Raw genomic sequence first — 288,358 nt, 5'->3', positions numbered from 1 at the left:
CACCAGGCATACATTAACCCCTCCCTCTCCAATAAAATTAACCCCTTCCCTGCCAGTGTCATTTTTACAGTAACAGTGCATATTTATAGCACTGATTACTGCAGTAATGTCACTGGTAACCCCAAAAGTGTCAAAAATGTCAGTCAAGGGTCCGATCTGTCTGCCGCAATGTCGCAGTACCGCAAAAAAAATTGCAGATCGCCGCCATTACGCGTTAAAAAAAAAAACACCAAAAATGACAGAAATCTTTCCCTTTGTTAGTAAACGCAATAACTTTTGCGCAAACCAATCAAAATACGCTTATTGTGATTTTTTTTTTTACCAAACATGGGTAGCAGAAAACAAATTGGCCAAAAATTAAAAAAAAAATGGATTTTTGTAAGATCTTACCGTAAAATCCTTTTCTCTTAGCTCATTGACAGACGTAGTCCTCGGTGATACACCACCTTCGGGTTATGTTGCCTCCACAGGAGCAGGACTAGACAGGAAATTAAAAAGCTCTGGCCACACCCTAGGGGCAGTCCCAGAGGGTATATCCTCTCTCTCTCTGCCTCAGCAAATCAGTTATGTGAAAAAGCAGTCTTTAGAGATTTAACCCAACCCAACTCAAAAAACAGAGGGGCGGGGACTACATCTGTCAATGAGCTAAGAGAAAAGGATTTTCAGTAAGATCTTACAAAAATCCATTTTTCTCTAGCGCTCATTGACAGACGTAGTCCTCGGTGATACACCACCTTCGGGACGTCCCAGAGCAGTATCACAACTGAGGGGTGGGAAAATGAAATCAAATCCCAATCTAGAAGGCCCAACCGGTGCCAACTAGAAGTTTACAATGCTCATCCTTAATGATGAGACTCAACAAAAAAGAGAAAACAGAAAAAAACCCTCGAGGTAGACCACCGGTCTCCTCAAATTGCGGCCTGCAAAACCTTGCGGCCAAATGAGGCATCCGCCGATGCCGTCACATCAATTTTATAGAATTTTGTAAAGGTATGTACCGACGACCAGGTGGCCGCCTTACATACCTGGACCACTGACGCCTGATGGCGAAAGGCCCAGGAAGTACTGAGCGCTCGAGTGGAGTGCGCCCTAACAGGGAACGGAGGACTCTGACCCTTAATAGAATAAGCCTGTACCACCGTTTGTCTAATCCATTTGGCAATGGTCGCGGCAGATGCAGGCAAACCCTTTCTGGGGCCATCCGTGATCACAAAAAGTGAATCCGTCTTACGGAATGATTCCGTAGCTTTCAGGTATACCCTGATTGCCCGAACCACATCTAAGGAATGCAACGCATGTTCCCGATGATGCTTGGGCTGAGGACACAAGGAAGGTAGTACAATATCTTCATTCAGATGAAAATATGAAACCACCTTAGGAAGAAAAGATGGCTTAGGATGAAGTACTACCTTATCCCTATGAATCACTAGGTATGGGGACTGGCATGATAATGCAGGCAGTTCTGACACCCTGCGAGCAGAAGTAATAGCCACCAAGAAGGCCACCTTCTGGGATAAAGTAAGCAAGGGAATCTCCCTGATGTTTTCAAAGGGAGGTTTCTGTAGAACCGACAAAACCAAATTAAGATCCCAGGGCGGTAAGGGCGCGCGGACTGGTGGAGCCAGGTGCCGCACCCCCTGGATGAAATTCCGCACCAAGGACTTGGTAGCTAAAGGTTTCTGAAAGAAGATTGCTAATGCTGAAACTTGACCCTTGATGGTGCTCAAGGCTAGCTTCTGCTCAACCCCTTGTTGCAAAAAGGCCAATATTCGAGTCACCGAATAGGTACGTGGAGGAAATCCTAAAGATTCGCACCACGCAATATAAGTCTTCCATGTGTGATAATAGACCTTGCTGGAAGTCGCTTTCCTTGCTTTAATAAGGGTAGGAATGACTGAAGTAGACAAACCTCTGTCCTTCAGTACTTGGGTCTCAATGGCCAGGCCATTAAAACCAGCGACTGTAAAGCATGATGGTAAATTGGTCCTTGAGACCACAGACACTCCCTGAGACGAAGTTCCCACGGAACGTCTGCGACTAGCATGTCCAAGTCGGCCAGGCCGGCTTGAGGAGGCCAGCCTAGAATTTCTAGGACCACTGGCGCTGATAGAATCTGAACCAGGCGTCCCTAGAGGTATCTGGCCCCGACCATCCGAGAAAGTCTGGTCGTTTTCTGTTCCCACACATTTATCAGATACCTGATTGTTATCAGGAAGGGTGATCTTTTCTGGTTGAACCTCAGGGACCGAAGTCACCCGACTAGAGGCTACTTGGCCTATCTGGTCAACCAGATCCGATTCCTGTGAGGTATAGGGACTAATCTTAGGAAAAGGTAAAGGAAAAGATCTATTCAGGGAACGGTAACTACCGCTTCCTGTAGTACTTAAATGTTGGAAGGGAAGAATCGCACCGGTAGTAGTGGTTGAAGCTCGATCTAATGTCCTGAATACCGGTGAAAACGTCCCCCCACCCTGAAACCGGGTGGGGGCGCACCTTCAGGCTGTGTACTCCTTTGCTTCGGGTTTGGCTGGGTTGGTCCTCTGCTTGTCCGACCAGCCCTTCTTGAACCCTCCTGGAGGAGTCTTGCCTTTCCCGCTAGTACCAGCCGGGCGCCCTTTATGGGCGGTAAAGAAAGGTCCTCGCTTGTTGCGAGGTCCCTTAGCTTTTGCAGCCTGTGGCAAAAAAGTGCTCTTGCCCCCAGTGGCATCCTTAATGATTTCATCTAGGTTGGCCCCAAATAGACGATTCCCCTGAAAAGGGAGATTTGTCAAGGTCTTTTTGGAACCTAGGTCAGCTGACCAGCATTTTAACCACAGCACACGTCTGAGGATTACCGCTGACATAGATGCATGCCCTAATAAGGGAGTAGTGTCCAAGGCTGCGTCACAGATAAACTGTAGCCCTTGTATAATCTGTTCCATCAAATCAGATGTCTCCTGGGGAATATCCTTTCCCCTAAGGTCTTGGCGTACCATTTTCGCCCATTCCGTAAGTGTCTGGGAAACTAGACCAATAACAATTACTGGTCTAAATGCTGACCCTATCAGAGAGAAGATGGTGCGGGACTCTGCTTCCATCTTTCGATCCACCGGATCCTTAAAGGACGAAGTGTCCTCCACTGGGATAACCGTGGCTTTATTCAGCCTGGAAATAGGTGGATCCACCACTGGTGGTACCGTCCATTTCTTAATGATGGATTCCTCAAACGGATAGCGTCTAGCAATACGCTTGGAAATAGTAAAGGTACGTTTAGAATGCTCCCATTCTCCTTTAATCTGATTACCGAAACATTTGGGTACAGGAAAAACCTTCACCGTTTTGATGGGCTTATTAGTACCAAAAGGAATCTCTGTTTCAGTAGCCTCTGCCGGTAAAGCCTCAAGTTTTAAGGTTTCCTGCACTGCCACAACTAGTGCGTCCACCAATGCTTCTTCCTGAATTATAGCAGGAGAAGAAGCGTCCTCCTCACTGTCTGAGGGGGCTTTACCTGGGATAACAGCCCTTGCAGAGGAACCTGCAACTGCAGTGACCATCTCTGAATCTGAGTCAGAGGTGTCAGATAGTATAGGGGTAGGCGGGGGTCGCTTCCTTGACCCCCGTCCCTGACAGGCCGCCTCCACCCGAGCCACCATAGACTCCAAAATTGCTGTAAATGACTCTACACTCTGTGCACCGGCGGGTCCCGTGGCCCCCTCGAGGGAAACAGGTGGGGGAATATGTGTGGCAGGGTCCATGATAATTCCAGTCACTTCCTGGATAATATAATTCAAAAATAAAAAACTTTTTTTTTTTTTTTTTTTTTTTCCAGACCCCCAGCGCCACAAAAAGCCCCTTAGTGTTACCTGCTAGGGATCCCTATCGATCGAGAGAGAGAGAGAGATAGACCCCCAGGCTGACCACTTGATGCTCAGAGTTTAACTGCAACAGGTTACAGCGCTGTCTTGACAAACAGGAAGTCTTTTGGCTGGCTGCCCAGGAAGAAAGGAGGCAGCTCCGCCCCTCTGCACGCCTTCCGGCGCCTCCCCAAGCTCCACGAGGTGTTTGGATCACCTCAAACATGGCCGCCCCCATGCTGGAGACACGAGGCTACGCCAAAATGGCGGCTCGTGCGATCCAGCAAAAAAAAATGGCGGCGGCCTGTACTGAATAGCGGTGTGCTGCAGGGCACACAACACTCTCTCTGCATGGGGATTTGGCGTGGTTGGGGGTACCGGCCCTGGCGGACCGCATGGCCATTCGGGAGGCCTGCTAATAGCTGGAGATCTGATTAGGAAGGCAGTCTACATGTCCGTGGCTTCTGACTGGTAGGTAGCTTATTCTTATCACCGTAAGATTCCCAGAATGCCACAGATTACATCTTTTTAACATGTATACAATTAGATTGTTAGCTCCCAAACCAAGCCTCCTGGCTTTTTTGCACATAAAATCACACTCAAAATAGGAGGATCTGTGTCATGTTATAGGATAGAGAGGGACTCTATCTTACCATACAGAGAGGGGCCCGCGTTCACCACAAGACCCGTCAGGGGAAAAGGGGGAACATACTACTCACCATACCGGAACCAGGCGGGCACCAACTCCTGACAGTACCCCTCTCCACCGGGGCGGGAGGGCTGTCGACCGATACGGACGCCGTGACTCATGGTCTTTGGCGTTTCAGCGAGACGTTTAACTCGCGGGGTCAGTCCTTTAATGGGACTTTGTCACGGCCGACCCAGCGCAGAGCTATGGCCTGCACGCGCTCGTAGGCTGAACTGGGGTGACCACCGGATCTCAACATCCAGCCCGTCGCCCAGTTCAGCTTTCTTGCTTGAAGATCTCACAGGAACACTGGAGAAAAAAAGCTGTCTAAAAAATCCTTTAAGAAAAAATTCTTGCCAGGACCTAAGATCCCAGCAAGGTATCTAGGTCCTTACTCCTAACTAGACAGAAAATAACTGATTTGCTGAGGCAGAGAGAGAGAGGATATACCCTCTGGGACTGCCCCTAGGGTGTGGCCAGAGCTTTTTAATTTCCTGTCTAGTCCTGCTCCTGTGGAGGCAACATAACCCGAAGGTGGTGTATCACCGAGGACTACGTCTGTCAATGAGCGCTAGAGAAAAATTGTTTTTTACATTTTTTTGGGGGGGAATTTCATATAAAAAAATGTTAAAAATATTGTTATTTTTTCAAAATAAAGGCTCTTTTTTTGTTTATAGCGCAAAAAGTAAAAATCTCACAGGTGATCAAATACCACCAAAGGAAAGCTCTGTTTGTGGGAAAAAAAAGGACATAAATTTCGTTTGGGTACGGCGTCGCACGACCGCGCAATTGTCAGTTAAATTCGCACAGCACCGAATCGCAAAAAGTGGCCTGGACGTAAGACCGCAAAATCCTCCGGTGGTAAAGTGGTTAAAGAACTGATATAAACTCCAGCCTCAGTCTGAGAAGCCATATCACCTCCTGCGCCCTTTACACCCCACAGTGACTGAGGCACCTGCACTGCATTATGGGAAGAGGGCCGTGGCTAAACTAACGAACAAAGAGATTTTTGTATAATATGTAAAAAAAAAAATACTCTTTGATTGTCGTTGCACATACAGTGGGGATCGAAAGTGTGGGCACCCTAGGTAAAAATTTGTATTAATGTGCATAAAGAAGCCAAGGAAAGATGGAAAAATCTCCAAAAGGCATCAAATTACAGATTAGACATTCTTATAATATTGCAACAAAAGTTAGATTTTATTTCCATCATTGACACTTTAAAAAAAACAAAAAAATGGCGTCTGCAAAAGTTTGGGCACCCTGCAGAATTTATAGCATGCACTGCCCCCTTTGCAAGGCTGAGACCTGCCAGTGTCATGGATTGTTCTCAATCATCGTCTGGGAAGACCAGGCGATGTCAATCTCAAAGGTTTTAAATGCCCAGACTCATCTGACCTTGCCCCAACAATCAGCACCTCGGGATCTTCTAAGCAGTTGTCTAGAAAACTGAGACTGAAAATAGTTGACGCTCACAAAGCTGGAGAAGAAACCAAAGCGTTTTCAGATGTCAATATCCTTTGTTCAGAATGTAATTAAGAAATGGCAGTCATCAGGAACAGTGGAAGTTAAAGCAACATCTGGAAGACCAAGAAAAATATCAGACAGAACAGCTCGCAGGATTGTGAGAAAAACAATTCAAAACCCACGTTTGACTGCACGATCCCTCCAGAAAGATCTGGCAGACACTGGAGTTGTGGTACACTATTCCACTATAAAGAGATACTTGTACAAATATGGTCTTCATGGAAGAGTCATCAGAAGAAAACCTCTTCTACGTCCTCACCACAAAAATCAGCGTTTGAACTTTGCAAATGAAAATATAGACAAGCCTGATGCATTTTGGAAAAAAGTTCTGTGGACCGATGAGGTTAAAATTTCACTTTATGGCCGGAATGAGCAAAGGTACGTTTGGAGAAGAAGGGGCACAGAATTGAATGAAAATAACCTCTGTCCAACTGTTAAGCATAGGGGTGGATCAATCATGCTTTGGGGTTGTATTGTAGCCAGTGGCACAGGGAACATCTCGCAAGTAGAAGGAAAAATGGATTCAATAAAATTTCAGCAAATTTTGGATGGTAACTTGATGCCATCTGTGAAAAAGCTGAAGTTAAAGAGAGGATGGCTTCTACAAATGGATAATGATCCTAAACACACTTCAAAATCCACGGGGGATTATTACATCAAGAGGCGTAAACGGAAGGTTTTGCCATGGCCTTCACAATCTCCTGACCTCAACATAATTGAAAATCTATGGATAGACCTTAACCACTTGCCGACTGCTCACAGTATAGTTACTGCGGCAGTCAGCCCCTCACAGGCAGAGCGACGTAGTACTATGTTGCTAGCCTGTGAGGGCTCTGGGGAGCGAGCGCGCGCCGCCGGAGGCGCGCTTTCGCGCGGTGACGGACCCCCCCCCCCCCCCCCCCGTGCGTGTGACCGGCGGACCCGATGTCCGCCGGTCACTCTGCGATCGTCGGTGGAGAGGGAGAAAGGCAGGCGGCTGATGTAAACAAGCCGCCTGTCATTCTCCCCGGTGTAGAAACAGTGATTATACGGTTGATCAGTGTTCCTACACCTCAAGCCACAGCCAATCACAGTTAGAATCACGCCCCTAGGGACACACATATCCCCTCCCTCTCAAAAAAAGTTAACCCCTTCACTGCCAGTGTAATTTTACCGTAACAGTGCATATTTATAGCACTGATTACTGTAGAAATGTCACTGGTAACCCCAAAAGTGTCAAAAATGTCAGTCAAGGGTCTGATCTGTCTGCCGCAATGTCGCGGTACCGCAAAAAAAAACGCAAATCGCCGCCATTACGCGTTAAAAAAACCCAACAAAAATGACAATCTTTCCCTTTGTTAGTAAACGTGATAACTTTTGCGCAAACCAATCAAAATACGCTTTTTGCAATTTTTTTTTTTACCAAACATATGTAGCATAAAACAAATTGCCCGAAAATGTTAAAAAAATTTGATTTTTACATTTTTTTGTGGGGGAATTTCATATAAAAAAATGTGAAAAATGTTGTTATTTTTGCAAAATTGTCGCTCTTCTTTTGTTTATAGCGCATGATCAAAAAATCGCACAGGTGATCAAATACCACCAAAAGAAAGTTCTGTTTGTGGGAAAAAAAGGACGTCAAATTAGTTTAGGTACAGCGTTGCACGACCGCGCAATTGTCCGTTAAAGTCACGCAGTGCCGAATCGCAAAATAGGCCCTGGTCGGAATGGGGGTAAAATCTTCCGGGGCTTAAGTGGTTAAAAGAGCAGTGTGTGACAGACAGCCCAGAAATCTCAAAGAACTGGAAGACTTTTGTAAGGAAGAATGGGCAAAGATACATCAAACATGAATTGAAAGACTCTTGGCTGGCTACAAAAAGCGTTTACAAGCTGTGATACTTGCCAAAGGGGGCAGTACAAGATATTAACTCTGCAGGGTGCCCGAACTTTTGCAGACGCCATTTTTTTGTTTTCTGTTATTTTGAAAGTGTGAATGATGAAAATAAAATATAACTTTTGTTGACATATTATAAGAATGTCTAATCTGTAATTTGATGCCTTTTGGAGATTTTTCCAACTTTCCTTGTCTTCTTTATGCACATTAATACAAATTTTTACCTGGGGTGCCCAAACTTTCGATCCCCACTGTATAACAGCTGTAGACTAAACAAACACTATACAATCTGATTGTGCAAGTGTATGTAGTGCTATGGCCTGTTTGATTTGAATTAAAAGGATCATTTAACCACTTACCGACCGCCCGCCGCAGTTTTAGGTCAGCCCTTTGACGCTAAATACCGGGGTTATGGCAGCAGATAGCTGCCATAATCCCGGTGTTTTTGAAAATGGTTGGGCGATCAGCTTTCAGGTAAGGGTGGTCCCAGCGGCGTGTTCGCCGCGGGATCACCCTTACGTTGCGGCGCGCCCCCGCCGCGCCCTGGCCGTTTTCCCCGCTTACCGGATCGCCGGCAGCGGGGAAAACGTTCCGGTTCTGGATCCTTTGAGACAGGAAGTCGAGTGAGGGCAAGATGGCCCTCACTCAACTCTATGGTCTTAGAGGACCGGAGCGATGTCAAACGTCGATGCCTAGCAACCGGTTTAAAGGCCCGATTTTTTTTCAACTTTTCCTTTTTTTCTTTTTTAGTGTAGTTGTGAGGTCTGAGGTCTTTTTGACCCCAGATCTTACAATAAAGAGGACCTGCCATGCCTATTTCTATTACAAGGAAAGCTTACATTCCTTGTAATAGGAATAAAAAGGATCAAAATTTTTTATTTATTTTTTTTAAAACTGTGCAAAAATAATAAAATAAATAGGGGGGAAAAAAAAAATGAAAGCGCCCTGTCCCCGTTAGCTCGCGCGCAGAAGCGAATGCATACGGAAGTCCCGCCCACATATGTAAACGGTGTTCAAACCACACATGTGAGGTATCGCCACAATCGTTACAGGAAGAGCAATTATTTGAGCCCTAGACCTTCTCTGTAACTCTAATCTGGTAACCTGTAGAAATTTTTAAAATGTCGCCTAAGGGGATTTTAAGTACCAAAGTTTGTTGCCATTCCGCGAGCTTGCGCAATTTCGAAGCATGACATGTTGGGTATCTATTTACTCGGCATAACATTATGGAAAAAAATTGGGCTAACTTTACTGTTTTCTTATTTTTTTTATTCAAAAAAAGTGATTTTTTTCCAAAAAAATTTAGTTTGGAAGACCGCTGCGCAAATACGGTGTGATAAAAAATATTGCAATGATCTCCATTTTATTCTCTAGGGTCTCTGCTAAAAAAATGTATAATGTTTGGGGGTTCTAAGTAGTTTTCTAACAAAAAAAAAAATGATTTTAGCTTGTAAATAGCAAGTGTCAAAAAAAGGCCTGGTCTTAAAGTGGTTAAGTTTGTCCTCATATTACACAAGCTTTGTACAATCAGTGTGACTGGTGATTAATGGGTCCCCGCTCAGGCTGTCAAGGCCTGATGAGTTGGATGCAGCTGACTAGTGAGGGTGCAGGCTGAGTAGGAGTCGGTCCAGACCCAAAGTACACTACAGAAATGCCAATATATAGGCCAGCCGTCACACACCTCGCCCAGCCTGAGTGGTTTGCATGTAAAAGCAGCCTCAGCTCAATTCATCCAGGCCACATCTCCAACTGGGGCCCGCAGGGTGAAACATGTTGGGAACATGGCCTGGATGGATCGAGCTGAGGCTGCTTTTACATGCTAACCATTCAGGCCAAACGAGATGTGCAGCAGGCAAGCGATTTCTGCTCTGTGCAATCAGATTGTGTGGTGTATGCCCAGCTTTATATACATTTTTTTAAGATAATTATGTATTTCGGGTAGGAAATTGTAAAATTAAGGTATATATATATATTTTAGGAAATATTTGCATAGTGCACACATTCTGGGTTTGGGAGCCCACAGAGGAGGAATCTGTCCCTTCCCCAATAGTAATTTTGTAGTTTCTGCTTTACTGACAGGTTCATTTTAATGTGTCCCTGTCTTCCCTAAGAAGTCATTAAGCTTACTTCGAGACCCAAAAACACAGCCTTAATGAGTTTTAAGAGAATACAGGTTCACTTTAAGCTTGTCAATCTTTGCCATCCCTTAAGCTGGCCATAGACATTTTTTTTTTCAGTCAGTAAGCTCAATGATAAAAACAAAAAAATAAAAATCTAACACAAACAAGGTGGATGGAGGAAATTCTGACAGCATGACCCAGCACTGCCAGAACATATTGATTGGCAGTTGCAGCTGTCAGTGGAGAAAAGCTTCCAACATTCTTCTTTGATAGAAATTGATCAAATGATTGACAGGGATGGCCAAACACTGATCAAAATTTTTTCGATCCATGCTGAACTGGCTGAATTTTGACCTGTGGCCAGCTTTAATGGAACTCAGAAAATGGATTCTCGGCTCCCAGCTTGGGCAGGCTCAGAGGACACTGACAGAGGGGAGGATTGACCACACAACTGTCAGTAGGGAGTACGCTCTCCTTCCTCCAGCGTAGACATTGTACAGGCACTGACAGTGAATTTAGGTAACACATTGCTGTACTTTGTTTGATGTCTCCTGATTCTTTTCACTCTCTCTCTCTGTGGCTAGCGTCCATATTGTGCCAGTGATGGAGTTAGCAGTGATGAGGTGCAGAGAGCACAGAAAGCGCAGAGTAATTCGCCCACTATTTTCTCCCGGATTATTGACCGCTCCATCCCAGCAGATATCATATATGAAGATGAACAGGTAAGGGAGTGCAGACTATCTTGGGGACCTTGGTGGCATTGCTCCACCCACTGACAATCTGCTTTTTCTTTTGCAGTGTTTGGCATTCCGGGATGTGTCCCCACAGGGTCCTGTGCATTTCCTTGTCATCCCCAGGAAACAAATTGCTAGAATAAGTGAAGTGACAGTAGTTGACACCCAGGTAACGCAGAGCCACTGAAGGGGGGCCCAGCACTGCCAAACCACAGTCAGATCTGATGTCAGAAATGTTGGCTGGTAAACACTGCACACCACACTGCTTTGGGGCATGCCACAAATAATTGCTGACTTATTAAAACTACAGTAAAGAAAACTACCATGAAATTGTTGCCCTGTTTCCCTGGTAAATCCTAATTGGTTGATGTGGTGAATGGTCTAGTTATACCCCTGGTTACATTCACCAGCCACACCGTGTGATGCTGCAGGGGTAGTGGTCACAGAAATGTGAGCCTGGCAGGAGCCAATTACTGTTCTGTCTTTTCTCTATAGCTCCTGGGTCACCTGCTGGTCACCGCCAGCCACCTGGCACAGAAGGAGGGGTTGACTGAGGGCTACAGGATTGGTGAGTGCTGGATATGGTATGGCAGGAGCAGCCTAGAAAGGGATGTGGCTACAGATTCCTGTTTATGTAGAGCAATGGGAGGGGGGGCTAATATAATATAAATGTATGTTAACCTCAGCGCAGGGAAGGAAAAACTGACTTGGTAACACATCATTGTCATGTAATGCCATGTATATGTGAATATGCACCTAAGTCAACCAGCAAACAGGGCAAAGCCCCCTTCAGCTCACAGGGGTACAAACAGTGGGGAAAATAATTATTTTTATCCCCTGAAGATTTTGTGAGTTTACCCACTTACAAAGAAATGAAGGGTCTATAATTTTTATCAGAGGTGTATTTTAAATTATAGAGACATAATATCAACCAAACATCCAGAAAAAAACACATAAAACAAATACTATAAATTAAGTTGCAGTTCATTGAGTAAAATAGGTATTTGATCCCCAAGCAAAACATGACTTAGTACTTGGTGGAGAAACCCTTTTTGGCAAGCACAGAGGTAAGACGTTTCTTAAAGTTGGTGACCAGGTGTGCACACATCTCAGGAGGGATTTTTGGTATACTCTTCTTTAAAGGTCCTCTCTAAATCCTTAAGGTTACTTTGCTGTCCCTTGGCAACTCGAAGTTTCAGCTCCCTCCATACATTTTCTATAGGATTAAGGTCTGGAGACTGACTAGGCAACTCCATGACCTTAATGTGCTTCTTCTTCAGCCACTCCTTTGTTGCCTTGGGGGTATATTTTGGGTCATTGTCATGCTGGGAGGCCCATCTACGATCTTCAGTGTTTTGGCTTAGGGAAGAAGGTTCTCACCTGTGATTTTACAATACATGGCCCCATCCATTCGCCCATCAATGCGGCAAAGTCGGCCTGTACCTTTAGTAGAGAAACAGCCCAAAAGTATTATGTTTCCACCTCCCTGCTTGACTGTAGGGATGGTGTTCTTAGGGTCATAGTCAGCATTTTTCATTCTCCAAAGACGGCGAGTCGAGTTAATGGCAAAGAGCTCAATTTTGGGCTCATCTGACCACAGCACTTTCTCCCAATCCTAATAATTTAAATGTTGTTTAGCATGACTGGACATGTGCCTTCTTGAGGAAGGGGACTCGCCATGTTTGGAGGAAGAAAAATGCTGACTATGACCCTAAGAACACCATTCCTATAGTCAAGTATGGAGTTGGAAACATTATGCTTTGGGGCTGTTTCTCTGCCAATGGATGGAGCCATGTATTGTAAAACCTTGGATAAGAACCTTCTTCCCTCATACCGCCAGGGCAACAAGTGAGTGGGTCACGAAGAAGCACATTAGGGTCATGGAGTGGCCTAGCCAGTCTCCAGACCTTAATCCTATAGAATATTTATGGAGGGAGCTGAAACTTCGAGTTGCCAAGAAACTTTAAAGGGTAACTCCACTTTCGTGGGGGAAAAAAATAGCTAATAAAGAAAAAAGAATTTTTGTATTACTCATTTTCATTTATTTTGTCTATACTCCTAATCCCTTTCCCCCTACATGGCACATAGCTGGAAGGATTTGTCTCCAGTTTGTAGACCTTTCACCTATGTTGTCCTCAGTCTCTGTTCTGCCATAGTGCCTGTCCTACCCTGATTCATGTGTCTCTCACCGTTCCTCACTGTCTTTTTCTCTTGCAGTGATCAATGATGGGAAGCAAGGGGCACAGTCTGTTTATCACCTTCACGTGCATGTAATTGGTGGACGGCAGATGGACTGGCCACCAGGATAACTTCTGCCCAGAGCTGGAGGAAGTAGAAGACAAAAAAAGAGGGCTAATTTCTATCCAGATCAACCAGGGTGTATGCTACCAATAAACTACATGCAGCAAATCATATCTGCGTGTTTGTGCTGTGTGCCAGGTGATGAGGACACGGAACTGAGAGACAGACTCTAGTTAGAACAAATCAAAATGTTCAATAAACTGAAACAATACGAATCTGAGCTAAAACCTGACGTACATAGTGCATTCAAGGATGGGGAAGACCACCCACAAATCCTACATGAAATCTGTCCTGACTGATGATCCCTTATACAGTGTATATTAGAAGCTTTATGTTTTTTTTTTTTCATTTTGGATAGAAAAGGGTTAGAACGTTTGTCTGTGTCACCATTGACCAAATTCACCTTTCTATATGTCCTGGTTTACCATTGTCACTGAAACAAAGGGGTCAATTCATTAGAGATAAATAGTGCATGCATTTTTAGTTAAAACAACTCATGCAGTACTTGTCTCAACAGTAGTTCACAAAAAAAACATGCATTATTTACTGAATGCATTAATAATTTAGGTTATGCCATATTTATCACTTAAATATAGTGTTTACATTTTTTAAATTTTTTTTATACAAGCTTACACTGCACCAGAGGAAGATAAATAAATGTACACAGAAATATGAAACGGTGACATTCTAGCTTGCTTTCATTTTTCATTACAGAACCATCTCACTTTGGTGAAATGTTACAATTTATTTTCATTTCTGAGCTCAGGGCAAAACATTTCTACACTGATACGTTGTATACTTTTAACTTTCTGACCAGTGCAGAGTCCTCCTCAGTATTATTTTGTACATTGCTAAAATACAGAGTGCTTACTGGCAGGTGATAAATAACAAATGTGTGTGTTCTTTAGGCTGCATTCACACTTGAGCGTAGCGGTTTTTACCGCGATTTTACCGCGATTTTTTCAGGCGTTTTTCATTGACATCTATCAAAAACGCTGGTAATCAGCCCAAAAAGAAGCTCATGTACTTTTTTCAGCTACAGGCGTTTTGCAAAACGCTCAGATGTGAACAGGGGCCATTTAAATGAATGGGGTTTTACTTGTTGGGTGTTTTGGAAGCGTTTCTTTTGAGCGTTTTTGGAGCTGAAAACGCCCAGGTGTGAATGGAGCCTTAGTGAATTGACTTTAACCACTTTAAGAGCGGAAGGATTTGCCCCCTTAATGACCAGGCCCTATCTTGCGATTCGGCACAGTGTTACTTTAACCACTTGCCGACCGCCGCACGACTATTTACTGCGGCAGTCTGGCTCTCCTGGGCGAAGCGACTTAGGGCTACGTCGCTTGCCCAGGAGCCTCTAGGGGGTGCGCTCCTGCCCCCGCTCATTCCCTGACATCTGCTCTCAATCGCGATCTCCCGCTAGAGAGGGAGAAAGGCAGGCGGCTAATGTAAACAAAGCCGCCTGTCATTCTCCCTGATGTAACTTCAGAGACTAGGCGATCCTGCTATGTAGGATCGTATGTCTCTGTGGTTACATCAGACGCCACGCCCCCCCCCCACAGTTAGAATCACGCACCCTAGGGATACATTTAACCCACTGATAAAGTTAACCCCTTCCCTGCCAGTGTCATTTTTACAGTAACAGTGCATATTTATAGCACTGATTACTGTAGTAATGTCACTGGTACCCCCAAAAATGTCAGTCAAGGGTCCGATCTGTCCTGCAAAAAAAAAATCGCAGATCGCCGCCATTACTAGTTAACCACTTAAGCCCCGGAGGATTTTCCTGCTAAAAGACCAGGGGGTATTTTGCGATTCGGCACTGCGTGACTTTAACGGACAATTGCGCGGTCGTGCGACGCTGTACCTAAACGAATTTGACGTCCTTTTTTTCCCACAAACAGAGCTTTCTTTTGGTGTTATTTGATCACCTGTGCGATTTTTTGATCACGCGCTATAAACAAAAAAAGAGCGACAATTTTGCAAAAATAACAATATTTTTCACATTTTTTTATATGAAATTCCCCAAAAAAAAAAATGTAAAAATCAAAATTTTTTAACATTTTTGGCCAATTTGTTTTATCCTACCTATGTTTGGTAAAAAAAATCGCAAAAAGCGTATTTTGATTGGTTTGCGCAAAAGTTATCGCGTTTACTAACAAAGGGAAAGATTTTTGTCATTTTTGTTGTTTTTTTTTTTAACGCGTAATGGCGGCGATCTGCGATTTTTTTGCGGTACTGCGACATTGCGGCGGACAGATCGGACCCTTGACTGACATTTTTGACACTTTTGGGGTTACCAGTGACATTTCTACAGTAATCAGTGCTATATATATGCACTGTTACTGTAAAAATACACTGGCAGTGAAGGGGTTAACTTTATTTGGGAGGGAGGGGCTGTGTGTGTCCCTAGGGGCGTGATTCTTACTGTGATTGGCTGTGGCTCTAGCTGTAAGAACACTGTTCAACGGATCTACATACTAGATCCGTGTAATCAGTGTCTTTACAGCGAGGAGAATGACAGGCAGCTTGTTTACACAAGCTGCCTGACATTCTCCCTCTTCCCCCGACGATCGCCGAGTGGCCGGCGGACATCGGGTCCGCTGGTCACACGCGTGGGGGGGTGCGTGACCGCGCGGGAGCGCGCCTCCGCGGGCGCGCGCTCGCTCCCCAGACCCTCCCAGGCTAGTGACGTTAATTAACGTCACTCTGCCTGGCAGGGGCTGACCGCCGCAGTAAATCTACTTGCGGCGGTCGGCAAGCAGTTAAAAAAAAAACAATAAAAATTACATAAATCTTTCCCTTAGTTATTAAACGCAATAACTTTTTTCGCAAACCAATCAAAATACGCTTATTGCGATTTTTTTTTTTTTTTTACCAAAAATATGTAGCAGAAAACAAATTGGCCTAAAATTGGCCTAAAATGTTAAAAAATTTAAAATTTTTACATTTTTTGGGGTGGGAATTTCATATAAAAAAATGTGAAAAATATTGTTATTTTTTCTAAATTGTTGCACTTTTTTCGTTTATAGCGCAAAATTTAAAATCACACAGGTGATCAAATACCACCAAAAGAAAGCTCTGTTTGTGGGAAAAAAAGGACGTCAATTTCATTTGGGTACAGCGTCGCATGACCGCGCAATTGTCCGTTAAAATCACGCAGTGCCGAATCGCAAATAGGCCCTGGTCTTTGAGCAGCCAAATCCTCCGGGGCTTAAGTGGTTAACGGACAATTGCACGGTCGTGCGAAGCTGTACCCAAGCGATTTACATCCTTCCCCCCCCCCCCCCCCACAAATAGAGCTTTCTTTTGGTGGTATTTGATCACCTGTGCGATTTTTATTTTTTTGCGCTATAAACAAAAAAAGAGCGAAAATTTTGAAAAAAAAAGAACAATATTTTTCACATTCTGTTATATGACATTCTCAAAAAAAAAAAATTAAAATCAAAATTTTTTTAACATTTTAGGCCAATTTGTTTTCTGCTACATATTTTTGGTAAAAAAAAATTGCAATAGTATTTTGATTAGTTTGTGCAAAAGTTATCACGTCTACTAACTACGGGAAAGATTTATGTAATTTTTATTGTTTTTTTTTTTTTTAACTAGTAATGGCGGCAATCTGCAATTTTTTGCGGGACTGCGACATTGCGGCGGACAGATCGGACCCCTGACTGACATTTTTGACACTTTTTGGGGGGGGGGGGGGACCAGTGACATTACTACAGTAATCAGTGCTAAAAATATGCACTGTTACTGTAATAATGACACTGGCAGGGAAGGGGTTAACACTATGGGTGATCAAGGGGTAAATGTCAGCCTAGGGGAGTGATTCTAACTGTGGGAGGGTGTGGGTTCTGAAATGACCATAGAGACATGTGATCCTATATAGAAGGATCACATGAGCTCTGTGATCATTTCAGGAAGAAGACGGTAGGCTGTGTTTACAACAGCCGACCGTCCTTCTTTCTCAGCGGGGAACGATCGCGGGTTTCAGGCGGCAATTGGAGCCGTCTGACACACGCACCAGCTTCCCTGCTGACGATCGGGGTGGGAGCGCGCCCCCTAATCTCCTGAGAGCGAGTGACGTAGACCTACGTTGCTTTGCCCAGGAGCTGCTGCCTGCCGCAGTAAATCTGCGGTAGGCTGACATAAGTGTTTTTTTTTTTTTTGCGGTATTAACTTTACATTCAATATTTAACTTTGATGCAATATTTCCAAAAAATTAGTCATGTGACCATATTACAAGAGGTATTTAAAAATCTTCCAATGTGGACATCTGTCCTGAAACAACTAAGGTGGGAATTCTGTTCATTTTGAAGAGATTTTTTTGTTTTTTTTCTGTTGTGACTCCAGCCCAGGAAGTAAAGGGAAATCTCCCCAGCAGAGCACAAATATCAAAAAAATTAATTGATAGGGGGATTTTACCCATTCCTACTATATATAGAAATAGAAAAAAAAAAAAAGGTTTGGGATATATAAACACTTTAAGAGGAAGCTTGCACTGAGATAATAAGGATGCTGGCATTACAGACCAGAAAATACTAGTTGCCTGGCTGTTATACTGATTCCGTGGCTTCAGTACTTTGAGCCACAGAACTGAAACAAAAGTGCAGCTAAGGACCTCTGACCTCGCTCTTTCTGGTCTCCATGCTTGTTCTGAGTCAGTAAGGCAGCTACCATCTTCATCCAATCTCCAAATGGCCAAGGTTTTGTCCCATTTTCTTTCCCTCAAGTTTGCACCCAATTCTTAGAAAAGTTCTTTTTGGAGTTGGGCTTTATTGCATAGATGAAAGCTATATGTTCTAATGTGGAACAACTCAAATCTTTATTTACATCCATCTTTGCATAGGGACTTTATTTTTACTGCACCATGGCACAACTTAATGGCTAACTCCATTTTTAAGACCATATTACATCCATATATAGTACATGGTGCCAAACGCCCAACTCCCTCCCCCAAAAATGGCTTACCCTCTGACAGAGGGTTCTTCACCCCTGCAGCTGCTGTAAGATTTGCAATTGGTGGGGCTCCACCCACTGATACCCCGTACACACGTGCAGATCGTCGGCCGAATGATCGGCCGTCTTTTGTCCCCGGGCTGTCGTGTCTGTTGAAAAGTGCAAAAGACGGCACAAGAATTTTGTCCGCCGACTACAGAAGTGATGTCATGTGATGGTTAACTTTCCCTGTGTTTTTTATTTTCTGAGCATGCCCAGTCTTGCAAATCTGCTGTCTGTCGGCCGAATTCTGTATTGACTGCCGAACAATCGGCCCCTCTGGTGTCGGCATACAAAAATTTTAATGCTTGCACGACAGATTCTTTTCGGCCGAAAGTGCGCTGTCGGCTGTCGGAAGCAGCATACTAAGAAGCCTACAATCGGCCGATCGGTCGTCGGCCGAAGCTTTTCGGCCGACAATCTGCACGTGTGTACGGGCCTTTAGCCACATCATTCATTCAGAGACATCTGTGAATGAATAAACCACAAGTTCCCTCTACCACTGCAGCAGATGAACTTGTAATTTTTAATGGAACACAAGTGCAATGATCACCGCGGATCCCCCGACACTTCCTGCAGCCTGCAAACGCCATACAGACATAAGTGTGGAGGAATGTGCATGAGCCTGTAATACCTAAGCTCCAGTCAGTACGGTTATAATTCTTTGCAGGCTCATTCACTAAAAAAATATCCAATAAACCTTTTTTCCTGCAAATCGTGGACTTAATTTTTAAACAGAAAAGCTATTGATGCCATTTAAACCCTTTTACCCAAGGAAAGACCTAGGTTTATCCAAGCGTCTAAGCTTTTGTCCGTTTTCTTGAGGTTGTACATATTAAATTTCTTCAGTCCCTTCTAATATATTTTAGCTTAAGACCTTTCACAATTTGTGTTACCCATCTCTGTACTCTCAATATCCTCGCATGCCAGCATGCTCTCAGTTTGGTGGCAAGCGATAGGAGAACACAGAGGGACAGAATATTTTTTTTGGTCATGTTTTCTCTATTATTCATGCCCAAACACAGGGTTTCCTAACCATTACCGTTGGGGCAGTACTATCCATGCTTGAAGATTCATTTCATCCTTAGAATTTTCCAAAGGTATGTACTGAAGAACAAGTAGCTGCATTACAGAGCTAAGAAGCTGAGCATTGATGTTGAGTGCAAAAGAAGCACATATGCTCCTATACCAGTATATGTAACACATGCGACACAGAAGGTGTAGTATACTGCATTAAGTGTCTATGTGGTATGCAGTATATTGGACATACCAAACAGAAATTGTCAATGCGTATAGAGGAGCATTTTAAAATATTACGATTGGGTTTACCAAACATTTTCTGTGAAAACACTAGACAAATACATAATGGGGATCCAACAGGTTTACAATTTTGGGGTATCGAAAGATACCGGAGTCATTGGAGGGGTTCAAATAAAATCAGGATGCTTAATCAAAAAGGAATAAAAATGTATTTATATGATAAAAAAACTTTTTGGGTTTAACCACTTCTGGACCGCCCGCCGCAGTTGTTATACATCGCTACTTTGAAGTTAAATACCGGGGTTACAGCAGCAGAAAGCTGCCATAACCCCAGTATTTTTTTACTGAGTAGGCGGTCCTCTTTCTCATAAAAGTGGATAACCTTTATGGGCAGCGGGAGAGGTGCCTGTGCTCCACCCCACGCTTCCTGTTTGTTTTCCCTGCTTGCCGGAGCCATCGATAGATCTGGTCCGATGGAGTCCTAGGCAGGAAGGCGACGTCATACATCGCTTCCTCCCAACGACCTTAAAGGGCCTATTTTTTCTCATGATGAAAAAAAATGCCTTTTTTTTGGGGGGGGGGGGGCGTGGGGGTTTAGTGTAGATGTGAGATCTGAGGTCTTTTTGACCCCAGATCTCACATTAAAGAGGACCTGTCCTGCTTATTTCTATTACAGGGGATGTTTACATTCCTTGCAATAGGAATAAAAGTGATCAAAAATGTTTTTTTAAAGGGACAGTGTAAAATAAAAGGTAAAATAAATAAGAAAAAAAACGTAAGTATCACTACATGGTAATCCCGAGTGAGGCTTTGGTTTACCACTTTTGGTACTGAAAACTAACCCCGAGCCACACTCGGGATTACCACCAGGGAGGTTAAGTAACATGAGGCTCCATTATGTTATAGACAATATGATCTAAAGTAAGTTTCCAGTTAACTGAATCTGATGTTGCCAGGTATAGTAAACATTGATTAATGGGCTTGTATGCGTGAATGTCATGGTATGGTATGCAGGGTGAGAGTAGAGAGCCTTACATTCTCTGGCTATGGCTCTCCAAGCTTTGGTGAATATTTGTTGACAGTTTGAATTGACCATTAGTGAGGGCCTCAGGTTTTTTATTTTTTTTAGGAGTGAACCATGAGTTTCTGATCACACAATATATAAATATTTTAAATGTACTGTACATCTGTACTATAGCTGTGTGTTGTTTTGAAATCGACCCCAATAGGAAAAGCCATTGCCTGGACAGGGAGCAGCGAAACCTAAAATAAGAATAAAGACTTTTTCATTTTTTTTTTCATATTTACAATGCATTAAATACAAAATGTAGTTTTTATTTTTCTCTGTTTTATAGCTCAGGGTGGGACTGGCCGGCCATTGTATTGGACAGTTTACCTTATATTTTACAGGGCAGCTATTACAGTTACAATACAATTCAATACAGGAGGAGGAGGGCCCTGCTCGTTAGAGCTTACAATCTAGAAGGGAGTGTCAAGTGATACAAAATGTAATAACTGTGGGGGGTGATCTGATGGAGAAAATAAAAGTGGTTGTTAGGTAGGGGCAGAATAGGCTTCTCTAAAGAAGAGGGTTTTCAGGGATCATCCATTCCACATGATGGGAGAGGCTCTGGAAAAGTCCTGGAGGCAAGTATGGGAGGAGGTGACAAGGGAGTCAGAGAGCAGGAGGTCTTGGGAGGTATGAAGGGAACAAGCAGGTTGGTATTTTGAGTCACCCTGACCCGGTCACCGACAATGGCCGCTATACATCACTGGGATTTGCCACCCACAGCCGGCAGAGGAGACGTCTCTGCCTTGCGCGCACTAGCGGACCGCAGGGAGGACAGGGAACTGTGAGAGCAGTGTAGCCTGGCTCCTAGGGATGATATCAACGGCCGCGCTACAGCCCAAAGTAGCCTTGTATAGAGGAAAGGGAATTCACACTTGTTGCCAGTTTAGGCGGACACCATGATAATGCGTTTCACTCGATAGAGCCTTGTCAAATCATGTGACCATAACCGAAGATCAGGGATTTTTAAGAGGGAGGGGAGCAAGGTCAATTGCCAAATTATTTAACCACTTACGGACTGCCCACCACAGTTATACGTCGCTACTTTGATGTTAAATACCAGGGTTACAGCAGCAGAAAGATGCCATAATCCTGGTATTTATTTACTAGGCGGGCGGTCCTCTTTCTCATAAAAGTGGTCCCAGATTCACCGCGGGAATCAGTTTTTTTGAGCGGTGGGAGAGGTGCCCTCCCGCTGCTTCACGGCCGTTTTCCCTGCTTACCGGAGCCATCGGTATCGGGGAAAGCATTCCGGTCCTCTCCCCTCCTAGGCAAGTCGAGTGAGGGCAAGCTGACCCCCACTCGACTCTATGGCCTTGGGCCTTGGAGGACCAGAGCGACATCATACGTCGCTTCCTCCCAACGGCCTTAAAGGGCCCTTTTTTTTTTTTTTTTTTTGCTTTTTAGTGTAGATGTGAGATCTGAGGTCTTTTTGACCCCAGATCTCACAATAAATAGGATGTGTCCTGCTTATTTCTATTAAAAGGGATGTTTACATTCCTTGTAATAGGAATAAATGTGATCACAAAAAATACATTTTTAAAGGGACAGTGAAAAAAAAAAATCTAAAGCGCCCTGTCCCACCTTTAGCGCACAGAAGCAAACGCATACGCAACTCACGCCCACATATGTAAACAGTTTTCAAACCACACATGTGAGTTATCGCCACAATCGTTAAAGCTCCTCTGTAACTTTAAACTGGTAAACTGTAGAAATTTTTAAAGCGTCGCCTATGGAGATTTTTAAGTACCAATGTTTGTCACCATTCCATGAGCGTGCCCAATTTTGAAGCATGACATTTAGGGTATCTATTTACTCTGTGTAACATTATCTTTCACATTATAGAAATAAATTGGGCTAACTTTACTGTTTTTTTTTTTTTTAAATGGAGTTAAAATTTATTTTTCCCAAAAACACTGGATTTTTGTCTTACCATAAAATCCTTTTCTCTGAGGTTCACTGACAGACATAGCTTCAATTCTTCAGACCATTGGGTATTATACTGTCACTCTTCAGGAGTAGGACTAGGTGCAAACCTCTTTGGTTACACCCCTGGGGCAGTCCCAGAGGGTATACCATCTCTATCGGCTGTAGGACTCCAGTTTGTAACAAGCAGTGTCAGAAGAACCAATAACTCAACTCTAAAGAAGGGCGGGTGCTGTGTCTGTCAGTGAACCTCAGAGAAAAGTTTTTTACGGTATAACAAAAATCAAGTTTTCTCTTTCGTTCACTGACAGACACAGCTTCAATTCTTCAGACCATGGGGATGTCCCAAAGCAGTGTCAACATTAGGGGTGGGAAAAAACACAGCAAATGCAGAATTCCCAACAAGGCTAAATATAGCCAACCAGGTAACAGGAGCTCAACTGGAACAAATGGAGCTCACCACCAGAAAAAAATGTCACCCTCAAGAAGCTGAAGCCTCCGCAACGGCAGCCTGCAAAACGTTGCATCCGAAGATGCAAGTACATACACCTTATAAAACTTTGTGAATGTGTGCACAGACGACCAAGTAGCCGCCTTGCACACCTGAACCACTGACGCCAGATGACAGAAGGCCCAGGAGGCACTAAACGCCCTTGTAGAATGCTCTTTAACAGGGAAAGGAGGAACCAGACAGAGTAGGCCTGCACCACCGTCTGCCTGATCCACTTAGAAATGGTCACAGCAGATGCGGCCTGCCCCTTACGAGGTCAATCTGTAAGAGCAAACAAAGAATCGGATTTCCTAATCGGTTCAGTCACCACCAGGTAAACCCTAATCGCCCGAACCACATCTAAGAAATGTAGGGCAATTTCCTTAGAATGTTTAGGCTTAAAACATAGGCAGAAGGCGGAAGTAATAGCCACTAAGAAAGCAACCTTCTGCGACAGTGTGAGCAGAGGAATTTCCTGAATGTTTTCAAAGAGAGGCTTTTGAAGGACCGACAGAACCAAATTGAGATCCCACGGAGGTACCAGGGATCGCACCGGAGGAGCCAGATGGCGAACTCCCTGCACAAAAGTGTGAACCAAGGACTTTGCCGCCAATGGCCTTTGGAAAAATATAGCAAAAGCAAAAATCTGGCCCTTGAGGGTGCCCAGAGCCAAACGTTGATCTACACCTAGTTGTAGAAACTCCAACAGAGTGAGACACAGAAGAGGAACGGGGAGAACCCCCCCCCCCCCCGAAACTCACACCAAGTAATTTACGCCTTCCAAACTCAATGATAAACCTTCCTGGAAATAGATTTCCTAGCCTTCAACAGTGTAGGAATCACTGACTCCGACAACCCTCTGTCCTTCAGCACCTGGCTTTCAAAAGCCATGCCATTAAAGCCAGCGACCGTAAAGCAGGATGGAAGATCTTCCCTGAGAGGAAGTTTCCAAGGGGCGTCTGCTACCAGCCTTACCAGGCCTGTGTACCAAGACGGGCGAGGCCAGTCTGGTATCACCAGAATGACTGGAATCCCTTCTACCTCGATTCTGCAAAGCAGTCTCAACAGAAATATTGGAGAAAAGGTGTAAATCAGACGATATTGACCTCAAGGGGCCTCCAGAGCGTCTGTGGCCTTGGCCAGAGGATCCCGAGACCTTGACACAAACCTCTGCACCTTCCTGTTGAGATGGGAAGCCAGCAGGTCCACATCAGGGGTCCCCCCTAAGAGACAATTGATAGAAAACCTCTGGGTGAAGAGGCCATTCTCCCGGATCAAACATCTGCTGACTGAGATAGTCCGCTTGCCAATTCTCCACCCCCGGAATGTGCACAGCAGAGAGGGCCAGAACATATGATTGTATCCGTGCAGGACACCCTTGCAGACGATGCGTCCACTGAGACAAAGTCTGATCGCCCCAATTTCCAGGATGCTGATTGGCAGCCTGGACTCCTCCAGAGTCCAGACACCTTGTGCCGAACACACACCTAAGACACCTCCCCTTCCGGACAGACTGGCATCCATGGTCATTACAGTCCAATACAGGTGAAGCAAAGATTTTTTCCCAGACGAAGGGCCGGAGAGCAAAGCCACCACAGGAGAGACTTCCTTGGACCCGACTCAACTGAATCAAACTGTCCAATGACAGCGGATCCTTGTTCCATTTGATCAGAATCTCCCTTTGCAAAGGTCTGGTGTGGAGCTGCGCAAGTGGAACCGCCTCGAAGGTGGAGACCATCAAACCCAGCACTTGCATGCAAGTCCTGAGTGATGATCGATTGTTGGAACCGAACAGCCTTGTAACGGAACAGGGCACCCCTGAGCAGGTACCTCCGTTGACAGACGCTCCTAGTGCTTCCCGAGGGCTCCAAGCACTCCACCAGACACCGTAAGCACTTCAGACTCCACGAATCGCCGCAGCTTGGTTAGGGTCTTGGCATCTCCTACCCACCCTGGACCAACGACAAGGCCCCAGGTTCCTGTGGGTGAACCTCTCTTTCCCCAGAGAGTGCAGCACGAACAAGCTCTTACACCAGCTCTTACAAGAGCTTAGTGATTCTCTAAGGGAGTATGGAAGACCATAGCAATCCCTGCAGCAGATTCCCCCAATAACGAGACAAAGCTCCGAGATGAGGGTAAAACAGGAACAACATTTATTGGAAGAACAGAGCACACTTTTATACAGAAATTGGAACATCCTTCCCCCAACAACCGCTTTCCCATTGGTCAATTGTAAAGTACTTGCAGTTCTCACCAAGGTCCTCTCCAGTATATGCAAATGAGGGCTTGAAAATGAGTCAATAGTGATTGGTCAGATAGCTTTGACCAATGCAAGGAGACAGAAGCCCCAGGGGGCAATCAATGCACACAACAGTCAGACACAGAACAATGGTTCCCTAGCGAGCCCTCAATACACATCACTCTGAGTGTCAATAGACCGCCCGTCTCCTCAGAACTTCCTGTAATGCCCATATTAGGAGTTGGCTTCCTGTTCCTTACAGTTTACAGGAATACGTTTTAGCTTCCAGGAGAGGCAAGGCTCCATTAGCCACATGTTTAAAGAAACACAAAAGGACACAAAAATGCATAACTCCCAGTCTACTGAACAGAACCCCTACATTCAACCCATCCCCAGATAGCCTGGATCTGAGCGCTCAACATATCCAAACAGCGCTCAGATGCCACAAACACAGTCAAATCGCCATGGAGCCAAAGTCTTTTAAAGTCTGGTCCATAGTCCAAAGGCAGCAGGCGGGCAACCAGGCTCCTCCAATGCAATGTGGCGAGACTGGTCTCGTCACAAGCCTCCTTTAGCTTCAGCAGTTTTGTTTGAGGAAGAAACACCTGGGCTGACGCTGAGTCCAGCGTCAGACCCAAGTAGTCCGGCTTTGTGGACGGAGACAGGGCCGATTTCTGAAAATTCAGTGTCCACCAGAACTCTTGCAGAGTTTGTACCATAACCTGCAATTCGGCTTCTAGAGCCAAGGAAGACTCTACATGCAGAAGCAGATCATCCAGTTAAAGCGGAGTTCCGGGCACAAAATCGACCTAATCGATTTTGTGCCCATCCGCTTGCTTTGCTTCACCTGAAAAGGAATTGGATAGTTAGGGTTATTTTTTTTTTTCTACTTACCTCGTAATTGTAGAAAGAAATACTCACCTTTTTTCACTTCCTCCCTCTGTGGCCGCGACCCGCGCCGTCACTTCCGGTTTGCAATGATTCCTGGGAGCTGAACGTGATCGCTCCCAGGAATCAATGCGACGGCACTGGCCCCGCTCGTCACTTCCGGTGCGACGCCGCATTCCCTGCTAAACAGCTTCTGGGCATGCCGCACCGGAAGTTACGAGAGGGGCCGGTGAAGGCGCATTCTGGGAGAAGAAGACGCGAAAGAGGATGCAGAAGAGGATCGTGCTGGCTTCAGTTGCCCACAACAGAGATGGCAACGCTGTGGAAGAAATTTTATAAGTGAGTATTTCTTCTTGCAGGTAAGTGCGAACCGGGACAGATCAGAGGCTAGCTATTGTGGAATGTACTAGCCCTGACTGTCCCGGGGGTATGTTTATTGAAAAAACTGAATTTTTGTAAAATCTTACCTGTAAAATTCCTTTCTCTGAGTCCTCCGACAGTCGCCGCCTCTCCATATTCATCACTATGGGGTTATTGACCTTTGCTCCGTAGGAGTAGCTAGGCAACAGAATATGTCAATATTAAAGCTTTTAGCATATCCCACCCCCAGGGGGTGGTCCCCTCAGTCAATACCCTCCTGCTTCCTGTATCCATACCTCAGTTTCAGTAGAATAGCAGTAGAGTACATAAACAAACCCCAAAAGAGGGGCGGGGGCGGCGACTGTCGGAGGACTCAGAGAAAGGAATTTTACATGTAAGATTTTACAAAAATTCCGTTTTCTCTTACGTCCTCCGACAGTCGCCGCCTCTCCATATTCGTCACTATGGGGACGTCCCAAAGCAGTGCATACATGAGGGGTGGGAAACGCAGCCGCGCCTAAGGCAACGCAGTACCCACAGCAGAAAAAGAACCTTACCAAAGGAAGGAAACCATCTGGGCAGCATGAAAAAAACTTCTCAACAGGAGCAACAACCCAGGAAAAACAAATAACCCAGGGATAAAAACATCCCAAACAGCCAAGGGCCCAAAAATAAGGGACCCTAAGGCACTGCCGCACTAAGAACCTTGCGGCCAAAAGAAGCATCTGCCGATGTCTGAACATCCACTTTGTAGAACTTTGAGAAGGTGTGAACGGACGACCAAGTCGCCGCCTTACACACCTGGGCCACAGAAGCCCGATGATGACAGGCCCAAGACGTACTCAGAGATCTGGTAGAGTGCGCCTTCACAGGCATAGGGGGAACTTTTCCCTTCAAAACATATGCCTGTTCAATAGTCTGTCTGATCCATTTGGCGATGGTAGAAGCCGACGCCGCCAAGCCCTTCCGAGGTCCCTCTGGAAGGACAAATAGAGAATCCGTCTTGCGAAAGGATTTAGTCGATGACAGGTAAACCCTGATTGCCCGAACAACATCCAAGGAGTGTAAATCCACCTCCTTCGGATGTCTAGGCTTCGTGCAAAGTGAAGGCAAGACAATGTCCTCATTGAGATGAAATTCCGAGATCCTCTGCGGGAGAAAAGAAGGGTTAGGTCGCAAGACCACCTTATCCAAGTGAATCACCAAATACGGAGACCTGCAGGACAAAGCTGCCAGCTCCGACACTCTGCGAGCCGAAGTGATCGCCACCAAAAAAGCGACCTTCTTGGACAACAGAGGCAACGAGATCTCCCTGATCTTTTCAAAGGGAGCATGTTGCAACACGGACAGAACGAGGTTCAAGTCCCATGGAGGCAAAGGCTCCCTCCTAGGAGGGACCAGGTGTCGCACCCCTTGAACAAAGGTGCTAACCAAAGAATTAGACGCCACAGGGCGTTGAAAGAGAACGGCCAGCGCAGAAATCTGACCCTTAATCGTGGCCAACGCCAAACGCTGGTCCACACCCGTTTGAAGGAAAGACAACACCCTAGACACCGAGTAAGAGCGAGGGGAATACCCCCTGGACTCACACCAGGCAAAATAGGCCTTCCAAGTACGGTAGTAAACCTTCCCCGAAGAAGTCTTTCTAGCGTTGATCAAAGTGGAATGACCTCCGGGGAGAGACCCCTATCCCTCAGGACCTCGGTTTCAACAGCCAGGCCGTCAAAGCCAGCGACTGTAAAGCAGGATGGAATATCGGTCCTTGAGACAAGATCTTCTCGAAGAGGCAGACGCCATGGAGCGTCGACCGCCAGATTCACGAGGTCTGCGTACCAAGACCGGCAAGGCCAGTCTGGCACCACCAGAATCACGTGAGCGGTTCCGAGGACAACCTGCGAAGGAACCTGGATAGTAGCTGAATCGGTGGGAATGCATACATCAGTCAATACTGATGCCGCGGAGCCACTAACGCGTCCGACGCGTCTGCCCGAGGATCGCGCGTCCTTGCCACGAACCTTCTCACCTTGTTCAGATGAGACGCGAACAGGTCCACATCTGGAAGACCCCACTTCGCGCACAACATCTGGAAGACATCCGGGTGGAGTGACCATTCCCCCTGGTCCAGGGTCTGGCGACTCAGATAATCCGCCTGCCAGTTCTCCACCCCCGGAATGTGAACTGCCGTGATCGCCGGGACGTGCGTCTCGGCCCAAGAAAGAATGTCGGCCACCTCCCGAGCCGCTCGGGCACTCCTGGTGCCCCCTTGGTGGTTGATGTAGGCCACCGCTGTGGCATTGTCCGTCTGCACCGAACCGGACGGCCCTGAAGCCTGTCCGTCCAACGTCGAAGGCAGAGATTTATCGCCCGCAATTCCAGAATGTTGATCGGAAGGGAGGATTCCCCCTCCGACCAAGTACCCTGGGTGGACAGAACGCCCAGAACACCACCCCAGCCCGACAGGCTTGCATCCGTGGTGACCACCGTCCACGAAAGAGGGCGAAAAGACTTGCCCCCCGACACCGCCGGGGACTGTAGCCACCACAGAAGATCCCTTCTGGTGCGAGGACTCAACGAGATCTGAAGATCCAGAGATTGTGGTCGCCCGTCCCACCTGGACAGGATCTCCGCTTGGAGACCCCTCGTGTGAAACTGGGCAAAGGGAATCGCCTTGAAAGCCGAGACCATCAATCCCAGACACCTCATGCCCGTCTGGAGGGACGGGCACGGAACGTCCCGGAGGGACCTGACTTCTTCCTGAAGTGTCCTGAGCTTGTCTTCCGGCAGGAAGACCTTCGCCTGAACAGAGTCCAGGATCATTCCCAGGTAGGGAAGACGAACCGACGAGCACAGCGTCGATTTTGGAAAGTTTCTCGTCCAACCAAACTCCTGTAGAGTTTGCATCGTGACGGACAGGTCTTTCACCAGACCCTGACTGGTCGCAGACCGAACCAGAATGTCGTCCAGATACCCCAGGACCGAGATGCCCTGGGCTCTCAATAAAGCCAGAACCGGTGCAAGCACCTTGGTGAACACCCGCGGAGCCGAAGCGAGACCAAAAGGCAACGCCACAAATTGGTAATGATCCTCCGCAATGGCGAATCGAAGGTACCTCTGGTGACCCTCGAAAATGGGGATGTGAAGGTACGCATCCTTCAAGTCGATGGAGGCCATGAATTCTCCCGGAACTAGAGCAGCCACCACCAAGCGCAGGGATTCCATGTGGAACTTGCGAACCCGCACAAAGCGGTTCAGAGCTTTTAAGTCCAGAATTGGACGTACCTTACCCTCCTTTCTGGGCACAGTGAACAGATTTGAATAAAACCCCCGAAATCTGTCCCGATGAGGCACCGGAACCACCACTCCCTGAGCCCGCAGGTCCCGCACCGCCAGGTGCAGATCTCGCAAACGCTCCGGAGACAATTGAAGATTTGAAGGAAAAAATCTCGATCTTGTAACCGGACCGAACGATCTCCTGAACCCACCTGTCCCGAACGCGGGCCAGCCAGGGTTGAAGAAAACCGAGCAAACGTCCCCCCACCCCAGAACTGGGTGAGGGCGCCCCTTCAGGCCGCATTGTTATGGGCAGCGGACCCGGACTGGCCGGACTTCTGCTTACCTGTCCATGGCTTCTTTTGGGAGCCTTGACCTTTGAAAGGTTTGCCCTCATAGTGCGACCGAAAGGCACGAAAGGACCCCTGAGTGGGTCTAAACGAAGCATGCTTCTTACCTTGAGCAACCCTAGCCTTGTGAGACTGGGGCAAGAGTGTGCTCTTACCCCCAGTGATCCCCTTTATCAGCGTATCCAAGGAGTCGCCAAAAAGGCGAGATCCCGTATAGGGTAGATTAGCTAAAGTTTTGCGAGAAGATTGGTCCACAGACCAACATTTCAGCCAAATCAAGCGGCGTGTCAACACCGCCACGCTGTGCACACGTGCAGCCAAAGGGACTATATCTAAGTCCGCATCACACAAATACATGACACCCTGATGAATTTGATCCACCATAGCCAACGTTGTCGGCGGGGCAGAATCAGCCACCAGGACGCGCCTGAGCACCTGCGTCCAATCCGCGACAGCCTGAGCTGCCATAAGGGAAGCAAAAATAGCTTCTAGCATGGAACCGGTAACCGAGTAAGTATGGCGGGCAAGAGACTCCAGTCTCCTGTCCGTGGGATCCCGGAACACCGGGGTATCCTCCGCCGGAATCGCAGTAGATTTATTCAAAACCGCCACCGCGTGATCCACCGGAGGCGGCACACACCAACGTTCATCAGTGGCAGGTGTGAAGGGATAACGCAGCTTGAACCTACTTGGCACAGCAAAAGGCTTCTTTATATTGCGCCATTGTTCACTAACCGCGCGCTGAAAATCCTCAGTGCAAGGAAAAACCTGCGATGATTTGTGTCTCCGCTGCGTCCCATAAGAGGCCAGGACGGCAGGAGGACATGGTTCATCCTGCAAATGCAGTGTTTGTTTGATAGAAGCAACCAATTCATCCATGATTGCAAGCTCTTCAGACAAGCCAGGAGGGGAATCATCAACCCCTTCAACCTCTGCCTCCCCTTCCGACCCTACAAGGTCCAGGGACGAACGGGACCCCGATAAGGGGACCCCAGCCATAGCAGCCCCATCACCATCGCCCTCTGAATCAGAGGAAATTGAAACTCTGGGCCGTTTTGTGGATTGAGCAGCTAGGTTAGCCACAATGGTAGCCAAATCGCCCCCCTCGGGGGAAGCAGCAGACCCTTGGCCCCCCACTAAAGTGGGAGGAAATTTGCTTTCCTGAGAATCCATGCCCCAAAATTTTGCAAGAAAAAAAGGGGTGCTGCCCCTTTAAGATCGCGGCGAGCGTAGCCCACCGCACACACACAGCACACACCGACCCCCACAGGGAGAAGTACAAAACTTAGGCAAGGAATACAGGAATAAGGAAGGTAAACCTGGAGAGATCACTCAGGCTGCTGCATTGATCGCTGTTCTCAGGGCAAAGGAAGTGATGCAATACAGACCGCTCCTATAAAGCCTATGGAAGGCTCCACAAATATGGCCGCCGGTGGGGGACTGCAAAGGCAGAGCATGCAGCGCTGACATGTGGCCTGAGCAATCGCCGCCAAAATGGCGGCGCTTGGCGCCAAAAACGCCGCTCTCCTCATACAGTAATGGCCATCATACGCCTGCAGTAATAATAAAAAAATGGCGGACCGCAGCAGCGGCCGCCGCATGTATGCACAAACATGTCTCACATCATGCCCCACAGCATACAGCATGTCACACAGAAAAACACACAGCCTGTAACACAGAACAGTGAAGGATAGCCCCCTCATTGCAGCCCACAGAAGGCAGCAAACCAGACAGGGAGCCCAATAGTGTGTACAGAAAAGCAGGGTTACACAGTCCCAGACTGACACCCACTAAACAGACAGGTCCCCACACAGAGTACACTTACCTTCTGAATGGCGTGGGGAGCCCGCACAAGCGATCAAGCCGCTGCACAGAGGACAGGGAGAGTCGCAGCTAGGACGCAGTAGAACTGCGGTGCGAAACCGCATGGCGTCCAGTGAGGTAGCCACCTCACCGCAGCATCCCTGCAGCGAACAGGGATGGGTCGTTCACACATGCCAGGAAAAAACCTGACTGAACGCTCGATGGCAGGCTGGGAAGCCACTGGCCCACAACCTGCGACCAGGGGGGCCAGCCTGAGACCCAGCCCGCACAATCCTCTTCATCAGAAGAACTAATGCTGAAAAAATTAACAGCTAAGTAAAAAAGAGAGAAAAACACTCAAATAAAATTAAAAAGAAGATAAAGGCTGAGACAAAAAGCCCCAGCACAGAAACAGCCTGCTACTTCTGATAGCTAGACAATGAAACTGAGGTATGGATACAGGAAGCAGGAGGGTATTGACTGAGGGGACCACCCCCTGGGGGTGGGATATGCTAAAAGCTTTAATATTGACATATTCTGTTGCCTAGCTACTCCTACGGAGAAAAGGTCAATAACCCCATAGTGACGAATATGGAGAGGCGGCGACTGTCGGAGGAACGTAAGAGAAAATGTTTCTGTGCCCGGAACTCCGCTTTAACCCAGTACTGCGATCCCCTTCTGCCGTAACAAGGCCAACATCGGGGCCAAAACATTTGTAAACACTCGAGGAGCTGAGGCGAGACCAAAGGGTAACACCACAAATAGAAAGTGCTCTTCACCCACGGCAAAACAAAGAAAACGCTGATGCCCGACATATATCAGAATATGAAGGCAAGCGTCCTTGGGATCGATAGAAGCCATCAATTCTACTTGATGAAGGAAGGCTACTACTGTGCGGATGGATTCCATCTGAAATTTCTGAACCCACACCAGAGCCTTGAGATCCAAGATGGGACGATCCTTGCCTTCCTTCCTGGGAACTGTGAACAGATTTGAATAAAAACCCTGGAAACGTTCTGACTCTGGCCAGACCACAATAACTTCTTGTCCTAACAGGTCCTGCACAGCTCCGTAGGGGCACTGTAGCCGCTCTGGAGAGAGGCGTAAGTTGGAAGGAAAGAACCTTGCCGGAGGCAAGGACCAAAACTCGATCTTGTAACCAAACCGAATCAGTTTGTGAACCCATTGTCTTGAATGAGCAAGGTCCACGGATCCAGAAAGAAGCAAAGATGTCCCCCACCCCAGACGCGGTTGAGGGCACCCCTTCAGGCTGGGGAAGGCTTGTCTGCGGAACCAGAAGCGCCCGCTTTAGACTTACCATTCCAGGGTCTCTTGGAGCCTCCCGCAAAGTTACGGGTGGATCTCAAGCTCTTTTCCTGTAAGCCAGCCGGATGAAAGGGCTGCTTGTGAGCCGAAAAAAAGGGACCCCACTTAAGGTGAGGTTCCTTGCCCTTGGCAGCCTGTGGAAGCGAAGTAATCTTGCCTCCCGTACACACGAGAAGAAATTTGGCCGAGAAATTTCGTCCCATGATCGATCTGCCGATTTTCGGCTTGTTAGTATGGTGCTTCCGACAACCGACTCCGACTTTTCGGCCGAAAAAATCCTGGTGTGCAGGCTATATAATTTTTGTCGACCGTCAAAACACATCCGATTTTCGTCTCATTAGTACAGATTTAGATGGGGAAAAATCTTATGAGCAAGACTAGGCATGCTCAGAGAGAAAGAACACATACAAAGCAATCCAACACATGACATCACTTCTGAAGTAGAATTCTGTCATATGGGAAAATTCGTGTGCAGTCTAGAGCACATTCCAACCAACAGACACGCACTCTGGACAAAAGACGGATGACCGGTCAGCGGAAATTTGTGGCGTGTGTACGAGGCTTTAATGATCTTTTCCATAGAGGCACCAAAGAAACGTTCACCTACAAAGGTAAAATCAGTCAATACCTTCTTAGAAGCCTGGTCAGCTGACCAGTACTTCAACCAGATCATGCGTTGAAGGATCACTCTCGTCACAGAAACCCTGCCAGCCAAGGGGGCCGCATCCAGGGATGCATCACAAATATACTGTAACCCTTGAATCAACTGATCCACCAGGTCCGCCAGCTCAGAAGGATGTTGACTCCCCTCCTGATCCTGGCACAAAACCTTAGCCTATTCTGTTAAGGTCTGGGATAGTGACAGTGATGAGGTACTGAAGCAGAGCCTCGTCTTTTAGGGACCCCGTGGACAAAAGAGCTAAGGAATCCTCCACCAGCAAAAGTGTGGTCTTATTCAGCCTGGAAACCTGAGAGTCCACCGACATTGGAACCATCTTTTTCTTCAGGAGAGACTCCTCAAAGGGATATCTTCTAGCAAAATGCTTAGGTATGCCAACCATGCGTTTTGAGGAATCCCACTGACTAGTGACAATTTAGTCAAAATAGACAGGAAAGGGAAAAACCTTATTCACCTTGGAAGATTTGTGGGTGCCAAATTGCACCGGTATCCCCGACTCAGCAGCAGCTGAGTCCTACAACTTTAAAGTTTCACGAACTGATACAATCAGGGCCTCCACCATCTTTTTCATGCGTGGCTGCAGAGGAGAACTCATCCTCACTATTAGAGCACTCAGTGTGCGTGGATGCAGACCCAGTGGGCTGACTCTCTTCCGCAGCAGCCAAATCCACCTCAGAATCTGAGGAAGCAGAGGATACAGGTGAAGGCGGGTGTGCTTCTTACCAGGTCTCCTTTGCAGGGCCATATCTCCTTTGGCTTCTAGTGACTGCAGGGCTGTGGTCATGGCTGCCAGGGCAGACTGAGACCCAGAGGGTCCCGCAGCTTCTATGTGTAAATCCGGTGGGGGAAACGTGCTCCCCAGGCTCCATGACAATAAGGGGTTAAGCGGGACCGCGCTGCTCAGCAAAGAAAAATTTATTTATTTTTTTTTTTAAACGGGAGGCCCCCTCCCCCCGTGCACTGTTGTGGCACTACAAGAAGCAGCACGCCCACAGAGCTGTATACAGCAAAGGAAGGATAGTGTAGCCTCAAAAACTCACCACCCGAGCTGTAAAGCGCCAAAACGATCTGCCACACTGTTGGAAAGAGGAAGAGGAAATGCTGACCTGACACTAGAGGCCCCCACAGCCTCAGCCCCGTCTCAGACTACAGGAAAATGGCCGCCAATGCAAGTCTATGGGGAATCCAAAAACATGGCCGCCAAAATACAGAAACTTGGCCGCCGAAACCGGGAATCACAGAGACCATGGAAAAATGTCAGCACCATGCAGCGCTGCACAGGACCTTGGACCCCAGGGTCCCCTTCCCAATTTCACCTATGCCCCCAGAGGCCAGGGGGGGGACAGGGGACAGATGAAGGCATCTAATTTAAGGGGGAACTCCGCAAGAAGGAGGGGGAAGCACAAGGGGGAGGAAGGACACAGGGGGGGCCTACCATCCCCAGGGGGGGCCCGCGACCACCCCAACAATTCCACAGGAAAGGAGGGGGAACACTACTCACCACACTATGTCACCAGGTGGGCACCACTCCCAGCAGTCCACCGCACCATCTTGGAATGGGGGTGCTGCGGCCTGAGGTACGCTGTGACTCTGGTTGTGTCTACTGCCTTGACCAGGGCTATGCGACCTCGCAAGCTATTTTAAGCGCCGATTAGCCCCCATCCAGTAGGGCTATGTCGCGGCCAACTTAGCGTGGTGCTAGTAGTTGGGTCATGCTCGCAGATCAGACTGGGAAGACCGTAATGATCTAGAATATCCTGTGCATCACCCAGTCCGGCTGTTGATTGTACAGTAGTTCACACAGGAACAAAAATAATAAAGAAAAAGTAAAACATTCTATTTGAATAGGAAAAAAATGCAGATCCCTGCAGAGAGCCAGGTCCTTACTCCTGATTAGGCAGAAAAAAACTGCAAGTCCTACAGCAGGAAGTGATGGTATACCCTCTGGGACATCCCCAGGGGTATAACCAAAACATTTCCTAGTCCTGCTCCTGAAGATTGACAGTATAATACCCAATGGTCCGAAGAATTAAAGCTGTTTCTGTCAGTGAACGAAAGAGAAAATTGCATTTGAAAGACCTCTGAGCAAATACCGCATGACAAAAAATACTGCAAGAACCGCCAATTTATTCTGCAGAGTCTTTGCTATAAAAAATAACTGGATTTTTGTCTTACTGTAAAATCCTTTTCTCTGATGTTCATTGAAGGAGACAGCACCATATATTCTTGACCGATGGGTTTATACTGTTCTCCATAGGAGTAGAACACTAGGCAGAAAAATTTGACCACGCCTCTAGGGAAGTCCCAGGGGGTATACTCCCACTTACTGCTATAGGACTTCAGTTTTGTAACCAGCAGTGTCAGAAGAACATAAAACCCAACTCAATAGCGGGGCGGGTGCTGTGTCCGTCAATCAACATCAGAGAAAAGGATTTTACAGTAAGACAAAAATCCAGTTTTCTCTTTTTGTTCATTAACGGACACAGCTCTATATCTTCTTGACCGATGGAACGTCCCAGGGTAGTGTCAATATGAGGGGTGGGAATCACACAGCAAGAAAAAAAAAAAAAAAAACACTTTTCAAAGGCTAAACATAGCCAACCAGGCAAAACAAGAGCTCAACCAGGAACAACTGGAGCTCACCTGACAAAAATAACAAATACAGTGCCTTGCGAAAGTATTCACCCCCCTTGAACATTGCGACCTTTTGCCACATTTCAGGCTTCAAACAAATATATAAAACTGTAATTTTTTTGTGAAGAATCAACAACAAATGGGACACAATCATGAAGTGGAACGAAATTTATTGGATATTTCAAACTTTGTTAACAAATAAAAAATTTAAAAATTGGGCGTGCAAAATTATTCAGCCCCTTTACTTTCAGAGCAGCAAACTCTCTCCAAAAGTTCAGTGAGGATCTCTGAATGATCCAATGTTGACCTAAATGACTAATGATGATAAATAGAATCCACCTGTGTGTAATCAAGTCTCTGTATAAATGCACCTGCACTGTGATAGTCTCAGAGGTCCGTTTAAAGCGCAGAGAGCATCATGAAGAACAAGGAACACACCAGGCAGGTCCGAGATACTGTTATGGAGAAGTTTAATGGAGAACTTTAAAGCCGGATTAGGATACAAAAAGATTTCCCAAGCTTTAAATATCCCAAAGAGCACTGTGCAAGCGATAATATTGGAATGGAAGGAGTATCAGACCACTGCAAATCTAAAAAAGACCTGGCCGTCCCTCTAAACTTTCAGCTCATACAAAGAGAAGACTGGTCAGAGATGCAGCCAAGAGGCCCATGATCACTCTGGATGAACTGCAGAGATCTACAGCTGAGGTGGGAGACTCTGTCCATAGGACAACAATCAGTCGTATACTGCACAAATCTGGCCTTTATGGAAGAGTGGCAAGAAGAAAGCCATTTCTTAAAGATATCCATAAAAAGTGTAGTTTAAAGTTTGCCACAAGCCACCTGGGAGACACACCAAACATGTGGAAGAAGGTGCTCTGGTCAGATGAAACCAAAATCAAACTTTTTGGCAACAATGCAAAACGTAATGTTTGGCGTAAAAGCAACACAGCTCATCACCCTGAACACACCATCCCCACTGTCAAACATGGTGGTGGCAGCATCATGGTTTGGGCCTGCTTTTCTTCAGCAGGGACAGGGAAGATGGTTAAAATTGATGGGAAGATGGGTGGAGCCAAATACAGGACCATTCTGGAAGAAAACCTCATGGAGTCTGCAAAAGACCAGAGACTGGGACGGAGATTTGTCTTCCAACAAGACAATGATCCAAAACATAAAGCAAAATCTACAATGGAATGGTTCACAAATAAACATATCCAGGTGTTAGAATGGCCAAGTCAAAGTCCAGACCTGAATCCAATCGAGAATCTGTGGAAAGAACTGAAAACTGCTGTTCACAAACGCTCTCCATCCAACCTCACTGAGCTTGAGCTGTTTTGCAAGGAGGAATGGGCAAAGATTTCAGTCTTGCGATGTGCAAAACTGATAAAGACATACCCCAAGCGACTTACAGCTGTAATCACAGCAAAAGGTGGCGCTACAAAGTATTAACTTAAGGGGGCTGAATAATTTTGCACGCCCAATTTTTCAGTTTTTTATTTGTTAAAGTTTGAAATATCCAATACATTTCGTTCCACTTCATGATTGTGTCCCACTTGTTGTTGATTCTTCACAAAAAATTACAGTTTTATATCTTTATGTTTGAAGCCTGAAATGTGGCAAAAGGTTGGAAAGTTCAAGGGGGCCGAATACTTTCGCAAGGCACTGTACACCCTTAACCACTTCCCACCCGCCCTATAGGCGATTGACGGCAGGAAAGTGGTTGCATTATCCTGACCAGATGTCATATGACGGCGGCAGGATAATGCGCTCTGCGCGCCCCCCAGTCACTCTGACTCACCGCAGCTCCGATCTCGGTAAAGAGCCTACTGACGTAGGCTCTTTACCATGTGACCAGCTGTGTCCAATCACAGCTGGTCACATAGTACACAGGAAGAGCCCTTGATCGGCTTTCCTTAGTTCGTGCCTGACAGGCACGAGTAGAAGAGAGCCGATCTGCGGCTCTCCTGACAGGGGGGGGGGGAGGGGTCTGCACTGGTGATCAGATCATTGATTACCAGTGCAGCCCCTCGGGGGGGGGGTGCCACTAGAACCACAAGGGATTTCCCCACCATGGCCACCAGGGATGGCAATCAGGGCTCAGGGAGCTCGCTAGTGCCCTCCTCATCAGTGCTGCCCACCAGTGCCCATCATTGCCATCTATCAGTGCCGCCCACCAGTGCCCATTATTGCCCACCAGTGCCGCCTATCAGTGCCACCCATCAGTGCTGATCAGTGCCGTCTATCAGTGCCCACCAATGCTGCATATCAGTGCTACCTATCAGTGCCACAAATCAGTGCCCATCAGTGCTGCCTATCAGTGCCGCATATTAGTGTCACCCCATCAGTGCCTGTCAGTGCAGCCTCATCAGTGCTCATCAGTCGAGGAAAAAACGTATCTATTTACAAAATTGTATAACAAACAAAAAAACTTTTTTTTTTCCAAACTTTTCGGTCTTTTTGTTTAGCAAAAAAGAAAAAAACTTGCAGTGATCAAATACCACCAACAGAAAGCTCTATTAGTGGGGAAAAAATGACATAAATTTGGTTTAGGTACAGTGTTGCATGCCCGCACAATTGTCATTCAAAATGCAACAGCGCTAGAAGCTGAAAATTGGCCTGGGCAGGAAGGGGGTGAAAGTGCCCTGTATTGAAGTGGTTAAAGAGGACTAAACTAAAAGAAGCATCCGCAGATGCCAACACATCCAACTTATAAAATTCTGTGAAAGTGTGCACAGACAACCATGTGGCCGCCTTGCATACCTGCATCACTGACACCTGATGACGGAAGGCCCAAGAGGCACTAAGCACCCTCGTGACCCCTAATGGAATAGGCCTGCACCACTTTCTGTCTGATCCATCTGGAAATGGTTGCAGCAGATGAGATCATCCCCTTACGGAGTCCATCCGTAAGGACAAATAAGCAATCTGATTTCCAGAATGACTCAGTTGCCGCCAGGTACACCTTGATTGCCCGAACCACATCCAAAGAATGTAAGGCAATCTCTTAAGGATGCTTAGGCTTAGGACACAGAGAAGGAAACACAATGTCCTGATTGAAATGGAAACCAGAGACGACTTTAGAAAGAACAAGTGACCGGTACGAAGCCCCACCTTGTCTCTGTGAACCATCAGATAAGCTCCGACACCCTGCCAAGAAAGCTACCTTCAAGTGTCCTTCTTGTGTCAAAGTGAGCAGAGGAATCTCACAAATATTTTCAAAGGTTGGTTTCTGAAGAACCAACAGCACCAAATTGAGGTCCCACGGAGGCAACGGAGACCTCACAGGGGGAGCCAGGTGGCGGACCCCCTAAACAAAGATTTGGACCAAGGAATTGGCGGCGGACCCCCTGAACAAAGGTTTGGACCATGAAATTTATGGCCAACTGACATTGAAAGAAAATCGTCAGGGCCGATATCTGGCCTTTAATGGTACCCAAGGCCAAACGCTGATCTAAACTTCTTTGCAGAAACTCCAAGACACGAGATACCGAGAAGGAACGGGGGGGAAACTCCCTCAGACTCACACCAAGTAATGTACACCCTCCAGACTCGATGATAAATCTTCCTAGAAGTAGATTTTCTAGCTTTTAACATCGTAGGAATCACCGATTTAGACACCCCTCTATCCTTCAACACCTGGCTTTCAATCGCCAGGCCGTCAAAGCCAGTGACTTTAAAGCAGAATGGAAGATCGATCCTTGAGACAACAGATTTTCTCTGAGAGGGAGTCTTCAAGGGACATCGGCGACCAACCGTACTAAGTCTGTGTACCAGGACCTGTGAGGCCAGTCTGGTGCCACTAGGATGACCGGAATCTCTTCTGCCTTGATCTTTCGCAGATGTCTCGGCAGAAGAGTCAGCAGAGGAAATGTGTACATTAGACGATATTGGCTCCAAGGAGCTACAAGAGCATCCGTGGTGTCGGCCAGAGGATCCTGAGACCTTGCTACAAACCTCTGCACCTTCCTGTTGAGACGAGAGGCCAACAGGTCCACATCAGGAGTCCCCCACCTGAGACACAGTTGATGAAACACCTCCTGATGGAGAGACCATTCTCCCTGATCCAACCTCTGCCGCCTGAGGTAATCTGCCTGCCAATTTTCCACCCCTAGAGTATGCACGGCAGAGATGGCTGGAACAAAGCATTCTGCACATCTTAGAATATCGGCTACTTCCCAGGCAGCTAAGGCAATTTGGTGCCCCCTTGCTTATTAACATATGCCACAGCCGTGGCATTGTCTGATTGAAGCCTTTACCGGGCGCCCCTGCAGACGACCCATCCAATGGATTAGGCAAAGCCTGATCGCCCGAATTTCCAGGATATTGATCTGCAGACTGGACTCCTCCAGAGTCCAAACCCCCTGAGCCAGATCCATACCCAAGTCACCTCCCCATCCCGAGAGGCTGGCATCCATTGTGACCACCGTTCAGTACAGGGGGAGAAAGGGTTTTCACTGTCGAAGCGCTGGAGAGCAGAGCCACCAGATCAGGGACCCCACTCGTACTCCAGTTCAACAGAATCAGATTGTCAAGAGCTTGTGGGTTCTTTTTTCCATTTGACAAGCATCTCCTTCTGTAGAGACCTGATATGGAACTGAGCAAATGGAATTGCCTCTAAGGTGGAGACCATCAGGCCTGGCACTTGCATGCAAGTCCTGAGGGATGATCGCCTGATAAACAGCAGGAGCCGCGTCATATCCTGCAACTTCTTGAGTTTCACCTCCGGAAGGAACACCCGGGCTAATGTCGTGTCCAGGGTCAGGCCCAGATAGCCCAGTTTTGTGGACGGAACCAGAACAGATTTTTGGAAATTAAGTTTCCATCTGAACCCTTGCAAAGTTCTCACCGAAAGGTCCAGATTGTCTTTCAGGGCATTCAGAGACTTGGCTCGCAGAAGGAGATCAACCAGGTACCCGAGCACCACAATCCCATTCTGCCTCAGTAAAGCCAACACCGGGGTCAACACTTTTGTAAATACCCGAGGAGCCAAGGTGAGACCAAAGCATAATACCACAAATTGATAGTGCTCCTCGCCCACGGCAAAGTGAAGGAAACACTGATGCCCGACATATATTGAGATATGAAGGTATGTGTCCTTGATATCGATAGAAGCCAGGAAATCCCCTTAATGAAGGGATGCCACCACTGTGCGAATGGACTCTTATTCTAAATTTCTGAACCCGCACAAAGGGGTTCAAAGCCTTGAGATCCAGACCAGGACGGACCTTGCCTTCCTTCCTGGGAACAGTAAACAGGTTTAAATAAAATCCCTAAAAGTGTTCTGATTCCGGGACCGGTACAATGACCCCCTGTGAGAGCAGATCCTGTACTGTCCTAAGAAGACCTTGTAGACGACCTTGGTACAAATGCAGATTGGAAGGAAAGAACCTTGCCAGAGGCAAGGACCAAAACTCGATCTTGTACCTGGACCGAATGAACTCATGGACCCATTTGTCTTGAATCCAGGAGGTCTATGGATCCGGGAAGAAGCAAAGACATCCCCCCACTCCAAGCACGTGTGAAGGCACCCCTTCAGGCAGAAGTGAGCTTGTCTGTGGTTTCCAGAGGGGCTGGCTCTGGACTTACCCAGCCAGTGCCTCTTGGAACCCGCTGCACACTTATGGGTGGATTTTGATCACTAGTCCTTAGATCCCGAAGGATGAAATTACCGCTTTTGGGCCAAGAAGAAAGGAACACACTTGTGACGAGTCTCTTTACTCCTGGCAGACTGCGGAAGCAGAGTACTCTTACCTCCTGTTAGACCCTTAATGATCTCCTCCATGGAAGCTCTGAACAAGTGGTCTCCCACAAAAGGGAAATCAATACCTTCTTGGAAGCCAGGTCCGCAGACCAGTATTTTAGCCATATCATGCAGCGCAGTCACCGCCGTCACGAACACCCTGCAGGCTAAGGGGGCCACATCCAGAGAGGCATCACAGATATACTGCAACCCCTGGACGAACTGGTCCGCCAGATCAGGAGGAGGTTGTCCACCTTCCAAATCCTAGTGTAGGAGCTTAGCCCATTCCATTAATATCTGTGAAACCAAGGTTATGCCAAACACTGGCTGCAGAATGGAACCGGCCATGGTGAAACTATATCGTACCAGATATTCAGCTCGCTTGTCAAATGGGTTTTTAAAGGACGGGAGAGTCCTCCACTGGAAGGAGGGTGGCTTTATTCAACCTGGAAACCTGAGAGTCCACCACAATCATACGGATACTTTCTAGCAAAGCGCTTAGAACCCCACTGACTTGCGACAATGTTGTCCAAATAAGCGGGAAAGGAGAATACCTTTGATGCCTTGGAGGTTCTGCAGGTACCAAGCTGTAGTAGCAGCGTCCTCCAATTTTAAAGTTTCCCCCACTGACATATACATTGCATCTACCAGCGCCTTTTCATGCGCGACTGTAGTGGAAGAGGAAACATCCTCACTATCAGAGCACTCAGGGTGCGTGGACGCTGACTCAGTAGGGTGACTCGCGTCCATGGTGGCCAAATCCACCTCAGAATCTGAAGAGGCAGAGGATGCAGGTGAAGGCAGAGAATGCTTATTGCTCATCCTATTTTGGAGGGCCAAATCTACTTTAGACACCAGTGACTGCAAGACCTTCGTCATAGCAGACAAGGCGGACTGGGACCCCGCAGGTCCCACAGCCTCAGAGAGGGGTCAGGTGGTGACACATGCTCCAGGTACTCCATGGATTAACCTTGAACCGCCAGCAAAATGTGTAAAATTGCTGTGAAAAATACCAGCCCACCGCTGCACCAGCGGTACTAGAAGTCCCAGTGTACCAAAATTGCTAAAGGCAGCAAGATTGAGCCAAATAACCCCAGCATGATCTCGCCACCCCTTTTTCAGATGCGGATGCAGAGTGTCAGGCTGCATGCCATGCGGTGATCAGAGAGGAAGAGGAAGTTCATAGAACTGACACTAGAGGCCCTCCGTCGAATCACCTCCCCATAGACTCCAAAAACATTGCCGCCGATTGATAGAAATGGGAACCTAGGAGAGAATAGCCGCCGATAGATACAGCAGCCATCCACAGGACCCTCCAAGGACCACCAGGTACATTTGGACAGCAAGGGGGGCCCCCACTAGGATCCTCCACCAGGACCATCGCCCCCAAAAAGGGCACGTTTGTGCCGCCGCCGGCCCACCCCCCCGGCCCCCAGCACCCATTTGACACCCCCACCATAAAAATCAGGCATGGCCGCCCCGGAAGGGGGGGGGGGGAGCTAGGTATAGGGGAATGGGGGTGGTCTGCAGAGAGAGGCTAATATTGAGGGGGAGAGGAAAAGTGGGAAGAAAGGGCACTTGGGGGTCCGGCCAACCCAGGGAGGGGCCCACGTCCCCCCCGAGGAGCCACTAGAGGGCAGGGGGACACTACTTATCCCACCATGGGACCAGGTGGGCACCACTCCAGGCAGACCACCCACATTTTGGCATGGGGGTGCTGCGAGCCAAAATGTGTTTAAAAAGGAAAAAAATGCTAGGACCAGAGATCCCAGCAAGGAACTAGGTCCTTACTCCTGACTAGGCAGAAAAAGGCAGGGCAGTCCTATAGCACTGTATAGCCCTATTTTTTTCCGCCTAGTGTCCTACTAGGAGAGCAGCATAAACAGATCGGTCAAGAAGATATGGAGCTGTGTCCCTGAATGAACGAAAGAGAAATTGATGTTTGGGGGTTCTAAATCATTTTCTACCAAAAAAACGGAATTTTTCTAAAATCTTACCTGTAAAATTCCTTTCTCTGAGTCCTCCGACAGTCGCCGCCTCTTCATATTCGTCACTAATGGGGTTAATGACCTTTGCTCCGTAGGAGTAGCTAGGCAACAGAATATATTAATATCAAAGCTTTTAGCATATCCCACCCCCAGGGGGTGGTCCCCTCAGTCCATACCTCCCTGCTTCCTGCATTGCCAACTCAGTTTCAGTAGCATAGCAGTAGAGTACATAAACAAACCCCAAAAGAGGGGCGGGGGCGGCGACTGTCGGAGGACTCAGAGAAAGGAATTTTACAGGTAAGATTTTACAAAAATTCTGTTTTCGCTTACGTCCTCCGACAGTCGCCGCCTCTTCATATTCGTCACTAATGGGGACGTCCCATAGCAGTGTAGACATGAGGGGTGGGAAAAAAAGCAGCCGTGCCTAAAGCAACGCAGTACCCACATCAGAGAAAGGAACCTTACCAAAGTAAGAGAACCAACTGGGCAACAGGAAAAACGTGCTCAACAGGAGCAACAACCCAGGAAAAAACAAGTAACCTAGGGGTAAAAACACCCCAACAGCCAAGGGCCCAAAACAAGGGACCCTAAGGCACTGCCGCAATAAGAACTTTGTGGCCAAAGGAAGCATCTACCGATGCCTGAACTTCCACCTTGTAAAATTTTGAGAAAGTGTGAACGGACGACCAAGTTGCCGCCTTACACACCTGGGCCACAGAAGCCTGATGACGATAGGCCCAAGACGTACTCAGAGACCTGGTAGAGTGCACCTTCACAGGAAAAGGAGGAACCTTCCCCTTCAAAGCATAGGCTTGCACAATGGTCTGTCTGATCCATTTGGCGATGGTAGCAGCCGACGCCGCCATGCCCTTCCGAGGTCCCTCAGGAAGGACAAAGAGAGAATCCGACTTGCGAAAGGATTTAGTCGATGACAGGTAAACCCTGATCGCCCTAACATCCAAGGAATGCAAAGCCACCTCCTTCGGATGCTTAGGCTTCGCGCTAAGCGAAGGCAGAACAATATCCTCATTGAGGTGAAATTCCGAGATCCTCTTCGGAAGAAAAGACGGGTTAGGTCGTAAGACCACCTTATCCAAGTGAATCACCAAATACGGAGATTTGCAGGACAAGGCCGCCAGCTCCGACACCCTGCGAGCCGAAGTGATCGCCACTAAGAAGGCAACCTTCTTGGACAACAAAGACAACGAGATCTCCCTGATTTTTTCAAAGGGAGCATGTTGCAACACGGACAGAACAAGGTTCAAATCCCATGGAGGCAAAGGCTCCCTCCTAGGAGGGACCAAATGTCGCACCCCTTGAACAAAGGTGCTAACCAAAGAGTTAGACGCCACAGGGCGTTGAAAGAGAACGGCCAGCGCAGAAATCTGACCCTTAATCGTGGCCAACGCTAAACGCTGGTCCACGCCCGTTTGAAGGAAAGCCAACACTCTTGACACTGAGTACGAGCGAGGGGAATACCCCCTGGACTCACACCAGGCAAAGTAAGCCTTCCAAGTACGGTAGTAAATCTTCCCCGAAGAGGCCTTCCTAGCCTTGATCAAAGTGGGAATGACCTCAGGGGAGAGACCCCTATCCTTCAGAACCTGGCTTTTAACAGCCAGGCCGTTAAAGCCAGCGACTGTAAAGCAGGATGGAATATCGGTCCTTGAAACAGGAGATCTTCTCGAAGTGGCAGACGCCATGGAGCGTCGACCGCCAGATTCACGAGGTCTGCGTACCAAGACCGGCGAGGCCAGTCTGGTGCCACCAGAATCACCGTTTTCAGTTCCGAGGCCAACCTGCGAAGGAACCTGGACAGCAGCTGAATCGGTGGAAAGGCATACAACAGGCGATACTGATGCCAGGGCGTCACCAACGCGTCCGAGGCGTCTGCCCGAGGATCGCGTGTCCTTGCCACGAACCTTTCCACCTTGTTGTTTAGACGAGACGCGAACAGGTCCACATCTGGGAACCCCCACTTCTCGCACAACATCTGGAAGACATCCGGGTGAAGGGACCATTCTCCCTGGTCCAGGGTCTGACGGCTCAGATAATCCGCCTGCCAGTTCTCCACCCCCGGAATGTGAACTGCAGATATCGCCGGGACATGCGTCTCGGCCCAAGACAGAATGTCGGCTACTTCCCGAGCCGCTCGGGCACTCCTGGTGCCCCCTTGGTGGTTGATGTAGGCCACCGCTGTGGCATTGTCCGTCTGCACCCTAACTGGATGGCCCTGAAGCCTGTCCGTCCAACGCAGAAGACAGAGATTTATCGCTCGCAATTCCAGAATGTTGATCGGAAGGGAGGATTCCTCCTCCGACCAAGTTCCCTGGGCCGATAGAACGCCCAGAACACCACCCCAGCCCGACAGGCTAGCGTCCCTGGTGATCACCGTCCATGACAAAGGACGAAAAGACTTGCCCCCCCGACACCGCCGGGGACTGGAGCCACCACAAAAGACCCCTTCGGGCGAAATGGCTCAACGACAGCCGCAGATCCAGAGATTGCGGACGCCCGTCCCACTTGGCCAGGACCTCCGCCTGAAGCTCCCGTGTGTGAAACTGGGCGAAGGGAATCGCCTCGAAGGCCGAAACCATCAATCCCAGACACCTCATACACGTCCGGAGGGACGAGCACTGATTGTCCCTGAGGGACCTGACTTCGCACTGAAGTGTCCGAAGCTTGTCTTCCGGCAAGAAGACCTTCGCTTGAACCGAGTCCAGAATCATCCCCAGGTAGGGAAGACGAACTGACGGGCACAACGTTGACTTTGGAAAATTTACCGTCCAGCCGAATTCCTGCAGAGTCTGCATCGTGATGGACAGGTCGTTCACCAGGCCCTGACTGGTCGCGCACCGAATCAGGATATCGTCCATATACCCTAGGACAGAAATGCCCTGGGCCCTCAATAAGGCCAGAACCGGCACAAGCACCTTGGTGAAAACCCGCGGAGCCGAAGCAAGACCAAAGGGCAACGCTACGAATTGATAATGATCCTCCGCAATGGCAAATCGAAGGTACCTCTGGTGACCCTCGAAAATGGGGATGTGAAGGTACGCATCCTTCAAGTCGATGGAGGCCATGAATTCCCCCGGAACCAGGGCAGCCACCACTGAGCGCAGGGATTCCATGCGGAACTTGCAAACCCGCACAAAGCGGTTCAGAGCTTTCAAGTCCAGAATCGGACGTACCTTGCCCTCCTTTCTGGGCACAGTGAACAGATTGGAATAGAACCCCCGAAATCTGTCCCGATGAGGCACCGGAACCACCACTCCCTGGGCCCGCAGGTCCCGCACCGCCAGGTGCAGATCCTGCAAGCGCTCCGGAGTCAGCTGAAGGTTTGAGGGGAAAAATCTGCCCGCCGGCCGAGAGAGAAACTCGATCTTGTATCCAGATCGAACGATTTCCTGAACCCACCTGTCCCGAACGCGGTCCAGCCAGGGTTGAAGAAAACTGAACAAACGTCCCCCCACCCCAGAAGCAGGTGAGGGCGCCCCTTCAGGCCGCATTGTTGTGGGCAGCGGATCCGGACTGGCCGGACTTCTGCTTACCCGTCCACGGCTTCTTCTGGGAGCCTTGGCCTTTGAAGGGCTTGCCCTTATAGTGCGACCGAAAGGCACGAAAGGACCCCTGAGAGGGTCTAAACGAGGCATTCTTCTTACCACGAACAAACTTATTCTTGTGAGATTGGGGCAAAAGAGTACTCTTACCCCCAGAAATACCCTTTATCAGAGTATCCAAAGATTCGCCAAAAAGGCGAGATCCCGCATAGGGCAAATTAGCTAAAGTCTTGCGGGAAGACTGATCAACAGACCAACATTTCAGCCATATCAGGCGACGGTTCAAGACCGCCACACTAGAAAGACGCGCAGCCAAAGGGACTAAATCCAAGTCCGCGTCACACAAATACATGACACCCTGATGAATCTGATCCACCATAGCCAAAGTTGTCGGCGGGGCAGAGTCAGCCACCAGAGTGCGCTTGAGCACCTGCGTCCAATCCGCAATAGCCTGGGCTGCCATAATGGAAGCAAAAATAGGCTTCAGCATAGAGCCAGCAACCGTATAAGCATGACGGGCTAGAGATTCTAACCTCCTGTCCGTCGGGTCCCGGAAAACCGGGGTATCCTCAGCAGGGATCGCAGTTGATTTATTCAAAATCGCCACCGCGTGATCCACCTGAGGCGGCACACCAACGCTCATCAGTAGCTGGTGTAAAAGGATAACGCAGCTTGAACCTACTCGGCACAGCAAAAGGCTTCTTTATATTGCACCATTGCTCATCCACCGCGCGCTGAAATTCCGTAGAGCAAGGAAAAACCTGCGTTGTTTTGCGTTTCCTTTGCGTCCCATAAGAGGACATCAAAGCAGGAGGACATGGTTCATCCTGCAAATGCAGCGTTTGTTTGATAGAAGCAACCAACTCATCCATGATTGCAAGCTCTTCAGACGAGCCAGGGGGAGAATTATCTACCCCTTCCACCTCAGCCTCCCCGTCAGACCCCACAAGGTCTAGGGATGAGTGAGACCCTGAGAAGGGCACTCCAGCCATAGCAGCCCCATCGCCCTCTGAATCAGAGGAAATAGACACCCTGGGCCGTTTAGTGGATCGATCAGCCACCAGCATCTGCACTTGAGCAGCTAAGTTTGCCACAATAGTGGCCAGATCAGCCCCCTCGGGGGAAGCAGCAGCCCCTTGGCCCCCCACCAAGGTGGGAGGAAACTTGCAATCCTGAGAATCCATTCCCCAACAAAAAAGTAATAAAGGGTACTGCCCCTTTAAGATCGCGGCGAGCGCAAGCCCACCGCACCCACTGAATACACTGACCCCCACAGGGACAAGAAACTGGGCAAGGAATACAGGAAAAAAGGAAATATAAAACCTGGAGAGATCACACAGGCTGCTGCACCGATCGCTGTACCAGAGCAAAAGGAAGTGAAGCAAGACTGACCGCCCCTATGAAGCCTATGCAAGGCTACACAAACATGGCCGCTCGGCTGAGGAAATCCCTGGGCAAACAGAACATGGCGCTGACATGTGGCCTGATCGATCGCCGCCCAAAATGGCGGCGTTTGGCGCCAAAAACGCCGTACAGTACCTCACAGGACCTGCCACCATGATTTTTGCCCCAAAAAACCAGCGATCGCCTCACAGCATGCTGAAAATCTGACTGCTTTACAATGACACCCAGCAGAGCGGGAGAGCCCCCCCTTCACAGCCCACACACACAGGCAGCAAGTTCACACAGGAACTGACAGGGAGCACAGCAGCCACACAGACATGCAGGGTCACACAGTCCCAGACTGACACCCAAATAGACAGGTCCCCACATAGAGTTACACTTACCAGTCCGGATGGCGTGGGGAGCCTGCTCCAGCGACCAAACCGCTGCACTGAGGACAGGGAGTGTCGCAAGCATGACGCAACGGAACCGCGGTGCGAAACCACAATGGCATCCAGTGAGGTAGCCACCTCACCGATAGCATCCCTGCAGCGAACAGGGATGGGTCGTTCAATGTGCCAGGGCAAAACCTAAGCTGAACGCTCGATGGCAGGCTGGGAAGCCCCTGGCCCTGAGAACCAGGGTGGCCAGACCGAGACTCAGCACCGCACGATCATCTTCATCAGAAGAAACTAACTAACGCTGAAAATAAACAGCTAAGTAAAAGAAAGAGAAAAAAACTTCAAATAAAATCACAAAGAGAAAAGAAGCTGAGACTGAGAGCCCCAGCACAGGAACAGCCTGCATACCCCTGAGCTAGGCATTAGAAACTGAGTTGGAAATGCAGGAAGCAGGGAGGTATGGACTGAGGGGACCACCCCCTGGGGGTGGGATATGCTAAAAGCTTTGATATTAATATATTCTGTTGCCTAGCTACTCCTACGGAGCAAAGGTCATTAACCCCATTAGTGACGAATGGCGGCGAGGCGGCGACTGTCGGAGGACGTAAGAGAAATACTGATTTTAACTTGTAAACAACAAGTGTCAAAAATAGGCTTGGTCCTTAAGAGGTTAAAGCTGGACTTTGACCTAAATTGTTTCATTGAAGATTTTAGGTCCATAGTATGGGGATTCTGAATAATATTTTTTATTAATTTTATTTGATTATTTGTTATAATTTATAACCTTTGATATTGAGCTGACTGGGGTTATCTGAAATTTTTAATAAATCCACTAGAGTGCGATGATTTGTTGGCATTCATTTTGACCTTTAGACGGCAATGCATCACTCATGTTGTTGCGGTTTCTTATGTGAATTTTTATTTCATTTATAGTGTTTTCTGTTTGATGAATTTCTATTATATGTGAGATTTGTATTATTTTGAAAAGGGTTTGATTTTATATTCAGATTTCTGTAAACAGATGGACATCAAGGACACACACTTGGTTTTTACTGATATTTTTGTAATCCAGGTCTTTATCATTGGCGTGATATCTTTCTTTTTGATCTCACCATGTAGTCCTATGGATGTTAATCCTTAATGATTGTTTTTTCATTTTGTATTGCTTTCAGCCATTTTATATGTTAGTTTGCCTTCAATTATTACCTTTTGTTATACCACAAAATAACCACATCTATTTTCATGTGTTGGCCTCTAGTGATTGGCTTTGGTCTCTGACAAAATTGCCACCACTGGCAAGAATTACCTAAGCAATGGGCATGTATATAAAGGATTCAGAACATCATGCTGGCTTCCTATGAGGAAGTCACTGTACCACGTGACAAAACACATAGCGGGGCTTTGTGACATCATCATCCCTGGAAGTCAAAGGTTAGCCAGTATACAGGTGTCTCTGCCATTGAGATCTATCCTTAAAGTGGTTCTAAAGGCCATCGGATTTTGCTGCTGTCAATTAAAGTCAGTGAGCCAATGAGTGAAGAGAGAGTGAGAGGGGGCGGGGGCATGCCCCGGCTCTGTGACTGAATGGACACAGAGCCGTGTTGCAGCTTGGATGACCCCCCCCCCCATAGGAAGCCGCTTGCAGTGGAGGCACTTAGCCAGAGGGAGGGTCAGCAGGGGACCCAATGTTAGGACAAGCTTGGAGTCGTAACATCCAGCATTGTAATTACAGAAAAATTGCTAAGATCTAGTAGGAATCGGAATATAAGCTTTCCGTGCTGACCACATCCCCCAAATTGAGACAGACTGCAACCCCAGCCCCTCAGACTGGCATTTGTAGTTCGAATCTCCTAATGAACTGGCAGAAATTACTTCCCAAGCCCCAGTGTTAAGCTGGGTACACACAACCTGAATAATGGCCGGTTTGGCAGGAACCGGCCGACATTCAGTACATGTGTACAGCTGCCTGTCTGACAGAAGCTGGTCTCACAACCGGCTTCTGTTAAATAGGCATACTGAAATAGTATAGCACAGCAGGGGGGAATCGCTGTACTAACATCGCTTGTGTTAGTACAGCAATCTGTAAAGTTTTTTGTTCAACTTGCTGGGAAAAAGTTCATGTGTGTACCCAGCTTTTGGCTGAGATTCCACCAATCCAGGAACCTCCTGCCTTGGGTGCCTGAATAGGTTGGAATAAAAACCCTGCAAACAGTCTCTCTGGCACAGAAAATTACACCCTGGGGCTGTATCCGGGCCCACTCAAGGTCCTCTTGCCTGTAAAGAAAAGAAGACATGTTCAAGGAGGCTTGAATCTCAGCCTGTATCCTATGGATACTATGCTACAAACTCAAGCATTTTTTTTGCAAAATCTTTTAATCATCCCACACTTGCATTAATGGGGGAGCTCTGCCAGTGTGACGTTGCCTTACCTCCAATTTAGCTGACTTTGGGGACCAGTTCTTACAAACACAAGACCTGAGTGGTGTGAAAGAAATGTACCCTTTTTCTTTAGGGACAAGGCATTTTTCCACCCAAAAGTTTGTCAAGAAAAGTGTCTAGGGCAGTGATGGCGAACCTTGGCTCCCCAGATGTTTTGGAGCTACGTTTCTCATGATGCTCAGGCACCCTGCAGTGTAATTGAGCATCATGGGAAATGTTTCAAAACATCTGTGGTGCCAAGTTTCGCCATCACTGGCCTAGGGCTATGTCAAACAACCTACCTCCCCAAAAGGCATCTTTTTCACAGAGCAGCTCTGCCGACCAGCACTTTACCCACACCCTGCCCCCTAATTTCAAAAGACAGAGAAATGCAGGATTGCCTTGCAAACTGAATTCCCCCTACAGCATCTACATAAAAAAAATTGAGCTTGTGAGAAAATTTCCCAATGTTAAAGTGGTTGTAAAGGCAGAAGGTTTTTTTTTTTTTTATCTTAATGCATTAAAATAAAAAACCTGTGTGCAGCAGCCCCCCTCATACTTACATGAGCCAATCTCGATCCAGCGATGTTGCAGTAATGTCTCGGCTGGCCAGGATTCCCCTCTGACTGAGACATTGGCTCCTGCTGCTGTCAAAGTCAGTCAGCCAATAAGGAGAGAAAGAGGGCGAGCTGCAGCTCTGTGTCTGAATGGACACATGGAGCTGTGGCTCGGCTCAGGTGCTCCCATAGCAAGCTGCTTGCTGTGGGGTAACTCAACAGAAGGGAATGGCCAGGATCACAGAAGAGGGACCAGAGAAGAGGAGGATCAGGGCTGTTCTGTGCAAAACCAACTGCACAGAACAAGTATGACATGTTTGTAATTTTAAAAAAACAAAACAAAAAAAAAAACAAGACTTTACAATCACTAACTCAGCCTGGGCTACGCACCATGCGTTATGCCTATATCTGACGTGATTGACATACCTCCATTGCCGTAATGGAAGGCTGTGAAGCGGATAAAACTAAGGAAAGAGAAGCACTTCAAACTATTTACATGTGGGTTTTAAAATACTAGAAAAAAACAAATCAGCACAATCAGTAAACAAAATGAATAAGGGCCCTTTCACATGGGCGTTCCGCATGTCCGCAAATATATATATACAGTATATAAAAATATAAATATAATATACTTCAAAAGCTCTTAAAAGGCCCAGAAATTCCTCATAAAAAGTCTGTCGGTAATGGCGGATATCCACAGGGTGCCGGAAACAATCCAATAAGAGTGACAATCCCTTCACCAAATAACACTCGTGTACGCTCACCTCATACAGAGACCCCTATGTTACCAGGTTACCAGTGGCTCAAACAAGCTTAATGGTATCCGTGGAACAAAGAAAAGCATGGAACATCTAAGTAATCCTCTGAAAACCACCAGTAAGGAATAGCCTCTAATGAATCAGGTGTGCAACCTCTGTCTCTGGTAGAATTACCACATATTCAGGCAAGCCCATATACAATATAAGAAAAGAAAATCTAAGTGTATACCGTTTTAAAAACATTTATTAGAAGTAGGTATTGCACTTACAGAAATTCCTTGATCAATAAGCAGAACACACAAAACATGAAGCCGATGCCGTTCGTCTCTGCGAGATAGCAGCGGGTGATGTCAGTAGGCGTGGCTCCACCTCACATACGCGTTACGTCCTACGGGAGATCGTCAGCGGGGGTGGAGCCTACTGGTCAACCATACGCTTAAATAATTAGATCACTGCCAAAGGAACCATATCGGCCCAAACAAGAACAAGATACAAATACAGGCCTAAAAGAAGGGCATCTAGTGGCCAAAAAAACACACCATAGAATTTTCCATAAATATTCTAAACACATAAAAAAAGATAAAAACCCTTTCCCTAAGAATATGCGCCCAAGTTCACCTATCTGATATAAAATATACCTTCGATAACAAATCAGCTGCCCCGGGCATTGATGGAAAACCACATTCTCCTCCCAGTGGGCCATGAATAATTTGGACACACTGGGAGCAAAAAGAACAAATACTTTTGGCATGATCATCGTTTTTACCTCCAAACTAGGGGTGTTGCGATGGGTGCCCGTTTTGCTCCCAGTGTGGCCAAATTATTCAAGGCCCACTGGGAGGAGAATGTGGTTTTCCATCAACGCCCGGAGCAGCTGGTTTGTTATCAAAGGTATATCGATGATTTGTTTTTGATCTGGGCAGGAGAGATGGTGAGCCTTCAAGGCTACATGGAGAAGTTGAATTTGAATACCAAGAATATCGTTCTCATTTGGATCCTCAGAGAACTGTATTCTTGGATTTGGAGATTTTTAAGGAGGGAGATCTCCTCAGGACCAAGAGCTATTTCAAACCTACCGATAGAAACGGATACATTCCCCTGAGTAGCTGTCATCACAGAACATGGCTCTGTAATATACCAAGATGACAGTTTGTCCACCTTAGGAGGAATTGTCCAGCTCAGACGGACTACCTGTCACAATCCCAAGCCCTGTTAGAAAGGTTTGTGCAGAAAGGATATCAGAGAGAAGACCTTGAGATAGAAATTGGGAAGGTTCAACAACTGGATAGGGCGACTCTTATTTCTGGTCCTCCGAAAGCTAGAGAGAATAATCAGGATTTGAGGATTATTTTGGACTATAATGTTCAGTACAAAAAAGGTTGAAAACATTTTTGTCAAACATTAGGGGATCTTATTACGAGATAGGTGCTGGGGCCTGTTTTACCAGCTTGGCCCCGGTTCATATATAGAAAAGCTCCCACTCTGAGGGATAGAATTGCCCCTGGTGTTGCTGACCCTCCTGTGCATAAGGAAAAACGGAAAATTCCTATTATACTTACCGTAATTTTCCTTTCCTGATAGTCTCCATGGCAGCCTACGTGTGGGTTAACCCCGCCTCCGCTCCAAGGGTATAGGACCCCCCTCCCATAAATTTCAGCTCTCAGGTACAGCAGGTGTTCCATATCTTAGACGAATCCAAGACGAGAGGGTGGGTACTCCGGCTGCCATGGAGACTATCAGGAAAGGAAAATTACGGTAAGTATGATAGGAATTTTCCGTTTTCCTGTCAGTCTCCATGGCAGCCTACGTGTGGGAAATAACTAGCTCACGCCACACGGGTGGGAATGCTTTAGCAAAGAAAATTTAATTCATGCTATTTGCAGACAAAACAGTCAAACCAAAATTAACTGAGGACAGAGAAGCAGGCTCTACACAATAGTGGGTCATAAAAGTATTGACCGATGACCACAAAGCCGCTCTGCAAATAACGTCTGGAGCCACGTGCCGTGAGGCCGCCCAGGAAGTAGAGATACTCCTTGTAGAGTGCGCCGTCACCGCCTCCGGAGGAGCCAGCCCCTCAGCTCTATAGGCCTGCTGGATAGCAGCCACTATCCATGATGCAATAGTCCTGGATGAAGCAGATTTACCTCTGTTCTTTCCCCAGAACAGGACAAAGAGGTTGTCAGACTGCCTGAATGATGCAGTTGCTTGAAGATAGACTTTCAAGGATTCTCCTACATCCAACGGATGAGGATTGGACTCATTAGATGACCGGAAGGTAGGCAGGACGATCTCCTAATTCTGGTGAAACACCGAGGTGACTTTCGGTTTTGAATTCAGCATGGGTATTAGAACTACCCGATCTGGGAAGAAAGTCAAAAATGGTTCTCTACATCCAAGAGAGCTTAATTCAGAGACCCTTTTAGCCGAAGTAATGGCTACCAGGAAAACAGTTCGAATGGTCAGATCTTTGATAGAAGAAGAGGAATCTATGCCCGATTTTGAGAGGGCATTTAGGACAAGGGGTAGATCCCATTTCGGAAATCTAGGTCTTCTTTGAGGATTGAGCCTGACTGCTCCTTTGAAGAATTGTTGAACCAGTGGGTGTTGGGCCCACATGACCCCAGAGAAGGCAGACAAAGCCGAAACTTGGACTCTAAGAGTCGCCACTGAAAGGGGCATATCTAGACCAGCCTGAAGTAAACTTAGTATTTCTTGAATCCCAGGTACTGAGGAGGACATACCTTCTGGATATGCAGACTTCATGAATCTTGCCCAGATTCTACAGTATACTCTATTAGTACTTGGTCGTCTAGCATTCATCAAAGTGGAAATGGCTGTAGATGGGCAGCCGAGCGATTCCAACCTTTCCCTCTCAAGAACCAGACCGTCAATCGGAGAATTGCAGGACAGGGGTGCACTTATGTTCCCTGAAGAAGCAGGTCTGGTCTGAGGGGAAGAGGGACCGGGTCCCGGTAACTCAGTTGTAGGAGCAGCGGAAACCATGGCCTGTTCGGCCAGAAAGGCGCCACCATCACTATCTCCACATCTTCCGCTTGAAGTCTCTGCAGAAATTTGAGAATGATGGGTACTGGAGGAAAGGCGTAAGCCCTGCTGAACTCCCACCTGTCGGTTAGCGCATCTGTCCCGTAGGCTTGAGGGCATTTGCCTCTCTTGACATACTTCTCCAACTTGTGGTTGCAAGGAGAGGCGAACAGATCGACTTCGGGAGAAACTCCCAACGTCAGGATCCATTTGAACGACTCCACATGGAGAGACCACTCGTTGTGGTTCAACTGGACCCTGGACAGAAAATCTGCTTGAACATTCTGTGAACCTGGAATGTAGACTGCCGAAATATTTACTAGGTGAGTCTGGGCCCAGGACATGATTGGGTCTAACTCTCGTAGCAGAGAGAGACTCCGTGTCCCACCTTGTCTCTTCACATAAGACACTGCCGTGGTGTTGTCCATCCGAATTAATACAGATTTCCCTTCTAGCAGGTGTTGGAAAGATCGAAGACCCTGGTAGGCTGCTCGGAGCTCCAGTATATTGGAGACTGGTGTGTGTCTCTGAAAAGACCACTTTCCTTGTGTCATCTCTGTCAGACAATGAGCCCCCCAACCTGAGTTGCTGGCATCTGTTGTGATTATAGTCCATGAGACTGGAATCAGAGAATGACAGCTGAGCAGATTCCTGCGTTGCAGCCACCAAAGAAGACTGTGTCTCATGCTGGAGGAGATATGAATGTACTGATCTTTCTCTTCTGTGTTCCATTGTTGTAGGAACCCTTTCTGGAAGGGCCTCATATGCCAAAGAGCCCATTTGACCATTGGAGCCGTGGACACCATGGTGCCAAGGATTTTGAGACACTGAGAGGCTTTCAGCCGAGGAGAAGAAAGAGCCGGAAGGATTCTCTCCCTCATTACCGGTATCTTCTCTAATGGGAGAGAGATTGAATTCTCGACGGTGTCGAATTGCGCCCCAAGATAGACTAGGCGCTGAGTGGGCTCCAGCTGACTTTTTTGTAGGTTTAGCAGCCAGCCAAACTCTCTGAGAGTCGATATGACCTGATCTCTGTGTGTCAATAGCTGATCTTTCTCTTGAGACAGCAGCAGATAGTCTAAGTAATGATGTAGACGTATACCTTTCAATCTTATGAAGGCCACTACAGCCAGAAGAACTTTGGTGAATACTCTGGGCGAGGTAGACAGGCCGAAGGGTAGGCAAATGAATTGTAGATGCCGATTCTGAACACAGAAGCGGAGATATTTGTGGAAGTCGGTTGCCACAGGTACATGAAAGTACGCATCTTTCAAATCTATTGAGGTGAGCCAATCTCCTGGCAGTACTGCCTTCTGAATAGTTGAGTGTTTCCATCTTGAATTTTTCGTTCTTTATGAACTTGATCAGATATGTGAGATCTATAACAGGCCTCCAGGCCCCGTTCTTCTTCTGGACCAAGAAGAGGGGTGAGTAAACCCCTTGGAATTTTTCTTGTTCTGGAACTGGAGCTACCGCTCCTTGAGCCTCCAAAGCGTCTACATAGGCGAGCAAGACTTCTCTTCTCTCTTTTAGACAGGGCAAGTGAGTTGAGATGAATCTTGGAACTGGATCTGCCAGAAATGACCATCTGTGGCCTGTAGAGACCGTCCTTACGGTCCAAAAGTCCGTGATTGAGGCCGTCCAGACATGCTGAAAATGGAGGAGACGTGCCCCCACCTGACATGCCTGAACGGGCCCAATCTCAAAAAGATTTAGTGGAATCTTGTCCAGCAGGCGCTGGATTTTTCGATGACCTCCGAGTAGAGGATTGACCGCCTCTCCAGTTTCTTCGGGAAATCTCTATTAGGTTTGTAAGAGCGTGCATCTCTTGATCTCTCCCTGTATTGCCTCCTAGGTTGAGGCTTCTTCTGACCGAACAATCGTCTGTCCTGCGGGAGGAAGCCTGACTTTCCGCCAGTAGCCTTAGCAATAGCACTGTCTAACTTATTCCCAAAAAGGGAAGTACCCTCAAAAGGGATCTTGCACCATGCTTGTTTGGAGGCTGGATCCGCAAGCCACGGGCGAAGCCAGAGAGCCCTTTTTGCTGTCACTGAGGATAACATCGATCTGGACAGAAGGCGCAGGACATCGATAGATGCTTCTCCTAAAAATACTGAAGCCAGCTTGAGTTCATGAATAGGGGAGCTTTCCACAGCTTCTTTTGAGAGGCTTCCAAGTTTAGACTCAATATCAGATACCCAGATTTCCATGGCTTTAGACATCGTGGCTAATGCCATAACGGGTTTGCAGGCCGCCCCGGCCGTCACATAGATCCTCTTCAGGTCCAGATCTATTTTTCTATCCAATGGGTCTTTGAAGGAGACCGCGTCATCTAGGGGTAAAGTGACATGCTTTGCTAATCTTGTATCTGCCGCATCCACAAGAGGGGCAGATTCCAGACGGGCGACATCTTCAGGCTTAAAGGGATAGAATTTCCCAAGTTTGGAGGATAAAGAAGACTTACTTTATTTACTTTATATTTACTTTGTCCCTTTACTCCACTCTTCAGTGATCACCTCCTGTAATTCAGAGAGGGAAGGAAAGTTGACACGCTCCTTACCAAGGTGCTTGAAAAACTTTCGCTGCTTTTTCTGAGGAGACACAGGATCCTCCCATCTTAGAGCTTCCTTGATGGCTCTGATCAGGGATGAAACCAGGGCAAACTCAAAGCCGCCTACAGCCCCTTCTTCTGAATCACTGTCGGATGATTTTGCAGAAGTAATGCTCGGTTGAGAGGGGCCTTGATCTTCCTGTACCTCCGCTGGAGAACTAGATGTAGTGGGACCAGGTGGTGGGACTGTAACCCATTCTTTCAGGGACTGTTGTACTACTCTCTTCACTAGAGATTCCAATCTTTGGTCCTCATGCACCCTCTCACCGGCTGCTTGAGCAAAACATGGCTCACATAGGGACTTGTCCTCCGGGACATACGCCCCACAACCCCAACAGGCTCTCTGGTATGTGCGGTGACTCTGGTGTTGTTTGTGGTGTCTGGGGGAGGAATTAGAGCGTCTCCCTTGCTGCCTACTCCCTGATGGAGATTCATGGCGCTTTGATCTGGAGGATGAACTCCCACGAGGTCTGACAGGGTCTCTTTCTTGTGATAAATCAGGCCTGGAAGAGCTGATGGAGAAAGAGAAAAAATTAGGGAGACACTGGATTTAACCATGGAATAGGGACCAGCAAGCCCTCCCCGCCCCCCCCCCCTTAAAAACGCCAGCACCCACCTGTTGTGAGAGGGCTGGCCACAGGAGGGCGGTGACGCAGGATCCATACTTCAGGCCAAACAACCAGACTGATAAAGAAAGGTAATATACATAGACGCCATGTCAGTGATACATTGTGAGGTAGCAACCAATCGCCCCCCCCCCCCCTTACCCCCTCTGCAGTCAAACATCCATTGCACATACCTGTAGCAAAGAATCCAGAGACACTGGGAAGCTACCGCAACGCCCACAGTACATTCCCAAAGTACAGGGGAACCGTCAGCTGCTTAAATCTCCCGCCGGAATGACGTCAGCGGTGATGCGGTCACGAACGATAATGCGCATGCGCGAACCAAGCCTCGGCTTCGTTCGTAACGTACTGCGCATGTGCGGGACCACGAAGCGTCTACCGATTGGACGCCAGAAGCAGAGGGGGAGGAGGAAGGGTTTGCTGGAACGCAGGAAGCGTTCCAGCGCCATTGGGGCCGAACGAACTTAGCAAAGCGAAAGAAAAGAGACAAACAAGATGCACATAAATGACAAATACCGCTGCCATGAAGGTATGCAATACGAATCTTCAGACCCATGTCAGGAAATGCCGGCCAAGCTTCAGTCAACCGCAGAGAGCAGGGGAATTTAAATGTCACTCACCCGCCCGTGGCTGGGCCCTGGACATGCAGACACCATCCAAAGTATCCAAAGGTAAGCCGGACGATAGTAAGACATCAGCAATGTAGGTCCTTGGAGGAGGACAAAAAATGAACACCTGCTGTACCTGAGAGCTGAAATTTATGGGAGGGGGGTCCTATACCCTTGGAGCGGAGGCGGGGTTAACCCACACGTAGGCTGCCATGGAGACAGACAGGAAATAGGCCTTTTTCCTTCTCATCAGGGTTCCAGCATGTAAATATTCTAGGTGTAACCTTAAAAAACAGAAAGATTTTACTACAATCAGCTATTGGAAGAAATGAGATTAAGGAGCTTATCATTTGCCAAACCCAAGGGGTCGTATACATGCTGGAGTGTAATTGTGGGCTCCAATACGTGGAAAGAACTTCCAGGGCCATACACATACGCATTGGTGAGCATGTTAATATTAAAAAAAGGTCTCAAAACTCACAATGTATCTAAACATTTTAGGCTTTTTCACAACAGGGACCCCCAGGGGCCTTAGGTTTTGGGGTATTGAGAAAGTGAGTAGACACTGGAGGGGTGGCTATTTCATTAGACAACTGAGCCAGAGGGAGTCATATTGGCAGGGTTCATACACATTTTCACCAATAAAATTCCATGACTTTTCCATGACTTCACGTAAATATTCATGACCTAATGTTTCATGAAATGTCTATGTATACATGTTAAATAAGAAGAAAATCTATGTCACACCCAGCATATTTTTACTAAAATAAACGACAATCTTTGTAGTGTGCAGTACCTCTGCAGTTAGGGTTTAGTTTCTGGATACAGCGTGACTCAAAATGGTCCTTTGTTTTACAGTAGATGAGATGGAAGCACCGCTGCCGCAGCTGGGAGCCGGTGTAACTTCAGGCACACGGGTGAAAAAGCCAGCAATCGGATTGGAAGCTGTCAAGCACACAGCTGCAGACTGGTGCTTTGCACCTTTAGCGTGGCTAGACAGCGCTGCCTTTCCCATGTTCGAAATGTCAAACGTTTTACGACACACATTGTACATTTAGCGGACATGATACAGGAGAAGGTCAGAGGCTGCGGACATGATACAGGAGAAGGTCAGAGGCTGCGGACATGATACAGGAGGTGGTCAGAGACTGCAGACATGATACAGGAGGTGGTCAGAGGCTGCGGACATGATACAGGAGGTGGTCAGAGGCTGCGGACATGATACAGGAGGTGGTCAGAGGCTGCGGACATGATACAGGAGGTGGTCAGAGGCTGCGGACATGATACAGGAGGTGGTCAGAGACTGCAGACATGATACAGGAGGTGGTCAGAGGCTGCGGACATGATACAGGAGGTGGTCAGAGGCTGCGGACATGATACAGGAGGTGGTCAGAGGCTGGGGACATGATACAGGAGGTGGTCAGAGGCTGCGGACATGATACAGGAGGTGGTCAGAGGCTGCGGACATGATACAGGAGGTGGTCAGAGGCTGCGGACATGATACAGGAGGTGGTCAGAGGCTGTGGACATCACAGGTAGGTGTCCTTCCGGGTCCGCAGTTTGCCCTACTGTCAGTCACTGGCCAGCAGCAGCCGAGGAGATGATCGTGAACCAATCACTGGCAGCGGGGAGGGCCGGCCGTGGTTTGCCTGGAGACACTGTGACTGGCCAGCAGCAGCAATAACAGCCGGGAGATAACAAACCAATCACAGGCAGCGGAAGCGTCACTGGAGGGCGGGCCGACCGCATGAACGTGATGACGCGGGGGTGCTGTAACCGAAAATGGTTACCGCCCCCTTCCGCGCCATCATCACGTTCATGCGGCCGGCCCTCCCCGCTGCCAGTTATTGGTTCACGATCATCTCCTCGGCTGCTGCTGGCCAGTGCCATACCGCGGACCCGGAAGGCAAAGTAAATAGTATGTGGCACTGGCAATAAAACATTACAGAATAAAATAATAAATTCAACTAATTAAGCATCCGCTCCCCGCTCCTCCCCAGTATATATTTCCATGACTTTTCCAAAACCTTAGTGGAATCCTAAGTTTCCATGACCTTTCCAGGCCTGGAAAGTGTCATCTCCAAATTCCAAAACTTTTCCAGGTTTTCAAGGACCGTACGAACCCTGTATTGGATATATGAGACTAAGGTTATTGTACCATTGGGATTAAACGTTGAGTTTGATCTCAACTGTTTTATATCAGATAGGTGAACTCGGGCGCATATTCTTATGGAAAGGGTTTTTAACTTTTTTTATGTGTTTAGAATATTTATGGAAAATTCTATGGTGGGTTTTATTTTATTTTATGACATACCCTTTTATTGCTCAAATTCCTTGATGTGGGAATCTTTTTTGTAAGAGATATCAGCGGGTGCGTTCGTTGGTTTTTATAATTTTTTTTTACCCAGGTTTAGGGTTTAACCGGTTGCCGACCGCCGCATGACTATATACTGCGGCGGTCAGCCCTGACCAGGCAGAGTGACGTATCGGTACGTCACTCGCCTGTCACTGACTTGAGAGCCAATTGCGGGCGGGCGGGCGCGCGCCCGCCGGTCATGCTACGATCGCTCCGGTGAAGGGAGAAAGGCGGAGCGGCTTATGTAAACAAGCCGCCCGTCATTCTCCCTGGTGTAAAAATGAAGATCAGACAGTTCTACTATGTAGGACCGTTGATCTTTGTTTTTACACCAATAGCCATGTCCCTATACAGTTAGAATCACGCCCCTAGGACACACTTAACCCCTCCCTCTCCAATACAGTTAACCCCTTCCCTGCCAGTGTCATTTTTGCAGTAACAGTGCATATGTATAGCACTGATTACTGCAGTAATGTCACTGGTAACCCCAAAAGTGTCAAAAATGTCAGTCAAGGGTCCGATCTGTCCGCCGCAATACCGGAAAAAAAAAAAATCGCAGATCGCCGCCATTACGCGTTAAAAGAAAAATCACCAAAAATGACAAAAATCTTTCCCTTTGTTAGTAAACGCGATAACTTTTGCGCAAACCAATCAAAATAGGCTTTTTGCGATTTTTTTTACCAAACATATGTAGCATAAAACAAATTGGCCGAAAATGTTAAAAAATTTTGATTTTTACATTTTTTTTTGGGGAATTTCATATAAAAAATGTGAAAAATATTGTTATTTTTGCAAAATTGACGCTCTTTTTTTGTTTATAGCGCATGATCAAAAAAAAAAAAAATCGCACAGGTGATCAAATACCACAAAAGAAAGCTCTGTGGGAAAAAAAGGACGTCAAATTCGTTTAGGTACAGCGTCGCACGACCGCGCAATTGTCCGTTAAAGTTACGCAGTAAAAAAAAAAAAATCGCAAAAAACCCCCTGGTCTTTTAGCAGCCAAATCCTCCGGGGCTTAAGCGGTTAAACTTTACTCCTGTTATGTTTATAGGAGTCCCATTTAATTTCATGTTTAGAGATTTTAGTTTTAGTTGCGATATGGTGAGCTGTACATATTTAGTACATGTGTAGTACCTCCTATACACTTTGATTGTTTTCCTACATTTTATATGGGATTGCCTGAATATGTGGTAATTCTACCAGAGACACGGAGGTTGTACACCTGATTTATTAGAGGCTATTCCTTACTGGTGGTTTCAAGAGGATTACTTAGGAGATGTTCCATGCTTTTTATGTTTGTTCCACGGATATCATTAAGCCTGTTTGACCCACCGGTAACACAGGGGTCTTTGTATAAGGTGAGTGTACACAATGGTCTTTTGGTGAAGGGATTGTCACTCTTATTAGATTGTTGCCGGCGCCCTGTGGATATCAGCCACTACCGACAGACTTTTTATGAGGGATTTCTGGGCCTTTGAAGAATATTACATTATATTATATATAGATATATTTGTGTATATATATATTTACGCTGCACTATTTTTTCATGGTCTTAAAATACTGGCATGCACAAACAACTTCACTTTAAAAAAGATTGGAACCCCTGGATAAGATACCTCCAAACTCCTTAAAGTGGAACTTTAGTCAGAAAATTAAGTCTACCTAGATCATTTCAGGCTGACCCCTTTTGCAGGTATTACCTATGTAAAACTTTAACTGCCTACACTATTTAAATCCAGTAATATACGGTCTCACCCTGCTCTGCACATGCTCGGTTGCTATCCATTTTTAGGCACTGCTTAGTTTATAGAAGCAGATCTGCTGACAGCTTTAAAGTGGAATTAAACCATCCTATCCTTTACAGCAAAGGAAGCTTCTTCAGTTTTATTTGCAACTGTTGCAGATGTGATCAGTTATGACACCAGCCATTTGATGGATTAACAGTTTAAGGACACACGCAAACGTGACCATTAGGAATCCTGGCATTCCTGTAAACTTTTCTTTTAAATCATTAAATTGATGGGCTTAGTTCCACTTTATGATTTACTGCTACTTAGGGGCTCTGGGCTTCAAAATGGCAGTCTCCAGCTAGACGACACAAGAGCAAGGATGGTGGCAATTAACAGCACACACTCATTTTGGTAGCATAATTAAGGTGGACTGTGTGACCATGCTTTAAATAATAAAAAAAAAAAAAAATCATCAAAGGTGTTATGGATAAAGTTTGATTCCATAGATGGGATGGCACAGTGGCCAGAAGTCTGGGTCTGAGACATAGTGATTGGTTGTATATCTTCTCTTTCTTATTTTTCCTTTATTCAACTTTTCTTTTTCTTCTAGTCTTTATACCAATCCCCCATGAACAGTTCAGCATAGACTTCAGGGCTTCTTCTAGCCTAGCCCAAGTATGAAAGCATTGTGTTCCTCTGTCTGGTACAGGAAATGGTTTCGTTTTCCAGAATCTATTACAGATTTATATTTAAGATCAGTATACGCATAGTTCTACAATACCTCATACAATTATAACCTCTACAGTACCTACCGCACATGGACAGCCCCAAGCAATGTTCAGTGTGCTTTCTTATACACCTTCAATCTACCCCTCGGGGTACAATTGGTAGAGAACTGCCACTTTAGTATTGCTTACTTAAGGTAGGATTAGAATAAGTTGCTTTTGTTTCCTCAATATAATACTGTTCTTTGATATTCTCTTGTACAAATTTGTACCTCGTTTGTTTAAACATCTTTAATGTAAAACAAAAAAACTTTTGAAAATAAAAATACTAGCGCCCCATCTACTGAAATGGTCTAGCTACTCTTTTAACGAATAAATTGCTGATCAACCACCCGTAAAGCCTACTTCTTTGGGAAATTCAAGAGAGGGGTAAGAGAGGGGGAGAAAAGACATTTAAAAAAAAAAAAAAAAAATGGGATTTTGACTTACCAAAAAATCAATTTCTCTGATGTTCATTGACAGACACAGCTTCTGTTAGTCTAAACCATTGGGTTATAGTGCCCCCCATACAGGAGTAGGGCACTAGGCAGAAAAATTCTGCCTACACACATGGCCAGTCCCAAGGGATATACTCCCTCTCTTTGCTAAAGCTACTCAGTTTTGTTACAAGCAGTGTCAGGAGAAATATAACTCCACAAAGAAGTGGATGCTGTATCCGTCAATGAACATCAGATAAATGGATTTTACAGTAAGTCAAAAATCTCATTCAATCATTGTCGGACACAGCTTCCAGTATTCTTAACCATTGGAACATCCCAATGCAAATGTTAACCACTTAAGCCCCAGAAGATTTTACCCCCTTCCTGAGCAGGGGGTATTTTGCGATTCGGCACTGCGTGACTTTAACGGACAATTGCGCGGTCGTGCAAAGCTGTACCTAAACTAATTTGACGCCCTTTTTTTCCCACAAATAGAGCTTTCTTTTGGTGGTATTTGATCACCTGTGCGATTTTTTGATCATGCGCTATAAACCAAAAAAGAGCAACAATTTAGCAAAAATAATATTTTTCCCATTTTTTTATATGAAATTCCCCAAAAAAATGTAAAAACCAAAATTTAACATTTTTGGCCATATTTGTTTTCTGCTACATATGTTTGGTAAAAAAAAAAAAAAATTACAATAAGCGTATTTTGATTGGTTCGCACAAAAGTTATTGCGTTTACTAACTAAGGGAAAGATTTTTGTCACTTTTGTTGTTTTTTTTTTTTAATGAGTAATGTCAGCGATCTGCGTTTTTTTTGCGGGACTGCGACATTGCGGGGGACAGATCGGACCCTTGACTGACATTTGACACTTTTGGGGGTACCAGTGACATTACTACAGTAATCAGTGCTGTACATATGCACTGTTACTGTAAAAATGACACGAAGGGGTTAACTTTATTGGAGAGGGAGGGGTTAAGTATGTCCCTAAGGGCGTGTTTCTAACTGTGCAGGGATGTGGCTTTACATGTAACAGCAGAGATCGACAGTCCTACATAACAGGACCGTTAGATCTCTGCTGTTACACAGGGAAGAATGACAGGCGGCTTTGTTTACATTAGCCGCCTGCCTTTCTCCCTTCACAGCGGACAATGTCCGTGAACGAGCGGGGGTGGGAGCTCGCCCCCTATTGGCTCACAGGCTAGTGACGTACCGTTACGTCACTTTGCTTGGCCGGGGCTGACCGCCGCAGTATATGTACTTGCGGCGGTCGGTAAGCGGTTAAACATAAGGGATGGCAAACAGCAAAAAAATTCCCAAAGCTAAACAATAGCCAACAGGAGCTCGAACCAAAGAATTGGAGCTCACCTAAAAAAAAATATAAAAATAACACTGCCCCAAAGAGGACCAGGTCCTCTTACACAGCAGCCTGCAAAACCTTGCAGCCAAGGAAAGCATCCACAGATGCCAACCCATCCAATCTATAAAACTTTGTAAAAAATGTGCACCGACGAGCAGGTGGCTGCCTTGCAAACCTGTGTCACGGACGTCTGATGACGGAAGGCCCAGGAGGCACTAAGCGCCCCAGTAGAGTGTGCCAGGACAGGGAAAGGAGGAACCTGACCCCTGATGGAATAGGCCTGAACCACCGTCTCTCTGCACCATCTAAAAATAGTCACAGAGGAAGCGGCCATCCGTGAGAACAAAGTGTCTGACTTCCTGAAAGACGCTGTAGGCGTCGGTACACCCTAATTACCCAAACCACATTCAAGGCATGCAAGGCAATTTCCTTCAGGTTTTTTCCGCCTAGGACACAGGAAAGGCAACACAATGTCTATATTCAAATGAAAATTAGGAAGGAATGACCAAAAAGGAGTGAAGCCCCACCTTATCCCTGTGAATCATTAGATAAGGTGAACAACAGATAACACCGCCAGGTCCAACACCCTGTGCGTTGTGATAGCCATCAAAAAGGCCACCGTCTGGGACAAGTTAAGCAGGGGGAAAATTCAGAAGATTCTCGAAGGGAGACTTCTGGAGAACCAAAAGTACCAAATTGAGGTCCCAAGGTGGCAAAGGAGATCACACCAAAGGGACCAAGTGCCAAACACCCTGAAGAGAGGTACACACCAGAGATATAGCCAAGGGTCGTTGGAAGTAAGAAGAAAAAAACCGCCAGGGCCTACACCTGGCCCTTGATAGTACTCAAAGCTCCAAGCCACCAGGAAAAAGCGAGGCGGAACCCCAAGGGATGCACACCATGCAATGTACATCTTCCACGTATTATTGTAGATCTTCCAAGTAGTAGATTCCCTGGCTTTTAACAGCGTAGGAATCATGGATTCAGACAATCCCCTGTCCTTCAGCACCTGGCTATCAACAGCCAAGCCGTCAAAGCCAGCAACTAAAGCAGGTTGGAAGTTTGGCCCTTGGGATAGCAGATCCTCCGTAAGAGGATGCCGCCAAGGAAACATTGGCAACCAGCTACAGCAGGTCGGCGTACCAGGCCCAGCGGGTTAGTCCAGGGCCACTAAAATGACACCAATGGCATCCATGGTGACCAATGTCCAATACAAGGGCGGGAAGGATTTTGCCCTGCCGGCACCAGGACATGAAGCCACCAAGTAGGGACTCTCGTACCCCAGCTCAGCTGCATTTGGTTGTCCAGAGACTGCGGATTCTTGACCCATGTGGTGAGAATCTCCCATTGCAGAGACCCCGCATGGAACTGCGCAAACTGGACCACCACGCAGGTAGGCACCATCAGGCCCAGTACCCGCATAAAAGTCCGGAAGGGCAACCATCTGCTGGTCAGCCGGAGCCAAACTACAACCTGCAATGTCTGAACTTTGTTTGGAGGAAGAAATACTCTGGCTAAGGCCAAGTCCAGAGTCAGGCCCAGATAGTCTAGTTTCGTAGATGGGACCAAGGCTGACTTTCAAAAGATTCAGAAACCAGCTGACCGCCTTCAGAGTTTGTATGGTGATCTCCAGGTTTTCCACCAGCGCAACAGAAGACTCTGCTCACAGAAGGGGATAGTATAAATAGCACAGGATCGCGATCCCCCGCTGGCGTAACAATACCAGTACCGGTGCCAACACTGTTGTAAGCTGAGACGAGACCAAATGATAACGCCCCAAACTGATCATGTTCCTCTCCCACTACAAAGCAGGGGAAGCATTGGTGACCAACAGATATTGGAATGTGAAGGTAGGCATCTTCGATGTCTATGGAGGCAAAAAAATCCCTCTGATGCAGGGAAGCCACCACTGTGCAAACGAGTTCCATCCTGAACTTCTGCACCCGCACAAAGCAGTTCAGCACCTTGAGGTGCAGGATTGGACGCACCTTGCCTTCCTTCCTGGGAACTGTAAACCGGTTCAGTAAAAACCCCTGAAAAATGTTCCGCAATCAGAACCGGGACAATCACCCCTTGAAGCAAAGATCTTGCACCACCCCAAAGAGGGCCCGTAAGCAGACTGGGGACAGTCACACATTGGAAGGAAAGAACGTTTCCGGAGGGCGAGCACAAAACTCGATCTTGTATCCCGATTGTATGACTTTGTGGATCCACTTGTCAAGTACTAGGAAAGTCCACAGGTCCGGAAACCAGTAAAGACCTCCCCAGATACGGGTGAGGGGGGACCTTTATGCTGAAGGAGCCTTGTCTGCGGGTCTGGAGAGGTCCGCTTTCGACTTGCCAGACCAAACTCGCTTGGATCCATCAGGAAAAGGAGGGCCCACGTAGATGAGGGTCCTTGCCTTTAGTAACCTGTGGAAGAAAGGTACTCTGCCTTCCTGTGAGACTCTTAATGTCTTCCAGGGTAGCGCCAAACAGGTGATCTCCTTAAAAAGGAAGAACAGCCAGGATTTTTTTTTTTTTTTTTTTTTAAGAAGTCTGGTCCACAGACAAGCAGGTTGGCCAAGAATCACTGCTGAAACAGAGCTGAGCCACATCCAAAAGATGCAGCACAGAAACTACAGCCCCTGGACCAACGGACAGCTCAGCAAAGGCAGGCGGGAGCTGTTCTCCCTCCAGGTCACAGCGCAAAAGCTTAGCCCACCCCGTTTTGCAACACCAGGGCAATAGCGAACACCGGCCTCAATGCCGAGCCGACCAGGGTGAACATGTAGTGGGCCACAACCTCCGCCTTTTTTGTCAGCCAGGTCCTTAAAGGCTGGAGACTCTTCAACTGAAATCATGATTGATTTAACCTGGAAACCAGAGTCTCCACCACCGATGGAACACACCACTTTTTGAAAGGGACACTTCATAGGGGTATTGCCTGGCAAACCGCTTAGGGACCCCAAGGGGACGCTTTGGTCGTACTCACTCTTTTGCCACAATTCTGTCAAAATAGGCAGGGAAAGGGAAACATCTTCTGCCACTCTGGGTGGTTTGTGAGTGCCAAGGGAACCTGCGCCCCGGTCGCAGTCACGTCCCTCATTTTTAGAGGCTCATGCACAAATACAATCGTTGCATCCACCAGTGCCTTTTTGTGTGCGTTGCAGGCGAGGAATCATCCTCACAATTATTCAGGGCATGTGGTTGCAGACCCATCAGGATGACTCGCATCCGCAGTGGCCAAATCAGATTCAGGATCTGATGAGACAGGAAGGTGGAGGGGGGGTGCTTTCTGCTAGCCTGTCACCCGAAAGCCCTCCAACCGGGACACAAGGGGCTCCTGGACCGCCGTCAGTGCATGGATGAATGGTCGGGACCCGGAGGTCCCCGTAGCCTCAGAGAAGCGATCAGATGGGGAGATGTGCTACAAAAAGACTCCATTAGCCACCGGGGGGAACCACAGAGTAAGTGTAAAAACTGCTAAGGAACACCTCCACCATGCAGGCAGCACCACTCGGTCACCAGGTACAAACACCAATCGACCCTCAGCAGAGAGGGAGAGGATCCCACCACTTTCTATCTGCAGAACCAGGCACCGCTAGTCACCAGGAGAATCTGCACTGCACGTTATGTGATCAGGAAGTGGAAAATATCCAGGAATCAGCACTAAGGGATGAGGAGGGGCTCCCACTGCCGAAAGCGCCGCCCTTGGGCTCCACTGTCATGGCTGCTGCTGTTTTCAATGGCAAACCACCAAAATGGCCTCCGTGCATTGTAACCTATGGGCTACAAGAAAATGGTGGCCCTGTGCGGCACCATGAGGCTCTCTGGGACCCAGGAGGTATCCCTAGCCACAGGACAGGCACAAGGCAGGACGGGCAGGAGCCCCCAACCAGGTACAACCTTCCGCACAGCCGATCGTCTGGTCGCCAGCGGCGCACCACCCCGCCAGCATGGTGCCTGGCCCCCCACCCCAGGGGGTGTCCAGACCCCCCATACAGACCCCACAATAGTGGAGGAGGGGTAGGTGGTAGGATGGCGGGGAGGACAGGTGGGGGGGCACAGGTGAAGGGAGGAGGAAAGGTGAAGGGAGGTGGCCAGGAAGGAGGAGAACCCGGGGGTCCAACCTTCCCATGGAGGGGCCTGTGTCCACCCTAAAACTCTCCAGGAGGACAGCTACTCACCATACCAGGAAACAGGCGGTTACCGCTCCAGATCCTTCTCTCCATCAAAATAGGGGGGCTGTTGGCCAGAAGGAACGCTGGGACTCCGGCAGAGGCCAGGGCGTATGCAACCTCGCGAGATGTTTAACTTGCAAGGCCAGCCCCCGTCCAATTAGGCTATGTCGCAGCCAACCTAGCATGGAGCTGAAACCTGCGCATGCTCGCTGGCCAGACTGGGGTGACCACGGGATCTATATTATCATGTCAGTCGCCCAGTCCGGCAGTTTATTGTAGATCTCACAGGAAAAATCCAGGAGGAAGAAATTTTCCATCTAAAAAAAAATTTGCCAGGACCAAAGATCCCAGCAAGAACTAGGTCCTTACTCTTGACTAGGCAGAAAAAAAACTGAGTAGCTATAGCAGAGAGAGGGAGTATACCCCCTGGGACTGCCCATGGGGGGTAGCCAGAATTTTTTCTGCCTAGTGTCCTACTCCTGAAAGGGGGCAGTATAACCCAATGGGTAAGAATACCAGAAGCTGTGTCCGTCAATGAATGAAAGAGAAGAAAATGCTTTTCTGGATTTGCCAAATCCTCAACAAAACTATCCTGCAATGACAATGCACAGGAGGAGACTTTGAACGCTTAGGGGGCTCCATGACTCCAGACCAGTAAGGCCCTTGGGACTGTACATTCTGGAAGTGGCAATTTGACATTCTCCCTCGTGGCATCAGTTAGTGTGCCACCAATAACCTTTAGGCTGCCCTATCATGTCTCCCTCTACATAAATATTTAACAAAAGGTTTCATTTTTATGATCCCACAAAAAGGAAAAAAAACGGTGCCCTTTCTTAACCAATGTAGCAGTTTCCACGTTCTGTATTTTAAACTCCTCCACAAGCTACACCTTTTCCTTCCTTCTCATTCCCCCTGACCTTTCATGCTTTGTCTTCAGGTCAGTCATGTGATGCACACTTAGTCTCGGTTTCTTCTCCTAGTGGTTGGCAGCCCTCGGTGATGCAGAAAGTGATACAAACATGACTATATCCGCTCTGCTCTCTGCCTTTTTTTTTTGTCAATACATTTTTATTGAAATTTTGCAAGTAACATAAAAGAAAACAGTTTGTATGTATGGTACATAAAGAGTAATATGATCATAAAGAATGAGGTACTTAACAGCGGGTAATGAGGTACCCCCCATGGATAATCAATGACTTATGCAACGTAATCCAGGGTTTCCACACTCTACCAAAGATAAGACACCTTGACAAATTGATTGCAAGGAGTCGTTCATATGTGTAGTTAGTGTGGAAGATATTGACAGTAACAGATATGTTTGGTGCATCTATTGAGTTCCATTTTCTGAGAATGGTGTTTCGTGCTGCTAGTAAGATATGCGTTACTATGGGTCTCGTGGGAAGTGGAAAGTGGTCAATTCCTAGGCTGAGGATGGCTAGGTCTGGGATAGGGGTAGTGATTAGGCCTAGAATCCTAGAGATTAGACTGAATTGGTCTCCAGAAGCTTGTAATATTCGGGCATTCCCATAAAAGGTGGCGCCAGCAATGAGGGGAGACTAAATTTGGCCAGTCTGTATGGCGTATAGTGCCATCTGTGCAAGATTTTTTGTGACATTTCCCAACGGTTGTTATAGTGAGAATATTTGTTGGTGGACTGTATTGCCTCTTGGCATTGTTTCATAGTGTATGAGGATCCTAATTCACTCATCCATCTATGCATGGGTGTAGTTTTATGAGGGAGGTTTTTATCCTGTAGGAGGATGTAGAATAGGGATATACCTTCAGTGAGGGGGTTAGGTTTAGATAAAAAATCCCATGCTTGTGGAGGGATTTTAATTTTTGGTAATGGGTGCTTGGAAAGGAAATTCCGGATACGGAGATATGTGAAGTGAGCAAGGATTGGGAGTTCGTATTCCGCTTTTAAGTGTTCCTAAGTTTTGATTTTGGAATCGGAGAAGGTTTGGATTTTATTTAGTCCTTTTAGTTGCAAGGGTTTAGTGTATAAGAAGGGGATAATGGCTTCCATAGCTTGTAGGGGAATATCTGGTAGTGTAATTTGTGTAGACTGTTTAGAGATGGTGGGCAGTAATCGCCATAGGAGTATGGAGGCAGCTATAGGTGGAGAAAGGGATGAAGTGTCCCACTGTCCCCATGTATCAAAGAATAATAGGGACATGAGGTCTGAGGTGGGGGCTAAGGACTTTTTGATCTCAATCCAAAATGGTTCGGCCTGATTCTTGAACCAGTGTTTGAGTTGAGCGAGTATTGTTGCTCGTTGTTAATCCAGCATATCCACTATACCCATACCACCAACTTTTCTGTGTTTGAGTAGATTTGCGCGGTTGCGTTTAGGCTTTTTACCCTGCCATATAAAATTGTTCAGTAGAGATGTTAAGGTTTTGAAGTAAGCTTTTGGGACAGTGATGGGGAGTACCCTGAAGGTGTATAAAATCTGAGGTAGGATTGTTATCTTAAAGGCTGCCAGTCTTCCTGTCCAGGAAAGCTTGCATTAGGTCATGTGGCACAGCTGTTTAATTGCATCAGTGGTGGGAAGTTGGAATGGGGTAATGCTTTGACTGATTTGGTTAGGGTGACTCCCAAGTATGGTATTTCCTGCTCATTCCAGGTATAGGGCAAATTATCTTGTAAAGATTTTTGGGTCTTGGGTGGGATCCGTAAGTCTAGTATAAGGGATTTTGAGAAATTGATCTTGTAATAGGAGATGGAGCTGAATTTTGTTAGGGTTGCGTGGGCTAGGGAGGTTATTGGATCTGTTAGCATAAGGATAACATCATCCGGGAAAAGGTTGATAGTGTGTGGTTTACCATTAAATTGGAAGCCTGTGATAAGGGGGTTCATGCGGATTGATCTGTGAGGGGTTCTATCACCAGGTTAAAGATAGAGGGCGATAAGCTTTCCATGTACCGTTGGATTTGACAAATTTTTTGGATAACACACCCTAAGTGTATACTTGTGCTGAGGGAAATGAATAAAGGGCAAGAATTGCCAAACTTATGCTGTCCTGGAAACCAAACTTAGATAGCACGCTAGTCATGTATTACCAGTGGACCCTGTCGAACACCTTCTCTGCATCCACAGATAGGAGCAGAGAAGGCGTTCAAGACCTTTCAGCATAGTGAATAATATTAGGAATTCTCCTAGTTGCATCGGCTCTCTGCCTTATCAAACTAGAAGTGCATGACCCAAGGGTGAGCTGTGAAGTACACAACTGGCAATTTAGAAGACACACACAGTTCTTTAGTGTAATACATTTATTTACAGAATAGCAAAAGTACATCACATTTAGTGCAAATGCAACTAATGATATTAAGATTTATATAATTAGTAAACTTCCCATAAGCCTCTGTAATATAAAGCTTTCAGTTTCAGCACTTTAAAATGTTGGACATGTTTGTGACCCAGATACATTGTGGGTAAATGCACCGTAGAATTCTCCATCTCAGAGTTCTCATATTACAAGCTTGCATTCCTGATGACCAAAAATGAATGATCATGTTCAACACTCATCTGCATCTATGGTTTTCTGTTCCCAGTGAGTGGCTTTTACATTGCAGAATAAATCCAGACATTGTGGTCTACTTATGAACAATGGAACCAAGTTAAAATAGGATGGATGTCCAAACCAAACAATCAAGCCTTAGAGGATTAATCCACCCAAAACTGATGTTACAGCTGTGGACTGATGCGGGTGGGTGAAGTCTTTCACTCTGGTTTGTTAGATGGCTTAGGCAATGTTGAAACTCCACCCAATAATGGCCAGTAAAAAGGGTCTTATTCTTACCACTGGTTTTCATTTGACATTGTTGAGAATGCAGCTTGAATTTGATTTGAAGGAACTGGCAGCAGGGATGTGGCCTGAGCGATGCAAAGAAAGAGGCCATTGGGGGGGGGGGGGGGGTTACCTACCTTTCAGCTTGTACAAGAGTACTTTGGACGCTTTTCCCAGAAAAATATGAACCCCCCCTTGCAATAGAAGGCTGTGAACCCTTCTCCACGGGATGGAAAGTCAAAACTCCTCAGTCTTTCCCAGCCTCCAGAAAAGTTAACACTTCAGGAAATAGCAAATGCCTTTGTTCCAGTGTATTTCATTTTTTCAGAGGAAGAAAGGGTTGCTTTGACAATGCTTTCAAGAAGCTTCAAGTTAACACTTCTGAAATGCCTGTAGCATTACTTTGGGTTTCAGATATGTTTTAGATGAGGGGTTAGCAATTTATGAAGCTTTACAAATATCTATTTTTGGCAGGGATGGGGGCATGGGACCTTGTCAGAGCTCCCCAGATGCATGCCAAGCACCTTCTCTAGGAGCACTTGTTTATCTTGTACAGCTTCATTTTGCTAATTTGCTATTCATGTTAACAGGCATTGGCTTTGCAAAGCTCTGGAAAGGCAAGGTGAACACTTGTTCTTTACACCCATGTGAATGAGGCCTTTGAAGCATCCTGCAGCCCCAGATTGTTAAAGGAGTTGTAACGTTTTATGGTTTTTCACCATAATGCATTCTATGCATTGAGGTAATAAAAACCTTTTGTGCTTTATCTGCCCCCCCCCCTTCTTTTTCTTACCTGAACCCGGTTTTTCCGGCGACGAGCACGAGCCCAGCGGCACCAGCCACTGTTTTGGGTCCTAATTGGATAGACCGATAGCAGGAGCCATTGGCTCCCGCTGCTGTCAACCAAACCCAGTGACATGTTAGCCGGGGGCGGGGGCCGAGTCCTGATGTCTGTGTCAATGGACGCAGCAGCGGGACTCGTGAGCATGCCCGCAAGGGTGTCCCCAGAGAAAGAAGCTCTCCGTGGGGGCACCCGATGAGGAGCCAGGAGTGGCGCCGGGGCACCCCGGATAAGGAGGATCGGGGCTGTTCTGTGCAAAACCCTTGCACAGAGCAGGCAAGTATAACATGTTTGGTATTAAAAACTAACCTTTACAGTCACTTTAAATACATCTTAATGAGAAGGCTGCCTACCACTCAACACATATTGGCTTCAGCAGGCTTTTAATAAATTTCAAGCATTGATAAACCTTAATAAAAGCCAGCTAGCAGCTTAACATGACAACCAGTCCCCCCCCCCCCCCCCCCCCATAAAAAAAAAAAAAAAAGACCTGGGTTAACCCTCTTACAAACCAGAGTTGGAAGGTTGTTGTAGAGCCTGACTGAAGGCTTTCAGAAAGGCAAACACTTCGTAAAAGATTGCTGTACACATTGCATTTACACAAGCTGGGGGCCGTTCAAAGCCTAACAGAAAATGTTTTGGGGGGACTGACTCTAAAGCTCTCATCAATAAAATCTGGCTGGACGTAATAACTGGTCCCCGTTTCATTGTTCTAGAAGTCATAAAACAGAACCACAATGTTTAAAACAGAGAAGAGAAACACTAATGCACCCCATAGGCGGCTTCTGGTTATCTGCTCATTACCATGTAGGCACTTCTCCTGGTCCTGAACAGAGCTCTGTAGTGGTAAGGCAATGCAGGATGTTTATGTGCGTTAATAGGAACGGACAGGTAATAACTATGAAGATTCCATGGATCCCCACAGGAGACAGCTGTAGGTAGTTATTGTTCATTTTGTACACGAAATCCCCAATATATACAGCAGTATTTGTATGTTTGTCCCAGCCTAGTTTATAAAAGTTAACAACCATTAGGTATGTAACACACATACATACATTATATATATATATATATATATATATATATATATATATATATACACATACATACATACATATACACATATACACTGTAAATCCTTGACAACAAATGCACAAGACGGATTGCTAGAACAGAAACAGAACAGAGAAGCCATCCAGGAATCCCACATTCATCCACACTCATTAACAGGCGGGAAGTGCAAGGACGACGGCAACAGTACAGTACAGATTATTTTTTCTTGGATTGGGAATAAATCTATCATAAATTGCAAGTATTCCACAAAACCCAGACAGCGGAAATTGAATCATTGCCAAAAAGTTTTTATTCAACTAAATTGTATAGATCCACAGATCTGTAATGTCATATTAAATATTATCCAAACAGTTTAAAGAGGCTCTCCAAGAACCAGTTAAAACTTTTTTCACTTAACACGCAACTGCAGGTTAACAGCTAAACACACGGCTGAAATGCATAGATGGTTTTCTGTTCAGCCAGTCTTGTGACGTTTACAAACTGCACAGGCAGACAGGTAAAGACAGATTTTCTGGACCAGCTTACAGCTTCACGCACATTGTGGTGTGAATGGGCTGGTGGAAGAGAGGTTACCTGAAAAGCTGAATTGGATAAGGTGGTGTCCCCTGACTGGCCCTACAGTATGGATCACACAACTGGCTGAACTAAACATTCTCTGGAAGGTTACGATTTTGACATTGTCAACTATTTATTTTGCGAGTTACCTGGAGTTCTGTTTTAACCACAGTGGAAGGCAGTTCAATAACTACAGCCCTCTCCTCAAACTTCCAGAAGAGAACTGATGGCTATGAGAAGTATGAGCTCCTATTTGCATGGCTGATTGCTAAGGAAAGTCCATCTAAATGCTACCACTGAACACAGCTATTGAAGAATCTCCCCCAACAACCAGGGCAGCAAATTTCATGGTCAGACTTTACACAGCCATCATCCACCACAGAACTTACCTGAGCAGCGTTTGAGTGAAAGAAATGTTAACTTTTGAAATAGAAAATAGATACAGAACAGGGCAGAACCTAAGGAGTAAAACCATGTTCTAGCATCCTTTCCCATTCAGCAGCCATGTGGTTTTTATGACCCTCTTCAATGACACTTAAGAGGAAGCTAGTTTTGAGACACATACAAGACGAAGAACACTGCAACAGAACAACTTAAGTCGTCCACATTTCATTACAGCAAGATTGTCGCGTTAAACAGAATTTTACAATCAAACTCTCTGAGATGCTTTTTCAGCTCTCCCCTTTAAATGGCCACATCACCCAAAATAGTAATCTCAAATATAGATTTATGCATGTCGGAATTCATATAATATATATATTTACATAGACACTTTATATGATAAACATCTTTTTTTGCTAAAAATTTCCAGAAACATTTACATATATGGATTTCAGTTTCATACAAGGAGGACCTTTTCCCCTATCTACTAAATAAGAGTGTAGAGAAACACACCGGGTTTAAAATGGCTGATGAAATGAAATTTTGCTAACAGCCAGCTAATGGACATACAATGTCACAATAATAAATGTCAGGAAATTGGATATCAATGGATGTTGGAATGAACTTTTGTGTTAGGTTTCGTGGCCTTTTACTTTCTATTTATATCTTCGTACTAGCAAAGTAACTATACCAAGATTCTGACAATTGCTACAAGTGTGTTAAAGAAGATGTCCAGTAAAATCAGCTTTTTGCAGGAAATACATTTTATATTTGCGTACCTCTGATCCCATTCCGGCATTTGGTTTGTGAGATTCTGGTTCTAAATGAGCGAGTTCGCCCATATATGTGTGTTAGAGTTGTAATTTCAATGCTGACAAGTATGTGGTTCAATCTCTGACATATGTCTAAAATCAGTTGTAAATGTGTTGGCTTTGCTGCATCCCATGTAGCAGACTGGTTTCACTGGAGCACTCCTTTACCTATGGACTAAAGCCCAATTGAAGTCATGCACCTTTTTATCTCTTTATTCCTGTACCCCTGCATGTTATTTTTTGACCGATTCTGGCTAGGAAATACCCTAAAATACCTTTTACACTCAGAAAATACTGATTTCTATCTTTCCCTGCAGTAGTTTGTGCTGGAAGAGCAGAGTACCAAACACTCCCCCATACCCCTCAGCACAAGTGTTTTCATACAGACAGTACAGCAGAGATGGAGAGGGCGATCTTTATGACCAGGTCTGTGTTAATGAGAGCAGTGGGTTACTTCTGGTGCCTATTGGACCACACAAACTTTTTAGACTATTCTCTGTAGAGTTGCAGATAACAGAAAAAAAAGCATGCAAGACTGTGGAAATTGTCAGTACAATGTCTATCAGTCTATATATGTCCATGACTTCATTTGGGTTTTAATTCAGTTATTTTTTAGTCACCCTATGCACATTTTAGGTAGCAATACTGTAAGCTAAATTGACCTTCAGCCTACCCATTCAGAAAAAGTGCCTGTCCTTTGTGCTATATACCTCAGACAGGGTCACAGGTCCTGAATGAACTGCCTTACATGCACAACATGACCAGCCCCACTGTGTAGAGCAAAAATATACTGTAGAGTCAAACTAGTGAAAGGAGAAAAAAAAAAAAAAGACTCAAATCACACCACAGCAAAACACATCTGTTCAACCCATTCACACATTAAAGTGTATGAGGTGTGCATACCGAGTGGAAGAAGCCATTTTGTTGGATAGGCCAATGTTTTGGACAAAGCAGGAAATCATTTCACCAGGCATCAGTTAATATAGGGAAATGGCTTTCTACTCTCTATTTATGGCTGACAGGTACACTTTAAGGATTGCACATTCTAAAAACTCCACAAGACTGGCCTAGCCAGGACGCGGTTCATGTCAAGCAGATTACCATGTGCTCAAGAAATCATCTTGAAATTTCTGGATCAAGTTACAGAACGCAATTTTTGCTTTAAAGATATTAACACAACTAAAAATACAAATAGAAATATATAGATTTCTTGGAGAAAAAAAATAAAGCTTTCTTAGATATTAGAGAACTCCTTCAGACGTTGCAGTCTTCATTGGAGATTCATAAAGAAAGGCAAAGCCATAGATTATAAGAGCCCTCAGTTATTACAGTGAAGAATTACAGAACCATCACCGCAGCTAGCAACAAACTAGCTGAGAAAGAAAAATAAAAAAACAGAAAGCAAAACTCAAAATTCCCCCTCATCTTTCCAAGCATTGTTTTCGAACAACCTTAAAAACGCCCCATGTGTTTAGTTGCACAGCTATTCGCATAAACACAAGACATTATGGCTTTTTTTAGGTTTACAGGCCTATGGTACTGTGTGTAAGCAGTTTCCGGTTGTAGAAATTTAAAGCCTCAGTCCTTAAGAAAATAGTTTTCCATGACCCTTCAAAGCAAGCAAAACAGAATAGGATAAGAACAGAAGAGACAAACATGTACTTCAGTACGTGGTTATAATTTACATAGAAATTCTGCAAGAAGGCCTAGCAGGAGATGGCTAGTGTTCAGTCTTGTTATACACTGGCTGTCCTCAGGACAATGCTTTCATGGGGAAAAAGGCAAAAGGGTTCAATCTTGAGGTGTATTTTACCATCTTGTCCAATGTGGAATGTTCTTACTGCCTCTACGCTTCTCTCTAGAAATAAAAATTATCATCATCAGTCAAAGTTTTAAAGGATTCGCTCTCAGTCAGTCACCGAAACAGCTGCAAATCAAATAAAGGAAGATCACGTTATGCTCAAACTTAGACAGTCCCTGGTCTAATAGCATTTCTCTTCTCTCCCACCAATGTAACATCACAGAAGGGGACTGAAAAGAATGCAAATATGTTCAGCTGAAGAGTAGCTTAAAGCGGAGCTTCACCCAAAAGGCTCTGCTTCAAGTCCTCCTTTACCTAATTTGGCATGTCTTTTTTTGGGGGAGAGGGAGGGGGGTATTGGAGGGTTGTGGGTACCTAGTTTTGACATGTTCTCGCTCCCACTTCTGCTCGGAACAAGACCTGCTGAGTGTAGACAAGTGGCAGTCTCAGCCTGGACATCTGCTGCCTGGCGTGGGTCCAGGCTGAGACTGCCACTTTTCTACACACAGCAGGTCTTGTTCTGATGTGCGGCTCCCAGGATCTTCTACTCTTATCGGTCATTGTCTGGAGTGTGGGCGGGCTCCTTCCCAGCCAGCACTCACAGCAGTAAGTACAGGACTACAGTTCCCAGCAGCCTGAGCAGCTCACATACATACCATGGATTCACTGGGAACCCAATGGCTAATGAAGAACTAGCCCGGGTGAGGACGACGCTAGATCCACAGACAGGTAAGTGTCCTATTGTTAAAGATCTGTAGCTGCTGACTTAATTTTTTGTTAGAGGAGAACTTTTTTTTTGGGCAGCTTTTAGAATGGGCAAAGGGTTAGACCCCAATGTCAGGTTTTTACTGCTTCTGTGCCCAGATTAGGGAGAATAGCTTCATTTAACCTGGGGACCACTGTAGTCTTAGGGGGAATTCGAAATTGAGTTGTCACCACAACAGGGGCAAGGGGAGATTCTTCCAATGGGGAAATCTGTGCACTGACTAATAAGAAGGGGGGTTTCCCGCAATTTCTAGGGAATTCCTCCTGTTTCAACAGGACTGGAATTGAAGGATACATAGATGGAAAAGGTTTTAATTATCTAATCTATCCAAAACAGTTTTGTCTTTACATATTCTTACTATTAAGAAAAATAGTGCAGCGCTTATTTTTAATTATTATTAATCAAAACAGATTACAAGCTTAACACATGTTCAAAAACAAAAATCAAAAAAGAAAAATACAAATATTCTGTGTAAAGTCCAAATATGTGAAATATCAGCGCAGAGAAAGTGTCTTCCATCAACTAATGGACATGTTCCCACCACATGTGAGCAACAGAACTAAACACAGCGGCAAGAGGAAAGAAGCATCATGAGTGCTTGTATCAAAAGGATCCCTCACACATGGTCAACCAGCAACATTTTCACATGGGGATAACCAGCAGTACTGCTTCTCACCAGTGGGGACAGTCAGAAGGTTTACGCAATGCTTTCTGGGTAAAAAAACACTCAATGCACAGAGCCACAAGCAGGGGACCACATATAGTGAAATATAATAAAAAGTATAAATAAAAAAATAAAAGGCTTTATCCAAATGCCAATATGGAAGTGACAGAGAGAAGACGGCGTGTAGCTCCTGCCCCATGATGCTCACGTGTGGTGTAGATTTCCATTAGTTGGTGGAAGACCCTCTTGTGCTGATATTTATCACATATCTGGACTTTTTCGCTTTGGACTTTATTTTCATATTACATATTTTTGAGTATTATGGATGTTTTGGCACATTATGTTTTAAGCTTTTAATATTCTGTTTTCGAGGCACTGCACTATTTTCCTTGGCAGTTTGTTTGGGTACTGTATTATTTACCTACTGCAAGTTGCCTAATTTTATCATTTTTTTCCCCAGCGCTGACCTCTTTCTTATGTTTTCATATACTTACTATTGCTTTGCCTTGCATAGGATCAAATCAGTTTCACTTCCAAGAATTAGGCAGTACTGCAGGTTTTTTTTTCCATTTTTTATTAATATACACATAAAAGCGTGAATAAGCAGTTAAATGTCTATTAGCATTTGAAAACCTTGCTTCTATGTAAACGTTTGTAATTAGACATGTACATGGGACAGTCATATTAGCTTATTACCAGAGGTGGGGGACTTGAGTCACATGACTTGACTTAAGTTCGACTTAAGTCACCAGTTTGAGGACTTGAGACTTGCTTGAGTAAAATGAATAAAAGACTCGACTTGACTTTGACTTGGTATTCATGACTTGAGACTTGACTAGGACTTGAGACATATGACTCGAAATGACTTTACTTGTTTAAGTTATTAAATATTTGCATTGTCTCAAGATGTGTTAAAGCAAAATGAATGTGCCTGTTGTGTTTCTGACACCCCAGTCACTTAAAACCCCTCAGTGTGTTCTGATTTTTAGGACACTGGCTGTTTAACAATGGAAATACTTAACATGTTTTAGTGACTGTGGTGTTGAAACATGACCGGACAAAGGAATTTGAGCTGTTTGGGCATTCAAAGTGTTTCTTTAATATGCCAAGAAAAGAGCACTAAGCAGTTTTGTTAATGTTGAAAATAAAACAAAACCTTTCCTGAACACAGACTTAACTGATTTAAAAAGGTGAAAATTGGGGTAGATCAGTATTTTGACTTGATTTGTGACTTGACCAAAATAAATGACTTGACTTGCTTGAGTTCCAGCAGGGACTCAACTTGACTTGCTTTTCGCCACAGTAACTTGGGACTTGCTTGAGACTTAAAGGTTAAGACTTGAGACTTACACATGTGTGACTTACTCCCATGTCTGCTTTTTACACAGAGACCCCACTTCCTGCTTTTCCATGCTATACATTTGTGTTTTTCCTTCTACTTTTCACATTTCAAATCCATTAGACTGCCGATTTATTGAAAAAAAAAAGCACTGCCCCGCATTTGTAATCTCACTTCAACAACAAAGATATTGCAGCTTCTAATCCAATTTCCATCTAGTGGCCAACCTACACATTTTTACATTTAAACAAAAATATGGCGTGTGTTTTCTACCTTACAGGTCCCTCTCAAAAAATTAGCATATTGTGATAAAGTTCATTATTTTCTGTAATGTACTGATAAACATTAGACTTTCATATATTTTGGATTCATTACACACAACTGAAGTAGTGCAAGCCTTTTATTGTTTTAATATTGATGATTTCGGCATACAGCTCATGAAAACCCCAAATTCCTATCTCAAAAAATTAGCATATTTCATCCGACCAATAAAAGAAAAGTGTTTTTAATACAAAAAAAGTCAACCTTCAAAAAATTATGTTCAGTTACGCACTCAATACTTGGTTGGGAATCCTTTTGCAGAAATGACTGCTTCAATGCGGCGTGGCATGGAGGCAATCAGCCTGTGGCACTGCTGAGGTGTTATGGAGGCCCAGGATGCTTCAATAGCGGCCTTGAGCTCATCCAGAGTGTTGGGTCTTGCGTCTCTCAACTTTCTCTTCACAACATCCCACAGATTCTCTATGGGGTTCAGGTCAGGAGAGTTGGCAGGCCAATTGAGCACAGTAATACCATGGTCAGTAAACCATTTACCAGTGGTTTTGGCACTGTGAGCAGGTGCCAGGTCGTGCTGAAAAATGAAATCATCTCCATAAAGCTTTACAGCAGATGGAAGCATGAAGTGCTCCAAAATCTCCTGATAGCTAGCTGCATTGACCCTTCCCTTGATAAAACACAGTGGACCCAACACCAGCAGCTGACATGGCACCCCAGACCATCACTGACTGTGGGTACTTGACACTGGACTTCAGGCATTTCCCTCTCCCCAGTCTTCCTCAGGGTCCGGTCACCTCTTCTCGTTGTGCAGCGTTTTCTGCCACACTTTTTCCTTCCCACAGACTTCCCACTGAGGTGCCTTGATACAGCACTCTGGGAACAGCCTATTCGTTCAGAAATGTATTTCTGTGTCTTACCCTCTTGCTTGAGGGTGTCAATGATGGCCTTCTGGACAGCAGTCAGGTCTGTAGTCTTACCCATGATTGCGGTTTTGAGTAATGAACCAGGCTGGGAGTTTTTAAAAGCCTCAGGAATCTTTTGCAGGTGTTTAGAGTTAATTAGTTGATTCAGATGATTAGGTTAATAGCTCGTTTAGAGAACCTTTTCATGATATGCTAATTTTTTGATAGGAATTTTGGGTTTTCATGAGCTGTATGCCAAAATCATCAATATTAAAACAAAAGGATTGCACTACTTCAGTTGTGTGTAATGAATCTAAAATATATGAAAGTCTAATGTTTATCAGTACATTACAGAAAATAATGAACTTCATCACAATATGCAAATTTTTTGAGAGGGACCTGTATAGTGCACTCCGTAAGGGAGGCAGCACTCTATGCCCCTCCCCCTAGCTGATCAAAATTATCTTTACTAGATTTATAAATGAAATATGTGAATAAAACCAGATTATATTCTCACCTGGCAATTAGAAAATAATTGGTTTGCCTGAGGTTTTCTCCTGCACATACGTAGTAAACCTTTTAAGAAATTTAGGGTATTCACGCTTGGCCACTGCTCTTAGAACTGATGCAGGGGCCCATCCTCCAGGATTCACTGAAAGAAAAAACAGGTCAGTAGATTACACAGCCCGATACTATTCTACACTCAAATCGTACACAGACAATATGCCAAGCCCATGTTTTGATCATGATCTGAAATATTTATACCATTAATATGTAGTGAGCATTATGCCATTATTCAGCTATTGTGCCTGAACAAGCACTTTCATGACAGGATCACCAGGAAGCTGCAGATTTAGGCATACTGAAAGTGACTTTTGGAAGTACATTTATGGTACCGTATATGCCGGCGTATAAGGCGACTGGGCGTATAAGACGACCCCCTAATTTTCCAGTTAAAACATTTTTGGGCTATACTCGCCGTATAAGCCTACCCTTGCTTCATATTTACTTCTTCTTGCTGGTGGAGCCATGATGAGGTCTTGTCTAACAGCAGTTTTGTTTACACGCACCAATTTGTCAGCCCGCTACAAACAGTATACCGCGCTGAGCCAATCACCGGGATCGATGTATTCCATTAATAGAAAGCTAGCTCGGATTGGCGGAGTCAGAGGTGTAACATTATCAGCCTGCCTCTCTGACTTGTGTTTATTAATAGAATACATCGCTCGCCGTGATTGGTTCAGCGCGGTATACTGTATGGAGCCGAAGCTACGATACATACATTACCACCGCACATCCAGTGGGCTGACAGATTAGGGACGTTCGTTTTGGGCCTAAAGTAGTCCTAAACCCGGAGTTTTTAACCACTTCCCGACCACCTGCCGCCTTTTTACTGCGGCAGGGTGGCTCCCCTGCGCAAACAGACGTAGGTCTACTTCGGTCGCCGCCCCCCCTCGGCAGCGGGGAAGCCGATGCATGGGTCAGGCAGTTCAGATTGCCACCTGACACTCTCGATCGCTCCCCGCTGAGAGAGGACGGTCGGCTGTTTTAAACCCAACCGACCGTCCTTCTCACTGAAATGATTACAGAGCTCATGTGATCCTTCTATATAGGATCACGTCTCTATGGTCATTTCACAAGCCACACCCCCCCCCCCCCCCCCACAGTTAGAATCACTCCCCTAGGCTCACATTTAACCCATTGATCACCCATAGGGTTAACCCCTTCCCTGCCAGTGTCATTATTACAGTAACAGTGCATATTTTTTAGCACCGATTACTGTAGTAATGTAACTGGTACCCCCAAAAGTGTCAAAAATGTCAGTTAGGGGTTTGATCTGTCCGCCACAATCTCGCAGTCCTGAAAAAAAAAAAAAAAGATCACCATTACTAGTTAAAAAAATAAAAAGACAAATCTTTCCCGTAGTTAGCAGACGCGATAACTTTTGCGCAAACCAATCAGTATACGCTTATTGCGATTTTTTTTACCAAAAATATGTAGCAGAAAATAAATTGGCCTAAAATCAAAAAATTTTGATTTTTAATTTTTTTTTTTTTTTGAGAATGTCATATAGCAGAATGTGAAAAATATTGTCGCTTTTGTTTATAGCGCAAAAAAATAATAAAATCGCACAGGTGATCAAATTCCACCGAAAGAAAGCTCTATTTGTGGGGGGAAAAAAAAAAAAGACGTCAATTTTATTTGGGTACAGCATCACATGACCGTGAACTGTCCGTTAAAGTAACGCAGTGCCTAATCGCAAAATAGGGCCTGTCAAAGGGGCTAAGGTTCACATTTTTCTCTCCGCGTATAAGACGACCCCCCCCCCCGATTTTTGGGGGAGTTTTTTTGGTTTAAAAAGTTGTCTTATACAACGGCATATATGGTAAATTCAAGCGGGCAATTCTGTGCAATGTAAAATCTGTGCCTTTATTGGCTATATACTAACACTCCCTGGTAACAATCCAACACGTTTCGGCTGCAACAGTCTTCCTCCTAGCACATTTTGGAAGCGCGTTCACGTGTTAAAGATTTAAGGAGATTTAGTTTACTTTACATAAATAGCAGGGTGGTGATCTTAGGAGCAGCTCGAAAGTGAGAATAAATTCCTTCGGACCGGATTATAACAATGTGAAAATGCAGCCTTTAGCTTTGTATGCATTAGGCATTCTATAGTATTCCAAGTTAGGGATGGGCTTTAAGCCATTAATACAATAAAGAGAAATTCACCCATCAAGCTTTATACAATTTTGGAGTGGCAGGGGCTGTAAATATGTCAAAGTATTAAGAAATGGCTGTCCTATTTCGCAAGCTTTGGATTACCTTTTGAAGTGCTAGAAAACATAAGAAAAGTGCCTTACCATTTGCAACATATGTAATCTTGCATTGAACGTTGTCTCTACTGATATCTTTGTTGCCTTCTGGTGGACTGACTAGTGTTTGACAGATCATGGCAATGTTAATTTTGGCACGGACACACCTGTTATTGAGCTAAAATAGAAAATACATATGTAAACGATTGGCTAATAAGTGACAGGCCAAAAGCGACCCATTCATTGAACAAAAATATTCTGAGTTATTAGAAGGGGTTTCTCATGCCTTCTATGTACCAAGGTATGCAAAAGAACAGCAACTTCATATTTTCACTTCAGGTGGACACAATACACAGCAACATACACTGGAGTACTCAGTAATGCATGTGTTACACAGTGGTTAGGGCAGAGCTGGAACCCAAGCTGAGCTGAAATCTGCAGTGCTATAGATTAGAGCAGGGGTAGGCAACGTTTAAGGGGTAGAGATCTACCTCAACAGGATAAGAGCTCAAATATCACGAGGGGTTCAGTGCCCATTTTTTTTTTAAAAGAAATGAACTAGCATAGCCTAACTAAATAGTAGAGCAGGGGACGGCGTCCAGCGGGCAGTAGACAGTGCCCATTTTTAAATTTACCTATATAGTTTTAAAAAAATGTCACAATTTGGGGGGCTTTGGATAACTATCAGATCTAAAACAAATCTCTGATGCCTCACTGAGGACAGATCCCCAAGTCCCCTTCTCTGCAGCCTCAGCTGCACTGGAAGTGAATGAATAAGAAGCGATCTATGCCGAGCGGCTTCCTGTTCATTCAGAAACTGAAGCATAACACACAATTTAATATGCTTCAGTTATGAACCAACACAGAGTGATGGGGGGAGAGAGGAAGGGGCTAGTATATAACATTTACTGGCCCCATCCTCCACTCTCCATTATAAAACGATCCTTTGCAGCAGCCAGTGGAAGAGGAGAGGAGGTAAGCAGACACTGTTGCGGCAGTTATCCTCAAATAAGCTTTAACAGTACAGGACAAGTCCAGCTAAATGTAATTAGAGGTAGCTATACCAGTTAGTTATTCATACACAAGTCATTACTTCCTTTTTCATTGAATGAAATTTATGGCTTTTTATATTGCTAGGTCTGTGATATAGCCAAATAATTTAAGAGTGTATCTAGCCAAAAAGCATATCCTTCTATAATGTGTACCGGTCTCTATCCAAAGCACTGAGCATGATTTCTCGGTTGCCTCAATCCTCTTATCTGCATAAGTCACTTCTGACAGATTTTGCAGACTCCAAGACATAATTGGTGACTTGGGTTGAGAGTTCGAGCACACAGCCTGTAACTGACAGCTAATGCGGTGCTTGTTTCCATTTACTGTGAGGTAGGGGTGTCCCTTTCTTCCAATCCAGGATTAGAGCTCTCCTCACTAAGCTCTGCAGTGTCAGACTTCGGCTCCCTGCCCCTTGCTTTTCAGAGCTGAGAGATGCTGTGTAAAATGTATTTTAGGAGTCTGTAGAGGAGAGAGGGCTGCAGATAAACAGGTAAAACTATGTAGAATGATTTGTTTCAGACTCACTGGATGCAAATGTTTTCAATCTTTTCAAGCTTTGGCTTGATGGTGGGGAAGGTAATGAACATGTCAGGTTTTTACTGTTGTGACTAACTCTCTCTCTCTATATATATAGCCTGTTGACCACTGTTACTAGAACTAAAAATAGGGGAAAAACAAATAGTTAGAGTTGTCACCAGATAAGAAAAAGGAAGAAAATCTTCCAATGGGGTCACTTGTTCTGACAAGGGGATTCTTTTTTTTTTGTAGAAATGTCATCTTCCTTTCGGTTGCGTCCATGGAACAGAAGTGGCAGTAATTCTCCCATTTCCACAAAGGGGTGGAGAGCAGGGCACTTCATTTTTTTTTTTGCTGCAGTTTAACATCAAATTACATGTCTTCTTCCCATCCTGTAACTGCACTGTAAAGGGAGAAGCTGCAAACTTGCATGCACCTTGTGCTGCTTCTCCCTTACCCTACTTGTGCTCAGCTGCATAATGAATACAAGAGGCTCATACCAAGCCAAACTAATTTACTTGCACAAAGCTAGTAAATGTAAAGAGGAAAGAATTGCCGCTACGCCCGACCAGCCCAAGTGAACAAATAAGGAGTGGCATTCAGCCTACATGTCTTCAGCACACTACACACCTTGATGCACTTTGCCCCGCCCCCCGGGGCTTAGGCAGGCCATAGAAGAGTCTAGAACTGAAAATCCTGTCGATCAAAAAGTAAAAATGGTGCATACAATTGTGCCATTTAGCATGTTGGATCAGCCACTTTTGATTGTGACACGAAAATTGTGCATCGCAGCTGGCACACTAGACGGAAACGAATGACCAAGAATTTTCGTTTGGTTTTTGACTCCTCTATGGCCTGCTTTAGCCAAGGCAATCCTTTTCTCTTTACATTTACTAGCCCTCTGTATTGGTATCAGGATTAAGCCAGCACTGCATGCTCTGGGGCACAGGGATACATTCTCACCTTTACTTTGAGTGGCACTGAAAGCTCTATAACAGGTCACATATTTGCAGAAATAAATGCAGCTCTGTAACCACTAAGTATATCCACTAAACATATTTATTAAATGCAAGTAACATCTTTTATATCTGCCTGGAGTTCAGCCTGAACCATTCCCTACTCTATATAAAATAATAAGTGTTTGGCTTTAGATGCACTTGGTATTTGTCATTGTCTGAATACGGAAGAGATTTTTTTGCACGTGTGCTTCAATGAAGTTGGATCCTAGATCAGCTATGGGCAGGGCTGTTTCTAAGGCAGGGCAAAAGGGGCAGCTGCCCCGGGCCCAGTCATTGTTGTAGGGCCCAAAGTAGCTGACTCTTGAGCCCGCACATAGTTGATAAGTGGATTTGGGAGGGCCCAAGAACATGTTTCCCCAGGGTCAAATCGATATTAAAGATGGCTCTGGCTATGGGAGTAAAAAAAAGTCTGCTTAGCCACCAGTACACCAGTATACTCCCAACCAGTATACTCACCGGAGCACTGTCATGGTCTACAGAGAAATTGCACACAATCCAAGTATCCGTTTCATTCTCATTAGCAGCTGGAATCATTCTGATAGCAGATAAATACAAAACATCCCGCTGGGAAGCCGGCCACACCCTCTGCAATAACAAGCAGTCATTAATTGGGACAAATGTAAGTAGGCAGCAGAGAGCAGATAAAGTGTAGAGTGCAAATAATCATACCTTGTGCGTCTGATAGACAATGATTGCGTTAGGAGATAATTTCTCAACCACATGGAAGTTTTCAATAGTAGCTGTTAAAAAATATAAATAATGTAAATATTTGCATAAAAACTAGGGAGGAAAAAAAAAAAAAAATTCAGAAAACTGCCCCTTACTTTCCCAGTCATTGCGCACATCAACATTCCAGAAGTGTTGGCAGACTTCGTGTCCGGTAACGCCTTTTACAGAATGGGTGGCCTTTAATGGGTCAAGAACTATGCCATTCTCTTCCACTTCTCTTCTATAAACCTATGACCAAGTTGATTTATATTATAAAATGTAGGAAAAAGGCCTCAGATCAGGCTATTTTTACAGTTAGTAACTTCAATACTAGAGAACTTCAATGACAAGCATGTTATCAGTGACACGATTAACCAAGCTAAAGAAGTAAAAAAACAGACCTAATGAAGAAAGCATCCTTCCATAGCAACGTATGAGGATTTACTGAATGGTATTTTAATTTAATTATATAACAATACAATGCTTTTTCTCCCATGGAACACAATCTCCCTTCAGTGTTGCTGTAAAACAATATGACTTTTTTTAACTGGATTAATAAGTATAATTGCTCCTAATCTCTACATAAAGCTCAAGTAGCAGAGGTAGCTACAGGATCTCACTACAACAATTGTATTAGGGGGTCATTTATATATAAATGGAACAAACATCTGCCTTCCTAAAAAGGTAAAAAAAAAATAAGAAAACACGTTAAAGTGGTTGTAAACCTCTGGCATGAAATATGAAAAAAGCATATTCCTCTATAGTGTGTACTTGTCTCAATCCAGAGCACTAAGTGTAATTTCTGTCCTCTACCTCATTCCTCTACTATCCCCATCATTAATTTCTGACAAGTTTTTCTGACACAAAGCGGTAAAAAGGGGACAACAGGGGAGGGAGCTACTCAGAGAGCCTCAGCTCTGTTCCTATGTGCTGTATGCCCCCCCTGTCCAATCAGCCTGTGGGTTTTGACAGGTACCTGCTCCCACTTCCGGTCAGATTGCTGTGGCGATCTGATCGAAGTTCTCGCCTCCTTACCCCCACAACCTTCTGGGACACATCACAGGTCCCAGAGGATTGCGGGAGTATTCACAAAGCACAGCGCGGCATGGCTCACACACACGCGGTAAGAAACTGGCTGTGAAGCTGGAAGGCTTTACTGCCGGTTTCCCTTACCCAAGATGCCGGCGCCTACACCCAAAGCCAATTGAATTATGGGCTCGGGTGAGGACATCGCTGGATCCCTGAACAGGTAAGTGTCCTTATATTAAAAGTCAGTAAGTATGTCAACCACTTGTAATGAACTGGAGTAATTTACCATAAAATGTGATCTGATCTTTATCTAAGTCACAACACTTGACTGAAATTGAACCCATGGACTATTTCAAAGAAAGCTAACTGGGGTCAGCAGTTTGCATATCTGGAGTCCAATTAACCACTCTGACATTTACTGCTGGCTGGCGGCTCCCTAGGTACCATGACATACCTTTATGTCATACTGCGTGCCTCCCCTGAGGCGTACAACTGCGCACTCTGCAACCAATGTGTCCACCTGGACACAGCTGATTGTGATGCTCAGAATCAGGCCGCCAGATACTAAGTAATCGCTGTGACAGGTCATAGTAAACAATAACCCTGAATGGCATTCATACGTGACATTGTTTACTACTGTGTAATCTGTGATTGGTCACCAGTGTTTACATGGTACCTGGGCCAATCACAGCATCACAATAGTAAACAATGTGATCATCACTGTAACAAGCAATCAGTGTAAAAAAAAAAAAATGTAAATCCCTGAATTTACCCTTTTTTTGTGCCATACATAGTGCTAAGCCTACCAACATAAAAAAAAAATCATCCCAATGGCAAAATATGCTGGAGGGAACATCATGATTTGGGCTTGCTTCATTGTATTCCAAAGTTTACCTAAATATCCTACAGGATAATGACTGTCCGGCAGCTGAAGCTTAGCAGAAGTTGGGAGATGCAGCAGGACAATGATCCCAAATACCAAAATAAATCCATCACATACTTTAGAAAAAGAAAATGCGCCTTTCGGAGTGGCCCAATCAGAGCCATGGTTGTGTTCAAAATTGCCACCACAAATTAAAGTGATTGTAAAGGTTCGTTTTTTTATTTTTAAATAAAATATGGGCTTTTAAATGGTGACTCCCAAATAATAACATTATGGCATATGTTTGCGCTGCAACCTTAGTTTACATGTTATTTTGGTGTTTGTATATACACACTGTTTGCTAGCTGCTGTTCTACATTTGTAAGGCGCTGACTTTACTTTATTATATGTTAAAGTAATAACAATATTACAATAATCTATTCAATATATACATATACATCATATCTGGGGCAGAGAAAAAGTCCTCAAACATACAAAAGACATATGGATACAGGGAAGACAAAATTATCTTGATACACATAGGTATCAACGCTAGATAATTGCTAACATGTTTCTTTTTCAAAGCAATTAGTTTGTCCCCATCGAGCTTCACAGATGTCCATTCGCTGGCATATCAAATCTAGATCTAATATGTTCCAGCCAAGGGTAGAGACAAGGTGTATGCATCAAGGCTACAGGGCTGAGTATCTTGTCAAAAGGTCCAACGTAAGGTTAAATCTAGTAATTTAGTTGAAATCCAAATGGGATTCATAGTGAATCCTCTTCCAGCATTAACCCTGTATGCTCAGACATGGCCCCTATATACTGACATAAGAAAGAAAGGTCCTGCTGCCAGATGCCTGGATCTACTGAAGCCCCGTCCCAAATGTGTTCTACTTACCTGCTTTTTGCAAGGGTTTTGAACAGAGCAGCCCCCTTCCTCCTTTTCTGGGGTGCCCTAGCGGCGCTCCTGGCCCCTCCTCTTCATCAGGAGGCCATGGAGAGCCTTTCCATGTGGGCACCCGTGCTGGTGCTGCGCTCACGAGTGTCGCTGCTGTGTTCATTGACACAGACAGCAGGATTCGGCCCCGCCTCCCACTCCTGTCTCATTGGTTTTTGACAACAGCGGAAGCCAATGGCTCCTGCTGTTAGCAATCTAATGAGGACCCAAGACAGCAGCTGGAGCTGCTGGACTCGTGCTCGTCTCTGGAGCGATTGGGTTCAGGTAAGAAAAAAGGGGGGCTGAGGGGGCAGCTGAAGCACAAAAGGTTTTTCACCCTATTGCAGAGAATGAATTAAGGTGAAAAACCATGAGACTTTACAACTCATTTCAAATTGGATGTGTTTTGTCAGCTTAAAGCGGAGCTCCAGGCAACCCCTAAAAAATGAAAAGTAAGCAGCTAAAAATACTGTAGCTGCTGACTTTTAATATAAGGACAATTATCTGCCCAGGTATCCAGTTATGTCCCCACGCAACTCGATTCTTCAATAGGCTTGGAGCGCAGGCGTCAGCAAAGTAAGGAATAAAAAAACGTCAGTGAGGCCATTGCAGCTTAATGGCTGGTTTCCTTTTAAACGAGTCGGGCTGCGCTTTGTGAATGGTGCCGTAGTCTTTTGGGACCTGTGATGTGTCCCAGAAGGCTGCAGTAAAGGAGGGGGCAACTTCTGGCTCAGATCGCTCTGGCGCCTTTTTCTAGAAGTAGGAGTAGTACCTGTCAAAACCAGGTACGTGCTCCCCTCCCGAAAAGTGCCATATGTGGCAGTGGGGGGGGGAATGCCAACAAGTGGAACTTCCCTTTTAGGCAAAGTTCCACTTTAAGAACATTGTCTATTGTTGTGACTTATATGAGGATCAGATCACATTTATGGAAAATTACTGCGGAAAACCAGTTAATTCCATAGGGTTTTCATACTTGTCACTGTACACACACGGTTTATATAACCTCAGCAATTAAATAAGCATATTAATTACATAGTAGGTGAGGTTGAATTAAGACAATAGTCCATCCAGTTCAACCTGTGTAGGTGTGTGTGGCTGTAATCATCTCACATAGCCCTGAATGTTCTGATCCTTGAGATGTACGTCTCAGAGTCTTTTGAAAGCCACCATACTACCCACAGAAACCACCTCTTGTGGTAGAGAATTCCACAATCTTGTAGCCCTAACAGTAAAGAACCACCCACGTTGCCTGAGGTTAAAACACTTCTCCTCTAATCGCATTGTATGCCCTCGAGTCCTCATGCAATCCCTTCGACTGAACAGCTTTTTTTCTAAGCTGAGATCCCCATTGAGATATTTATAAATTGCTATCATGTCCCCCCTCAGGCGTCTCTTCTCCAGGGAGAATAAATCAAGCGATTGGAGACGCTCTTCATAATTAAGGTCCTCCAATCCCCTAATCAGTTTAGTTGCCCTTCTCTGGACTCTCTCCAGCTCCAACACATCCCTCCTGAGGACTGGCGACCAGAACCGGACAGAATACTCCAGATGCGGTCGGACCAGAGTTTTATAAAGTGGAAGGATTATAGACTTATCTCTGGAATACATCCCTTTCTTTATGAATGCTAATATTCTGCTGACTTTGGCAGCTGCCGCTTGACATTGCATGCTATTGCCTAATCTATCATCAACCAAGACTCCCAGATCTTTCTCCTTCAATAAAAACTGCATGCCTAGTTCAGTAGGTCAAGAGATATGGGCGGCTAAAGTTAAAAACAAATCTGGACATTCCTAATAAATTTAAGCTTAGCCCTGCCTTCCACTGCCATATCAAATCCATCTCTATTGGTCAGTGAATAAACCAATCACATTATAGGAGATAGGAATGTCTCAAGATTCACTTGCATCATCTGCTTAGGTCTTTGATCTAGTGTTTTGATATGGAGCTTTCATTGAAGATATCCTCTGCTTCTGCATTTATGCCTGTCCTTAAAGGTGGGCTTGTCTACCCTGAACTGTGTGTTAAAATACTGCCATTTTTTTTACCAGTAGCTGGGGTTAAACCGTCTCAAACCATCCCAAGGGAAAAAAAAATATGATCTGTGGATTGTTGAATAAAAATGACAGAGGATTTTAGGAGAATTAAACTGAAGGACAGGACTTCTACGCGAGTCCTGAAAAGACCAGCATGCTTAATTAAAAACCATTGTGTAAAAGGCATATATTTTACCTTCATTTCTCCTTCTTCTACAACAAGCTGCCAGTTAGCATCTCCTCCCACATCTTGTAGTGAATACGTTAGGTGGTTTTGTACCACCTCTTCCACCTGCAAAATACATTCAAGAAGATTTAAGATCCAAATCAAGACAACATTTTTAATTTAAATTGGATGGGGTAAGTACTGAACTACAGTCAGGTTATTTCTTTGAAACTTCAGTGTCAACTTCCCTAACATTTTATCCCTTGGAGAACAGGATAAGAAATGAGGAGAAAAAAATAAAAAAGGTCACAGACAGGAAGGCAAAATAAAAAATAAAAATAAAAAACAGTGTTTCTAACAACCTGACACCAAACCTGGTGGTCAGCTCCTCAGTAGCTGTGTTGCCCACCTACCTGACCTGCTGTAGCATCAACATCTTTAAACATTTCTACCTGCCTCATTTTTGTTCCTGCAACTGTATGCTTGGGTCATTACCAACCTCGCATCTCTTCCTGTTCACTACCTACTAAAGCTCCAAGATCTGGGGCAAGTGGCCTGTGCAGTGCAGGCTTATCTTTTGCTCCAGCCAAAACATATGAGCAATGGTTCCTACCATCTGTGGCTGTTTCTCTCACAGGCTTGATACCTCACATCCAGCCAGCCACAGAACTTCTCCTACAGCACTGCCAATGCCCTTTCCCTTAGAACGCTCTCTTTAGATTCCACAGCCTGGAGAGGCAAGCAAAGCAGTTGTGGATTTATTTAGGGGACATGAGGTTTGGGACATGGAGTTAGTGGTGGTGTAAGCTAGTGTCCTGTGTGGTCTGACACCCATGCACTGCTAAACTTCCCCTGGGTACTCATGTGTTGCTGTCATGAACAAGAATTTTCAGCTTGACTGAATGTCCCCATTCTTGTAACTATATAGGGGAACTGCTTATCTTGGGAAAGGGTAGTGGAGTTAGGAATATTAGTCTTAAAACTACATGTGTAATAGTCACCTTAAAAGCACATACATTGGCACTACCCCAGCATGGCTGGGTATAATCCCTCCGTGGCAAAAAAATGCAAAAAAACTTTCATATCCTTAGAGTTTACTGGAAAACATCATAAACATATGCTCTGTTGGTAATGCATTTTTTTTAACCGGTTGTAATGTTTATTTCAATTACAGCAACTTGCAAATGTAATTACAGATGTCGAATACAATACTTTTTTTTATTCTAGAAGGGTTTTAGGACAGTTGTAGAGGTTCCCTATCATTTTCTGTACCTCTGACTCCTTTAGGCTCCTTTTATATTAAGTGCATCTCCAAAGTCATATGATTTCCAAAACGACTTTTGGTGCAACATTGATCTGACTTCTTGCTGAAGTTGCAGTGACTTCTGTAGTGTTAGCAGGAATGGCTCTCATAGAAATACATTGAATTTCACATGTCCTGCGACAAGTTGGGTCCCAAGACACACAAGTGTGAAAAAAGCCTTAGGGCCCTTTCACACGGGCGCTCCGTATGTCCACAAATCATCCTATTTTTTTGCGGAGGATTTACGGACATAATGTAAGTCAATGGCATTGCAGATGTCAGCGGAATACCATCCGCTGACATCCGATTTTCCTCCTTTCAGTTCTGTTCCGTTTTTTGGAACGGAACCCTATTTTTCCTCCGTTCAAAAAACGGAAAGGAAGGAAAATCGGATGTCAGCGGTGTCATCCGCTGACATCCGCAATGCCCATAGACTTACATTATGTCCGCATATCATCCGCAAACGGATGGGATGATATGCGGACATACGGAGCGGATGACACAAATGTCATCCGTTCCGTGATAAAAAAAAAAGTCCCGCAGCAGAGCCAAACCCCGGAGCGGCCGTGTGAAAGAAGCCTTACACTGAAGAAGGGGGAAATCCCCCCCCCCCCACCAAGAGCAGCAGTAAAAACCTGACAGACTATAATCTTTCCCCTCCCGATCCAAATAAAATCATTTTGGCTAGCGCTAGACTTTAAAAGACAAAAAAGTGAAACATATATGGTTAAGATGTGACTACATGGCATCCATTTTTAGAAAAAGTAAGAACAGGAGCCAGAATTAGTAATTCATGTCAAACCAAATTTTTTTTTGCCTATTCACATTAGATGCTCTGTGGTAAAGCATATAACCTAAAAAAAAAATAAAATAAAAAGCTACATTTGTGTTTTGCTTCTCTGCATTTTCTTACGTTAAGGACCCACTGACACCAGAAACTGCAAGTAATTGGGCATTTTTTCATTGTACCTACACATGCATTTGATACGCTTTTTACATGCAGCTGACACAAGCTTTTCAATCTGTATTTGTTCTGAGGGGTCACTTCCTCTCCCTTTCCTTCCTTGGGCTTCTATATGCACTGATGCGCTGCAGTTGTTTTGCATTTGTGGTGCGGAAAAATACAGCATGCTGTACTTTTCTGCACTGTGCTGCAATGGTGTAAACTATGCCCATAGGATAGCCTGGATTTTGGACCGTCTATGCAGTTGGAGAGCAGCCTAAAATACATCTAACTGCATTTGTTATGAACGGGCCCTAAAGACAAATGCTAGGCAGCAATAATAAAATTGTAATGGAAGACTATATTGCTGTTTTTTCTAGGGGATAATCAATCCACATACCTACAGTGTCTATCCCTACCAGCTCTGGCTGGGATGACCATTCCTGCAAAACAACTCTTCCTGCTGGTCACCTATCAGTCTTGTTGATTCCCCTTCCCACCCACCTTTTGTTAATGTCATCATGACGTGGAGAAGAAGTATTGTAAATGCAGTAAAGTGCCTGGCCACATTCCAACACTGAAGAGCAGAGGAACAGATCTCCAACTTTCATGGGACCATGAAGAACAGTAAACATTAGTGTTCGATCATCCCCTCAAAAAATAGCAGTATATTTTTAAACAGCCATAAAGTTTAACACAAACCACAGAATATCCAGTGTGAACAAAACAAATAATGCTTTTAGTGACAATCATTCTCTAATGAAAAATACATACATTTGTGTGTTACGGTTAGAACAGCAGGACAACAGTCTTTTAGTGCTTCAGTTAGTAGGTCATTTAAGTTTAGATGCAATTTAATTTTACAACATTCAGAAAAAGCACAAAGGTCTGTCTGGTTATAAAATGAATAAACTAAAACGATCAAAGTCAGAAAGCAAACCGTCTCACTTGTTCAATATCACAGTACCTGGCACTCAAATCTGTGTTCACTAGAAGTACTGACTAAATCAGTTGGAGAGGAATAACAGTGGGACTGTCAGGCGGCAAAAGAAAAAAAAAAAAAAAAAAAAAAAGGTGAAGATAAGCCAAATACAGAAAAGAAAATGGTAAGTCACTGCAAAAGAAAAAGAGCTGAGAATTCCAGTTTGTATTTATTTGCGGAATTGAGGTCTCTCCAGTGGGTTATGCAAGATCTTCATAAAGTAATGTCACAAACTTTGCCTAGAAAGCTCAGATGGACACATACACCGATCAGTAATAACATTATAACCGCCCACCTATTGAGTAGGTCCCACTTTTGCCATCAAAACAGCCCTGACACATTGTAGCATGGATACCACTAGGCCTCTGTGATAATGCAAACTGGGCACCCCAAAACTGTTGTGAGAAGACATGGCAGTCATGTGTTCAAAATTCCTAAGTCAGCAATGACATTTTGTAACACTAGGAGGCACAGAACAGCAGTGATCCCCTTTAGAGCCCATTCACATTAGCGCGACTTGTCAGCCTGACAAGTCGCAGTCCATTGAGTAGTACAGGAGCCGTTCTAATAGGAGCGACACAAGTCGCTCCGACTTAGAAAAAGGGTCCTGTACTACTTTGGGGCGACCTCGGAGCGACTTGCATAGACTTCCATTATGTGAAGTCTTTGCCAGTCGCGCCAAAGTCGCGGTGAACACGACTTCACAGGTCGCCCCCCGAAGCCGTGTTGCCTCAATGTGAATGGGCTCTTACATAATCCTAGGAAGGCATCTATTAAAATAAACTAAGCTGCATTCCAAACACCCTTATCAGTTCTTCAATAGGATTAGAAGAATCAAACAATACAGGTCAGCCTCATGGCTATGATAAAACTTTCAGTCTTTCAGGTTTGAGTATCTAGAAACTTAACAGAAATGCCTTTTTGCTAATAGTATCAGATCACCTGTGGGGAATAGCTCAGCTGGTAGAACAGCCGAAAACACATTTCACACAGTCTGGCCATTACAATTTGGCCCTTGTAGAATAATTTTTAATGTTTTCAACACGTTTATTTGCTGCTAATAAATCCAACCCACTTACAGGTGCCAGTGTAATTGTTGCTCACTTTACTCGTTAGTGGTCATAGTGTCACGGCTGATCGGTGTACAGCAAGATTTTGATTGGTCAAATAAACCGTTTCTCCGATAACCATGTAATGGCCATCTTATTAGATTTAACGATTGTTCTCTAATGAGTAAGACGTGTTCCTCCAAAACATACATATCCTTGAAAGTAGATTGTAAAAGGCAGACAGACCTTAAACTCTGTATGCGTAAAGTCAGTCTGTACGCATTCACATCTCCATACCGTGAGACTCTTAGGGCCTGTTTTTATCAGGCTGTACGAATCAGGACTGGTAATGGGACTACAAAAGCGACTCAAAGCTGTTTGATGCACCTTAGGAGGTCAACAACAGGACAAATACACCTGTTAAATTTTAAATGGTCCCAGAAGCATCTCAAACTAATGTTAAATGCAAATGGAATCCACCTGGAATCAACTGGTTATTGCCCAACACAGGCAATAAGACCTACAGGACTGACACAGATTGGGGATGTAGCTAATAAGCGAAAAATTGTTTTTGGAGAATAGGTATCAGAACTTTTCTAAAACATTAGAAATCCAGTGTACTTACTGTATGTGAATTTCTTACACAACTAAAAATCTACTTGTTTCTAAACCCTGAAATATATGAAGGTCTCAGTACATCAGTTCTTTACAGCGTAATTCCTACTTGCCCAGGTAATTTTGCCTTCATACACCACAGGTGTTATTATACTTTACCAAAAAACAATATGTATCATTAATAAAAAACTATCAGCAGTATAAAATATTATAACTATTAATGGTAAAACAAAGTAACAGACTCACTGTTCTGGCATATCGGTGGTTTCCCACCCCTGTGAATGCATCACTTGCTGGCATAGGGGAAGATAAATGTGTCCGACTCTTTTCTGACTGAGACTGAAGGAGGTACAAAAAAAAAAAAAAAAAAAAAAAAAAAAAACAGTATTGGTAAAGCGTTTTTTTAATACATACAAGAAAACTAGCACCACATAACTGGACAAACCCGGCCGCTCCCAATAAATATTTTTACACATGACAAAGCAATAATTGATGCACAAACTAACATTTAATAGTAGAATGCAGATTATATAAAGATTTGCTAACCCAAAGATGCCAGTAAACTTTCTTTTTTGACTGAGCTGCAGCAGCATGCACATGGGACTTTTACCTCTCTACCTGAGCAGCACCTAAATTTTGTCTTTTAAAAAATTGCACCACCTACACACATCCAGTTAAAAGGATAAAACGATAGACACGATTTCAAAGTTTGATCTAACAATCTCAGATTGTTTTTCAGTTTTCAAATATCACATATAATGTAATCCTATGTATTGCCCACAAGGTGGCAACAAACCCATAACATAAAAAAAAAAAAAAACCACAACCCATTTCCACCGTCATTTGGCGATTCCAATTTTACAAAGCAATGTTGAAAACTGACTTTCGAACAATGTGGATTAGCATTAAAAATGAAAACAGTCACACCTTTTAAAGAAATAAGGTTTTTGTTTACTGAGTGACAACAGCCAATGGGAAGCATTTGTGCATTGCTGTTGCCATTTAACATATTCTGCTTAATTCTCTAAAGCAGGGGTCTCCAAACTACGGCCCTCCAGCTGTTTAAGAACTACAATTCCCATCATGCCTAGTCATGTCTGTGAATGTCAGAGTTTTACAATGCCTCATTGGACGTGTAGTTCCACAACAGCTGGAGGGCTGTAGTTTGGAGATCCCTGCTCTAAAGGGTAAAATAAGTTTCATGTGTTCACACATGCCAACATTTCTCAATTAAACCTGGCTCATTAAACCAAATATTTTTGCATGCACAACATGTATGCTCAAAAATAGGCACTTGAGGCTTAGGATGCACTGTGTATATATGAAGTGCACAAGTGTAAACTGTTGATTCATCAACAATTCCTTGAGAAAGATGTCAGTATATGCAGGCGATGACGTCACGAGTACAGGGGCATTGCTGTAGAGTGTGCACTGTCACGGTTTACTACCGCTTGCATGCTGGTTGCCAGTGGTCAAGGCCCAGCCTGTTTATGTTATGTTGATTTGTCTTTCTTGCTCTGCTCCTATTGTACCCGTCATTTGGGCACACACATGCCTGCACTGCAATAGCAACAATAAAGCAATACAGCTTAGAAGCAACATGCACAGGTGTGAATGTTTTATTGTTATACATGTCATTACTTTATGCTCCTTTTTGCACAAAGGATTTGTATGTGAGCACTGCAGGAATTGTTTATAGTGTTTGATTTGTGCAGCTTTTAGAGGATTTAGGGTCCTTTCACACGGGCGATCCGATCCGCCTGTCAGTTTTTCAGGTGGACCTGATTGGATGCTCCATGCATTCCTATGGGGCAGCGGATGTCAGCGGTGACATGTCCGCTGACACCCGCTGCTATCCGATCCGGTCCGTGAAATCTGGACAGATTGAAACTATTTTTATATCCGTCTGGCAGATCGGATGGGATCGGATAAGAACGGACAGGCGGTCCGCTCTCATTCGATCTTCCCATAGAGAACGGGGACCAGACCGCTCCATCTCTGCACAGAGTGGAGACGGAGCTGTCATCCGCCTGCTCAGCGGGGATTGGCGGATCGATCCCCCGCTGAGCAGAACGGACTCCGTCGGAGGTTGCGCCCATGTGAAAGGACCCTTAGGCTGTTTCCTAGCTGGCTGCCCCACAGGTCTTTTTAACCACTTGCACTTGTTATTTATGGTCTCATTCAATAATTATTTTTACGGGAAAAAGTAACAAAAAAAAATATATGAATACAAATTAATTTTCTTCAACAGAAAATTGCCAACGAGTGTAATGTGTCCATAACATTAACAAAAATGAAGTGATACATTCCTGCAGTGCGGACCGTGTAAAGTGACAGGCGCTAGCTACTCCTTCCGACGCGTTTCCCCCGCTGGCAGGCGTCAACACTCCATTCCCAGTTGAAGCCTGCCAGAGGGGGAAACGCATCAGCCGGAGTAGCTAGCGCCTGTCACCTTACACAGTCCGCACTGCAGGAGGCCGTGTTTGCTCATCCTGTACCTACATGCTCTTTTTTTATGATCCGATGAAAGTATAAATTTGAACTATTAAACAACATCTTTAGAAGGTAATGCACTAGTAGTCCCTTTTCTTTCCATGCACGTTCCTTATCCATGGAGCCAATCAGCTGGCGTGTTAAGGATGTCGGCTGGAGCATTGAATAGAACGGGACCATGATCGTACACTGGAGAGCTTGGTCTTCTTTCCATCGCCTGCTGCGCTATAGAAGTCGGCTTAAGAACCCAATCAGCAAGGGATCAGGATCCTGTATTGGAAAGCTGGGTTTTTCAGAGCTGCTTGCCCGCAGCTGCTGGCAAGCGGCCACAGTTTGTCCTCACATTAAGAGCACCTTAATGTGAGGGGTTGCCACGGGGTTGGAGATGCACAGTTATCCAAAAATTGGATTTTTGACTTCCCGTAAAATCCATTTCTCTGATGTTCATTGACGGACAGCTCCTGGTATTCATAACCATTGGGTTGTACTGCCCCCTGCAGAGTAGAACACTAGGCAGAAATAAAATTCTGGCTACACCCATGGGCAGTCCCAGGGGGTATACACCCTCTCTCTGCTATAGCCAATCAGTTTTGTAACAAGCAGTGTCAGGAGAATAATAGCTCCACACAGGGGTGGCTGCTGTGTCCATCAATGATCATCAGAAAAATTGATTTTACGGTAAATCCCATTTTCTCTTTCGTTCATTGATGGACACAGCTCCTGGTATTCATAACCATTGGGACGTACCAAAGCAGTATTTAACATGAGGGGTGGGAACAACTGAAAAACTCTCAAGGCTAAACATTAGCCAACCAGACAACAGGGGCTCAACCAAACAACCGGAGCCCACCTGAAAAAAACAATACATCCTTAAATAGGATCAGGTCCACTTAAACAGCAGCCTGCAAAACCTTGCGGCCTAAAGGAAGCATCTGCAGATGTCAACACATCCACTTTATAAAACTTTGTAAAAGTGTGCACTGACGACCAAGTGGCAGACTGGCAAGCCTGCGCCGCAACGCCTGATGAGAGAAGGCCCAGGAGGCACTAAGCGCCCTAGTAGAGTTGACAGGGAAAAGGAGGAACCTGAACCCTGATAGAATAGAACAGAACCACCATCTGTCTGATCCATCTGGAAATGGTCCCAAAGGAAGTGGACAACCCTTTGAGGTCCATCTGTGAGCACAAAGAGTTACTTCCTGAAAGACTCCGTAGCTGCCAGGTACACTCTAATTGCCCGGACCACATCCAAGGCCTGCAAGGCAATTTCCTTTGGATGTTTAGGCCTGGGACACAGGAAAGGCAACACAATGTCCTCATTCAAATGAAAGTCAGAGACAACCTTAGGAAGGAACGACGGACAGGGGCTCAGAACCACCTTAAATCACCAGGTAAGGTTAACATCAGGATAACGCCGCCGCCACTGAAAAGGCCACCTTCTGGGACAACGTAAGCAGGGGAATCTCCCAAATGTTTTCAAAAGGCGGCTTCTGCAATGCTGAAAGCACCAAATTAAGATACAAGGGGGCAACAGAGCCCGCACTGGAGGAACCAAAATTTGACACCCTAAAGAAAGGTACGCACAAGGCCACCAAGGCTGACGCCTGGCTCTTGATGATACTGAAGGCCAATTTCTGCTCAACCCACCGTTGAAGGAAGATTAAGATCCGAGACACCGAGAAGGAGCGAGGAGGAACCCAAACAGACTCATACCACGCAATGTACGCCTTCCGGGTACGACGGTGGATCTTCCTATAAATAGATTTCCTAGCTTTCAACAGGGTAGGAATCACGGACTCAGAAAAACCCCTATCTTTCAGCACTTGGCGTTCAACATCCAAGCCGTCAAAGCCAACAACTAAAGCAGGATGGAAGATCAGCCATTGGGACAGAATTTCTCCCCGAGAAGAAGCTGCCAAGGTATGTCGGCGACCAACCACCCCAGATCGGCGTACCAAGCCAGCAAGGCCAGTCCAGAGCCACTAAGATGACCGGAACCTTTTCTGCCTCGATCCTGCGTAGAAGTCTGGGCAGAAGTTTGAAAGGAGGGAAGGCGTAAATCAGTCGATACTAACCCCACAGGGCCACCAGTGCATCTGTGGCTTCCGCCACAGGACTGATGACCTATGAACCTTTCTGTTGAGCCGAGACTCCAACAGATCTAATTCGGGGGTGCCCCACAGGAGACATAGCTGATGAAACCCCCCCAGATGAAGGGGCCACTCACCGTGGTCCAACATCTGCCGACGGTCTGAGATAATACCACTGCCAATTTTCCACCCTGAAAATGTGTACGGCGGAGAAGGCTGGCGAACCGTTCTGCCCACCTTAGAATGCGGGCTACCTCCAGAGCCGCCAGGACACTTCTTGTGTCCGATTTAATGCGCACTGGAGAGCCCTGAAGATGAATGAAGTCCAGATCCCCCAAGCAGAATGCTTGCCGAGGACGCCTCCCCAGACAGACAGGCTGGCATCCGTAGTGACCACTGTCCAATACATGGGAAGTAAGGATTTTCCCAGCTGAAGCGCAGAAAATGAAGCCACTATATCAAGGACTCCCTTGTTCCCCGACCCCAGATCTGGTTTTCCAGAGACTGGGGAGTCTTGTCCCATTTGGTCAGAATATCCCTTTGCAGGGACCTCGAATAGATCTGTGCAAACAGAACCACTTCGAAGGTAGAAACCATCAGGCCCAGCACCTGCATGCAAGTCCAGAGGGACAACCATCTGTTGGACAGCAGGAGAATTGCAGCCTGCAATTTTTGGAGTTTGTCCAGAAGACCAGAAGAAGGAGGGGCACTCTGGCTAAGGCCGTGTCCAGAGGAAGACCCAGATAGTCTAGCTTGGTGGAGGGAACAAGAGCAGACTTCTGAAAGTTCAGAATCCAGCCGAAAATTCCTGCAGTGTTCGTATTGTGATCTCCAGGTTGTCCACCAGAGCAGAGGAAGACTCCGCTCGCAGAAGATCAATCCAAGTAGCCCAGTACCACGATCCCCCGTTGGTGTAGCAAAGCTAGCACCGTGGCTAACATTTGTGAAGACCCGAGCAGAGGCGAGACCAAAAGGGTAATGCCACAAACGGATAATGCTCATCTCCCACAGCAAAGCGCTGGTGACTGGCACATATTGGAATGTGAAGGTAGGCATTCCTCAAATCGATAAGAGGCGAGGAAATCCCCTGATGCTGGGATGCCACCACAGTTTGAATGGACTCCATTCTGAACTTCTGTACCCGCACAAAGCAGTTGAGCGCCTTGAGGTCCAGGATTGGACGTACTTGGCCTTCCTTGGGACAGAACAGGTTTGAGTAAAAACCCTGACAACATTCTGAAGTCGGAACCGGGACAATCACCCCTTGAAGAAACAGGTTGTGTACCGCCCCAAACAGGCCCTTGTAAGCGGTCTGGGGACAGGCGCAAGTTGGAAAGAAAAAACCTTGCCGGGGGACAAGAGCGAAACTCGATCTTGCAGCAGCACCGAATGACTTTGTGGACCCACTTGTCTTGCACTAGAGAAGTCCACTGGTTCGAAAACCAGCGAAGATACGATACGGGTAAGGCGCCCCTTCATGCTGAAGGAGCCGTGTCCCCAGGTCTGGAGAAGCCCAATCTTGGCTTGCCAGACCAGGTTTGTTTGGATCCTCCTGAAGAGGCCCTGAAAGGCTTCGAGCCCTTGTCAGTCGACCCTGAGGGAGCAAAAAAAAAAAAAAAACTTATGAGCTGAGAAGGAGGGCCCATGTCTATGACTAGGTTTATTTGCCCTTAGTAGCCAGCGGAAGAAAAGTACTCTTCCCCATGTGAGACCTTTAATGTCATCCAGTATAGTTCAAAACAGGTGATCTCCTTGGAAAAGAAGATCAGTCAAGGCCTTTTTTGAAGTCTGATCTGCAGACTAGCACTTGAGCCAAAAAACACCCCAAAGGTCCACTGGCAAAACAGAGAAGCAAGCCATCAGGGGAGCCTCATCCAAAGAGGCATCGTAGATAAACTGCAGCCCCTGGACCAGCTGGTCCGCCAGCTCGGCAAAGGCAGGGAGAAGTTGTTCCCCCTGCAGGTCACGGTGTAAGAGCTTAGCCCACTTGTTCAGAGTTTGCGACACTACGGCAATGGTGAATACTGGCCTCATTGCGGAACAAGCTAGATTGTTCATATGGCCGGCCACAGCCTCCACCTTCCAGTCAGCCGGATCCTTAAAGGCCGAGGACTCTTCAATCAGAATCATGGTTGCCTTGTTTAATCTGGTTGCCTTGTTTAATCTGGAAACCAGCGACAGGTGGGAAAATGTGCTCTAAAGACTCCCTAAGTCACCAGGGGGACCCCACAAAAGTGTAAACCACTAAGGGACAACGCCAACCGTGCTGGCAGCACCACCCGGTCATCAGGCACAAAGCACCAGCGATTCTCAGCAGAGAGGGAGAGGACACCAGACTCACCATCCACAGAGAAGCATCTGCAGCCACCAGGAAAATCTGCACTACACGTGCGGCGATCAGGAAGTGAAATGATCCAGGAGTAAGCACCAGGGGATGAGGAGGAGCTCTCACCACCGAAATCGCAGCCCGCCGGGCTCCACTGTAATGGCCACCGCTATTTTCAATGGCAAACCACAGCAAAATGTCCGCCAGACTACACAAACATGGCCGTCGTGTATAGAACACACAGGCTACAACAAAATGGCGGAACCACGAGGCATACAGGAACCCAGGATTGGGAGAATAGGCCTCAAGGACAGATCCAGGGAGCCCTGGTAGGAGCCCCCCCCCCCCCCCAACCAGTCAATCGTGTGGTTGCCAGCAGCCCACCCAAACATTCGCGACGTATGTGGAAGGGGGCAGGATGAGGGACTTCGCAAGGAGGGGTGCTTGCGAGGAGGGGAACTTGGGGGTCCGACCGTCACAAGGAGAGGCCCACGTCCAACCCAAAACCCTCCAGGGGGAGAGAGGGGACAGCTACTCAATACTAGGAACCAGGCAGGCACTGCTCCGGACACAATCCCTCGCCATCAAAATGGGGGGCTGTGAGCAAGGAGGAATGCTGCAACTTGAGCCGAGACCCGGTTGTATGCAACCTCGCGAGGCTTTTAACTCACAGGCCAGCCCCAGTTCAGTGGGGCTATGTCGCGGCTGACCTAGCGCGGAGCTGAGGTCTTACGCACGCTCGCTGGCCAGGCTAGTGTGATCACTGGATCCTGATTATCCAGCTCATCGCCCAGTCCGGCAGTTGATTGAAATCTCACAGGAAAGATCCAGGAGAAAAAAAAAAATTATCTAAAAAGAAGAAATTACCAGAACCAAAGCTCCATGCAAGGAACTAGGTCCTTACTCCTGATTAGGCAGAAAAAAACCTGAGTGGCTATAAGAAGAGAGAGAGTATACCCCCTGGGACTGCCCATGGGTGTAGCCAGAATTTTTTTTCTGCCTAGTGTCCTATTCCTGTAGGGGACAGTATTACCCAATGGTTATGACCAGGAGCTGTGTCCGTCAATGGAGGAAAGAGAAATATCTTTTTATGCTGTAGTACTAAAAATACTCAGCCATATAGCATAGATACGATGGTACATATTACAGACACTACTGGCCATGGTATTTAATACAGTACAAGTTGAACATTTGGCTGAGCAGAACAGACAAATGTCATGCCTTTTTTTTTATGCAAAATTTTAACGTAAAACTACTTTATTTAATTGGCAAGCAGTTAATGTATGGTACTGGAAAGAGGATTCGGTCGGCCATACAACTAAAACCATCTTTCTTACAAATCCTCAAATTACCCCAAAATCAAATACACAGAGGGAAACCTAACAGTAAACGTGTTTCGCACAACTGCAGCACTAATTCATAGCTTTGAATAAGTGCTGAGTAAGCGTGAAATGCGCTTGATGTTCTGTTTCCCTCGGCTGTAACCAAATCCCCTCTTTCCAGGAAAGACCGATACGGTGTTGGCCTGGCACCTGATTGGTGTGATAGCAAAGGAGTAATTAGCGGACTTGCCTGGAGCAAGGTTTTCTCATCAAAAGGACAGGCAATCAGCCTGCAGAACATTCTCCTCCCTGTTATGGACCGACTAATATCTTGCTTTCTGCCATTTTAGCACCTGTAAGTGTGGTCGCTTTTACCAACAATTACGTTGAAAAAAAAAAAAGCTAACTACTTTTCCTGTACTGTGAAAGTGCAGTTAGTTTTAGCCTTTACTTAAAGTGTGTATTTATTTTTATCACCATCTGTCTTCACTCTGGATCATGGAAGGAAAACTTAAATTATTTACCTGCTCAATTTTGTCTTGCCGGTCCAAAGCAGCCTCAACAGCATCAAAGAACTCTTCCTCATTGATAAGACTGTTGGGTCCCTCCTGTGAAAGCAAGACCTAGTTAATTTCGGTGTATTAAATCACATACAATGACAAACTCACATGGCTAACAAATTGAAGCCAAGCTCACACTTTATAATCTGTAACAGCAAACCGTTATTATTCCTTTTGGGATAAAGGTTTTGCATGAATAAATGTTATGTAATAGGTCGTTTTACTTTTCTTATGGATCACAGGAGTGGTTTGTTCTGCCCACCAAAGCCCACTGTCGGCTGACATCACTCAGCCACTACCACTAGAAGACTGAGCCAGTTGCTCCCCTCCCCCACAGCCCTGTGCTCCAGTGAGCGCAGGAGGGGCAGAGCAGAGAGCTGGTGACTGATAGTCCTGGCTGATTGCTTAGTACTCACATCCATTCAAAGCAGAGACGGTTTTATAATCACTCAGTTCTCCGTGCAGAGGCCGCTGGGGACACATGCAGCATCGATCGATGCTGCACCCACCTAGGTGAGTATGGCGGGGTTTTTTTTTTTATACCCCATGCTTCTCTTTTAATCACCCGTCAGTGTTAAGTGCTTTGCCTAATCCATGTAAATGGAAACATTCTGTTAGAGAGCTTGTGCTGTGAAAAACAAGACCTGATGGCTGAATTACCAGGTGAAAATATAAGAAAGAATTTTGTGGGTTGAGCGCCAAAGGGAGGAAAAAAAATGGGAAAGTAATAGTGGGCGCATGCTACAGGCCCCCTAACCTGAGGCAGGAGGGGAAGGCGGACCTCCTATCACAGCGTTGAATGGTGGCAAGGCTGACAAATGTTATTATAATGGGGGATTTTTATTATCCAGAAACAGACTGGGCAGAAGGAACTGCGCATTTGTCTAAGGCTCGCTATTTGCTAAATGTCTTGCAGGATAATTTCATGGGTCAGCTGGTGAATGCACCAGCAAGAGGATGCATTACTAGACCTACTGATTACAAACTTGACAGACCTGATCGCGGATATGGAAATACGGGGCAGCTTAGGAAACTGCGACCACAGGTCAATTAGATTCAGTATAAATCACTGAAATAAGAATCACAAGGCTAATACAAGCACACTGAACTTCAAAGGAGACAACATCCCTAAATTGTGTTCCTTGCTAGATGATATTTAATGGGATAAAATCTTAGGAATGTAGAACACTGAAGAAAAATGGAAGGGCTTTAAGAGCATACTAAATAAAGGTATTAGTCAGTGCATTCCAACGGGTAATGGGTTTAAAAGAGCAGAAATAAATGCTGGGTGGCTAAACTTACGCAAAAATGCATATAAATTGGCAAATGGTCCATTCCCTCCTCTATTCCTTCTTCGGATCTTGGGTGCCTTTTCATCCCAAAACCTTCCTCCTAGGGCTCCTGCCCACCTCCTTTTCCAAAAAATCTCCTTGCACATGTGCTGACTGCTGCACGATGCTTAGTTGCTCTTAAATAGAAAAAGCAGGAACCTCCCTCACTGTTTGAACTGCACTCCAGGATCCGGGATGTGAAGAGGATGGAGTACCTGACTGCTTCACTAACTGACTCTCTTGAAGATCATAACAGAGTACGGGAATTGTGGGATATACTGGAAATGCCCCTGTCCTCCGCTCCCCTGATTTAATGGCGATATGATTGGGTGGTTGCTGTGGACTTCGGTGCGATTTTGACACCAGTGGATGTTCTCTACCTACTGCCCTCTCTTCTCCCTCTATCTCTTCCTTTCTCTCACTTCTCAGTCTCTCCCGCCCCCCCCTCTTCCTATTATTTTTCTTCTCCTTTTGTGTGCTTCATCTGGTATAAATTTGATGGGTTAGGCATGGCAGCGTAGCCGGGACCTGGTTGATATACAACGGTCTTCAGCAATAATCAAGCTTGATGAGGACGGGTGATATGCGTTTTTTCCCTCAGGAATTATTCTCCCTAATTGAGCTTAATTATTGTATGTCTTGTAAGTTGGCACCTATTATGGCTTTTGTCAATTAAATTGTATTTTTTATAATTATATACACACACACACACACACACACACACACACACACACACACACACACACACACACACACACACACACACACACACACACACACACACACACACACACACACACACACACACACACACACACACTTTGTTCCTACTTTTGAAAATCAATAAATATTGTCAGTTTTCAAAAAAAAAAGAAAAAAAAATTCATATAAAAGCAAACGATAAGGCCTTCAAAAAAATACAAGGCTAATGGGGTAATGGTCGGCATTCGAACAAAAGAATGCAGGGGTGCAATCAGGTCAGCTAAAATAGACCACAAAAGGCACATTCTGGAGAAGAGTAAAAAAAACCCCCAAGACATTCTTTAACTATATAACCAGTAAGAAAGTGAGACCAGAAGATATTGGCCCCAAAAAGGATGATGAAGGGAACCTTCTGAAGATAGAAGGCAAGTTTTAAATGCATTCTTCTCCTCAGTTTTCACAAAGGAAATGGAGGGTATTTAGTAACCAAGACTGTATGGTTAACAACACATCACAGAATGTACCCTCATGGTTAACCAAAGCCAGTATCAGAAAACAGTCACCAAGACCAGATGGCTTACACTCAAGGGTCCTTAAGGGGATTGTAAAAGGCAGGCATTTTTTTTTTTTATCTTAATGCTTTCTATGCATTGGGATAAAAAAAAAAAAAACCTGTGTGCAACAGCCCCCCTCAGCCACCCTATTACCTGAGCCCATCTTTATCCAGCGAAGTTGCTCAGCTGCCCCGGACTCCCCTCCTCATTGGCTGAGACAGCAGTGCGGGGAGGGAGGGGCCAGGAGCACAGAAAAGGGACCTGGAAAGAGGAGTATCTGGCCTACTCTGTGCAAAACCAACTGCACAGAGCAGGTAAATATAGCGTTATTTAAAAAAAAAAAAAAAAAAATTGTTCCTAATTTTTTTATGGACAGTTTACTGACTGCGATAGTACTAGCCGATTGGAAAAAAGCCAAAAGGGGTACCATTATTTAAAAAAGGGCCGAGATATATCTCAGGGAACTACAAATAAGTTAGCCTAACAGCAATAGTCTGCAAATTATTGGAGGGAATAATTTACTATATCCAAAATTTTAGTAATTAAAAAACAGTAGTAGTGGTAATCAGCATGGATTCATGAAGAATCGTTCTTGCCACACCAATCTAAAATTCTATGAAGAAGTGAGCTGCCATCCAGATAAAGGAAGGCCTGTAGATGTGGTGCATCTGGATTTTTCAAAGGCATTTGATACCGTTCCCCACAAGGTTTACTTTACAAACTGAGGTCTGTCAGCATGGACCATAGGGCGAGTATCTGAATTGAAAACTGGCTACACGGGCGGGTCCAAAGGGTGGTAATGAATAGATAGTACTCAGAATGGTCCTGTGTGGTAAGTGGGGTCCCCCAAGGATCTGTCTGGGACGGTTTAATTTATTCATAAATACAGAGGATGGGAAAACCGCTCCATCTTCGGGTTTGTGGATGATACAAAGTTTAGCAGGGCAATAACTACTGCGCAGGATATGGAAACCTTAAAAGAACACCCAAATAAAATAATGGGGTGGGCAACTACATGGCAAATGAGGATTAATGTTGAGAAACGTAAAGTAATGCATTTGGGTGCTAAACATACGCATGCAAGTTACTTGCTAGGGGGAGAACCTCTAGGGAAATCTCGGATGGAAAAGGACCCGGGGGACCTAGTAGAGGACGGGTTTAGCAATGGCATGCAATGTCAAGCTGCTGCAAGCAAAGCCAACAGAATATTGACATGTGTTAAAAAAAAAAAAAAGGGATTTACGCTAGAGATAAAATATTTATCCCACTCTACAAGACTCTGTTCTGGCAGCATCTTGAGTATGCCGTTCAGTTCTGGGCACCGGTTCTCAGGAAGGATGTGCTGGAACTGGAGAGAGCCCAGAGAAGGGCAACAAAGCTAATAAAGGGACTAGAGGATCTCAGCTATGGAGAAATACTTCAAGCATTGAACTTATTCTCTCTGGAGAGGAGACATGATAGCGATGTACAAATACTGTACTGGTGATCGCAGCATAGGGAAATAAACTTTTCAGTGAATGGGAATTTAAAAAGACGCGGATATTCACTGAAATAGGAGGAGAAGCGGTTTAACTCTAAACTGCGTATAGGGGTTCTTTACTGTCAGAGCAGTAAGGATGCGGAATTCTTTTCCACAAGTTGTGGGAGAAGCAGTAAACGTTGATAGTTTAAAAAAACTATTAGATGGGCATCTTAACGACCACAACATACAGGGATATTCAATGTACTATTGACATAAGCACAAGCACACCCACACATCACAGGTTAAAGCGGAGTTCCGGGCAGAGAAACGTTTTTTTTTTTTGAACATACCCCCGGGACAGTCAGGGCTAGCACATTCCACAATGGCTAGCCTCTGATCTGTCCCGGTTCGCACTTACCTTTTAGAAGAAATACTTACTTAGAAGTTTTCTTCCACAGCGTTTCCATCTCTCTTGTGGGCAGCTGAAGCCGGCGCGGTCCTCTTCTCTGTCTTCTTCCGCGTCTTCGTGTCCCAGAATGCGCTGCACCGGCCCCTCTCGTCACTTCCGGTGGGCGCCGCATTCCTAAACAGCTTCTGGGCCCCGCCCGGAAATGACGAGCGGGGCCGGTGCGGCGCATTGATTCCTGGGAGCTATGACGTTTAGCTCCCAGGAATCATTGCGAGGCAGGAAGTGACAGGGAGAGCCTCGGCGCTGAAGGAGGAAGCTGTCATAGGTGAGTATTTACGATCGTCAATTACAAGGTGAGTTTTAAAAAAAAAAAAAATCTAACTATCCAATTCCTTTTCAGGTTAGGCTGAACTAGCGGACGGGCACAAAAAAAAAAATATCGTTTTTGTGCCCGGAACTCCGCTTTAAACTGGATGGACTGGTGTCTTTTTTCAAACTTACAAACTAACTATTCAGACCCCCCGATCTAATGTAAGAACTATCACGTTCAGGAAACCGTAAAGTAGGATTCCATGATAGCGAAACCATGACTTCCACTGCAACTACTGATGTGCTGAAAAAGCAACTGAGCATGGTCCTAAAAATATCATCCTTGTCTACCATTGTACAAAGGGATGAAAAGATGAGCCCTAAATTGCCAGTCACTAACCCATGCATATGAGCGATACGCAAGATCAATAAATGGAAGACAGATGGAAGGGAGCAGACGGATATGGGTCCATGACAATCAACATTACACAAAGTTACACATTTTCATTGCATTACTCAGATACTACTTCTTGCATTGAAGGGTAACATACTTCATAGTCTGGTCCTCCAAAATGGGATTTCTTCTTTAGTTCAGTCATGGCACTCTTATATGCTTCTTCCACACGCCTCCTTTTTTCAACTTCCTGCAGAAAGAGGATAGAAATCTTATTTGTATGCAATAGTCCTTATCCATGTGTCTGTACGATTATCCAATTAGGATGTGTATCTTTTTTTTTTTTTTGATTTTTTGGATTAATTTACACAGTTTGTTCTTTGTGTCTTTTGAATTTTAAATACATTTGCCCAATCCTACTCACTAAATAAATGTATTCTAGGTTGATAAACTACCCACTATGTTTAGTCTATCACACCTCAAGATAAGGCCTGATGGAGGAGCTTCACAAGATCAAGGAGTGTGCTCTCGTCTTTCAATACTCTGTACTGGGTATTATAGCCTGGCTGATTTACTTCTACCTGGAAATCAGAGTAAGGAGAACAGATAGAAAGGCTAATGGATTAGTGACTTTGTCCCTCTATCTGTAAACCACCACCACTGACTGAACCAGAAGAAACTGCACAATATAAACTAAAGGCCAGTCAAAACTATCACTGAAACTTGTTGAAATGTGTGATGCCTAGAAATGCAGCTGCCACATTATTTTAACTAGGTAATGGTAATCTAGACAATGGGTCAGCCTGATATCCAAAACTGGAAATAAGACGCACCTTGTCCAGCCTTTTTTGCCAGCTGTCCTCCCGCTTAACCATAAGGTCAATGCAATGTGAGAGTGTGGCCAGAATTCCTGCTGTAGTAGCTTTGAAAGTGATGGCTTCTCCTTTAAAATCAATGCCATTAATCCCCTTGGGAGTCACATGTGGGAACACTGAAAGAAAAAAGACAATTGTACTTAGAACAAAATAGACACATTTTTAGCATTTCTTTGGTAACATGTATTGAGTACAAAAAATTCCCAGCAATTTTAAAATGTTTAACACTGGCTTTACAGAGGTATTATTAAACACGCCCACTGTGTATTTACCTAGCTACTTTGACATTAAATACTGAGGTTACGGCAGCAGATAGCTGCCATAACCCTGGCATTTATTTATTTTTTTTACACAGCAGGCAGTCTGCTTTAACCTCCCTGGCGTTATTCCCGAGTGTGGCTAGGGGTTAATATACAGTACAAAAAGCGGTAACCCCGAGCCACACTCGGGATTACCCCATAATCACACTTGGCTTCTGCTACAATCCCCCGCCATCCTCTCGCTGTCCTCGCTGTGTGATCTGGCCGATGCCGTCACCTGTCTTCCGGGTTCCCTTTCCTGCGAGCGCCGGGACGCAGAGGGGTAGAACTGGTGGGAGATTAAAAAAAAAAAAAAAAAATCAATAAAAACAAGTGACATGCTACAGTGTAATCTGTTAGGATTACAACTTTGTATCAAGCCATTTTACCACAGATTTTCACCCTAGTGGCTTTTCCAGTGCCCTACCTGTACTTTTGTGGTTCTTTGTGCCTAGAAAATGGAGAACATCCATAGCGTCCAAAAACCGTTCTTTTAGTTCAAACGCGCTTTTAAACGAACTGGAAAACAGCGACAATTTATCGGAATTATTTGAAGAACTGAGCGATAGTGATTCTTGAGAAAATGCATCATCAGGTACTGAAAGGGACAGCGACGATTCTGCGACTGAGCTCCGCGACGTGAGAACTTGGTGCTCTATTGACTGCGGTACGGATTAGGCAGCGCCCCCAAGATACCCATTTACTGGAGCACCTGGTATTAAAGTTGACATTAACCATGACAACCCCTTGGCATACCTACAATTATTTGACCGATTAGGTTACTGAAAAAATAGTTACCGAGACAAACCGGTACAAAGAGCTACAATTGGCTACGCATCAGAAGTTTTCAAGATGCACAAAGTGGGAGGGACATTCAGGGAGTGGTGGGGAAACCCCTGCAGAAGTGGTATTGGACAACCAATACATTACTTGCCACTCCATTCTTTGGCACGGTCATGTCAGAGTACAGATTCTCCCTCATAATGAAATATCCCCACTTTGAAAACAATGAAGAATTTGATGAAACTACTCATCCTGCACCAAAACTAAAGAAAATTTGGGAAGTATAATCAAATTATTCTACACAATTTCCAATGGAGCTATGTGCCAGAAAGAGACATCAGCATAGATAAAAATGTCTAATGGCCTACAAGGGAAGGCTCAGCTGGGTGCAATACATTGCATCAAAGAGCACGATTTGGCATAAAATCCTACATGCCATGCGAATCGTCAACTGGCTACATTTGGAATTCAGTCATATACACTGGAAAAAGGAACACAATTCGATCACAAATACAGCAATTATGGAACGACAACATCTTCTGTTCTTTCACTAATTGAGCCATTGCTAAAATCAGGGCTATTGCATAACTACTAACTTTTTACATCTCCTGAACTTTAGGAGGTTCTACTGCAAAACAAAACTGATGTCTATAGAACCGTAAGGGCTAACCAGCGCGACATACCACCAAATGTTTGGCAAAAAAAAAAGCTCAAGACAGGAGCGGTCACCATATCTAACCTTATCTAAACAATCATAACAGATCGGCACCCTGCCAAGCCTGCAGTGGCAGCCTTCCAGGTTTACATTCTATAGTCAGGTGCTGGCAGAAATAGAGCACATCTAACTCCAAAACGAAACATAGCGCCACACACAGTATTCAACTTCAATGGAGGGTAAACGTAAAACTAGCTTAAGCTCAGATCCAGCCTATCGGTTATGCCCTTCTGACCCATTTCACCCACATAAGACTTAATCGTAGAAGTCCTCACTCCAAAATGTAATACAGCATTCAGATACAGCCACACACTGTATTCAACAGCCACACACTGTATTCAACATCAATGTAGGGTGAACGTAAAACTGGCTTCAGCTCAGATGCCAGCCCATTGGCCACACCCCTCTGACATAGGGCTATGATTAAGCTTGAGGTGAAACGTGTCAGAGGGCATGACCAATAGGCTGGGATCTGAGATAAAGCAAGTTTTTCATTCACCTTACAATGGAGTTGAATACAGTGTGTGGCAGTATCTGCATGCTTATCTAATCAAGGACAAGTTTTAATTAAAAAAAATAAATAAAAGGCCGGCAAAAAATGGTTTGAATCTTGCCCAGTTCAGCATGAACCGTCCGAGATTTGAACCCTGTATAGGCAGGCTGAATTTACCAAGTTGATCGATTACCTGGGTGCAACCAACCTGCTGGATTTGCGATTTTCACTAGCAGCTGCTATAGCCACTAGCAATAATCACCGTCTCAGCCAGAGGGATTCCCCTGTCAGCATGGTAAGTATCAATGAGGAAATTGTGTGGCTGCAGGAAAGAAATGTGCAGTCTATGGCCTGCCCATATGGCAGCAGTGCACTAGGGCAACAAATTGTCACAAGACTCGGAGACGACTGATCATTGTAGTAGCACTGACTACTACAGTGATTCTCTGCTTGCACAGCAGTCCCACAGGTATATAACATGCATAATTACATTGGTCCAGCTTGGATCATTGCATCTATGCTTTAAAAAAAAAAAAAAACATACCTGGAGTTCAGTTAGAAGCCGTAGTATTTCCAGAAGGTGAGAATGGCATTCCCATATTTTAGAAATGTTTGTTTACAAAGAGCTGTGTGTGCCAACATTTGACACCCAAGAAAGGCAGAGAGCCAATTACAGGAGCAAAGGTTTGAGGATTACTAGAAACACCGGAGTTGATTTACTAAAGGCAAACAGGCTGTTCACTTTGCAAGGGAATTTTTTTATTAACTTAGTACAACGTAAAAAAGGAAAGCTCTGCTGACTTCCATTGTCCAATCACATTAGGGTGACAACTAATGATTTTATAATAGATTAGTTGGCCGATTAATTGGATAATAAACCTTAAAAAAAAAAAAAAGAAAAAAGTGTGGTGTATAAATTCGTTAGTATGTAAAGTTTAAAAAAAAAAACAAATTATTAAAAATCTATATGCAGGGGTAAATATAAATAACCAACTATATGGTTAGAGAGTAAAGTCTCCAATCCACTCAGTAACAGACAAAAGAGATATACTGTATATACCATTAGAGGTTGAATCTGGTAAATATCAGACTCCAAGATAACATTTTTTATTTGAAGAAAAAAAAATTAAAGCGGTTGTAAAGTCAAACGTTTAAATCAGGATTCTTTCTTTTAATTTTGGGCTCTTGTATCCGCGGTGTTTTTAAATTTTTCCCTCAAAGTGTCTAAATATCTTTTCCATGTAGCCTGATATAGCAAGTCATGCGATTTCTTCTGCTCCCTCTTTCCAGCTGCAAGACTGATATGGGAGGGGCTGCTAGTCTTCTGCTGAGAGGACTACCTAAACTTTGACCTTGTGTCCGATTGGCAGTGTGTCAATAAAGGAGGAGATTCTGCACTCAAGATCCTGCCTGCATAGAAGTTAAAGCAGTTAACCCCATAAATGCCAAGCAGTATTTGAGGCATTTGGGATGCAGCATTTCACTGGCAGGAGAGAGTGACTGTCAGAAATCCTTACAGAACAGACACTTCCTGCTTATCTGTACCAACAGGGGAGGGGGATAGTGCTTTCACATTCATCCTTAACAGCACCAGTGGAAGACAACACACACAGCTACAGTGGGTACGAAAAGTATTCAGACCCCCTTAAATAATTTTTCACTCTTTGTTATATTGAAGCCATTTGCTAAAATCATTTAAGTTCATTCTTCTTCCTCATGAATGTTCACACAGCTCCCCATATTGACGGAAAAACACAGAATTGTTGACAATTTATTAAAAAAGAAAAACTGAAATATCACATGGTCCTAAGTATTCAGACCCTTTGCTGTGACACTCATATTTAACTCAGGTGCTTTCCATTTCTTCTGATCATCCTTGAGATGGTTCTACACCTTCATTTGAGTCCAGCTGTGTTTGATTATACTGATTGGACTTGATTAGGAAAGCCACACACCTGTCTATACAAGACCTTCCAGATCACAATGCTTGTCAGAGCAAATGAGAATCATGAGGTCAAAGGAACTGCCTGAAGAGCTCAGAGACAGAATTGTGGCAAGGCACACATCTCGCCAAGGTTACAAAAAGATTTCTGCTGCACTTAAGGTTCCTAAGAGCACAGTGGCCTCCATAATCCTCAAATGGAAGACGTTTGGGATGACCAGAACCCTTCCTAGAGCTGGCCGTCCGGCCAAACTGAGCTATCGGGGGAGAAGAGCCTTGGTGAGAGAGGTAAAGAAGAACCCAAAGATCACTGTGGCTGAGCTCCAGAGATGCAGTCAGGAGATGGGAGAAAGTTGTAGAAAGTCAACCATCACTGCAGCCCTCCACCAGTCGGGGCTTTATGGCAGAGTGGCCCGACGGAAGCCTCTCCTCGGTGTAAGACATGAAAGCCCGCATGGAGTTTGCTAAAAAACATATGAAGGACTCCAAGATGGTGAGAAATAAGATTCTCTGGTCGGATGAGACCAAAATAGAACTTTTTGGCCTTAATTCTAAGCGGTATGTGTGGAGAAAACCAGGCACTGCTCATCACCTGTCCAATACAGTCCCAACAGTGAAGCATGGTGGTGGCAGCATCATGCTGTGGGGGTGTTTTTCAGCTCCAGGGACAGGACGACTGGTTGCAATCGGGGGAAAGATGAATGCGGCCAAGTACAGGGATATCCTGGACAAAAATCTTCTCCAGAGTGCTCTGGACCTCAGACTGGGCCGAAGGTTTACCTTCCAACAAGACAATGACCCTAAGCACACAGCTAAAATAACGAAGGAGTGGCTTCACAACAACTCCGTGACTGTTCTTGAATGGCCCAGCCAGAGCCCTGACTTAAACCCAATTGAGCATCTCTGGAGAGACCTAAAAATGGCTGTCCACCAACGTTTAACATCCAACCTGACAGACCTGGAGAGGATCTGCAAGGAGGAATGGCAGAGGATCCCCAAATCCAGGTGTGAAAGACTTGTTGCATCTTTCCCAAAAAGACTCCTGGCTGTATTAGATCAAAAGGGGGCTTCTACTAAATACTGAGCAAAGGGTCTGAATACTTAGGACCATGTGATATTTCAGTTTTTCTTTTTTAATAAATCTGCAACAATGTCAACAATTCTGTGTTTTCCTGTCAGTATGGGGTGCTATGTGTACATTCATGAGGAAATAGAATGAACCTAAATGATTTTAGCAAATGGCTGCAATATAACAAAGAGTGAAAAATTTAAGGGGGTCTGAATACTTTTCGTACCCACTGTATAACCCCACATCTGCTGGGGAGGGAGCTGAGCAGGAGGATCACAATTAACCCTTCAATGACCAGGCACCTTCACTATGTAAACAGCAGCCACTACTTGAAGCCCCCTACTTAATTTTCAACCTGTCATTTCACACAAATACATATTTACATGCATGCATTGACACACACACACACGAATGTCAATGCATACATGCATAGATACACATACGCACAGACATACATACACACATGGACATTCGCACAGACACACATAAATGTACATGCACTGATACACAAAAATGTATATGCATGATGCATTCACATAAGCATATAAACACGCATTCACATGCACACAAATACTCATAAACACATGCATGGACATACAAACATGCACATAAATGCTTACAAACATAGATACACATGCATATACACATGTAAACATATATACGCATAAATGCATTCACATACACGCATTCATACCAACATGCATTTGTAGGTACACACATGCAAATACTCACATGCATGCATATATGGAGGGGAGAGAGGAGGGGAGAGAGGCACAGAGCAGCAATGACAGAGGCACGTATTCATTGCTCAGCAGCCATAATAAAACGTGGTCAGCTCTCAGTGCGGAAGTTAGGACCAGGCAGGATCAACCAGGTATTGTAGAAGATCGAAATGGGCAACTGAAAAAGCAGAAGCACTAAGCTACAGCTTGTACCATAAGGCCTCATGCACACGGGGCGTCAGAAAAAACGAGCTGCGGAGCCACTTCTAACGCCAGGAAAAAGCAGCTGTAAAAACGTGCTTTTAGTAGCTTTTTCCATTTGCGTTATTGCACGTTTGGCCACGTCGCTTTTAGCAGCGTTTTTTTCTGCCTCCATTCAAAATCAATGGTTCCCTATGGGAGCCTATTGATTTGAATGGAAGGCGCATTGCAAGCCGGATCAGGATGATCTGACTTGCGCTCTGAGAATCTTGAGGGGGAACTCCATGCAAAAATGGGAAAAAAAAAACGGCGTGGGGTTCCCCTCAGGTTCCAAACCAGGCCCTTCAAGTTTGGTGTGGATTTAGAGTGCAGCCCCACGCCAGAAAAAAAAAAAAAACAAAAAAAAAAAAAAAAACTGCGTAGGGTTCCCCCTCGAAATCAATACCAAAACCTTATCTGAGCATGCAGCCCGGTAGGGCAGGAAGGGGGAGGGGACGAGCGAGCGGCCCACCCCCCCTGGACCATACCAGGCCACATGCCCACAACATGGGGGGTGTTGGTGATTTGGGGCAGGGAGAGCTCTGCACCCCCCACCCCAAAGCACCCTGCCCCCATGTTGATGAGGACAAGGGCCTCATCCCCACAGCCCTGGTGGTTGTGGGGGTCTGCCGGCAGGGGGCTTATCGGTATCTGGAAGCCCCCTTTAACAAGGGGGGCCCCCACAGATCCGGGACCCCCTCCCTATGTGAATGGGGTACATTGTACCCCTACCCATTCACCCAATAAAAGGCAGTATATGTAAATAACGACAGGAGACGTTTTGAAAAGGCCTTCTCTCCGCTCTTCCTTTCTCCGGTCGTCCTCCTCCGACGTCATCTGTGACATCAGAAGACCAGAAGAGGGGAGGGGAGGGGAGAAGGGGAGGGGAGAAGGGGAGAAGACCAGAAGAGGGGAGGGGAGGGGAGAAGGGGAGGGTAGGGGAGAAGACCAGAAGAGGGGAGGGAAGGGTAGGGGAGAAGACCAGAAGAGGGGAGGGAAGGGTAGGGGAGAAGACCAGAAGAGGGGAGGGAAGGGGAGGGGAGAAGACCAGAAGAGGGGAGGGGTGGGGAGAAGACCAGAAGAGGGGAGTGGTGGGGAGAAGACCAGAAGAGGGGAGGGGAGAAGACCAGAAGAGGGGAGGGGAGAAGACCAGAAGAGGGGAGGGGAGAAGACCAGAAGAGGAGAAGGGAGAAGACCAGAAGAGGGGAGGGGAGAAGACCAGAAGAGGGGAGGGGAGAAGACCAGAAGAGGGGAGAAGACCAGAAGAAGGGAGGGGAGAAGACCAGAAGAGGGGAGGGGAGAAGACCAGAAGAGGGGAGGGGAGAAGACCAGAAGAGGGGAGGGGAGAAGACCAGAAGAGGGGAGGGGAGAAGACCAGCGCGGAGAAGACCGGATAAAGATTTTTAATAAACTTTTCAAAACGTCGCCTGTCGTTATTTACATACACTGCCTTTTATGGGGTGAATAGCTATGGGTACAATGTACCCCATACCCATTCACATAGGGGGTCTGGGATCTGGGGGGCCCCCCCTTGTTAAAGGAAGCTTCCAGATACCGATAAGCCCCCTGCCCGCAGACCCCCACAACCACCGGCCAGGGTTGTGGGGATGAGGCCCTTGTCCTCCTCAACATGGGGACAAGGTGCTTTGAGGTGGGGGGTGCAGAGCTCCCCCTGCCCCAAAGCGCCAACACCCCCCATGTTGAGGGCATGTGGCCTGGTATGGTCCAGGGGTGGTGGGGCCGCTCGCTCGTCCCCTTCCTGCCCCACCGGGCTGCATGCTCGGATAAGGGTCTGGTATGGATTTCAGGGGAGCCCCACGCAGTTTTTTTTCTGGTGTGGGGCTACCCTCTAAATCCACACCAGAATCGAAGGGCCTGGTTTGGAACCTGGGGGGGAACCCAACGCCGTTTTTTCCCATTTTGGCGTGCAGTTCCCCCTCAAGATTCTCAGAGCGCAAGTCGCACCACAACTCGGATCATTCTGAAAGGGTAGAAATCACCGAATAAGAAAGACCTCTATCCCTCAACACCTTGCTTTCAACAGCCAATTCATTAAAGCCAGCAACTGTAAAGCAGGATGAAAGATCGGGCCTTGAGATAGTAGATCTTCCCGCAAAGGAAGGCGCCATGGAGGATCTGCGACCATTTTTCCAGCTCTGCGTACCAAGACCGCCGAGGCCAGTCTGGTGCCACCAGAATGACCTCAATGCCTTCCATCGCCACCTTGCGAAGAAACCTTGGAAGGAGAACGAGCGGAGGGAAGGCATAGATCAGGCGATACTGACTCCAATGAGCCACCAGAGCGTCTGTGGCATCGACCAGAGGATCCCGAGACCTGGCCACAAACCTCTGAACTTTCTTGTTGAGGCGAGACGCAAACAGATCCATGTCAGAGGTCCCCCCTGGACACACAGGAGATGAAAAACCTTCAGATGCAGGGAACACTCTCCCCCCCCCCAAATCCAACACCTGAAGACTCAGGTAATCCGCTTGCCAATTCTCCACACCCGGAAAGTGGACTGCAGAAAAAGCCAGAACATTGTGTTCCGCCAATACCAGAATCTCAGCCACCTCCTTAGCCTCCAGGGCACTCCTAGTGCCCCCGTGATGAGGGATGCAAGCCATGGCCGTGGCATTGTCCAACTGGACCCGAACCGGAGAGCCGTGTAGCCGACTCGTCCAGTAAAGCAGGCAGAGCTTTATTGCTCTAAGCTCCAGAATATTGATCGGCAAGGAAGACTCTTCCGACGCCCAGGTCCTCTGAGCACAGAGCTTCCCAGCACTCCACCCCAGCCTAATAATAGGCTGACGTCTGTGGTGACCACCGTCCAAAACACTGGCAGGAAGGACTTGCCATGGCACAGGACAGGTGACTGGATCCACAAAGAGCTAACTTCCCGAGATGGCTCAACTGAATCTTCTGGTCCAATGACCGAGGATCTCGGTTCCATTGTGAAAATCTTTCTGCAGCTGTCTCGTGTGAGACTGAGCAAACAGGACTGCTTCGAAGGTCAAGACCAGCAGACCCAAGGCCCTCATGCCGTAAGGAGGACTGATCGGCCTCCATCAGCAATTGGCCCTCCCTTTGCAACTTCTGAAGCTTGTCCAAGGGAAGGAAGACCGTCGCTAGAGCAGAGTCGGGGATCAGCCCCAGATAGGCGACCTGCACAGACGGAGTCAGGGCAGATTTGGTGACATTGATAGCCCACTCGAAGTCCTGAAGGGTCCGAATTGTGATGGAGATGTTTTTCAGCAGATCCAAATGGGAAACCGCTCGCAACAGATCGTCCAGATACCCCACAATGGAGATACCTCATCGACGCAACAAGGCCAGCACAGGGGCTAGGACCTTGGTAAAAAAAAACTCTGGGAGCCGAGGCGACACCAAAGGGTAATGCCACGAATTGAAAGTGCTCCACTACCACCGCGAAGCGGAGGAATCACTGTTATCCCTCGAATATGGGGACGTGGAGATACGCATCTTTGAGATCGATGTAAGCCAGAAAATCCCCCTGATTCAAAGATGCCACCACCGACCGAATGGACACCATTTGGAATTTCTTCACTCGCACAAAGCGGTTGAGAGCCTTAAGATCCAGGATTTGACGCACCTTGCCCTCCTTTCTGGGCACGGTGAACAGGTTTGAATAGAAACCCTGAGAAACCCTTTCCTTCTCCATAAGGCTTACGCACATATCTCAAACATTTGTTGGAGATGTCAAGAGGAGCCGGGAACAATTCTACATGTATTTTGGACCTGCCCGAAACTAAGTGGGTTTGGGCAGATGTTCGTGAATTGGCTTAAAGATTTACGGATTATTAGATCCCTATGGATCCCGCATTTTTCTATTACACGTTTCGGATATTACATTGAAGGAATATAAAACATCAATTTTGTTTCATATAGTAAACTAATCATGCATTCCTTTGCGATGGAAATCGCAGGTCCCCCCTACCATTGGTGATTGTATAAGTAAAGTGGAAGATACAAATAAAATGGAGGATTTGCTACTTTTACGTGAGCAAAAAAAAAAAAAAGATAGGTATGATGAGACATGGAATCTCTTCATTTTGTCTAAAAAGGGACGAAATATGCTTTTTTCAGTAGAGATAAGGAATGGTCAAGTTTAGAATTTAGGATTAAAATTTGGATCAGATAAGAGCCTTTAATTTCTCCTCCCCTTCTTCTCTACTCTTTTTTTCCCTTTTTTCTTCCTTCTTTTGTCTTTTTCTCTTTTCCTTTTCCTTTTTATATAGAAAAGGGAAGACTGGGTTAGTATCTTTATCAGTACAGGTGTTCCTATCTTAGGCCAACTATTCTTTTTTTGTTTTTGATGTAAAAAGGTCTTGTATAGATGTTAATAGTTGGCGGTTAAATGTGAATATTCGCATGGTTTGATATCCCAGTCTCTTTGAATAAATAAATAAAATAATAAAAAAAAAAAAAAGAAACCCTGAGAGCGTTCCTGTTGAGGAACTGGCACAAACACCCCTCGAGCCAGGAGATCTCGCACAGCCTCTCATAGAATCCTTCAAAAACTCCAGAGACAGGTGAAGATTTGACTGCAAAACCCAGTCCCCTGGCCGGGACCAGAATTGGATCTTGTACCCGAAACAAAACCAGTTTGTGAACCCATTCATCCTGAATGAACGAAGTTCAGGGTTCCTGAAAGAAGCGCAGACGTCCACCCACCCCTAAGACAGGTGAGGGCGCCCCTTAATGCTGAAGAGGAATGGTTTGCAGCACTGGACTGACTGGCCCCTGACTTGCCCCAGGGTTTCTTCGCACCTCCAGAAGTTCTGAATGGCTTACCTTTTTCTTGCACAACGGAGGCACGAAAAAAACGTTTATGAGCAGAAAAGGAGGGACCCCGCTTAGGACGGAGTGTCTTACCCTTGGAGGATTGAGGAAGAAGAGTACTTTTCCCGCCAGTTAGACTCTTGATCAACTCATCCAATGAGTCGCCAAACAACCCATCTCCCAGAAAGGGGTGTTCAGCTACGGCTTTTTTAGAAGCTTGGTCAGCCGACCTGCTCTTCAACCAGACCATACGTCTTAAAACAATGCCCACCGCCGAGACCCTGTCCAGGGGAGCCGCATCCATAAACGCATCACACAGGAACACCGTTCCGGAGGAACAGTCTCGGGTCCAAAGACTCCCGCAAACCCCTAATCCATTCCTTCACCGTCTGAGACTAGCATAGACCACAAAAAAACTATTTTAAAATGGAACCCGCTAGCACGTGAAGATGGCGGGAAAGAGATTCCATCCGCCGGTCCACTGGATCCATAAAAACTGGGGAATCCTCCACAGGCACAAGCGTAGATTTTTTTTAATCTGGAAACAGGATGGTCCACTGTAGGTGGCACCGTCAAACGGTTGGAAACCTTTTCAGCAAAAGGATACCGACCTTTAAAGCGTTTTGGCACCACTAACACGTGCTTAACGTGCCGCCATTGGTCATGCACAATAACGTGAAAATGATCAGGACAAGGGAAAACCCTGTCAGCTTTTGGATACTTCTGGGAGCCAAATGCCACCCGCGTCCCTGCCGGCGTGGGCTCATCAGTCAATTTTAAAGTAATAATCAGAAATTAGGGCTTCCACCAAAGCGTGTTCCCGCGCTGCAGCTGAAGATGTCACCATCTGACTGCGAGGACAGCGACTACTCAGGAAGGGGAGCATCTGAGGCAACCACAACAGCCTCTGAATCAGACACCTCCACAGATGGAGAAGGCAGTGGCCGTTTACAGCTATTAACCTTTTTCATGACTAAAAAAAAAAAAAAAACTTTAGTTGCCAGGGCAGCTGAAACCACGGGCAGCGACCAGGATCCGGACCGTCCGGGAGTTGCTCAGAGTGGGTCTGAGGGTGAAATTTCAGTTTGGGATGCCGTAGTGCAATTTGCAAAAAAAGGAGTACCACCGATCGCAGCGGTCTGCAAGAAGCCCCTTTAAACCAAACTGATAGCAGAAAGTGCAAGGATATGCCCGCAGGGACCCTCAATGCTTTACCACCTCAGACAGCCTCCTGAATCTTCCACAGCATGGAGAGAGAAGCAGGAAGTGACCTCAGCTCAGCAACAGGAAATGACCACACCGGAAGTGATGTCGCCTGATAGGGATACACTGCCAAGTATAACACCAGAGCTACACAAAGAAGAATGCCCATACAAAACAATAGGAAGTTGTAGGGAAAATGGCTGCCCCATACAAGCCCATGGGTGAAAAACATTCCAATGCCCAAACCTAAGATGGCGGCGCCCACGGCCCACCATGCGGCTAGGGACCGACACATGAAGGCCTCGGGAACCACAACAGGGACCAGCATGCCCAAGGTACCATGTCACACCCCCCCAGCGCCAGAGCACTCCACACACACAGCCCCCGCAGGGACAGGGAGAGGGAAGGACACACAGAACGAGCAGACCAGGGGGATCTCTTGGGAGGCACAAATCCCATAATCCCCAGGGAAGGGCCCACATCCCCGAAGGTCAGCAGGGGCAAGGGGGGCACAGTTACTCACCATACCATGGACCAGGTGGGCTCCGCTCCAGGCAGACTGCCTCCCACCCGAAGTGGGGGTGCTGCCAGCCAAGGGGTATGCTGCAACTCCGGGCGTTCCAGATCGTTGCGTCCCGGCATCCGCTCACAGGCTTGTCCCCCTCCGGACAAGGGGGCACCATCGTGGCTAGGCCTAGGTCGGAACTATAACCTGCTCACGCTCGTAGGCCAGACTGGGGGGACCATAAGGATCTAGATTATCTAGTACGAAGCACAAGCCTGCATCGTTGCTTGAAGATCACCAGGAAATTCTTCCCTGAACACTAGCTAGCAAGTGAGTAAAGAGAAATAAAAGAAAATATTCTGAAAAGAATGACAAAAACTGAGACCGGAGTCCCAGCAGGAAATCTAGGTCTACCCCTTCTCTAGGCAGACAACAAATGGATGTGCTGGGTTGTGCAGTGGGGGTTTATGCCTGGAGGGAGAGCCCCCTGGGCGTGTGTATTCAAATCTTCCTGTCTATACTACCCCTAATGGGAGGAGCATAAACCCTCTCAGCTCATGGAGACGAGGTTGCGTCTGTTGATGGACGATAGAGGGATAAATATTTTATATTAAAGTGGTACTAAAAGCTGAGACTTTGTTTCATGGATATGATCATTTTAATTATAATGCACAATACTGGTAAAAGTCTACTTTAAATGTAATTGTAGATATTCAAGGAAGTAGAAGACCAAATACGCTAATACTTTGTTGACCATGTTTATGAAGACACCTCACCCACAGTCATCTGGGCAAGCTGATTCAGGGACACGCTACAAGAAAAATATTCGCTGCCCCCAGGGGAAATGTATAGATATTCCCAGATCTTACATCTTATGAATACCCTTAAGCGTACTAGTGACATAACCTCAGCGACCTCCATGGAATATTTATGCTGATTGGTAGATAAACACACTGGTCACATATCTACAACTTATATTTTATGTGAAAAGAATACGAAATTTCCATATATGACACGATAGGAGGAGGATTTGGGGGGAGGAGTGGGGTAAGCTAGCCCAACTCAACTCCAGATCATACATCAACACTTCTCTAATAGAGGCTAATTTTAAAGGATTTCCAAGATGGTATATGGTCCCGGTCAGATTGGCGGCCACTGTTCAGGGGGCTTCCTCCAGGTGTTTCCAGGATGTGAACAGGAGGGAACAGTCCTACATACCTGGTGGACATGCAAAAAAGTCAGGAGGTTTTGGATCCACAAATAGAATTTAATTTATTCCCTCACCCAGATTAACCTGGTGAAATCTCCACAACAGTCTATCGGGGAGGCCAGTCGAGGGGATCCTGAGACATACGAAAAGCTTAATAGCTTTCATTTTCACGGCAGCCAAAATATCTATAGCTCGTTCCTGGCGATCGCCGGTGGTCTCGTTTGAATTGCTGAGGGCTAAGCTGACCTGGATCATGATTAATGAAAGAATGGTGGCCATACTTAAGGATAAGTTAACCCTCTTTGGGAAAATATGGGAACCTTGGATGAGGTACCTGTCTGGGCTCTCTTAATTGGGGAGAGCGCTCCTGACTCTGATTCATTTAGACTCCTTCTATAGCGGAGCTGTTGTCAAAAATGTTGGGACACCAACATCTTATCTATTCTTTTCTCTTTACTTCATTTCTATCTCTTTCTATCCTCCCATTTCTCTTTTACTACCAAACTTTGTTACAATGGACTTCTGTTTGTCCTAAATTAATAGATTATATATTGTTTTCAGTAGGAAACTATGAAGATAAACCGTTTCAAACTGGGATTGTTGGAAACCTTAAAAGATTACCATGGAAATAAAGGCTAGGGGATGGGCCCTCTTTTTCGGGACACAGTTTCTTCTTAGTGGGGTGTCCGGGGGGGGGGGTCAATAAGACCTGGTCTAACCAGTACTGCTACCGACTATCTTGAGTAGACTTTCCAAAAAAAGACAAAAATGTTGTTATGTTTTGACTGTATGTACTATGCCAGATGTTCTAAAAGAAATCTACTATATTAACAGCCATTGAATGTTCTGTACATTTGTCTACCTTTTTGAAAACAATAAAAACATTGAATATTAAATGCAATTGTAATGCCTTCTATTACCTCCAGGCTATCAGCCTCCACCTTCTCTGGGTTCAGATGCTGATCTTCCCTGCACAGAGTCTTTAAAAGTGATCGATTTTTTTTTTTTTTTTTCAAACAAACGTGTTATACTAACCTGCTCTGTGTATTGGTTTTGCACAGAGCAGCCCTGATTCTCCTGTTTTGGGGTCCCCCACCGACGCTTCCGGCTCCTTCAGAGTGCCCCAATAGCAAGTTGCAAAGTATAGTATTGAGTGCCCCTATAGTAAGGTTAAAAAAAAAAAAAAAACTTCTGCCTTTATAACCAGTCACTTGCTGGCTAGGACTACATGTCCCATGAGGCATCGCTCCTCACACTTTCACAAGTTCTCAAGCACTTACTGACATGCATGGATGGTGTACTTAGCTGTATGTGTGCTGCACTGTATTTCCAGATATCTAAACAAATACATTCTGTATGCAGGCCAACTAATCGATTATGAAAATAGTTGACAACTATTTTCATAATGGATTAGTTGTTGATCAATTCATTGTTTCAGCCCTAAATCACATGCTAGCAAAAAAACGGTTTGTTTTTTTCTTATTTCCATACACATGATTGGGTATTTTACTACATTCACCAAGCTAAGGAAAAATTCTCTTGCAAAGTGAACATTCTATTTGCCTTTATTAAATCAGACCCACTGGCAACTTGTTACTGTGGTTGAAAGGGAGAAAAATTACTTTAGGCAGTTATTTAAACTCATGATTGGCTGCAAATGAAAAGAGAAGAAAAATTTTACAACAAAATCGCTTCTATAGTAGTAAGACGGTATGTTTCAACAATGTAAAAAATACAAAATGTACTCCATTTACAAGCTATTTAGACATTGGATCACAAAACAGCACAGTATGTATGCAAAGCGGAATGCTAAACAGCAGAAATGAATTACAAAAGCTATAGAAAAAGGACATGAACTTACATTTTTCTTTATTGCCGTTACTTGTGTGATTGTACTCCCCATCTGCATGGTTCTGCAGAAAGTCTTCCTCATCATCTTCAACCACTATACAAGAAAAAGTGAATTAGTGTGTGGACTGTCATTTCAGGTGCACAACAGTGATAGAGTACATTGTATACAGGACAATAGCATGGAAACAACCAGCAAACAAACATGTCGTTCTGCTCCAGTAACTTGTCACCAATCCTGTTTCAGATCACACACAAACAGCCCTTGTGTGAGGCTAGCACTGCCAGGAAAACAAAGTGATGGAGATATTACACTCCCTCACTGACCAATCAAACCTCCTCTAAAGAAAATACAGCAACCTTTGTAATCTCATGGATTCTTAATACACAGGAAAGCATGAACACAAGCCTCTAGCAAGACCGGCTGTACACAAGCAGATGTCTTACTAACAGTGGTGGGAGATTAAAACCCAACTCAATCTTACCAGAATTAAAGTGGTTGTAAATCTCAAACAAGAAATCTAAACAAAGCATATCCCTCTATAGTGTATACTTGTCTCAGAGCAAGTAGGATTTCTGTCTGTTGCTTCATTCCTCTGCTATCAGCATGAGTCGCCTGTTTTCCTGACATCAAGTAAAAAATGGTGACAGGGGAAGGAGCTCCAGCTCTATTCCTGTGTGAAGGAGGGGATGTCCCTTCCCTCCAATCCGCTCCCAGAGCTCTCTCCCTGATCTCTACAGTGTGCAACTTCAGCTCCACGCCCGTTTTTTTTTTTTTGACCGCTCAGACAAGCTTTAGAAATATTGGACTTTGTATAGCTGTAGAGAAGAGAATACTGCAGATAAACAGGAACACCTTACTGTATGGAGGAGGAATTGAATCCCCGTATCACCTGAGGCCAATTCACTTGGGTATAACAAAGGTTTACAATAACTTTAAAGCCGCTATATATTCCTTCGCCTCAAAAGCAACTTCCTGCAATGCATGCTTTTTTCACACATCCAGAAAATCTGCTTGTTTATGTGTCGGGGGATTAGTACAGCTCCTGCTGTACTTCCAGGCCACTAAAAGCTGCGGGTCTCAAATCCCAGTGTGACGGTTGTGTCTTCCTTTTGCGATAGCCAAGAAAGGGTCTTCCATCTGTACGCCCCTTACTATTACTGGCATGTAAACCAGCAGATATACCAGATATAAAAAGATAAAATGACTGGTAAGGAAAGGTTATTGTGCTAGCATTTGAAATGTAGATATCAGCGTCTGTTCTCCAACACCTGACACAATATGATAGTAAGATATCGGTGTGGAGCAAGTGTGATAAAACGCTGTAGATCGCAGACAGCTGCTCCAACAACTGAAATCTGTGTGCAATATGGCTAAGTTCACATAATCAGAGGGCCGCTGTGAAAAAAGGCGTGAGCGTTGTGCTGGCAAGGCAATGCCTAAGTGTTTCTTGGTTGTCAGAAATCTGCGCTAATGCTTTCAAGGTCGGCCTCTTCAGCAGCCTTTCCGAAATGTATTAGTAAAGAGAAAGCCTTGACACAACTGCCGGGTCTCAGGGAATCCCGCTAAAAATAAAGGGGCAGCGTGATGCAGTGCTACAACGTATTGCACAGTTTACATTTTTCCATTTTGTTTTACTCTACACACCGAAACATGCTGCTGTGACATGCGATGTGATGAATTGTGCTGCATTTCTATGCAGCATACAGCAGCATTGTGTGAACAGGGTACACCAAGAGCAATGTTTGTGTGTCCTAGACCTAGGGGCCTGTGCAATTCAACACAGATGGTGTAAATGAGTCCTCAAGGTGGATCATTTGAACGCTATCCCTGCCCACAGACGTAATTTTCAGCACAAACTTAAATAAATGGCCAGAAAAGTAGACCGTGAAATTTCATTGGCTAGTGAAGAATAGCCCTTTAAATTGGTGATCAGTATAGTGCTCTATTATCCAATTTCCGACTGCAAAATCACATATATACCAGATTCTGCATTTTTGGGTGGTTCAGTGGTTCCCGGCAATTGATTCATGGCTGGGACCCGCTGATCATCGGAGTGAGTGACAGGAGAGAGCTGTGTGTATCAAAAACACCACAAGGCGCTCTTCTGAGAGCGGCCATGTGCTGGTTTTTGTTTACCAGGAAAGCAGAGAATAAAAACCAGAACATCCCTTAGGTTTACGTTAACATGTAGGCATTTTGGGGGTGTTTTTCTGCTCTAGGATCAGCTCTCAAAACGCCCAACAAGACAAATCCTATTCATTTCAATGGCCCCTGTTCACATCTGAGCGTTTTGACGCCCTGAGCAAAACGCCCAACACTCGAAAAAGTACTTGAGCTTCTTTTTAGGCAGATTACAGGTATTTTCAATTGGTCTCTAGTCAATCTAAAAACACCTGCACAAAAAAACGCCTGTAAAACGCCTGAAAAACGCCCACAAAAACGCCTGTAATATCAACGCCAAGATGTGAACGGAGCCTAAGTAAAAGCGCCTTAACATTGTTAGGCACACATTTAAACATTTGATTGCCCCAGAGGTTACCCTTGCCCAACAAGTTTCATTAGTACGGTCTCAGTGTATATTATTAGCACAGATCTCTGCATTAGTCTCACTGGAGAGCTCAGTGACAGACATTGACAATGATGTCTGTTCCTACAAAGTGTCAGATTGCCTGCTGATTACCACCATTACGTGTGTGTGTGTGTGTGTGTGTGTGTGTGTGTGTGTGTGTGTGTGTGTGTGTGTATGTATGTATATGTATATGTATATGTATATGTATGTCATATCAGACATTCAGCAGGAAAAAAAAAATCCAGACTATAGCTCATGCCAGACATCAAGCAGAATACATTTTGGCCTAAATGTATGAAGAAATTATATTTAAGCTTTTTTTTATTGGATGTGTTTTATAACAAAGTAAAAAACATTTTTTGCCTAGAAGAAGTCCTGTTGTGACGAAACCGGTTGGGCGGAGTTACATATCCTTGTCATTGCAACTACCCGGAAGTGATAACGGTTGCCATATATAGTGGGTTTGTATGCCTGTTTGAAGCGTGAACAATGTAAGTGCAATGTTTATCTTTCATAAAGAACACTCATAAGAAGTTTTACACTATCAGCCCTCATCTCTTTATTGGGTTCACTTCAGTGGTGCAGCTTTCCAATCACTATTTATTTTTTGAATACAAGCGCAATAAAACTTTGTTGACAGGATTTACTTCAGTCTAGTACTTTTGCAGAGGGACTTGTAGTATCAATGGACTGTGAGCGTATTGATCAGCACGTCGGTCAGTCTGAACAGAGATAAATGGATTATTAATTCATACTTACTTGTAAAATCCATTTCTTGAAGTACATCACAGAGCCATAATCATAACATGTGGGTTATATAGCAACCTATAGGTGAAGGACACTAGCAAGCAATCAGAATTGATGACCCCCTTTATAACCCCTCCCATACAGGAAGTACCTCAGTTTTGTAGCAAGCAATCAAAGACCCCATAGAAGGGATTTTACAGGTAAGTATGAATTAAAAATGCATTTTTGTTTTCGTACATCACGGGACACAGAGCCATAATCATAACATATGGGACGTCCCAAAGCAAGGCATTTGAGGGGAGGGGGACACCAAAAAATACCGCCATCTGACCCTAACAGAAGTATTACACTGCCGCCTGTAGTACACTGCGGCCAAAAGCAGACTCGTCCTGGGTCCCAACATCCACTCTATAGAAACGAGTAAACGTATTCACCGACACCAACCCCCCCTCCCACCAATCTGAATAGTTTACCTCCTCTCAGCCAGAAACCCCCCTCAGCCCCCCCCCCCACTAATCTGCATAGTTTACCTCCACTCAGCCAGTCTCCCCCCCCCCCCAAATCGGAACAGTTGACCTCCACACAGCCAGACCCCCCCCCCCATCTGAATAGTTACCAATTTGTTATCACTTCACTAGGCAGGCTTCACGCTGCTGCAGACAGAGACAGTGCCTGTGGCTGTGCTGTTCTGCTTTCCCCTCTTCGGCTCCTCGAGGTAGTGGCTGAAGCAGGAGAGCACTATGTTCCTCCCATCCAGGCCGGCTTCTCAGTCAATGATGTCACGGCCAGGACTACAGAGTGCCTGACAGGAGGAGTTTTCTCCTCTTCCCTGACAGAGAAGCAGAAGGGAAGGCTTCAGGCTGTGCTGAGTGCAGGAACGCACTCGGCACGTTGCAGGCAGTTAGCAGCAGGCGGCCAGCAATTAATTTACACTCGAGGTCAGCAGCCAGGGAAGTTGTCCTGCAGTGGCGCCCCCCCCTCTCTCCAATAAACGTTACTGCCCAGGGCACCCATCCCTTTCGCCCTGCCCTTGCTCTGGTGGGGACCCAAACACATTGCTTGAAATGCCATCTGTGGTCCTGATAATCAGATTTCACACTTCTTGCGTTAACTTTACATACACTTTAATAGACACAAAAATGAAGACCCACCCCATATTTGAACAATAAACCTTTAAGATTAAGGATCTTTACCCTGTAAACAAAATGAGAAAGTCAGCAGCTGCAAATACTGTAGGTGCCGACTTTTAAAAAAAACATACAGCCCCAGGAACCAGCAATGTCCTCACCCAACCCGGCTCTACGCTGGTCTTCGGGTCCAGGCTCCTGCATCTCAACTGTGGGCGGCTGATTGGACTCCTTGTGGTTTCACAGCCAGCTGCCCCTAAGCATGCGCAAGCCAAGAGGCTGTGGGGGAAGGGGGGGACTTTTGCTCAGCTCGCCGTGGTGGTCCAATCGGAAGTGGAAGCAGGTACCTGTGAAAATCAGGTACTTTCTTCCCGCCTAAAGAATAGACATTCCAAATATGGGGCGGAGGAGGAAAAGCGGAACTTTCCCTTTTGGGTGAAGCTCCGCTTTAAGATACTATACTTGAGGATATATTTTTTCTTTACAACTGAATTTAACCTACAGCTTAAAGAATTACCTTTATCCCGCTCAAGCTCATCTTTACAGACCGCATCAGCACATGCATCAAAATACTTCTGCAACGTGTCCACCTGCCTGCATAGAATGTCACGGAAAGTCTCCATTTCAGCAAGTTTCTCACGTAGACTGTGCCCTTTCTGTAAAGGAAATCCAATAATTACAATATTTTCATTTTAGTTTTAATTTTTTTAAAAATACCACCACTATTCCTCACACCCCCAGAAAAAACAAATGTGGCAAAGAGCAAAAAGGACTCCAATCTCAAGCAGATGTCTCATCAACAGTGGTGGGAGATAGACGACCAACTCCTCCAGTCTCCTTCTCCAGGTTGTTTTATTTTTTTTAAAGATACATATACTGTACATATTTTAAAAATTACAGGTTCAAGATATGAAATGTTGGTGATTTGGATGACAGCTACATAAAAAAAATTATTTAAGCGGACCTTCAGTCATTTTTTTTTTATCTTTCCATGTATTGTTTTAACTTTGGATAGTAAAACATTTTATTTCTGCCAATAAAAACCTTACACAGGCCACTTCCCTTCTTGTCTGTTAAAAAGCCTAGGCCAATGACATCATGCATAGCTCTCTTGTAAGAGTTTTCCAGCAAGGAAGGAAGGAAGGATGAGTCATAGGAGAGCCAATGAAAGCTGCAGAGGAGGGAGAAGATAATCGGAGACTGCAGAGAGCCATGGGTAAAGAAATAGAAATGAGGAGAAATGTGCAGGCAAGCAGTGGTCTGTGTATATTATATATATGTATATGAGTGTAGGTGCCCGTGTGCACGTGCCTGTGTAAATCAATGATTATATTTTTAAGGCAAATTTTCAGTCCCAGATACATTCAGGTCCATAAATATTGGGACATCGACACAATTCAAATCTTTTTTTGCTCTATAATGGATTTGAAATGAAACAAACAAGATGTGCTTTAAGCTGGATACACACTATACAATTTTTGTTGTTCGATTTCCTTTAGATTTACCTTCAACCATGTAGTGCAAGGGCCTGCCTAATTGCATACACATTGAAAGTGTTTAGGTTTGACCTCATATTATATGGTTTTTGGTAAATCTAAAGGGAAAAAAAATCTATGGCCCATTAACTGCAGACTTTCAGCTTTAATTTTAGGGTATTTATATCCAAATCAGGTGAAAGGTGTAGGAATTACAACAGTATGTGCCTCCCACTTTTTAAGGGACTAAAAGTAATGGGACAATTGGCTGCTCAGCTGTTCCATGGCCAGGTGTGTGTTATTCCCTCATTATCCCATTTACAAGGAGCAGATAAAAGCTCCAGAGTTCATTTCAAGTGTGCTATTTGCATTTGGAATCTGTTGCTCTCAACTCTCAATATGAGATCCAAAGAGCTGTCACTATCAGTGAAGCAAGCCATCATTAGACTGAAAAAAACAAACCCATCCGAGAGATAGCAAAAACATTAGGTGTGGCCAAATCAACTGCTTGGAACATCCTTAAAAAGAAAGAACGCACACTTGAGCTCAGCAATATTTTCATGTGAAAACACTGAAGAAATTACACTTTGCTACAATGTAAAGTAGTGAGTGTACAGCTTGTATAACAGTGTAAATTTGCTGTCCAGTCAAAATAACTCAACACAGCCATTAAAGTCTAAGCCACTGGTAACAAAAGTGAGTATACCCCTAAGTGACAATGTCCAAATTGGGCCAATTAGCCATTTTCCCTCCCCGGTGCGATAGGACTCGCTAGTGTTACAAGGTCTCAGGTGTAAATGGGGAGCAGGTGTGTTAAATTTGGTGTTATAGCTCTCATTTGTTCAAACTGGTCACTGGAAGTTCAACATAGTTCAACAGTGGCCAAGACCATACAGCAGTTTAACAGGACAGGTTCCACTCACAACAGGCCTCGCCATGGTCGACCAAAGAAGTTGAATGCACGTGCTCCGCGTCATATCCAGAGGTTGTCTTTGGGAAATAGACGTACAAGTGCTGCCGGGGGGCGGGGGGTCAGTCGGTCAGTGCTCAGACACAACACAATGCATCAAATTGGTCTGCATGGCTGTCATCCCGGAAGGAAGCTTCTTCTAAAGATGATGCACAAGAAAGCCCACAAAACCGTTTGCTTTAGACAAGCAGACTAAGGACATGATTACTGGAACCATGTCCTGTGGTCTGATGAGACTAAGATAAACTTATTTGGTTTAGATGGTGTCAAGCGTGTGTGGCAGCAACCAGATGAGGAGTACAAAGACAAGTGTGTGTCTTGCCTACAGTCAAGCATGGTGGTGGGAGTGTCATAGTCTGGGGCTGCATGAGTGCTGCCAGCACCGAGGAGCTACAGTTCATTGAGGGAACCGTGAATGCAAACATGTACTGTGACATACTGAAGCAGAGCATGATATCCCTCCATTTCGAGACTGGGCCCCAGGGCAGTATTCCAACATAACGACTCCAAACAAACCTCCAAGACAACCACTGCCTTGCTAAAGAAGCTGAGGGCAAAGGTGATGGACTGGCCAAGCATGTCTCCAGACCTAAACCCAATTGAGCATCTGTGGGGCATCCTCAAAACGGAAGGTGGAGGAGCGCAAGGTCTCCAACATCCACCAACTCTGTGATGTCATCATAGAGGAGTGGAAGAGGACTCCAGTGGCAACCTGTGAAGCTCTGATGAACTCCATGCCCAAGAGGGTTAAGGCAGTGCTGGAAAATAATGGTGGCCACACAAAATTTGACACTTTGGGCCCAATTTGGACATTTTCACTTAGGGGTGTACTCACTTTTATTGCCAGCGGTTTAGACATTAATGACTGTGGAGTTATTTTGAGGGGACAGCAAATTTACACTGTTATACAAGCTGTACACTCACTAATTTACATTGTAGCAAAGTGTCATTTCTTCAGTGCTTTCACATGAAAAGATAATAAAATATTTACAAAAATGTGAGGGGTCTACTCACTTCTGTGAGATAGAGTAAGTGTGTGAAATTTTTTTTTTTTTTTTTTAACTGTAATTTTTGGTTTTCGACCAAGTGCATCCTGCATTTTCAGTACCAAAATTTCCATTTGGTGCACCTCTAATGCATTTATAGGAGTTTAGAACTGTCCCTTAAAAAAACATAGCGCATAAATGCAGATTTGACAGTACCAGCGTGAATGGGGCCTTTGAGTTTTAGGTCCCATGCACAGAGGGCGTCAGAAGAAAAAAAAAAAAAAAAAAGAGCTGCAGAGCCACTTGTAACACCAGGAAAAAGCAGATGTAAAAACGTGCTTTTAGTAGCTTTTTCTATTGGCGTTATTGCACGTTTGGCCACGTAGGCTTTTAGGCGTTTTTCTGCCTCCATTTAAAATCAATGGTTGCCTAGGGGCAGTCTTTGATATGGCCTTTCAGCCCATGTACCCCATACCCATTCATATAGGGAGGGGGTCCGGGATCTGGGGGGCCCCCACAACCACCGCCCAGGGTTGTCGGGAAGAGGCCCTTGTCCTCATCAACATGGGGACAAGGTGCTTTGGGGTGGGGAGTGCAGAGCTCCCTCTGTCCCAAAGCACCCCCCCCCCCATGTTGAGGGCGTGTGGCCTGGTTATGGTCCGGGGGGGGGGGGGGGGGCGCTCATCCCCTAACCTTTCCTGACCTGCCGGGCTGCATGCTCAGATAAGGGTCTGGTATGGATTTTGGGGGAGGGGGACCCCTCAAAATCCATACAAGTCCCGAAGGGCCTGGTTTGGAACCTGGGGGGACCCCCACGCCATTTTTTTCCCCTATTTTGGCATTGAGTTCCCCCTCAAGATCCTCAAGAGCACAAGTCGCACCACAAGTCGGATCATTCTGATCCGACTTGTGGTGCGACTTCCATTCAAATCAATAGTCTCCCATAGGGAACTATTGGTTTTCACATAAAAAAAAAAAAAAATTATATATATATATATATATATATATATATATATATATATATATATATATATATATATATATATATATATATATATATATATATATATATATATATATATAGTGGCTTAATGCTGTATAAGCAACATTAATCAGCCTTTAGCAGCATCAGGCGCTTTTACAGCTCTGACGCTGGTCATCAGAACGCACAGGCCCTGGGTTTTTTTGCAGCTTAAAAACGCCTATGCCACTTGGGAGCCTGTGTGCGCATGAGGCCATAGAACAACATCAAAGGACGTTTTTAAGCTGCAAAAAAATAAAAAACGTCCGACGCTCCTAAAAGCAGCTGCAAACATGCCCTGTGTGCATGGGGCCATAAAGTTATACTAAAGTCTTTTTTTTTTTTTGTTTAAAAACAAACATGTTATACTTACCTGCTCTGTGCAGTGGTTTTGCACAGAGCAAACCAGATCCTCCTCTTCTCGGGTCACTCGCCGGCAACATAGGGTGAACTCTATGTGACACGTCACTTCCTCCACTGTGGAACGCAGATGGAGCACAGATGGAGCGCAAGCGGGTGTTACCAAACTTTAAAGGATGTAGTTGATCTACAACACTAACTTTTAAGCTTGCGATTTTATTAAATTTAATATATTGCACTATGAGAGGCTTTTCTCTTTTACACCCGAGTGAGACTTGTCCTAGGTATATGACAGCGCAGGAGTGTTGGTGGCTTTTGGGATACCCTGAGCTAGCCCCCATATAAGCGATAAAATGGACCAGTGAGAGTGGAACCTCTTTACCCAATGCGAATTTTGACTACCTGTAATAGGGGTCAATAATGTCTGGTGAGTTGGCTGTGTGCATATATGTTGGTGAAGAAGAGCACTGAATAATCACTGTTGGTGCGGGATTTCCGTATGGAGATACTGGCCACACTTGTTGGATACACCTGGTGAGCATTTGAAGACACTGCGCTTATATTTTTTTAAATTATCTGTATATATATATATATATATATATATATATATATATATATATATATATATATATATATATATATATATATATATATATATTTTTTTTTTTTTTTTTTTTTTTTAACAGAATATGGCAGCTACAACTGGAAGTAAATACATCTATACATCTACAGGACTGACCTTGAATGATGATGTAGATGTGGCTGAATAGCCGCTTGCGCCAGACACAAGGGAGGCCATCGAGCCATGCCGTCGTAGGCTAGTCTCTGATCCATAACCAGATTCAGACTGAGAAAGAAAAGAAAAGAAAAAAAAATTACACATGAATCAAAGCAGCACACAGACCATTAAGACTTGAAAAACAATTAACCGCTACAGAAAAGGACAGCATTTAAGTGAAATGAATGCTTGCAGTATCTTATAGGAAGATGTACAGGGAGAAACGCTAACCCCTCCGTGACCAGGGGACATCTTGTACCTGTATCAGAGTAATTTCGGCAAGGACTTAGCCCTTTCTTCAGGTGTTCCCACTCAAACAATGCAGTGTTCTTTCTATAACCCCTGACAGTAGTGGGCAAAGGAAGGCAAAGTTTCACCAAATAGAATTTAGGCAACATTGCTCTGTCAGGTGTTCACAAGCTGGCAGAATAAGTATTTGGCTCAAAGTTCTTTAATATTAGCAACTAAAAAAATCTCATGTTAACATATCCATGTGTAAACAGCAAGCTTTGTTGAAGGTTGAAGGTTTTAAAAAGTACCATTCAACTCCAATTTGTAAATGTTAAACAATGAACACAGATCCTAATGGGAGTGCTGATTGCCACTTTACACAAGCTGCTAGTAGGCTTCAGCACTTTCTTGAAGCTTCCTGAATACCTGCTGAAGCCTGCTAGCAGCTTGCCTACAGTGACATTTAGCACTCCCATTAGGGTTTGTGTTCAACATTTACAAAATGGAGTTGAATACTTCAAAAGCTTCAACAAAGCTTGCTGAATGCTCTGGAGATGCTTTGTCAAAGCTTGCTGTTCACACTGCTTTAAATACAAGCTGAAGCCTGTGATGCCTGCCAGCACTCATGGCTCTGTCACCCCAAACACCCCCCTCCCCCGCTGCTTTGTCTGAGCCTATGAAAAGGGAGAGAGAGCAAGAGATCGAGATCAGGCTCAGGAAAGTATAAGTGGGGGTGCTGCACAAAGGGGTTTTTTTTTTTTTTTACCTTAATGCTTAGAATGTAATAAAGGTAAAAAACCTTCAGCCTTTAGAACCACTTTAAGTAGAATTGCACATTTAATTTGAACTTTTTGGAAGTTTTTTGGGCCAAAGCTGGCCCAAACATGGTTTCCATCACATAACTACACAGCCACTGGGTGTGCGCTATTAATGGATTATAGTAGCATTCGCTACATACGTGCCGGTTCACACTAGGGCGACCTGGTCGCCTCACAGGTCGCCGCAGGTCGCCTCCCATAGGGAAGCTGCGGACCCGTTCTAATAGGAGCGACACAAGTCGCTCCGACCTAGAAAAAGGGTCCGGAGCTTCTTTGGGGCGACCCGGAGGCGACCGCCATAGACTTCAATGTTATGAAGTCCGTGGCGGCCGCTCCGAGGTCGCAGCGCGCTGCTCGCACCGCGACCACGGAGGTCGCGGTGCGAAGTAGCGTCGCTGCAATGTGAACCGGCGCTCAGCAGCACTGTGTTTAATGTCGGCAGCCAAAATTAAATATTGTCAGGCTGAATGCTTCTCTGCCATTCAAGAAAAGCCTTGCATCAATGCATACAAAGACTCCTCTGATGTTGGGGGGGGGGGGGGGGGGCAGGCAAATGACTTTACAATTTCCAGATTGGCCAGTCAGAAAGCCTTAATACAGTGTAAAGTGAGCCGGTTAACCTCATTGCACATTACACCAAGAACAAAAAGTCAACCACTATAGTAGAACATAAGGTGTCGTGATTTTATACATTTAGCAGCATAGACCATGTAACCGGCCTTTTCAGATCATCAACTTTTTTATGCAAAGCCAACCTACACAAGCCATTAACAAGCAGCACATTATAAAGACCTCAGAAATACTACATTACTGTCCTATTTTACATACACACCATTTTACGAACTAAAAGTGTTAGGTTTATTCTAAAAAAAAAAAAAACCTGCCAATAGTTAAATGAGCAAGAAAACACCCAGACCCCTTTTCTTTAGTCTCCCTGATAACATTAAGGTCAGCTTAGGTGTCAGACTAGTGAAAAGGAACCAGTGTTATTACAGCAACACACAGGTATCTGGATGGCATGCTTGGTCTCTTTCCATTTGCAGTCCTGCAATCCAGATTTTACTGCTGCACTTATGGCTTGTAAGGCACATTAGTAATTCTCTGCAGAAGAGCACTCAGAAATGAGAGGATCAATAACGAAAGGAAAAAAAAAAAGATTAACTACTGCCAGCACAAACAGCTCTATGCCTTAACTCCAGCAATGCCATAAACCAAGTCAAATACGATCTAATCCCACTGCCCCCCCTGATCTGGAAGAGCCACAAATCCCAGCATGACATCAGCAGCTGTCGGAGCATGGGGATATTTGTAGTTTGTAAACAGCTGGAGAGCCACAGGATCCACAAACTTGATCCACTAGGGTGACCAGAAAGAAGAGCTACTAGTACAGAGCTGAGCCAGTACAGTCTAGCAGTTACCTGGCCACTGCCTAATGCCTATGGCACAGACAGTGTGCAGAAAGATCAGTACAGTCCTGCAAATGTCGCTCTAAAAGCTGCTGCACTGCGTCACCTTCTCCAGCACTTTAGACATCCGAGTGGCTTCCATATTACCGCTTCCTCTTTCCAAGAGTGATGTCGTTAGATGAAGAAGAGGAGATGATGTTCATAAGCCCTGCCTAGCCAATTATGCTGCTTGCCAGGAAAAGAGGACTGGTCTGGCTAACATGCTATCCGAGGGCACAACTGAGACATGCACAACTCCCAGCAATCTGAATTGGGTCGATAATCCTAAACAAAGACTCATGGGAAAATGCTTCTCTGCAAACATTTATGGCATTGCCGCACAGAGATACAATCTTCTACAAATCACTACATGCACTGTATAGGAAACTCCTAGGGGAAACAGAACCAATGATTACTAATGCAACATCATTCACATATCATCAGCCTTTTATGAATCCTTAGCATTTCAGAGAAAGCTGGATCCCTGTGCTGCCTATCCCACTGACATCTATACTCACAACTGCTAAACAAGAATCTTTTACAAGTCCATTTAAAAGCCAATACATAACAGAACCCATAAAAATTAAATATAGAATGTAGGTTTAATTTCCAGGAAGCTACCACACAATTCAGATATTAATAACGGTTTGGGCTACATACATTTCACAAAAAAAATCTACAAACTTACTTTAATTTAGCGGTTTTATACTTTTATTCCTATAAATCAAAGAAAAATTTCAGCAGTCAATGCCAACCACATACAAAACCATCAACAAATTGTGTTTCCAAACAGTCCAATCTATTAACATTAGATAAAGACTGTATGAACTTTTCACAATGACTGAGCAGACTGGAAAATTGGCCACACACACACTTTACAATCTCTCGTTTTTTTACGTTAACCACTACAGCCCTGGGAGGTTTAACCCCCCCCCCCCATCCTGACCAGGCCGTTTTTTGCGATACGGCACTGTTACTTTAACTGACAATTGCATGGTCATGCGACACTGTACCCAAAAATAAATCAATGTCATTTTTTTATTGCTTTCATTAGTAATGGCAGCGATCGGTAATTTTTTTAATAGCCGGACTGCGATATTGCGGCAGACAAATCTGACAATAAGTGACAATAAGTGACATAAATGATACTGGCAGGGAAGTATCATTTATTCAGTAACAATCAGGATCAAAGGGTTAAGTGTGCTCCTAGGGAATGCTTTCTAACTGTGTGGGGGTGGACTGACTGCAGAAAAGACATCTGTGTTCCTGATTAGTAGGAACACAAGATCTCTCTCTTCCTGTCTGACAAAACGACAGTTTGCCTTGTTTACATAGGCAGACCGCCATTCTGTCATTCCTCCGAAAACGATAGCGGGAGGCGGGTGGCAGCAGGGCGTGCACCCCAAAGCGGATGGAAGAAATAATGTACAGGTACACAATTTTGCGCTTAAGGGCTGCCCTGCCGCAGTAAATGCAGGGGCAGTCCTTAAGTGGTTAAAAGAAAGGAGAATTCCATCTTGGGGTGGGGGGGGGGCACATCATACTTATCTGCTCTGTGCAATAGTTTTCCACAGAGCAGCCCTGATCCTCCTCTTCTCCCCCCTACCAAGCACCCCCATAACAAGTCACTTGCGGAACTTGTGTATGTGAGCGCTCTGTGTACACAGCTCCCCATCTACGTCATTGTGGCCTGCGCTCCCACACCGGACAAAACCGCGTCACTGGGAGATCTCTCCCTGCCATGTGCGCCCTACAACAGACGGCCCCGCTGGATGGCATGGTTTATTGATCCTTCCTTTTCATAACCTGCACTGAGAAAAGCAACACAATTTAGTATTACTCTATGGAAATCTTTCTCTTATTGGATTTCATATTACAACCTGGCTGAGAGCCCTAGAATTGGAGAGGAGAGGAGCCATACCTACATATATTTTTGCAAAGGATTTATACCAAGCCTGCTTGAATCATACCGTCGGTGAGTGGGGAAATCAGGAGGTGAGCATGGAGTGGCACCTTGGATTTCACAAGGAGAATTCATCAACACTGGCACTGTGCACTGATGGACAATTTATATATTTGATGCACTGGCACTTTATACAGGCAGAGCCAAGTTTAAAGCGGAGTTCCACCCATTTTAAATAGGTTGGAATACATAGATCTTTGTAATCCCCTTTAAAACGGCTTTTACCAATGGAAACTTTTTTTATTTTTATTTTGCTAGTAAATACCTTAATTTCGGCTTTATTCCTCCTCTCCTCACTTCCTGGTCCGATCGGCGATGACGTCATTCGGCGATCCGCAGTGTCTGCTGGGATGTATTCTATTCCAGAAATCTCGCAGTAGCTGTATCTGTACTGAGCCGTGCCTACCCCGCCTCCGCCCCGCCTCCTCTCATTGAGTTGCATTGTATGAATGTATTAAGGCTGTTCTCTGCCCCGCCTTCGCCCCGCCTCCTCTCATTGAGTTGTATTGAGAGGAGGCAGGGCGGAGGCGGGGCAGAGAACAGCCTTAATACATTCATACAATGCAACTCAATGAGAGGAGGCGGGGTGGAGGCGGGGCAGGCACGGCTCAGTACAGATACAGCTACTGCGAGATTTCTGGAATAGAATACATCCCAGCAGACACTGCGGATCGCCGAATGACGTCATCGCCGATCGGACCAGGAAGTGAGGAGAGGAGGAATAAAGCCGAAATTAAGGTATTTACTAGCAAAAAAAAAATAAAAAAAGTTTCCATTGATAAAAGCCATTTTAAAGGGGATTACAAAGATCTAAAGTTCCAAAAATGGGTGGAACTCCACTTTAATTTTTTTGTCACTCATGTAGGCTTGCACCCAAACCCTGCCCTGTGTGTCCATAAAACACAAACACCGAGCGCGGTGCAGCACTGCCCACCCCCTTTACTGGCTGTGACTGACAGCAGCAGGAGCCAATGGCTCCTGATGCCGTGTCTGAGCCAATGAGAGAGAGCTTCTGCTCTTGTGCACATTGCTGGATAGAGATGGGGCTCAGGCAAGCATTTATCGGGGGTCTGCTTGCAGAATGCTTTAGGGTAAAAAAAAAAAAAAAAAAAAAAAGCACTAAATGCACCCATTTTGCAAAAAGCAACAAAAGGAACATTTGGTATTTGTTCGCATTTTAGCCTGCAGGCTTCTCCTAAATTAGGTTGCTACTGAGGTCAAAATCTTCAGCTACGAATCGAGAAAATATCAATGGGAAACAAGTGCAGTAACGCGACCACTTTTGTGCTCCATTAAGAACTATAGCCCCTCTGCCACATTGGCAAATAGAAATTCTGGTTACTTTAGTCACAACTCTGAACGAATGAATGAAGCAGCTGTACAGGCAGAGCCACAAACCACCACAACAAATTTAAAATCTGACAGAAAGTGGCGGGGAGAACCTCGGGATGCTGTAAGTGATGGATGAAAGGTGGACTCTTACACCCATACTTCGATGGACCATGAAATATGATCACTTGCTTTGAAAGATGGCACTATCTTTTTGAATGCTGCATATAATAGTAATTGGTTATGAAGTATACTAGAAAGAGATTAAAGGCTTACTCCATTTGCAAAAAAAAAAAAAAAAAATCCAATAAAATGAAAAAAATAAAATGCGCAATTTTTTGCAAAGCATTGCAACCGCGAACAGTAGATCACTGGTGCAGCGCTCTGGCTCCTGCAGACTCTTTCTCCAGCTAACTATACTCGCCCTTCCCTCTTCTCCTTAGAAAAATGAGGGACAAGGAGATATTCCAACAAGCCAAAAGAATCTGCAGATTCCTGCGTCTGGTGTGTGCAAAGAACTACCGCATCGGTGTTCAATACAAGAAAGAAGACTGTCTGCTCTAAACAACGGTACCAGGGTGATGCCTCTAGCTGCAGGCAACATCGCACTGAAGCCGAGGCCACATATTTACGCTTCTTCTACATGAAGGGGTTAAAGTGGTTGGAAAGGCAGGTTTTTTTTAGCTTCATGCATTCTATGCATGGAGAAAAAATCTTCTGTAAGCAGCAGTGATGTTGCACGAGAGACTCGGCTGTCCGGGACTCTCTCTCCTCATTGGCTCCCACTGCTTTCAAAGTTAGTGAGCCAATGAGGAGAGAGGGGGCGGGACCGAGTCACAGCTTCATGTCTGAATGGACACACTGAGCAGCAGCTTGGCTCGGGTAGCCCCATAGCAAGCTGCTTACTGTGGGGCCACTAGGCAGTAGGTAGGGGCAAGGAGCGCTTGCAAGGGACCCAAGAGGAGGAAGATCTGGGCTGCACTGTGCAAAACCACTGCACAGAGCATGCAAGTATAAGTGCCAGTTCATACTATAGCCATGTCAGACATCACATGTGATTCGCACCACACTGCTCTGCAAAACACATGCGATGTCTATGCGAGACAAATTCAGCCATACAGATTGTATGGCTGAATTCGCAATGCATTAGGGTCAGAGTCATGCAGGATCCTTTTTTCGGTCTGCACCAGAATTGGATCATATATCACACCTATGCGATCAGATTCTTGTCCGAATTGATAATTCGCACTGCGATATGTGAACTAATCTGGGGGAGTCATTACCTTTGTATGGACACTCCCAGCAGTTTGCATATGGCAGTGTGAACTGCCTGTGAGTCGGGTGCAAATCGGGAACCAGCAGTGGATTCACAGGGTTCCCGCATCCCACCAGTTTGAACTTACACTGAGTTTTTTTTTTTTCTGGTTAAAAATAAGAAAAGCAAAAGACTTTAATACTACTTTAGGCTGGGGTTTAGAGAAACCCAAATAAGTGTGCTCATTCACCCAAGATCCAATCAAAAATGATTGCGGCCAGAAGTACACCACTATAGAAACTCTGTGTAGGCTGCCCATGTAGATTATTGTGGCCTCAGCCAGTGCTGCTCCGTCCCAGAGCTTCTCAGTGACCAAACCCCGGTGAGCAGGGCGAAACATGTCAGGGGGGCATGGCTGGAGTTGCACTGGGTGAGGCCACATTCTCTATGATAATGCTCTTACATCTCTGAATGGTGCACAGACGCCGGTGGGAAGCTCTCTGTCTCAGCTTAGAGCAGCACTGCAAGTTTCATTTATTCACCCCAATACCTATAGACCAATGCAACCTTGCGTTTCTGGCATACATAAAACACTTTAGTGGGAGAAAAAGCACAGCAACCACACAGGGAATGAAACTAACATAGTAAGAGGAATGAGAGCTGTGAAGCTACACAAACAGGCATATTTCTATTACATCTCTGAATTATTCATACACAGATCAGTGGTCTACCATCGACAAGCTCTCTGCACAGATTACCATTCCAATCAGATCAATACAAAAAATTGTACCAAGATCTGTATGCAGCACTAGTACTAATAAAATGACTATATGACAGTATGTATAGTCTGAAAAATAAATGCATACTGGGATACAAACTAAAAACGTTTCCCGTTCAGCATATCTGCTTCATTGATGGACTTTCTAGGTCTCCAAAAATCATTCTGGAAGCAGCACATGCTTTTAAAGAGAATGACTGGAGGTAATACAACAAATAGGATGTGAAGGGAGAAGGGATGACAGGATGTAGTGGAGTCTCCAGCATACCGTCAGATGTACCCGATCCATGACAGCCATGAGCAAGCCTATGGGAACCAAGCTGATCTAATCGCTATATTGAGGAAATGCAAAGAAGCTGTCTGAAGGAAATTTCATCATTCAACAGAAGCAAATCACAAATGGCAGGACCAATAATCCCAAAAGAGTTCAGGACAATAGAAAGAAAAAGAAAAAGGGGAAATTTTAGGATATCTCTCCAAACTTAATTTACTCATTTCATTTCTATTCAAGCTGCAAACAATACAAAAAAGATAAAACATTTATATCTATACATTTCGAGTAAAAAAGTACTGAACACATCACCATTTTTCTAGGTAAATCTATTTCTGAAAGGCGCTATTGACATGAAAATTTTCACCACGTCGGTAACAACCCATTCATACATACAAAGAAACCAAAAGAAATATGTTCAAAAATTAAGCTGTGTGTAATAAAATGGAATGACACAGGAAAAAAGTATTGAACACATGAAGAAAGGGAGGTGCAAAAAGGCATGGAAAGCCAAGACACCAGCAGAAATGTATCAGTAATTTGAAAGCAATCATGCCAGTGCAAATTAAGATCAGCTTGTTCAGTGTCAACTGATGGCCTAGAAAAAGGCATCTCATTCTATTACTGTCCATTCATTCCCAAGATTTGCACAGCCTTGTCTGGGAAGGCAGGGGATCCGAAGGGCTTGTTCACACCAACAGTTGTGGGGTAGTTGAGCCATGCTTTTACCGCCCTCAAACCGCTACCCCATTTAGCTGCAGAAGTAGTGTCCAGGATTGTATGCGTGTCGCAGCAGAGAATATACCCCGTCACTTTCAGTTGGGCATAGTGCATGCAGAACATAACCTATTGAAGTGAATGGGTGTGGGTTCAAGGGGTTAAAGCAGGTGGTAAGGAGGCAACACAGCACCTCCTCTGTGCTTGTCAAATGTTCTCTGAAGAGTGATCTGAACGCAAATCGCTCTTCAGAAAGCAAAACTATTGTTAAGAAGACCAGACTCCTTGCCTGCAATTGAACAGTGAATAGAGAAGCAGCACCCTAATAGGATGAATGAACAGAGTGACATATGAACCCATCAGTATGCTTGTGACTGGCTACTTGTGCTGCTTTTCCCACAAAACTCGGTCCCACAAGGGCTGAAAAAGGCTAATGTCAAATTCAGGCGTTTACAACACTTGCATTGAAAAAGTACACTAAATTATGTATTCATGAATGCACAGCTGCATTTATTTGTGTCTTTTATCTGTCTGGAGTTCAGCTTTAAAGCAGAACTCCAGCTTTTCCTCCCAAAACAGATGCATTGTGCATGTGTATAAATCACAACCTACTGTCATTCAATCTGTATCTGAGCAGGTTTGTGTGTCTGATGTCACTCCTCCTTCTGCCTGAATTTCAAAGTTCTCCAACTTCCTGCTTCTTTGCTATGCCAGTCCTGATACTACTTCCTGCTTCTTTGCTATTCCAGTCCTGATACTACTTCCTGCTTCTTTGCTATGCCAGTCCTGATACTACTTCCTGCTTCTTTGCTATGTCAGTCCTGATACTACTTCCTCCTTCTTTGCTATGTCAGTCCTGATACTACTTCCTGCTTCTTTGCTATGTCAGTCCTGATACTACATGTCCCATCATGCCTTTAGCCTCAGTAGTTTCAGGGCAGGTGTTCTGTCAGAATCAGCGACCTGTCAGATTAGGTAACAGAAGTGACATTCTGTCACCTGAATACTTCCTGCGCATGCTTGCTAATCTGACAGAACACCTGCAGTCATAAAGCCCCAGCAGACATCTTACGGTACTACACCCAGCTACATCTTGAATTTCATAGTAATTTACTGAATCAAGTGAGCGTAAATAAACCAATATAGTATTCGGAGATCTGTCATGCTTTTTTCATGTTACATTTTAAAAGCCTAAAGGTTTACCACTGACCAATGCAGGGTGTATCAAGATGGCCTCAGCCACCTTCCTACTGCTGGCGTCCAGCTTCTTTCAAAATGTAACATTCAAAACAGCATCACGGATCTCAATATACTATATTTAAATCTGCTCAGTTTATTGGTAAAATGACTGAAATTTAAGATGTAGCTGGGAGAAGTAACATGTCTGCTGCCGCCTTCTGACTGCAGGTGTGCTGTCACATTAGCAAACCTGCTACGCATGCGCAGTATGTATTCAGGTGATGGAACGTCACTTAACCTGATTCGCCGATTCTGATGGAACACAGGCTATGGGAGTCACTTGGAGCAGCTGTGGGAGTTAATGTGGGTGGGTCTAAGAATTACCGTGGGTGTTTCTGGGCCTTCATATGGGTGGTGATTGGGGGAGAAATGGATGTTATCCTCGTACACAATCCATTCCTCTCTGCAGTGAAGAGGGTACAAGCAGGAAGTGGGAGTGGGCAGAGGCATAGCCAGCGTTCATGACACCCTAAAATACATTCTAATACTCCTCCTGAGTATGGCAATACCACAGGTGTGAGACTTTTCCAGACTGGCCACATACATAGGCCCAGCATGCAAGTAGAACCTTCAGGCTTCTAACACATAGCATGTACGCAACAAGAATTAAAAACCAAAATATATTCTGCTGAGCAAAGGGTAAAAGATTACCTGTGGTTTTAGCAGACAGGAATACTGTCCTAGCACAAGAACAGCATTGGTCCAGACAGCCAATTGAAATGTCCAGGAATTGTCCAGCCCGCAGGCAGAGATATGCCAAAGTATTGGTCCTGGCAGTAGTTCAGGCGGCAGGCAGAGGCACGGCCAGTGTTCAGGCGGCAGGCAGAGGCACGGCCAGTGTTCAGGCGGCAGGCAGAGGCACGGCCAGTGTTCAGGCGGCAGCACTATAAAGCTTAGGGCCTTCGCCAGGTAAGACCTGAGGACAGGGGTAAAGAGGCTTCTCCCACCCAAATCTCTTTGAAGCCTCCGAGTCTCCAGACCCTAATCCGAGAAAACCTGGAGAATTTTTCTCCACTTGGAAACTCTATTCTGGAGATCCTCACATGCGAGACCCCTTTGCGGTCTTGAATCCCACTAATGCAGTCGAATATAAAAGTCTCACACGTGTGGTACCGCCATACTCGGGAGGAGTATTAGAATGTAGGGGTGTCCTCCTTGGTATGTACATGCTATGTGTTATGCCCAGTGCACACGATACGAAAAACGGGCGACGTTCCATCCGTTATTTTTCGTATTCTAGCAGCTCTCAATAATATTCGCTTAAAGGGAGAGGTTACTCATGATACGAATTTTCTCGGACGATAATTCTTAGCTTCCGGTATGCGTAACCACGCTGTAGCGTGTGAGGGGAAAATGATGTCTACTGCTCATGCGCCGTCTACTGCTCACCATTTTTTTCGGACGAACAACATACTGATAATACGATTATCGTACGATGTGTTATAATGCGATCAAAATTTTTATGCTTGCACGACCGGATAATATCGGGTGAACTGTTGTGATCGCCTCTCGTAAGCTGTGTACTAAAGATCCGATTATCGTCCGATCCTTTCACAAGCGTTAATTTTCGTCCGATTTTCGGATCGTGTGTACGGGCCATTAGATATATTTTTAGAACAATGACAACTTTATGTTAAAAAATTGATTTTAATTTTTCCACATTTTCCAAAAAAAAAAAAAAAAAAAATCGGATTTTTGTAAGATCTTACCGTAAAATCCTTTTCTCTTAGCTCATTGACAGACGTAGTCTTCTTGATTCACAAGAACTGGGTTATGTTGTCTCCGCAGGAGTAGGACTAGGCAGAAAAAAAAAACGTTCTGGCTCCACCCTAGGGGCAGTCCCAGAGGGTATATCCTCCCTCTCTCTGCTACAAGGAATCGGTTCTGTCACAAAGCAGCAACAGAGAATTTAACCCAACCCAACTCAATGATAGAGGGGCGGGTACTACGTCTGTCAATGAGCTAAGAGAAAAGGATTTTACGGTAAGATCTTACAAAAATCCGATTTTCTCTGTCGCTCATTGACAGACGTAGTCTTCTTGATTCACAAGAACTGGGACATCCAGAAGCAGTGCCACAAATGAGGGGTGGGATTGACAGAAATCAAAATCCAATCTAGAAGGCCCAACCGGTGCCAACTAGAAGTTTTAAAGGCTCATTATAAACAAAGAATGAGACTCAAATAAAAATTTCCAACGGAAAAAAACCCTCGAGGTAGACCACTGGTCTCCTCAAATGGCGGCCTGCAAAACCTCGCGGCCAAACGAGGCATCAGACGATGCCATTACATCAACTTTATAATGTTTTGTAAAGGTATGCACCGACGACCAGGTAGCCGCCTTGCACACCTGGACCACTGACGCCTGATGGCGAAAGGCCCATGACGCACTAAGTGCCCGAGTGGAGTGCGCCTTAACAGGGAACGGGGGCTCCCGACCCTTAATAGAATAAGCCTGTACCACCGTCTGTCTGATCCATTTGGAAATAGTCGCGGCAGATGCAGGCAACCCCTTTTTGGGTCCATCCGGGATCACAAAAAGTGAATCAGTCTTGCGAAACGAGTCTGTCGTTTTCAAGTATACCCTGATCGCCCGGACCACATCCAAGGAGTGCAAAGCAAACTCCCGAGGATGACTGGGCTTAGGACACAGGGAAGGCAATACAATTTCTTCATTCAGATGAAATTCTGAAACCACTTTTGGTAGAAAGGCTGGATTCGGACGAAGAACCACCTTATCTCTATGAACCACCAGATATGGGGAACGACAAGATAATGCGGCCAGTTCTGACACCCTGCGTGCAGAAGTGATAGCCACCAAGAAGGCCGCCTTCTGGGACAACGTAGGTAGAGGAATCTCCCTAATATCTTCAAAGGGAGGTTTCTGAAGAACCGACAATACTAAATTAAGATCCCAGGGTGGTAACGGCGCGCGCACTGGCGGAGCCAGATGTCGCACCCCCTGGATGAAATTCCGCACCAAGGAATGAGTAGCCAAAGGCTTCTGAAAGAAGATAGCTAATGCTGAGACCTGACCCTTGATAGTGCTCAAAGCCAGTTTCTGCTCAACCCCTTGTTGCAGAAAAGCTAATATTCGACTAACCGAATAAGATCGTGGGTGGAACCCCAGGGGTTCACATCATGCAATGTAGGACTTCCAGGTGCGATGATAAATCTTTCTGGAAGTCGCTTTCCTTGCTTTAACTAGAGTAGGAATAACTGAAGCTGACAATCCCTTGTCCTTCAACACCTGGGTCTCAATAGCCAGGCCGTTAAAGCCAGCGATCGTAAAGCAGGATGGAAGATCGGTCCCTGAGACAGTAGATCCTCCCTGAGAGGAAGTCTCCACGGGACGTCCGCCACCAGTCTGACCAAGTCGGCGTACCAAGCTCGGCGAGGCCAGTCCGGAGCTACCAGGATTACTGGAATTCCTTCCTCCTCTATCCTGCGAAGAAGTCTTGGCAGTAACCCGAGAGGAGGGAAGGCATACATTAGCTGGTATTGCCCCCACGGGGCGACCAGTGCGTCTGCGGTCTCTGCTAGAGGATTACGGGAGCGAGCCACGAATCTCTGTACTTTCCTGTTGAATCGTGATGCCAACAGATCCACTTCCGGGGTGCCCCAACGTAGGCACAACTGGTGGAAAACTTCTGGATGGAGGGACCATTCCCCCTGATCCAGGGTCTGACGGCTGAGATAATCTGCCTGCCAATTTTCCACCCCCGGAATGAACACCGCAGAGATAGCTGGAACAAATTGTTCCGCCCAGCGAAGAATGCAAGCCACTTCTTTGGCCGCTTGGACACTCTTGGTGCCCCCCTGGTGATTGACATAAGCCACAGCCGTGGCGTTGTCCGACTGGATCCGAACCGGGCTGCCCTGGAGCTGCTCGGTCCAGTGAATCAGACAAAGTCTGATCGCTCTCAGTTCCAATACATTTATCGGTAACCTGGATTCTTCCGGGGACCAAAGTCCCTGAACGGATAACTGACCGAGAATTCCTCCCCATCCGGATAGGCTGGCATCCGTGGTCACTATCGTCCAATAAATTTCCCTGGCTGAGCATCGGAGACCGAAGCCACCAGACCAGAGACTCTCTGGTCTGTTTGCTCAATTGGATCCGATAGTCCAGGGACTCCGGATTCCGATTCCATCTGAGAAGAATCTCTTGCTGAAGAATTTGGGTATGGGACTGGGCAAATGGGACTGCTTCGAAGGAAGCCACCATCAACCCCAGAACCCTCATGCAAGTCCGAAGGGAAGACCAGCTGTTGGATAGTAACAACTGGACTGCTGATTGAATCTTCCGGAGTTTCCCTACCGGAAGGAAAACTCTTGTCCTGACTGTGTCTAGAATTAGACCCAGATATTCGAGCTTCTGGGTGGGAACCAGAAAAGACTTTTGCTGGTTCACCAGCCACCCGAATTCCTCTAAAGAAATTATAGTAATTTCTATGTTTTGTAGCAGGGTCTGTGGAGACTCTGCATGAAGCAGGAGATCGTCTAGGTAACCTAGAATCGATATGCCTCTTTGGCGCAGTAGTGCCAACATTGGGGCCAACACCTTCGTGAAGACCCGAGGAGCTGTGGCGAGACCGAAAGGTAACGCCACAAACTGATAGTGGTTCTCTTCTACGGAAAAACGTAGAAACCGCTGATGTCCTGCGAAAATGGGAATGTGAAGATATGCGTCCTTGATGTCTATGGACGCTAGGACATCCCCTGAATGCAGGAAGGCTGCTACTGTGCGAATGGATTCCATCTTGAATTTTCTTATGTGGAGAAAGGAATTGAGTGCCCTTAAGTCCAGAATTGGACGCACTTTGCCCTCTTTCCTGGGTATTGTAAATAGGTTTGAATAAAACCCCTGAAAGCGTTCTGTCCAAGGAACGTGGACTACCACTCCTTGTTGTAGTAAATCCGTGACTGCTCTCCGCAGATCTTCTAAACGATCCGGGGATAGTCGGATATTGGAAGGGAAGAATCGCGCCGGTGGGAGAGATCGAAACTCGATCTTGTACCCTGACCTTATGATTTCGCAAACCCACTTGTCCGGGATTCTGGAAAGCCATGGATCTGGGAACCGGCGAAGACGTCCCCCCACCCCAGTTATGGGTGGGGGCGCACCTTCAGGCTTTGGTAGACTTATCTTCAGGTCTGGAGGGGGCGGGCCTTTGCTTGCCCGACCAAGTCCCCTGAAGCCTCCTGAAGGAGCTTTGGAGGACTTAATTTTTTCACCCGCGGGGCGAAAAAATTTTTTGTGAGCAGAGAAAGAAGGCCCTCGTCTTTGACGAGGTCCTTTACCCTTAGCATTTTGCGGTAAAAAGGGGCTCTTTCCTCCCGTGAGATCCTTAATGATCTCATCTAAGTTGGCTCCAAATAAACGCTCTCCTGAAAAGGGGATATTAGCCAATGCTTTTTTGGAACCTTGGTCGGCTAACCAACCTTTTAGCCACAGTGTACGCCTGAGAACCACTGCTGAAACTGAGGCTCGCGCCAATAGTGGAGTGGCGTCTAACGCCGCATCACACACAAACTGTAACCCTTGTATCATCTGTTCCAACAAATCTGATACCGCCTGAGGGACCTCTTCTAAGTCCCGGCGTAACCACTTGGTCCATTCAGTTACAGTCTGCGAAACCAGCCCAATAGCAATTATTGGTCTGAAAGCTGATCCAATCAAGGAAAACATGGTGCGAAACATAGCTTCTATCTTGCGATCCACCGGATCTTTAAAAGACGGAGCGTCTTCTAAAGGAATAACCGTGGCTTTATTCAATCTAGCAATTGGTGAATCCACCACAGGTGGTTCTGTCCATTTCTTAATGAGGGTTTCCTCAAACGGATAACGCCTGTTAATGCGTTTAGAAATAGCAGAAGTGCGTTTTGGCAGACTCCACTCTTCTTTGATTGGATTGCCCAAACATTTGGGCAATGGAAAAACCTTCGCCACTTTGATGCGTTTTTTAGTCCCAAAGGGGATTTCAGTTTCAGTTATTTCCGACGGAGTACCCTGTAATCTTAAGGTTTCTTGAACAGATACAATGAGTGCGTTTACCAACGCTTCCTCTCGGGCTATGGCTGATGCCGAAACATCCTCCTCACTGTCTGAAGAGACAGTACCCGAGACACCAATCCCAGATGAGGTACCTGCAACTGCAGAAATAGGCTCAGATTCTGAATCCGAAGTTTCAGATAATATGGGGTTAGGCGGGGGTCGCTTTCTTGCGCCCTGTCCCTGACAAGCCACATCCACCCGGGACACAAAAGTTTCCATAATAGCTGACAATGATTCAATCGTCAATGGGGTGCTGGAGGATCCTGCAGACCCCTCGAGGGGATCCGGTGGAGATACATGAGTGGCAGGGTCCATGTTAACCCAGGACACTTGTCAGAAAAGAAAAACTCTTTTTTTTTATGTGTATCCCCCTAGCGCAATAGCGCCCCTCAGGGTACCTGCTTCTCGATCCCCACAGAGAGAGAGAGGGACCCTCAAGGCTCACCACCCGATGCAGAGAAGTTTCCAACCCACTGCAGTCAGCGTTTGTCTTTTACAGACTGGAAAGGGCTGTGTTTGTTTTCCCGGGTAGAAAGGAAGTGGCTCCGCCCCCTGTGTACGCCTTTCGGCGTTCCCAGCTCTCCACGAGGTTAGCTGAGCTCATCAAACATGGCCGCCCCCATACGGGAGAAAATAGACTCCAAAAACATGGCGGCCGGCGTGACCCGAGGACATTCATGCACCTGGTCTACAGAAAAATGGCGGCGGATTGCCGAAATCGTTTTCCCAGCACATCCACCTGCATTCTGCTAAATGGCGGTTTATCGATCTGCAGGAGGTCCACTACAATTAAGGTAGGATTATACCTCCTATGTCTGCTGCAATACTGCAGTCTGCTGGTTAGAGTGTTAGCTCTCAAACCAAGTCCACGTCCCACCAAACACATGCTGTATTTACAAGGGGGGACTTTTAGTGTCAGACAGATACTGACCATGTATGGAGGGGGCCCATATTCCAAAACTGCCTCAAAACGAGGGAAAAAAGGAAACATTTACTCACCATACCGAACCGACAGGCACCCTCTCTTCACAATACCCTCTCCACCGGGGTGGGGGGTTGTGGACCACCCCGGACGCCTCGACTCTCTGGTTCCTGGCGTCCAAGCGAGACTTTTAACTCGCAAGGTCAGTCCCTCCAATGGGACTCCGTCGCGGCCGACCCAGCGCGGAGCTCTGGTCTGCACGCGCTCGTAGGCAGAAACCGGGGTGACCACTGGATCTCAACATCCAGCCCGTCGCCCGGCCCCGCATACTTACTTGAATGTGTCGCGGCCGACCAAGCGCGATGCAATGGTCTCGTAGGCCGGCTGGGGTGACCACTAGTGTCGCCCAGTCCGGCGTATTTGCTTGAAGATCTCACAGAAAAAAACACTGGAGAAAACTACCTAAAAAAATGGATTTTTGTAAAATCTTACCGTAAAATCCTTTTCTCTTAGCTCATCGACAGACGTAGTCCTCGGTGATACACCACCTTCGGGTTATGTTACCTCCGCAGGAGCAGGACTAGACAGGAAATTAAAAAGCTCTGGCCACACCCTAGGGGCAGTCCCAGAGGGTATATCCTCTCTCTCTCTCTGCCTCAGCAAATCAGTTATGTGAAAAAGCAGTGCTTAGAGAATTTAACCCAACCCAACTCCAAAACAGAGGGGCGGGGACTACGTCTGTCGATGAGCTAAGAGAAAAGGATTTTACGGTAAGATTTTACAAAAATCCATTTTTCTCTAGCGCTCTTCGGGACGTCCCAGAGCAGTATCACCACTGAGGGGTGGGAAAATGGAAATCAAATCCCAATCTAGAAGGCCCAACCGGTGCCAACTAGAAGTTTACAATGCTCATCCTTAATGATGAGACTCAACAAAAAAATTTTTCAAACAGAAAAAAACCCTCGAGGTAGACCACCGGTCTCCTCAAATTGCGGCCTGCAAAACTTTGCGGCCAAATGAGGCATCCGCCGATGCCGTCACATCAATTTTATAGAATTTAGTAAAGGTATGTACCGACGACCAAGTGGCCGCCTTACATACCTGGACCACTGACGCCTGATGGCGAAAGGCCCAGGAAGTACTGAGCGCTCGAGTGGAGTGCGCCCTAACAGGGAACGGAGGACTCTGACCCTTAATAGAATAAGCCTGTACCACCGTTTGTCTAATCCATTTGGCAATGGTCGCGGCAGATGCAGGCAAACCCTTTCTGGGGCCATCCGTGATCACAAAAAGTGAATCCGTCTTACGGAATGATTCCGTAGCTTTCAGGTATACCCTGATTGCCCGAACCACATCCAAGGAATGCAACGCATGTTCCCGATGATGCTTGGGCTGAGGACACAAGGAAGGTAGTACAATATCTTCATTCAGATGAAAATCTGAAACCACCTTAGGAAGAAAAGATGGCTTAGGATGAAGTACTACCTTATCCCTATGAATCACTAGGTATGGGGACTGGCATGATAATGCAGCCAGTTCTGACACCCTGCGAGCAGAAGTAATAGCCACCAAGAAGACCACCTTCTGGGATAAAGTAAGCAAGGGAATCTCCCTGATGTTTTCAAAGGGAGGTTTCTGTAGAACCGACAAAACCAAATTAAGATCCCAGGGCGGTAAGGGCGCGCGGACTGGAGGAGCCAGGTGCCGCACCCCCTGGATGAAATTCCGCACCAAGGATTTGGTAGCTAAAGGTTTCTGAAAGAAGATTGCTAATGCTGAAACTTGACCCTTGATGGTGCTCAAGGCTAGCTTCTGCTCAACCCCTTGTTGCAAAAAGGCCAATATTCGAGACACCGAATAGGTACGTGGAGGAAATCCTAAAGATTCGCACCACGCAATATAAGTCTTCCATGTGTGATAATAGACTTTGCTGGAAGTCGCTTTCCTAGCTTAAATAAGGGTAGGAATGACAGAAGTAGACAAACCTCTGTCCTTCAGTACTTGGGTCTCAATGGCCAGGCCATTAAAACCAGCGACTGTAAAGCACGAAGGTAAATAGGTCCTTGAGACTACAGACACTCCCTGAGACGAAGTTCCCACGGAACGTCTGCGACTAACCTGTCCAAGTCGGCCAGGCCGGCTTGAAGAGGCCAGCCTAGAATTTCTAGGACCACTGGCGCTGATTGGATCTGAACCAGGCGTCCCTAGAGGTACCTGGCCCCGACCATCCGAGAAAGTCTGGTCGTTTTCTGTTCCCACACATTTATCAGATACCTGATAGTTATCAGGCAAGGTGATCTTTTCTGGTTGAACCTCAGGGACCGAAGTCACCCGACTAGAGGCTACTTGGCCTATCTGGTCAATCAGATCCGATTCCTGTGAGGTATCGGGACTAATCTTAGGAAAAGGTAAAGGAAAAGATCTATACAGGGAACGGTAGCTACCGCTTCCTGTACTAAAATGTTGGAAGGGAAGAATCGCACCGGTAGTAGTGGTTGATGCTCGATCTAATGTCCTGAATACCGGTGAAAACGTCCCCCCACCCTGAAATTGGGTGGGGGCGCACCTTCAGGCTGTGTACTCCTTTACTTCGGGTTTGGCTGGGTTGGTCCTCTGCTTGTCCGACCAGCCCTTCTTGAACCCTCCTGGAGGAGTCTTGCCTTTCCCGGAAGTACCAGCCGGGCGTCCTTTATGGGCGGTAAAGAAAGGTCCTCGCTTGTTGCGAGGTTCCTTAGCTTTTGCAGCCTGTGGCAAAAAAGTACTCTTGCCCCCGGTGGCATCCTTAATGATTTCATCTAGGTTGGCTCCAAATAGACGATTCCCCTGGAAAGGGAGATTGGTCAAAGTCTTTTTGGAACCTAGGTCAGCTGACCAGCATTTTAACCACAGCACACGTCTGAGGATCACTGCTAACTTAGATGCATGCCCTAACAAGGGAGTAGTGTCCAAGGCTGCGTCACAGATAAACCGTAGCCCTTGTATGATCTGTTCTATCAAATCAGATGTCTCCTGGGGAATATCTTTTCCCCTAAGATCTTGGCGTACCATCTTCGCCCATTCTGTAAGTGTCTGGGAAACTAGACCAATAACAATTACTGGTCTAAATGCTGACCCTATCAGAGAAAAGATAGTGCGGGACTCCGCTTCTATCTTTCGATCCACCGGATCCTTAAAGGACGAAGTGTCCTCCACTGGAATAACCGTGGCTTTATTCAGCCTGGAAATAGGCGGATCCACGACTGGTGGTACCGTCCATTTCTTAATGAAGGATTCCTCAAACGGATAGCGTCTAGCAATACGCTTGGAAATAGTAAAGGTACGTTTAGAATGTTCCCATTCTCCTTTAATCTGATTTCCAAAACATTTAGGTACAGGAAAAGCCTTCGCCGTCTTGATGGGCTTATTAGTCCCAAAAGGCCTCTCTGTTTCAGTTACCTCTGCCGGTAAAGCCTCAAGTTTTAAGGTTTCTTGCACTGCCACAACTAGTGCGTCCACCAATGCTTCTTCCTGAATTATAGCAGGAGAAGAAGCGTCCTCCTCACTGTCTGAGGGGGCTTTACCTGGGATAGCAGCCCTTGCAGAGGAACCTGCAACTGCAGTGACCATCTCTGAATCAGAGTCAGAGGTGTCAGATAGTATAGGGGTAGGCGGAGGTCGCTTCCTTGACCCCCGTCCCTGACAGGCCGCCTCCACCCGAGCCACCATAGACTCCAAAATTGCTGTAAATGACTCTATACTCTGTACACCGGCGGGTCCCGAGGCCCCCTCGAGGGAAACAGGTGGGGGAATCTGTGTGGCAGGGTCCATAATAACTCCAGTTACTTCCTGGATGATATAATTCAAAGTAAAGAAAAACTTTTTTTTTTTTTTTTTTTTGACCCTCAGCGCCACAAAAAACCCCTTAGTGTTACCTGCTAGGGATCCCTATCGATCGAGAGAGAGAGAGATAGACCCCCAGGCTCACCACTTGATGTTCAGAGTTGAACTGCAACAGCTTACAGCGCTGTCTTAGACAAACAGGAAGTCTTTTGGCTGGCTGCCCAGGAAGAAAGGAGGCGGCTCCGCCCCTCTGTACGCCTTCCGGCGCCTCCCCCAAGCTCCACGAGGTGTAGAATCACCTAAAACATGGCCGCCCCCATGCTGGAGACACGAGGCTACGCCAAAATGGCGGCTGGTGCGATCCAGCAAAAAAAATGGCGGCGGCCTGTGCTGACTAGCGGTGTGCTACAGGCACACAACACTCTCTCTGCATGGGGATATGGCGTGTTTGGCGGTACCGGCCCTGGCGGACCGCATGGCCGTTCGGGAGGCCTGCTATTAGCTGGAGATCTGACTTGGAAGGCAGTCTACATGTCCATGGCTTCTGACTGGTAGGTAGCTTATACTTAACCCATAAGATTCCCAGAATGCCACAGATTACATCTTTAAAACATGTATACAATAGATAGTTAGCTCCCAAACCAAGCCTCCTGGCTTTTGCACACATAAAATCACACTCAAAGTAGGAGGATTTGTGACATGTTATAGGATAGAAAGAAACTCTTTCTTACCATACAGAGAGGGGCCCGCGTTCACCACAAAACCCGTCAGGGAAAACAGGGGGAACATACTACTCACCATACCGGAACCAGGCGGGCACCAACTCCTGACAGTACCCCTCTCCACCGGGGCGGGAGGGCTGTCGACCGATACAGACGCCGTGACTCATGGTCTTTGGCGTTTCAGCGAGACGTTTAACTCGCGGGTTCAGTCCTTTAATGGGACTTTGTCGCGGCCGACTCAGCGCGGAGCTATGGCCTGCACGCGCTCGTAGGCTGAACTGGGGTGACCACCGGATCTCAACATCCAGCCCGTCGCCCAGTTCAGCTTTCTTGCTTGAAGATCTCACAGGAACACTGGAGAAAAAAAGCTGTCCAAAAATCCTTTTAGAAAAAAATTTCTTGCCAGGACCTAAGATCCCAGCAAGGTATCTAGGTCCTTACTCCTAACTAGACAGAAAATAACTGATTTGCTGAGGCAGAGAGAGAGAGGATATACCCTCTGGGACTGCCCCTAGGGTGTGGCCAGAGCTTTTTAATTTCCTGTCTAGTCCTGCTCCTGCGGAGGTAACATAACCCGAAGGTGGTGTATCACCGAGGACTACGTCTGTCGATGAGCGCTAGAGAAAATATATATTTTTTTTTTTTTTTTAAATGTTGCCAGGACCAGAGATCACAGCAAGGAACTTGGGTCCTTACTCCTGACTAGACAGAAAAAAACTGATTCCTTGTAGCAGAGAGAGGGAGGATATACCCTCTGGGACTGCCCCTAGGGTGGAGCCAGAACGTTTTTTCTTTCTGCCTAGTCCTACTCCTGCGGAGACAACATAACCCAGTTCTTGTGAATCAAGAAGACTACGTCTGTCAATGAGCGACAGAGAAATAACCTTTTCAAAAAGACTCATTATGCCTCGTAGAATATACATTGGGGTGGCTTTCCAAAATGGGGTCATTTTGTTGGTAATGCCATTGTCCTGGTTCTCCTGGGCCTTCAAAAATGTGATAGGTACTCAAGAAATGGCTTTAGAATGCCTGAGGGTGCTATTTGGATGTTGGGTCTCTGTATATGGCCAGGCTGTGGGAAAGGCTCATACGTGGTATCGTCATACTCAGGCACAGCAGCAGAATGTATTTTGGGGTGTAATTGCAAATGTCATGTGTAAGAAACAACTTATAAATATGACAATTTTGTGGGAAAAAAAAAATCTTCCATTACCCAAACTATTGTGGGCAAAAAAAATGCAACTTCAAAAAACTCACTATGCTTCTTAAATACCTTGGACTGCCATATTTACAAAAATGGGTCATTTGGGGGGTATTTGTACTGTCCTGACATTTTAGGGCCTCAAGAAATGAAATAGGTAGTCCGTACATCAGGATTGATCAATTTTCAATGATACGTAGCCTAGCTTGTAGACTCCTTTCACACAAACCTATCAAACGCTTATCAGGATTTTTTTTACCAAAGATATGTAGCAGAACACATTCTGGCCTAAATTTATGACAAAATTTGATTTCATTGGATTTCTTTTGAAACAAAGTAGAAAATACTGTTAATTTTCATAATTTTCACATAAAATAAAAAACCCAGTGGTGAATAAATATCACCTCTATTTTGGAGAACAAAATGATAAAAATTTGATTTGGGTACAGTGTAGCATGACTGAGTAATTGTCATTCAAAATGTGAGAGCACTGAAAGCTGAAAATTGGTATGGGAAGGAAGGGGGTGAAAGTGCCCAAAATTAAGGTGGTTAGATGCTGTGAAATGTGAGGAGGGATTAGGGAGGTTTGGACTCTTCCTGTAGGTGTGACTGGGCGAGACTGAATGACAATTAGGATGTATTCTATCTAGGGCTGAACGATAGTCGATGTGATATCGACTAACGTTCTGCGGGCGTGGGCAATATTCATATCGCCGAAGACACGATATTTACCATTAGGCAGGGAGAAGTCGGGACTCGGGGGGAGGAGGACGACTCACAGTGCTGGCAGCCGTCCCACACGTTCAGCGGTGAGCAGTGTGCCGTGAGCAGCTGCACAGCTAACCAATCACGCGTGCCTGCACACCTGATTGGTTCCCTGTGCCGCTACTCACGTGATTGGTTCGCTGTGCCGCGCTCACCGCTCGGTCAAGAGAACTAGCGCCAGGGCGGCAGACTGAACGTGTGGGACAGATGTGTCATGTCGGGCTGTGTTCTTCTACCTCCTGCCACAACTGTGAGTCCTGACTCTGCCTAATCAGTCTTCTGCATTCCACCCAGAGAAATATCGCGATATACATAGTTGAAAACGAAAAATCGCAATGTTTTTTTCCCCCAATATCGTGCAGCCCCAATTCTATACCAGCCACCCACCCACCACCGCTATGAAGGAAGTTACATCATTTGCAGACTACAAAAGGGGTGTGTTCTAGGTCACATGGTACAAAGACAACACTAAACCTAGACTATTAGGAAATCTGCAAAGCAACATGGTACAGAGCAACATGGTGATTTATGCTGTGATTGATCATTCTATTCACTTCAAGTCAAAGATGGCGTTTAGCTTTAAAATAGCTAAGCCATTATAAAAAGAATGTATTAATGCAGGGCAAAAATCTAAAAAATAATTGGAAGAGTTCTGTATTCATTAAAATAAAATGTATTGTGTTTATATCAGCCTTTTGAAATCAGCAGCACGCCGACAAGGAACCAGCTGACAGGAACCAGCTGACAGGAGAGAGGAGTGACCAGAGAGTAAATAGCTGCTGCTCCTACACTGTCCAATCAGATGCTGGGGGCAGTGAGGGGAGCTATCTTTACAGCTTTAGAGAAAAGTCAGGACACAAGGCTGACTGTAAATCGTAAGCTTCGTACATATGATGAGAATATTGGACGAATGTTCGCCGTTTTTTTTTACATTCCAGCTCATAGCGAAAAAAAAAAAAAAATGAGGTTACAAAAATTCTTATACAACAGAATACAACCTCGGATGTGATTAAATGCGTTTGTATTGTAAGGTTTTCTTTAGCTTCTGAGCATGCCGTGGTCTTGTTCTTCCGGGTTTTTTTGTATGGACGAATGCTGTACTGATTAAACAAAAATTGTACGCTCTGGTAATTTTGCATGAACTGACGTGACCAGCTCTCAAAAGATATTTCGTACTAATGACCAGATAGGATGATCGCTCCGAAAGCAGTATTATACGTCCGTTTTGCTCATTGTGTGTACTAGGCATTAGGGCTAGACAAACACAAAAATCCTTTGGCAGGAAAAGCAGAGTAAATAAAGATTTTCATCTGTATTTAGCACTTGGCCTGGTGCTACGGTTCCAAATAAAAAAAAAAAAAGTGGGCTAGGTTTCATTTGTTTAAATCTGTGAGCTCCATTCATAGTTATGGATGTATGTTCAATAAAACCACACAGAAGGCACACGCGTAAAAGTTACAATTTGGCACTCAATCTACAAGCATTCCCATGTACAATGGAGAACCAGTTTTCACTGGAAGCAAAAACTAGTAGTATTTTAGGTTTGTAGAAGGAAACCCAGGCAGAACATACAAAGTCCACGCACACAATGTTCTTGGTGGGAATCAAACCCAAAACGTTAACACTGCCAGAAAATAATGCAAGCTACTTAGCCAATTTTCTACCAGCGATTAATATGGAGATTTTTAATGCTTTTTCTTGTATAGCAATTTTTTTTATTCAGAACCAAGGAAAAAAAAAAATCAATATTGCTAATATGAAAATCCCAGGATCTGTGATCTATACAATCATATAGCACTAATCCCACCGATGCACCACAAAAAATCAGTTGCAAAAAAATAAAAAAAAAATTGAAAAATACTCTGCTGCCACAAAAGAGTGCAAAAAAACAAATTCACCTGGAATTTGCAAGGTAAATAGCAGCGCTAAATAGTGAATCAATGAACCTCAAATAAAACACAAACATTCTCTAGTGACCATAAGTGCACTAAGACTCAAAAACAGATATCACCCAGTGATAAAATAGTGACAGTGAAAAAAAGTTTATAAAAGTCCAAACACAATAGTATAAAAGTGTTTATTAAAATGCAATCCATGATGTCCAGGGATGTGACTATAACGTGCATTGTCAATGTGCATAAGGATCACTGATTCTCATTAACTGAACTAGGCATGACAAGTCCAAATACACTGACTGAGGTGAGTATGAGTAGACATGTTAAATCACTCTTCGGCCTCTTTCACACAGGCGTTCCGTATGTCCGTATATCACCCCATCCGTTTGCGGGTGATATACGGACATAATGAATGTCTATGGGATTGCTGATGTCAGCGGATAACCATCCGATGACATCCGATTTGCATCCTTTCAGTTCTGTTCCGTTTTTTGGAACGGAACCAAATTTTTCTTCCGTTTAAAAAACGGAAAGGACGCAATATCGGATGTCAGCGGTGTCATCCACTGACATCCACAATCCCATAGACATACATTATGTCTGTATATTAGGGCTGCACAATATTGGAAAAAAAGTACATTGCAATATTTTTTTTAACGATATATATTGCGATATTGAGAGGAAATCATGGAAGTATTGCAGCAGCGCAGCCTTCTTCTGATTGTAATTGCAGATTGCACCATACAGCCAGGGCAGGCCAGGGTTAATGTTATTGTAGGGATTGACAGCGACAGTCAGTGTGGATTAAGCACAGTCGGGACTCAGTGGTGGCAGGAGGTAGAAGAACACAGCCTGACCGTAGAGATGCACCGAAATTTCGGCCACCGAGAGCCTATCCCATTTCGGCCGATAATGGGTTAACATTGCCTTAATTAATATGGCCGCAGTGAGGAAGGAGGAGGGCGCAGCGGGGCAGGTTTTAAAAGTCCCGCCTCTGGCCGGCCGCCCACCTCTCAATGACGTCCCTACTACTACTACGATCTGTGTATGAATGAAGGGACATACCAGGCGGGAGGGTGGGGCGAGCGGCCGCTAATAGATATACCTATATGATCCTTCCCTGTCAGCAGGACTGTGTGTGAATGAACTGACCTGACACCGGGCGGGGGGGGGGAGCAGCCGCTAATAGCTGTAACTATGTGAGCCTTCACTTCCCTGTCAGGCATGTATCTCCGCTGACAAGGAAGTGAAGGCTCACATAGTTATATCCATTAGCAGCCGCTCCCCCCGCCCGGTGTCAGGTCAGTTCATTCACACACACATCGTAGTAGTGACATCACCGGGATGCGGGCCGCCGGCCAGAGGCGCTTCTTTTGAATAAAGGACACCCGAGGAGGGACGCTGAGCCAGAGGGGGGGGGGGGGGGGGGAGGGTGTACTGCCGAGGGGGGCGCTGAGGCAGCTTACCAATGGTATTTGTATTAAGAAGCATGAGGGGTTAATGTATTGTCACTGCTGGTCACTCATCTATTAGTGACCGAGCAGTGGCAGTTAATTATCCCCTTTGTGCTGCATTAGTGCAACCAGTATCAGTGATAATTAACACTGGTTGCACTAATGCAGCACAAAGGGGTTAATTAACTGCCACTGGTCGGTCACTAATAGATGAGTGACCAGCAGTAACAATACATTAACCCCTCATGCTTCTTAATACAAATACCATTGGTAATTAAATTAACATCTTGCCAACCCATCACAGTACATACAACCCTGACAGGGTGGCAGCGACAGGTGTACGTCGCTGCCTGTTTTTGGTGTATGCCCCTCTTCTATCTATTTTAAAATTTTTTGGGGGAAAAAGTCATTTTCGGCCCAGAATTTTCATTTCGGTGCATCCCTACTGACATGACATCCATCCAGTCCCACACGTAATGACTCAACTCTTCACTCTGAACTGTTACAATACAAGCTTGTTTCCAGTTCTTCAGTGTGCCGAAAGCCGCTGATTGGTTACAGGGAGGAGCTGAGCTCCTCACTCTAGGATCATATTACCATCAGCTGGAGAACTAGGCTATCTGCAGGGACGGATGTCGGGCTGTGTTCTGCTACAACCACTGAGTCATCCCGACTTCTCCCTGCCTAATGCCTATGCCTTACATCGTATCTTCGGCGATGTGACAATCGCCCACGCCCACAGCACGATAGTCGATATCACATCGACTATCGTTCAGCCCTACCGTATATCATCCGCAAATGGATGGGATGATATGCGGACATACGGACCGGATGACAAGTGTCATCCGTGTCTGTAAAAAAAAAAAAAAAAAAGTCCAGGAGCGGATCGCAATACGGTCCGCTCCGTGTGAAAGAGGCCTAAACCAGACATTATTCCACATGGTGCCAAAGCCAAGATGCAATGAACTGGTGATGGAAAGGGGGTAACCACTTCTCTCCCATACTGCAATGAGAGCTTTCTCTACTGTTTGTCAAAAATTATACAATATTGAAAAAAATTAAAAGCATTGAAATTCTAAAACAGACTTGTAAATGTTTGTAATCACCAACATTCAACTGCAACGTCGTTCTACCTGCTGAAACAAATTGCCATAGCATGTAGTGAACTCCAGCTTCAGCTTGGTCTCCTACTCCTACTCTAAACTCCAACATAAAAAGACAATACTAAAGAAAGAGCATTCAAAAAATACAAGGCTGAGGGGTCATTGGCAGCATTCCAACATTACAAAGAGTGCAATAAGAAATGTAAAGGCAAAAATCAAGGCAGCTAAAATAGACCATGAGAAACAAAGCGGAAGAGAGTAAAAAAAAAAAAAAAAAAAAAAAAAACCCAAGAAATTCTTTATATAAACAGTAAGAAAGCGAGGCCAGAACACATTGACCCCATAAGATGACAAAGTGAATCTGGCCACAGAGGACAGAGAGAAAGCGAAAGTGTTAAATCATTTCTTCTATTCAGTCTAAACAAAAGAATTTGGGGGCTACACTAACCCAGCTTGTAATGCTACATTAATACACCCCAGGAAGTACCCCCATGGTTAACAGAAGATAAACTTATAAATAAACTAGAGAAACTTAACATAACTAAATCACCAAGTCCGGATGGCTTGCACCCGAGGGTTCTTAAAGCGGAGTTCCACCCAAAAATGGAACTTCCACTTTAGGGAGTCCTGACCCCCTGACATGCCACATTTGGCATGTCATTTTTTTGGAGGGGGGGGGGGGGAGCGGGTACCTAGTTTTGACAGGTACCCGCTCCCACTTCCGCTCGGAGCGCCGCGGCGCCCTCTCCCCCTCCCTCCCTGCAATCTTCTGGGACACGTCAGAGGTCCCAGAAGATTGCCGGCCAATCAAGACGCGCAGCGCGACTCGCGCATTCGCAGTGGGTACCCGGCTGTGAAGCCGTAAACTATCACAGCCAGGTGCCCACAGCAGTGATGCCGGCGCCGAGGGAGAGGATCGAGGCTTCGGGCGGCAGCATCGCTGGACCGTTGGACAGGTGAGTGAATGGCTGGAACTCCGCTTTAAGGAACTCAGCCAGGCGATAGCCAGACCATTATTCTTGATCTTTACGGATAGTCTGCAGACGGGAATGGTGCCAGCTGATTCGAAAAAAGCCAACGTGGTACCAATATTTAAAAAAAGGGCCAAGATATATCCCGGCCGGGTAACTATAGGCCGGTCAGCCCAACATCAGTAGTCTGCAAGATTATGGAGGGGATGTTAAGGCACTATATACAAGACTTTAGTAACGAAAACGGAATTCGTAGTAATCAGCATGGTTTCATGAAAAATCGTTCTTGCCAGACCAATCCTATTAACCTTCTACGATGAAGTGAGTTGCCATCTAGATAAAGAAAGGCCTGTGGATGTGGTGTATCTGGACTTTGCAAAGGCATTTGACACAGTTCCCTACAAACGCTTACTGTACAAACTAAGGTACGTAGGTATGGACCATAGGGTGAGTACCTGGATTGAGAACTGGCTCCAGGGGAGAGCCCAGAGGGTGGTGATAAATGGGGACTACTCGGAATATTCATAAATGATCTAGAGGAGGGTATATCCAGCACAATCCTGGTATTTGCAGATGATACTAAACTAAGTAGGGAAATAACTTCTATGCAGGATGTGGAAACCTTACAAGCAGACATGAATAAAATGAGGTGGGCCAGGGCTCGACAAATCCAGGGTGACAGATCGCATTGGCGACTAGAATTAGCGACCTAGCGCCTGGGGTGCACTGCAGGAGGTGTCCTGTCCCTTTTGCGCCCCCCCCCCACCCACTCCGAGTGCACAGACTACCGCGCCATCCGATAATTGAGGCCGCGTCTTTTCGGCCTTCTTCAGTGAGAGAACGGGGAACTGGCGCCCTCTTGTGGTGGCCGGGAGTTTGACAAGCAGTCACTAATGGCTCTGTTCCCCCTGCCTGTCCCCTTCCCAAGAGGAGATGTGACGGAAGTTTTTGCAGTCTTCATCTCCCTGTCCACTTACCTTTGCTTAAAGGTAAGTGGACAGGGAGTGTGGTTATTATTTTTATTTATATATATATATATATATATATATATATATATATATATATATATATATATATATATATATATAAAAAATTTTTGCCTTATCGCCATGCCACAGCCACACAGCTGAAGGCCCCTTTCACACGCGCTGTCTGATCAGGTCCACCTGTCAGTTTTTCAGGCAGACCTGATCGGACCCTTCAGTCTCCTCTATGGAGCGGTAATCTGCCGCCATCTGATCCTGTCCGCCAAAAACAGACGGATGGTGGTTCTATTTTCTATCCCGTGGATCGAAACAGATGGCATTGGATGGAAACAGACAGTCTGTTTCCATCCGATTGCCCTATAGAGCAGAGTGGGGTTCTAGTCGTCTTTATGTGTAAATATAGTATGTTATTTTTTTGGGAAATAAAGATTGGTTGTCATAAAAAAAAAAAAAAAAAAACTCCTAACTTTTTTAGCTGGCTCCTAGATTTCAGGCAAATTTGTCAAGCCCTGGGGTGGGCAACTACATGGCAGATGAGGTTTAATGTTGAAAATTGTAAGGTAATGCACTTGGGCATCAGAAATATAAGCTCAAGGTACTCAACTAGGTGGGGGGGGGGGACCACTGGGTGAATCTAGGATGAAAAAGGAACTGGAGGTCCTCGTGTACAACAGGCTTGGCATTGGCATGCAATGCCAAGCCGCTGCAAGCAAAGCCAGCAGAATACTGGCATGTATAAGGGGATTCACTCCAGAAATAAGATTTTTCTCTCACTTTACAAGACTCTGGTCCGGTCACACCTGGAGTATGCCGTCCAGTTCTGGGCACCTGTCCTCAGGAAGGATGTGCTGGAACTGGAGAGAGTCCAGAGAAGGGCAACAAAGATAATTAGGGGAATGGAGGATCTCAGCTATGAGGAAAGACTGCAGGCATTGAACTTGTTCTCTCTGGAGAAGAGACGCTTGAAAAGGGGATATGATATCAATGTACGAATACTGTACTGGTGACCCAAGCATAAGGAACAAACTTTTCAGAGAAAGGGAATACAATAAGACACGTGGCCACTCATTAAAACTAGAGGAAAAGCGGTTTAACCTTAAATACGTATGGGGTTCTTTACTGTCAGAGCAGTGGGGATGTGGAATTCTCTTCCACAAGCAGTGGAGCATCGATAGTTTCAAAAAACGATTAGACGGGCACCTTATAGACCACAATATACAGGGGTATACAATGTGCGGTTAACAACAAACACACACACACACACACCATAGGTTGGACTGGATGGACTGATGTCTTTTTTCAACCTCACTATGTACCGTTGGAAGAACCCCCTCTATTATGTTTCGCACAATAGGGGCTTAATCATACAGGCCTTTATGAATAAGCCCCTGCTGGACGCAAGGTTAGATGGGTAAGAGACCAAGCTGAAGGCATTCTTTCACTTCATGCCGTACCAGTGCGTGGACAGGCACCATTTTATTGTGTACTTAATGTGCCTGACGAGCCAGTAATTCATTACTGATTAGATTTGATTTTGTTTATGGTCTAGTAAGTAGTTCTACCTACTGTTTGCGTTTATTGCCGCTAATTATTTTTGCAGAAAAAAAAATGGCATAGACAAATGAAAAATTAAAGGAAATATCTGTACAAAAGACATTTCTATGGACCTCCCCCTCAGAATACTGGCTGCCTGGCTGTCACACTAAGCGAATGGCTTTAATACTTTAACAAGCATGGAGACTAGAAAGGACAAAGCTTCACACAGTGTAGGGAATAAAATATTAAAGCCAGAAATTACCAGGAAACCAAGATTTATAAAAGGTGAGAAATGGCAGCCCCCATATTTCTCAGTGTAGGGTAAATGCCATCTGCATTTAAACATCCCACACTTATAAAAAGGTGTACAAGTTACTTTTAGATTCAGTTACAGTGTATATTGTGTTAAAAAACGAACTATAAATTATCTGATTACTCAAAGAAATTAAAGTGGAACTAAAGGCAAAGCTTGTTTTCCGTATTTTGGATAGAGTAAAGTAGGGTTATAAACATGGACGTTCCTTTAAAAAAAAACACCCACAGTGAAAGGACGACAATATTCATAGCAACAGTTTTTTTTGCGCTCGCAATGAGCTTTACATACAATAGCTAGCAATTTTAGAGAGATTTAGCCCACAGCCACGTCTTAGATCTCAAGATTTCATGAATCTAGTACAGGACAGAAGATGAAGCCAATCATTTTAGTTTTAAGCCCAACTCTGGGATGGGAAACCCCTTCCAGTGGAGTATACAGATAAGGATATCACTCCGATATTGCTGAATTACATGCTTGTTCAACATCAATGATTTCTGTAAAAATCCAGTTTTCTGGAAGTCTCTGGTTTTTAAAATATAGAAGTGTCAGCAAAAAAAAAAAAAAAAAAAAAAAGCTACATTTTTGCCTCAGCACTGTTTTACTGTAATTACCTGAAAGATAAAAAAAAAAAAAAAAAAACCCTGCAATACTAAAGCATTTTACTTTGCCACAATGTGAAACAAATGTGAGTAATGCTATAGAAGGGATAGCTTTTAGTTTGAAGCCAATGATAGATACATTTACTGTCATTTACTGGAAATGCAGTGAATGACATGGTGTTTGTAAGCATTAATAATTCACATAATGACCAGAAACTGACTTACTACTGTACTACATTCTACTCTACAGAATTGGTTTGGTAAACCCTGAAATCTCAGAGCATGAAAGTGCTTGCAGCATACCACAGTTATAGCAGTATAATGTATAGTTCAATTGAACACACATGACTATCCTACACCACACATAATCAAACACAAGATGGTGCTAGTAAGCAAGCAGTCATAGAAACTGAAGGTTACTATTGGTCAAAGACCAAAGGTAACACTTCCCAAGCTGTGTAAATGTTAGTTACATTAAAAGGACGAGCAAATTGGTCAATACATGCATTGCAAGGTGAACATTTTAGGTAAAATATAAAAACTAAGGCCTCATATGCACACTGGACATTTTTGCTCTCTCCCCTAGTCTACTTGTCTTCTGACAGCAGCGTTTTGGCAGTAAGAATGTTTGATATTGTAAACGTGTACACTCTTTAACTGTGCCTGTGGTGTTTTTCATAGGTCATTTGACTCAAAACGCATAAAAAAGGCAACAGGTGCATTTTTGATGCATTCTTGCTGCACTTTCAGTGCATTTCAACAGGGAGGTGCATTTTCGGTGCATTTTCCTTGCATTTAACTAATCAAACCAAAAAAACTAACCAAAAAAAGCAGCAACCAGGGTTTTAGACAACACTTCAAAAAAGTTGCGGCTAATGGCAGAAAAAGTCAAAGCAAGAGATCATAAAGTTTAAATACCTTTTTTAAAATGATATATATATTATATATAAAACATTTTTTTAAACTGTCAATTTCGGTTTCGGCAAGTGCATCCTGAATATTTGGTTTCGGTACCAGAATTTTCATTTTGGTGCACCACTAGAGGTCACCTATACTACTGCTTACCGTATGCAGCTGCATCATTTAGTAATGGTAAAGATTTAAAGTGTATGAAATCTGGAAATTTACTTTAAGCCCACAGAGAAACAATCCAGGAACATTACTACTTTAGTTCCCACGGGCTTACACCCATGGCATATTCTATTTTCCAACAAAGGTTACATAGTTACATAGTTAGTGAGGTTGAAAAAAGACACAAGTCCATCCAGTTCAACCCATGATGCGTGTGTGTGTTTGCTTTTAACCGTACATTGTATACCCCTGTATGTTGTGGTCTTTAAGGTGTCCATCTAATAGTTTTTTGAAACTATCAAGGCTCCCCGCTGATACGACTGCTTGTGGAAGAGAATTCCACATCCTTACCGTTCTTACAGTGAAGAACCCCTTACGCATTTTAAGGTTAAACCGCCTTTCCTCTAGTTTTAGTGAGTGGCCACGTGTCTTATTGTATCTCCTTTCTCTGAATATTTTGTTCCTTATGCTCGGGTCACCAGTACAGTATTTGTACATTGATATCATATCCCCCCTCAATCGTCTTTTCTCCAGAGAGGTTTACTGCACAGGTAGGCAACCATCTAGGTTTGCTGTCAAGTTATTCCCAACTCCACACTGAAGACAGATTTCCACAATCCCCTTGCCATGCATACATGCACAAATATGAAGACAACAGAAAACTTGGGGGGTATTGCTGCAGATTAGAATATGACCATGTTTTTTGTTACACCCTAAATATGGGTGTAACATGAAACAATGTCAGAAAAGTTGAATTACTTGTTATCAAGTCAGCAGATTCAAACTTGCTTTGTGGGAAACAGCAGCAAAAGCATAATCCACAATTTAAGCAGGAAGCCAAGCTGCTCTATGTATTGAGAAAATATGGCTGCCCTCATTCACATACACAATTACAAAATATAGCTAGAGGGTTATCTTTGTTTTTAGAAAAACTGAAACATTTAGAGTCTATGTACACGGGACGTTAGAAAAAACGTCCTACAAAGCTATTTCTGACGCCGGGAAAAAGCAGCTGTTAAACGTGCTTTCAGTAGCTTTTTCCATTTGCGTTATTGCACGTTTGGCCACGTTGCTTTTAGCAGCGTTTTTCTGCCTCCATTCAAAATCAATGGTTCCCTATGGGGAACGCAACTGCCTGCAAATGACTGTAAACGACCATGAGTACATGGACAGATAAGATAACATGGAGCTGCGTTCAGGGGCTTCTGAAAAAACCGCCCAACTGCTCCTAAACGGCCATTTCCAGCGTCCCGTGTACATGGAGACTTACATTAAAGAAGACGTAAAGCTTCCGATGTAACTTACCTATAGGCAAGAATTTTCATGGGCTTACCTATAGGTACTGTAAAGATCTCCAAAACATACACCGGTTTAGGAGATATTTACTTTGCATGCAACCAGTGACATCACTGGCGCATGTAACCTCAAGGAATGGCCACCCGTGCCATTCCTTCATGCCCTGTGTCAGGTGGGTCCTGCGCGCATGCGTGTGTGTGAGGTCATCGCGGCTCCGGCCAAATCAGATGGCCGGAGGACAAAAACCAGGAAGGAAGCCGGGTTAACATGTCGGCCATGTCAGCGGGTGGCGCTACGGGGGCTGTGTTCTAAGGTAAGTATTTCATAATGAGCGAATATGCAAGGCATACTCAATACGTCTGTCTTTCAGGTTATTTATTTATTCTTTTTGAGGTTTACAACCTCTTTAATCTTGAGCAGCTGATGATTAATATATCTCACACACACACACGATATAAAAAGTCTACACACCCCTATCAAATGTCAGGTTTCTGTGCTGTAAAAATAAAATAAAGATCAATATTTCAGAATTTTCCACCTTTAATGTGACCTATAAACTGTACAGCTAAAAAAAAAAAATTGATTTTTTTTTTGGGGGGGGGGGGGGGGGTTAAAGTAAAAATAAAAAAAAATAATGTGGTTGCATAAGTGTGCACGCCCTCTTCTAACTGGGGATGTAGCTGTGTTCAGAATTAAGCAATTCCATACAAACTCATGTTAAATAGGAGTCAGTACACGCCTGCCATCATTTAAAGTGCCTCTGATTACCCCACACCTAAAGTTCAGCAGTTCTAGTAGGTCTTTTCCTGACATTTTCTTAGTCGTATACTACAGCAAAAGCCATGGTCTGCAGAGAGCTTCCAAAGCATCAGAGGGATCTCATTGTTAAAGATATCCATGAGTACAAAAGAATTTCCAAGGCATTAGATATACCATGGAACACAATGGAGAACTGGACGTCCCTCCAAAACTGATGAAAAGACGAGAAGAAAACTGGTCAGGGAGGCTGCCAAGAGGCCTACAGCAACATTAACGGAGCTGCAGAAATATCTGGCTGCAGGGCTGCCGCTAGAAATCCTGGGGCCCCATACAGCCTACCTGACAGGGCCCCCTTCCACCGAAAATATCAAAATTATATTATCACCCCCTCCCCCAATACCTCTTCCTAGCAGAAATCCCTCCCAATCAGTGCTAGATAGCGAGTAGTGCCTTACTAAGCTGACCAAGATTTCCCATAGATGCAAATGTTAGACAGGGAGCAGTGCCATACCAAGTTCACCAAGATTTCCCATTGAGGCCAATGTTGAAAATCGGGAGTACTGTAGTGCTATACCAAGGTGACCAAGATTTCCCATTGAGGCCAATGTTGAAAATCGGGAGTAGTGCTATACCAAGGTGACCAAGATTTCCCAAGAAGAAGAGCCGAGAGCAAAAGAGCAGAAGACCGGAGAGGAGAAGAAAAGGAAAGGACAGCAGAAGAGGGGACAGCAAAAGAGCAGAAGACCCCGGAGAGAAGAAGACAAGAAGAGCGGACAGCAAAAGAGCAGAAGACCCCGGAGAGGAGAAGACAAGAAGAGCGGACAGAAAAAGAGCAGAAGACCCCGGAGAGGAGAAGACCCCGGAGAGGAGAAGACAAGAAGAGCTGGATGAAGATTTTTAATAAACTTTCCAAAACGTCTCCTGTCGTTATTTCCATACACTGCCTTTTATGTGGTGAATGAGTAGGGGTACAGTGTACCCCATACCCATTCACATAGGGAGGGGGTCCGGGATCTGGGGGGCCCCCTTGTTAAAAGGGGCTTCCAGATTCCGATGAGCCCCCTGCCCGCAGACCCCCACAACCACCGGCCAGGGTTGTGGGGATGAGGCCCTTGTCCTCAACATGGGGTCAAGGTGCTTTGAGGTGGGGGGTGCAGAGCTCCCCCTGCCCCAAAGCACCAACACCCCCCCATGTTGAGGGCATGTGGCCTGGTGTGGTCCAGGGGGGGTGGGGCCGCTCGCTCGTCCCCTCCCCTTTCCTGGCCTGCATGCTCGGATAAGGGTCTGGTATGGATTTTGGGGGGGAACCCCACGCCGTTTTGGTTGGGGGGGGGGGGGGGGAGTGCAACCATGTGTTGATGACCTCACTCACAAAATGACCTGTGAGTTGTCAAGAGGAATCATTACATCCTGTGGGTGGTCTCTGGTATACAGTCCATAGCATGAGGAATAGTCTTTTTTGGAGCATACAGCCAGGAGTTCTTATTTTCCTGTTCCTCCAGCTATCCAGTGAAAGCTGTTGACATTCAGCTAACAAAGTATTATTTGACCTTTCTTTGGGATATTGGGATTGGGAGTGTATGTTTGAGTTTTGTTAAAGAGGAAGGTAAGCCCAGTGTGTTTTGTTTACCCCCTGAAAAGTAAAAGCATAATGTGCTAGTATGGCATGGGCTGGCTGTGTGGGTACATGTGACCACAATCTCCCATATGCTGTGTGTCTGAGCTATGGGGTACAGTGTCAACGCAGAAGCCTTTTCTTACAAAGAAAAAAATCCAAGCCAAGCTAAATTTTGCAAAAACACAGGTATGGCTTCACCAGAAGAGGATTAAAGTTTTGGAATGGGCCAGCGAGAGCCCAGACCTGAATCCGATTGACAATCTGTTGGGTGATCTGAAGAGGGCTATGCACAGGAGAGGTCCTCACAATCTGACAGATCTGGAGTGTTTTTGCAAAGAGTGGGCAAGTATTGGCAAGTCAAGATGTGCCATGCTGATAAACTCATACCCAAAAATTGCTGTAATGAAATCAAAAGGTGCGTCAAAGGGTGTTCACACTTATGCAACTATTTTTTTTTTTTACTTCCCTGAAAAACAATTTCAGTTTGTTGTTTGAGTTGTACAGTTTAAAGGTCACATTAAAAAGGTGTAAAAAAAAAAAAAAAGTTCTGAAAGGATCTCTCGTTCTCGTCATGTGACAGTGTTACAAGGTCTCAGGTGTGAATGGGGAGCAGGTGTGTTATATTTGGTGTCATCGCTCTCACTCTCTCATACTGGTCCCTGGAAGTTCAACATGGCACCTCATGGCAAAGAACTCTTGAGGATCTAAAAAAAGAATTGCTGCACAAGATAAAGATGGCCTAGGCTATAAGAAGATTGGCAACGCCCTGAAACTGAGCTGCAGCACGGTGGCCAAGACCATACAGCAGTTTAACAGAACAGGTTCCACCCAGAACAGGCTTCGCCATGGTCGACCAAAAAAGTTGACTGCACGTGCTCAGCATCACATCCGAAGGTTGTCTTTGGGAAATAGACGTATGAGTGCTGCCAGCATTGCTGCAGAGGTTGAAGGGGTGGGGGTCAGCCTGTCAGTGCTCAGACCTGATGCACACTGCATAAAATTGGTCTGCATGGCTGTCCTGTCTTCCCAGAAGGAAGCCTCAAGAAAGCCTGCAAACAGTTTGCTGAAGACAAGCAGACTAAGACAAAGGAGTACTGGAACCATGTCCTGTGGTCTGATGAGATCAAGATAAACCTATTTGGTTCAGATGGTGTCACACGTTTGTTGAGGCAACCAGGTGAGGAGTACAAAGATAAGTGTGTGTCACCTACAGTTAAGCATGGTGGTGCGAGTATCATGATCTGGGGCTGCACTGGGGAGCTACAGTTAATTGAGGGAACCATGAATGCCAACATGTGCTGTGACATACTGATGCACAGCATGATCCCCTCTCTTCAGAGGCTGGGCTGCAGGGCAGTATTCCAACATGATAAAGACTCCAAACACACTTCCAAGATGATCACTGCCTTGCTAAAGAAGCTGAGGGTAAAGGTGATGGACTGACCAAGCATGTCTCCACACCTAAACTCTATTGAGCATTTGTGGGGCATCCTCAAACGGAAGGTAGAGGAGCACAAGGTCTCTAACATTCACCAACTCCATGATGTCATCATGGAGGAGTGGAAGAGGACTCCAGTGGTAACCTGTGTAGCTCTGGTGAACGCCATGCCCAAGAGAGTTAAGGTAGTGCTGGAAAATAATGGTGGCCACACAAAACATTGACACTTTGGGCCCAATTTGTACATTTTTACTTAGGGGGTGTACTCACTTTTGTTGCCAGCGGTTTAGACAAATAATGGCTGTGCGTTACGTTATTTTGAGGGGACAGCAAATTTGCACTGTTATACAAGCTGTACACTCACTAATTTACATTGTAGCAAAGTGTCATTTCTTCAGTGTAGTCACATGAAAAGATAGAATAAAATATTTACAAAAATGTGAGGGGTGTACTTTTATGAAATACTGTATATATAAAATTATATAATTTCAGATCTGTACACTTTGCAAAATGCCATCGTGCGTTGCTTTTCAGAGTAAGGCACAAGTAGCTCTAAGAACAATCTACAGAAATCTGAAGTAAATGCTTCATTGATTTCCCCTCATTTTATTTTATATCTACTGCAGATTCAGCATTTTTGGGTACATTTTTTCATTGTCAACCAAGCTCTCTTTACAAAGTCTTGCATGGCATAGGAACCAAACCCACTTCCTTATTTGTGGGTGGTCTCGTGTGTATTTCAGGCACATGGAACAGATCATTTCATTATCTCTCACATCCAGCCAATCACATTTCTCAAACGTCTTACTGTTAATACAAGGATCAGCGACGTTTAGACACATGCTTTCCATTTAAAAAAAAAAGACTATGCAGAAGGCAATCCTTCATATAGAGCAGACTCCATAATGTCTATATCAGAAACAGACAACGCTGCTGTAGACTTTACACCTTCACCGCTATGCTAAAGCCTCGTACACACAAAATCAGGCAAGAATTTTTCGACCAAATAACTATTGTACAATTTTTGTATCATGTGTACACAACTTTCTATAGCCGATTTCCGACCTTCTGAACGAAAAATTCCGAAGGGACAAGCTCAAAAATGTTTCTAACAAGGGGAACAGAACAAAAGCTTTTCGCTTAAAGTGGATGTAAACCCGATTCATGCAATTTGACCTGGGCACATCTGTAGTGTTTTCTTATCTCTCTTCAAAGCCCCAAGTTCAGTTGCTTTCTCCTGCTCCGTTCTTCTGTTATCAGCATTATAACTTCTGACAAGATCTCCATCAACTGAATTTTGTGTCGGGTGGGTGCTATAGATTAGCAGACAGCTGGTCTATTCACAGCACAGATCTGCATGTTTCTGCCTATGTGAAGAGGGGGTGCGTGCCTTTCCTCCAATCAGCTGTCTCCGTGTATGGCCAAACTTCCCTCCCACAGTTGAATCAGGAATAGAAGGCCAACAGGAGGTGCGCTTTCTAAACAGTATCAAAAGCTGAAGACAGCACATATACAAGTAAAACTTATATACGGAGATTGGTTTCATCTCTGTGGCTCATTTGAGGCTGTTCACTTCACTGGGTATATGTGAGGGATTACATCCACTTTAATGTGTACGATTGTCGCATGAAAAAAAAGCAAAAAAAAAAAAAAAACGAAAGACTGTGCATGATCAGAAAAAAAATAAAAGCCTCACAAATTCTTTCATAGGTTCAGATTTGCTGTGAAACGAGGAAAACCAGACGATCGTTTGCCCAATTTTCTTATAGTGTGTACTACCCCACTTTAGAGTCAGGACTTTAAGAATAACAGAAGATGTTAAATTTTGTGAACTTATTCAATATAGTGCTTCCTTTTAGTAAGGGACAATTAGAAGTAGTAATCACCATCATAAGGCGGTGGTCTCCAAACTGCTGCCCTAGTTTGCCTTTGGGGCACTATGCCTCCAACTAATAGCCATGATGGGGCACTACGCCTTCTACTGATATCAACGAAGGGGTACTATTCCTCCACCAATGATGGGGAACTATTCCTTCCATTGAGCACAAACGATATAGAGATTATCCATCGATCCATCTATCATCGATCCATCTACTATCGATCCATCTACTATCGATCCATCTACTATCGATCCATCTACTATCGATCCATCTATCATCTATCAATCATCTATCCATCTATCTATATAAAAATTTTACTTCCACAAACCACCAAGATTTGTTTACTTCCACTGATACGGGAACATTTTTAACTCCCACTGGCCACAATCCAGCTCGCATAAAGTCTGAAGGACAGTAAACTGGCCCTTTGTTTAGCAAGTTTGGAGACCCCAGGTATAAAGGGTAACGAAATCTGGATGCTGCAGTTCATCAACGGGAAAGCTCTTCAGTCAATCTGAACATTTGTTGGTTTACATAGATATGGAAGTTTCCAGTCTACATAACACCTTCCATGTATGTGCATTGCTTTGGAAACAGTGATGTTCTAGCTCTACATCTGGAGGCAGCAAGCTACAATCAGCTCTGCAGAAGCCAGGCACAAAAATAGGAGCAGGGCAAAATAGCCCTAGGAGGATTGCACCACCTACAATTAATTTTTTACCTAGTCAAAAAATAATAATTTGATGCTGCCACAAAAATCAAACCAGACTTTTACCCAGAAGATAAATAATTTTTAGGTATCGGGGACTCCTTACTAAAAAACAATTTATCAAGTGTTCGTGGGGAATGGTCCTTACATTGGTGGTTCGTAGGAATTATGACCCCCTTACAGTGGCAGCCCAGATTACCACCATTACAGACAGCTAAAAACATGGTGTCATGCTGCTGGCTTTCAATGTAGCAGTGCTCTTGGAACTGTGTACAGTAGGTACTATGAAATAGGTGGTCAATAACACTAGAAACCTCTGGATGAACGCTCCACAGAACATCAAGATAGGGTGCCCTAAAGTGATTCTAGGATTAGAGTAACTGGTGAAAAAAGCCCAAGGATGTAAAGAAGCTTGTGTACAGTAATCCCCAGCTCCATCGCGGTTCAGTTTTTGCGGGTTTTTTGGCAACGTTATTTTACTATATAAATCATTAAAAATGAAATATTTTTGTGTTTTCCATAGCTCTTGCTATGTCTCTCAGTATCTTTTATGTGTTTAAATGAGTTTCTATTGTTTTAAAAGTGTGTTTAAAGACCTTAAAATGCTTTTACACGTACAGTGACAGTAAAAAAACATGCCTACAATGCATTTTAATAGGGTTTTTCTATTTTGCGGATTTTCACTTTTCGCGGCTGGGTCTGGAACGTAACCCCCGCAATGGAGGGGGGTTTACTGTATACTTCCTGGCAGCCCATGGCTCGAAATGCAACTACTTCACTGCTCCCCAACCTCTGAAAGTATTTGACTCTTTCTGTGGGTCATATAACTGGTTCCTGCCCCCAACCAGAGGCAGCCTGCTATAGACTGATATGCTGCCTGCAGTGAGGCTGACCACTGCACCTGTAAATCACTGGGCGACACTTCACCCAGACAGCCCTGTGTTCAAGGGGCTATGCCTTATAAACCACGTAATCTCACTGCAAAGCATAGTGTGACATTCCCCCACATGTTAACAAGTGCTTCATGACTCAGCCCTAGAAGTCACTTGCTAGCTGGGTTATTCATTAGCACTAGATTATTACAGACAGCCTTTCTTGTAAGGGGGAAGTCAGTCTACATCAGATGTTCAGGAGGAAAGCTGATTACCAGCTACGTCAGATAGAAAAATGACGCACAAGCAGGCATAAGACCGCAAATACAAGTGACAAACTTAGAAACTGACACCTAAGGTTTTTCAGGTCACAAACTAAAAAAAAAAAAAAAACCAACAGGTTTACAGCAATCCTTTCTAACATGTAAAAAAAAAAAAAACATAATGACTACAAATTTGATGGGTTTTTATTCCATGAAAGATCCATTGAAACTCCTAAAAAAAAAAAAAAAAAAAATGTATTCTTTAATTCCATGACAGCTGAGGCCATCACTGGGTAAAGTCGGCACGGCATGAGAACACGCAACTAATGCGTTGGTAGTCTACTTGGTAAAGGGTATCAACTGCAGCCCCCAAACATGTTCAGCACACTGCACAACTACTTTGTTTTTGGAAATTTACTGACATACACCCAACTGTAGTCCATAAAGTAATTTGTTGGATGATGCTGGCCATGATTCAACCTGAAGATGAAGCAGGCCAGACCTTGAAGTAAGTCAATGGGGACAGAACCAGCGAAAAGGATGGGCAAAAGCCACTTTTAATTTTCTTCGGTATTTAAAAAGAGCAAGGCTGCATTAAAAACACCAGTTGTTGCAGCTGTATACCCATTAAAAAAAAAAAAAAAAGTGTTTTTCTCTTGTGTTTGCATAATTGGTGTGGTTATTAGACTAGCAAAAAACACAAACTTTTTACCCCATTATGTTAAACCTCAATAAAATCACACCAAAAATCAAATCCTAACATTATGACCACCCACCATAACATGATCACTAACCTAATATTAAGCAGGTCATCCCTTTTGCCACCAAATAGCTCTGACCTGCAGGCAAGGGCTCCACTAGACCCTAATGCCCCTTTCACACGAACGATCCGATCAGATCCGCCTGTCAGTTTTTCAGGCGGACCTGATCGGATGCTCCATGCATCCCCATGAGGCAGCAGATGTCAGCGGAGACCTCTCCGCTGACACCCGCTGCTATCCTATTCCGATCCCATCTGTGAAATCCAGACGGATGGAAACCCCATTTTCCATCCGTCCAGCGGATCGGATGAGAACGGACAGGCGGTCCGTTCTCATCCGATTCCCACATAGGACAGCGGGGATCTGACAGCTCCGTCTCCGCACACAGAGTGGAGACGGAGCTGTCATCCGCCTGCTCAGCGGGGATCAGGGGATCGATCCCCCGCTGAGCAGAGAACGGACCGCACTGTGTGAAAGGACCCTAAAAGGTGTGCTGTGTTGTCTAGCACCAATCTGTCAGTAGCACATTTTTTAAATTCTGTTAGTTGCAAAGTGGGGCCTCCATGGATCAGACTTTTTTCCAGCGTATCCCACAGATGCTCAATTGGATTGCGATCTGGAAAATGCAGAGGTCAAAGCAACGCCTCAAAGACATCTTCCATTGCTAAATAGTCCAGTTCTGATGCTCATGCGCCCATTGGAGCGCTTCTGGCTGTGGACAAAGGTCACATGTCAGCATGTGCACCCTGACCAGTTTGCAGATATGTAGCCCAAAACACAAACTGTAATAGAAAGGTGTCGGTACACACAGTGTATCAGAACCAACATTTTCAACAATGTGAGTTCTTCTATTACTGGATAAGACAACAGGGGCCAGCCTTTGCTTCCCATGTTCATCAATGGGCCTTGGCCGCCCAGGACCTTGTCACTGGTTTTCCTTTCTTGGACCACTTTTGGTTATTACCTGACCTCTGCAGACCGGAAACAACCCACAAGAGCTGCAGTATTGGAGTTGCTCTGACCCAGTTATTAGAATGTGGCCCTTGTCAAAGTGGTTCAAATCTTTACACCTAAATATTTTTAATGCTTTCTATAGTTTTTATCAAAGATTTTAAAGCATATAGAGAATAACCTCATGTAAAATTTTTTTTTTTTTTAGCAACATCAAATTGGTTACTAGCGTTACAAACTAGGATCCATTTTTAATGCTTTCAATAAAACCAACTTTAGGGACAACATGTTCACTTGCTTCCAAATATACCCCACCCACTTTTAGATGCCATTGTAATGAGTTAGGCTCCTTTCACACTTATGCAACCTAAAAGTCGTGTGATTTTTCCACGATTTTGACTAGACTGAAGCAATGTCTGTGTAATTTTGAGGTCAATGAACCTCAAAACGCTTCAAAGCCAGACCAAAGTAGTGCAGGGACTATGAAGTCGCACAGATATGAACGATACTCATTGGAAATCATGGAGTATGATTTGTCATGCACCTTTGCAGTCCGAAGTTGCAGGACTGATAGGGGCCTTAATCAGGGTTATTCACATTGCACATTGGTGATCCTAATGTAATGGCTGAATATATTCTATATCATTCGCTCTATATCTATATAAAGTATATCCATCCCAGATAAATCGCAGAAAGTAAATGGATTCTGGTAGAATATGAACAGACAACCATATTGCAGTAAGCCTGTAATAAAGTGCCAAGTCAGCGATGAGGGACGGTTGTCAGCCATCACCCTCTTCCCCTCAGGAACCTGTGTGTAGCCTTTCCAGCAGCAAAACCTAGGTCTCCATTTCTGAAAATCAAAGTGACAGAAAACACTAAAGCACGTGTACAATGAGCAATCACTGCCATCTCATACAGTCACGCTGCAAATATGACTAACAGGAAGGTAGACCCTGTCACTAAGCACACAGAACATAAACCTCAGGGCTCATGTCCATGCAAGTACAGGATTAGACCAACTGGTTTCTGTACTTATATCCTTTCCTGCTCATATTTTGACAAAGCATTACTCACAGAAGTAGGACAACTGGAAAGATCTGATTAATAAACCAGGAATGTCACCAATTCACTTACATGGGGGTTCCCCAACAATTAAAGTTAATGAGCACAAGAGCGATTTCCTCAGAATGCAAAGGCATGTTAAAGAAGTCCCCTTTTCCACACAGTTTCCATTTGTGTTAAGGCAGGTAGCAATGTTTAAGAGTAACAAAGTGTATTTCCACTTTGGCAGCCGCATTAAGAAAATACCTACTTTATAAAATGGTACACGAGCCCATTGCAAAAGCATAACTTAAACGTTAACCAGTGCTTTAACTTTTTTTTTAGTGGCCTAAAATCCCCACATTGCAGCTACTGTTTTTATTTCTGAAAGCATATCTTTCAGTTAAAGTATAACTAAAGCCAAAACTTTTTATTTTTAGTTTTGGAGTCCAGAGGGATTAGAATGGTTGTCAGTATTTTTTGCTGTCTCTGCCCTCGTTAAGGAGATTCCCCCTCTCCATTTGTCCCGTTTACCATTATAGAAAGTAAAAGGAAATCGCAAATTTTGGGTTATTCCCAGAAAAGAAATGGAAGGGAAATTTTCAGATGAGACTAGTTGTGACCTGGGGTTCCTCAAGGAATTACCATAATTTGTATGGCTTTCCTCTCACTTTCCTGTTTGGCTTTGGGACAGTAAGTATAGGGAAATCGCCACAATGGGACAACAGATCGCAAGAAAAAAAAGTCTATATATCTCTAAATATATTATATCTATCTATCTCTACACATAGATAGATATACATTATATATATCTATATCTATCTAACAGTTTATAGCCCCCCTACCCCTGTAAAAATCACTTCATGCAGTATATTACATGAAATCAGGAAAAAAAAAAAAATTGCCTAACCGTCGACTTCTACATTGAAGGGCATGATGTTACTACCCTTCTGTCACAATTGTTGTGAAATGCTGTATAACCCCAATAAGGAAACACCCCAAGTGCAAGATTTGAAATGCTCCTCATTCCTAAGGGATCTTTCGCACGGTCCGCCTCCGATGTTCCCTGCTTATATGGCTGCTTGTGGAAGAGAATGCCACATCCTTACTGCTCTGACAGTGAAGAACCCCTTACGTATTTTAAGGTTAAACTGTTTTTCCTCTAGTTTTAGTGAGTGGCCTAATGTCTTATTGTATTCCCTTTCTTTGAAAAGTTTGTTCCTTATGCTAGGGTTGCCAGTACAGTTTTTAGCACATTGATATCATATTCCCCCTCTATCGTCTCTTCTCCAGAGAGAATAAGTTCAGTGCTTGTAGTCTTTCCTCATAGCTGATGTCCTCCATTCCCCTAATTTTTGTTGCCCTTCTCTGGACTCTCTCCAGTTCTAGCATATCCTTTGAGGACCGGTGCCCAGAACTGGACAGCATACTCCAGATGTGGCCGGACCAGAGTCTTGTAGAGTGGGAGAATAATCTCTTTATTTCTGGAGTGAATCCCCTTTTTTATACATCCCATTATTCTGTTGGCTTTGCTTGCAGCGGCTTGGCATTGCATGCCACTGCCAAGCCTGTTGTCTACCAGTACCCCCAGGTCCTTTACCATCCTAGACTCACCCAGAGGTTTCCCCCCCCAGTGAGTAGCTTGCTTTCATGTTTCTGACGCCCAAGTGCATTACTTTACATTTTTCAACATTAAACCTCATCTGCCATGTAGTTGCCCACCCCATTATTATGTTCAGATCCGCTTGTAAGGTTTCCACATTCTGCATAGAAGATATTGGCATGCTTAGTTTAGCATCGTCTGCAAATACTGAGATTGTACTAGATATCCCCTCCTCTAGATCATTTATGATTAAACAGGATTGGCCCCAGGACAGAACCTTGAGGGACCCCACTTTCCACACCCGCCCAATGAGTACTCCCCATTTATCACCACCCTCTGGATTCTCCCCTGGAGCCAGTTCTCTATCCAGGTACTCACCTTATGGTCCATACCTACCATCCTTAGTTTGAACAGTAAGCGTTTGTGGGGAACGGTGTCAAAGGCCTTTGCAAAGTCCAGATACACCACATCCACAGGCTTACCTTTATCTAGGTGGCAGCTCACTTCATCGTAGAAGGTTAATAGATTGGTTTGGCAAGAACGATTTTTCATGAATCCATGCTGATTACTACTAATACAGTTTTCATTACTAAAGTCTATGTGGTCCCTTAACATCCCCTCCAAAATCTTGCAGACTACTGATGTTAGGCTAACCACCAGCAAAGCAAGTGTTTCATAGTGTTACAGATAAATGTTCTAAAATTTTCCTGAACCCATGAAAATCCTCGGCTCGCGTCACTTCCGGTTCAGCGCGTCATAACAGCTGATGCCGACCTCCTAGTGTGCTTTTATCTGCACTTGGTAACCCCAAATCTACGTTGTTAGAACAGTAAGACACGCCACAGGCCTTTTTCTGACATCACATGCGGGAATAGCTGGTTTCATGTGCAGCGTGAGGTGGCGGAGGAGTGTGAAGTTTTTTGATATACAGGCGTTTTTGGAGTGGATACTCTTGGAGGGCCCGGTCTCACTTCGGAGTCTGGTCATATTGAACCATTCTGCTTGCATTGACCCCCTGTAATTAAGGGGTCTGTGCTTTCTGGTAAGCATTCCCACACACTGGGTGCCTATGTGGTGAAGGGAGTGAAGATCTGTTTTATGAGGAAGATTTATCCCTTGGAGATTGCACAATTTTTTATCCATTTATTTGCCGGTGTTTGGGACTATACCTATGAATCATCTATTCACTGACTTTTAATGCACTTTCTAATATATGCACTTTTTTCAAAAGGAACATTTGTTGTGATTTATATTTTTATCTGTTTTTAAGTTTGTGTACCATTTTTCACAAACATTGGCTTTGCTGAGTTGATGAATTTTATTATTTATGCACTTTATATGCAATTTGTTATTATTTATTGCACATTTGCACTTTCAGGTGAGCTCAGCTTAGTACACCTTGGGTGTATCATCTACTATTTTAAGAAGGTCTAACGTAAAGGGGAAACAAGATCCCTATTCATCTGCAACCCTACATATGCTTAGTTCTGCACCACTCTAAACTGGGATCAGGGGATAACAGATAACTGGCTACCCATTTTTAAACTGCACAATAACCTTCTGTCCTACTGTAGATATAGGATTCCTGCCAAGGCATTTCCACTACATACCAATGCATCTGTCTGGATCTGCACACAAGCAGTCTCAGCAGCAGTGACTAAGGAGGGATTAAGTTTGGTGTCTGTAGCAGATTTAGACAGATTAAAAAGATTATGGACTTAAATTGACTCGACTACATTTGTAAACTGAATGATCAAAATCTGGAACAACATCAGTTTCTACAAATCACAAGACTTCTACAACAACACAAAAATAGCCTGGATTAAATATGAACCTGCCCCAGTCAGACTACTAAAAAAATAACTACTAGTTGCCTCCTATGGTTTCTAGATGCATCCATGTAAAAACCTGCTGGGGTGGAAGTGAACACCGCACCACGCACCTGCAATGCAATTCAGGCTGTATCTTTCTGTAATAGCAGAAGTAGCACAAGACTGCTTAGGCCTTTAGGCTAGTGCTTAAGCATCAGAGGGTGACCGTGCTCTACAGCACATAAGATTTCTTAGGAAACATTTAAAGTGCACCTTTCCCTCTGAAAAATACTAGCATGCAGATATGAGATTTCTTTATTGTACATTGCATGACACAGAGCCACCATATTTGTTACTCATAGGTGTTATGTGCCACCAACAGGTGATTGGACAAAAGGGGAGAGAAAACACACACACACCAGGTAGTCAACCCCTATAAAACTCCCCTTAGAGAGAAAGTATTACATTTTTTTCCACCAGTGTCTGAAGGTGCTGGTCACTGAAGTACCACAAGCTCTAGCACATGCTCAAATAGTACCAGGAGGATCAAGAGATTGGATCCGCATAATACCATTCTTATAGCTATCAGAGACACCTTTGCTAAAGGAAGAAGCCTGGAGGCGGGAACTGCTTGCAATGCGACTGTTCGGCACTGGAGCCTGCGTATACAGAATCATGTGCAGTAATACCTGACCAAGGTGTTTTCAGGTAGGGTGCTGTGCCTGAAGATTGGATCTTGTCAGATTGGCAATTTCCCTTACACCCTCATTTGGAGGAGGTGAGGTTTGCAGAGGGGGCTCACCCTGACAATGAGTGGAGCGTGGCCTTAGTTGATGCATCTCCGTTTTATCCGGCGAAGTCCACCAGAGCTTTGCCTCTCCAGGGACTTGCAGTTCTGATTGGCTTTTGGTAGCAGTGGGAGCCAGTGGCTCCCTCTGCTGTCAAATCAGGAGAAGGAGGGGGCGCAACCAAGCAATGGCTCCGTGTGTGAATAGACACACAGAGCCGCGGGTCGGGAGCATGCCTGCTTTGGTGTCCCCAGGGCAAGTTGCTTGCTCTGAGGGCACCCGGCAGGAGGGAAGAGCCAGGAGCGCCAGCGTGGGACCGAGAAGAAGAGGATTCAGGCTGTTTTGTGCAAAACCATTTCACACAGCAGGTAAGTATAACAGGTTATTAAAAAAAATTTAATTTAATATCGCTTTAAACATGCTTTGCTTTTAAAACACTTACAGATTCAGGTAAAAGCAAAAAATGTGGACCTAATGAAAGTTTCCATTTCCTGGCTGAGTGACACTGATGTCCAAGCCTCACCGCTTCATCCTGGGAAGTCTACATCACCAGCGCCCTACTGTAAAATCTCCCCTGTAAACTGCCAGATTTTGTAAAATTTCATAAAAAGTCAGGAGAAAGGTATTTGCCCTCCCCTCAGATGATGTGGACTCTAAAGTTTAGGGAAGAAAAGGGAGTTGGATTCTGACAGAAGATCCGCCTGCATTGTTTACATAAGCAGGTGGGTCTTCTCTCAGTTTCTCGGACAATCGCAGGAGAGCAGCGGCAATCGCCACCGCTCCTCCAGCAGCCGCCTCCCGCTGTGTCTAAACAGAGTGGGGGAAAGGCTCTGGCAGTGAAACCACATGCACTCAGTCACGTAGTACTACATGACTGGACGCAGCCAAGCCACGCTTCCGCAGTAAAAAGGCGGCAGGCGGTCGGCAAGTGGTTAAAGAAAAAATTAGACTGATTTTTAGACAGAACTGTATTATATTATATTATATTATATAGGACAGACTCCATTGTCATAGGCAGGTGGCTTGATAGAAGCTCCCTGCGCCTGCTGTCACTTTTGCAGGCCAAACAAAAACAATGTCTTCCTTCCAAAAAAAAAAAATTTCATTTTAAAAACATTTGATTTTCAAATAGTTAGTGGGGTCAAATCGACGTTCGTTTTTGACCACAGTGATGGAAAGATTTGAAAGAGAAGAATAGAAAACTTCTTGGTCAAAGGAATTTTTAGGCAGTGTATGTGGTTTTCATTGAAAAATTACATTCATTTTAAAACTGAATGTTAAAAGCAAGTGGAATTTTCAAATGACATTCTTTCATTCGGTGAACGTACGAAGATTTTTCATATGAATATTCTCGTCCGAAAATCAATGTGTATGGCCAGCATAAGGCTCGAGTCACACCTATGAAGTTTTCTTTTCATGCTTTTTGATGTGCGGTTTGCGCAAGCGATCTAGCTTCGATTTGCATTTTTTATGCTTTTTGGCAGATTAAAAAACACAGACAAGTTATACTTACCTGCTCTGTGCAATGGTTTTGCACAGAGCAGTCCTGATTCTCCTCTTCTGGGGTCCCCCTGATGCTTCTGGCTCTTCCGGTCGTCAGAGTGCCCCCAATAGCAAGCTGCAAAGTATAGTATAGAGTGCCACTATAGTAAGATAAAAAAAAAAAAACCTTCTTCCTTTAGAACCACTGACTTCCTGCCCAGGACTACATGTTCCATAAAGCATCGCTCTTCACACATTCACATGTTCTCAGGCACTTACTGACATGTATGGATGGTAAACTGAGCTGTATGTGTGCTGCACTGTCTGATATGTAAACAAATAATGCATTCTGTATGCAGGCCAACTTATCGATTAGGAAAATAGTTGATAACTATTTTCCCAATCGATTAGTTGTTTCGGCCCTATACAATTTTTTCAATTGAAAAATTAAGAAAACCGTAAAGATAGCCCAATTTATTTTTATTATGTGAAAGATAATGTTAAGCCGAGTAAATTGATACCCAACATGTCATGCTTCAAAATTGTGCAAGCTCGTGGAATGACAACAAACTACGGTACTTAAAAATCTCCACAGGCGATGCTTTAACCACTTGCCGACTGCCGCACGACTATTTACATCGGCAGTCAGCCCCTCACAGGCAGAGAGACGTAGATCTACGTCGCTAGCCTGTGAGGGTCTAGGGAGCGAGCGCGTGGTCACGGACCCCCCCCCCCCCGTCACTCAGCGATCGTCGCTGCAGAGGGAGCAAGGCAGGCGGCTAGTGTAAACAAGCCGCCTGTCATTCTCCCCTGTGTAGAAACAGTGATCATATGGTTCTACTATGTAGGACCGTTGATCGCTGTTTCTACAGCTCAAGCCACAGCCAATCAGAGTTAGAATCACGCCCCTAGGGACACACACCACCCCTCCCTCTCAAATAAAGTTAACCCCCTTCACTACCAGTGTCATTTTGCAGTAACAGTGCATATGTATAGCACTGATTACTGCAGTAATGTCACTGGTAGGCTTGTGACGGTATCAGATTTTCATGCTGCGATTAATTGATTAAGGTTTTGCCACGGTATACGGTATTATCACGGTATTCTATTATTAAATTTAAATTATTAAATTTCCACCTCACTTCAATTTCATTGCTGAATTTAGGGGCTTTGGTTCACTTATGCACATTATTATATAGTCAGTACAGACTCTGTGAACCAGGCCTAAAATAGGTCATCAAGCAGTGTCTGGCCTAACTGGTGATAACTGGTCCTGGCGCTCGGCTCCGATCCGATGGCCTGGTCATTAAGAGGGCAAATCCTTGTGGTCAAGAAGTGGTTAAACCTGAAGGAGGTGTTGTTTATAAATGACTTTACTATTGCTTTAGGCCTGGTTCACATGTATGCGGGTTGGTGGTTCACATGTATGCGGGTTGGCGGCCCACATTTGCACAGGCATAGCAGCCCATTGATTTGAACGGGCTGCTATGCCCTCATTTTCCGCAGAAAAAAGGTGCATGCAGCATTTTTTTAAAATTCAGTGGCCTTGAAATCCATCCTGCTTTTGCACCATGCGACTAACCTGCAGTTCCTGCTCTGGCAAGCTTTCTGCATTTTTTGTATACGTGGGCATGGCATTTAAAAACAGTTTGCAGTGCAGCAACGGCAGGTAAGTCGCATGGTGCAAAAGAAGGATGGATTTCATGGCCACTGCATTTTTTTAAATTCTGCATGCACCTTTTTTCAGCTGAAAACGCAGGCATAGCAGCTCAAGCCCATTCACATCAATGGGCTGCTATGCCTGTGCAAATGTGGGCCCCCAACCCGCATACATGTGAACCAGGCCTAAAGCAATAGTAAAGTCATTAATTGGTTAAACCTGCAGGAGGACCGGTGTTTTTATCTATTAATGACTATACTATTGCTTTAGGCCTGGTTCACATGTATGCGGGTTGGGGGCCCACATTTGCACAGGCATAGCAGCCCATTGATGTGAATGGGCTTGAGCTGCTATGCCTGCGTTTTCAGCTGAAAAAAGGTGCATGCAGAATTTAAAAAAATGTAGTGGCCATGAAATCCATCCTTCTTTTGCGCCATGCGACTTACCTGCCGTTGCTGCACACGCAAACTGTTTATTTTTAAATGCCGTGCCCACGTATACAAAAAATGCAGAAAGCTTGCCAAAGCAGGAACTGCAGGTTAGTCGCATGGTGCAAAAGCAGAATGGATTTCAAGGCCACTGAATTTTAAAAAAATGCTGCATGCACCTTTTTTCTGCGGAAAATGAGGACATAGCAGCCCGTTCAAATCAATGGGCTGCTATGCCTGTGCAAATGTGGGCCGCCAACCCGCATACATGTGAACCGCCAACCCGCATACATGTGAACCGCCAACCCGCATACATGTGAACCACCAACCCGCATACATGTGAACCAGGCCTAAAGCAATAGTAAAGTCATTAATAGATAAAAACACCGGTCCTCCTGCAGGTTTCACCACTTCTGGATCGCAAGGATTTGCCCCTTTAAAGACCAGGCCATCGGATCAGAGCGCCAGGACCAGTCATCACCAGGTAGGCCAGACACTGCTTGATGGCTATATAATAATGTAATGTGGGCTGCTAGGCGTGTGTGTGTGTGTATATATATATATTTATTAGAGCTGCACGATTCTGGCCAAAATGAGAATCACGATTTTTTAGCTTGGAATAAAGATCACGATTCTCTCACGATTCTCTGTGTAACAAAAAAAAAAATTGGGATAACTTTACGGTTACGTTTTTTTTTTTTTTTTTTATTCATTAAAGTCTAATCATTGCGTTTGAAAGACTGCTGCGCAAATACAGTGTGACATAAAATATTACAACAATCACCATTTTATTCTGTAGGGTCTCTGCTAAAAAAATATATAAAATGTTTGGGGGTTCAAAGTACTTTTCTAGCAAAAAAAAAAATGATTTTAACTTGCAAGCAACAAGTGTCAGAAAAAGATCCAGTCTTTAAGAGGTTAAACTTCCTTTCTCCCTGGCAGAGGGAAGGAAAAGATACAAATGTAATCATTTTTGTTTATAGTTAGGAGACTTAATGCTGAAAGGGGTTAGCTGTGTGAGTGAAGTCATCCACCTCACTGAAATGTATCAATTCACAAGTCAGGCAGACTTGACAGAGAAACTCGGTATTTTAAAAATGCCACAATAACAATACCGTGGCTATGCAATACCGCGATATATCGAATTACCAAAAACCGGCATATGTCTAGTTACTGGTAACCCCAAAAGTGTCAAAAATGTCAGTTAAGGGTCCGATCTGTCCGCCGCAATGTCGTAGTACCGCAAAAAAGAAGGAAGAAGAAAAAAAAAAAAAAAAAAAAAATCGCAGATCGCCGCCATTACGCGTTAAAAAAATAATCTTTCCCTTTGATAGTAAACGCGATAACTTTTGCGCAAACCAATCATAATACGCTTTTTGTGTTTTTTTTTTTACCAAACATATGTAGCATAAAACAAATAGGCCGAAAATGTTAAAAAAAATTTATTTTTACATTTTTTTTGGGGGGGAATTTCATATAAAAAAATGTGAAAAATATTGTTATTTTTGCAAAATTGTCGCTCTTTTTGTTTAAAGCGCATGATCAAAAAAAAAAAAAAAAAAAAAAAAAAAAAAAAAAAAAAAAAAAAAAAAAAATCGCACAGGTGATCAAATACCACCAAAAGAAAGCTCTGTAGTCGGAAAAAAAGGACGTCAAATTCGTTTTAGGTACAGCGTTGCACGACCGCGCAATTGTCCGTTAAAGTCACGCAGTGCCGAACCACAAAATAGGCCCTGGTCAGGAAGGGGGTAAAATCTTCCGGGGCTTAAGTGGTTAAAAATTTCTACAGGTTATCAGTTTAGAGTTAGAGGAGGTCTAGTTCTAGAATTATTGCTCTCGTTCTAACGATGAGGTGCCATGTTGAACTTCCAGTGACCAGTATGAGAGAGAGAGGGTGATAACACCAAATTTACCACCTGCTCCTCATTCCCACCTGAAACCTTATAACACTTATGAGTCACATGACACCGGCGAGGGAAAATGGCTAATTGGGTCCAATTTGGACATTTTGACTTAGGGGTGTACTCACTTTTGTTGCCAGTGGTTTAGAAATTAATGGCTGTACACTCACTACTTTACATTGTAGCAAAGTGTCATTTCTACAGTGGTGTCACATGAAAAGATGTAATAAAATAGTTACAAAAATGTGAGGGGTGTACTCACTTTTGTGAGATAATGTATATTGCTGCCTAGTGGAATAGATTGTGACTTCGCATTTATTGATGGCTGAGCGTAGCAGCTGCTCAACAAGCAGATCTGTAGTCTATTGATCGGTGACATAATTCTCTGCTCTGTGTGTGGTGCAGGATGACACTGCAGATTACAGATCAATACTGCTCGTGTTTGGATAACTTCAAATTAAGAACACAGAGAAAAGTATCAAAACAACCAGAAAATACGCTTCCATAAAGGTTAACTCCTGGCAGACTGGATAGAGCTAAAAACAATGAAAGTGAAATTTTACACACAGTGCCGAATCCTACACAATTACGCCTGGTTCACATAAGTGAGATTTTAGATGCGATTGGAGTCGCACAGAATTGCATGACAATGGAAAGGGAATTATTCTCTATGATGCCAGTTCACATCAACGCAGGACAGAATCGCACATTATTGGAAATGTGTCTGGTTCTACTTTGGTGCATTTGCAGCATAATTTTGGTTCAAAGACTTCAAAAGAAAAAATGCACCAAAAATGAATGTACATGCACTTTTGCAGGTTAAGGCTCCTTAACCACTTCACAACAGGGGTAAATCCAATCCTAACACCTGGACAGTTTTGCAACTTTGATATGTTGGTAAAACCTTACATATTGAAACTATATAGTGTATCCAGATGAACTACACCTTTTTTTTTTCTCAGGACAAATCAGCATATTCCCAGCACACGCACGCCTATATGGGACCCCACGGAAGATGATCTGCTTCTGTGAGGCTGCATATGATCCCTTTGATTAAGCTCCGAAGGGCGGAGCGAAAAGTGTTGGAGGTGTGGCCTGGCAGAAGCCCAGGATGAAGTTGCCAAAATTCCATCACGAGTGGGTTTACTTTGATGTGCGGCCGAAGGGATATTCATAGTTCCACACACCGATGCTTGGAGCCAGGACAGGCTCCCTCCCCAGCCAGCACTCACAGCAGTGAACCAGGACTAGCACCCTTATATTAGCCTGAGCCCCTCGCACAGCGGGTTTTTGGTCATGCTGCATATGTGCACACATGGTGGGAAGAGGTTAGGAGAAAAAAATGTTCTAAAAAAAAATTGTGCCAGGACCAAAGATCCTAGCAAGGAACTCTGCCCCTACTCCTGACTAGGCAAAAAAAAAAAAAAAAAAGAGGCTATAGCAGAGAGAGGGAGTATACCCCCCCGGACTGCCCATGGGTGTAGCCAGAATTCTTTTCTGCCTAGCGTTCTACTCCTGTAGGGGACAGTATAACCCAATAAATAAATATCAGGAGCTGTGTGTCAAACGAAAAGGGAAATCTAAACTGCAAGGTGTTAGCCCCCGTTCACACTAAGGCGACCTGTGAGGCGACCTGGTCGCCTCACAGGTCGCCTTCCATAGGGAAGCTGCGGACCCATTCTAATAGGAGCGACACAAGTCGCTCCGACTTAGAAAAAGGGTCCGGAGCTTCTTTGGGGCGACCAGGAGGCGACCGCCATAGACTTCAATGTTATGAAGTCCATGCCGGCCGCTCCGAGGTCGCGGCGCGCTGCTCGCACCGCGACCTCGGAGGTCGCCCCTGGAAGTAGCGTCACTTGTATGTGAACGGGGCCTTAACTAGCCTTACCAACCAAACTCATGGCATCATTTCCATTATGACACGCATTTATGATTTTTTTTTTCCCAATAAAAAAGGTCCAAATACAACTTTGGCATCCTCACATAGCTGACTTTTTTTTTTGGAAGAATTAAAAAATATATATATTTTTCTGAGTACTGCTTAGACGTAATTAAAATGTTCCCTAAAACAAAGTCCTCACTTTTTGAATTCAGGTCTACTTTATATGCAAGTCTGACAAGCACTAGAATTAATATTTGACAATGGACGTTGTTCAAACATGTTTTATAAATACTGACTAGAAATGTCGATTTTCTAGCCATTAACAAAGGACAGAAAACAGCCAATTATCCAGATACCGAATGACCCAGTAAATTCGGGTAAAAGTCTGACTGAACTTGTTGATAAGCTTAAGCATGTCCCCAATATAATTTTTATCTTCTCTACGAATCCTATTGTGCTCACCAGACTAAATCATTTATTTTTTAATAAGAAAGGTTTATACTCATCTCACTAATCCCCACCAGACTATCCGGCTCATCCAGTTTGCAAAGCTTTGGGAAGGGAGCCAAAAGAATGCTCTTTTTACACATGGGTTTACACCATGCGCCTAAATAGAAAGCAGCATGAAAGCACAATGATCTAAATATGTTTCCAGGAGGAAAGTCGGCAATTGTTCTGTCAAACATCTTGTACTCAATGCGTGTCAATTCACTGGCATCTCAGCATGCAAAGAACCCTTGTCTGCAGCCTTTTATGCTAGGCAACTGGTATCATTAATATACATAACAGAAAAAAAAAAAAAAAAAAAAGTCGCACTCCTTTAGTGTTAACACTGCATTAACCACAAAACAAAATCAGCTCAAGAACGGCATGTTAACCATTCCCAGCTGGTTAAAGTGCTATGTTAATAATCTCTGCCATGGCTGCAGAACTAGAATGTTAAAGGGACCCTGACCGCAACTTTAAAAAAAAAAAAAAACAGACTTTTTTGTCTTACCGTAAAATCCTTTTCTCTGAAGTTCATTAACAAACGCAGCTTCATATAATTCTTGACCATTGGGTTATGCTGCCCCCCTACAGGAGTAGAACACCAGGCAGGAAAAAGCTTTACCACATCTGTTATAGGCTTCAGTTTCGTTGGAAGCTGCGTTTAGAAGAAAAACCTGAACCCACTCAAAATAGAGGGGCGGGTGCTGCGTCTGTCAATGAACTTCAGAGAAAAGGATTTTACGGTAAGACAAAAATCCAGTCTATCGTTCATTGACAGACGCAGGTCCATATAATTCTTGACCATTGGGACGTCCCAAAGGAGAATTTGCACGAGGGGTGGGAAAACGCGGAAAAAAAAACGCAATTCTAAAAAAAATAAAAAAAGTCTTTCAAAAAACGTTCCCCCAAAAAAAAAAAACAGCTAAGATCGAAGTCCCAGCAGGGAACTAGGTTCTACTCCTAAAATAGGCAGAAACAAACCGAAGCCTAAAGCAGAGTGTGTGGCTGTGCCTGCAGGGATGGCCCCATAGGCGTGGTAAAGCTTTTTCCTGCCTAGTGTTCCACTCCTGTAGGGGGCAGCATAATGGTCAAGAATTATATGGAGCTGTGTGTCAATGAACGATAGAGAAAAAAATAAAAATTAGGAAAAGTACTGAAAATTCAAGTATTTTAAAAAAGTTTACTTGTAGCATTCCTTTCTAAAAATTATTTACTTCTGTGTCTCTGAACTCACTAGAAAATGTATTCCAAAAAGAGTCCCACCCTTCCTTACATAGCAAAGCCCTGTACTTTTCTGGGATTGTTTCATGTTTCTCTTTGCTGACCCAACTCCACCACCACTCCCTCCCTCACCTTCCTACACAACCCTTTATGTAGCTGCTAGGGAAGTAACCAAGAGGAATACTATAGTGTGCGATATACGAAACGAGCACCCAGCAGCTGTCTCAGTCAGGGCTTTTGGATGCCTACACAAAAGGAGATCTAGGTAAATAGCATGCCTAAAAAGCATGTTGAAAAGACCCATTTGAGGATAAGGTCTTTTTAAAAATTAGGAGATGATTTAGCCTTTTCTAGTTCATAACAATGTACAGGCTCTTTAAGATAAGTCCAGGCAAAATCTAACAGTAAACTTGCTCTGTGCCCAATTCTAAACCCAATCTATCGAACCCTGTAAAAGCAAAAATTGGTGTACTTACCTTTCCTGCACCGGATCTAGTCCAGTCTCCAGTGGTGAAAGCTGTGGGCAGGGAAAGGACCGACAACAGCTGTAAAATGAATAGAAAGTAATGTCACCCACAGAGTTATTATGGGGCTTCCGTTGTCGAGTGCCTCTCCTGCACCCGCCTCCCCGCTGACAGTTCAGCCTGGGACCAGATCGTATTGGCTGCAGAATAGCAGAATAGGTACGTACAGCGAGTTTTGCTTTACATGGATAGATTAGGTTTAGAATGTGGCACAGAGAAGGTTTTCCCTGGACTTCTTCTTTAATACCAAAAATCCTGAAAACAAGTAAAGCTCTGAAAATAAAGCAGCTCTTCGTTGCATCTGAGCGCCACAAAACAAAAACACTATTAAATTCATTTTTATTATTCAAAGCAAATGGCCCCCATCCATCCATGTCTCCATGGTTTATTTTGAGGAGAAATACATTTGAAAAACACCCACTTAGCATTATTGGTTGTAACCATCTTGAGTAAGAACAAATGATTCATGTAGCATTTACTTCCCATCCCCCGGAGCTCAAGTATGCATGCAGTAGAGTGTGCTGAGCTGTGAAACCCCCTCCTCCCCTCCTGAAGACTCCTGGGATGTATGACATAATTTGCCTAGGCATGAAACCAGGAAGTAACTGAAGAAAAAAAACAAGTAAATATGCTATACTTTCCTATATACCGTATTTTCCGGCGTATAAGACGACCCCCCAACTTTTCCATTTAAAATATAGAGTATGCATAAAACAGTGCAAGTGGATTAAACTTTTCCAAATTCACTCTAAAGCTGAAAGGAAGTATAAAACAATAAATCCATGGGAGCTGCCATGCTCCACAAACCTACTCCTTGTATCCCAATCCCCTCCACAGTCACCCTCCTTGTATCCCAGTCTCTTCTACAGTTGTCCCCCCTTACTTGCACATTACTCCCTTTCACAGTCCCCTTTACAGCCCCCCCCCCCCTTACACAGCAGATAGAGGATGCAGCATGTCCGAGCATAAGGCAGGAAGTGTCCAACTTTCCATTTAACAAGCAGATTGGTTGCTAGGACCACCCCTAGCAACAACAAATCACAGGCTTTTTAACTTAGACAGCGGTGGAGGTAGGGGCGGGGGAGCCTGGATGGGAGTTCTGTCAGCTTAGGCAGTCCGTGTGGCAGCATAGCTGAAGTGCTCTCACTCCCCCACCGCATATTCTGCAGTTCGGCTCCAGCATCCGCCGTATAAGACGACCCCCGACTTTTGAGAAGATTTTCCTGGGTTAAAAAGTCGTCTTCTACGCCGGAAAATACGGTATTTACTAATGCTAGCCTAGCAGCATGAGGAGTAAAACTAATAATTGTTAAATGGAAAAGTGAAATTCCACTTTAAAGTGGCAGTAAAGCTTACCTGGTTTACTTGTACCCATCAGTAAGCTTAAAATAAGACTTAATCAATATAGAAGAAATGGCTGCACTCCAGGTATCAAAATTCTGGTTTATTAACCGAACATCCCAATGTGGCAAACAGGTAGACGCGTTTCACACACCAGCAAGTGTGCTTAATCAGAATTTTGAGGATACCTGGAGTGCAGCCATTTCTTCTATATTGATTATCTGCGGATGCAAGCCGAGGCGTGCACCTGTACATCATCAGGCTTCTTATTTCACCTGGAGCAGTGAGTCTTCCTGGTCTTAAAATAAGGCTTACTTGTAGGTACAGTAAATATCTCTTAAACGTGCATAATTTAGGAGATATTTACTGCATGCCGTCCATTGAAAGGGCCGTACTGCAGCTTTGATTCCCACATGCATGCACAGAAGTGTTGTCATCGCTGCTTGGCCTGTCAGACTGCCAAAGCTCACGAACCCGGAAGCAAGACCAGGTGAAGATGAAAGACCTGTTCTCAGCGACAGTGAGCTGCTGGAGGGCTTCGTTCTAAGGTAAGTCTTTCATAGAATGTGCTAGTATGTGCACAGTACATGCTGTGTCTGAAACTGTATATACATAAACACAGAGAAACCCTATAAAATGCTTCCTCCATTCCCGTGCTGCAGTTTGACTCCTCAGCATTTGACACTTCCTGGAAGACCACTGGCTTTCTTGCAATGCCTTTAACACCAGTAGCTGGCAACAGGTAGAACAAAGGATCATTTCTGCTGGCCTGCAACACAAAGCGCCATCTTGTGCAGCTTTCACCATCACCCTGTGCACAACACGGAGAGCACTTTTACACAGATCTACACAGCCTTAAAGAATAATTACAAAATCAATGAAGGCATTATAAGGCAGCTATTGTGCTTTCCAAGAAAAAAATCAATGAAACGCTACAAGAATGGCCTGCATTCAAAATCATTCGCAAGCAATCTGTTCAATTTATTTTTAATGAAAACCAACAGAACTTCAGGAGGGAGATGAAGTTTGAGAGCAAGTTTTTTTACTCATATGATTTCTAAAAAATACTACAAATGTAAGACATATCTGTGGTGAAAATAGCAAAATAGCCTAAATGAAACGATATTCAATTATAGAAATGTCTTCAAAGCTTTGTTAAAAGGGAATCTGAACACACTGACAGTGTTTTTTAAATTTAATTCAGATTCATACCATACATAAGTGATGATTAAGCCCATCTCATACAAAAACTGCTTCATTTGCTGGTCATAGGTTATTACAACATTGGCAATCTTGCTTTTCGGGTCACTCATCTGGGTGTGATGTGTCATGTGAATTAAGAGACCGCGTCACTGAAAGTAGTAGGCACCCAAGTTACATACGACGGCCTTACAATATACAGGGACTGGTACTGGCAGCTACTGGTTTCTATTAAGTAGTTTGGAATGTCTAATGACATCTCCCCAACAAATTATACTTTTCTGGATTATGGGCAAAGAACTCACTTTCCAGAAGCATTTTAATAGTGCTTAAAGTGATACTAAAAGCTGTTTTTTTTTTTGTAAATAAACATACTTACCTGCTTTGTGCATTGGTTCTGCACAGAGTAGCCCCGAGCCTCTTCTTCTTAGGTCCCCTGCCGGCTCGGTGCCCCCATAGCAAGCTGCCTGCTTTGGGGGTACTTGTGTGTGCTCACTCATAAGCCCCGCTCTGTGTCCATAGGATGCACAGAACAGAGCTTGGCCCTGCCCACTGCTCCAGACAGAGAGCCTGAAGAGCAGTTGCTCTTATGCACATCGCTGAATTGAGATCTTGCTCAGTTTAAAAAGGCAGGGGGTGTGATGGGTTGCTGCATACTGAAGGTTGTACCTTCAAACATAGAACGCATGAAGGTAAAACAGAAAAAAAAAATTCAGGCTTTAGAACCACTTTAAAAAAAACATACCCTAGCTGTATAAACACACACAATATATCATTAGAGGTGCACAGCAACATATCATGGGCATTACGCAACTGTCTGGGATCCATCCATTCATGAGAAAACATATAGATCATAAAGGGCAAACTAACAAAGAAGTAAAGTACAGTATACAGTAGAGAGGGACAACATAAAACCAGAGCCAACTCAAGATAGTCAGACACTAATAAGACCAACACAGCAAGCATCATGAGTTACTAAAGTATTGTTTAATATTACTCACTGGAGAAAGTTCTTTCCAAACAGTTCAGGCAAACACTGGCATCCTGGAAAAGGGAGGTCACCCACTGCTGACAAAAAAATGCTCAGCAAGGGGCTGAGCAAGGCATTGTCATGTGAAAGTTAGGAGGAATGCCTCTGCTCTGAGTCAGAACTTGCATAGGACTCTTAAAGTGGTTGTATAGGCTTAAGATTTACCTTCCTGCCCTCAGACCATCTTCTAATACCTAACCTAAGCCTCATCTCGATCCAGCGATGTGCACGAGAGCCTCGGCTCTCCCTCCTCATTGGGGGAGACAGCGATTGGCTCCCTCTACTGTTAATCACAGGCAGTAAAACAATAAGGAGAGAGCAGAGGCAGGACTGAGCTGCACTCCATATGTTCATGGACTAAAAACTAACTATATGTCCTTTCATACATGTTGCCTGTTCTAACATAGAACCTTCTACAGTTGTTAGGTCACATATTCAACTTACAGTAGGAATTTTTTAAGTTAGCGCACTTAAACATATTCCTGAGCTGTACATCAAAGTGTAAACACAAAAGAAATTCAAGTTTTACCTTGTGCTGTTCGATGGAATCTATCCAGCGCTGTCTGTGATCTGGATCCTGTGCACGCAGGTACCAGACGCTGTCATTAACACTGATATCAAAACGGCATTCATCAAATTCATGCGGCTGAAATAAAAACAAAAAATGACATCAAATTTTACATTTGACCTGCAATCAGCTTTATGGAGAAACTTAAAAACATATATTTTTATAGCTGTAAAATAAATGGTTACATGCAAGATTTTATGCCACACACTGTCACATTGCTCTCACTCCCTTTAAAACTCAGAAAATGTGTTTATTCCACAATTTATAGTCAGCTTCTGACTTCAAATAAACTTGTATGGTACATTTTAGTTTACACCTTCTCTTCTGAATTTTAACCATGTTTAGAAAAAAAAATACATATACAAATGATGATTGCGATTTTCTTTATTTTGCCATCACATTTTAGTGAGACAACAAATGATGCTGTCCAAGGACAGGCATCCAACACAACTAGTTGGACAGTTGGCAGTAGGTAGAGATATAACACGGCAACAGCAGAGTAACATTTTGTATATCAAATCATTTTTTCCCCCCGTTTATGAAGAATCTAACTGCAAAAACACGTAAAATTCAACTGTCCACCTGGAACTGCATTGTGTACAATATATCCATATGTTGTAAAAGTTTCCAAGGGGCTTTTCTTCTCAATAATATTAGAACAATTAATGTAATTAAAATATATTCTTTGCTTGATTCGGCCACTCCTAAACCACTTTACATTAGAGAATGGGAGCGTGACCCACAGTGTGAGTTCACTGAAGAACTGCAACACCTCTATTGCCTCGCCAGCTGTGAAGGGAGAAAAGGCAGGCGGCTAATGTAAACAAAGCCGCCTGTCATTCTTCCCTGTGTAAAAGCACTGATCTAACGGTCCTGCTATGTAGGACCGTTGATCTGTGTTGTTACACACACAGCCACATCCCTGCACAGTAAGAGAAACGCCCCTAGGGACACACATTGTCACTGCATCTCTAATAAAGTTAACCCCTTCCCTGCCAGTGTCATTTTTACAGTAACAGTGCATATGTATAGCACTGATTACTGCAGTAATGTCACTGGTACCCCCAAAAGTGTCAAAAATGTCAGTCAAGGGTCCGATCTGTCCGCCGCAAAAAAAAAAATAAAAAAAAAAAAAATCTTTCCCTTAGTTAGTAAACACAATAACTTTTGCGCAAACCAATCAAAATACGCTTATTGTCATTTTTTTTTACCAAACATAGGTAGCAGAAAACAAATTGGCCAAAAATGTAAAAAAAAAAAAAAATTGGATTTTTACATTTCTTGGGGGGGGGGGGGGGGGGGAATTTCATAAAAAAAATGTGAAAATTATTGTTGTTATTTTTGCTAAATTGTCGCTCTTTTTTTTATTATAGCGCATGATCAAGAAAAAAAAAAAAAAAAAAAAAAAATCGCACAGGTGATCAAATACCACCAAAAGAAAGCTCTTATTGTGGGAAAAAAAAGGAAGTCAAATTCGTTTAGGTAAAGCGTCGCACAACCGTGCAATTGTCCGTTATCACAAAATACAGAAAGGGGGGTAAAATCTTCCGGGGCTTAAGTGGTTAATGAATGCAGCGCTCACGATTATCCAATTGTTTTGATATAAATTTTATAGTTAATCATCCACACACACACTCTCAAAAAGCTCCAAGTTCAAAGTCCGGCAAGATTTTTATTTCTACATTCCTTTAACCTCTACTTGCACCCACAGTACACAATCCAAGGCTGGAATTAACAAAGCGTGAAAGACTGAATTCTGTTTACAACACTGGCACAATGCCCTTCTTCTGAAGTCACAATGAGGGCATGGTGTCAAGCTATCGAAGGCTTGTTATCATCCATTACAGCATTACATTCATGGGTAAAAAACAATAGTAGCGCTTCTCTTCCAAGCTGCTTGTACAAACCATTAAACAATGTACGAAATCTCCACCTCGCTAAGCAGAGAAACAAAACTTCAAAAAAGGTATACTTATGGTTCCAGTTCTCCTATGCAGTAGCAAAAAACAACTCTGTGTAAATTGTACCTATGGACATAAAATGAAGCACCAACTGCAAAGTAAACTTGCATAGAATTGTAATCTGGAGGAAGAAAAAAAAAATTCTAGGAGATGAAAGTAGAGGAAAATATAGGCTTAAATACAATAAGTGAGCCTGCAGTCTACAGAGGTTAATTAGCTAAATGACTTGAGAACCTTCCTTGAAAAATGTAGATGTGTTCACTTTATTTCATCTGCACATGATTGAACGTTTAAAAACAGTAATTTGTTTTAATTTGTTTTACATCAAGAACTCTCAACCTTTTGAAGAGCAAGGGCCACTTAGGTGAATGGTAACCGATTGCGAGCCACAATGAAATGGTTCAGAATTCCAATTTTTTTTATTTTTTTTTTGAATAGCACAATAAAAATTTTCCCCCAGCAGCTGCTGAATGCCAAGGGGAGGGAGAGGAGGAGAAGCCAGATTTCAGCAGTTGCAGGAAGAAAATTAAGATAGATTCCTATATATGCCACTCCTGTTGCCCCTCCTGTTCCAAGTGTAAAGCAGAATGCCACAGGGAGACCGCACGTCTCACCAGTGGTTTGGGATGTGGTAAAAACCACCGCCGCACAAACCACAAATGTGAATGAGCCCTTACTATCCTGAGCCCTATGCATTAAGATACAAAGCCTTTTGTGTGCAGCACTCCACTTCTCATTAGCTGAGACAGCAGCACGGCGCCATGGGCTCCCGCTGCTGTCAAAATCAGTCAGCCAATAGGAGAGAAAGGGAGCAGGGTCGGGCTGCGGCTCCATGCCTGAATGGACACAGGGAGCTGTGGCTCGGCACAGGTGCCCCCATAGCATGTTGCTTGTTGTGGGTGCACTTAACAGGAAGGAGGGGCCAGGAGCACCAAGAAGGACCTGAGAAAGAATCTGGGCTGCTCTGTGCAAAACCACTTCACAGAGCAGGTAAGTAGAACAGGTTTGTTATTTTTAACTTCAAAAGAAAAAAAAAAGGACTTTACAATTACTTTAAGCCTAGAGATATTTCAGGTTAGCTAGGGTATTCCAGGTGTGGATATTTTTAGATAGTTACATTGCTCCAGCTTGGACCAATATAAACTATGCATACACCATACCTGTGGTATCTCTCTAGAAGGGAAATCACTGTAGTAGACAGTGCTACTTCAGTGAGCTTGACTTGCTTCCAGATTCCACATTGAGCAGCTGTCCTACTGCATTAGGAATACATGGGATTGGCCATTCAGCAGAGGTTCCATACAGAGAATGCCCTGCATTTCCTTAATGGATGCAAAGCATCATCAGATTGGGCAAGGTGAAGAGTCGAACGCCACTGCCCGACTTCTCTACCTTGTTGAAGCAGAAAAAAACTTTGCATCCACTAAGACAATGTAAAGTGATCCCTGGATGATGTCTGTGCCGAGCAGATGACCCCCTCTGTTCACAAAACAAGCAGGGGAGCTTGGCAAAGCCCCTGAAGCTAGTGGAGATCACTGCAATAGCAGGGTTTACTACACCGATATCTTTCTTCTAGAGGAATCCCACAGGTATGGTATATGAAACCGGTGTGTACTATCCCACGCTCCCTAACCTGTGTCGTCCCTCACTTCTACCCTGTGTCTGATGGCAGCAACAATATAATTGTGTTCCCACGACTGCAAACGAAATCAAGAAATGTTGGCTGCACCTTTTATTAGGCATGCTATATGGCGAATTGCCTATACCAAGCTGGACGGACCAATTAAACTACATAAAAACATCCATGCCTAGAATTCTTCTTTAACCACTTCCAGACCGCCCGCCGCAGTTTTACGTCACTAGTTTGATATTAAAAACGGGTTATGGCAGCAGATCAAAGTCGTCCCAGCGGCAGAATACCGTTCATTTCCCAGCAGCTTCCCGATCGTTTTACCAGCTTACCAGAGCCGTCAGTAGCAGGGAAAACCTTCCGGTCCTTAACCCTCCTAGGCAGGAAGTCAAGTGAGGGCAAGCTGGCCTCCACTTGACTATGCCCTTGGAGGACCTGAGCTTCCTCCCAACGGCTTTTAAAAGGGGCCATTTTCTTTTCAGGATGATAAAAAAAAAAAAATAAAAAAAAAATATATATTTTTGCTTTTTAGTGTAGATGTGAGATGCGAGGTCTTTTTGACTCCAGATCTCACATAAAAAAGAGGACCTGGCCTGCTCATTTCTATTACAAGGGATGTTTACATTCCTTGTAATAGGAATAAAAGTGATAACAAAAAAAGAAAAAAAACAGTAAAAATAAAAAACGGGGGGGGGGGGGGGGGGAAGATTGTAAAGTGCCCTGTCCCTCTGAGCTCGCGCGCAGAAACAAACGCATACGCAAGTCGCGCCCACATATGCAAACTGTGTTCAAACCACCAATGCGAGATATCGCTGCGATTGTTAGAGCGAGAGCAATAATTCTAGCCCTAGACCTCCTCTAATTCTTAACTGGTAACCTGTAGAAATTTTTAAAGCGTCTCTTTCAGAGATTTTTTAAGTACCAATGTTTGTCAAACATTCCACGAGCGTGTGCGCAATTTTGAAGCATGACATATTGGGTATCTATTTACTCGGCATAACATTACCTTTCACATTATAGCGAGAAAAAAAATGGGCTAACTTTACAGTTTAGTTTTTTTAAATGCAGTGAACGGTATTTTTTCCAAAATAATTGCGTTTGAAAGACCGCTGCGCAAATACCACATAACAAAAAAATATGTCAGCTAAAGTCTTACAAAAGTCACTGGCAAATGCTAACATCCCCGTTAGCGAATCTAAAATACGTAAAACCCTAAACAAGAATGGATTTCATGGGAGGATACCACAGAGGAAGCCACTGCTGTCCAAACAAAACATTGCTGCATGTTTACAGTTTGCACAAGAGCACCTGGATGTTCCACAGCAGTACTGGCAAAATATTCTGTGGACAGATGAAACCAAAGTTGAGTTGTTTGGAAGAAACACACAACACTATGTGTGGCGAAAAAGAGGCACAGCACATAAACATCAAAACCTCATCCCAACTGTGAAGTATGGTGGTGGGGGCATCATGGTTTGGGGCTGCTTTGCTGCGTCATCGAAGGAAAAGGGAATTCCCAAGTTTATCAAGCCATTTTGCAGGAGAACTTAAGGCCATCTGTCTACCAGCTGAAGCTCAACAGAAGATGTGTGTTGCAACAGAAGCTCAACAGAAGATGGGTGTTGCAACAGGACAATGACCTAAAGCATAGAAGTAAATCAACAGAATGGCTTAAACAAAAGAAAAATACGCCTTCTGAAGTGGCCCAGTCAGAGTACTGACCTCAACCCCATTGAGATGCTGTGGCATGACCTCAAGAAAGCGATTCACAGCAGACATCCCAAGAATATTGCTGAACTGAAACAGTTCTGCGAAGAGGAATGGTCAAGAATTACTCCTGACTAGAGATGCACCGAAATTTCGGTAACCGATAGATTTGGCCAAAAATGGGCCTATCCCATTTTGGCCGAAAAGGGGTTAAAAGTTGCCGAAAATGTATGGCCAGTAATATCTGTAAAAAATGAGCTCTTCACTTCCCCGTCATCTCCAGGTATCTGTGGTGACCGCTGCGATGTGATCCTCAGCACCGGAGGCTTCATTGTTAGCTACACTGGTTGCGATGAATGGCAGCCGACTGGCGTCTAGCAACCAGTGACAGACGACCCAGCATGGATAGCGTAGGAGGATTTAGTTCCCCTCCACGGCTATTGCTGAATCGCTCCACCCCCACCTCCCTTCATGTGCCGAGTGCTGCGGAGGAAGGTAATGTGGCTGTCTGCTGTGTTTTTTATTATCTCTTAGCCATACATGTTCTTGTGCAGTCTAGAGGTATATAGGAGGCTACAAATGAAAGAGAAGCACTCTTATTAAATGTAAAGGCTGCAATGAATAAAGCATCACTATCCCCAGTATGAATAAATGAGAGCGAGAGCGAGCAAGACCATTTTTCTTGCATGGAAAAAGGGGAGAAAGTTTTAGATTGTTTGTTTTTTTAACTATTCATACTGGGGATAGTGGTGGTTTACTCATTGCAGCCTTTACATTTAATAAGAGTGCTTTTCTCTTTCATTTGTAGCCTCCTATATACCTCTAGACTGCACAAGAACATGTATCAAGAAAATGTGCAAATAATGCAACAGATCAACAATAACTTTGTAGTAATAGATGTGCAAATATGACAATAAGTGCTGACAAATGGTTAGAATCATTTCTTATACCCATGTTTCAGCACTTATTGTCTTTTTTGCACAGGTTATGATTACGAATATTTTCTTGATCTGTTGTGAATTATCAGTATGCGAATCATGGCATTAGTGCAACCAGTATCAGTGAGTGCAACCAGTGTTCATTAACCACTTAAGCCCCGGAGGATTTGGCTGCTAAACGACGAGGGAGTATTTTGCGATTCGGCACTGCGTGACTTTAACGGACAATTGCGCGGTCGTGCGACGCCGTACCTAAACGAATTTGACGTCCTTTTTTTCCCACAGAGCTTTCTTTTGGTGGTATTTGATCACCTGTGCGATTTTTTGATCACGCGCTATAAACAAAAAAGAGCGTCAATTTTACAAAAATAACAATATTTTTCACATTTTTTTTATATGAAATTCCCCCAAAAAAAAAAAAAAAAAAAAAGGTAAAAATCTAATTTTTTTTACATTTTCGGCCAATTTGTTTTATGCTACCTAGGTTTTGGGAAAAAAAAAAAAAAAAAAAAAAAAAAAAAAAAAAAAAAATCGCAAAAAGCGTATTTTGATTGGTTTGCGCAAAGGTTATTGTGTTTACTAACAAAGGGAAAGATTGTCATTTTTGTTGTTTTTTTTTTAACGTGTAATGGCGGCGATCTGCGATTTTTTTTTGCGGTACTGCGACATTGCGGCGGACAGATCGGACCCTTGACTGACATTTCTACAGTAATCAGTGCTATATATATATATATATATATATATATATATATATATATATATATATATATATATATATATATATGCACTGTTACTGTAAAAATACACTGGCAGTGAAGGGGTTAACTTTATTTGAGAGGGAGGGGCTGTGTGTGTCCCTAGGGGCGTGATTCTAACTGATTGGCTGTCTGTTGAGCTGTACATAGTAGAACCGTATGATCGGTGTCTCTACACAGGAGAATGACAGGCAGCTTGTTAACACAAGCTGCCTGACTTTCTCCCTCTCCCCCGCCGATCACAGAGTGAGCGGCGGACATCGGGTCCGCCGGTCACACGCGCGGGGGGGTGGGGGTCCGTGACCGCGCGGGAGGGGCTGACCGCCGCAGTAAATGTACTTGCGGCGGTCGGCAAGTGGTTAACACTGACACTGGTTGCACTAATGCAGCACAAAGGTCGGTTGGTAATACATCAGTGACCAGCAGTGGCAATACGTTAACCCCCTCATGCTGCATAATACAAATACCATTGGTAATTAAATTAACCACTTGCCAACCCATCACAGTATATATACTGCAACAGCGTGGCAGCTACAGGTGTACGTCGCTGCCTGTTTCTGGTGTATGCCCCTGTTCTATCTATTTTAAAATCATTTGGGGAAAAAAGTAATTTTTGGTTTCAGGTTTTCGGCCAAGGGCATCCTGCATTTTCGGTTTCAGCGCGGATTTTTCATTTCAGAGCATCCCTACTGGCCGTTTTGCACGTCTGATCTGCAACTACAGTAAACGTTTGGTTGAAGTTATTGCTGCCAAAGGAGGTTCAACCAGTTATTAAATGCAAGGGTTCACATACTTTGTCCACCTGCACTGTGAATGTTTACATGGCGTGTTCAATAAAAACATGGAAACATTTAATTCTTTGTGTATTAGTTTAAGCAGACTGATTGTCTATTGTTGTGACTTAGATGATGATCAGATCACATTTTATGACCAATTTGTGCAGAAATCCATATCATTCCAAAGGGTTCACATACTTTTTCTTGCAGCTGTGTGTGTGTGTGTGTGTGTGTGTGTGTGTGTGTGTGTGTGTGTGTGTGTGTGTGTGTGCAGGGCTCGACAAACCCCGGGCGCCAGGTCGCATTTGCGACTAGAATTAGCGACCTGGCGCCTGGGGTGCCCTGCAGGAGGTGTCCTGTCCCTTTTGCGCCCCCACCTCCTCCCGAGTGCACGGACTTCCACGCCGTCCAAAAATTTAGGCCCTGGCTTTTTGGCCTTCTTCTGTGAGATGAGGCTAGGGGAACTGGCAAACTCTTGTGGTGGCCGGGAGGAATGCCTGTTCTCAATGCCTTCCCATCTCCTTCCAAAGAACAGATGAGAGGGAAGTTTTTGCAGGCTTCATCTCTGTCCAGTTACCTTTGCTTAAAAGGTAAGTGGACAGGGAGTGTGGTTATTTATTTATTTTTTAAATTTAGTATCAGTTTTATTAAATAAAGCTTGGTTGTTTAAAAAAAAAAAAAAAAAAAAACTGGCTCCTAACTTTTTTAGCTGGCTCCTAGATTTCAGGCAAATTTGTCAAGCTGTGTGTGTGTGTGTGTGTGTGTGTGTGTGTGTGTGTGTGTGTGTGTGTGTGTGTGTGTGTGTGTGTGTGTGTGTGTGTGTGTGTGTGTGTGTGTGTGTGTGTGTGTATGTATGTATGTATGTATGTATGTATGTATGTATGTATGTATGTATATATATATATATATATATATACATACATATACACATACATACATACACTATTATATTATATTATATTATAATACATACATACATACATACACCACATTACCAGTTTGTTGCTTCCCCCTCAAATTATCCGCACCGTCACAAGTTCCAGGAAGCATACCTAGAGTTTCAGGTAGAGTTCTGGGAAGGGAGAGGAATTCATCTGCACTTAGTGAAAAAAGCCACCATTAGAAGAATGGTGAGAAAAGAATAAAAAGCCTGCATTTATCTTTAATTATCGGTCTGTAGACTGCCATTACTGAACCATTCTAAAAGGTGCCTTTGTTGCAATTAAAGATAAAGGTGATGTTCCTCTTTAAGTAGCTACTGTAGCATTCAATGACATTTTACACTCCATAGAAGACTAGAAGATCTCCTGGAAACATACAGTGCCATGTAAGCATTTTCCACCCACTGAAATGTCTTACATTTACATAGTGCTGACTGACATTCAAAATTTCACCAACTCAAAACAGAGGATACTAAACAGACAAGGAGCTGGTATACTTGTGCTACTTTACGCAAAAACACGCTCTCCAAACTGTGGGACTGAACATCTCAGCCTGCTTAATTAAGAGTCCAACAGTTCAGACCAGGATACCTGAAAAGACACAAGCTTTTTTTAATTCCTGAGCGAATTCAGCAAATTCTAGCCAAAATTCTGCAGCCCTATTTAGGTTAAAGGACAAGTTAAAGCTTGTTCTAAAAGCTTCAAAACAATAGAGCTCCACAGGTTGCCTTGGTGTGCTCCTGCAAATACAATTTCACAACAGAAGAACAAACAACCTCTCAATGCCAAGATTTCATGGAAATCCAGGTATGCGGTGGATCCAGGATAAACCCCAAAGCCCAGTCCCAAAACAAGTAATAGCACTGGGCTCCACCAACTCCCCCACCCCCCGCCGGGTGATCTGTTCCACTATCTGCATCCAGCAACACCTTCCCCATCGCTCCAATATCTTGGCTGAACCGCCCACAGCGCTGCCATCTTCTTACTCTCGCTGGCTGTAGCCACTCCAGGGGAGCTTCACATAGAGGTTCCTCGGTTCCAGTTGTGCCGCTCCATCCCCCCCCCCTCCCTGCGCCCGGATAACCCCAATTCACTTTACACCGCAACCTCCCTCCCTCCTGCGCAGCTCCCCCTCTGTGAACACTTAAGTGCAGCAATTTTCTTGCCCATGTGCAAGAGGCCTTACAGATTCATGTAAGGGAAACATTACTTGTATTAGCGCTTAAAACCTCCGCAGCACATAAGGTTTTATAGTTCAGCCATTTGGAATACCTTTAATTTCACAACTAATCTTACCAAAGTGTCACAAAGCCCGCAGTCTTCCACCACCACAAAATGCCTATATAAAAAATATAGACTTTCTATAACTGGAAAATTCTACCTACCCAGCACAAATCCCATAATGCAAAGCTTGGTATTCCAGTAACATAAAGGTCTACCCAGCCCCAAGCCTTCAATGTAAGGCCTGGTGTTTCAGTATTGCAGCTTACCCAACCCAAATATCACAATAAAAGGCTTGGTGCTCCAGTAACCCAACATAGGCCCAGCCATTGCCACGCGGAACAATGTACTCAGAACTTCTAATACATTACTATCTAAAGAAAAGGGGTGCTTCAAGGCACTGTCAAGAGATAATAGTAAACTATTTAAAAAAAAAAAAAAAAAAAAAAAAAAAAATGTTCCAACGCGTTCTCTTATTTGCATTAAAGTGGAAGAAAAGGCTTGTGTTCATTGAATTCCCCACAATAACAAACGCATTAAGTCCATTGTTATGTACAATTTATTTAAATGTGTTTGTACCTTTTATGTCATTATAATGCATTGCAGTCACATGACAGCAGTGCCTCTCCATTGATTCAGCTAGTGCAGCTGGTGGGCATGTCTCCTTCCTCTTCTCCGGTCAGAGTACTCATTACCTTTTGTATCACTTGACCCTCCCTCTTAGGATTGTAAGCTCCAACGAGCAGGACCCTCCGATTCCTCCGGTATTGAACTGTAACCGTAGTGTCTGCCATAACATTGTAAAGCGCTGCGCAAACTGTTGGCGCTATATAAATATATATATTTAACAACAACAACAACTAGGGATGCACCGATCCAATATTCGGATCAGATATCGGCGCCGATATGGCCATTATAGATGGATCGGGGGATTGAAACATTGACCGATCCACTGGCGGATACGGTTTTTGCTTAGTAACGGCTCAGCCATCCCTTACTTGGTGCAGTCGTAGTATGGGATGGGAGCCGCTACTTCCTGTGTAGTCCCGGCTCAAAGGCGGAGTGATATCAGATGCACTCCGCCTGTGAATGGAGGAGCCGTACACATGAAGCAGCAGCTTTGCGCTGTACTGCAGCCGCTTGCTTTGTGTGCAGCTCCGGATCGGTTCCGGTATCGGCGATTTCACAACGCCAGGTATCGGGTCCAAAAAAGTCAGATCGGTGCATCCCCAACAACATCATCATAGGACAGGGGTGGGGACAGGTATATCGGGGTAAGGGTTGAGCTGTGCCACCTGCACAGATACCAACAATGATACAAGTGTCTGTGTACAGCCACATTCAAGAAATGCTGACCTTCTCTTTTAGACTTTAATGCCATATTTACTAAAAAAGTTTTATATATATATTATACATAAGTGTCTATTTTAAAAGGGTGTTTTTTCATTTTTAACTGGAATTCCACTTTAAAGTAGTTACCAAAACTATTTCTTTTTTACCTTCATGTGTTTTATGCATGAATGTAAAAAAAAAAAAAAAAACACCTGTGTGCTACTACAGCCCCTAAGTGCCCCCAATAACTATCTGAGCCCCATCTCGATCCAACAATGTGCACAGGAGCCTCAGCTGTCCCAGAACTCTCCCTCATCATTGGCCAAGACAGCAGCGGGAGTAATTGCATTACTGGTAACTGTTTCAGCTATACAGATAAAGTTGTACTTACAGGCAATCCAATTACACAAAAAAATGGATTTTTGTAAGAACTTACCGTAAAATCCTTTTCTCTTAAGCTCATTGACAGACGTAGTCTTCTTGATTCTCAAGAGCTGGGTTATGTTGTCTCCGCAGGAGTAGGACTAGGCAGAATGACAAAATGTTCTGGCTCCACCCTAGGGGGCAGTCCCTGAGGGTATATCCTCCCTCTCTCTGCTACAGGGAATCAGTTCTGTTTAAAGCAGTACAGAGAAATTAACCCAACCCAACTCAATGATAGAGGGGCGGGTACTACGTCTGTCAATGAGCTTAAGAGAAAAGGATTTTACGGTAAGTTCTTACAAAAATCCATTTTTCTCTATCGCTCATTGACAGACGTAGTCTTCTTGATTCTCAAGAGCTGGGACATCCAGAAGCAGTGCCACAAATGAGGGGTGGGATTGACTAAATCAAATCCAATCTAGTAGGCCCAACCGGTGCCAAACTAGAAGTTTTAAAGGCTCATTATAAACAAAGAATGAGACTAAAGAAAAATTTTCCAACGGAAAAAACCCTCGAGGTAGACCACTGGTCTCCTCAAATTGCGGCCTGCAAAACCTTGCGGCCAAATGAGGCATCAGACGATGCCATTACATCAACTTTATAATGTTTAGAGAAGGTATGCACCGACGACCAGGTAGCCGCCTTGCACACCTGGACCACTGACGCCTGATGGCGAAAGGCCCATGACGCACTAAGTGCCCGAGTGGAGTGCGCCTTAACAGGGAACGGGGGCTCCCGACCCTTAATAGAATAAGCCTGCACTACCGTCTGTCTGATCCATCTGGAAATGGTCGCGGCAGATGCAGGCAACCCCTTTTTGGGTCCATCTGGGATCACAAAAAGTGAATCCGTCTTGCGAAACAAGTCTGTCGTTTTCAAGTATACCCTGATCGCCCGGACCACATCCAAGGAGTGCAAAGCAAATTCCCGAGGATGACTGGGCTTAGGACACAGGGAAGGTAATACAATTTCTTCATTCAGATGAAATTCTGAAACTACTTTTGGTAGGAAGGATGGATTCGGACGAAGAACCACCTTATCTCTATGAACCACCAGATATGGTGAACGACAAGATAATGCGGCCAGTTCTGACACCCTGCGTGCAGAAGTAATAGCCACCAAGAAGGCCACCTTCTGGGACAACGTGGGTAGAGGAATCTCCCTAATATCTTCAAAGGGAGGTTTCTGAAGAACCGACAACACTAAATTAAGATCCCAGGGGGTAACGGCGCGTGCACTGGCGGAGCCAGATGTCGCACCCCCTGGATGAAATTCCGCACCAAGGAATGAGTAGCCAAAGGCTTCTGAAAGAAGATGGCTAATGCTGAGACCTGACCCTTGATAGTACTCAAGGCCAGTTTCTGCTCAACCCCCTGTTGCAGAAAAGCTAATATTCGACTAATCGAATAAGACCGAGGACGGAACCCCAAAGGTTCACACCATGCAATGTAGGACTTCCATGTGCGATGATAAATCTTTCTGGAAGTCGCTTTCCTTGCTTCAACTAGAGTAGGAATAACTGAAGCTGACAATCCCTTGTCCTTCAGCACCTGGGTCTCAATAGCCAGGCCGTTAAAGCCAGCGATCGTAAAGCAGGATGGAAGATCGGTCCCTGAGACAGTAGATCCTCTCTGAGAGGAAGTCTCCACGGGACGTCCGCCACCAGTCTGACCATGTCGGCATACCAAGCTCGACGAGGCCAGTCCGGAGCTACCAGGATTACTGGGATTCCTTCCTCCTCTACCCTGCGAAGAAGTCTTGGCAGTAACGCGAGAGGAGGGAAGGCATATATTAGCTGGTATTGCCGGCACGGGGCGATCAGTGCGTCTGCGGTTTCTGCTAGAGGATCGCGGGAGCGAGCCACGAATCTCTGAACTTTCCTGTTGAATCGTGATGCCAACAGATCCACATCCGGGGTGCCCCACCGAAGGCACAACTGGTGGAAAACGTCTGGATGGAGGGACCATTCCCCCTGATCCAGGGTCTGACGGCTGAGATAATCTGCCTGCCAATTCTCCACCCCCGGAATGAACACCGCAGAGATTGCTGGAACAAATCGTTCCGCCCAGCGAAGAATGCAAGCCACTTCTTTGGCCGCTCGGACACTCTTGGTGCCCCCCTGGTGATTGACATAAGCCACGGCCGTGGCATTGTCCGACTGGATCCGAACCGGGCTGCCCTGGAGCTGCTCGGTCCAGTGAATCAGACAAAGTCTGATCGCTCTCAGTTCCAATACATTTATCGGTAATCTGGATTCTTCCGGGGACCAAAGTCCCTGGGCAGATAATTGACCGAGAATTCCTCCCCATCCGGATAGACTGGCATCCGTGGTCACTATCATCCAATATATTGGCAGAAATGACTTTCCCTGGCTGAGCATTGGAGACCGAAGCCACCAAACCAGAGACTCTCTGGTCTGTTTGCTCAATCGTATCTGATTGTCCAGGGATTCCGGATTCCGATTCCATCTGAGGAGAATCTCTTGCTGAAGAATTCGGGTATGGGACTGGGCAAATGGGACTGCTTCGAATGAAGCCACCATCAACCCCAGAACCCTCATGCAAGTCCGAAGGGAAGACCAGCTGTTGGACAGTAACAACTGGACTGCTGATTGAATCTTTCGAAGTTTCCCTACCGGAAGAAACACTCTTGTCCTGACTGTGTCTAGAATTAGACCCAGATATTCGAGCCTCTGGGTGGGAACCAGAAAAGACTTTTGCTGGTTCACCAGCCACCCGAATTCCTGTAAAGAAATCATAGTAATTTCTATGTTTTGTAGCAAGGTCTGAGGAGACTCTGCATGAAGCAGAAGATCGTCTAGGTAACCTAGAATCGATATACCTCTTTGGCGCAGAAGTGCCAACATAGGGGCCAACACTTTTGTGAAGACCCGCGGAGCCGTGGCGAGACCGAAAGGTAACGCCACAAACTGATAGTGGTTCTCCTCTACGGAAAAGCGTAGAAAACGCTGATGTCCTGCGAAAATGGGAATGTGAAGATAGGCGTCCTTGATGTCTATGGACGCTAAGACATCCCCTGGATGCAGGAAGGCTGCTACCGTGCGAATGGACTCCATTCTGAATCTTCTTATGTTGACGAAAGAATTGAGTGCTCTTAAGTCCAGAATTGGACGCACTTTGCCCTCTTTCCTGGGTATTGTAAACAGGTTTGAATAAAACCCTTGAAACCGTTCTGTCCAAGGAACGTGGACTACCACTCCTTGTTGTAGTAGATCTGTGACTGCTCTCCGCAGATCTTCTAGACGATCCGGAGATAGTCGGATATTGGAAGGGAAGAATCGCGCCGGTGGGAGAGATCGAAACTCGATCTTGTACCCTGACTTTATGACTTCGCAAACCCATTTGTCCGGGATTCTGGAAAGCCATGGATCCGGGAACCGGCGAAGACGTCCCCCCACCCCAGTTATGGGTGGGGGCGCACCTTCAGGCTTTGGATGGTTTATCTTCAGGTCTGGAGGGGGCGGGCTTTTGCTTGCCCGACCAACGACCCCTGACGCCTCCTGTAGGAACCTTGGAGGACTTAGTTTTTTCACCCGCTGGACGAAAAAACCTCTTGTGAGCAGAAAAAGAAGGCCCTCGTCTTTGACGAGTTCCTCTACCTTTAAAATTTTGCGGTAAAAAGGTGCTTTTTCCACCGGTGAGATCCTTAATGATCTCATCTAAGTTGGCTCCAAATAGACGTTCTCCTGAAAAGGGGATATTAGCCAATGCTTTTTTGGAACCTTGGTCGGCTATCCAACCTTTTAGCCACAGTGTACGCCTGAGAACCACTGCTGAGACTGATGCTCGCGCCATTAATGGAGTGGCGTCTAACGCCGCATCACATACAAACTGTAACCCCTGTATCATTTGTTCCAACAAATCTGATACCGCCTGAGGGACTTCATCTAAGTCCCGGCGTAACCACTTGGCCCATTCAGTTACAGCCTGCGAAACCAAACCAATAGCAATTATTGGCCTGAAAGCTGATCCAATCAAGGAAAACATGGTGCGAGACATAGCTTCTATCTTGCGATCCACTGGATCTTTAAAAGACGGAGCGTCTTCTAAAGGAATAACCGTGGCTTTATTCAATCTAGCGATTGGTGAATCCACCACAGGTGGTTCTGTCCATTTCTTAATAAGGGTTTCCTCAAACGGATAACGCCTGTCAATGCGTTTGGAAATATTAAAAGTGCGTTTTGGCAGACGCCATTCTTCATCGATTGGATTGCCAAAACATTTGGGCAATGGAAAAACCTTTGCCACTTTGATGCGCTTTTTAGTCCCAAAAGGGATCTCAGTTTCAGCTATTTCTGATGGAATACCCTGTAACCTTAAAGTCTCTTGAACAGATACAATGAGTGCGTTTACCAACGCTTCCTCTCGGGCTATGGCGGATGCCGAAACATCCTCCTCACTGTCTGAAGAGACAGGACCCGAGACACCAATACCAGATGAAGTACCTGCAACTGCAGAAATAGGCTCAGAGTCTGAATCCGAGGTCTCAGATAATAAGGGGTTAGGCGGGGGTCGCTTTCTTGCGCCCTGTCCCTGACAAGCCACTTCCACCCGGGACACAAAAGTTTCCATAATGGCTGACAAAGATTCAACTGTCAATGGGGTGCTGGAGGATCCCGCAGACCCCTCGAGGGGATCCGGAGGAGATACATGAGTGGCAGGGTCCATGTTAATACAGGACACTTTTGCCAGCAATAAACAAAAAACTTTTTTTTTTTTTTTTGTGTGTCTCCCCCTAGCGCAATAGCGCCCCTCAGAGTACCTGCTTCTCGATCCCAGAGAGAGAGAGAGGGACCCCCAAGGCTCACCAACCGATGCAGTGCAGTTTCCAACAAACTGCAGCCAGCGTCTGTCTTACACAGACTGGAAGGAGCTGTTTGCTTTTTCCCCGGGCAGAAGGCGTGGCTCCGCCCCCTGTGTACGCCTTCCGGCGTTCCCAGCCCTCCACGAGGAAGCTGGGCTCACAAAACATGGCCGCCCCCATAGAAGAGACATAAGACTCCAAAAACATGGCGGCCGGCGTGACCTGAGGACATACATGCATACGGTCTACGGCAAAATGGCGGCGGACCGCCGATATCGTCTTCCCAGCACATCCACCTGCACTCTGCTGAGAGGTGACATATGGATCTACAGAGATACACTGCACATAAGGTAGGATTATACCTCCTATGTTTGCTGTAATGTTACAGTCTGCTGGGTAGAGTGTTAGCTCTTGAACCGAGTCCACTTCCCACAAACACATGCTGTATTACAAGGGGGACTTGTACGTGTCAGATATATACTGACCATATATGGAGGGGCCCATAATATATACTGCCTCATAAATGAGGAAAAAAGGGAACGTTTACTCACCATACCGAACCGACAGGCACCCTCTCTTCATAATACCCTCTCCACCGAGGTGGGGGTTTGTGGACGCCTCGACTCTCTGGTCCTGGCGTCCAAGCGAGCTTTTAACTCGCAAAGTCAGTCCCTTTACTGGGACTCCGTCGCGGCCGACTCAGCGCACTGGTCTGCACGCGCTTTTAGGCAGAAACCGGGGTGACCACTGGATCTCATATCCAGCCCGTCGCCCGGCCCCGCATACTTACTTGAATATGTCGCGGCCGACCAAGCGCAATGCCTGGTCTGCACGCGCTCGTAGGCCGGCTGGGGTGACCACAAGTGTCGCCCAGTCCGGCATTTTTGCTTGAAGATCTCACAGGAAAAAAACACTGGAGAAAACTACCTAAAAAATGTCTTTTTCTTAAGAAAAAAAGTCTTGCCAGGACCAAAAGATCCCAGCAAGGAACTTAGGTCCTTACTCCTGACTAGACAGAAAAAAACTGATTCCCTGTAGCAGAGAGAGGGAGGATATACCCTCAGGGACTGCCCCCTAGGGTGGAGCCAGAACATTTTGTCATTCTGCCTAGTCCTACTCCTGCGGAGACAACATAACCCAGCTCTTGAGAATCAAGAAGACTACGTCTGTCAATGAGCGATAGAGAAAGATTAACTTCTCCTGCCCTTCACTAATGTTTAAAAAAAAAAAATGGCAACACCTGGTAACTGGTAAAAAGATGCCCTCTTATACATAGGGCAGACGTTTCTAAAAACTATACAAAAACGTAATACGACAGCACAGTGGCTATAGGGTTAGCACTTCCACCTGGCAGCACTAGGGTCCTCAGTTCGAATTCCAGCCACGACATTACCTGCCTTGAGTTTATATGTTCTCCCTGTGCCTGCATGGGTTTCCTCCGGGAACTTAGGTTTCCTCCCACACTCCAAAGACATGCTGGTTGGTTAACTGGCTCCTGCCCAAATTGGCCCTAGTATGTGCATGTATGAATGTGAGTTAGGGACCTTCGATTGTAAGCTTAAGAGCAGGAACGGATGTGAATGTACAATAATATATATATATATATATATATATATATATATATATATATATATATATATATATATATATATATATATATATAAATAAAAATCGCTGCGTAAACTGTCAGCGCTATATACAGTAACTACCTGTAATAAAGTGATGCCAGATTTCCTTTGAGCCATAAAAATGGCAAGCCTTTAGATGTACACGTGCTTTGCTTCTATCAGTCACAAACAATTAATGCTTGAGGAGGGCACAGGCAATACACAGCACATGGGTACAAAGTCTGCGCAGCTGCTCTGTGTGACCCGATAGCTTCATTCATCATGAGTCAGAGGGTGTAAAATACATGCGGATGTTGCTAAAAAAACACACCAGGTGGAGGCCAGATTCTGCATGACACCACTCATCCAATTCAAGAGTGCTTCCAGCACTGAATGATGTGTAGACAGACAACACAAGAGACACCCGATGCTTCTTACCCCTTAGCGCCGATGGTATGCAAATATGCAGCCTTGGCTTCAGGGGGCTGTACCAGGGTGATGCCTGCAGCTGGAGGCATCAACCCCATACCGCTGTTTAGAGCCAATGGTCAGCTTTCATGTAACGACAACCAATGCGGCTCAGAAGCCGCTCGATTGTCATTACAAAAAGTGGGAGGGGACATTCTCTCTCTCTCCCCCCCCCCCCCCTTCGCAGTTTACCTGGGTCTCCTAGCCAAAGACCCAAACAAAGCCGCATTCGTCTCCGATTTAAAAACCCAGAAGCGATGTCATGACATCATTTCCGGGTACTGGAGCCTTAAAGGCGCCAGATTTAAAAAAAAAAAAAAAACCCACATTCAAACCAACCAAACTTGGCTTTTTAATGCTTTTAAGTGCAAAGGAGGTATTTGGGGTCTTTTAGACCCCAGATCCCTCCATAAAGAGAACCAGTCACTGCTTATTAGGATCGCAATGGATATTTACATTCCCTGTGACAGCACTAAAAGGGATAAAAATATATATATACACACACACACATATAATATATATATATAATATATATATATATATTTATTTTTTCCCTCCCCCCTCAAATGGATAGTGTAAAAAAAAAAAAAAAAAAATTTAAATAAAAAATGAACGCTTCTGCCCCTCTGTGTTTGCATGTAGAAGTGAATACGCAAGTGGCGCACGTATACGTAAATGGTGTTTAAACCACACGTGAGGTATTGCCGTGATAATGCTAGCACAAGACTTCCTCCAACTCTAACAGGTAACCGTTTTTTTTTTTTTTTTTTTTTTTTCTTTTTTTAAAGCATCACCTAAGGAGATTTTTAGGTACCGAAGTTTGTCACCATACCACGAGTGTGGGCAATTTTTAAAGCATGACATGTTGGGTATCCATTTACTCAGTGTAAAATCTTTCACACTGTACAAAAAAAAAAAAAAAAAAAAAAAAAAAAAAAAATGGGCTAACTTTACGGTTTATTTTTTTAATTCATGAAAGTGTACTACTTCTAGGGCTGCAACTAATGATTTTCAGAATCAATTAGTTGGCTGATTGTTTCGATTAATCCGATAAAAATCTCAATAAATATCCAGCTATATAGTTGGATATGTAATCCACTCTTGAGACAGATATACTGATTAGAGGTTTGAATGTGGTACATGGACTCAGAGATCCAACATTTTTAAAATGTAAAAAGACCTAAACGCTGTTTTGCAAATTTTCAGACAGGACTGTTATATATTATTCATGACAGACTCCCTAATAGGCCGGTAGCTTGATACAAGCTCCCTGCGCCTGTTGGCCATACACAAACTCATTTTTCTTTAGAAAATTTTTTGTTTTAGGAACATTTATCCGATTTCTAACCATTAGCGGGATACATTCAGTATTTGTTGTCAACCACAGTGACAGGAAAATTTGAAGGAGCAGAATAGAAAACTTCTCTATCAAACGAATTTACAAAAAGTGCACGTGGCTTTTGCTCAGAAGTTAGATTCATTTTAAAATTGAATGTTAAAAGCAAGTGGAATTTTCGAACACTCATCCATTCAACAAATATACAAATGATTTTTGTACAAAATCAATACACGTATGGGCAGCATAAGACATTTAGTAGCAGCATGTTTTTTTTTTCCCCCCCCATCACCTGTCATGATGGGGGTAGGAATATATATATATATATATATATATATATATATATATATATATATATATATATATATATATAGTACAAAAACAGCAGATCACCAACAACTATAATTTCTAATGTTGAGTGCCCCCACAAGCGAGCAGCTTTTTATGGGGGCACTTGAGCCGAGCTGCTGCTCAGTGAGTCCTCTCTCTCCTGATTGGCTGACTTTGACTGCAGCGGGAGCCAATGGCACCACAGCTGTTTAAGCCAATCAGAAGGGAAAGTCCCGAACAGCCGAGGGGCTCATGGACATTGCTGGATAGACATGGGGCTCAGGTAAGTATTAGGGGTGCTGGTGGCAGCTGCAGCACACAGAGGGCTTTTTAGCTTAATGCATAGAATGCATTACGATAAAAAAAACCTTCTGACTTTACAACCACCTAAAAGAGGAACTGCAGTCTGCTCACAATTTGTAATAAAAACCATCTTTACCATTCTGAAGCTTCCCTCCAACCATCTTGCATATTATTTTGTTTATACTGTAATTCTGTACCTGCCCATTATGCATCAGAAATCTCCCTTCACCAAGTCTGGCTGCAGCCATTTTAACTGTGGGAAGCTGAAGCTGCTGCCTGTTTACTTCCTGGATTTACACACACACTTCTCCTCTCTGGATGAGAACTCATGGATCTCTGCAGTCTCCTGTTATCTCTGCTCTTATCCAGAGAAAAGCCGCAAGTAGTGCCTGTAAAGTAAAATAGTACCTGTGAAAGGCACAGTGATCGGCATGTACCTAGTATTGATGGATCACTTTTTTAAAATCAAATTATTTCTAAACTCAACATATATGGTCAACTAAAGTTCAAGTGTTACTAAATCCACAACAGGAATCACAGTCTGTATATACAATACAGCATGCTGGTTATACTCACTGTGGAACCTAAAGGGTTAATCCTCTGCATTGTAGAAAAATATATATACAAAGTATATTCCCTGCGCCAAGTTTAGGGTAACCAATATATGTGAGGAAATGAAAAAGCAATATATTAATATAAAATGGGTGAAAATAGCTAGATACGCAGCTGCTGTAAAAATTAGTAAAATGCCAAAGTAATGGTCTTTGTAAAAAAGGCCAAATACAGCGCTTGCCACCTAAAATGACAACTAGGATTCTATAAATTACAATTACCAATAAAAATGAACCTGTGCTAGTAAAGTGCCTCCATAAATACCACGAATGGTGAAATCGTATTAAATAGCATAAAATTGAGTGTGATTGAGTATCAAGACATAAAACGTGACAGTGAATCATAATCTGGTATGCATAAGTGACTGACTAGAATAACATCAATCAACAGTGATCTTTAAAAGAGATGAAAGTCCAACAATAAATCGTGATTAATGCTCAGGCAATTAATGTCCTCAATAAGTGGTTATCCACAAAAAGTGCAAGTGCTATGGCTTGATTGTTCAAAGTATCGAGTTGCTTGTCCCAAAAATGAATAAGATGGGTCACTTACCAGATAACGTGGGTCTTATGTGTTGTATGACACTAAGATCATTCAGGCTTTGGTGGCCCCTTGGGCCAAGTGGCTTTCCCTTTAAGGTGGTCCTGTGGGCTAGTAGTGATTCCTCGGGACTCCGGGATATAGTAATCAAGGATAATGGAAAAGGAGAAAAGAAAGGCTCCAAATAGCGTAATATAGTCTTATTGAAGTTTTATTACCCATCCATCGGGTTCAGACAAGGTAAAAATCACATACACACTATCCCTGGTGGTCAGCGGTGCGGGCTGCTCGTCCTCCTCTCGGAATCACGGCTAACTTCCGGCTTGCGTTCCAACTAGGGTAGCGTGATGACGTTATGCGGTCCAAACTGACGCGTTTCGTCACTTCCGGTGACGTCTTCAGAGCTTTTGCCATAGCACTTGCACTTTTTGTGGATAACCACTTATTGAGGACATTAATTGCCTGAGCATTAATCACGATTTATTGTTGGACTTTCATCTCTTTTAAAGATCACTGTTGATTGATGTTGTTATTTATTCTAGTCACAGTCACTTATGCATACCAGATTATGATTCACTGTCACGTTTTATGTCTTAATACTCAATCACACTCAATTTTATGCTATTTAATACGATTTCACCATTCAAGTGGTATTTATGGAGACACATTAGCACTTTACTAGCACAGGTTAATTTTTATTGGTAATTGTAATTTATAGAATCCTAGTTGTCATTTTAAGTAGCAAGTGCTGTATTTGGCCTTTTTTTTTTTTTTTACAAAGACCGTTCCTTTGGCACAATCCTCTGCATTGTGTAAAAAGGTTTTTTGATCCTGTCTTCTCTGATCCTCCCCTTTCACAGTCCCCAAAAACCATTTCCTGATAGAACAGAGCCTTGGAGTCAGGCTGCACATGCTCAGTTTGGTATGTATTGCTTGAGATTTTTTTTTTTCTTGGGAGTGTGCATGTGAACAGCACAGAGCCAATCAGCACTGTCCAGATAAAAAGGTACAGGGTTCCTGCAGACTCATAGGACAATCAGGGGGAAATGAAAACTCCTCCTATAAGGTTTAACCAGGCACTGATAAAAAAAAAAGTCACAACACTGCTCTAACTGCTGATGAGAAAAGGTATTTAGCAATTTAAATTTACTAAAATAATTGCATTTTCATGTTCTGTGTACTGTGGGAGAGCCGATATAGTGAATGCAGGGTCCTGGGTTTAGCAACACATACACAAAAAAAAAAAAAAACACAACTATACATGATTCCCCTTTAAAACAGATTAAACATTGCAGATAATAGACACTAACCACTACTAAATTATCTAAGGTCAAATGAGACTGCAACCGAGCGTTGCACTGGAAATCAAATCCTTTTACAGCTGGACAACAAAAAGGTCCAATGGCTTTCAACCAAATGATTAATCATTTTAGCAAATTCTAGGCAGAGAAAACAAGCGATGCAGCCATCACATTCCATTACACCAGGGCTGGGCGACCACCTCTCCAGCTGTTGTGGAACTACATGTCCCATGAGGTACTGCAATACTGAGTTACTCTTAGAAGCTGAGGCATGATGGGACTTTTAGTTCAACAGCTGGAAGACCACAGTTTGCCCACTCCTGCATTATCCTGACTTTGGCATTTGACATCAATTTGCTAGATTTCAAAGATCATTTTACTGACTGGAAGCTGCACCAAGAGAATTTTTTATTCCATGACCTGTAGATCAACAGTTCTGACACGTACACAATCCCATCACACAGGCTGTAAATCTGCTAGAGCTGATTTGACTGAATATGCCCTGCACTACCTTGCACACGGGCCTGTGAACTGAATGTGCCCTGCGCTACCTTGCACACGGGCCTATGAACTGAATATGCCCTGCACTACCTTGTACACAGGCCTGTGAACTGAATGTGCCCTGCACTACCTTGTACACGGGCCTGTGACATGAATGTGCCCTGCACTACCTTGTACACAGGCCTGTGAACTGAATGTGCCCTGCACTACCTTGTACACAGGCCTGTGAACTGAATGTGCCCTGCACTACCTTGTACACGGGCCTGTGACATGAATGTGCCCTGCACTACCTTGCACACGGGCCTATGAACTGAATGTGCCCTGCACTACCTTGTACACGGGCCTATGAACTGAATGTGCCCTGCACTACCTTGTACACAGGCCTGTGAACTGAATGTGCCCTGCACTACCTTGTACACGGGCCTGTGACATGAATGTGCCCTGCACTACCTTGCACACGGGCCTATGAACTGAATGTGCCCTGCACTACCTTGTACACGGGCCTATGAACTGAATGTGCCCTGCACTACCTTGTACACAGGCCTGTGAACTGAATGTGCCCTGCACTACCTTGTACACAGGCCTGTGAACTGAATGTGCCCTGCACTACCTTGTACACAGGCCTGTGAACTAAATGTGCCCTGCGCTACCTTGTACACAGGCCTGTGAACTGAATGTGCCCTGCACTACCTTGTACACAGGCCTGTGAACTGAATGTGCCCTGCACTACCTTGTACACAGGCCTGTGAACTGAATGTGCCCTGCACTACCTTGTACACAGGCCTGTGAACTGAATGTGCCCTGCACTACCTTGTACACAGGCCTGTGAACTGAATGTGCCCTGCACTACCTTGTACACAGGCCTGTGAACTGAATGTGCCCTGCACTACCTTGTACACAGGCCTGTGAACTAAATGTGCCCTGCGCTACCTTGTACACAGGCCTGTGAACTGAATGTGCCCTGCACTACCTTGTACACAGGCCTGTGAACTGAATGTGCCCTGCACTACCTTGTACACAGGCCTGTGAACTGAATGTGCCCTGCACTACCTTGTACACAGGCCTGTGAACTGAATGTGCCCTGCACTACCTTGTACACAGGCCTGTGAACTGAATGTGCCCTGCACTACCTTGTACACAGGCCTGTGAAGTGAATATGCCCTGCACTACCTTGTACACAGATCTGTGAACTGAATGTGCCCTGCACTACCTTGTACACAGATCTGTGAACTGAATGTGCCCTGCACTACCTTGTACACAGGTGAAATTATGACTGCAAACATGGACCTATACATGTAGCCATAAGATGAAGCACTATAATGTTTCTCTGGCTACATCAAACTCAGCTCTTGCTGCATATTAGCCTCTGAAAATCCCAAATTTAAAACCGAACTCCAGCCTGACCCGTTTCTGCCCTTGGGCTACATGGGATGTCAATCACAGCAGGGGTGCACACAACTACCACTGGGCTGGTTTCATCTGGATAAAAAACTGAAGGCTGCACTCTCTGCACACCAAGGATTGCAGCTAACCGTATATTACAAGTTGTTGTGCTACTATATGTATGTGAAAGCAGTGTTAACTTATTCTGCGTTGCTGGATAAGGCTGGTAATTTGTGCTGTATAATCTAGAAGCAGTGAAGAATATGGAAGGAGAGCCCAGACTAGTGTCTTCTGCTGTGCAATCTGGACTGCCAGAACAGAAAAATTGTTCATGATCCTCCGCTGTCCAATTTTAGGTGAAGCTATATGCATTAGTTTAAATAGGCATGGCGTTTGCTGTCATTTTTTGTAGAGTGAACATTAAACTGGGTATATGTACCGAAAGTCAGCCGGTTCAGCAAGACCATACACCTCTGTTCAACAGAAGCTGATCACTAGACTGAACACAGCGGGGGAAATCCCTGCATCCACATTGCTTGTGATTGCAGGTATCTGCAAATTTTTGGTCAACCCATGAGTTGAAATTCGAATAAAAAATAAAGAGACACACACACACCTCTCTGGGTATACACCTAGCATAAAGTGGTTGTTAACTGTTATAGATACACTGTTAAAGGACTAATCTAAGGTTATACACAAATAAAATCCTGCTTAAATTGTACTTGTTTATCTGCAGTCTTGGCTCTTCTACATCGTTCAAAGTCCAGAATTTATGCAGCTTGTCAGAGCTTTTAGAAATCAGGGGGCAGGGAGCTGAAGTTACTCTTCATGAAGAGAGCTGATTTAAGGGGGGGGGGGCAGACACCCCCCTCCCTTCGCATAGCACACCAAAACAGAACAGAGGCAGTCAATCACAGGCTGTGTGCTGGAGCTATCTTCCCTATCACCTTTTTACATCTCAATGTCAGGAAAACCTGGTCTAAAGTGACTCATGTAGATAAAACGACAACAGACATAAGACATAAAATCACACCAAGTGCTCTGGACTAAGAAAAGTACACACTAGAGGGATTGGCTTTGTGCATATATGTTATATAAAATTTTACCATAAGGGTAGAAAGGTGGGGGGGGGGGAATACACTAAAAAAACTAGTGCAGCCACCTCATCTAAGAATTTGTAAGCTGGAATATAATAAAATGTTTGATTTTTAGTGGTTTCATGCTTTGTGGGTTTGTGAAAAATCGTATTTATCTCGGTATCACCTGGAGCATACAGGGGGGAGGGGGGGGGGGGGTGTAAGCAGTAAAGGAAGACTAAAAAGGAACTATTAACTAGTATTAAAAAAAAAAAAAAAAAAAAAACACCTATCAGTGGCAATCCTATTTTACATCTCCCTAGCTGCTTGGGGATGCAAAGTATTTGTCAAGCCAAAAGCTGTCTCTGAGCCACTGAAGGAAAGAGCCTATCCTCTCGTGTACATCGCAGGAATTAAATTCTCATGCTGCGTGCAGGTTTTATTTTTTTTAACCTTCATGCATTCTCTGCATTAAAGAGAAGTTTAGGTTTCCCTTTTCCGATGCTGCATCTGTCCCCTGGCGCCTTTGCACAGAGCGATCGAACACCGCTCATCGCTCAGTTCTGTCATCACGACCACGGAGTCAGGAGAGCTGCGGGGGGCGGACGGCTCAGGCGATCAGTGGCTGAGCTGGGTGTCTGTCCAGGCACCTGGCAGGTCCCAAATCCATGGTGGTGATGACAGTGCCTGGAGCGACTTCTGTGACGTAAGCAGAGAGCAGACTTCAGCCGCTCTCTGCTCAAAATGAGTCGCAGGAGTGCAGAACGAACTGAACTCCATAGGAGATATACAGCCAAAACGAGTTTGGCTGTACATCTTTTTAACGTTAAAAACTATATACACACACACTATATATACATACACACTATAATATATATATATATATATATATATATATATATATATATATATATATACATATATACACACTATATATATATATATATATATATATATATATATATATATATATATATATACACACACACACACACACACACAGAAAAGCTTGGGAGGAGCGGCTGTACTAAGTATACAATGTTAGTACAGCAATCTCCCCTGCTCAGCTAATGTATTGACAGGGGGACAGCCCCCCCCCCCCCATCCCCCCGAGAACACTCCTGTCAGTGCTCGGCCAGTTTCTGTTGGACCGGCTGCCATATACACAGGCCGAATGTCAGCCAGTCGATGACACCAGATATTGACCCCATGTGTAGCGAGGTGCACAGGTCTTCCATGCATCCTTTTGCAGGCAGTCCCATTCATGTCAATCAGACGCAGTCTAATTTCACATACACATATTGGGGGGAGGGGGGGTGAAACAGTTATATTGGCTTAAATCTTGATTTCCCAGTTAGAGTTCAGTTTAAATATTAGTGTGAGCAAGAAATACACTACCATGGAAAAAAAGCAACATTTCTGCACAGAAGGTATTTGGCACCCAGGCACCACAATCAACTGGAGCCATCAGTTAGGGGCCCTGTAATTCTGCTTGCTGTTTGGATAAGGCATTCTAAAAGCAAATGGTCTATTTCATAAGCATATCTAACTAGCAGAAAAGAGCCAAAGAAAAAAAAAAAAAAATTTGTCTCAGTACCAAAATTTCATCTGGTGCACCTCTAAAAGCAAAGTGGGTGGGTCTCTCGCTCTATCTATATACACACACACAGATATTTTATACAATTGTAAGTCGACTTTTTAATTGATAGCATAAATTTAAATGCATATGAATTTGTCGGCTATTCTTGGCACCTTTAGTGCGGTTGTGGAACTTGTATTAGGACTAGTCTGGACATTTTTTAGCATGCGTTTTATTTAGATTGTCATTATGGCTCCTGTTGTCGGTTTGCTTGCAATACTCGAACTGGAAAGACTATTGGCAGATGTGTAGACTCGCTCGATCTACATAGACATCTCCCCCGAAGAACATTCCGTGTGCAGGTCTGTTTGCCGGTAGAGATCTATGTGTATTGTGGTGCGGAGTCAATATGGTTTTGATATCTGTCTTTATGAAGGGATACAGGCTTATGTCTTTCTACTGTGCTTGATCACCATAGTGGAAACATGGCCTTTTCCCTGCAGATAGCCTCACGTCTATGGGAACAGTTGTATAATCCTATTAGGCATTGTTCTCCGAAGCTTTGCTAAATGGGATTCACACCAGTAGTAATGGAGGAAGTTCATGCACGGGTTTGATTGGAGCAGCATTTAGTTCTACATGCTGGTTTCATTGTGTAGGGTTAGGCCATAAGCCGTGCACACTGTTTTATTCACGTCTGTACTTCTTCCCGTTATATTTGAATGTATGCAAGTGTGTCATTGGCTGAGTAACTTATGTCATGTGACTGTACATCTGGAACTGATTGGCTGATGTGGTGTAGCCATCACTTTTTGCTCTTTTGTTGCCCCATTAACGAAGCCCTTTGCTCAACACAGGACAACTTGGAAGCATCCAAACTGAAAGCCCGTTTGTGTCTGTATCTTGGGGATGGCGAGGACGCTCCATTGCCTTATACAAAAGAGCTGAGAACTGTGCTTTTTAGCACAACGGGATTTATTGTGCTTGGCGTTTATTAATATCCAACAGTGCACTTATTAGAGCAACGGAGATATTTGTGCAGCAAACGCATATTCATTTCCACAACAGTGCAAGAAAAATGTATCCCTTTAAATTCTATGCATGTCTTCACACTGGTCCTTTGTGCTTCTGACGTGGTCCTTTGTGCTTCTGACGTGGTGTTAAAAATTTTGCTCGCTGCATTTTTGTTTTTTTAAACCAAAAAAAAAAAAAAAAAAAAAAAAAAAAAAAAAAAAAAAAAAACACAAAACCCACCAAAAATGCACCTCACCACTGAAAAGCATTAAAAAGCGCAGCATGAACCCCTCAATAGCGCACCAGTGTTACATTTTTGATGTGGTGGAGTCCCACTACCTATGAAAAACCTTAAAGCGGAGTTTCACCCAGTTTTTTTTTTAATAAAAATACCCCCGGGACAGTCAGGGCTAGTACATTCCACAATTGATAGCCTCTGAACTGTCCCGGGTTGCACTTACCTGCAAGAAGAAATACTTACCTTGAAAATGTATTCTCCAGCGCTGCCATCTCAGGTGTGGGCAGCTTGAAGCCAGCGCGATCCTCTTCCGTGTCCTCTTCGGTCCCACGATGCACTGCACCGGCCCCGCCGTCACTTCCGGTGCAGCAGCGTCATCCCTGCACAGCTTCTGGGCATGCCCAGAAGCTGTTTGCAAGGTATGACGGCGCCTGCAAGGTAGAGTCCATCCTTTCACCTTTTCTGCGTCGCTCAAAGACACGGTGGTTGGAACCAAAGATCTTAAATTTGGACTCATCAGACCAAAGCACAGATTTCCACTGGTCTAATGTCCATTCCTTGTGTTCTTTAGCCCAAACAAGTCTCTGCTTGTTGCCTTTCTTTAGCAGTGGTTTCCTAGCAGATATTCTACCATGCAGGCCTGATTCACACAGTCTCCTCTTAAAAGTTGTTCTAGAGATGTGTCTGCTGCTAGAACTCCGTGTGCCATTGACCTGGTCTCTAATCTGAGCTGCTGTTAACCTGCGATTTCTGAGGCTGGTGACTCGGATGAACTTATCCTCCGCAGCAGAGGTGACTCTTGGTCTTCCTTTCCTGGGGCGGTCCGCATGTCAGCCAGTTTCTTTGTAGCGCTTGATGGTTTTTGTGACTGCACTTGGGGACACTTTCAATGTTTTCCCAATTTTTCGGACTGACTGACCTTCATTTCTTAAAGTAATGATGGCCACTCATTTTCCTGTACTTAGCTGCTTTTTTCTTGCCATAATACAAATTCTAACAGTCTATTCAGTAGGACTATCAGCTGTGTATCCACCTGACTTCTGCACAACACAACTGATGGTCCCAACCCCATTTATAAGGCAAGAAATCACACTTATTAAACCTGACAGGGCACACCTGTGAAGTGAAAACCATTTCAGGTGACTACCTCTTGAAGTGTGACTCTACAATTTTCATTTAAATTTACAATTGTCATGTAAATAAAGAAAACTCTTTGAATTAGAAGGGGTGTCCAAACCTTTGGTCTGTACTGTATATATAATATATACACACATACATAAAACACATACATACATATTATATACACACATATATATACATACATACATACATACATACACACACATATACACACACATACATACACACACACTATATATTATGTATAAATATATATTATGTATTCATATACACCCACGGTAATTGTTCCCAATTTTTTTTTGACTGGGTATTTGGACAAAAAAAAAAAATTAGAAGTCTTCTCACCGGGGTCATAGCAGCAAGAAGTTGCTTTATCAACTAGGGAAGTATTGCTATGTCGCCAATGGGGAAAAAATTCTCTGTCCAATAGGGCTGCTGAATATAATCGCCGAATCGATGCATCGCGATGCGACCCTTTGCGATTCTGCATCGATTCGGGGTGCCTGCAAAATCGATTACCTAATGACGTCATTTCCAAGAGGCTTCCGTGGCCGGTCTCCGCTGGGACGGATCTGATTGGCCGGCTCACCCTCACACGAGTCGGTCACGTGACAGGCACCCCGGTCACCTCGCTGAACCCGAGCTCCACGTCTTCTCCCTATTCTCTGTAGCCTCATGGCGACCGCGACTCCCAGCAACCCCCGGCAGTCCAGCCGCCGCAGCAGCATGAGCACCCCGCTCAGCCCGACCCGCATCTCCCGGCTACAGGAGAAAGAGGATCTCCGGGAGCTCAATGACCGCCTGGCCGTCTACATAGACAAGGTGCGGAGCCTGGAGAGAGAACAGCGTGCTACAACTGCAGGTCACCGAGCGGGAGGAGGGCAGCAGCCGGGAGATCTCCGGCATTAAGGAGCTCTATGAGACCGAGCTGGCCGATGCCCGCAGGACCCTGGATGACACGGCCCGGGAGAGGGCCAAGCTACAGATAGAACTGGGCAAGATACGGGGGGACTACGAGCAGCTCCAGAGCAGGCGAGTGTCGGGGGGAGGGGGGCTCTATTCACACACACTGCCCTCCATTCATTAACAGCAACCAGGCGATTTAAAAAGGGAAGAGTCCGGCCTGATCCAATGAGAGGTGATGGTGACTGTCACATGGCTACATTACCGAGCCCTATCACAGTGCCAGTCACCCGCCTCACTGGGGGGAGATGTATGCAGCGCTTCATTATTGTCTGCCAACCGGATCTATACCCCCCCAAAATCACTGGGCAGCCCTCATCTAAATGCTCTATTACCCCCCCCCCCCATATCACTGGTCAGCCTTCATCTAAATGCTCTATTACCCCCCCCCCCTTTCATTGATGTTGACCTGCATTCTATCTAAGTTGCTACCAAAAGACTCAGCAATGATTTGTTAAAGTGATACTAAAGGGTATTATTTTTTTCTATAAAATAAAAAAGCTATCATACTTACCTTCTGGCCGTCTCTTGTACCATGTCTGCAGTCTCTGACCCTCTCCTGTAGTGTTATCTGCAGTCTCTGACCCTCTCCTGTAGTGTTATCTGCAGTCTCTGACCCTCTCCTGTAGTGTTATCTGCAGTCTCTGACCCTCTCCTGTAGTGTTATCTGCAGTCTCTGACCCTCTCCTGTAGTGTTATCTGCAGTCTCTGACCCTCTCCTGTAGTGTTATCTGCAGTCTCTGACCCTCTCCTGTAGTGTTATCTGCAGTCTCTGACCCTCTCCTGTAGTGTTATCTGCAGTCTCTGACCCTCTCCTGTAGTGTGTCTGCAGTCTCTGACCCTCTCCTGTAGTGTGTCTGCAGTCTCTGACCCTCTCCTGTAGTGTGTCTGCAGTCTCTGACCCTCTCCTGTAGTGTGTCTGCAGTCTCTGACCCTCTCCTGTAGTGTATCCGAAACTGTTGTAGTGAAAACCGTTGGGCAGTGGGCTGGGCATGGGCAGTGGGCTGGGCACTGGCAGTAATCGTGATGCATCGCGGAATCGAATCGCGACCCTAATAATCGTAATCGCATCGAATCGTGAGGTAAGTGAAGATGCGCAGCCCTACTGTCCAATCATTCAAACCCTCATCAGTTAGGGGAAACTGGCAGCAGCAAATATTAACAAATGTAATGAGGTGAAATCCAGGGGACCCTTGGGGTATTGTTCAGAAATGTTTACAGTCAGCTATTAAGGGCCCTTTTTTTTTTGTTAACATGCTGTGAGTTGAACACATAGTGGGGTTTTCCCCAATATGACTGCAAAAGTGGAAATAAATGTTAAGCAAACATTGTCCACTGCTTGACTAATCTATACAAAAAAAGGTAATAATGAGGCTTTAATACTATAGGGCTTGCCCGTAAAAGGCAGCCTTTACATACCAGTTTTAGCAACAAATATAGTATTATTGGCAAATGTTTCAAATTTACACTAAAGGTCCAGTTAAAAATGCCAGTGCTCTAGTGGACACAGGTTGTCTCTTTACTCGTTTTTTTGCAATTTTTAGAACAGAAAAATACCAAAAACGCACACGGAAACTGACTGTACATGGGATTTTTGTCAAGCAACCAAACGCTGAAAGGATTGGGTGACACCCAGTCTAATTAAATGAATGGCAAGGCTTGTAGACTAAACACATTACAACTTTCATGGTGTTTTACAGCCTTTAAATTATAGTTGGTGAGGAGAACTCGGTTTGTGACTTTGATGTACACAACTGCAAAAACGTAAAAGACTGAAAGCATCCAATTCTGTAAGAAATAAATCTATTTTACACGGGCTGGTTATGGGTTTCAGCACATGATAACAATTATGCAATTAAACTCTTCCAGGAAGGATAGGCAGTACGACTTCTACAATATGTGCCCGGATGTGAACCAGGACCCAATGAATGTATGCTCTTTGTTCATTTAAAGAAGGGCACCATGCAGTTTAATGTCCTGACCAAGAGAAAATCCTAAGATAAAGCCAATAACACTGTAAATGCAAAGCATTTCACAAGAGAATTCAAATCCTTATGATTCTTATCTTGGTTATGCAAGAGCAAATCCAGATGTGATCAAAGTCAGCTGGCTTTCATGTGACATGCACACCACTCTGCAAAGGATGATTTTTATTAAATACATCTGAACGGTCAAGTGTTCTTCTACACTGGGACATTCTTCTGCAAAAGGCTACTTGAGAAGCTTATTTACAGATAAAACACTTGGCTGTAACAGAACGCTACATACAACTTGAAAGCAGGTGCTTTCATTCACAGATCATGGTACATGCAGTGTATTCAATTAAAGTACTTTCATCACGGGCAGCGGAGGAGGAAGTAGGGGGCTTTACCCCCATCTGACCATCTGTATGTGCTGATTTACAGTGGGAGCACACGAGGCCACTTTCACGTTTAGAAGTATTTTGTCACTAACTTGCTATTATAGCGAGGTCATTATCACACTACATTAACCACTAATCCACTGGGCACTTCCACCTCCTTCCTAACCAGACCAATTTTCAGCTTTCAGTGCTCTCACATTTTGAATGACAATTATTCAGTCATGCAACACCGTACCCAGATTACATTTTTGTCCTTTATGTCACACAAATGGAGCTTTCTTTATATGGTATTTAACCCTCACTGGGGTTTCTTTAACTGAAAATATAGACCGAAAATTTTGTAAAAAAAAAAAAAAAAAATATATTATATTATATTATATTATATTATATTATATATATATATATATATATACACATACACATACACATACACACATACATACATACATATATATATATACACACACACACACACACACACACACACACACATACATACACTTTATTTGGGTTATTTTTACCGAAAATATGTAGCAGTATAACTTATGGCCAAAACGTATGAAGAGAAATTACTAAAATTGGCTAAATTTTAAAACCGAGTCTAAGAAAAATGCATTTATTTAGTCTTTGTGAAGGTTATAGTCTATAAGCTATGGTGCCAATTATTGAAAATTTATCAAATTGATTGATATACTGCCAGCCCATCTCATTTCTTGAGACACTGAGGCCTCTTTCACACATATGGTCCATTCAGTTCATTAGTTCAGTCACGTCAAAATGTATCGGTTTTTCATCCGTGTTTTTTTTCACATCCACTACCAATGCAAAAAAAAAAAAAAAGGACCGTTTGTCCGTGTACAGCCATTTTTCATCCGATCTGTTTTTTTGACGGATGAGAAATAGGGCATTCATCCGTTCCAAAAAACGGACATTGACCGAAGCGGATGAAAACGGATGTTAAAGCGGAGTTCCAGCCTAAACACACATTCACCTGTCCAACGGTCCAGCGATGCGGCCGCCCGAAGCCTCTTCTCCCTCTGCTCTGCGGCGCCGGCATCACTGGTGTGGGCACCCGGCTGTGACAGTTTGCGGAGTCACAGCCGGGTACGAACTGCGAATTCGCGAGTTGCGCTATGCATCGCGATTGGCCGGCAATCTTCTGGGACCTCTGACATGTCCCAGAAGATTGCAGGGAGGGAGGGGGAGAGGAGAACTTCCGCTAAGGGCGCCGCGATGCTCCGAGCGGAAGTGGGAGCGGGTACCTGTCAAAACTAGGTACCCGCCCCCCCCCCCCCCCCAAAAAAAAAATAAAATGACATGCCAAATGTGGCATGTCAGGGGGTTAGAACTGCCTAAAGCGGAAGTTCCACTTTTGGGCGGAACTCCGCTTTAACGAATGATCATCCATTGCCATCCGTTTTTACATAGAGATGCATTGATATCCGTTTTTCATCTATCCGTATATATGAAAGGGGCCTTACAAGTCAGGAAAGCACAAATACCCCCCAAAATGATCCCTTTTCGGAAAGTAGACATTCCAAGGTATTTAGTAGGTGAGTTTTTTGAAGTTGTAATGTTTGCCCTCAATTCTTTGCAAAATTATTTTTTTTTTTTATTTATCTTTTTTTTTTTTTTTTCTTCACAAAATTGTCAAGTTATTTCTTACACACTTTATAGGCATATCTGCATCTACACCTCAAAAGACATTTGCCTACTCCTCCAGAGCATGGCGATACCACGCGTGAGATTTTTTACACAGCCAGGCCACGTACAGAGGCCCAACAGCCAAATTGCACATCCAGGCGTTCTACACATAACTCCCTGACAACCTATTACACTTCTGAAGGCCCTGGAGCACCAGGACAGTGGAAACCACCACAAAATTATCCCATTTTGGAAAGCAAACACCCCAACAGTCTAGTCTTATGAGTCTTTTGAACAGGTCATTTTTTCCCACAATTTTTTTTTTTTTTTTTATTTTTTTACACAAAGACATGCATTTTTCTTGTCACATTTTATCCACTTGCCGACCGCCGCAAGTACATATACTGCGGCGGTCAGCCCCTCACAGGCAAAGTGACGTAGGGGTACGTCACTAGCCTGTGAGGCTCTGGGGAGCGAGCGCGCGCCGCCGGATGCACGCTCCCGCTCGGTCACGGACCCCCTGTCCCCCGCGCGGTCCGCCGGGCACTCGCGATCGTCTGTTACACCGGGAGAAAGGCAGGCGGCTAATGTAAACAAAGCCGCCTGTCATTCTCCCCTGTGTAAGAATAATGATCATACGGTTCTGCCATGTAAGACTGTTGATCACTGTTCTTACACCTCAAGCCACAACCACACAGTTAGAAACACACCCCTAGGGACACACTTAACCCCTCCCTCTCAAAAAAGTTAACCCCTTCCCTGCCATTTTTACAGTAACAGTGCATATGTATAGCACTGATTACTGTAGTAATGTCACTGGTAACCCCAAAAGTGTCAAAAATGTCAGTCAAGGGTCCGATCTGTCCGCCGCAATGTCGCAGTCCTGCAAAAAAAAAAAAACAAAAAAACACACACAGATCGCCGCCATTACGCGTTAAGAAAACCACAAGAATGACAAAAATCTTTCCCTTAGTAAACGCAATAACTTTTGCGCAAACCAATCAAAATACGCTTTTTGCGATTTTTTTTTACCAAAAATATGTAGCATAAAACAAATTGGCCTAAAATGTTAAAAAATTTTGATTTTTACATTTTATTTTTGGGAATTTCATACAAAAAAAATGTGAAAAATATTATTTTTTCAAAATTGATGCTTTTTTTGTTTATAGCGCATGGGAAAAAAAAAAAAAAAAAAAACACGCACAGGTGATCAAATACCACCAAAAGAAAGCTCTGTTTGTGGGGGAAAAAAAAAGGACATCAAATTTGTTTAGGTACAGTGTCGCACGACCGCGCAATTGTCCGTTAAAAATCACGCAGTGCCGAATCGCAAAATAGGCCCTGGTCAGGAAGGGGGTAAAATCTTCCGGGGCTTAAGTGGTTATAAAGTTGTCCAAGATATTTCTAAACACATAGCAAAAAGGACACTCCAAAACACATTCTGCTACTCCCGCATGCGCAGTATAGCGATACCACGTGTGAGACCTTTACACAGTCTAGCCACATACAGAGGCCCAACATTCAGGCAGCACGGTAAGGTGCTCTAGGGACAAAAAAAAAAAAACACAACAACCAAATTTAATTTGACTATCCATTACACTATTGTGAGGCTCTGTAGGGCGCTAAAACAGCACTCATTTACCTGTAAACTTGCATCTCCACAATACAACTCCTTCAAAGCTGCAGCAGCCATCTATGGCACGCCTTCATTTTCTGTCTGAACAACCACAAACATTCATTGATCACCCCTCCTCCTGATCTGTACGGTCTTTCACACCCATTAGCTATCTTTTCCATGAATCATTTTGTTCCACAGAATTTAATAAAAGGACACATCCCCCTGGACGTCCATGATCAAGCAACCAATCTACACACTGCACAGCTAAAGTCTGCAGCAAACATATCTAAAAGTGATCCCGAGCATTAGTTCTTTAATATAAAATGTATTTTATTTTATGTAGCACAGTAAAGCTTTCCTAAAACAAAGTATTCACATATCATTCCATCACAAGCATAAGTATTATTCCTCATTTCAGGACAGTGGGAGGGAAGAGCCAGATCAATATTTCACACCCCATTAGCTACAGTGCTTCCCACCCTTAGCTCAAGTATGCATGCAGGAGAGTGCTGAGCTGTGAAAACCCCTCCTGAAGACTCCGGGATTTATGACAATTTGCCTAGGCATGAAACCAGGAACTAACTGAAGAAATAAAAAACACAGTTTAACAAGTAAATATGCTATACTTTCTAATGCTAGCCTAGCAGCATGAGGATTAGAACAAATAAATGTTGAATGGGAAAGTGAAGTTCCACTTTTAAGTGGCTGCTTCACTTTTTGCCACTTTTGTTATATTACAGCCTTTTTCCAAAATGGGTTAAATTCATTGCTCACTACTATATTGAAGCACCTTCGACACCAGGTACAGCCTCAAGTCTTTGAGTATGCTTTTTAAGCCTTTGCAGGACCTCTCAAGCTCCATCAGGTTGGATGGGGAGCGACGGAGCAAAGCCATTTTCGGATCTCTCCAGAGCTATTCAAAAATCGGGTTCAGGTCTGGGCTCTGCCTGGGTCACGCAAGGACATTCACAGAGTTGTCCCATAGCCACTCCTTTGTTATCTTGGCTGTATGCTTTGTGTTGTTTTCCTTTTGGAAGATAGACCTTTGTCCCAGTCTGAGGTCCAGAGCGTTCTGGAGCAGCTTTTCATAAAGGATGTCTCTGTACATTGCTGCATTCAGCTTTCCCTCGATCCTGACTGATCTCCCAGTTACTGCCACTGAAAAACACCCCCAGAGCATGATGCTGCCACCACCATGCTTCACTGTAGGGATAGTATTGGCCAGGTGATGAGCGGTGCCTGGTTTCCTCCACACATGATGCTTGCCATTCAGGTCAAAGAATTCAATCTTGGTTTCAGACCAGGGAATTTTGTTTCACGTGGTCTTAAAATCTTTCAGGTGCCTTTTGGCAAACTCCAGGCAGGCTGTTATGTGCCTTTTACTGAGGAGTTACTGCCATCTGGCCACTCTACCATACAGGCCTGGTCAGTGGAATGCTACAGAGATGGTTGTTCTTCTTGAAGGTTCTTCCCTCTCCACAGAGAAAGGCTGGAGCTCTGTCAGAGTGACCATCAGGGTCTCCTCTATGACCAAGGCCCATCTCCTCCGATCGCTCAGTTTGGCCGGGTGGAACGCTCTAGGAAGAGTTCTTGTGATTCCAAACTTCTATCACATAAGGATAATGGAGGCCACATTGGGACCTTCAATGCGGCAGAAATGTTTCTGTACCTGGATACAATCCTGTCTCGGAGGTCTGCAGACAATTCCTTGGACTTCATGGCTTGGTTTGTGCTCCGACATGCACTGTTAGCTGTGGGACCTTATATAGACAGGTGTGTGCCTTTCCAAATCATGTCCAATCAACTGAATTTACCACATGTGGACTCCAATCAACTTGTATAAACATCTCATGGATGATCAGTGGAAAAAGGATACCCTGGAGCTCAATTTTGAGTGTCATGGCAAAAGCTATGAATACTTATGTACATGGGGATTTTATAATTTTAGGTTTTTAATAAATTTGAAAAGATTTTAAACAAACGTCTTTCGTATTGTTATCATCGGGTATTGTTTGAAGAATTTTGGGGGGGGGGGGGGGACTTTTTAAGTTTTATGTGTATTGGAGAGAGAGAGGGGGGGGGGGTGTTTACAGGGAGGAACAGTCAATTTTTGGGAGTTAAAAAGTATGGGAATTTTTTTTTTTTTTTTTAAAATCATACCTTCCGAGGTGGATGCAGCATTGGTCTACCTCTGACACGGAGAACCAATCGATCAATGATCGGTTCTCAGAGCTCCCTGACCAGAGAGCTGGTGTCTGTCAATCACTTGCTCTCTGCTATGCCCTCCCCCCTTACTCATTGGAGCGCTGGGCTGTGGAAGGGGCAGGAGCAGCCGGCTCGCAATCTTGCCCAAGTCTGGACTGGCTCTGCGACTTCACCCGACAGCGGGCTTCAGCCTGCTGAAACGGACTGCACTTGAGTGATCCAAACTAGCTTTGGCTGTACTTCTCCTTTAAAGGTCCACTTTATCTAGTGCTTCTTGTGACTAATTAAATTGACACATACTAAGGGCAGCCATACATGGATCAAAATTCGGCGGGCTCAGCAGGGACCAGGCAAAATTTCAATCCATATATGGACTAGCTGGTTGTACAGACTTCTGCACAACCAGTCCATTTGGTTTTTCCTGAATGATCAGCGGCTCTGGCTATAGCAGCGAGCATTGGGCAGTGTATTTTTTTGGCGGGGAAGGTCCCCTGCTGTCAGAATACAACACACCGGAAGTAATGCCCCCACCCACATCTAGTGTGTGGATGGGGAATATTCGTTTTTCTTTTTTTTGTTTTTTTTTTTTTTAAATGTTCAACCTGCTGGTTGCATTCTTGCACTTCATGCTAAATTTGCTCTCCCCCCCTCCTCCCTTTCCTACATTGCCACACCTCACAGTCCAACCTTACCCATTCCCCTCTGCTCTCAGCAGTGCAGATCATCGCCATCCACCCCTCCTCATTAAAGTATTTACACTGCTCTGGTAATGTAAATTTTAAAATTATTTAGGATTAAAAACATTGATTCACATTGTCCAACATTCAAAGAAACTGGCACATAGCACATTTAAGAGTGGGTGCAACACCACAAAGAACTTGTCTAACACTTATGATGAATGCATAATGCCACACAAAACCAACCTATTTACCCTTTAAAAAGAGGTTGTAAACCCACTCTGATAACTTGTAACTATAGGTAAGCCTGTAATAAAGGCTTACCTATAGGTAGGGTAAATATCTCCAAAACTTGCACCGTTTAGGAGATATTTACTTTTCATGCAGCCGATGAGGGCACGGGTGGCCATTCCTTCAGAGCCCTGTCCCGTGCACGGCAGCTCCCACGCGCATACACAGCAGTGATGTCCTCACGCCTCCGGCCAATCAGATGCCCAGAGGACGCGAACCAGGACGGCCGAGCATGTCAGCCGTCTCACTTATAAGCGGGCGGCACTGGGGGGGCTTCGTTCTAAAGGTAATCATTTCATAATGAGCTAGTATGCGATGCATTATGCCTTTGTCTTACAGGGTGGTTTTTTTTTTTTTTTTTTTTTTTGTTTACAACCTCTAACTGCCCCAGTGCTTTTAAATCCGTATCCTAGATTTAGATTGGTGTAAAATACAGCAGTTTAAATAAAATTTCTATTCTAAAAATGTAAAAAACAAAAACAAACCCAGGATAAATGAAAGGATAAAAATAAAAACTACTCAGGTTTAGGACATGGTGCCATGCAGAGACATCCCTGTATAAACGAATGGGCGAGCCTCTTGTTTGAACACTCAGAGAAACACGCCAAGATATATCACAAAACCCATAATCCTTCTTAGAAATTTGGCACAGGGAGGCAGCAGAAAACAGCACTTGATGATTTGGACTTGTGGGGGGGGCGATTATTAAAATGATATGTCGTTAAACTAGCTGTCAAAGCCTAGTACACACGCTGCTCGCACCGCGACCTCGGAGGTCGCCCCCCCAAGTCGGATCGCGGCAATGTGAACGGGGCCTAATGGTTAAAAAAGCCATGGAAAACCAAATGAAGTGTTTATTTTGTTCTGACTTCTCCAAGCAAATGAGAAATTAAATCTCTTTGGCAATTATGGACATTCTTCTAACCCTCATTGCCCTTTGTACTATAACTCACTGAGCCATGCATATAACAGTAATAAATAACAGTTTTATTGGCTGTATCCTGTCCAGGTCGAAGATATTAATGCTAGTAGCTATCTTTAAGAATTTTTTGTCTATACGCGTCATGTGCCCTGGCACAAGAGAAAACGTGTACTCTGCTCAGGTACACACCACCCCGTATACACTTACATTTTGTTAGCGCCTCCATTGCCTTGTTCAGCACTGGGGATAGAAGTAAATAACGGGGACTACTGGGTATGCTAGAACATGTGACTCCCATGTACTGAGCCAATCAAAGTTGTCACAGTGAAGGCTATAAACCTGTGTAAGCTACATCTCTAGCTAACAGAGCTTTCCTTTCACTACTGCCAGCTGATCAGAGAAGTAAGAGCCATTGGAAGCTAAGAATATAGGCTTGTGTAAGTCTGCATTAAAAAAAGGTTGCTTTACTCTGTGGCAAGGTACAGGTTCACTTTAAAGGGTAACTCCACTTTCATGGGGAAAAAATATATATAGCGTATACAATTGTGACACAAATCATAATGTAATTGAATGTTATTAAAAATTACCTTTCAAACTATTTATTAAATTTCTTGGTAAACACAAACAGGTACCTTTCCTTTTCAATCTGCAGCTGTTGTATTTTTCTGAAAATGCAATATGGCTACCTGTAGGTGTTCTGTATACAGAAAGTATACTGATCACCCCACTGAAACATCATTTCCGGCTTGTGTGATTGGCTCACCAATTTTCCCATAAGTCTGCCTAAAATACAAGTCAGATTTCCGGCATCCCCTGCAACAAAAATTTCATTTTTGGTGATACACCCAATAGGAACACGTCTAAAGTGATGCAGACCCAGCAGCTTTCCTCATTAGAGCCCTGCAACTGCCACAGCTGATAAATAACTATGAAACCACTCCCATTTGACCCACTCAGCACAGAGGAACAAAATGATTTCTTCAGAATAATAAAAAGGTAGGAATCTGCAACAAAGTTTGTTAAGATCCTTATAATGTACAGAGATCACTGAGAGGGGAATGTTTTTTTCCTCAACAAAAGTGGAGTTGCTCTGTAAAGTGATCTTGTCCTGACCAGATTAAGTAGGTTGACAAAGACTGGCAGTTTCCTTTCCATCAGTGGATACTTTGTTTGCACTCTAAGCCTGGGTTCACACTATTGCAAAAACAGACATTGCATGTGATTCGCACTGCATTGCTGTGCAGATCAAATGCATTGTCTGTGCAATGCGAATTCAGCCATACAACTGTATGGCTGAACTGGCATTGGATTAACGAAAAAGGTGCAAAAACTTTGTTCTCGAAATGGAATTGGATCACGAGTGTTAACATTCATGCAATCCTATTCCTGTCCGAATTCACAGTTCACACTACGATCCGCAAACCCATCTGGCGGGGGGGTGTCATTAACTTTGTATGGACACCCGCAGTAGTTCGCAGAAGGCAGTGTGAACTGCTTGCAGGGAAGATGCGATATGGAACCCGCACATAATCGCTCTGGTTCCCACATTGCAGTAGTGTGAACCAAGGCTTAGGCTGCATTCACATCTGGGCGTTTTAAACCATGGGCACAATCACCCCAATTCCGCATGCAAATTCAAAACACTTTGATGTCACTGTTCTGGATCAAACATTAGTAGTTCATGTGGAGTGATCCCTTAAGTGCCACATCCCAAACTAGTTTTCTAATATATACAATTGTGCAATTTTTGATGTAACAGTGCCTAAAAAGTCCCACCCAAAGGGGAACCACAATTTTTTTATTTTAGTCTAGATCAAAGGAGTTCTTCCTTCCTATCCAACTCCTATTTGTTGCATACTTGTTCCAGGTCTATGACTATGACTCAAAAGCACTGATGCCAGACAGAGCCAGGTAACTAATATGTATGCAAAAAAAAAATTAAAATACAAAGGCAGAAATGGCAACCCCATAATTCTCATGACAGGTGTTAAGTAAAACATCCTGCTAGTTTCTATAATATAAACTGAAGAGCTCCTAAACTGTCTTTGGATAATCCAATCCCATGCAGAATCCAATCATAAGTTTTTCTTCATAAGTAGGACTGCTGAAATAAACATTAAAAAAAAAAAAAATAATATTGCACTGTCTGCTATGGGAAAAAGCCTTTGCATCAAAATAAAGCCTGAGTGTCATTTCGCTTTTCTTACTGCAAACGCAACTACTGACATGATTGCATCAAACAAGACAAATTCAAATATAACTATTGGCAAAACTTCGCTCCCCCCCCCCCCCCCCCCCCATTTTTGATGGAGTAAGGGAAGATAACTCCTGCAAGGTTTATTTTTGCCCTTTGTCCCAACAGGGAGATTTACCTTCACTTCCTGTCCCATAGCAAAATCAGGAAGTGAGAAATTTCCTGAAAAATGGCTGGAAAAAAAAAGAAAAAAAAAGGGAATCTCTGCGGGACCCCCAGAGTCCCCATTGGAAGATTTCCCCTTTATTACTTTGAGGACAGCCCAAAAAAAAAAAAATGGGATTTTGGACCGTAAAATCCCATTTCTCTGATGTTCATTGACGGACAAAGCTCACGATAGTCTTAACCATTGGGTTATACTGCCCCCTACAGGAGTAGGACACTGGGCAGAAATAAAAATAAAAAAAGTCTGGCTACGCCTATAGGCAGTGCCAGGGGATATACTTCCTCTCTCTGCTATAGGTACTCAGTTTGGTTACAAGCAGTGTCAGAACTACAACTCCACAGAGGGGTGGGTGCTGTGTCTGTTAATGATCAGAGAAATGGATTTTATGGTAAGTCAAAAATCAGATTCTCTTTCGTTCATTGGACGGACACCACTATTGATCTTCTTAATCATTGCGACGTCCCAAAGCAGTGTTAAAAACATGGAGAGGTGGGAAAGGCAAAAAAAAAAAATACACTTAAACAATACACCCTCAAGAGGCTCAGGTCCTCTCAACAGCAGCCTGCAAAACCTTGCGGCCAAAAGAAGCATTCGCAGATGTCACACATCCACTTTATAAAATTTTGTGAAATTGTGCACCGGACGACCAGGTGGCCGCCTTGCAAACCTGCGTCACTGACACCTGATGATAGAAGGGCCAGGAGGCACTAAGCGCCTTAGTAGAGTGCACCTTTAAACAGGGAAAGGAGGAACCTGACCCTTGATGGACAAGGTCTGAATCACTGGGTCTGAGCCATCTGGAAATGGTCAGAGGAAGCGGCCAACCCTTTTCAAGGACCATCTGTGAGCACAAAGTCTGACTTCCTGAAAGACTCCATAGCTGCCAGGTACATCCTAATTGCCCACACCACATTCAAGGCATGCAAGGCAATGTCCTTTGGATGTTTAGGCCTGGGACACAGGGAAGGCAACACAAGGTCTTCATTTAAAAATGAAAATCGGAGACAACCTTTGGAAGGAACGACTACAGGGCGAAGAACCACCTGATCTCTGAATCACCAGGTAAGGTGAACAGGGATAACGCCACCAGTTCTGACACACTGCGTGCAGAGGTGATGGCGACCAAAAAGGCCACCTTCTGGGACAGCAATAGCAAGGGAAATTACCGAAGATTCTCAAAAGGGAGGTTTCTGGAGAGCCGAAAGCATCAAAATTGAGGTCTCAAGGGGGCAACGGAGACCGCACTGGAGGAACTAAAATGTCGGACACACCCTGAAGAAAGGAACACACGAGGAAGTGTGTGGCCAAAGGTCGTTGGAAGAAGACCGCCAAAGCCCTACACCTGGCCCTTGGTGGTACTCAAGGCCAATTTCTTTTCAAACCCCTTCCCGTTGAAGGCAGGTCAAGATCCGAGCCACTGAGAAGGAGCGAGGATGAACCCCAAGAGACTTACACCACACAATGCAAGTCTTCAATCTACTATGGTAGATCTTCCTAGAAGTGGATTTTAGTAATACCAGAATCGGATAAACCTCTATCCCTCAGCACCGATCGTTCAACAGCCAAGCCGTCAAAGCCAGCGACTATAAAGCAGGATGGAAGAAGAGTCCTTGGAAAAGCAGATCCTCCCTTAGAGGAAGCTTCCAAGGAACGTTGGTGACCAGCCACACCAGATCGGCGTATCAAGCCAGTCGAGGCCACTCCGAAACCACTAAGATAACCGAAATCCCTTCTGCCTCGATACTTTGAGGAGGAGGAAAGGTGTAAATCAGGCGATACTGACCCCTCGGAGCCACGTCTGTTGCGTCCGCCAGAGGATCCAGTGTCAAAAATCAGAAACCTCTGCACCTTTCTGTTGAGCCGAGACGCCAACAGACCCACCTCGGGGATGCCCCACTGGAGAGACAACTGATGAAAACCCTCCGGATGAAGAGAGTACTCCCCTTGGTCGAATGCCTGCCGACTGAGGTAATCCGCCAAGACATTGATCGGTAGTTTGGATTTTCCAGTGTTGCTGGACAGGCTGGCATCCGTGGTGACCACTGTCCAATGCAAGTGGAGGAAGGATTTTCCCCAGTCGATTTTCAGAACCGGGACAATCCCCCCTTGAAGCAACAGGTCTTTTACCACCCCCAGACAGACCCTGTAAGCAGTCCAGGACAAGCGCAAGCTGGAAGGAAAGAACCTTGCTGGGGAACAAGAGCAAAACTCAATCTTGTAACCAGACCAAATGACTTTGTGGACCCACTTGTCTTGTACCAGAGAAGTCCACAGGTCGGGAAACCAGGGAAGACATCCCCCCACCCCCAATATGGTTATTACTTTCACTTTTTCACAGTATAAATTAACCCCTTATAGCAGCAATTATCTGCTCTTTTTGTACTATAAAAGGACTAGGTTCAAACCCATGCATTTTTTCGGTGCTTTTTGCAGAAACGTACTACAGTTCATTTAACATTGTGTCCTATGGGACACTTTCAAATCAATGCTTTTTTCAGCCGCTGCGTATATGAAAAGTGTCAATTTTTTCAACGCAAAAAACTGTGTTTTTTGCTTCAACAGACTTGCGTTTTTTAATCTGCCCAACAAATGGTAAAAAAAAAAAAAAAAAAAACATAAAATGCAAAATCGCTGCAAAATTGCATGTGCAAAAAATGCACAGCAAAAAGCACTGCAGAAGCGGATCATAAGCAAACTGCATAGATGTGAATCAAGCCTTATGCTGGCCATACATGTATCGATTTTCAGATGAGAATATTCAGACGAGAATATTTATACGAAAAATCTTTGTACATTCGTGAATGAATGCATGTTTGAAAGATTTCACTTCCTTTTAACATTCGAGTTTAAAATGTAATTTCTGAATGAAAACCACATAGACTGAAAATTCCTTTGACCAGGAAGTTTTCTATTCTGCTTTTACCATCACTGTGGTTGAAAACAAACTATTTGACCCCACTAATTATTAGAAAATGGAACGAACTAACTTTCTTAAAACATTTGAAGGAAGACATTGTTTTTGTATGGCCAAAACCGTCTTAAAAAATAAAATAAATTTTCTTTAAAAAATTTGATCTGAGTCTGATGATATTTACCAGATTCAACCTCTAATAGTATATACAGTATATCTCTTCTACCTGTTATTCTCAGAGTGTATTAGATATTTTGCTCCCTAACCATATAGTTGGTTATTTATATTTACCCCTGCATATAGATATTTAAGAAGAAATTGCTTTTTTTTTTTTATCAACTAAATTATACTCCACACTTTTAAGGTTTTTATCCAATTAATCGAAACAATAAAATCGGCCAACTAATCAATTATGAAAAAAATCGTTACAGCCCTAATGTACTGTAAATACAGCCTCTTTCCAATTTTTAATGCTGCAACTTCTCCCAAATATCTGGTGTTCCCGCAAGTTTTCACTTTTTCAGTTGGAAAGCACTAAAGCAGACCTACTGATGTGGCGAGTTTGCATATCCTCGCTTTCTCTTTTGATACAGGACACTGTTCTGTATTACAGGTGATCTATTTAACCGTCAGGCCCTCTGCCCAGCCCTACGGTCTTGATTGACAGCGGCTGGAAGCAGAACCCTCACATGCAAAACAGCTGCTTGTGTGCACAATAGTGGCAGAGAGGAGGAACATCCTTGCGGAATGCATGCGTCACCAGTGGGAACATACTTTCTCACTTTGTTTTTTACACTAAGTGACATGCTTTGGAAACTGACACAGCCCTGCATAACAGACAATAAAAAATAAACGGTTATACAAAAAAAAAAAAAAAAAAAAAGAAATAAAATTATTGATTGTGGTATACATAAAATATGTTTTGTACTTGAGAAGTGGTCACAGGCATTTTATTCCAAAGAACCCCTAATAAATATTTAGAATAGTTGATCTAACAAACAGGTGAAATATGAAGAAAAACCAGAAACTCTAGCGAAGATCAAGGCAATAAAAGTCAAGTACACTGATAATGGTAAAGTATTGTTAGGAAACTGCTATTGCTTGTCTTCAACATGGGTGACAAAGTTCAACAGTTGATCCAAGGAACAAATTACAGATAGGGAAGGGGGGAGAGAGGGGGAAAAAAAAAAAAAAAAAAAAAAAAAAAAAAACAGCTCTTTAAAAGCTGTACAGGCAATGATTAAGGAATATTTGTTGACTCATTTTTACAACTTCCATACTGGGCCAATCCTGGCACTCAGCTCCTACATGTAAAATTCATCATTTTATTGGTAGAAAATTACTCAGAACCCTCAAAAACTTTTTTTTTTTTTTTTTTTTTTAACCAGAGATCCTAGGGAATAAAATGGCAGTCATTGCAACTTTTTATGTCACACAGTATTTGTGCAGCAATTTTTCAAACACTTTTTTTTGAAAGAAAAAAAAAAAAAAAAAAAAAAAAAAAAAAGAAAAACCACCACTAAAGTTAATCCGATTTTTTGGTATAATGTGAAAGGTGATGTTACGCCAAGCAAATCGATACCCAACATGTCACAATTTAAACACACTCATAGAATAGCGCCAAAACGTTGGTACCTAAAAATCTCCATGGGCAATGCTTTAAAAGTTACCAGTTTACAGTTACAGAGTAGGTCCTGAGCTAGCCTTGTAGCTCTCACTCCCAACGTTCTCGGCAATACCTCACATGTAGGTATTAAATGCTGTGTACATATGTGGCCACGACGTACGTATGCGTTCGCTTCTGCGTTCGAGCACGTGGGGATAGGGGCACCTTTTTTTTTTTCCATAAATTTATTTTTTTACACTTAATCCTTTAATTAAATAAAAATCTTGGCTATGAAACTGAGATTACGGCAGTATTGACAACTGCCATTACATTATGTTGCGCCCAGGCTTCCGAGAGTCAGTGATGCCAGGGACCATCTGGTCCTTGGTATTCTCTATGGTGTACTTCTGCTGCTGACAGATTCCTGCTCTGGCTCGCCGATTGCACGGGCAAGCCAGTAGAAGCACCGGAAGGCGGTGGGAGAGGGGTGGGGGGGGGGGGATGGACATGCCCTGCCAACGCCTGCAAGTACGATCAAGCGGCCGAATAGCCGCTATGATTGTTCTTACTGTGCAGGGAATCGCTGGCTAAAAAAAAAAAAAAAATGTTGTTATCTGAATGATACCTGCAGCAGCAGGCATCATTCAGTAATCCGCCCAGTTCATTTGGCTGTACTTCTGTACATCACAGGAACTCTTGTTAACCGGCTCTCTGCTCATAGAGCTCAGAGAACAGAGCAATCAGCAGTCTTTGATCGTTCTCAGTCTTTGGACTGATGCTGCATCCACCTAGCCAAGTATGATTTTGAAAAAAAAAAAAAAAAAAAAAAAAAAAAAAAAAAAAAAAAAAAAGGAAGAACTTTTTAGGGCCGGTTCACATTTCTGCGAGTGCCCCGTTCGCATGTAATTCGGAGCGCACTGCTCCTTCATTACATGCGATTGGAGGTGCAGATGCAAATTCAGCCATACACTTTGTATGGCTGAATTCGCACTGTATCTGCAGCAAACACGCACAGGACCCTTTTTTCCAGCCGCATCAGGATCGGATCGCACAGTGGTTCACACTTGTGCGATCCGATCCTGTGCGAACTGTCAGATCGCACTGCGATATGCGATCAAACTGGGGGTGTCGTTAACATTTCATTGAAACCCCCTGTGTATCGCATATGGCAGTGTGAACTGCCAGATGTGCGTTTGCGATGCGGGAACAGGCTGCAAATTCGCAGCCTTCACGCATCGCACAAGTGTGACCCAGGACTCAAAATTTCAATTCTTATTTTGCAATAAACACAATCAATTATCTAATCATGACTTTAGGAGATGGATACCTAAAAAGAAGAAGGATTTTTCATCAATCAAAAATTAATTTAAATTAAACCATATCACTTTGGGTGTAACTGGCTTAACCTGCTCAGGATTCAATGATCTAAAACCTTTCAAAAGTTCAGCTCCTGGCACCTATGCTCCTCCGGCTCTGCACGGGCCAGCATAATTTCCTAGAGATCCATTATTGTTCCTAAGATTTGCTGTCAATCAGATGATAATCAGCACTGGTGTGGGTACCTCAATCTGTGGTTTAAGGGCAGAATATCTTCAACATAACTCCCTGTAAAGCTGCTGTTTGAGTATGAATTTAATTGCATATTTACATTGGCCCAGCTTGAACCAAAGTATGAGCAATGCCCTGTGAAAGATGCAAATCACTGTAGTAGTCTTCCAGTTCCAATCAGAGAACGTCTTGTATTTATTGGAAAAAATAAATCAAGGTATTCTGTGAAGGAGAGCAGCACCAAGCAAGTAACCCCTGTGGTAATTATGCAGGAGGGCAGTCACATCGCTGAACCCAAAGAGTGTTGCCATCACTGTAGCAGAAACTACTACAGTGATTTGCAGCTTTCACAGGTCATCATTCAGGTACGAGATATGCATATCTACATCAGTCCAGGCTGGATAAATTCTCATCTAAACTTCAGCTTCACCCAAAAGGGCAAGTTCCACTTATTTGCCTCCCCCTCACTGCCACATTTGACACCTTTTGGGGGGGGGGGGGGGTTGAGCCATTCACAAAGCGCAGAGCACTTAGCACATGCGCAGTAGGAAACCAGCTTAAAGCCGCCAGGTTTCACTGACAGTTTCTCTTACACGAAGTGGCGATGGCAGCACCTGAGTCCATTGAAATATCGGCTAGGGGGGAAGACACCGCTGAAATCCTGGACAGTAAGTGTCCTAATATTAAAAGTCAGCAGCAACAGTTTGGGTACATGGCTGAAGCTTCTCTTTAAAACTCATCTAACATTTTACAAGCAGAGAAAACTTTACAGAGGAGGAGTTAACCAAATGAAAGGTTAGGTTGTGCTGGAAAAACAGTTAATTCTTACAGACTAGGTGTGAGGTTTCACAGTTTGTCCAGCACAAGACGACTTGAGAGCTGGTTGACTGCTCTTGCTTGCAAAGTTCTCTGAATTGTTGATAATTCATTGGAGTACCAAGCAAGAATGTGACGGGTCCTTCAGAGAAGAAAAAAAAAAAAAGTGTATGGTTCATAGCACTGTCTCCGTAGGGCCTGCTGTATGATGACTTGTTGCGCCTCCTCTGATTACTAGCACAGTCACTTGGGGTACAGTTCACACATTCGCTCCTTACTCCCGATGGCTCGTCACAAAAACAGTCCAGTCCTTTGGTTTTATTGTGGAACTTGGATGGGAGAAGGGAATAGTGGGATACTCCAAGTGTAACTATTCACAATGGATAAGGACAACTCTCGCTTGGCCTCACCAGGTTGCTTGTGGAAGCAGCTGCACTGCTTAACCCATACTGCCACATATATGGAAAGGGTTAGGTCTTCTTCCTCTTTTCTCTCCAGCAACATACTTGGTAAACTACATCTTCAGGACACTTACTAGCATCCCCTTTACCGACACCTGTCCACTGACTTCTAGCCAGGGGTGGCCCCCCTCAGGTCAGGCCCCTTGACACCGATCTGTACTCCCTGTACTGCAGAATCTGATCCTCCAGTGTATCCCCTTTCATTCAGCTTCACTGGACCTCTGGGTTCAGTTCCTCCTAGCACTCCTCAGGCCGACTACCCGAGGCCGCATGGCACCTCTACAGAGGAGGCAGCAGCCCCCCCCCCCTCCTGGGCTCCGCTATCCAGCCGAAAGACCACTAGCACATGTGCTCTTGGCTTTTACAGTATCCCAGCATGCACATAGGCACTTTTCCTCTGCCAAAACACCAGGGCTGTATTAAACCCCTGTGTACTCATTTGTCAGCTTTCCTCCCACTGTTCAATGTGCCTCCCTATTGGACCAGTGTGAAACACTCTGCAGACAGAATAAGTTGTACCTGAGCACACCTCACTAACAGATCCTGCTCTCTGGTAGGCAAAGAATCTAGATTTACCTGCAATCCTTCTGGTAAGCAGACAGGACTCAAAACTATACTTTCTCTCTAGCACCTACCTAGGAGGGTGCTACGGGTACAGATTGCATTTTTTGCTTCATTTAAATACTTTCACTAGATAAAAAACATTTGTGACCAGTAACCTGTTCTATACACACACTTTCCCCCCCCCCCCCAAGAATAAAGTTTTACTCATTTTCAAACATAAAACACAGACACAGAAAAGACTATATTGTGTCAATTACAGAAAACATTTCCGATGTGAAGAGCAGAAAGGCTAAATCTCTCCACGCTGGAGTAAACAGTATAACAATGAAGCAACCTGCGCTTACATGTACAATACAGCGTATCCGACATACAACATTTGTCTGGAATCTGTAGAAGGTGAGCATAATAGATCCTGGATTCTAGAGACTCTTATTGAGCGTGTTGCAGGGGTCTTCATGTAGGTCTTGGAGGGCAATGAGTAGCAAACATTGGGAAATTGGAATGTTGCCCTATATACACTATTTTAAAATCTAAAAGCTCTTTCTCAGTGCTAAAAAGAAGAAAAAAAAAAAAAAAAACACAGCACACCACAACTTGACAGAAATGGCTCCGACTGTGCCGATAGGAGAATTGAGCAATTTTCTTTTCCTCAACCCCTGGTTGAAGGAAAGAAAATTGCATAATGTATGGCCTGCCTTAGAGTGGCAAGTTTAAATTACAAACAGAAGCCTAGTAAATGCCTGCGTAGTAGAGCAATTACACACTGGAAGATTAGGATAAGTAAAGCTTACCGTGATAACAGCTTTGCTGAGACAGATGGATCCCCTGCAGCCATATTCAGTCTCATCTTCTGACTTATAATAGCTCAAGGTGTTGTTTTTCAGGACAACCCATCGATCCTGCCAGCCATGGATATAGTTGGTCCACTAGAGAAAACAAATGAAGTAATTTAAAGAACTATTTGGTGGGTGCAGCACTCCAATAGTCAACACAAGACAATATATACTACATTGCAATGCATTCATGTAAATTACACTTAAGGCCCGTACAAATAAGAAAAAAAACGGAAGTAAAATATTGCTCGAAGGATCTGCCGATTTGCTGATAGTTTGTAAGGTGCTTTCGACAGCCGATTCATGACAAAAGCTAAATGTGCAGGCTATTAAAGAGGAAGTAAACCCACCTCTGACACTTTTACCTATAGATAAGCCTATATTAAGGCTTACCTATAGGTAATGTAAATATCTCTTAAACATGCACCGTTTAGGAGATATTTACCTTACATGCAGCCAGTGACGTCACTGGCGCATGCACTCTGAAGGAACATCCGCTCGTGCCGTTTCTTCAGAGCCCCGTGCCGTGATCGTCGGCTCCTGCGCGCGTGCGCGGGAGTGACGTCACCGCGGCTCCGGCCAATCAGATGGCCGGACGCCGCGATCACGGAAGACGGGCAACTGGACATGTCGTCCGTCATACAGGTGAGCGGGTGGCACGGGCTCGTTCTTAGGTAAGCATTTCATAATGAGCTAGTATGCGATGCATACTAGCTCATTATGGGTTTCTCTTTCAGGTTGCAGCAAAAAAAAAAAAAAAAAGTTTCATGGGTTTACAACCTCTAAATTTTTATCGTAGATAAAATTTTTCATTCAACTAGTATAGTTTGTCAAAAAATAAAAATTGTAAGAGCAAGACTACGCATGCTCGGAACTGAAAGAATGCATACAAAACAATTCAACACGACATCACTGCTGAAGTTAAATTCGTCGTACGAGAAATTTCATATGTTGAGTAACCTCTTCACTTCGCATATGAGACTAGTATGCATCAAAACACGGAGGAAAATTAGTCCAATAATCTGATCGCATGTACAAAGCTTTAGTTTGGAATTTAGGGGCTGGCCATACAAAACTGGGAATTCAGTATTTGGAAGATGCTGGCGAGTTAAACATCTGGCCAATTTAAAAGGTAGACCTTCAAAAAACTAAATTCCACCTTCTATTACTGTAATTGTTCACCTATTTATGAATTTAAAGTGGTTTTAAGATAAATAACCTTCTGTGTCTATGGACATAATGCCTGCACACCACGGCCAACGCAGTAGTGTGAACAAGGAACACAGTCAAGGCATTTTGCCTTTTCATGCAGTGGGACTGTACTGAAATAACCGTCCAGGGCAGTCCCATGACATCTAGTGTAAATGGACCCTTGCAAAGCCTATAAACAGAACTTAAAAAAAGCATATGTCAAAGGGGGGGAGAAAAAAAAAAAAAAAAAACACCCTTCATGTAGGTAATTCTATGCAATGCACATTTATTTCACAAATTTTATGCCTTCAGCCACTCCGACTTTTCAATTTCACAGCCATTTAATCACGATCAGGGCTTGATTAGCTGCATTGGAGGGCAGGTGAGAGAACCTGTCCCCTACCCAATGTCTTTACATAGGGAGCTGGAAGAGACAAATCCCACGGATGATCAGAAACACGAAAATAACCCATAAAAAGCCTGGCTGCCATGGTTTGTTTTGTGCCATCCAATACGCAGCTACGCAACCAGAAAGCTTTTCCAGAATCGCACAAAAATAAAAAATCAAATCATACCTTTAGTACGCATTGTTGAATTCGCTACTAGTAGCATGCAAAAAATGCAAAAGATAGATCGTCAGATTACGAGGCATTAGGAGCAAAGCAAAATTTTAGACAAGAAAATTCGAACAAGAATTCAACTACAGACGAGTCTAATTATTCATTAAACAGGTGTCAAGCAGATTATAAAAAGGGCATTACTAAAGAAAACCCCTGCCCATTTCATGCCATCAGCAATGGCACCACATGGAAGAGAAAATGTCAAGGCCTGGGAAAGAAAGATTTTACACAAGAAAGGTAAAGGCTAGAAGAACAGCAAAGCTTTACATATCAGTCAGAATACTGTAGCAAAACGGATACAAAAGATTAATATGGAACTGCAACCATCCCAGAGACCTCCATGAAAAACTAAAACACCTTGACAGGAGCGTCTGAGAAGAGTTGAAAAAGATCGACATGCGAGTTCACTGCAGTTGGCTAAAGTAGAAGGCAAAACTGGAATGAAGGTTTCCGGTGACAAAACGGCATACCACTGTAAAGAAATTGCATGCGTGTCACGTACACAAAGGAAGCCTCTCCTAAAGCCCATGCAAAAAAAAAAAAAGCCAGCCTAGAATTTGCCAGGGCCCATGCTGAAAAAGTAGACTACTGGGGACTTTGTACTCTGGAGTGAGGAGACCAAGATAAATGTTTTTGTAACGGATGGCTTCAAAACTGTATGGTGTCACAAAGGTGAGGAGTACAAAGAAAAAGGCACGGTGGTGGCAGCATCCTTCTGTCGGGCTGCATGAGTGCTGCTGGTGTCAGAGAGCTGCATTTCATTGATGGTATCATTTATTCACAGATGTATTCCCACCATCACTCTGTGCCCTTGGGTCACCATATATTTATCTAACATGACAATGATCCAACACACATCTAAGAGTCGGTTCACACTATGGCGACACGACTTCGGGGGCGACTAGTGAAGTCGCCATGCACCACGACTTTGGCGCGACTTGCACGGACTTCACATAATGGAAGTCAATGCAAGTCGCTCCGACTTCGGTCAAAAGTAGTGCAGGAACCTTTTTCTAAGTCGGAGCGACTTGAGAGTCGCTCCTATTAGAACGGTTCCCATAGCACAGAATGGAGCACGACTTGTCAGGCGACCCAAGTCGCAGTAGTGTGAACCGGCAGTAAGGCCACTGTTGCATATCTGGAAATTATTCACAGCGTTTTCGCTTTTGACACATTTTGTTATGTTACAGCCTTATTCCACAATGGATTAAATACATTATGTTCCTCGAAATTCTACAAACAATCCCACAAAAAACAACGTGAAAGAAGTTTGAAGTCTTTGCAAATTTATTCAAAAAAAAAAAACAAACAAACGCAGACCCCATGTACATAAGTATTCACAGCCTTTGCACAATACAGATCGAAAAACATTTGGCATCAATTACAGCCTCAAGTCTTTTCAAGTATGATGTTACAAGCTTGGCACACCTATTTTTGGTCATTTTCAAATCTCCCCAGAGATGTTCAATCGAGTTCAAGTCTGGGCCACTCAAGGAGATTGAGTTGTCCCGTAGCCACTCCATTGTTATCTTGGCTGTGTGCTTAAGGTCGTTGTCCTGTTGGAAGATTATTCTTTGTCCCAGTCTGAGGTCCAGAGCGCTCTGGAGCAGTTTTATTAGGGATGTCTCTGTACATTGCTTCTTTCATCTTTCCATCAATGCCGACTAGTCACCCGGTTCCTGCCACTAAAAAAACATCTCCCCAGCATGATGCTGCCACCAACATGCTTCAATGTAGGGATGGTATTGGCCAGGCGACAAGCAATGCCTGGTTTTCTCCAGACATGACGCTTGCCATTCAGGCAAAAGAATTCCCTCTTGGAATCATCAGACCAGACGATTTTGTTTCTCATGGTCAGAGTCCTTCGGGGGCATTTTGGCAAACTCAAGGCAGGCTGTAATGTGCCTTTTACCGAGGAGTGGCTTCCGTCTGGCCACTCTACCATACAGGCCTGATTGGTGAAATACTGCAGAGATGGTTCTTCTGGAAGTTTCTCTGCTCTCCACAGAGAAACGCTGGAGCTCTGTCAAAATTGACAATCGTGTTATTGGTCACCGCCCTGACTAAAGCCTTGTACACACGCGTCGAAAATCGGCAGGGAATTTTCGTCCGACGACCGATCTGCCGATTTTCAGCTTGTTAGTATGATGCTTCCGACAACAGACTCCGACTTTTCGGCCGAAAAAAATCTGGTGTGCAGGCTATAAAATTTTTGTTGGCCGTCAAAACACGGCCGATTTTCGTGCAGTCAGTACAGATTTCGACAGGGAAAAATCAAATGAGCAAGACTGGGCATGCTCAGAGAAGAAAGAACACAAAGACAGCAAACCAACACATGACATCACTTCTGAAGTAGAATTTTGTCGGGCGAGAAAATACGTGTGTAGTCTAGGCACATTCCAACCAACAAAACACCACTCTGGACAAAAGACAGACGATCGGTCGGCCGATAATTGCTGCGTGTGTATGAGGCTTAAGGCCCTTTTTCCCCCTGATCGCTCAGTTTGGTATTGCAGATGGCTCTAGGAAGAGTCCTGGTGGTTCCAAACTTCTTTCATTTACGGATGATGGAGACCACTGTGCTCATTGGAACCATCAATGCTGCAAAACTTTTTCTGTACCCTTCACCAGATCTGTGCCTCAATACAATCCTGTCTCGCAGGTCTACAGGCAATTCCTTGGACTTCATGGCTTGGTTTGTGCTCTGACATGCACTGTTAACTGTGGGACCTTATATAGAAGGATGTGTGTCTTTCCAAATTATGTCCAATCAACTGAGTTTACGAAATGTGGACTCCAATCAACGTGTAGAAACATCTCAAGGATGATCAGTGGAAACCGGATGCACCTGAGCTCAATTTTGAGTGTCGTGGCAAAGGCTGTGAATATTTATGTACATGGGATGTTTTGTTTTTTGTTTTAAATAAATTTGCCAAGATTTCAAACAAACCTCTTTCACGTTGTCATTATGGGGTATTGTTGGTAGAATTTTGAGGAAAATAAATGTATTCCATTTTGGAATACAGCTGTAAAATAAAAGTGCAGCGCTGTGAAGACTTTCCGGATGCACTGTATGTCTCCTGATCGGAACCCAATTGAATACCTATGGGGTACTCTGAAGAGAAAAGTTGAGCATCGTTCTCCATCCAGCATCCAGGCTCTAAGAGAGGCAATTCTTGAAGAATTGAAAAATAGGAGATGTTTCAGTAGGTCCCCAACTTCTTGGTGCTGTCCTTTCAAATCATGGAGGTCATACAAAAATTCTAGATGTAGTAGTCGTGGTGTATTCATTTTTGCCTCAACTAATTTGAGGAAAACTGAAGATTTTGCAGTCCAAGTTATATTAACCTTACTTTCATGTAAGGAGCTAGGAAATGTATTCTAAAACTCAGTTTTGTCAAATTTTTGGAAATTGTTCTTGTGTTCATTACTTTTCAAAAGGGGTGTATTCATTTATGCATCTCTAGCTCTATCTCTTTAACCACTTTACCACCGGAGGATTTTGCTGTCTTACGTCCAGGCCACTTTTTGCGATTTGCCGCTTTGCGATTTTAACTGACAATTGCGCGGTCGTACAACGCCATACCCAAACAAAATTTACGTCCTTTTTTCCCACAAACAGAGCTTTCTTCTGGTGGTATTTGATCACCTGTGCAATTTTTACTTTTTGCGCCATAAACAAAAAAAAAAAAAAGAGCGTTTATTTTGAAAAAATAATATTTAAAATTTTTTTTATATGAAATTCCCCAAAAAAAATTGTAAAAAATCTAATTTTTTTTTAAATTTTTGGCCAATTTGTTTTCTGCTACCTATGTTTGATAAAAAGAAAATCACAATAAGCGTATTTTGATTGGTTTGCGCAAAAGTTATTGCGTTTACTAAGGGAAAGATTTGTCATTTTTGGTGTTTTTTTTTTTTAACGAGTAATGGCGGCGATCTGCGATTTTTTTTGCGGGACTGCGACATTGCGGCGGACAGATCGGACCCTTGACTGACATTTTTGACACTTTTAGGGGTACCAGTGACATTTCTACAGTAATCAGTGCTATAAATATGCACTGTTACTGTAAAAATGACACTGGCAGGGAAGGGGTTAATTTTATTGGAGAGGGAGGGGTGAATGTATGCCTGGTGCTTACTAACGTGTGTGGGGGGAGGTGACTGTGTGACAAGGACAGATCGAGGGTTCAACTATGCTGAACCCTGCAATCTGTCACTGTTTGTCACTAAGGAGATCCGCCCGCTTTGTTTACACAAGCGGGCGGATCTCCAGACTCTATTCCCCGTCGATCGGGGAAGAGCAGCGGTGATCACCACCACTCCTCCCCTGGCCCGACTCCCGCTGTGACTGAAAACAGCGGGAGCGCGCCTCCGGCGGCACGCAAGCGCCGCCTACAGGGGGAGGAGTCCAGCGACGTAGGTCTACGTCGCTGGACGGAATCGAGCCACTTTGCCGCAGTACGGTCAACGTGACTGGTCGGCAAGTGGTTAAAGCACAATTCCAAGTTTCATTCAACATTAGGGCTGGCTGACACCAGATGTATTGGGACTGTTGGGCGGCTATTCCAGTGCAGTTCCACTGCATGGACAAAGCAAAATGCCTGGTTTCATATGTGCCAGGTTCTCACCATTGCATTGCAGTGGTATGCAGGTACAATGCACTGGGAAAAAAGTAAAAGTACTGCATATAAAAACTTTTTTCAGCACAGCGCAATGCAAAAGCAATCCAGTGCCTCACATGGCATGGCTGGCAATTGAACTGGAGCGCCAGCTCAAACCGCACACCAGCTGCTGCACTGCACTGGTGTGAGCCAGCCCTAAATTTTTTATGTTGACCAAACCAGCTTTCTACTTGACTAATGCATGTAGCCGCTGTCAGCTCTGTATAAACTGTATGTAGCAGCAGCTTCAAACAGTAAACAGCGCTGTGTTTCGGCAGTGGTACACGACTTCCCATCCAGTGTCAGGACATCTAGAGCCCAGGGCGAATATACCAAACTGCGCCCCCCGCCCCACCCCAGTTATTTGAGCATTATGTGTCAGCAAAAATCCCCCCAGAAAAACAATGAGCACTAATCTGCATGCTTACCCACCCCAAGCATACATTCCCCCTCCCAGTACAAATCATCCCCCCTGCTGAAACCCCCCCATCCCCCAAATCCCCAACCAGCTCAAATGCCTCCCCAAAAAAAAAAAAGTCCACCCTCCTGGCATAAATAAACTATCCCTAAAATTTCCCCTTGTAGTACACATCCCCCCGCCCCCACTTCAAATCCCTCCTGCCAGCACAAATTCCCCTCAAATACTCCTCTAGCACAAATCATCACCCTAAATCACCACTATTACCACCCCCCCCACCCCAAATTCCCCTCCTAAAACAATACTTACTCACTGCTTCCCCTCAAATGCCCCCTTCCAACACAAATACCCCCCCTCCCACCTTGATCTTTGTGGTGCCCCCCTTCTTAACATGATACCACAGTGCCCAGGGCAGCCGCCCCTCCTGCCCACCCCTTGTCCCGGCCCTGTTCCCATCCCTAAGGCCCCTTTCACACCTGTCAGTTTTTTGGCAGATCTGAACAGACGGCCCATGCATCTCTATGGGCATCGGATGTCAGTGGAGACATGTCCGCTGACATCTTATCTGTCAAAACCGGACGGATGGAAACCATTTTTAATCCGTCTGGCGGATCAGATCGGATGAGAACGGACAGATGGTCTGTTCCCATCCGATTCCCCCATAGAGAAGAATGGGGACCTGACAGCTGTGTCTCCGCACACAGCGCAGAGACACAGCTGTCTTCTGCCTGCTCAGTGGGGGAATCGGCGCATCCATCTCCCCCCCCCCCCCCCGCTGAGAAAAGCGGCGGACTCCGTGTGTGAAAGGGGACTAAAACAATTCAACTCAAGCACTGCTCAGCCACTCAGCCAGCAAGTCTTGTATTTTATAAATGAATACATCGCTTCCTCTGACTGACCGAATCCGAGATCCTGAGGTCATCCACCTGACACCACAGCCTGTCCAACATCATATTGAGTGTTTTAGAGCACCTAGAAAGATGGGGCAAAATACTACATGTACAAATGTACTTTGTCCCATCAGAATTTAAAAAAAAAGAAAAAAAAAAAAGAAACTGTGATAAATTTTCTAGTGACCATTTTTCTTAAGCATTGGACCAATTTTTTTTTTTTTTTAAAGTAATGAGCATTGTCTACATCAATTAGCAGACTGGTAGAGACATCCAACTGCAATTACTAAATCTTATGGTCTAAGGCAGGGTTTTCTCTACCTTTTTTCTGTCAAGGAGCCCTTAATGTTGCACAATCTCAAGCACCCCATTCTAAAAACGTAAAAACGTAATAGTTTTACATATTGCAGTAGCATGCACACACATAGGACACCCAACATTAGAGATGATTTATTCTTAAAAATGCAATGTACCTTTGCACATAGGTACTGACTAGCATTTCAGCTAGGGATGCACGGATCCGATATTCGGATTGGATATCGGCGCCGATACGGCCATTTTAGATGGATCGGTAACATTGACCGATCCACTGGCCAATCCGGTTTTTTGCTTGGTAACGGCTCAGCCATCCCTTACTAGATGCAGTACTAGTATGGGACGGGAGTTGCTACTTCCTGTATAGGTCCGGCTCACAGGCGGAGTGATAACAGATGCACTCCGCCTGTGAATGGAGGAGCCGTACACATGAAGCAGCGGCTTTGCTCTGTACAGCAGCCACTTGCTTTGTGTGTAGCTCCGGATCGGTGTCCGCGATTTCACAACGCCAGATATCGGTATCTGTTCCAAAAAAGTGGGATCAGTGCATCCCTAATTTCAGCTTTTCTATTCTGCCCCAGTTTCTCTCCCTCAATCCGCTAACGTAACCCCAGTGTTAAGAGGGGCAGGTAAGGGGCAAACAAGGATGTTCGGGCGCCTGGCGATCTTCTGATCAACCTATGCCATTATCAGTTGTCGGGACACTAGCAGCTGGCCAACACAATTCCCAAACTTGTAATGCTACAAATTAAAACACTGTGGCTTTGTGGAACAAGAAAGGCAGCCTTGACTCTGGTTTGTTGACAATTGTTGGGAAATTTTTAGGCATTTTGCCAAAGCACCCCAGTGTGCCACGGCACCCTGGTTGAAAAAGGCTGGTCTAATGCCTCGTACACACGCACCGATTGTTGGCCGACCGATCGGCCGTCTTTTGTCCAGTGTTGTTGTGTTGGTTGAAAAATGCTCTAGACTGCACACGAATTTTGTCGGCCAACAACAACCAACTTCAGAAGTGATGTCATGTTCTGGTTTACTTTCCGTGTGTTTTTTCTTCTTTGAGCATGCCCACTCTTGCGCATCACATTTTTGTCTGCCGAAATCTGTACTGACTGAAGAACAATCGGCCGTTCTGGTGGCAGCCAAGAAAACTTTTATAGCATGCACACCAGATTTTATTCGGCCGAAAAGTCGCAGTCGGTTGTCGGAAGCATCATACTAACAAGCAGACAATCGGCCGATCGGACGTTGGCCGAAATTTCACGGCCAACAATCGGTGCGCGTGTACGTGGCTTAAGGCACTATATGAAAAACGATGTATCAGCACTATTTTGTGAGTAAAATAGTGCTGTATTGTTGTATTATGTAAAATGACCACAAGAGCAACCATAATATTGTAGTATTAAAACAATAAATACAATAAATTACTTCACAGCATATCACACACACAAAAATCAGCCAAAAACCACAAAGGCTGAGAATGATGAAGACCACCCATTGAGGATCTAATTTACAGCTTTATTGGTTAAGTGTCACTTAAAATACATTGGAACAACGTTCAGGAAGGAAATGACAGCTTCCTGGTGATCCTCAATTGTAAAATAAGTTCTACTACTCTGTAAGGCAAACATTACCTAACCCACAATCACACATCACTGCTTTCAGCCACTTAACCCCAATGACTGGATATACGCTGAAATGAAAGAAAAATTTGTGAGGTAAACAGTTTTAGCCCCAGTTCACACTAGGGCGACCTGTGAGGCGACCTGGTCGCCTCACAGGTCGCCGCAGGTCACCTCCCATAGGGAAGCTACGGACCCGTTCTAATAGGAGCGACACAAGTCGCTCCGACCTAGAAAAAGGGTCCGGAGCTTCTTTGGGGCGACCAGGAGGCGACCGCCATAGACTTCAATGTTATGAAGTCTGTGGCGGCCGCTCCGAGGTCGCGGCGCGCTGCTCGCACCGCGATCTCAGAGGTCGCCCCTGAAAGTAGCGTCGCGCCAGTGTGAACCGGCGCTAAATCTACTATGTAATGGTCATTAAAAGATCAGAATTATCGGGGCACTACCTAGCTGTACAAGCCAAAACCCGCATTATTTGTGGATCGCCATCATTAAAAGGGTCAATAAACCCGGACTATGAAAAGTAGAGATGCCCTGAAATTTCGGCTGCCGAAACTGATGTTTTTGGCATTTTGCCGACAGAAGAAAAAAAAAAAAAAAAAAGTGCTGATAATGGGGCCAAAAAATGCGATCTTTGCCACGATTTTACTGTGCTTATGGTGTGTTTTTTCATAGGCCAGGTGACTCAAAGACCACATCAAAAACACGTTTTCAATACATTTCAATGGGGAGGTGCGTTTTTGGTGCAGTTTTTAACAGACCAAAAAAGAAGCAAGCTTTTTACCACAATAGGAGTGCAACGAACCAGTGTAAGGACAGAATTTAAAGTAGTGCATTTTTCTTGAGCTTCTCTTGCGCCAAAGGTGCCGATAATGGCAGACAAAAAAAATCTATTTATATTAAAGTCAATAATACAATAATTGTTTAAAAAAAAAAAAAAATTTCAGCACCAAAATTTCCATTTGGTGCACTTCCAATGAAAATCTCTCATTACAGACTATGTAAAAGTGTCTACACATACTCACAAATCCACTTAATTTGTCTTAATTTGTTTTGTGTAGGGAGAAATACAGGCATGCCCCACTTTAAGTACACAATAGGACCAGAGCATGTATGTGAAACGAAAATGTACTTAAAGTGAAGCAATACCTTTTTTCACTTCTCAATGCATGTAAATACACTAGCTTTATAGGAAATCTTAGTCCGCTTGATATGGCACTGCTCTCAAAGCATAAAGGACACCAAACCTGGGGAGCACATTAAGGGGACCAAGGACTATGACATGGTAGATTACCTAGGCAAGCTGGCTTGCCAAAACATAGGATACGTTGTAGTCCTGGGCCCCCTGTATGTGCTCATTAAATTTGGTGTCCCTGTCACTTATGGTTCCGGAGCAGTGCCATCTCAAGCTGACCAAGATTTCATATAGAAAGCAATGTTAAAAGCTGGGAGTAAGCCATGGCAAGCTGACCAAAAATGGGGTATGCCTGTACACCAGGTTGATCCTGGCTTCAGCTGCCACACTATGACCCCGCTGTGGTCGGAGCTTGTATAGCTTAGCACCTACTGTGCATTCTCTGCTTTGACTTCAAAACATGAATTTCCTCCTTGTTCTAGCCAGAGCAACCCCCAAATGCTTTTCGCTAGGGCTGAGCTGGGGGCGGGGCTACGTTGAAGCAGGTCACGTCCTAAGTCGTCACCAAGGACCCCCCCAAAGCTGTGCAAGGTGGGTTGGAAGGGTCAGTCCTGGGATCTGATCTAACCAAAGGCATTGATGGGTGGTTCAGATTCCTAATTGACAGCTTCCTACTGGCTTTGCATGGCCTGGGGGAGGCCGATGTAACGTTCGAATTCCATACCTCGTTAGAATTCCATACCATCGTCACTTCCTGTCTGAAACAGCTGAGCAGCGCGCATGCTCAGAGCCCCGGAAACATAATTGAAGAGCAAAGAATTTGAGAAGTGCGCATGCTCGGAGGGAATGAACTTCTCACGGCACTGTGTGTAATTTTATGCTTGCGGCAGTTAAATAAAAACAGTTCGGCTGCAACATCAATCATCTCCTCTCCTGTCCCTGTCACTTCCCTGATCTCGCCTAATAAATATAAAAGCGGCGGCGGGTGTATGAGATGTATATGACGGCGATCGCGGCTCCGTGATCCGCTTTTATATTTATTACCCGAGATCAGGGAAGTGACAGGGGAAGGAGCGGACATGAGCCATGATGCAGAGGAGCTGTTTTAATGTAACCGCCGCAAGTTTAAAGCGGAGTTCCACCCTGGATTTTTTTTTTTTTTTTTTTTAATACCCCCGGGACAGTCAGGGCTAGTGCATTCCACAATGGCTAGCCTCTGATCTGTCCCGGGTTGCACTTACCTGTTAGGACAAATACTTACCTTGCAAACGTCTTGTCCAGCGCTGCCATCTCAGATGTGGGCAGCTTGAAGCCAGCGCGTCCTCTTCGGCGTCTTCTTCCGCCTTCTTTGGTCCCACGATGCTCTGCGCCGGCCCCGACGTCACTTCCGGGTCGCGCGCGTCATCCCTCCACAGCTTCTGGGCATGCCCAGAAGCTGTTTAGAAGGGGATGACGCGCGCGACCCGAAACTGACGTCGGGGCCGGTGCAGGCGCAATGATTCCTGGGAGCTATGATGTCCAGCTCCCAGGAATCATTGCAGAGCCAGGAAGTGACGACGGGCCGCGGCCGAGGAAGGAGGAAGAAGGAAGTAAGGTAAGTATATTTTCTTCGCTACGAGGTAAGTAAAAAAAAAAAAAAAATATGCGATTATCCATTTCTTTTTCAGGTGACCCGGAGCGAGAAGATGGAGGCAAGTATAAAAATAGGGTGGAACTCCACTTTAAGTACTGTGAGAAATCAGTACCCTCCTTGGTGCACCGGAAGTGACGAGGGTATGTTTTTCTCACGGAACACCGGTGTTTTGTGAGAATTACCTACCCGTGAGAAAAACCTACCCCTCGTCACTTCCGGGTTACAGCAGTGTGTGTAATGCAGCGGTTACATTAAAACAGCTGTGCTGCAATACGAGTCATCTCCGCTCCTCTCCCTGTCACTTCCCTGATCTTGGATAGTAAATATAAAAGCGGCGGCGGGTGTATGAAAACAAATCACGGAGCCGAGAACCGCTTTTATATTAACTAGCCCAGATCAGGAAAGTGACAGGGACAGGAGCGGAGATGACTCGTATTGCAGCCCAGCTGTTTTATGTAACCGCCGCGTGGGTAGGTTTTTCTCACGGTACACCGTGATCTTTTCATACTAGTGCGCATGCGCACTAATCAGCTCCTCAGTTGTTCCCTTAGGTATCCGGGGCTGTGGGCATGCGCACTGCTGCGCTGCTCAGCTGTTCCTGGCCGGAAGTGACGAGGGTAGGTAATTCTCACGGGGTAGGTAATTCTCACGTTACACTGGGTCTCAGCTACAGCTAAAACAGGAAAAAGTCATATGACCCTTTATTGAAAAATGTGTAAAGGTATTTAGTGCTTTTATTCAAAAAGTAGTTTTACATGTATTGAGTAGCTACTGGTGTTGCCCTGTTATGTAGACTAATAGTATCAGGGTTTAGAATCACTTTACCAAGTGCCAAAAATTCTCAGCTTAACTATTGGCAACAATAAATAATGACAAACTCCCTACCCCCAGCTGATAAGAAAATAGGAGTGTCTAGGAGGGATCTAAAATCAGATTACCCAACTTATTTCTGGATCCCACAGTTGTCCTCCCCAGTTCTTTCGATTTTTTCCTTTAGATTTACCAAACCATATAATATGAGGTCAGACCTAAACACTTTCAATTTGTATGCAATCAGGCAGACCCTTGTACTACATAGTTGAAGGTAAATCTAAAGGAAATCTACCAACAAAAGTTGTATAGTGTGTATCCAGCTTTAGTGGATGGATACACATCAAATGTACAGACTCCTCTGCACTGCCAAGTCTGACAGATCCGTAATGATGGGTGCACAGACCCTGGGGTATCCAGGACCCCGACATCCTGCGCATCCACCACAGCAGATGAGTGCGCAAAGCCAATACAGGTCCATCACCAGGGTGAATAAAATTTGATTTTTTTTTTTTTTTTAAATCGGATTTTTTTGTTTAACAAATTTTAATAAAATTCCTTTGAGGTAAAAATCTATCCAAAGATTTCAGATACATTAATGAATTAGTTTATGCAGCATGAAATGGAGCTTAGTTATGTAAAATGAGGCTGTATATTCTGCAATATTTACATTTTTGGTAAACTCATTCAATGAATGCAAGCTCTACGAGCTGAGATAACATGCACTGCATTGATGCATTCACACAATTTCACACTAACTACCAGAAAGAATGAGTCCTTACATTTAAAGAGCACCTGTCATTTCAGATCCACCATGGCAGTGCTGGTAGTGGGCATCCACTCACTGCTGCCCCCACATGCCTCACCTTGTGTCACTGCCACATCACCAGCCATCCCATTAAAGTGAATGGGACTGTCCGTGAGTCAACAGCGGGTCAGAGATGACAGCTGCACTTTAAAAACGATGATTTAAAATAGAGTTGATTTAAATCAAGTCTTTTTACTAGCGATTTAAATCAAATCCACCCTGTCCATCACTAATTTGGGCTGCCAGCACTCAGCAAAACACTAGGACAGAAAAGTAAACTGAGGTCACTTCACGCTATACAGGGCTGAGCCCCCATGTGAATGAGCCCTAATGGTCTACTTAAAAAGAGCAAATTCTTTAAAACAAAAAGTTCTATAAACAACATCTAAACGCTGCAGAAACAACACTCATTTTACAAATCCTGAAACGCACTTTGTATCTGGATCTAGACATTTTCAAGAAGCATTCTGCAGAGTCTCTACATTACAGACACACCCAAGTGGACTTGAGAAATTCCAAAAGCTACTACTGGGACATCTGATGACTTCCAACTGCAAGAAGGGAGGGCAGGCAGTACAGCATGTCTCCGATCATCCCTGATCTCCTAATCTACTAGAAGGGTGGATGTTATGCTAGAAAAGAACTGCAGGGAAGAAGAAAAAGAAGTGTATTTATCTGTGATGTCAAAAGCAGCAAAGCACGCTTGTCTGGAGTGGCATTGCTTCACATACAAAGATTATGCAAGGATTGAATTGTCATGTCCTCTTACAGCCTATGTGTTAATAAATGAAAAGTTTCACAATCTGTATACCCTTTATATTCAGTGCACATCCACAATGTCAATTTATAGCAGCAATCTCCAAATATTCTCATCTCATTCCTCTCTGGTGTTTGAAAGGCAGTATGAGGAGGCAATTTATTGTGTGAATTCATCAATGCAGTGCATGTTATCTCAGCTTGCAGAGCTTGGATTCATTGAATGAGTTTAACAAAAAATGTAAATATTGCAGAATATACAGCCTCATTTTACATAACTAAGCTCCATTTCATGCTGCATAAACTAAATTATTAATGTATCTGAAATCTTTGGATAGATTTTTACTCCAAAGGCATTTTAGTAAAATGTTAAAAAAAAAAAAAAAATCATTTTCTATTCACCCTGGTGATGGACCTGTATTGGCTTTGCGCACTCATCTGCTGGCGTGGATGCGCAGGATGTCGGGGTCCTGATTACCCCAGGGTCTGTGCACCCATCATTACGGATCTGTCAGACTTGGCAGTGCAGAGGAGTCTGTACATTTGATGTGTATCCATCCACTAAAGCTGGATACACACTATACAACTTTTGTTGGTAGATTTCCTTTAGCTTTACCTTCAACTATGTAGTACAAGGGCCTGCCTGACTGCATAAAAACTGAAAGTGTTTAGGTCTGACCTCATATTATATGGTTTTGGTAGGTCTAAAAGGAAAAAAATTTAAAAAATTTTTATAGTGTGTATCCAGCTTAGCTGGCAATAGATGGATAGTCCCCCCCACCCCCAATCAGCCAGTGGGCTGATGGAAAAATAAATGAACAGGTTTACCCATCCACACAATCAGTGGATAGAGGAATCCTCCCAACTGAGCCACTGAGGTGGATTTACAAAAACTAGAGAGTGGAAAATATGGTGCAGCTGTGGATGCTAACCAATCAGCTTCTAACTTCAGATAGTTCAAGTAACCACTTGCCGACCGCTCACTGGAGCTCTACTGCGGCAAAGTGACTCCTCCCCTTGTGGGCGGCGCATGCGCGCCGCCGGAGGCTCGCTTCCGCTGTATTCAGTCACAGCAGGAGTTGGGCCAGGGGAGGAGCGGCGGTTATCACTGCCGCTCTTCCCCGATTGTCGGGGATCGAGTCTGGAGATCGGCCCGCTTGTGTAAACAAAGCAGGCGGATTTCCTAAGTGACAGACAGGGCCAGATTGCAGGGTTCAGCATAGCTGAACCTGCGATCTGTCCCTGTGTCACTCAGTCACCTCCCCCCACACACGTTAGTAAGCACCAGGCATACATTAACCCCTCCCTCTCCAATAAAAGTAACCCCTTCCCTGCCAGTGTCATTTTTACAGTAACCGTGCATATTTATAGCACTGATTACTGTAGTAATGTCACTGGTACCCCCAAAAGTGTCAAAAATGTCAGTCAAGGGTCCGATCAGTCCGCCGCAATGTCGCAAAAAAAAAAAAATAAATAAAAAACACACCAAAAATGACAGAAATCTTTCCCTTAGTTAGTAAACGCAATAACTTTTGCGCAAACCAATCAAAATACGCTTATTGTGATTTTTTTTTTTTTTTTTTTTACTAAACATAGGTAGCAGAAAACAAAATTGGCCAAAAATTTTAAAAAAAATTTAGATTTTTACATTTTTTTTTGGGGGGGGGGGGGGGGATTTCATATTAAAAAAAAATGTGAAATAGTTATTTTTTCAAATTTTACGCTCTTTTTTTGTTTATAGCGCAAAAAGTAAAAATTGCACAGGGGATCAAATACCACCAAAATACCGCTCTGTTTGTGGGAAAAAAAGGACGTAAATTTTGTTTGAGTACGGCATCGCACAACCGCGCAATTGTCAGTTAAAGTCGCACAGTGCCGAATCGCAAAAAATGGCCTGGACGTAAGACAGCAAAATCCTCCGGTGGTAAAGTGGTTAAGCTTTAAAAAAAAAAAAAGCGGATTGGTTTCTGTGCAGAGCTGCACCAGATTTTAGACTCCCCAGTTTTAACCCCTTGCTGGCCACTCCATGTACATTTACTGTAGAGTGGCAGCTCCTGTGCACAGAATAACATACTGGTACGTTACTCAATTTTTCCCGATCTGGTGCACGCACGTGTGCTGCTGGCGACCCTCTCCCGCTGTGATTCAACACAACTGGAGCCAATCCAGTGGACCCATTGTCCACTGGGACCCGCCGATCATTCCCAAGAGAGGCAGAATGGCATTCTGTTAGCAGGGAAGATAGAGATCCTGTGTGTCCGCTAAGCAGGAACACGGATCTCTGTTTTCTCCAAGTTAAAGCATCCCCCACCCAGTTAGTAACCACACCCAGGAACACATTTAACCCTTTGATCGCCCTAGATGTTAACCCATTCCCAGCCAATGTCATCAGTAAAGTAACGTGCACATTTTTTAGCACATCACCGTATTAATGTCACTGGTCCCCCAAAAAAACTTGCCAAAAGTGTCACTTCGTGTCCGATTTGTCCGCCCCAGTGTTGCAGTCCCGCTTTAAGTCGATGATCGCCGCCATTACTAGTAAAAGACTTAAAAAGTTCCATAAAAATATCCCATAGTTTGTAGATGCTTTAACTTTTGTGCAAACCAATCAATTTACGCTTCTGGGGAATATTTATTATTTATTTTAACCAAAAACATAGAATACATATTGACCTAAATTGGTAAAGAAATCAGTTTTACATTTTTTTTTTAAATGGTCGGTCTTTTTTGTTTATAGTGCAAATAACCACAGAGGTGCTCAAATACCACCAAAAGAAAGTTCTATTTGCGAGAAAAAAAAAATACATTTTATTTGGGTACAGTGTACAGACCGTGCAATTGTTGAACCCGACTCATTTCGTTCAGTCTTTGGCCAGCTTTACTCACCGCATGTCTGAAAGAGCCCAAAGGCAGAGTAACACAAGGTAACCAAGTTCCAGGAGTCTTTACTACTAAACAGAGCATTTGAGGTCCTATAGGAAGCCTTGTCCTATACAGCACACAGGCAAAATGTGCATAGAAGAACAAATACATTTGGAAAAGGGATATTAAAGGTTGGAATTTATTCTTTTTTTTTTTTATATTATAATATATGTTTTATTATTTTATTTGCCTTCTCTGTGCAATGATTTTTCATAGAGCAGCCCCTATCCTCTTCTGGGGTCCCCAGTGAGCGCTTCTGGCTCCGCCTCTTCTCCCAAGTGCCCCCATAGCAAACTGCTTCCTATGGGGGCACTTGTGCGTGCTCGCTCCCGATCTCTGCTCTGTGTATCCATAAGACACAGAACATGGCTCAGCCCAGGCCCCACTCCCTCCTCACTGGCTCTGACAGTAGCGGGAGCCAATGAGGAGTGTGAGCCAAGAAAGCCTCGGCTCTCGTGCACATCTCTGAATCGAGATTGTTCGAAGGTAATAGAAGAGCAAAGTCTGGAATTTTCTAAACTCCTCGATATCTTTATTGTAATATCAAAATGACATCACAGGCATAGCAGGAACAATAAAAGGGTAACGTGTTTCGGGCAAAATACAGCACTTTGTTTTTCCATGGTCTTACAGAAGAGCTGTGCAGCACCCTCAAGCCATACTCGCAGCAAAGAGGCTTGGGTAGTTCACCTGGAGCGGCAACAAGCTTGTTCTGCATTTCGGGCCCAGGTAAGTATTTAGGGGAGGCTGCACTCAGAAGGTTTTTTTATCCTACTACATAGAATGCAGCAAGGTAACCCAACTGGATTTACAACCACTTTGAAGATTCGCACATGGAGAAAAATGCACCAATTTCTATACGCACAATCAATTAGTGTTAAGAATGCTGAATAAAACAAACAAAAAAAAAACGCAACTGTTGCACGACAATTCATTCATTTGTTGCACGATAGTATTGCGCTGTCTACGCACATCCACCTCTCTTCGCTACATAATTTTTTACCACTCTGGTGATGGTCTATTAATTTCAAGTTGGTAAAAGCACTTGATTATTTTGGTGCACGCCATCACTGAAACTGTTGCATTTCACTTTTAATGTAAATATAATGTGAACATGATGTGTACCAGTCCTCCAAAGCCATAGAGTTGATCAAAGAGTGTTAACTCTTTCATCGCCTATGGGAGCAGCCAGCCGCACCGGCAGAGCGGGCGAACCAGCGGAAACGGTGAGCCTGAGAAACACCAGCAGGTGTGTGGACATCCTCTCCCACCGGTTCGGAAAACTGTTCCAGCAGCTCAGACCGGTTTCATGAGAAAGCCGGACGCCTGCAGAAGAAATGGTACCGGGGTTATGGGTTATCTCCTCCGCAATAATACCAGGAAAACCACTTGCAAACCGCAACATAAATACATATTGGGGTCAGCAAGTGGTTAACCAGCAAAATCTGATGAAAAATGTGAAGTTTAAGTCTGGGGGGTAGAGAAATTACGTTTAATACTCCCATTATTCCTTGCTCTGGCAGGCTTTCCCTACACTGTTTGTCTGATCCCCTGCAGCCTCTTCCGAGAGCTCATATACACAGGCAGCCAGGGGAACAGTAAAATAAGAAAGTTGAGCTGCAGTTTTGCTGCTCCCCAATTGAATAAGGAGATGCAGCTGCTCAGGGCGGTACACATTCTGCAGCAAAAACTAAACTGCATGTCACAATTGTCCGCACTGCTAACAAACCTGACCCAATTAATGTATGGGGGCCACATCACAACCCCCTACATCAGAGGTTCTCAACTCCAATCCTCAGGACCCACCAACAGGCCAGATTTTAAGTATTACCTTGGGGAGAAGCAGACTAGAATATTGCAATCACTGAGCAGCAAATTATATCACCTGTGCTGTATTTCAGTTATCTTTCAGACCTGGCCTGCTTAGTGGGTCCTGAGGACAGGAGTTGAGAACCACTGCCCTTAGGCTCCATTCACACCTGGGCGTTTGTTTCAGGCGTTTTTATGGGCAGGCGTTTTTAGATTGACTAGAGACCAATGGAAAACGCCTGTGATCTGCCCAATAAGAAGCTCATGTACTTTTTTGAGCATTTTGCTTCAGGCGTTAGAACGCTCAGATGTGAACAGGGGCCATTTAAATGAATGGGGTTTTACTTGTTGGGCGTTTTGGAAACGTTTCTTTTGAGCGTTTTTGGAGCTGAAAACGCCAAGGTGTGAATGGAGCCTTATTGAAGTATTATTTAGCAAACATTGCAGCAAAATGTAAATGCCACGTGGCATGAAAGCAACCAATACAAACTAAAAGGGACTGCATTGCAATGCAGCAATTTCAGGGTTAAAACAGCTGGTGATGTAATGACAAAGCCTCACTGCCTGTCAAATGCCCTCAAAAAGACAATCCACCATGATGTGACAGATGCCTGAAACCCCAAGACTCCTACCCCCTGTGCACTGTCCTTGTACCAGCCCATGCTCTCTCCCCTAGTGGTGGAAGGTACCACAGCACACAGGGGATGGGGGGGGGGGGGGGCAAGGTATCCGACACACCCAGATGATGAAGATTCTTCTCCAAGTTTCTCTCCTCTGGACTATGAAGACAAGCAAAGTAGGATAGGTCAGGATTCATTCTTATGTTAGCACATTTTTTTACTTTTAAAAACGTGACAGAAGAATGTTCAATTTAAAAATATATATAAAATTATTTTAGTTTGTTATATGACATTTTGTCTCCAAGAGCTTGTTGGGGTACAGGAGGGTTTGGGATATTGCTTTTTTTCCCCAAAAGTCACCTTGTACAACCGTGACAGTGCAAAAATAATAGGCACAGGACTGCTATGCAGTGTATTGCATTCAGATCCTCTTCAGTAAAAGTAAACTTACCTTATAAAGAATAATTTCATCATTCACAAAAAAAAAAAAAAAAGTGACCTACCTACAAATAAACCTGGTGACCAATCCAAACCCAGCAGCCATGATACCCTGTGCCGCCAGCCTATGGGCACATCATACACCAGGGCTTGACGAATCTGCCTAGAATCTAGGAGCCAGCTAAAAAAGTTAAGAGCCAGTTTTTTAAATCCGCTGCCCAGCGCCCAGAACTGCATGTCCAGGGCATCAGGCAATAAGAATTGCTATCACCTGGTGCCAAGTAATAAATAAAATGAAAATTAAAAAAGGTGGCACTGTTGAGGCTGTGCTAATAGGCAATGTTGAGGTGGCGCTAATAAGCTGCACTGACACCGGTACTGATAAGCAGCGCTCCCCGTCCACTCAGCGGCAGTAAAGGGTGACTAATCAAGCCCAGCTGTCAACCTGGGAAGATGATGTTAGAGGTGGACAGGCAGTGAGAGCAAGCCGCACTCATCACAGCACTGTCCACCAGAGGGCGTTGGTTTGCACACAGAAGCGTGTATCACGCTCCAGCAGACCGCAAAGCCGCGGCCTCAATTATCAGCCAGCCCCGACGCTAGTCTGTGCACCCGCGGGTGGGCCACATGGGAGGATCCCGACTACTGCTGCAGTGTAACCCAGGCGCAAGGACACAACTTCTAGTCGCCACTGCGACCTGGCGCCTGGGTTTTGTTTGAGCCCTGTCATACACAATAAACCCGGAGCTAGTAATCATCATTGTGCTAGCAATGGCAAACATTTATTGGTCAGCACGACCACGTGACCAATAAGAAATGTATCTGAGACTGCTTCATCTCCCATAATATGCCAGAGAAAAAAGAAGCGCTTCCCAATGATCAGCACCATCATGCTGCGCAATACAAGCATCATGATGAATACTCTCTCTAGGGTCATGTATTACAGTGTATGAACCTCTACTTCCACAGTGTGGTCACTATGTGCAGCTGAGTTAGGAGGGGCAGCCAGGTTATTGGGAACTCACTCCCATTTTTATTTTTTGTGACAAGGTGAACTGAAGCTTGAAAGAGTTAGTTCTGGTCTATGCAGATAAGGAGCATCGGTAGGTAAAAACTAACTGCAGCTCTGGCTAGAGTTGAATAATGCCCTTACAGGTAGGGATGCACCGAAATGAAAATTCTGGGCCGAAACCGAAAATGCAGGATGCCCTTGGCCGAAAACCGAAACCGAAAATGACTTTTTCCCCAAATTTTTTTTTTAAAATAGATAGAAGAGGGGCATACACCAAAAACAGGTAGCGACATACACCTGTCGCTGCCACCCTGTCACAGTATATGTACTGTGATGGGTTGGCAAGAGGTTAATTTAATTACCAATGGTATTTCTATTATGCAGCATGAGGGGTTAATGTATTGTCAATGCTGGTCACTCATCTATTAGTGACCGACCAGTGGCAGTTAATTTACCCCTTTGTGCTGCATTAGTGCAACCAGTATCAGTGTTAACACTGGTTGCACTGATGCAGCACGAAGGGGTTAATTAACTGCCAATGGTCGGTCACTAATGCATCTGTGACCAGCAGTGACAATACATTAACCCCTCATGCTGCATAATACTAATACCAATGGTAAGCTCGCCTCAGCTTCCCCCCCCCCCCCCCCCCACTGCCTCAGCGTCCCTCCCCATCCCAACGATTCAATCTCCTTACTGTCACTCTGCTGAGTGCTCCTCCGGTGTCCTTCATTCAAAAGAAGCGCCTCTGGCCGGCGGCCCGCCTCCCGGTGACGTCACTACTACGATGTGTGTATGAATGAAGTGTCATACCGGGCGGGAGGGCAGGCGAGCGGCCGCTTATAGATATAACTATGTGAGCCTTCACTTCACTGTCAGCGGGACTGTGTGTGAACGAACTGACCTGACAGCGGGCAGGGGGAGCGGCCGCTAATAACTATAACTATGTGAGCCTTCACTTCCCTGTCAGGCATGTATCTCCTCTGACAGGGAAGTGAAGGCTCACATAGTTATAGTCATTAGCGGCCGCTCCCCCCGCCCGGTGTCCGGTCAGTTCATTCACACACAGTCCTGCTGACAGTGAAGTGAAGGCTCACATAGTTATATCTATTAGCGGCCGCTCGCCCGCCCTCCCGCCCGGTGTGTCACTTCATTCATACACACATCATAGTAGTAGGGACGTCATTGAGAGGTGGTCGGCCGGCCAGAGGCGGGACTTTTAAAACCTGCACTGCACCCTCCTCCTTCCTCACGGCGGCCATTAATTTCGGCATTGTTAACCCATTATCAGCCGAAATGGGATAGGCTCATTTTCGGCCGATAATTTCAGTGGCCGAAATTTCGGTGCATCCCTACTTACAGGTGTAGGCCATTTATTTACCTCATGAAGCCTGACCAGAAAACTCCCAGGATGTTGCCAAGAAGCTTAGCTGTTATGGTTTATTTTTACAGGAGTGCGCTCTCAAACATTGATGCATCAGGGGAGAGAAGAAGCATGTGGGGGGTTTAAATCAGAGCTCGCTCCTGAGATAGTAAGGGAGTACAGTAATAGCTCAACTTCTCTTAGCAACATCCTAGGAGTTGTTCAGGTCAGGCTTCATAATATATGCAAATGGTCTACACCACGCATGTCAAACACAAGGCATGCAGGCCAAATTCTGCCCGCCAGACCTTGTCATGTGGCCCTCCCACAAAGTTTTGCAGTCGAATCGTGGCAGAACTCCATTCCGCCACCTCCAGCTCTCAACCTCCTAAACCTTGTAGACAACCTTCCTAGAGGAGTTGAAGCTGTTATAGCTGCAAAGGGTGGGTCAACTCAATATTGAACCCTACGGACTAAGACTGGGATGTCATTAAAGTTCATGTGTGTGTAAAGGCAGGGATCCTAACACTTTTGACAATATACTTTATATATGTATGGACCTACCCTAAAGGTTGGTCCACAACACAGTCCTGGAAAGACGTTTGGGGTGTTTTTCCGTACTGCAGGTGTATGCAGGGCCCTTGCAATCTGCAAGCAGGTGCCAATGTATAGTTATTGGCACCCCAAAAACAGATCAAAGGGAGGGCCAGATCAATATTGCACCCTACGGACAGAGTGGGATGCCATTAAAGTTCATGTGTGTGTAAAGGCAGGGATCCTAACACTTTTGACAATATACTGTATATATGTATGGACCTACCATAAAGGTTGGTCCCAACCACAACACAGTCATGGAAAGACGTCTGGTGTGTGTTTTTCCATACTGCAGGTGTATGCACTGAAATAACTATAACTGCAATAACGATACAATTTTGGCATGCAGGTGCCAGTGTATAGTTATTGGCACCCCAAAAACAGATCAAAGGGTGGGCCAAATCAATATTGACAGCCCATTCAGACTGGCGCGACACGACTTTGTGGGGCGACCTGTGAAGTCAATGCAAGTCACCTCCAGGTCGCCCCAAAGTAGTACAGGACCCTTTTTCTAAGTAAGAGCGCCTTGCGTCGCTCCTATTAGAACGGGTCCTGTACTACTCAATGGCAAGCGACCGACCGCGACTTGTCAGGCGACCAAGTCGTCTGACAAGTCGCGCTAGTCTGAATGGACTCTGAACCCTACAGAAAGAGTGGGATGCCATTAAAGTTCATGTGTGTGTAAAGGCAGACGTCCCAATACTTTTGGCAATATATGTATGGACCTACCCTGAGTCCCGGTTCACATATATGTGATACGGGGGAACCCTGCGAATCCACTGCAGGATCCCGCATTGCATTAGACTGGCAGGCAGTTCACACTGCCATATGCAAATCGCTGGGGGTGTCAATACAAAGTTAATGACACCCCCAGATCAGTTCACATGACGCAGTGTGATCTGACAGTTCAGACAGGAATCGGATGGCATAGGTGTGAACATCCATGCGATCTGATTCTGGTGTGGACCAACAAAGGGGTCCTGTGCGAGTTGTGTCCGAATCCAATGCAAGTTCAGCCATGCAATCTGTATGGGTGGATTTGCATCGCACAGACACTGCATGTGATTTGCAGAGCAGGGCGCCCCAATCACATGACATGTCTGTCATCACAGATGTGTGACCCGGTGTTCCGTGAAAAAACCATACCCGTGAGAAAACCATACCCTCGTCACTTCCGGTTCCGCTACGGAGGGTATGGATTTCTCATGGTAGTTAAACTTGCGGCGGGTATATTAAAACACTTCGGGTGCAACATAAATCATGTCCTCTCCTATCGCTGTAACATCCCTCATCTCCGGTAATAAATATAAAAGCGGATCACGGAGCTGCGATCGCCGTCACATTTACGTCTCATACACCCGCCGCCGCTTTTATATTTATTACCGGAGATGAGGGATGTTACAGCGATAGGAGAGGACATGATTTATGTTGCACCCGAAGTGTTTTAATGTACCCGCCGCAAGCATTAAATTTCACAGAGTGCCGTGAGTTTTTCCTAACCTCTGAGCATGCGCACTTCTCAAATTCTTTGATTGTCAATTAGGTATCCGGGGCTCGGAGCATGCGCACTGCTGCGCTGCTCAGCTGTTTCCCACAGGAAGTGACCAGGGTATGGTTTCTCCACGGGGTATGGAATTCTAACGTTACACCGGCACTAAAGGTTGGTCCACCCCACAACACAGTCCTGGAAAGACGTTGGGTGTGTGGTATTCAGGCATGGGTGCGACTACTAAAGAGCAACGCGTTTCTGTGCGGGTTGGGATCACACATAGTCCTGAGCCCAGACCAAAGCCCACCATACAATCACATTGTCCAATCTCTGCCTCCAGCTCTGTAATGGAATGGTTTGGGTGTGATGTGTGGAGACTGTATGGTATGGTATGGTATTAGATGGTATGGTATGGTAAGGTATTAGATGGTATGGTGTATGGTAAGGTATTAGATGGTATGGTGTATGGTAAGGTATTAGATGGTATGGTGTATGGTAAGGTATTAGATGGTATGCTGTATGGTAAGGTATGGTATTAGATGGTATGCTGTATGGTAAGGTATGGTATTAGATGGTATGCTGTATGGTAAGGAATGGTATTAGATGGTATGCTGTATGGTAAGGTATTAGATGGTATGGTATGGTAAGGTATTAGATGGTATGGTATGGTAAGGTATTAGATGGTATGGTGTATGGTAAGGTATTAGATGGTATGCTGTATGGTAAGCTGTAATAGAGGCAGCACCCATTGACACATTCCTGCCCTCAGCTGGGATGTCACCAGTTGCCGACCTGCAGAAAAGTCGCCGGTCACATGACCCCTCCCCGCACTCACCTTGGAGAGGACTCCGCAGAGCTCCACGGGCGGCCCGGGCTCGGTCTCCAGGTCTTCCTCTGAGCCCGAGGAGTTCCAGCTCTGGTTATCCGACATGAGCAGGAGCCCGAGACTCCGCCAGCCGCCTCCCGACACGACGTGACGCGCTGCCTTCCCCGAGAGTCCGGGCTGCTGCTGCTGGCCACTGCTCGGAGCCCACCCCACTCGTGATGAGAGACCCGGATGTAAATAAACAGACGGCGGATCGTAGCGACCAACTGTCCAACTCAAACAGCCGCCATCTTCCTTCATCGACGTCACTGCCCTGACTGAAGGCGTGGAAGCCGAACTGACATCTTTGGACAGAACCACGCCCATCTCCTCAGGCCCGCCCTCTCTGTCAAGTTGAATTATAGTAGGTGTGCCTCAAGGGGCGCCGCCTACACGTGGGCAGGTCGGGGCTCTCTATAGTAAAAAAGGAACGCTAGCCGCCATATTGGAGTCTGGCACGGTGCCGGGAATGGGACTGAAGAGTTACATTCTGACTTTATTTAGTCAGACTGGTTGTTATAGGTTACAACACAGTCTCCCCTACCCAGTCCATCATGAATGCTGCAGCCAGACCCATACACCTTACCAACCGCTGCACCAAAAATGCAGGACGCGTTGTTATGGAACCCTGATTGCGGTGCGATTGGCAGGCGATAAGTGGTACTGCAATCGCAGCAAAATCACAATGTGCAAAGATTGTCACTCAAAAAGGAGCTTTTGGGGTACAGCGTAGCGCGTTGCGAATCTGCCACGATTGCAGCGTGATTTATCATGGGGTGCCATTATCAAGTAATGACATTGCAATTGCGTCCTGCATTTTGCCACGATTCTGGAATCACAGGCAGAATCGCAACTATTCTGCCTGCGATTCCAAATGCCTAGATGTGAATGGAGCCTCAGCGTCTGCCAATCCCTCCATTGGCTGCCACTCACCCAACATATTAAATTCAAAATATTAACAATAACTTACAAAGCCACCCACAACTCTAGCTCCCTCATCACCTCCTCCCATACACGCCTCCAGGACTTCTCCCGAGCCTCTTCCACTCTCTGGAACTCCCTACCCCAATCTGTCCAGCTAGCTCCAATTCTATCCACTTTTAGGCGATCCTTGAAAACCTTTTCTATCATATAAGCCTATCTTGCCTCCACCTAACAACTGTACTTTCATTTTCTCCATCATTTCATCCCCCACAGTTATTACCTTTTGTATCAGTTGATCCTCCCTTCTAGATTGTAAGCTCCAACGAGCAAGGCCCTCTGATTCCTCCTGTATTAAATTGTATTGTAATTGTACTGTCTGCCCTAACGTTGCACAGCATTGCACATACTGTTGGCGCTATATAAATCATTTATAATAATAATAATAAAAAAACATTTTCTCACTGAACTTTTTTTTTATTTTGAATAGAGTATGGGAGGGTTATAACACCTGTCAGTTTTTTCCCCATCTGTGTCCCCATTGGGGAGATTTCCCTTCACTTCCAGTCCAATAGCTAAAACAGGAAGTGAAAGGAAACCCCTCAAAAGTGAGGGAATCCCTGGTTGTTTCCAGAATTATTACAAGATTTGTGTCTTCAGAAGTAGCACTCCACTAATACATATTCACCTTTTCCTTAATTATTTACATTATTGTGGTATTGAGGTGGATAGAGCAGAACTATATTCTCTTCTCTTTTACAGCCGTGGAAGCTCCCATCTTAGCCTCTGTTTGATCTGCAGTTGCCATGGTGCTCTACATGGGATCGGTTATGACCCAGCCATTTGATTGTTTGGTTAAGAGCACAAACAGCCGTGACAGTTATTATTCACAGCAACAGCATGCCTTCAATGGAACTGTTTTTGGGAGAGAGTTTAACCACTTGGTTACAGGGCACTTATACCCCCTTCCCCTGCCCAGGCCAATTTTCAGCTTTCAGCGCTGTCACATTGCGAATGACAATTGCACGGTCATAAAACACTTTAATCATATGAAATTTCTATAAATTTTTTTTCTTCTTCACAGATGAGCACTGATAGGCTGCACTGATGGGCACTGATGAGGTCGCACTGATCAGGCTGCACTGATGGGTGGCTCTGATAGGCACTAATAGGTCGCACTTATGGGCACTGATAGGTGGCACTGATGGGCACTGATAGGGGTGGCACTGATAGGTGGCACTGATGGACACTGATAGAGGTGGCACTGATCGGAGGGGTGGCACTGATGGGCGGCACTTATATGCAGCACTGGTGGGCATTGATCGGGAGACACTAATGATGAGACACTAATGGACACCAATTGACAGCACTGATGGGCACTGATAGGTGGCACTGATGGGCACTGATTAGCAGCACTGGTGGGCACTAAGGGGACAGATGTCCCTCTAACAGAAGCCAGGTAATGGCTTTCTTCTTTTCTTCCCACTGAGAGCGTGAAGAAAAAAAAAAAAGCAAGTAACAGGCTTCTGTTTACTTCCGTGATCAGCTGTCATTGACTGACCGCCGCTCACGTAATATAGGGCCCGCTGTGATTGGCCCTTTACTCAGCTTTGTGATAAGCTGAGTCCCAGGGCTCAGCCATCACAGAGCACGCCGCCTGCTCGCCCCATGGGGCACACGGGCAGCAGGAGAATGGGAGGATGTCCAATTATGCTGTCCCAGCATTTTAGCCCACGCTGTAGCCGTCTTTCAGCTATAGCGTGGGCTACAAGTGGTTAAAGAGGAACTTTATCCATAACAACTTGATACAAAAATAATGTTCATTAGCAAGGAACATACATTTCACATTAACTATTTCAATACAGTGCACTTTCACCCCCTTCCTGTCCAGGCCAATTTTCAGCTTTCTGCGGTCTCACACTTTGAATGACAATTGCGCGGTCATGCTACACTGTACCCATATGAAATTTTTATAATTTTTTTCACACAAATAGAGCTTTCTTTTGGTGGTATTTAATAGGGATCGACCGATTATCGGCAAAGTCGATATATTGAGGGCCGATATGCACTTTCCCCCGATATATCTAAATCAGCCTTTTGATTTACAGATATTGCCGATATTTAGGGAAAGTGCTTGTACCGGGGTGATGCCTGCAGCTAGAGGTCGGCTGTCTTGTAATGACAACCGATGCAGGTGAGAAGCCGCTCGGCTGTCATTCCAAGGAGCAGGAGGGGACGCCCCCCCCCCTGCTGCCTTCCACGGCTCGCCCGGGTCAAAACAGCCAAACTTGGCGTTTTGAATGCTTTTAAGTGCAGAGGAGGGGTTCGGGGTCTTTTAGACCCCCCAGATCCCTCCACACAGTACCTGTTGACATTAACCACTTACCGCAAACTGACGTAGATCTACGTAGGCAGATTTTGCGGGGGTATACCGGGATGATGCCTCTAGCTAGAGGCACCATCCTGGTACCGTGGTTAACAGCCGACGGTCGGCGTTCCGTTGGTAACGACCGATGCGGCTCGGGAGCCGCTCAATCGTTACCCAGGTGAGCGGGAGGGGACATTCCCCCCCCCCCTCCCGCCGCCTTCCGTGACTTTGCTCGGGGCTCCCGTCCCACCGGGAGCCCCGAGCACCCAGCCGGCGCGTCCGCCGGCTGGATGGAGTCCTGATCAAAGCCGGAAACGGCTTCGATCGGATCTCCGATGACGTAACCCGGAGGCGGCGTCCATGACGTCACGTGCGGGTTACTCTGCTGCAAAAGGCGGCAGATTTAAAAAATGGCTGTATGCAAATATGCCGTTTTCGGAGTTTTGCATACATGAAAGTGTAGTGGAGGGGTCGAGGGTCTTTTAGACCCTCGATCCCTCCATAAAGAGTACCAGTCACTGCATATTGGTGTCACAAGGGATGTTTACATTGCTTGTGACAGCAATAAAAGTGATCAGATTTTTTTTTTTTTTTTTTTTAAAACCTGTAATAAAGTTTAAAAAAAAATAAAATAAATAGGAAAAAGAAAAAATTTTAGCCGCCCCCGTCACCGTTAGCTCGTGCACGAAAAAAAACATATACGGAAGTCGAGCCGTGAATGAAATCGCTGTTCAAACCACACGTGAGGAATCGCCGCGATCGCCAGAGCGTGAGCAATAATTAAAAAACAAGAGCTACACTCTAACTCTAAACTGGTAACCGCTAAAAAAATTTAAAGCGTCGCCTATTGAGATCACTATTGACCGTAGTTTGTCGCCATCCCGCGGGGAGGCGCAATTTTAAACTGTAACATGTTGGGTATCTATTTACTCGGTGTGACATCATCTTTCACAATATACAAAAAAAATGGGCTAACTTTACTGTTGTAGTATTTTTTAAATGCAATGTGATTTTTCAAAAATTTTCCAAAAAAATTGCGTTTTAAAGACCGCTGCGCAAATACCGTGTGACAAAAAATATTGCAATGACCGAAATTTTATTCTCCAGAGTCTTTGCTAAAAAAATATATATAATGTTTGGGGGTTCTAAGTAGTTTTCTAGGAAAAAATACTGATTTTAACTTGTAAACAAAAAGTGTCCGAAATAGGGCTGGGGCTTAAGTGGTTAAAAAAAAAAAAAAAAAAAGATTTTTTAATGTCCGAAAATATCGGCCAATATCGGCCGATACCGATATCCGATGACCAAAAAATCGGTATCGGTGTCGGCAGTAAAAAAACGATGTCGGACGATCACTAGTATTTAACCACCCCCCACCCGCGCTACAGCCTATATACGGGTGCAGCGCGGACTTGAATTTTCGGGAGGCCGTCTTTATACGGCCTCCCAGTAACCCGCTCCCCGCGCGCTCCCGTGAGCGCGCCTCGGGGAAAATCTGTGTCGGCCGTGTCCCTTGGACAATGCCGATCACAGATCGTGGTGAATGGCCAATCACAGCGGCCATTCACCACGTGATCGGACCGTCCAATGAGAGATGATCTCATATGTAAACATATGAGATCATCTCTCATCGCCGGCGCTCCTTCCTCACACGGAGCCTGCAGTGTGAGGAAGGAGGGGGAGCCGTCAGCCACCGGGGACACACAGCAATGTAATTAGGGCACTGATCACCAGTGCCCTGATTACTAAAGGTAAAACAAATACACAAATTGCCCCCCCATCAGTGCCCACAGTGCCCGCCATCATCTAGGCACTGATGAGCACTGACTGGCAGCACTATGGGCACTGAGTGTGGGCACTGATGGTGCTGCCCATAAGTGCCGCCCATCAGTGCTCATCAGTGCCACCCGTCAGTGTCCATCAGTGCCATCCGCCAGTGCCATCAGTGCCGCCTATCAGTGCCCATCAGTGCCGCCTCTAAGTGCCCAGCAGTGCCACCTCTCAGTGCCACCTCTCAGTGCCCAGCAGTGCCACCTCTCAGTGCCCAGCAGTGCCACCTCTCAGTGCCCAGCAGTGCCGCCTATCAGTGCCACCTATCTGTGCTGCCTATCAGTGCTCATCAGTGCGGCATATTAGTACCTCCTCATCAGTGCCCATAAGTGCCACCTCATCAGTGCCCATCAGTGCAGCCTATCAGTGCCGCCTCATCAGCGCACATCAGTGAAGGGGAAAAATTTATTTTCAAAATTTACTCGCAGAAAATAAGAAAAACTTTTTTTTTTTTCAAAATTTTCTGCCTTTATTCTTTTTTTTTGTAAAAAATAAAAAAACCCGGCCCAAGGATAGAGGAGGCTTGGCCTTCCCGAACCCTTGGATCTATTACTTGGCGGCGCAGCTGCAGCACTTGGTGAAGGCCCTTTGTGGGGAGGACCGGGGGAGTGGGGACTCTACGGTTCAGGTTATACTCCATGAGGTGGCGGCACGCGGGGTCCCGGAGGCATTAGAATCGCAGTTCTTCCTGAAGTCTAACAAATTGTTTCCTACCTATAGATTGATGCATAAAATCTGGTCGAAGGCGAAACAGTTGCAGGGGGTTACCGGTTTTACCGAATATAGTTTAATATGGGATAACCTGACATATCCGGAGTTGGCCGGGCTGCCGTGTGCGGCGACTTGGCGAGCTCGGGGAATTACTCACCTTAAGCAGGTGTTCCTCCAGGGACGCTTGCTAGACTTTGCCCAGCTTAGTGCGGCCTATGCCCTACCTCCGACTATGCAGTTTTTCGTATTTACAGCTGCGGCATGCAGTCCGGGCCCAGCCCTCCTTGCCGAGCCCGGAACTGTCCCCAACACCAGTTTTTTCTATGATGAGGCGCTGTGCTACCACCAAGGGGTTTATTTCGGAATGTTGCTCTATGTTGCTAACAGCTTATCTGGAGAAAATTCTTAGCCCTGCTAAATCTCATTGGGAGGCGGATGTTGGGGTTCTCAGTGATGATCAGTGGGACGAGGCCTTGGAGTCGGTGCGTACGTGCTTCCTCGGAGTCGCGCAGCGACTCTCTCAACTTTACATACTCCTCCGGGTCCATCGCACCCCCCTCTGCCTTTACAGGATGGGTCTTAGAGCTGACTCCTTGTGCACCAGGTGTAGTAGAGACTGTGGAGACCTCATTCACCTTCTGTGGCGCTGCCCCAAGCTCCACAGGTATTGGACGGCGGTGGTCCAGACTGTTAATGCTGCTTTTTCCCTCTCTGTGCCGGTTGATCCGAAGCCGTGTCTCCTTGGCATGGTGGAGGACTACTCGCCTGATGTCAACGTTTGTTTGGCGTTGTCAAGGTCCTTTTTTCAGGCCCGGAAGCTTATTTTGCAGCACTGGACGTCCCCGTCCCCTCCCTCGCTGGAGTTGTGGGTGAAGGCGATGGGCGCTACCCTACGGTATGAACGCCTAATTTATCAACATAGAGGTGTCCCGCTAAGATATGAAAAAATATGGGCTGGGTGGCTGGCGCAGCCAGGCCTGGCACCAGCTGATCTTATC

At 44.7% G+C, this 288,358-nt stretch overlaps 2 protein-coding genes across 3 annotated transcripts in view; one reads left to right on the top strand and one right to left on the bottom strand.

The window, feature by feature from the left end:
- LOC309558494 (putative HIT-like protein) overlaps positions 1 to 13,146 on the top strand; it is a 14,249-nt gene extending 1,103 nt beyond the window's left edge. Inside the window, exons 2-5 of the mRNA XM_082261576.1 lie at positions 10,626 to 10,763; positions 10,840 to 10,944; positions 11,271 to 11,343; positions 12,993 to 13,146. Coding sequence (XP_082117702.1) covers positions 10,626 to 10,763; positions 10,840 to 10,944; positions 11,271 to 11,343; positions 12,993 to 13,084 — 408 coding nt within the window. The 3' untranslated portion in view covers positions 13,085 to 13,146. The remainder of the gene's footprint in view (positions 1 to 10,625; positions 10,764 to 10,839; positions 10,945 to 11,270; positions 11,344 to 12,992) is intronic.
- Positions 13,147 to 84,605: 71,459 nt separating this feature from the next.
- On the bottom strand, positions 84,606 to 281,824 carry CERT1 (ceramide transporter 1; the record flags this gene model as incomplete). 2 transcript variants are annotated; one of them, XM_082258739.1, is made up of 17 exons in its annotated part: positions 281,504 to 281,824; positions 255,524 to 255,658; positions 203,750 to 203,866; positions 140,769 to 140,876; positions 135,735 to 135,873; positions 130,784 to 130,867; positions 114,899 to 115,056; positions 114,223 to 114,315; positions 108,869 to 108,952; positions 100,360 to 100,452; positions 98,435 to 98,500; positions 95,252 to 95,347; positions 90,307 to 90,439; positions 90,152 to 90,222; positions 89,939 to 90,067; positions 86,943 to 87,072; positions 84,606 to 84,733 (listed from the first exon to the last, which is right to left on the bottom strand). In XM_082258739.1, exons 1-17 carry the CDS (start codon positions 281,792 to 281,794, stop codon positions 84,606 to 84,608), a joined length of 2,055 nt encoding a protein of 684 aa, XP_082114865.1. In that variant the 5' UTR covers positions 281,795 to 281,824. The 2 variants fall into 2 exon arrangements, with proteins under 2 accessions (XP_082114865.1, XP_082114866.1); XM_082258740.1 differs by lacking the exon at positions 98,435 to 98,500 and having other exon boundaries at positions 281,504 to 281,823.
- Between the last annotated feature and the right edge of the window lie 6,534 nt (positions 281,825 to 288,358).

The sequence above is a fragment of the Pelophylax lessonae genome (assembly GCF_965119305.1).
Source record: "Pelophylax lessonae genome assembly, chromosome: 1".
Classification (NCBI taxonomy): domain Eukaryota; kingdom Metazoa; phylum Chordata; class Amphibia; order Anura; family Ranidae; genus Pelophylax; species Pelophylax lessonae.
Note: the sequence above shows the minus strand (reverse complement) of the source record. Positions and strands in the feature narration are given on the sequence as shown.